General features: G+C 39.1%; 3 protein-coding genes, 1 non-coding gene and 1 pseudogene across 8 annotated transcripts; 2 read left to right on the top strand and 3 right to left on the bottom strand.

The window, feature by feature from the left end:
* Window positions 1-65,597: 65,597 nt before the first annotated feature.
* On the bottom strand, window positions 65,598-167,627 carry NHLRC3 (NHL repeat containing 3). 5 transcript variants are annotated; one of them, XM_041765834.1, is made up of 8 exons: window positions 167,347-167,627; window positions 166,766-166,918; window positions 166,310-166,457; window positions 163,911-164,111; window positions 161,497-161,588; window positions 158,475-158,587; window positions 157,288-157,485; window positions 145,652-146,187 (listed from the first exon to the last, which is right to left on the bottom strand). In XM_041765834.1, the coding sequence occupies exons 1-8, from the start codon at window positions 167,428-167,430 to the stop codon at window positions 146,022-146,024; spliced, it is 1,155 nt and encodes a 384-aa protein (XP_041621768.1). In that variant the 5' UTR covers window positions 167,431-167,627; the 3' UTR covers window positions 145,652-146,021. The 5 variants fall into 5 exon arrangements, with proteins under 5 accessions (XP_041621772.1, XP_041621771.1, XP_041621770.1 ...); XM_041765838.1 differs by lacking the exons at window positions 145,652-146,187; window positions 157,288-157,485 and adding an exon at window positions 65,598-65,679; XM_041765837.1 differs by lacking the exons at window positions 145,652-146,187; window positions 157,288-157,485 and adding an exon at window positions 138,765-139,185.
* Window positions 72,015-73,019, bottom strand: LOC121496930 (annotated as a pseudogene).
* On the bottom strand, window positions 142,035-143,943 carry LOC121496931 (chromobox protein homolog 3-like). Its single transcript, XM_041765840.1, has one exon. It carries the CDS (start codon window positions 143,741-143,743, stop codon window positions 143,192-143,194), a length of 552 nt encoding a protein of 183 aa, XP_041621774.1. The 5' UTR covers window positions 143,744-143,943; the 3' UTR covers window positions 142,035-143,191.
* A 929-nt stretch (window positions 167,628-168,556) lies between the features above and the next one.
* On the top strand, window positions 168,557-195,164 carry PROSER1 (proline and serine rich 1). Its single transcript, XM_041767671.1, has 13 exons — window positions 168,557-168,817; window positions 171,626-171,691; window positions 173,857-173,925; window positions 175,976-176,070; window positions 177,507-177,600; window positions 179,357-179,467; window positions 180,943-181,026; window positions 182,385-182,463; window positions 183,125-183,220; window positions 187,800-187,844; window positions 190,620-192,417; window positions 192,836-192,986; window positions 193,778-195,164. Exons 1-13 carry the CDS (start codon window positions 168,773-168,775, stop codon window positions 193,898-193,900), a joined length of 2,856 nt encoding a protein of 951 aa, XP_041623605.1. The 5' UTR covers window positions 168,557-168,772; the 3' UTR covers window positions 193,901-195,164.
* A 1,458-nt stretch (window positions 195,165-196,622) lies between these two features.
* On the top strand, window positions 196,623-196,746 carry LOC121498371. The gene has a single exon (XR_005989750.1). It is a non-coding gene; the product is annotated as a small nucleolar RNA SNORA1 (small nucleolar RNA).
* Window positions 196,747-207,692: the final 10,946 nt, after the last annotated feature.

The following is a 207,692-nucleotide window of genomic DNA, read 5'->3' as shown; positions in this document are numbered from 1 at the left end:
AAGCTGACCCTGGATTAGTAAAAAATCCAGGCTCTTAGGCTAGGTTCAAACAAGAACTTTCTGATAGCAATGTGTTATAATAGCCTATTTATGTGACTGTCACCTTCACTAGAAAATAAATTCCTTGAAGGACAAGGATTGCCTTATTAGCTATTATAGCATAAGCATTGGGCTAATATCTGGCAAAAAAGAGACAACAGTAATATTGTTGAATAAACAAATGACTATATGAAGCCTCTTGGGAGACCAGTATCCTTATTTATATAATAAAGATGTGTAATTTGATGGTCAATAAGCTGTCTTTGAGCTGTATAAATCTTCTACAAAATAATTCTACACTTAAAAAAAATTAATGAGGGATGTTTGGGTGGCCAATTGGTTGAGCATCATCTGCCTTTGGCTCAAGCTGTGATCCCGGGGTCTGGGATAGTGTCTCGTATCAGGTTCCCCACAGGGAGCCTGCTTCTCCCTCTGCCTGTGTCTCTGCCTCTCTGTGTGTGTGTGTGTGTGTCTCTCATGAATAAATAAATAAAATCTTTTAAAACAAATTAATAAATACAAATAGTTAATGAATTTCTCTGACAATTTATGATAATTTAGTTGGATTATTCTCTACAGTAGTTTTAGCTTACTTGGAAGTCTCGATCTATATATGCTCAGAAAGAAGACCATAGAAGAAGAATGCTGTATGTGGCCAGATGCACCTGCAGGCTCTCAGCCCCTCACCACCAGACTTTGTTGGCAGCTGTCCCCACTATAGTGTAGAAAAAGATGTTACTGGGGACTCTGCCTACTTCAGGGGACACTGAGGCATTGTAGGGTAGATAATCAGATTACCAAAGTCAACCTAAACTGGATCTCTCCTAAATTTAGATACACAGAGGAAATTGTTTCAAGAACCCTTCCCACAGTTCTTAACTCTTAGCCAGACCAGAGATGTCACAAGGGTCTGTGAGAGGATCTTGTGAGGAGACTGGTAAGACAATTCTTTGAAGGAAACTGAGGCCTTGTCATGCTGGCCACCAGGCATTGTAGCCAGCCAGCCCCAAGCCTAGTAAAGAAAGGGTTAGAAAACCCCACGGTGAGCTTTGAAATGTATTGTTCTTGGTAATGACCTCAAAGGTTCAGAAGCCCACTATAGACCAAGCCTTAGTCTCTGTCACCTGGGCCCCTAAAGAATGAGAGAGTACTTGCTGCTTAGGTGGTAGACTTGGATGGGGGCCATGGCTCCTTTGGGACCAGGCTGCCATCCCGGTTTGTGAGCCATACAGGGAAGAGACCACTCGGACTGCATTTACACCTTGTTCCTGGAGCTCTGAGGAGAACTTGACAAAACAAAACCAGCCAGAAACTGACGGATCAAGGAAACTTCAAATGAAAGGAGCCTGCCAGGGAGTATTAGAAGCCTTTGAAAGATCCTCACAAGATGAGAGATGATCTTTAATCATGTAGCATGACCAGGAAGCACAGAGCCAGCATATGACTCTGCCCACCAGTCAGGCTTCTAGAATGAAGAAGCAGGGAGAAGACATCAAGCTACGGCATTCTTGAGCTGGATGTTTCAATTACTATTGTGAAGTGATGCTTGCAACAGCAAATGACTGTTTTACTTGAGACCGAGGAAAAGTGATAAGCCTGCCAAAGTTTTCAGGTTGGAGCACAGGAAGATTATTTAGTACCATTTAAAGAGTTGGGGGAGACAAAAATAAATTTGTTTTGATTTCAACGTGTGAGTCATTGCTTGTACAACATAGTGGTTACACCATATTTGCCTCAGATTTGCTAATTACATGGCACTCCACTGAATTTTGTTTGTTGCACATATTTGGAGTCTCATCAAGTTGCATTTTGTTCCTCAAGAGGAGAAAAGGCCTTGAACGTGATGTGACACCCTGTTTCTGGAGTTTGCATTACCTGCTGGAAGTACAGCAATCCAGCCTGCTGACTTTGGGAGTCGGTCCTGATGGGATTATGTGCTCTGACGGGTATTGGTCTTGGGTCACTGGTGGATAGATGCCATGGTCAGGAAGGACCTGGCCAAAAGAGGGCCTGTTCTTTCACCTGTTGGCTGCGTTGCCTGCCAACAGTCTTGTCCTGTGGGCTCTTCAGGGATTCTCTTGGCCGGCTACAGATAGATCCCTCACAGGGGTGTCACCAGCTTGACTCCCTGAACTCAGAAAATTTCTAGCAGAAGCTTCTGTTTAACCATAAGTCTAACTCTGAGAAGCAAACTAATGAACTGCTGGAACAGAAAAAGAAACATTGAAGGAAGAAGCCTGCACAGATGGATCAGAAAGTGCCAGAAGTGACCCGCGGTGACCTAGGCCTCATTATAATGTTAAAATTCCGTTCTGAATATTCATCCCAAGCACTAATAAAAGGAGCATGCTTTCTCGAATTCAGAGAGATATAGCTCTGGAAATTATTCCCACTGATCTCCTTGTTACTTAAAATATAGATGACCTTGTGAAGCAAGCTCACCTGGTGTACTCTCTATCTATAACTCACCGAGGAGTGGGCCCACTTTGGTTCAGTAAGGTCAAACACACAGTAAACCTTCTTTTCAGGTGGCCCATACTCAATGACTAATCACGATTGTGTGTAAAGTCTTGGTCATTTCAGCCTAACTCAAAATAACTCTGATGAATGGTTTTATGGCAGGGTTCCCTGTGGGGTTGTCTGAGGCCCATTAGGACTGTACTCCAGTTTGCCGTCTCCCCCTGCTCACCCTGTTCCCTTCCTCTACTTCTGTGGGTGAGGATACCAAGGGTACTCCTTTTTTTTTTTTTTTTTTTAGATTTTATTTATTTATTTGAGAAAGAGAGAATGAGCTCAAGTGGTAGGGAGGGGCAGAGGGAGAGGAAGAAGCAGACTCCCCACTGAGCAGGGAGCTCAACCCAGGGCTTCATCTCACTATTGACCAAGAGGTCATGACCTGAGCCCAAGGCTGATTGAGTCACCCAAGTGCCCCAAGGGAACTTCCTAATAAACAGTTCTGCTCCCTTAACTCTCTACTTCCCAGAGAGCCCACCTTGCCAGAGCAGCCCTCTGCATTAGCCTATATCCCTGCAATCCTCACTTGTTTCAAATTTGCAGAGATACACATGCACAGTTCTATCCCTATATAGGTGTGGTGTTGGAACAACTAAACCTGTATGTATGTGTTTGGGTAAAAATGTGCACAATTTAATTTGCTAATTAAAATTTGTAAAATATGTACTTAGTAAAATTTAAATCATAAATTGCAATTCTTTGAGGATCCTATATCCTGAGCATAGAGACCATGGTGACAACCCCAGTTGGTCTGCTCCAGAGATAGCCATAGAGGCCCACACATAAACTAGTCCCCAGAGCATTGCTAGGTATCACTGTATCCTAAATCCAAGTTCCTGTTGAATTAAAAATATATTAAACATTAATAATTTCATCACCCTCCAAAGAGTAAAGCAATAAAGTGACACAAGCATTACAACTCTATGTGCTGTTCCCAAGAAGAGTAGATCAAACAATGAAATCATACACTTTCATCTCCATTTCATTCAAAAAGATTGTATGCACCCTCTGAATTCAAAGGCACAGTCAAATCCTCCATTCAACGAGTCTTAAAAATTAACTGGGCTTTGCTTAGCTGGTACACATGTATTATTAACTCATTATGAAATTGTACCTTCCATTATGTAAAAAGGTTACCTGAGGCAATCCCTTTCTATCTGAGTCCATTAAAAACTTGATAAATACATTTATTAAGACAAACTGGCAGGGGTGAATTGTTCTTTACAGTAATTTGCTCTGATGCCATTCTGTTTCAAATCATTGCTCCTTTAGGAAAGGAAGTATAATATAAAACTCTGCATTTACTCATGGTGTTTAGAACCGTGTCTTGCATGAAGAGCAGGACTCAATACAACTTATTAAATTCAACAAAACTGGGTCAGTGGCACAACTTTTGGCAAATGTACGTTTTTATTTGCTTTGTCTTTTTTCAAATTAAGGTATAACTGACGTAAGATTATATTAGTTACACACACACACACACACACACACACACACACACACTGAAATGATCCCCACAATTTCTAGTTAGCATCTGTCACTATATATAGTTACAAAGAAATGTTTTTTTCTCGTGATGAGAACTCTTAAGATCCACTCTCAGCAACTTTCAAATATGCAATGTAGGGGCACTTAACTCAGTGAGTTAAGCATCTGCCTTCAGCTCAGATCATGATCCTGAGATTAAGCCCCATGTTGGTCTCCCTGCTCCGTAGAGAGCCTGCTTCTCCTTCTCCCTCTGCTACTTCCCCTGTTTGTGTTCTCTCTCTCTCTCTCTCTGTCAAATAAATGAATAAAATATTGGGAAAAAAACCCAAATATGCAATGTAGTATTATTATCTATAGACACCATGCTATACATAGCATTTCCATGATTTATAAATGTACCTGTTTTGAGAAGTAATTTTATTATGAACTTCCTTCATAATGACTTTATGATTGCCTACATACTGGAAAGTCTATGTTAATGGAGTATAAAATATTTCTACGTCTTCTTGTTTTTAAAATATTTTATTTATTTATTCATGAGAGTCACAGACAGAGAGGCAGAGACATAGACAGAGGGAGAAACAGGCTCCCTCCAGAGGGAGCCCGGTGAGGGACTCAGTCCCAGGACCCCCGGATCATGACCTGAGCTGAAAGCAGACACTCAACCAGGTGCCCTATTTCTATGTCCTCCAGTCCTAAATTCACTATCATGCCAAGTTTGTGCCAGGCCCATCAAAAAAAAAATCTGATTTAGCTTCTGGTTCCAACATTTCTATTCACACAGCTAAGAAGCAACTAAAGAAGTAACAGAAAGACAAACCAGACTTCAGACCCATTAGTGAATCCACGGGTTACATATGTCTCTCTTGGCCCCAATGCTACTTTAAATGGGCATGCATGCTCACATATGCCTATGTGTACATACATCATTTCTATGTGTTTTGAGAGACTGTAGTAACATTCAGAGTTTTGCATTCCAATGAGAACACTTTGTCTGTGTACCATTTATAATTATTTGACCTTCCATGTCTACATGTAGGATTTTTTCATTAATGGCTACCTTCCCCTGCTAGGCTTTACTTTCCTTGAGGGAAGACATCTGTCTGTTTTACACACTATTTTTCCCCACACATCTAGCACAATGCTCAATGCATGGTAGGCATTTAGTAAATATTGGGATCCAGCCCTGGACTTTAGAGTACTCTATATGGGTAGAGTGCCGCTAAGCTTTTTAAAATTTTTTTTTCCTTTTGAAAAATGCTTGGATTCCTTACAGCCTTTGCAAATGTTCACCATTGAAGAATGGAACCGCCAGAGCTGTGATTCAGTGATAGGAGATGAAAGCTGTTGATGGCTATGCCTTAGTGCTTAAAATATTAAGAGTGACTCACAAGAAATACTGAACACATGAACTATGCACATGATATCTATGAAAAGCAGAGGTCACCTTATAGTCATGCTTTCATAATCGTGCCAACACATACCAACACACACACACACACACACACACACTCTCTCTCTCTCTCTCTCTGTCTCTCTCTCTCTCTCTATGCATATACTGTGGAAGCCTTTGTGATTATGTAATCTCCTTCTGTTGAATGTGAGCAGGACTTAGTCACATGCTTCTAAAAAATAGAATAAAGCAGAAGTGATGAAATATCACTCTGAAACTAAATCATAAAAGGCAGTATAGCCTCTCTCTCTCTCTCTCTCTCTTTCTCTCTCTGCCTCTTTCTCTTTCTCATTACTTTTTCTTGGAAAATCCAGCTGCCATGTCATGAATAACCCTATGGAGAGGCCAACATGGCAAGGAACTGAAGCATCTGTTCAATGGCCATGCAAGTGAATTTGGAAACAGATCCTCCAGGCCAGTCAGCTCTCAAAGTACAGCCTGAGAGACGTTTTCTCTTCATGAGTGAATCTGAGCCTGAACCATCCAGCTAAGCTGCTCCTGGATGCCTGACCACAGAAACTATGAGATAATAAGTGTTTGTGGTTTTAATATCCTGAATTTGGAGGCACTTTGCTCAGCAGTAGATAAGTAATACATCATATAACCAATATATATCATGCTAAGGACAGTGCTAGGTGCCAAGGAATACACCGTGGCAATCAAAACCAGACATTTTGTTCTCATGGGAAAAGAAACTTTTATTAACTTTTTAATATTCATATGTATAAATATCATTCTGAATGCACAAATAAGTTTTGAGAGAAGGGCAGATTATTATTTACCCTCAGCAAATAACAACAGAATTCACCTGCACCTCCAGTCTTAACCTCTGGAATGGTGGGATGAGAACCAGATGCAACCTGTACATGGGAAGGTTGTAGGGGAAGAACTCTGAGCAAAATAGTCTGGCTCTTGGTTAGGAGGGATGGCTGTTTCTCCTTCCTGTTGGAGAAAATCTTCTTTAACACAAAATGGGAAGGATTCTGGGTTCTTATTCTGCTTTTGTGGAGCGAAAATAAATTTCTCCAGGAGAAGATAAGCCAGTATCCAGGGGTGTTTCCACTGCCCCAGGTCTCAGCCTCCCTTGAAATGCATAGACATTCCTCAGAAAGGAAAATATCTCTGGAATTCTCCCAGTATTCAGACATTCATAATTCTTCCAAGGCTTGCTTTTAGCTGAAATCCCATTTTATTACTATTTGTATAGAATATTCCAACTATGCATAAACATAAAAATGTCTTCTCTCCAACCCCACAGTTATAAAATACTCATCACTGCATTAACCACAAAATGAAAATTTTGGAACAGGTTGAATGCTTTAAAATAATGAGGAAGATAAAATAAATTATGGAAGAGAAACTAAAAATCTATGTACCCAGGGTCAAAAACTATCAGATGCCTAGAATAAATCTAACTAAAGATGTACAAGACCTCTGTGTGGGAAACTATAAAACATTACTGAGAGAAATATAAGAAAATATAAATAAATGTAGAGAATACACCACGATCAAATGGCTGAAAGTCAGAATACTGCTAAGGTATAAGTTCTTCCCAAATTGATCCATAGGTTTAATGCAATCTTGGTAACAAACCCAGTAGGCTCTTTTATAGAACTGACAAGCTGATTATCAAGTGTTTTTAGAAAAACAAGGGACCTAGAATCAGAAACATAATATTGAAGAAAGGAAAAGAAAACTTCAGATATGAAGAATCACTATAAATCTATGTACTACAAATTATATATGATATTATCTATTATAAGACTTGTGGTATTGGCATAAGGATAGAAAAATAGCAGAACAGAAGGAGGAGTCCAAACACATATACACACATATACAGTCACCTGGTTTATTACTAAAGTTTCATTGAAATTTAGCGGAGAAAAAGATAACATCTTTAGTAAAGGGTCTGGATCAATTGGATATCCATATGGAAAGAAATGAACATTGACAGCATCTCACAACATTCACAAAAGTTCAGCATGGGCAGAGACGTAAATGTAAAAGTTAAGAGTCAAGCTCTTGGAAGATGAACTTAGAAATACAACAGATTTATGAATTTGGGTTACACACAGATTTCTTTAAAAGAGCAGAAAAAGGCAATAATCCTAAAAGAAAGAAAAGGCCAATTAGACTACATTAACATTAAGATCTTTGTTTATCAAAAGAGCATTAAGAGAATGAATCATTAAGACAGTGGATAGTGGATAGGTAAGCTAATAACCAAGTTATATTGGAACATTATATCCCTCAAAGGACTCTTATCCTAAATATATAAAGACCTCCTACAAATCAATAAGAAAGACAACCCAGCCAATGTTATGACTGTTGGCTGCTGTGAGGTTTACAGGAGACGAAACTGCTAAACAAATTACAGTTTTTACAAATAGCTATTATTATTGTTTTATCATTACTACCTCTCAAAGGACCAAGGGATGTCAGCACAATAGTCTAGTCTCTGTGTGGGAAGCACCCACACAACTTCTGAACACTTATTTATTGACATCCTTTTTCTATTGTTTAAATTGGAAAAATAAATCCTGCAATTTTAGTGTTGTGTCTAAATAAGATTGTATGAGATATATTGACCAAATAAATCTCTACCTTTCCAACCCTTCAATAACCATTAAATATTCAAACTTGTACCTGATTCAAACAAATTAGTCAACTCCATTTAAACCATCAAACTGGTAATGCTTTTGGCCACAGGGCTGGTTAAAAGTTCCATTGGTTTGCATTCAAAGGGGGGGGGGGGGAGAGCCTTCGAGGCTGATGAGACTCAGACCAAACACTTCCTCTGATAGTGAAGTATGAGACATCTTCCTCCGTCTTTTGGTTCAGCGTCATTTGCAAGTCTGAATACACTATGGTTTCAGAATGTAATAAAGCATCCAAACTTTTAGAGGCCGGAAATTTGGAAGTACAGGAGACCTTGGTCCTGCTGATTCATAAATTGGTAGGAATACCATGAGAGTCTGAGGAGCCACAGCATAAATGTAGCATGGATCTTGCATGAGCAGGAATTTTATCCTGTTCAGTAGAAGGAAAACAGCAAATAACAATGACAGTAATTAAAAGCATTCTTTTACTAAAACTATGAATACACATACTTTGAAGAGTATATATGGCACATGAACTTTTCACATAAAACCCAAGAATTCAAAGGCTTTATCCACTTTCTGAGGGGTCTCTGGAAGTTCTAGAATCCTGGGGATTAATGTTCAGGTTCCTTTTAGGTAGCGAAGTTGGTAAAGTGCCCCTCTAGACCAATCCCCTTATTTCACGTTTGAAGATTCGGAAATCCAAATAGGATAAGTTAGTGGCAGAACCAGGGCCAGACCCCAGGATTTCTGCTACCCCATCTCCAGAATTGTTACTGCCTTTCCAGCTTCTGACAGATGAGGTTGGCATGAAACATTGCCAGTGCAGGTTGGGTTGAAGTAGTATTCAGTGGCTTACCAAAGCATCTCAAGAAATACCTTGAAGGTTTCTGTTGGCTGACCTGAATTGAACTCCGGGATGGATTAGTCTTCATTATTGCATATTCATTAGTGAGCTTGTGAGGTTAAGTAGCATTCTTTCAAACCACTTAAATGTAGCAGGAATGCTCTGATTGGGATTCCAATTTTGAGAAGCAGTGTGCCTGAGGGTGCGCCTCAGGGGAGCCGGACAAGATGATGATGTGATTTGTGACCTGGATTAGGCACTGAAAAGAGGTGGGCATTAATAATAAAACACATTCACATGGTAACACACTATTCTGCTCTAAGTAGGGTTGTAGTTTTTACAGCAATCTGTGGCATTGTTGTTGGTTTGGGTTTTTTTCTCTTAAAATTACAGATAGCAGGGAGAGAGATTTATCAAGTCTCTGCTAATCAAAATCAGATATTCTAATTTTTTATGAGTGCATTAATGTCATCCAAGTTTTTCTCTGAGATTAATGACAAGAATTTGAGTGGATAAACTTAACTTTTAAAAAAATAGTGGTAATTTGTTGGGCCCTTTGGGTTGTTTTTTTTTTTTTTTTTTTAGATTTTATTTATTTATTCATGAAAGACACAGAGAGAGAGGCAGAGACACAAGGCAGAGGGAGAAGCAGGCTCAGTGCAGGGAGCCCGACGTGGGACTCGATCCCACGTCTCCAGGATCACGCCCTGGGCTAAAGGCGGCGCTAAACCGCTGAGTCACCCGGGCTGCCCGGCCCTTTGGGTATTGCCCAAGTGTTCCTGGGTCTTTGAGATGGTTTGTCAGCTCTGGCATACCTGGCAATGGGGCAACTGTAGACATGGGGCTTTGGGGTCATGCAGTGGACTGCTTCACTTCCCTCTGCTGTGTTGCTTCATTTCATACAATGTTTGAATTTGGTTTCCAAGTCTGCACGTGTGCGTTTCACTCAATATGTATCATTCCTCTGGCCATGCGAACATTTCCATAATTTCTATTCATGTTTTTTGAAAGAAACACCACCCACTTCAAATTTTTACTTAAGGAAAATCCGAAGACCTGGTGATTTTTTTTCTGATGCAGCATATAACACCAGAACATATCCATATGTATTTTAAATACAAGCTTTTTATTTTATAACAGTTTTAGATTTACAGAAAAAAATTAAGATAATACAAAGTTCCCATATACCCCACATCTAGGTTCCCTATTAGTATCTTACCTTAATATGGTATATTTGCCCATTGAGCCTGTGTTGACATATTAGTAACTAAAGTCCATACTTTACTCAAATGTCTTTAGTTTTTATACCATTTCCTTTTTCCTCTCTAGGATCCCATCTAGGATGCCGCGATACATTAGTTGCCATATTTCCTTAGGCTCCTCTTGGCCATGATGGTTTATCACGCTCTCCTTGTTTTTGACGATCTTGACAGGTTGCAGGAGTACTGGTAAGGTATATTGTAGAATGTCTCTGGACTGGGATTTTTTTGGATGCTTTCCTCATGGTTAGTCTGGGGCTATGGGTTTTGGAGAGGAAGGCCACAGAAGTAAAGTGCCGTTCATACCACATCATATCAAGGGTACCACTACCAACATGACTTACCGCTGTCAATGTGAACCTTAATTCCCAGACTGAGGTAGTGTTTCTCAGGTTACTGAAATGTAAAGGTGATTTTTTATTCTCCTTTCCATACTGTACTCTTTGGAAGAAAACCACTTACTTCAGCAGTGGGGAATTGTGCTCCACCTCCTTGAGGGCAGAATATCTACATAAATTATATGAAATTATTCTCCCCGGGAGATTTAGCTCTTCTTTTATTATTAATTATTCTTTTGGGTCATTTATTCATTCAATCATTTATTTATATCAATGTGGACTCATAGATACTTATTCTCATCCAATGCTATTTTATTTATTTTGTTACTTAAATTATTCCATCTTTGGTCTTTGGTATCTTTTTCAGTTGGCTATGCCCCTTTGACATATTCCCATTGTTTTTGTTGTTGTTATTATTTTAATCTGTTCCACCATTATAAGATATTCCAGGCTCATCTTATATATTCCCTGCCAAATCCTAGAATCATTCTTCCAAAGAACCCTGCTTCCTTTTATAGGAGAATGGCATTAGACACCAAGCTCTGTGTGGTTGGTGTTCATTTCTGCTGGAATGTCACTGCTTCTAGGCCCCATGGATACTAATGTGTGTGTGTGTGTGTGTGTGTGCTCATATCCATGAGCATTTCTTAAATTTTTTTTTTAATTTATTTATGATAGTCACAGAGAGAGAGAGAGAGAGAGGCAGAGACACAGGCGGAGGGAGAAGCAGGCTCCATGCACTGGGAGCCCGACGTGGGACTCGATCCCGGGTCTCCAGGATCACGCCCTGGGCCAAAGGCAGGCGCCAAACCGCTGCGCCACCCAGGGATCCCGAGCATTTCTATACATAGCAATCTATCTACATTAAGCTAACTGTGAATTCATGTTAATGTCTTCCCTCTAATCCATTAATACACAGATCATTCTAGGCATTTCCCCTGGCCTTTCTCTGACCCCCTACTTCAGCAGGTAGAAAACTGATTCCCACAGTCTGCCACCCATTTACTTATTTCAAATGCACATGCATCATGTATCATGATTGTTAAACCATAACCCTGGGAAACAACCTTATCAACTGGAGTCTAGTACTTATGTATAGTTCTTTTACCTTTGTTCTTACAAACTTACTCTTTTTCAAAATTACCTGGGTCAGAGCCTTTTACCCCACCTCCTTAAGTGAGGTTGTTTCAAACTTTTGAAATGCATTTAGATAATTTTGGCACTTTCTGTATTTCATCCTGGGATCTCTGCTCTCCGAAATGATTTTTAAAAATTTTATGCATTAATTCATTTGTTCTTTTGCTGTGAAGTTCTGTAGGCTTTGACAAATGCGTAATGCCATGTATCCATCACTACAGTATCATACAGTATCATTCTGCCACCCTAAAAATCTTCTTTACATCACCCATTCAATCCCTTTTCCCTCCTGCACATCCCTGACAATTTTTATACTATCTCTAATTTTGCCTTTTCCAGAATTCACATGTTTGGAATCACATAGTCTACGGTCTTTTTGTATGAGCTTCTTGCATTTGGCAATATTCATTTAAGATTCATCCATGTGTTTTTTGGCTTAATAGCTTATACTTTTATCACTGAATAATATCAACTGTGTAAATACACCACAATTTATCCATTTACCTATTTAAGGATATTCTTGGTACTTTCAGGTTTTGGCAATTATAAATGCGGCTGCTATAAACACTCGCATGCACATTTTTGTGTGGACATAAATTTTCAAATCAGTTGAATGAAAACCAGGAACATGATCACTGGATTATATGGTAAGACTGTGTTTAGCTTTATCATAGACTGCCAAATAGTCTTCCAAAGTGGCTATACTGCCACATTCTACCAACAGTAAATGCAAGTTCCTACTGCTCCATGACCTTGCTAGCAATTGGTGTTGTGAAACTACCTATGAGATTTCCCATCAAATTACTGTTTTATTCGTCACCTACTATCTCTGGGTCTAATTGACTCATCTATCAAATTAGTTGCAATATCCTATCCTCACACCTTTGCAAAACAAAGAGTAAAGGTGTGCAAAGTGTATAGAATGCAACAGAAAAAAGTTTTTACTTCGAATACAAAAAGTCAACAACAACCCTGCTCCCCCAAAAAAAGAATGACAGAAATGCACGTTTCCACTTTATAAAATGCCTCTGTTGCAATTACAGTAACTGGATACTTTGAGAACAGCATTCTTAATACTGAGAAGTGGCTGAAAGAATCCTAAAGTCTTTCCAACCAACCAACCAATGCACTTTATTAAAAAAACTACATAGGTAGGATCTGTGTTTTCTTTTTTTGGGTATGCTTAACCCCCTCCATTAGGGAAGAGGTACTCAGTAATTTTGACTAACTGGAAATGTAAAAACACTTGATTTCCCTATTTCCTGACTAGTGTCCTAGGCATTATATCTGGCTGCCGATTCTGATTACCTTTCTTTTTTTTTTATTACATTTTTTAGTTTAAATTCAATTTGCCAACATATAGTATAATACCCAATGCTCGTCCCATCAAGTGCTCCCCTCTGCAAAGTCTGATTACCTTTCCAAATTATACCTGAACTATTAGCAAATTTACAGAGTAAATAACACTTTGATCATTGACCTCAAGTGGCTGATCAGCCCTAGTGGCACAGGTAATAGTGCTTGCTCAGGGCAAAGGGGATATTCAAGATCTGCTCCATTTCAAAATGCAAACGGGAAGCAGAGAGGCTGGCTTGGTATAGGGCTGACCTGGAGGCTCATTTTAGCACTCTGCTGTCCTGTTCTTTGCTGCTTTAAACAAAGACATCTGCATGGGGATGCCTAATATGTTTTCTGGAAAGATAAGAATAGCAATATTCAGCTTTCACACATAGATCCACATGTGTGAGCTCCAAATTTACACTAAAGGACTTGCCCCTTTACCTTCATGTGTTGTATTTGCGTGCTTTTGGTAATGTCTGGCATTAAGAAATATACTAACAGTTGCTTTTTTACCATCACATTAGTAACACAGTTATGTTAGGAACTTCTTTGGAACCACATAATTTCATATGCAAAATGTATGGAGTGGAAGGAAGAGATAAGAATAGATGAAAAAACTCAGAAGATGAAAGCCATTAGCAAAGACAGGTATAAGTGGCTCACTTCATCTTTATCCTGCAGCACACTACATGAACACAAAACTTACTTTCAAAGCTATGTAACACATGTTATTATGCATGTATATAGAAAATTGACCATCCCCCATTTGAATATCTGTACAATTAACTGCTCCTGGGGGAAGAAACAGTATATGATAGCTATTGCCCTGGAACTTCCAAGTGCTTTTCCAAATGTTATCAGTGCCATAACTGATGGTCATTACCAGCTGAGTATTCATGGATATAAATCTCTGTAATATTTTATGCGGTGTCCATGTGCAAGAACTTAAACTGCCTATATGTTGCGAAATCAGACATGTATAGGTGGGTCTGTGTCAGCCAGCCAGACTGTTGAGAGGGGCTCCATTTACATGAGGATGGATGAGTCTCATGGGAGAGGCAGTGATTGGATTCATTGATGGACTGCCCACATGGCTAAGATTCCCAAATAAGGATGGCACAGGGGCTACCACAGGACCTCTCAGGCATCAAACTTTTATGGAAAAGAAATTCACTCTCAGGGGAAAGCCAGAGGCAGCTGTCCTCACTGAGGTCCAGGGAGTCAGAATGTGAGTGGGCACAGGGATTTTAATGGAGTAATGCCTACAGGCCTGCACCCGATTATGAATAAATAAGTTTATATTCAGATTTATGACTCTAGGAGTTCTGTATTTGGATCAGTCCCCCAGAATTGAATCACACCTAGGGAAATTCATGAAGTTAAGTTTCTGAATAGGCAAAGATGAGAATTTTTTTTTTTTCGGTTTACGTTTGTTTATTGTTATAACATCTTGTTTTGAACATCAAACACCGCACCAAAATATGAGCCATTTATCTCAGGCTAACGGTCTTTGCCATGACCAAGATGTTGTTCACAATTCCTGACAACTTAAAACTTATTAGTGGCATTGCTAAGAATCGAATACTTCATCATAGACTAATTGTAGTTATTAAATTAAAACAACAAAGTTTCCCCCCCTCCCTTTCTTACCGTCAAAACAAACGGCTGCCTTAACCCCACTTACTTGGCTAGCCCAAGCCCCTCAGAGTTTTAGTCTCTTAAATCAGAATTCAGTGTAGTGGATTTATTATTTTTAGCCCTAGATTTATTCCATGCTTATCAGTTGCATATAAATGATGGAATAATAGATGAGTTGTGTTATCCATCCTATTTTCATATTTTATTAAAGTACTTAATTGGGCACCTGCAGCTTGATTTCCTTTCCAAAGATCTAATACTGCACAGACTCTGGGATGATTTACATGTGCTACAGATTTATCATGTAATCATGTAAACCACTTATAAGCTGAATTTACTGATTATATATGCTTTCCAAGAGCACTAAAACAGATCACCTCTGTATGGTGTCTGCAAAAGCAGATGTTTTTATTTATTTTATTTTATTTATTTATTTTATTTTATTTTATTTTATTTATTTATTCATGAGAGACACAGAGAGAGAGAGAGAGAGGCAGAGACACAGGCAGAGGGAGAAGCTGGCTCCATGCAGAGGCCTGACGTGGGACTTGATCCTAGGTCTCCAGGATCATGCCCTGGGCTGCAGGCAGCGCTAAACCACTGCGCCACCAGGGCTGCCCAAAAGCAGATGTTTTTTAAAGGAACAACTGAGATAACTAGGAAAAGAATGGTATCTTATGGAGCAGCATTATCTGTGGAAGTCCCTTACTAGTGCCATGATTATTAATAGTTGTTAATGACCAAAGGGAGCCATGGTCAAATAAATTTGTGTTATGCTGAGTCAAAGTTGACCCAATGTCTTTACTGAAGGACATACCCGTCTTTAATATGCTAATGAGTTATGAATCTCTAAGAGGAAGCCATGGTGCACAGCATTTCCCAGCCCCATCTGACCTTGAAAGTGGGTTTGGTGTGCAAGTGCTCTCTTAAATACATTTGGAATATTGCTATCCAGAGAGAGCAACAAAAATATGGCTAAAATCCTGGTAGGCATCTGGGGATGGGGTAGCACCTTGACACTGACTAGATAACTACACAGAGGTGTTGATGAAATTTAGCCCTAAAGACAAAAGCAGGAAATAATTAAGCAACACTATCCCTGAACTGTTTTCACTAGAGCATATTAGGAAGTGTTGAGAAGCTGTGCAAGAGACCCACTCTCAGCTGTTGCTTTAAGCTTAAAATCTCTTACTTCTAAAAAACGTTTGAAAATTTTACACTTCCACCTTGTGTCCAATTCTGATCTCAGCAGAGAGCAGCTGTGTCCATCCACAGGTGGCATGGAGGGCTGGCATGCCATAGAGAGTGCAGGAGGGAAAAAAGATCTCGAGATGGTGGTTCATGAGGATTCAGTCAACAGTGTCTGCTTGTAGCATCTGCAATACAAAAACCAGGCACTTTCTGAAATTAATAATAAGGCCTTTGGAGAAAGCAGCAGGTGTCCTAAAACAGCTCAGGGGACAAGGAAATTGGGGTACACAGGGGGCTCTACTGGAAATTGTCTCTTGGTCACCTTACTTAAAGGTTATCACCAATGAGGAACTGGACATTGGTCCCATAATCCACTATGTAATCTTTTTAGTTTACTACATATAGTAACCTCTGTTAAATGTTTACTATATGTTACGTATTATCTCATCAGATTCTCACAAGTCTTTGCATTGCTGAAGAGGAAACCGAGGCATGGGATGGTAACACAATGTGTCCCCAATGCACTGTGAGTGGCAAACACAGGTCTATCAGACACTAGAGCCTGTACCCTTCACTGCACACACAGTTCTCCACAGAAGACATGCTTTATCCTTCCAGTCATTTGCAACCAATCTTTTGTCAGCTTTTGTAATTCCCAAGTTAAGTCACACCTCCAGTATCATGCACAAGATCCTGTACTGGTAATCATCTTCCTAGCCGTACAGGGGAGAAGAACCACATTTTGTCTTAAGGAGCTTAATTCTACCTGGATATATTTAGAATGAGCAGATATCCAGTTTGCCCAGGATAGTCTTGGTCTATATGTTATTCATAATGGGTCTTGATTTTACTCTCAGAATTATCCTGGACTGGATCAAAAATGTATTTTCATCCTAGATATATTTCACATTATTAAAATACTTTTTGCCAAGAAATTTTAAAAATGTATCTTTGAGTGGAAATTAGAATATTCTGTAAGGAGGAAATGAGGCAAGAGAAGGCTTACACTAGGCCTCTGACTTGAGTCCACTTACCAAATATGCATAGTTGAAATATGGATAAGCAAAAGAAAAGTATCTAGATTTACTCAGTGTGCTATTTTTATTACTTTTTGAGCAAAATGCACAAATATTCCACATTAATATAAGATGCAATGCAATTTCAGATGCTATTGCCAGAATATTTTATTTATTTAGTCAGACCATCTTAAAAAGATCACTTTGTAGCATCAATTTTCTGCTTAAATTTAACCATGGTATTATCTTAAGTTTATGAAGAAGCATAAAGTAGAACAAACCACTCAAAATGGAAAAAAATAAAAAACTAAAGAAATTCCTGGCTTGCTGTTACTTTTTAAAAGTATATATTGAAAACTATATCCGTATTATTTAGTTTTATACTTTTGTATAATAATTATATGGTTTCATTTTTGTCCCAAATTTACAAAGAAGAAAAGGAAGGAGGGAAAGAGAATAAATAGCATGATGTATAAATACCTTTCCAAGACTGAATATTGAATCTTTGAAATAAAAATTCAACATCTTTAACATAGCCTACCAATCACTCTGTGCTCTGGCCCTTCTTTATCCCTCTAGATTTAGTTTACTTCATGTTGCTGCTCATCCTCTGATCCCCAACCTCATTGACCTTCTTTCAATAACTCAAACCCACCATGTCCCTTCTCACCATATAGCTTACAGTCAAATTGTTCATCTTCTGCCTCACTTAGTTCACTCCTACTTAAATCATCCACAAAGTACTCTCGAAGAGCCAGTGCCATAAGTTGGATTATTATTATTCTCCCCATTTCCAAGAGAAGAATATTTTTCCCCATCCATTGATGTTGGGCTTGGTATTGGTTTCCACTGGCTAATGACATGAAAGTGGATAACAGGGAAGAATTTTGAAAAGGTCATGCATAATTCATTTTGTCTTCTCATGTCTCTGCCCTTGCCATGAGAAGAACCCTCCTGGGCTGCCTGCTGGGTCCGAGAGGAGCATGAAAGGTAAGTCAGCAGAGCCACCCCAGTGAAGCCCATCTTAGATCACTGATCCTCACTGAACTACAAGACTAAAGAAGTTGTGATTTTTCATTGGTGCTGAGGTACCTTTTGGTTCTTGCTATCAGAAATAACTAACTGATAGAGCTGTGTATTTCTCTTCTGCCATCTTTACAATTATAATTTTACATTTATTAGGGTTATGACATGATTAATGTATCTTTCCAGCACTAAGCATACACACAGTAACAAAGCTGGTGCCTCACTAGCACTCAGCAGAGTCTGACATATAGCAGGCACTCAATATATACTTTTTAAAAATACATAAAGGAACTAAAGTCCCCTCCATGAGCAGATATTATGAATAATGAAGAAATAAAACAGGAGGATTAAATTTCCTAACTTAAAGTGGTCAAATGGTTAACAACTAGATGTTTGTAATCTTTAAGAAGCCAATTCCCTTGCTGGGATTGTTATTTGGACTCTCCTGTCACCTGCATGCTAAAATCAAGAACAAAAGCTGTAAACTATTGCATGTATTTACAACAGGAATCAGTCCTGATGGAAAAGTCAGCTGTCAAATTAGGCCAGGGCGAGATTGATTTTTTTCTCTCACATTAATCACTAAACAAATCTATTTTCTTTTCCTCCATTTCCCTCTCTTCTACACCACAAGGGGAGAATGAAAAGAAAGGGAAGGAAGAATGTCTTTCCCATGAGTCTCACTAGACACACCAGCAGGCAGGCTGAGCATGATTGATGGGGAAACTGCCAAGGACCAGCAGTGTTTCAAAAGAGAATAGAAAGACTACTTTCAGGGCAATGCTACTCAGAGCTGCAATTCTCTGTCAAATAATGTCAATTCTTGCCAGAAATTCACTTAAAAGAAGATATTTCAAAGATCCTATTGAATGTTTCTACAAATAAAGATCCAAATTCTGATTTTGTCCTCTCCCAATATAAGCTTATTAAAAGCATTATGTGAATCAATTTCTCACAGGACTTAGATGGTGACAGTCACAGCTCATGCCTTACCAGCTGCCCAGACTTCGATCAGGCTTCTCACGTGTCATGGAGCTAATTCAGCATGTCATGTGCTCAGCATCTCTTATGAGTCACAGTTAACATCAAAAGTTCTAAGGCAAGGTCACCCGCAAAGAGCAGGTACATGAAATCATCCACAGGCCTCTGGAAGCACTGTTCTTGGACACTAAGCATCTGCAGTGACCACAGGATACCCATGCATTCCTCAGAGGGAGAAGAGAAGTGGATGGAGGCATGACAATTTAGTGGACACTGTGCCCAGGCCTGGGGGAATGAGAGGCCACATGGTTCCTTCTTTCAGTTCCTCATTCACTCATTTATTCCACAATATGTACTCAGAGCCTTGACTGTGCTGGGCATTGAGGATAGAAAGATGGACAGTCCTTCAGGAGAAGACAGAGAACTAAACAAGAAAGATCCATACACTGTGCTAAAGGTAGGATAAGGGGTGAGCACAGGGCAGAGGATCACATTGGAGAAGAAGCTGACCAAGTTTGCGAGTGGTCAGGGAAGCTTTCCTGAATGAGGAGACATGTAAGCTGACATTTGAAAGGCAAGTGGCAACTATCCAAGGTGATCAGCAGTAGAGAAGGTACTATAGGCATTGAAATCTGTTGTGCAAAGGCCCAGAAACAGGACAGAGATGGTTGGTGGTGGGACTCTGGGACTGTAGCACAAGGTATGGTTGAGGTGAAGGTTGCAGTAACAAACACAAAAGGAGACAATGGATGAGGCACCTGGGTGGCTCAGTTGGTTAAATGTCTGACTGGTGATTTCAGCCCAGGTCATGATGGGTCGTGAGATTGAACCCTGTGTTGGACTCTACCCTCAGCTGAAACTGCTTGAGATTCTCTCTCCCTCTCTCTCTACCCCTTCTGCTCATGTTCACTCATGCTCTCTCTCTAAAATAAATAAATAAATGTTAAAAAAAAAAAAAGCCACATTAATGCCCCAACTCTATCCTTAACCAAAAGATAACATTTGTAGGAACATTAGAGGACACGAATGCTAAAAATATGTGCAATGCTTACTTTGTGTTACTAACTCTTTGGAAACTGAAAGTCATTCTCATGAGTTTAGAAATGTAAAGATGAATTATATATAAGTTGTTCTGCCCTGAAAATGAGGTTAGTAACTTGAGATATGAAACACGAGAGGAAGTCCAAGCCTCTGGAGAAAACTTTCTGCTGAACTTTCAGAAAAGGCATCAAAGAAAGTATTGAAGAGAAAAAAACAAGTGCATCGTATCTTTGATGAAATTAGATGATTTCTGGTCATTTTAGGCTCTAGAATTTGACTCTTAATGGTGTAGTGATAGTGCTTTCACCTTTTAAAAGTGTTTTTATGCATGTGATATAATTTAATCTTCAATCATTATCTTTGTCAAATTATTATTTTAAGACTTGAGTGGAAAAATACAACCCATACTGTCCAAATAAATGAATGTCACCGACATCATCCTACCCCAATAGATTTCTCTGGCCTGTAGCAACATCTAATTCATTTTCCTTAAATCTTACCTTCTTTCAAAATCGAGTGACAATTTAAAATACTTTCTTGGGGGTTTGGAAGCAATCACTTGTACACAATAAGTATTGGTGGAGAAAATTCTCACAAATTCCTTCATATCCAAGTGCCATCAGCCAAGGAAAATTAGTTCTCTGTGACACCCACAGTAGGGACGTTAAAAAGAAAACCAGTTCAGATACCTTTTAGGGGATGATTTGAGAAACGGTGCTAGGGCAGAAGGTAGTATTTCTTGACCTGTGTGAGGAGATTTTCTCTCTTCCTCAACAACAACAACAACAACAAAAATGTTGCTAGAGAGATGTATAGGCAGAAAAATAGCCCCCAAAGATGTCCACCATCTGTCAATACATTATTTTATATGGCAAGGGAGAATTAAAGTTGCAGATGGAATTAAGGTTGCTTATCAGGTGAGCTTAAAATAAGGAGGTTATTCTAGATAATCTGGGTGGGCCTGGTTCAATCAGTTGAACGGATTTAGGAGCAGAGTGGAAGCTGCCCTAAAGAAGAAATTCTGCTAACAGATTTAATCGTGTCTGTGTGGATGAGATTTCCAGCCCCGCCTGGCCTATAGCCTCCCCAGATTGCAGACTTGCCTCCTCCTACCCCCTGACAACTGCAGGAGTCAATTCTTGCAATGAATTGTTTAATATATATCACCTAATGGCACTGCTTCTTTAGTTGAACCCTGGCTGGTACCAGAGGTTACGTGGTTATTTGGTGACAGCCCATTAACTATTTTTCAGTAAGAGTAACCCTGCTTTATGAACCAGAATAATAAAACTCAATCTTCAACTCTGTGTAACAAATGACCCTAACATTGTTTGAGTGTCTATAAGCACATAATCTGTCTGGCTTCTCTGCAGCATAACCACTGAGATCCGCAGTCCATTATATTTCTCTTGCTGAGCAGCATGCATGGTATACCTAACAAATAATTATAATTACTGTCTTGTTTCAGAATAAAGTCCAGGCAGATTTTTTTTAAACAAATTTCAAGAGAAGCAAAGTGATCTCGAGGTAAAGTCATCTGCCATCAGTGTTAGAAGTTGGCACTTCCACATGTGTAAAAATGTATGTGCCTAACCTTGCAGCTCAGTGCATGCTCTGAGTGAATGCAGGCTGAGTGAGCAGAGGACAAACAGACCCGGAGTTGCAGGCCAGCAGGAAATGGTGAGTTCTTGGTACCTTCTCATCCTCCCTCCAGACAGGAGCACAGCCTTTTTCTCCCCTTCTGGTGAATTTCTGTGACCTCTCCCACCTCGGATCTTTGTGAGTTGTGCCACGTCGGTAGATCATAGCAGAAGTTTGATCAAGGGAAAAGATTGCTCCCTGGGAGGAAACCCTCTAATCCAAGCTGCTGGCTGCTTCTAGATTTGACATAAATTAACTTGCTGATTAGGATTTAGCAGCTATCAATCACTCTGGCATCCTCAGAGTCATGAGGAGAGGAAGCTGTCTCTCTCCGGGAAATGATTTTTCTACTGTTTTCCTCCTGCAGCCCTAGGCCAAGCTTGCCAGGCTAGGGAGGACACTTTCATAGGTGGGCTCCTGAGATGGGGATGCTGGTGGAAGTTCATGGCATGGAGAATACAATGGATTTCCTTCAAGAATTTATAATAGATAAGTCTTTGAGATGAGTAACAGTCTGTAAGTCTGAGGCTTGGGAAAGTTTTGCGAGGGGGTTGACAGAACTCACAGAGTTCTAACCCAACAACTAATTGAATAGGGGTAATCTTAGTTTATGACAATGGGTAGGTTTCTCAAGGAGAAAGTTGAGATGAGTTGAGATGTCGCTATAATAATAATGAGGAATTAGAAGGACCCCTCACTCTTCAGAGGCCCCTCTTTTACAGTGCTTGCATTACATAGTAATTTTACCCCTACATTAGAGTGCTGTGAAAACTTATATATAGTGCTGTATATATAGATTCTTGCTCATGAAAATCATTAATAGGAATTTATTTGTATTAATCAAAGTGGATAAATATAGCTTGAGTTTTTCCTGCATAGATTGCCTAATATGATGATAGAGAAAGATTTCAGTGGAAATGTTTAAGTATAATTTCGAGCTGAGATGTTTCCTAGAGAAAAGTATAGAAAGTTTTCTATCAAGAAAGGAGCCCAATCTCAAGAAGATGGCTGAAGAAAGTCCATTGAAAGATGAGGATTATAGGACCCCCAGCAAGAACAGGTCTGAGAGCTGGACCCCCAACAAGAACCAGGCAACTGGATGGATTATCTCATTCTTCAGGACCATGCCTAATTGAGCGTATACAATTTCATAGCAATCTACCCCAGGATGAGGCAACTTCATGGTCCCTTTTCCACCCAGAATGCTTTAAGATGATCCCTAAAGTCCTCTTATTGCTCAGAGCCCAGAATATTACTTGACCTATCAAACAACACACATTTTAAAAAATTCTGTTCATCTGTAAATTTTATTGGAGACTATATTAGAAATCTCCAGAGAAACAGAGCCGATAGATAGATAGGTAGATAGATAGATAGATAGATAGATAGATAGATAGATAGATAGAAATAGGCTTGTATTTTAAGGAATCGGCTCATTTGTTTTAAGGAATTGGTTCATGTACTTGTGGGGGCTGGCAAATTTCAAATTTGCAGGGCAGACTGCAGGCTGGTAATGTGGAGGCTGAGAAAAATTAAGGCCATCCCACCTCAAGTTTAACATTAGCACAAGTACAGCCATCTTAGGCCCCTGGGAATAAGAGTTGAACTTTTCAGGAAAAACTTCAGAATGTCCTCGGCAGGGAATCCCATATCAGAAAGACAGCAGAGCGCACGCCCATGGTAGAAAGTCCCATATTAGAATTAGAACAGAGCTCAATGCCCTTGAAAGCCCCATATCAGAATGTACACAAAACTTGAGAAATTCCTCCACCCCTTCTGAAAATCCCCTAGACCAGCCTATAAAAAACCCAGCTGTAACCCACTTCGGGGTCCAAGTCCCTGCTCCGCGGTGTCGGGCACACTTGGACCCAAGCTTGAGCTTGTAAATAAACCCTCGTGTACTTGCATCGGTGTCGGCTCCTTGGTGGTTTCTCGGATTCGCAATCTTGGGCACAACAGTAATTTACCCCCAGCTTTATAAGTTGGTTTTATAAGATATAAGTGATACATTATATTGGGTAAGTTTAAAGTGTACAGTGTGTTGATACATGCATATATTGCAAAATAGTTATGGCCACCATTAGCTAACATGTCTGTCTATCACATCACATGGTTACCATTTCTTTTTTGTGATGAGAACATTTAAGATCTCTTCTTAAGGGCGCCTGGGTGGTTCAGTGGTTGAGCATCTGCCTTTGGCTTGGGTCGTGATACTGGGGTCTTGGGATCGAGTCCTGCATCAGATTCCCTGCAGGGAGCCTGCTTCTCCCTCTGCCTGTGTCTCTGCCTTTCTCTGTGTATCTCTCAGGAATAAATAAAGCTTTTTTTTTTTTTAAAGATCTCTTCTTAACATTATTCAAGTAAATGAAGCAGAATTATTAGCTATAATCACCATGATGTAAATTAAATCCCCAAACTCGTTAATCATATAACTGGAAGTTGTACCCTTTGACCAATATCTCCTCATTTCTCCCACACCAATTCCTGGTAACCACCACTCTATTCTCTGTTTTTCCAAGTTTGGCTCTTTTAGGCTCCACATATAAGTGATATCAGATAGCATTTGTCTTTCTTTTTCTGACTTACTTCGCTTTTGATACTGTACTCCTGAATCCGCAGGCAGTCTGGAGAGAGAATTTCTTCCTTCTACATAAGTCTCTTCTCTTAAAACTTTCAACTGATAGGATGAGCCCCATTCACATTATGGAGAGATATCTTCTTTATTGAAAATCTGATTTAAATTTTAATCACATCTAAAAAATACCTTCACAGCAACATCTAGACTGCTGTTTGACCAAACAACCAGGTACCCTAGTCTAGCCAATTTGACACATAAAATTCACCGTAACTGGGGAAAATGTCTTTAGGAAAAAAAATTAGTTTTAAGTCCAAGGTGTTTGTAGAGTAGAGGAAATAATTTTGGTTTGATAACCAAATAACACACAGTCTAGTACCATTTTAGTGACTCTGGCTATGTGACTTTGGCTAGGCACTTGACATCTCTGAACCTTGTCTCTGTGATCTATAAAATCTGTAGCCTGGACTATATGCTTTAGTTAATTATTTTTCTTTTTTTACATTGATTCAATACAAAATTAATGAGTTTCTAAAATGGGCCCCCTTGGGTCTATGCTAGATATTAAAAGTTTTCTATAGATCAATGTTGTGCCCAAGATTGTGAATCCGAGAAACCACCGAGGAGCCGACACCGATGCAAACACACGAGGGTTTATTTGCAAGCTCAAGCTTGGGTCCAAGTGTGCCTGACACCGCGGAGCAGGGACTTGGACCCCGAGGTGGGTTCCAGCTGGGTTTTTTATGGGCTGGTCTAGGGGATTTTCAGAAGGGGTGGAGGAATTTTTTCCATTCCGATATGGAGGAAAGGGTGGGGGAGTTTCTTAAGAACTGATACGGGATTCTCTGCCGAGGTCATTCTGAGCTTTACTGTCTTTCCGATATGGGATTCCCTGCCGAGGCCATTCTGCAGTTTTTCCTGTAAAGTTCAGCTCTTATTCCCAGGGGCCTACGATGGCTGTACTTGTGCTAATGCTAAACTTGAGGTGGAGTGGCCTTGATTTTTCTTGGCCTCCACAATCAACAGTATAGACACAGCTTAGAGAATTATTTTCAAGTTAGATTTTGACAAGTAAAACAAAAGTTTTATAGCTGGTCTGTTTTGCCTTTTTCTTTTTTAAAAATTTTCCTTCCAGTGTGGCAAGCTTCTATTCTAAGACCTATCTTCATGAAGAGCTGGAGGCTAGGATTTAAAAATATTGATTTTTGCTGAGTATAGCTCTTGCTTGAATGTGATGGGTTCTTTGGTTAATGTCTAATTAATGACAAGGCAGAGCCATATGGTTTAACAAAAAATATCATTAAAATAATAAAAATGTAAGTGACTTCCTGGCCTTTAAACATCACTTGCAGAAAAGAAACATATTTTATAGCAATTTAAAACCACAAGAAGACTAACTAGACATTTTAAAATATACTCCATTCAACAATGTACTATATTTTATTTAAATATATTGAATAAAATAATGGGCTAAGCAATAAAATTGAGCTTGGTTGACATGAGTCCAGCTCTCCCCTCCATCCAGCTCTCCTGTGAGAAGACCAGAGAGGGCTCAAGGGGGGAGGACAGTGGAAGATGGGAAGGAGAAAGAGCAGCCACCTCATCTTAAAAAGTAGGGGGAAAGGGCAGGTCCCTGCATTCCCAGCACTCTCCATGTCCAGTATCCTCAGACAGGGCTTATGAAATGAATGCCAGCTAAAAGACGTTTCTGGAATCATGGCTGGTGTTCTGGAATTCCTAGACATTTCAGAACGTAGAAAATTCTCATCTGTATTGAAAACCACCACCTAAAGCACAAAGCTTTAGCCAGTGTATTTCAAACCTGCATGTGGGCCCCTGGGGCATGGGGGTATCGTTTTCCTAACCCCTTAATGATGCATCTGTGTGTTTTTGGTGACTGAACTTCCAGACTCCATGTATGGCGTTATGGTGGAGGAGTTACTATGGCACGCAGCAAGAACTCATTAAATAGTATATTCTGTTTAAAGTTTGAACTGATTTCAGAAGTCACATGGCTTCTCCCATGTAAACCCCTAACTTTGTCTTAACACTCTTTTACATCCAGGGCAAGATCTCATTTGACATAATCTCTTCGATTTGGAAGTAGAGGTAAGGGAGGAGTGTTTTTAAATTCCTTAAGAGTCAAGCTTTATTGTGCATAAGTAAAATCAAGATTTGAATTCCTATTTTTCAGACATTTTGTGACTTAACTATATACAATATGCAGGCTTTCAGATACGCACCCCATAAATATTCTGGGCCTCAGTACCATGTAAGGACATTACAAGGTCACAGTTCTTTTCAACACCCAGGTTATCATAGCCAGAAATTATTTTCCTTCAAAATGTCCCCTCAGCATTTTTTTCTTTTTTTAAATTTTTTTTTTAATTTTCCACACCCTTTTTAAATTTTTTTTTAAATTTTTTTATTTTCCCTTTATCCAAAAGAAGATTACTGGATATAATAAAATTATTTCCTAATATAAAGGTTACACATGATCCATAGATAATCTTGATTTATTAAATGTAAGTTAATAGATGACTATTTATTAGAGCATCTAAATATTAAAGACCTTCACTAGGCCAATCTCAGGAGAAAATGCTGTTTTGCATTGTGTCATTTTTTTAAATTATTTTTTTTATTGGAGTTCAATTTGCCAGCATATAGCATAACACCCAGTGGTCATCCCATCAAGTGCCCCCTCAGTGCCCGTCACCAAGTCACCCCATCCCCCCGCCCACCTCCCCTTCCACTAGCCCTTGTGTGTTTCCCAGAGTTAGGAGTCTCTCATGTTCTGTCACCCTCACTGATATTTTCACTTATTTTCTCTCCTTTCCCCTTTATTCCCTTTCACTACTTTTTATATTCCCCAAATGAATGAGACCATATAATGTTTGTCCTTCTCCGATTGACTCATTTCACTCAGCATAATACCCTCCAGTTCCATCCACGTTGAAGCAAATGGTGGGTATTTGTCGTTTCCAATGGCTGAGGAATATTCCATTGTATACATAGACCACAGCTTCTTTATCCATTCATCTTTCGATGGACACCGAGGCTCCTTCCACAGTTTGGCTATTGTGGACATTGCTGATAGAAACATCGGGGTGCAGGTGTCCCGGCGTTTCACTGCATCTGAATCTTTGGGGTAAATCCCCAACAGTGCAATTGCTGGGTCGTAGGGCAGGTCTATTTTTGACTCTTTGAGGAACCTCCACACAGTTTTCCAGAGTGGCTGCACCAGTTCACATTCCCACCAACAGTGTAAGAGGGTTCCCCTTTCTCCACATCCTCTCCAACATTTGTGGTTTCCTGCCTTGTTAATTTTCACCATTTTCACTGGTGTGAGGTGGTATCTCATTGTGGTTTTGATTTGTATTTCCCTGATGGCAAGTGATGCGGAGCATTTTCTCATGTGCTTGTTGGCCATGTCCATGTCTTCCTCTGTGAGATTTTTGTTCATGTCTTTTGCCCATTTCATGGATTGTTTGTTTCTTTGCTGTTGAGTTTAACAAGTTCTTTATAGATCTTGGATACTAGCCCTTTATCTGATACGTCATTTGCAAATATCTTCTTCCATTCTGTAGGTTGTCTTTTAGTTTTGTTGACTGCTTCTTTTGCTGTGCAGAAGCCTTTTTATCTTAAGTCCTGATAGTTCATTTTTGCTTTTGTTTCTCTTGCCTTCATAGATGTATCTTGCAAGAAGTTGCTGTGGCCAAGTTCAAAAAGGGTGTTGCCCGTGTTCTCTAGCATTTTGATGGAATCATGTCTCACATTTAGATCTTTCATCCATTTTGAGTTTATCTTTGTGTCTGGTGCAAGAGAGTGGTCTAGGTTCATTCTTCTGCATGTGGCTGTCCAATTTTCCCAGCACCATTTGTTGAAGATACTGTCTTTTTTCCAGTGGATAGTCTTTCCTCCTTTATCGAATATTAGTTGACCATAAAGCTGAGGGTCCACTTCTGGATTCTCTATTCTGTTCCATTGATCTATGTGTCTGTTTTTGTGCCAGTACCACACTGTCTTGATGACCACAGCTTGTAGTACAACCTGAAATCTGGCACTGTGATACCCCCAGATATGGTTTTCTTTTTTAATATTCCCCTGGCTATTTGGAGTCTTTTCTGATTCCACACAAATCTTAAGATGATTTGTTCCAACTCTCTGAAGAAAGTCCATGGTATTTTGATAGGGTTTGCGTTAAATGTGTAAATTGCCCTGGGTAACATTGACATTTTCACAATATTAATTCTTCCAATCCATGAGCATGGAATAGTTTTCCATCTCCTTGTGTCTTCCTCAATTTCTTTCAGAAGTGTTCTGTAGTTTTTAGGATATAGATCCTTGACCTCTTTGGTTAGGTTTATTCCTAAGTATCTTTTTTTTGTTGTTTTTTTTTTTTTAATTTTTTTTTTTATTTATGATAGTCACAGAGAGAGAGAGGCAGAGACACAGGCAGAGGGAGAAGCAGGCTCCATGCACCGGGAGCCCGACGTGGGATTCGATCCCGGGTCTCCAGGATCGCGCCCTGGGCCAAGGGCAGGCGCCAAACCGCTGCGCCACCCAGGGATCCCTATTCCTAAGTATCTTATGCTTTTGGGTGCAATTGTAAATGGGATTGACTCCTTAATTTCTCTTTCTTCAGTCTCATTGTTAGTGTATAGAAATGCCACTGACTTCTGGGCATTGATTTTGTATCCTGCCACACTGCCGAATTGCTGTATGAGTTCTAGCAATCTTGGGGGGGGGGGGCGGGAGTCTTTTGGGTTTTCTATGTACAGTATCATGTCATCTGCAAAGAGGGAGAGTTTGACTTCTTCTTTGCCAATTTGAATGCCTTTTCTGTCTTTTTGTTGTCTGATTGCTGAGGCTAAGACTTCTAGTACTATGTTGAATAGCAGTGGTGACAGTGGACATCCCTGTTGTGTTCCTGATCTTAGGGGAAAGGCTCCCAGTGTTTCCCCATTGAAAATGATATTTGCTGTGGGCTTTTCGTAGATCGCTTTTAAGGTGCTGAGGAATGTTCCCTCTATCCCTACACTCCCCCTCAGCATTTTTTTTTAAAGATTTTATTTATTTATTCATTAGAGATGCACAAAGAAAGACAGAGACACAGGCAGAGAGAAGCAGGCTCCCTGTGGGGAGCCCGATGTGGGACTTGATCCCCAGACCCCCAATCACCACCTGAGCCAAAGGGAGACTCTCAACCGCTGAGCCACCCAGGTGCCACTCCCTTCCGCATTTCTGAGCATTCCCAGGTAGCTGTTTTGGGGGTGATCAGGATCAAGTCCCTCACTCTTGCTTTGATTCCCATGACACTCAAGATGTCATATTTCTTCTGTTTTCACAGCCAGTAAGAATATTGTTAAACCTTGGCCTTGTGGAAAAGTGACCTCTCTTTTGCCTAGTGTCCAAAACATGAGGCAAACCTCTTCTTAAGTCCCATAGCACAGCTAAGGAATAGTTGTATCTTTTGGTTAGATTTTACTTAGTCAATGCTCAGATAAAGGAAGAAAAGCTATCAAAGAAAAAAGAAAAGGCAATTTTCAATTGCTACTAAAAGTGTCTTTCAGAGCCCACAGAATCTCCTGCAGCCTGGCTTCAAGGGGCAGGGCTTAATTTCCACCTGCTCCTCACTCTTAGCTCTGCCCATGTCATTAATGATTGAAGCACTATATATATATATATATTATTGGAGTTCGATTTGCCAACATATAGCATAACACCCAGTGCTCATCCCACCAAGTGCCCCCTCAGTGTCCATCACCTAGTCATCCATCCCCCTGCCCACCTCCCCTTCCCCTTGTTCGTTTCCCAGAGTTAGGAGTCTCTCATGTCTGTCACCCCCTCCAATTTTTCCTACTCATTTTCTTTCCTTTCCCCTATAATCCCTTTCACTATTTTTTATATTCCCTGTATCAGTGAAACCATATAATGTTTGTCCTTCTCCGATTAACTTACTTCACTCAGCATAATACCCTCCAGTTCCATCCACCTCGAAGCACATGGTCGGTATTTTTCCTTTCTGACGGCTGAGTAATATCTCATTGTATGTATATACATTCCTATGTCTCAGAGTCGACAGGAAATCTCCCCTTTCTGGCTCTGGATAGAAGAGGCCATGGTTTTTCCTCACACTTATGTAAAGCCTGCTTTTCATAATTAACTTTTTACAATGCAGGCAGTAGGAATATCGTTTATTTGTGTTTTAGATGTATTTATTTTCAGATATACTTTGATTTTTAAGATTATTATTTCAGAATAAACTCGACTCCAATATGTGGTTTAGTTCTTTGAATATCATAAAGTCCTACATATGTACTTTTCCAGAGCCTATATTTAAAGAAAAACAAAAACAAAAACAAAACCAGGGACACCTGGGTGGCTCAGCAGTTGAGCATCTGCCTTTGGCTCAGGGTGTGATCCCGGTTCCAGGAACAAGTCCCACATCAGGTTCCCTGCATGGAGCCTGCTTCTCCCTCTGCCTGTGTCTCTCCTCTCTCTCTGTGTCTCTCATGAATAAATAAATAAAATCTTAAAAAAAAAGAAAATCCCAAAATATCCTCTTATGATCACTTCAGTCTTTTTCTCTAGCGTGGTATTTAAGGGGAAAAAAGGTGTGCATGTCTTTATTCTCTTCCCTTTATTGTGTCTCCATACTCTTACAAACAAATGTTCACTGGAGAACACACAGAACTCTATCTAAGGAATTCTTATCCCTCACTTAAGGAAATTACTTAGTTCTGTTAAAACATCTATCTAGTTTATATCACTAAAAATAGCTCCTAATTCTCAGCCTGGAGAGTCACCATTGTTCACCTTCTTGCATTTAGATGTTTCTCTAGATTGATAAGTAGGTGCTTAATTTTCCTTTTTTTGTCCCTCGGAAAAAATGGAGAGTTTTTCTTAAAGGCAAATTCACCACTTAAGAAATAAGACAAGCAGCTCAGGGAAGCCTGGGTGACTCGGTGAGTTAAGCATCTGCCTTTGGCTCATGTCATGACGTTGGGATCCTGGGATGGAGCCTCAAGTCGGCAGGCTCCTTGCTCAGTGGGTAGCCTGCTGCTCCCTCTCCCTCTGCCCCTCCACCCCTCGTGTGTGCTCTCTCTCTCTCAAATACATAGTCTTTTTTAAAAAAAGAAAAAGAAATTCAAGCAGCTCAAAACTTTCAAAATAAAACTTTTTCAGATTAAAAAAAGTATATCCTAAAAAATAAAAATAAAAAAAGTGTATCCTAACATTCTCCTTCCTAGGCATTTACCCAGAGAAATGAAAACAAATGTCCACACAAAGACTTACACAAGCAGGTTCACACAGAAGCTTTATTTGTAATAATTCAAACCCAGAAACAACCAATCAGATAGTTGATAGATAAACAAATTACAATTAATAAATATAATGGAACACTTCTCAGCAATGAAAAAGAACAAACTACTGTTTTTACCCAACAACGTGTATGCATCTTAAAAGCACCACGTTTAGGGAAAGAGGCCAGACTCTTTCAAAAGACTACATACTGGGATCTCTGGGTGGCACAGCGGTTTGGTGCCTGCCTTTGGCCCAGGGCGCGATCCTGGAGACCCGGGATCGAATCCCACGTCGGGCTCCCGGTGCATGGAGCCTGCTTCTCCCTCTGCCCATGTCTCTGCCTCTCTCTCTCTGTGACTATCATAAATAAATAAAAAATTAAAAAGAAAAAAGACTACATACTAAATTTACATGGCATTTTGAAAATTAGGGACATAATCCTAAATCAGTGGTTGCCAGGGCTGGATATTGAGAGACATGATTAGTTGATAAGGGGCATAAAGGAACTTTTAGGAGTGATAAAAATATTCTATATCTTGATCGTGGTGAAGGCTAAACTCATTGACTTTAAAAAGGGTGAATTTTACTGAAGGTGAATATCTCACTAAACCTGATGTTTACTAAACTACTTAGTGCATATACAATGGTAGAGTACCCCTTTGCATGTGCTATATCTTGGACTAGCTCCATTGAATTAGTGTTATCATATCCACTTAAAAATGAAGAAACAGCTTGAAGTAAGTGGCCAGTTGGGAAGTGAAGCTACATCTGCTGATTTTCTGCCCAGTGCTAATATCATTCTCCCACATTACACATATCAGTAGAGATGATTTTTTTTAATTAGTGATTTTTTTGCATGTGAAAATAATCATCTTTTGCAAGGATTTAAACAAAGACATATAAAAAGAAATAAAAAGAAGAAAAAGAATGAAAGAAATAAGAAGAAAGAAAGAAGAAAGAAAGAAAGAAAGAAAGAAAGAAAGAAAGAAGAAAGAAGAAAGAAAGTTTAAATGCTCTGTGGAAGCTTTTTCTTTTGAGCAGAAGCATGAGTGATGCAATGAAGGGACCCATGAGAACACCTAGGGGAAGAACCTTCCAGGTGAAGGGAAAGTAAGTGCAAAGGATCTGAGGTAGAAATAGATTTGGAAGGTCCGAGGTGCTGCAAACTGTCCCCTCTTCTTAGAAGGCGCTTCCTTCACCCAGCCTTGGAAGGTCCTCCTCTTTTTTTTTTTTTTAACTGTAGCATTGAATAGAGTGTCACAGTGTCACCAGCTCACTTTAAAATGCTTCAGTTTATCAGTGTGATATTACATATGTGCCAGCCAGTTTATGCTTTAACAGGGAGTGGCCCTCAGCTCTGTCTCTTGGGGAAGCTACTACAAGCCATCTGGTAATTGTATTTCCATTATAAGAAACATACCCTAGCACACTGTCAGGAAAAAGTGGTGACCTATTACCATGATGACTATTAGAACTCTTATTGATGAAATTAAGTTTTGACGGTAAGTGGATTCACTACACGAGTTTAGAGCTACTCTCTACCGTAGCCTAAAGTGCCTATAAGAACACAGCTAAGTTTCTAACCCACACTCAAGCATTGTGCCTTAGACTTACCATTTTATAGTCCCCTAATTGGCCATTGGTTTAAGATGGGTTTTGATAGCACTGTGCAGGCAAAAAGGCAGAGAATCCTGATGGTTGTCCTATCTCTCTGAATGACACTCTCAGAATTGCCCAATCTTGCAGAACATTTGTATGAATGTTGTGTGTCTGCTTTGCTAATGAGTGCTTTGTCTAATAAATGTGATTATATCCCCAGTGCAGGGCATTATAGATATTATTAAAAGTGATAATATGTATTGGCTCTATTCTATGTGCCAGGTACTTCAGTATGCTCTGAGGATAACAAAATGAAAAAACTGACATAGTTAACCATTCTCCCAGAAGCACCCCTTAGTGACAAGACCAAAATTCAAAAATGTACATGATAAATTATTTAAATTAATGAAGTGATAAGAAGCAGATAGTCAGGTGACCAAGAGAGTGTGTAATAGGAGGATAACCAAATAAAGGAATGAAAAGGAAAATTTACTCACAGAACATGATTTAAGGTACACTTATTTATTATTATGTTCAATAGCTAAGAGTCACAGTCCCTGGAAAAATAGGCCAAAGTACTAAACATCTGGTTGAAAATATGAGAGAGGGCCTTAAATATTGAGCCTTGCATTTTTAGTCTTTAATATATGTCCCTTTATAATGCTTTGACAAAAGGTTTACAAAATGACTCATGTGGGCAGTGCAGACATGAAGCCAGGGCAAATAAACATAAAATGGTTGCAGCCAGGTGTCTGGTATGATGCAGAGAGATCCCATTCATCAAATGCATGTTTAGTCTGCAGATGCCAGGGAACCAATGTGTCAGAGCATAAGACGATTTTTTTGCCACAGAGTTGTTGATGGATGAGGAGACAGAACAATAGGATATCAGAGCTGTAAGGCGTTCCAAATGTATGAATGACTTAGCCAACTGTAAACCTGTTCTTGACTGAGGTAAATTGGGCTTCCTGATCAGACCTTTCCACCCTGTGCTTACCTCTCAACAGCACAATGGAAGCCACAGCCATGAGATGGAGGAGGAGCATGATAAGCCAGAGAACACAGGAGAGCCGTACACATGGATGGATCCTAAAAACAGTCATTACCATCTTGGATAAAGGCTCACAAGACTGTATCTTCACTGATCTATGGTTGTGGGACTATATGTGAGCATTTTCTTTGTTTTCTCCATCTTCCAAGTTCTCTATAATGAGAATATCATCATAAGAATAGCTACAATGTAAAAAAAAAATAAAATAAAAAGAATAGCTATAATATATAAGATTTCAAGATTTCAAGGTGGGCTAAAATTATGCTATTCATTTAATTCTCAAAATAACCATATAAAATAAAAGGAGGGGATCCCTGGGTGGCGCAGCGGTTTGGCGCCTGCCTTTGGCCCAGGGCGCGATCCTGGAGACCCGGGATCGAATCCCACATCGGGCTCCCGGTGCATGGAGCCTGCTTCTCCCTCCGCCTGTGTCTCTGCCTCTCTCTCTCTCTGTGACTATCATAAAAAAAAAAAAAAAAAAAAAAAAAAAAAAAAAAAATTAAAAAAGAATAAAATAAAATAAAAGGATATTATTACCCTAGTTTAACACATGAATCCTGCTGAACGCTAAGGAAAACAAAAAACCTAAGCTATGAAACTCTTGAAAAATAGAACTTGGATCTGAATCTATGTCTGTATTTAAGTTTCAGCCACAACTAATGTATGTTATTCCTTTTGTAAAAATTATTTATTTTAGGGATGACTGTGTGGCCCAGTGGTTGAGCATTTGCCTTTGGCTTAGCTTGTGATCCCAGTGTCTGGGATCAAGTCCCATATCAGACTCCCAGCATGGAGCCTGCTTCTCCCTCTGCCTATGTCTCCACCTCTCTCTCTGTGTCTTTCATAAATATATAAATAAAATCGTTTAAAAAATTATTTATTTTAGAAAGAAAGAGAGACAGTGCACACAGAAGGGAGGGGCAGAGGGCGAGGGAGAGAGAGAATCTTAAGCAGGCTCCATTCTCAGCATAGAACCTGACATGGGGCTTCATCTTCAGGGTCCTGAGATCACACCATGAGCAGAAGCCAAGAGTTGAATGCTTAACCAACCGAGTCACCCAGGCATGCGACTACTGTATATTATTCTAAAAAATAAAATTGGGCAGCCCTGGTGGCTCAGCAGTTTAGCGCCACCTTCAGCCTAGGGTGTGATCCTGGAGACCCAGAATCAAGTCCCATGTCTGGCTCCCTGCGTGGAACCTGCTTTTCCCTCTGCCTGTGTCTCTGCTTTTCTCTCTGTGTGTATCTCTCATGAATAAATAAAATCTTTTAAAAAATAAAAATAAAAAATAAACTTTAATTTGACGGTATTTTGCACTACTACTTTTTTTTGGCTAATCAGACTCACTTTAAATAAAATTATTTATGGCACAGATATAGTTTCTTTCAGTAGAATGATATATGTTGTGAGCAGAGTTAGGCATAATGTTAGAGCTATCCAAATTCAGTTGTTTAATATTTTAAAGGCTGAAGAAATATATGTGTCTAAAAATTAAGGGAAAATGTAAAATTTCATCATGTTCAGAATTATCCACATACAGAGCACATATTTGCATCGTAGAATCCTATTGAATCCAAAGGGCTTTAGATTCAGACAGAAAATATCTGCATGTATCTTAGAAACAAAGAAAGGTAAAGTCAAATCAAGTAATCTATCACAATGAGAGTTAAAGACCAAGCCGGCTGAGAATAGCTGATGTGAGCAACAAGACTAATCCTCTTTCCAGGTCTGAAGCTATGATGTAAGAACAATAAAAGGGAGCTCCATGAACTTTCCCAAGTATCATTTCTTAGCTCATGAAACAATGTCAGCAACAGCAAGAAATCTCCCATGGTCCTTTCTTATCACTATGCCACTGTACCAATTTACAATCCCACCAATGGTGTATAAGGGTTCCAATTACTTCAGATACGTTTCTATCATTTTTCATCTTTTTTTTTAGTTTAATGATACTAGTGGGTATACTGTATCACTGTCCTCCTGCTGTTTTTTTTTTTTTTTTTTAATGTTTCTGGAGCTTAAGATTGTGAGCATTGTTGAATATATTTACTGATTATTCAGATATCCTTTTGTGTGGGGTGCCTTTTCCAGTCTTTTACTCGCGTGAAGATTTTGTTCTTTGACTTTTTCTTCCTGGTTTCTATAAATTTCTTTCTAGATAGAGAGATAAACAGAATTTAAGGTAAACTTCCCCGAGAATGGTTTTCTTTCTCCTGATAAACTTTCTTTGCTAGAAAGACTCCTACCTGAGAGGAAGGAAGTAAAAGAAACTGAGGAAATGAACCATGTAGAACTGGTGGACTTTGATCCCAGTGAGGAAGCATAAGAGGATGATGAACATCATCCTAGGGGTGATATTCAGTGTCAGACCTCTTAAGGGGGCCAGGGAGTAACACCACTGGCATTTTATATGCAGTAGTGAATGAGTGAAAGACTATAATAGCTCACTACTTGATATTGTTTTTGTTTTAAGATTCGACTGTAGTACTGTTTAGTTCCTTGAAGACTTTTGTAGAATGCCTTTTAGAAAAGTGATAGCAATTTGTTATCTTGTCTGTGTTATAAGAGGACCCACCTCACTATATCCTTGCCAGTATTGGTATAATAGACTTGTGACAATTTGATGCCAGAAACAATGATTTATTTTATTTTACATTTCTTCAATTTTTAAAAGGCTGGATATTTTTCAAATATTTATCAGGCATTTGTATATTCTATTTTGTGACTTATGTTTGTATGCTTCCTTCATTTACTTTTCAGGGTCATAATTTGGTTTATAGAATTCCAACTAATGTTTAACAATAATGTACATTTCTTCGCGTATAAATGATTGTATTTAGATACATGTAGTTAGATACATAAAAGATCTGGAAAATAAGCTACTGAGATTACAGGGGTGACAAAAGAGATTTCTAAACTTATGTGAAATATTTTAACTGGCTATGTATTTAAGCAATGAAAAATTGACTTTTAAAAAGAATATTGTAAAAAAAAAAAAAAAAGAATATTGTAGTTTATTGTATGACTTTTGCTGCTGGTTTTGCTTCCATGAGATGCGAGTGGCTCTTTGCTCTTTGGTGGTGATAGCTGCAAGATTCAGCAACCTTTTATCCATATGACTGAAATGCTATAGCTCAAGGAAGTCGGCTCAGTTTCACCTTGTGGGCCATCCTACAAGATTTGTAGTGTCTGCCTTTAGAGCAGAACTGACCAAGATTCTACAGCTCATTGATCACTTATGCTTGTAATGGGGTTGGGAAAGTATGAGGAACGGACGGACAGCATGAGTGCCAGCCAGCGATCATCTCTGCTCTAGATACTTAGACTTTAAAATTGTGCTATAATATTTTAAATGAGTCACGAAACAGGGATAGTAGTGTGGAATGCAACAAATAATTTAGCTCACAGAGCAAATTTTAAAATAAGAAGCCCATTTAATGTTTTCAAAAACAGAATAAGAAATCTATGCAAGTGTTCTTACTCCATCTAAATATATAGTTGCTACTCTGTCTATATCATTTTGAGATATTCTCTTTTAGTAAGTCAGTCTCTCCCTGAAACCCAAGATGTCATTATTTTGTTATATGATGACAGTTGCTAGATCATTTCTGTCAGTTAATATGCCATTAGCTGTACTACTTCACAGAGTGTTCTTTCTAAGATGAAGAGGGCGTGTTTTACATGGGGATATTCTTTTTAATCACTTCAAGGCTACCACCTCTATTCAACCATGTAGGTGACAAGGAGACAGCTGGAGACAGGTCCTAAGCCCTGATGATCTGGATGTGCTTTTGAACTTCTTTATGCATCTAGAGATGCTGCCAGAGACAGTGAACTTGAAGAGTCAGGTAAGATGGTCTTTGAAGCCCTAAGGGGCAGTAAAAGTAGAGTGTGATGCAATTTAACAGAGAGAACACTTATTTCTAGGCTTTAAATAGAGCGAATGCCCTCAGGCCAGTTTGGAATGATTATTACTAAGACCACCACAGGCTCCAGAGCTTTGCTATATTATTCCTTTGATTTCAGTCCCTGCTATTATTAGACTGTTGGCTCACTAAACTTCAAATCAGGCTCTCAGCACCATCATCATCATCACCATCTTCAGAATAATTGCTACAATTTTATTGAGCACTTAGGGAGAGTTCATAAATAGTAGGTACTATAATTGTTATTCTACTGTTTCGGGCTCTGTGCTCAGGTACTTTTGTTAAGGTGCTCTGACACTCACTTAACAGATGATGGAACTGAGATCCTGGATGGGAAGTGACCTGCTAGATGTCATGTGGCTGCAGGTGGTGAGGCTGAGATCTGAAACCAGTTCTGCAGAATGCAGAGGCCACATGCTCAGGGGAGGTGTTCCCCTCTATGCTTACCCCACTACCCATTCCTCATGACTCTGCCATCTATAGGCCCATGTTCATGCCCTGCTGTGGTACGCAGAATAATGGAGGCCCAAAGATGGACATGTCCAAGTCTCCAGAATCTGTGAATATAATATGTTATGTGGCACAAGGGGATCAAAATTGCAGACAGAAATTAAGTTGAGTTGAAGACCTTGAGTTGAAGAGACTACACTGGGTTATCAGGGTGGGTCTAATGTGATCACAAAGAAGAGAGAGGCAGAGAAGGGGTCAGAGTCAGGAAAAGGAGATGTGATGAAGAAGCACTCAGGGTGATTCAATGTGAGATAGACTCAATTGGCCTGGCCGACTTTGAATAAGGAGGGAGAATCACAAGCCAAGGAAAGCAAGCAGCCTCTAAAAACTGGAAAAAGCAGAGAAATGGATTCTCTCTGAGGTAATTAATGCTATGTAGCCATAAGGTGCCCAGGTTATATATTATCTCTGGGTGTGTCTGTGATGTGTCCAGATGAGATTAGCAACATGGCTGCTGGCCCAAGTGGAAGGATGGAGCGGTGCTCCGGCAGTGGCCTGGGCTTGGGTAAAGCTGAGGCAACAGAGGTAGGGTTGATTATGAAGAAGTCTGGTGTTGGAGGAAGTAGCACAAGAAGTGATCACATGACACACGCATATAATGTAAGACCCATGAGCTTTCTGAAAAATGAGAAGAGAAAAGGGGCCTTTTTAAACTTACAAGATTTAGGTGGGTGTATATTTTTGATGCAGCTTCAGTGTTCAATCAAATTGCTCTGGTTGCAGGAAGATTATGTCATTTATAAGGAGAGCGACCTGTTCAGATTTACGTATCAGAAGTGGCTCTCCAGAAAAGGTTGAGTAAAAGATGCTTCAGAGAGGGGAGAAATAGTACAAAGTCACTTAGAAAACTTGCGAAAGTCCATGTGAAAGATAAGAAGGGATTGTCTAGAGGCAGCAACAGCTGACAGGATAAAGGGAATGGATTTTGAGAGACTTCTGAGGTAGAATTAATAGGAGTTGGTGACAGAATGAAGAGAGAGATTGAGGAAGCCCTGCTATGACTAGAGATGCCATTATCTGTCGATGGAGAACTGGGGGCAGGGGGAGTAGCTTCCTGGTTAGACCATGTCTTCTCAGAGATGGCAAGCAGTGAGCAGGCAGGGACAGGCCAGCACCAGGCCACGTTTGAGGGGACAATGACCAGCACCACAAACTTGGGCACTGAGCCCATTCTCTTTGCCTTAATGGCTTAAGAATTCAGAGTGCCCTTAAGTATTTTGGTGCCCCTTCCCCCAGGGGACCTTGAGACACGTGTAACAAGTTTGTGCCTCTGTTTTTCCATCTTCAATACCATAATAATGTTCTTGGGTAGAGATTTATGAGCTAGTGCTTGCAAAGTCCTTTGAGAACCTCGGCTATAAGGCTCAATATAAATTACTTTATTAAGTATTGATGAATGCTTCCAGTCTACAGGCTAATCAGAAGAAGGAGAAAGAAGGGGGGGAAAGTTCTTTGAAAAGACACATTCCTCAGATGATTGTTTTAGGCTGATTGGCAAGTAAGGAGATTTCGAGAAGGGAGAAAGGACAGGGGCGGGGATGAAATTTCATAGCAATGCCAGCAGGGTGCTTTTTCCTCAGAAGTGGGCTGCAGGCAGCTAGGGATTCATGTAATGCAGAGGCATCATTCTGGCTTGTCCTAGGGAAGCAGGTTCAATTCTTCTCTATCAGAATGATTTACGGTTTCTGTAAAGCATTTGCCTGTGTACTTTACAGGGTAAAAGCAGAACCCCAGGACAGTAAGACCATCAGGCCCAGGCTTTCAGCACACCACAGGGGCCCACTCTGCTCTGCTGGGGAAGGAGGGCTGGTTGGGAATAGGAGCCCATAGTGAACTGTTTGAGGAGATAGAAATAAGCATCCTCAGGCTGCAGAAAGTGGCAGGTAGTGGGGGCTCCTTTTGCTGAACACTTTTTAAGATGGTGTTAGAAAAGTGGATCAGTGAATCATTAGAGAATGGGACGCACAGTGATGAAGCTGGGGGGAGGGGGGCGGAACAAGCCAAGGCCTGGACCATTTACACCTCAAATAGTTGGAGCCTGCGCGTGGTTGGGCTATGTTTGCTGGTCCTTAACTTTGCCAGTTCCTAGGACTAAAGAGAAGCCCCTCAGCCTGTCATTCCCTCCGATAGGCTTTTAGAAGTGCTTGTGTAGTCATCTTTAGTCCTCATCTCACATTCTGACCTCTCAGATTTTCTTCCAAAGCAGACTTCTGCCATAGGATGTTAGCATTAAAGAGCCTCCTAAGAGATACTCCTTTTCATTTTATACAGAAGGAAAGTGAAGCTCTGAGAGATTTCAGGATGCCGCGTTGCTCAGCGATGCTCAGCTAATTAGTGGCAGACGCAAACTTAGCAGCCTCTCCTCTCAAAGCAGCATCCCTATCTTGCTTCTGCACAACCCCTCCCCACCTGCTGTAGCACGAGCTGACCACCAGTGGCTTGCGTTACCTGTCCAAGTGGGTCACTGTCAGCAGTGGCCTGGCCACCACAAGCCTAAAGTAAACCTATACTGAGACATCCTGGGCACTCAAAGGAAGTGCATGGAAATATAAAGAAATGAGCAGGAAGGTCAGAAGGAGCCAGGGAGCCATGAGTCCTCGTTGGCATGTTGGGCAAGCCCGTGGGAAGGAGTCACATCGGCTCCACCCCGTTCATCCCGGGAGGACGTCAGGGAGCAGCAAGGGTGCCCAGCCAGGTAGGCGAACCCCTGTTGCCTTCTTAGGAGGCTTCATGCTTCACCTGGTTCTGTTTATGCACCCCTTTCATTTGTGGGTGTTTTTCGGGGGGCTATGTCTATTTCTTGTTCAAAGTAGTGTGCAAATAGGTGGATGCATTTACAATAATAAAGTCACAGAGACTGTGACACCAAATACCTAATTCCCCCATGCTTCTGTAACTCTCCTTGTTGCCTTGTGACACTGCATTTGAACAATTTTTTTCTTTCAGTTACAAAAATGTTGTTTGTAAAACTTTCTTTCTTTCTTTCTTTCTTTCTTTTCTTTTTGTTTATTTCTGTTGCTTGTCAGGATTGCAGAAACTGGTTGGCCTTTTTTATTATTTTAATTAATTTATTTACTGATTATTTATTTATTTATTGCTACTACCTATCCAGAGTACAGCCATCTGACAATAACATACAATCCATAAATTTAATCCTGACTTCAGCCTCTGGATTGCTATTTGAGCAGTGAAAATTTGGGGAGTGGAATACTCTGCAAGGTTGACAATACCTTTAGAGGAAAAGTGAGCACCTGAGCCATCATGCTTTTTGGTCCTACACCTGCACTAATTAACCTCCAAAAGTTTGGGAGTGGGCCACTCAGGAGGGTAAGAGATGAGCTCCTAAAATGTTCTTATCAGGTTAAATTGGTGTCCCTGAACATTCCCAGAGTTTGATGGTGTGATAGAATAAAACCTCAGCACTTGCCAGTTTCTTCCTGTTATGACAGCTAGCTAGGGGACTGGTGTCCCAGTGCCGTGTACATCCAACCAGGTTTCTGGATCCCTGTGGTGATACCAACCTTCTCCTGATTTTTTTTTTTCTCCTGATATTTTTGATGGCCGGTGGCCCTGATGCTCACAATGAAGATGGATCATTGCTGTGACTGCCAGTGGACACCAATACTGATGCCTGTCAGATGTGCCCTTTTCTAGGAGCTTCTGTACATTCTAACAATTTTAAAAGTAATAGCTAAGATGAAAAGTACCGCCTCTGGCTGAAGTCATTCAATTTCCTAGAAAAACTGTAGTGGGCAGTAGAGCTTTTATTTCGTTACTCTTAATCATTTTCCCTCTCATTTGATCACTTGCCCTGATGATAAGGCTGTTGCTCTATCCAAATGCAGTCTTCAGGTGATGCTGCTAGCAGCTTCTCTCCTGGAACCACACATTTTTGCCTTGATCAATCCCACACACCCTGAGTCTCTGTCCTGCTTCTCTCTCATCTTGGTAAGCTCTTTCCCCCTCTGATAGACCCAGAACAGGGGAAAGGGGGCATAGAAAAATGGCTAAGGGGATGGTTCTTGGTTTTTTTTAACCACTGTGGTCTCTTACTCTGGAGCTGGCAATCAACCTGTTGATGTTCAGGCACACTTTTTTCCCCTCAAACTCTGTATTACTGTGGAAACATACCTTGCAAGGCAATACTCACTGCCAAACTGGGAGGCTTGAAGCCCTGCCATCCTGCTGCCCGGCCTCTGCTGGGATCACGCACTGAACCGAAGGCAGACGCTCAACCCCATAAGCCAGGCGCCCCAGCCTTTTCCTTATCAAGTGATAGCTCCTTGTGTTTTACAAATAGGAACATCTCCCCTCCCCACCACAACCAAGTGTTTTGAAGGATGTGAAATAGTTCCTCCACTTACAAACTTGGAAATATATAAATCAAACGTAAACTGACCTGGATTTAACATCTTTGTCAGAAATTTCATTCTCTGACATCATGCCAGGCTCCAGTGAGTCCCCACAGAAACCAGTTCAAACACCCTGTTTATTCTGCTATGCTGGTAGCAGGTCCATCCCTCAGGGCTACGGTCAAGTGGACAGAAAGCAAAGGACACGGCAGGCTGTCAGGATTGTCCCAAACACAGGTCCATTCATATGAGGCACCAAGAGAGAGTTTTTTATTTCCCAGCATATACTTCTTTCCAAACAGCAGTGCTAAAGTGTAAAACAGACAAGACAATGTGGATATGTGACTCCGTGATTTATGGAGCTGTACTAACGACCAGGGTCAGTAGAAAATGTAATAAGTCAGCAGTACCCAGAAACTCTCCACAAGGTCTAACTGAACTGCACAGTTTCTCCCAGAATATAGTAATTTCATTCCTCTTATTTCTTTAGGCAACACTTAATATCTCTCTTTCTATCCAATGATCTAAAATGGAGCTACCAGATTTTAGGAGTCTTGGAAGAAATGTTAACATTTATATTTATTTTTAATTGTTCTGAATTTTCTTTCATAAACTTTTATACAGTACAAGAATATATTAGCATAGCACTATCTATACATTGGTTATAATTAAATCTGCATTGATTAGGATGTGAGCTTAATTTTATAAACCGATGTGTGATTAAAAACTGAAAAACCGGGGATCCCTGGGTGGTGCAGCAGTTTGGCTCCTGCCTTTGGCCCAGGGCGCGATCCTGGAGACCTGGGATCGAATCCCATGTCGGGCTCCCGGTGCATGGAGCCTGCTTCTCCCTCTGCCTATGTCTCTGCCTCTCTCTCTCTCTCTCTCTCTCTCTGTGTGTGTGACTATCATAAATAAATAAAATTAAAAAAAAAAAAAACTGAAAAACCACTGCTTTAATCAATCAGTGCAACAGGTAATCGTAGTTTCTAAATTTTTTATCATAATTTAATTTTAAAAAATGGTATTCTGGTGATTTTTCATCTACCCATTGATTGAAAAAAATATAATGAACAATAAAAAGTTACTAAGAATTCAGTAGTGCCTTAAAATTGCAATGTAGGGCAGCCCTGGTGGCGCAGCGGTTTGGCGCCGCCTGCAGCCCAGGGTGTGATCCTGCAGACTAAGGATCGAGTCCCACATCGGGCTCCCGGCACGGAGCCTGCTTCTCCCTCTGCCTGTTTCTCTGCCTGCCTTTCTCTGAATGAATAAATAAATAAATCTTAAAAAAAATAAAATAAAATTGCAATGTATTTTATCACAGCGGCCTATACATATTTGAAAAATAAGAGCACATAACTGTATGTGAAATATATACTTTGTACATATTATATTTGTAGATCCTTTGCAATTACCTTATGAACTCCCAAAGGTTGTATAGCAATGGTTATGAAGAACTAACCCAATGGGTTTTTGTGTGCCTCATTAAGTCTCAGGTTTCCAGCCTTAAATATGTCTGGCAACTTACTTGTCTAAAAAGAGGGGGAGTCACGGTCTAAAATGAAGGGGTGAGAACTGGCTAAGTCTGAATCCCATTAGAGAACAATTATACCTTTTAGAAAGTTCTCTTTAGCAAACCATTCATTAACTAGGGGATATCTCTGTGGCTTATAACAATTACTCCTCCTTTAGAAAGTGAACAGTGCACTGTGACTGGCTCAAATATAGGGCAATAAGGATTTCAAATACCATACGCTGAAAATATTACATGTGTTAAATTTGCACTGCTTTTCTTTCACAAATAATAGCATTGATCTTTATAAGTTAACCTTTAAGTTGAAGACAGGCAACATTTATAATTAGGACCATGTCCTTCCTCTGTATTAAATGATGCTAGGGAAACTATGTGAGGTTGACAACCAAAAGCTGTCATTTCATTTCCTTATTCAAGGTGAGGAATGGAAATGAAGACACAAATGAATCATTAGTACTTTCTGATTGTGAGGACTTGAAAGTGATCACCTGCCTGAATTACCAGTAATATATAAGGAGTGCAAACATTTATATTTTAATTTTCTTATCAATTCCACTTTTCCTGAAGCTAACGGATTACATTATTGTACCATGGTATACACTAAAGATCAGAAGCATTCTTTGTGACTGAGGCAAATCACTTAGATTTCTTTGTCACTTTCTTCTTCAGAATTTAAGATACTGTCAAAAGGAAAATGTTTACTGTAAATGAGTCACCCTTTGCTGAAATCATTTTGGCAAAAGTACTCACAGTCCAGAAATACAACCCCAACAGAAATATACTCACTGGAATTGTTTCATATCCCTTGGGCCCCCATAAGTGCCCATCTGGCTCTCGTGTCCTGAGTGAGGGCACTAAGGGATACATAGCTCATTTCCATCACACAGTGTTCAAGGGTTCTATTTCTTTTGTCTGGAAATCCCTCCCACCTCTGTCTTTCTCCAACTAAAACCTACTCACACCAAAATTTCTGCTTAAATGGTACTTCCCTGGAGAAGCTTTCCAATCTCTCGTTTAAATTAGGCTCTCTTGACCACCTCACACTGGTTAGAATGGCTAAAATTAACAAGTCAGGAAACAACAGATCTTGGCGATAATGTGGAGAAACAGGAACCCTCTTCCCCCTGTGGTGGGAATACAGACTGGTGCAGCCATTCTGGGAAACAATATGGAGGTTCCTCAAAAAGTTAAAAGTAGAGCTACCCTACAACCCAGCAATTGCACTAACAGTATTTATCCAAAGGATACAAGCATAGTGATTCAAGGGGCACCTGCAACCCAATGTTTATAGCAGCAATGTCCACAATAGCAAAAATATGGAAAGAGCCCAGATATCTATTGACAGATAAGTGGATAAAGAGGATGTGAACATCTTATATAAATAATATATATATCAAAAAGAATGAAACCTTACCATTTGCCATGATATGGATGGAAACTAGAGGGTATTATGCTAAGTGAAATAAGTCAGTCAGAAAAAGGGAAATCCCATTCACTTATATGTGGAATTTAAGAAACAAAATAGATGAACATAGGGGAAGGGAAGGAAAAATAAAATAGGATGAAAACAGAGAGGGAGACAAACCATAAGGGACCCTTAACTCTAGGAAACAAACAGGGTTGCTGGAGGGGAGGTGGGTTGGGGAAGCGGTAACTGGGTGATGGGCATTGAGCGGGGGCACTTGACGGAATGAGCCCTGGGTGTTACATGCAACTGATGAATCACTACATTCTAGTCCTGAAACCAGTAATATAGTATATGTTAACTAAATTGAATTTAAATTTAAAAAATCAAAAGCAAATAAATTAGGCTCTCTTGTTATAATCCCTCATTGCACATTATCTTTTCCCTTAGTGTTTCAATCTGTTACAATTTCTTATATCCTATAGCAATTTATAATACTGCAGTTATTTGCATTATTATTTGCTTCATTTAAGATACACAAAGTCAGGGCTTGTGTCTATTTTAATATCCATATCTGTATCTCAGCGTATTATGTGGCTCATGAGAAGGAGCTCAAGATATATTCATTGAATGAATAGATTTTTTTCTGCATAATCCTAATAATGTACATCAGACTTGAAATAGAATCATCCTTTGGAGCTTTATTATAAAGTTACCATTCACTGTTATTCTCAAAGAGAAAATAAAAACTCAATTACTTTAAGGTATTGGGGTTGTTGAAACATTTCTTTCAGGAGCAAAGTAATTTAGTAAATGATGGTCAGTTTGCTAAAGAGGCCAAAACAGCCAGTTACTTTCAGCATTGCTGCTTCTTAAAATTCTCACTACAAAGTGATATACATGAAGGGTGACTGGACTACACATCCTCGGTTTGGGAAAGAAAACATTGTAATATTGGACACCTTTAAGATTCAAAGTTAAACCACAATGAAAATCAAGGTTCAGGTGTTTACAGTATGCCAGGTGTCTTTCCTCCATGATTCTATTCTAGGGGGTCCAAAAGTTGTTCTCTATATTTTAAAAAACCCAAGAGGCATCATACATTTATATTTAGTAAGATTGCTGGATATCTTAAATGTCCTGGATTTAAGGATAACTGGATAACTCAAATGTCCTATTTGAGTTAGGACAAAACTAACTGGATGGATAACTCAAATGTCCTATTCCTTTGATTTTGATTTGAATTAGATTAATCAAACATGATTACTCATGCTGATCAGTTACTTTTTTTGGTTATGAGCAAATGTTATATCAAATTAATCAAAAATAGAAATCTACTTATTACTTTATCAATCTAGTTTGATGGCTAGGCAGTCTCTTTCAAATATATAAGGGCTAGTGGAAAAATATTATAAAAGGATTCCCTGATGGTAAAGAATTTAGGAACCTTATAATCAATGTCACAAGGAGAGGGACAGCTGTCTAGCTTTGCCAAATAACATGACAATTTTTTTTACTGGAGAGCAGCATAAATTAGGAAATAAATTATGAAAATCAGCACTTGGAGTTGGCCTATTAAAAAGCCTTAATTACTAACAGTTCCTGGGGAGGTCCTGAGGGTATGACATATGTTCCGTAGAAATATAAATTAAGAACTTCCAGGCAGCCTAGGAAATTAATTATTTTCCCTAATTCCCAGCAAATGTTTCTGCTCTCTACTTTACAGAAAAATTAAGAATCATCAGACAAGAACTTCCTTAGCTTCCCTATACGGTATGTGCAAAGTGGCTTGCTTCTACCTGGAGGGGATGAGGCGTGCCTCCATTGTCTAAGACTGTCCTGTCTGTGCCCCGGACCCATTCCCCAACCATCTTAGGACCACTCTATTGCAGGATCATTCAGTCCATCCTCCAGCTTTCTGGCATTCTGGCTTTCTTCCATCAGCACCTAAACATAGGCAAGGGGTTCAGCTCTTCAAAAATAAACAGAAAAGTCTATGACCAAGTCTATGATCACACACTATCTTCCAGGTACTGCTCTTTCTTTCCTTTCTCCTACTGAAAGAGTGCTCTATACTCCTCATCTTTACTACTGTGCTATTCACCTCACCTGCAGGGTGAGGTCAACACCCATTCTCCCCCAGGAACAATTCGTGCCAAAGTCAACAGCCATGTTCTTGTTAGAGAATTCTCTGTCCTTATCTTACTTAAACTCGAGGAAGCCTCTGATAATATTAATGAGTCCTTTCTTCATTCAATCATTCAACAGTTATTGATCACCTATTAAATGACAAGCATGGTTTTATGTGCTGGGTTACAGTGTTGGAGAAAACAAAGTCTTTTCCCGCCAGTTTTATTGGGATGCAACTCACATAGAACACTGTGTCAAGTTTAAGGTGTATAAATGTGATGATTTTATATACACATGTATTGCTAAGTGATTACCAGAATGAGATTAGTTAACATCTCCATCACCTCATGTGACACATGGGGTAACACAGGGGAAGACACTGGGGCCCCATCCCAGCCCTGGCCAGGCTTTAGCTGAGAGGGACAGAAGATGCCAGAGGGAGAGAAGGAGGCATGACGTGTGCTTCTCAGGGGGGACACTGGCTTGCCAGCCTGCACGCTGGCATGGACTAGAACTTGCAAGTCGTGGGAACGGATGTCCCAGTGTTTTTGTTATTTAGGCTGCAATTTGTCCCTTCTCCAGTCCTGATTACTGTGCCCAGTAGGTTGAGGTGGCATGGACATGAATAAATGCAACTTCATGTTTAAAAAACAAAAAACAAAAAAACCCCACCTTTTGTGTGTTTGTGTGGTGAGCACACTTCAGATTTATGCTTTTAGCAACTTTCCAGTATATACTACAGTATTCTTAACTATAATCACCAAGCTGAATCTTAGATCCCCAGAACTTGTAACGGGAAGCCTGTACCCTTTGACCAACATCTCCCTATTTCTCCCATCCCTCCACAGCCCCTAGCAACCACCATTCTACTGTCTGTTTCTAGGAGTTTGGCTTTTTTGAATATAAGGAATATTTTTTCCCCTTCTCCTGCTTTTAAAATTCTTTGTTTTTAGTTTTTTAAATTATAAAGTGTCTTGGAGAATATCCTTTTTAGTTGAAAATTTCAAAGAGCTTTGAGCTTCATGAACTTGAGTGCCCCAATCTCTCCCCAAATTTGTAAAGTGTTCAGGCATTATTTCTTTTTTTTTTTTTTAAGATTTTATTTATTCATTCATGAGAGAGAGAGAGAGAGAGAGGCAGAGACACAGGAAGAGGGAGAAGCAGGCTCCATGCCTGGAGACTCCATCCTGGGACTCCAGGATCATGCCCTGGGCCAAAGGCAAGCACTGAACCGCTAAGCCACCCAGGGATCCCAATTATTATTTCTTTAAATAAGATTTTTGCCCCTTTCTCCCTGTCTTCTCCCTCGGGGACTGCGATACTGCAGAGGTTGTTTCTCTAATCCTATAGGTTCACCTAGGCTGTCTTCACTCTTCCTTTTTCTCTTTGTTCTCCTCTGATCAAATAATTGTAAGTGATCCTTCTTCCATTTTAAAATCTTTCTTCTGCTTGATCAAGTCCGCTGTTGATACTTTCTACTGCATTATTCATCTCCTGCATTGTATTCTTCAGCCCCAGAATTCCTCTATGGTTCCTCTTTATGATTTCTTTTCATTAAACTTCTCATTTTTCTCATTTGGTTCATTTTTTCCCTGATTTTGTTCAATTGCCTCTCTGTGTTCTTATAGCTCATAGAACTCCCTTAAAACAACTGTTTTGGATTCTTTATTGGCAAACTGCAGGTCTCCACTTCTTTGGGATCAGTTATCAGAGAGTTACTCTATTCCTTGGATGGTGTCATGTTATCTTGGTTTTCCATGCTCCCTGAAGCTTTACAGTGTTATCTTTGCATTTGTAGCTCAATCACCTCCTTCAGTCTTTACTGGCTGACTTCAGGAAGGAAGTACCTCTGTCAGCTCTGTTAGGAATTCTGAGGCTTTCTCAGATCTCTCCTATGGATACTCCTGCCCTATACTTCTTATTCCTTCTTGAGGAAGAATTCTTAAGATTTTATGCCTTCCCTCCATCCTGCAAAGCCTTCCCATTTGTTTGCTTTCCTTAGTGCAATACTGACTCCTCAGATGTGTGTGCTTTCTCCCCATCCTGGAGCATACGGCTGGCTTTCCATACATGCCCCCTAGTCATCTGCAAAGGCTTGCTTTTACTGCCCTTGGGAGTCCACACCAGGAGCCGGCCACAGGTCGGTAGGGTGTGTGAGTAAGGCACAGAGTTCTGGGGGGGTTCCATGGACCAGTGGGACAGATCCACAGATGAGGCATCACCAGGAAGGGCGGCAGGCTTCCTGATGGAGTCTGCAAAGCAGTTAGTAGGAACTATAACACTTTGATACCCTCCAGCAGCCCTAGAATGCTGCTCCTCCAGTCACTGCCCACCCCTCAATTATGTGGCACATCTTGTTAATCTGGATGGGGTAGGAAAGAAGTGGGTTTCTTTGGCAGCATCCCACAGAGTTGGGAGAAGCTGAGGGTTGACTCACACCCTCTCACTTTCCCCCATGGAAGAAGTCATGGGCAGAAAAGTTTTCTCTTGGCACTGAGCTGCTGCCAAAGTTTCAAGTGAAACTCTTCCCCTTTTCCTCTTATATGCATCCAATCTTGGATTTCTTTCTTTCCTTTTTTTTTTTTTCTTTTTCTTGTTTTGGTTCTAACAATGTGCTGGAACTTCACTGGATTCCCCAACTTCCACAAACAAGCTCTTGTTCATGGATTATTGTTGAAATTGGTGTTCTTTGGTGGGAGGGTGGGGACAGTAGAAACTTTTTTTTTTTTTTTTTGCCTTTTTCATGTCATCACCTATATTGAAAACAGAGTCTTGAAGCATTTGATTCTGTTGGCTTTAACTACATGAACTTTCTTGATTTGCTCCTATCCTTCTGACTTCACATTTACATATATACATTGTTTACTATAACTCTTTCAAGGCCCATCTTACAAATGTCCATTTCTTAAAACCATTTCTTGGTTGATCCTAGGTCCCTTTTCTAGCCACTGTGATCTCATTCATTTCAATGACATCAATTACCATCTGCATATAATTATTCTCTCAGCACCACCTTCTCCATTCCTGGTGTCAAAACTGGATCATTGCTGTGATTCTTCGCTTATTTCACTCTGTTTCCAATCAGTTCTTCCTCCTACACAACTTACCCATGTGCCCCCTCCTCATTGCCTCACTCCCACAATCCATCATTTCTCACCTGCCTTCTTGTAACCCTCTATATCTTTAATTTTACGCCCTCTAGACTCATAGCCCAGTGGATTTTCCCAAAATGATAAATATTATTATCTGCTTCCTCCTTCATACCCTTCAATGGATTTGGTTGTTTTCAGTACTAAACTTGCACTCCTTGATATGGCTTAGGTGCTCTATAATCCGGCACCTTTCTTTCCCTCCAACTCAATCAACTACCCCTTTTCATCCAATTCTGCATTCCAGCCATGATGAATTTCATTTTCTCTTGGTTTTGTTCCTTCATACCTACTGCTTGCTATTTATATAAATACTATTGATTTTCATAAAGTAACCTGTTATTAACTTTAATGAACATTCCTAAATATTAGTTCAAATAATTATCTATTGCTTTTATGCTGGGTAATTATATCATTCTTAAGTTTTCTTATCTCCTAATCCTTCTACCTTTTTATTTCCTAAAGATGGTTACCCATAAAGAATGACAATTCAGCCTACAGAAATCTTATCAGTAATAATAGATACTCAAAAGATGAGGTAATACTTAATTTCACTGAAGGAAAATAATTGTCAATCTAGATTTAGATAACCAATATTAATATCATTTAAGAATGAGAGTAAACAAAGATATATGTACACAAACCTACACCCAGGAAAATTAGTATTCACAGACTTTCATCAGCATGTCTACTAAAGCACACGTTTCAAGAAGGCAATTCAATCTAGAAAGAATTGGAATGCAGTAAAGAATAGCAAGCTAAGAACATTTAAAATGCATTGGCAAAGATAAAGTATTGGCTATAAACTTATGACAGTAAAAATGAGAATATTTGATGGATTTTTAAAAAGTAAAATTAAAACAATAAACAAAAATATCATGGAAGACAGAAACCAAAGATCACAGTTAAAACGTTTCAAGATCCTTATATTCCTTGCAAGAATAATGTACATAATTAGAAGCTTTATACTTTACCAAATTGTATATTTGTGTTAAAGTATTAAAGCTAAGCATAAATCAGTAGAGAAAAAAAAGAATAATCAATGAATCTAAAAAATAAGAGGAAGAATGAGGCCGAGCAAAAACAACATGATAAATTTAAAAAATGACAGATGTGGCAGAAATATGTCAGAAACATAAGAAAACCATAGCATTTTAAATAAAAGCCATTTAGTTTCTAAGAGATTGTCATATCAAATATATAATATTCATGAGAGCATAATGATACTAAAAAAAAAAGAAACCTCACTTACCTCCACTTGAGGGTTCTAGGAAACAAAATCATTATTCTGAAAACTGATAAATGAAAGATTAGAGCTTTTATCCTGTCTTTCTAGAACAAACTGAATTTCTGGGTAACTAAATAGTTAATATGAAAGTTGTTCATTGTGAAATTTCAGCTAGTAAATGAAGGACAAATTATAGAATTAGAAAAGCATCCATTCAGGGCTCATATTAAAATAACAGATCTAGGACAAAATCATCAAAAGATGCTTAAATCACTGGATGAAACATTAATGGAGAACTTTATACTGGAGGAAACAAGTTGGACATTATTACAAGTGGAAACATAGACACTCTGTGCCAAATAATATGGCACAATAGGAGATACAGCACCACCTGTGAATGATTCTTGCCAAAAAATCGCACCTGAATCTAACCAAATCTCTAAATCTAATGATGATAGTAACTACAGAGATTAGAAAAACAAGTTAAAAGCCACCTTGAAGAAGCAAACTACCAGATCCAGAAGGTGGGATATTCTACAGGAAAAATAATTTGTTTTTTCCAACAAACCATGACATAACATGAAAAAAGAACAAGGGAAACAGCCATTTGATAAAAGAGACCTAAAAGGCAACAACAAAGTACAACAAATGAACCTTCTTTGCATTTTGATTTGAATAAGCTAATGGTAAAGGGCTTTCATGACAATTGTGGAAATTTTAATATAGATTGGTTATTAAATATTGTTAGGAAATTACTGGTGTTTTTTTTTCAGATTTTATGATGGTTATATTGGAAGAGGAATAGTCTTCATTAGGGGATCCCTGGGTGGCTCAGCGGTTTAGCACTGCCTTCAGCCCTGGCGTGATTCTGGAGACCCAGAATGGAGTCCTGCATCGGGCACCTTGCATGGAGCCTGCTTCTCTCTATTTCTCTCTCTCTCTCTGTGTGTCTCTCATGAATAAATAAATAAAATCTTAAAAAAGAAGAAAAATCTTCATTAGTTAGTTGTGGGATTTACTTTAAAATACTTATAAAGGGCAGCCCTGGTGGCTCAGTGGTTTGGCGCCACCTTCAGCCGAGGGCCTGGTCCTGGAGACCTGGGATCGAGTCCCAGGTCGGGCTCCCTGCATGGAGCCTGCTTCTCCCTCTGCCTGTGTCTCTGCCTCTCTCTCTCTCTCTCTCTCTCTGTGTCTCTCATGAATAAATAAAATAATAAAAAAAAGAAAGTAAAAAAAAATAAAAAAAAATACTTATAAAAAAGGAGGAGGAGGAAGAGGAAAAAAGCCAGGAAAGACACAGCATGTGGAATGGGCAGATAAAACGACATGGAAAGAATAACTATACTTGTTGAGTCTAAGTGATGAGTTTATGGGATTTATTATAAACTGGGCTCCTTTATTCCTGGTTTGGCTTTACTTTCTGTCATTTCAGTTATTCACAGTCAACCTTGGTCCAGAAGCAGAAGATGTTCCTGCAGACGTATCCTCAGAAGGTGCCTAACACTGTGTCATGATGCATACATCATTCACCATGTCATCCCATCACATGGGAGTTTGATTCTCTCACATCATCACAAGAAGGGTGAGTGCAGTACAATACTGTATATTGAGAGAGACAGAGAGACCACACTCACATCACTTTTATTACACTATGTTATTATTATTGTATTTTATTATTGGTTACTGTATTTATTCTCTTGGTGTGCCTAATTTATAAATGAAACTATGATAGCTATGTATGTATAGGGGAAAACACAGCACATATAGGGTTTGGTAGTATCCGTAGTTTCAAGCATTCACTGGGGCAGACTGATATGCTTACTTTTGTTTGAAAAATTTCATCTTAGCGATCATATAGGAAAGGGAGTGTTCTTATCAGACAATATTTTTAATATCCAGCTCTGTGCTTCATTGTAAGAGTCAAACTTAAAGAAAAACAAGAGATAAGAGAACATAATAAAGCTATGTGAAAAGATAAGGAAAATACCCAAAAGGAGCTATGAATACTACTATCAGAAAAAGATACATTAAAGGCAAAATTATTTCTAGAGTTAAAGACATTACCAATAATAAAAGCAACAATCCCACAAAATATATGGTTATCATGAACATAGATACATAAAGCAAAGTCAGACAGATGGAATATTGAAAATCTATAGTCATATGTGGAGATTTAAACACATATCTCTTAGGGCACCATGGTGGCTCAGCAGTTGAGCGTCTGCCTTTAGCTCAGGACATGATCCCAGGGTCCTGGGATCGAGTCCCATACCAGGCTCCCTGCATGGAGCCTGCTTCTCCCTCTGCCTATGTCTCTGCCTCTCTTTCTGTGTCTCTCATGAATAAATAAATAAAATCTTAAAAAAAAAACAAACACATATCGCTTAGAAATTGAGACAAAAAAAGAAATTTCCTAAAGACATGGGAAATATGAACAATATGAGTCCCAAACATGATCTAATAGCTGCCTTTAAGATCCTGAACATGGAGAATGAATATCTTTCTCAACGACCCATGGAACAGTTAGGAAAACTGTCCACTTTTTAGGCTACAAAGGTCCAAAGAGGTGATAACCTATAAGCCGTGTTGTTGACCACAATGCAAATAGATCAATATCAGAAATAAAAGATGAGAAAGTGTCAATCACATTGGAAATTATGGACTTCTCAAAAATAATTTCTAAACAAAAGTTTTAAAAACTGGTAGGATATAGTTTAAACAGTGCTTAGAGAAAATTCATAACTTTAAAGACATATTTAGAAAGACAAGGAAGATAAAATGTAAATAAGCTAAATATTCAACTCTAGAAACTAGAGCAGACAACAGAGTAAATACAAAGGAGAAGAAAGGAAATAATAGAGATTGGGCTAGAAAATAATGAAAAAAGAAATTTAGACATAGCTAACAATGTAAAAGTTGATTCTTTGAAAAGACTAATTAAAAAGTTAGTAAATCTGTAAAAATGTATCAAAAAAGAGGAAGAAACACTATTAGAAACATAAATAAATTCAATATAAAAATATGCAATATTTTATTATTAGGCCAGACTAGTTTGTGTTACAGTAAAAACAAGACAAAGATTTCAGTGGCTTAACAAAATAAAAGCCAATTTATGCTCATAAAACGTCCTTAGTATATCCAGGGGTGACTCTCCAAGGTTCTTCAGGAGGTGGCTCAGCATCTAGGGTGCTTTGATCTTCTGATATTTACTTTCATGATCACCCCACACTGGCTAGTAACTACACCCTGGTACTTGGAGGTGACACCCATCACTTCCTGTGACATTGCACTGGACAAACCCAGTCAAAATGAAGTGAGATGGCTGGGCCTGACATCAGGGAGTGGGAAAATGTAATCCCTGAGTGTTTCCTTAGAAGAAGAATACAAGAAACGCAGCCCAGAATTATATATAATTATATATATATATATCTTACATATATCCATATTATGAATAACATTGTGGCAATACCTTTAAACATTAATATAAAATTGAAAATTTTTGAGAAATACATAGATTACCAAAACTGACTCAGGAAGAAATAAAAGACCCAAATAAAACCAAAAACACTGAATTCAGAAACACTGAATCAGTCATCAAGAATCTCCTCTGCACAAAGATCATGCCCAAAGGTTATACTGACAAATGTTAATAAATCAAGAACCACATGATGCTTCACTTTTATAATTAAGAATCTTTCTTAAGAGATGCCTGGGTGGCTCAGCGGTTTGGCACCTGCCTTTGGTCTGGGGCATGATCCTGGAGTCCGGGATCAAGTCCTACATCAGGCTCCCTGCATGGAGCCTGCTTCTCCCTCTGCCTGTGTCTCTGCCTCTCTCTCTATGTGTCTTTCATGAATAAATAAACAAATAATCTTTTAAAAAAGAATATTTTTAAAAAGATTAAAAGCTACCCAACTCCTCTTATGATGTTATTATAATTTTGGTAAGAAACTGGATAAAGGTAGTATCAGAAAGAAAAACTGAAGATCATTATCATCAACAAACAGAAATCTAGCAGTCCTAAATACAGTACTTGCATAGTTAGTACAGAGAACAAACAAGAATCATAGGATGCACTCATAAAACATCTTCATTTTGCTTCCCACTGTGCCTTTAAACTATGTGTGAAGAGGTGGAATTCTTTCCCCTCTCCTGCATGAAAGGGATACGCAGGCACACTCGGGAGTTTTCTGATGATTCCTAGGCAATTAGAAATCCCAAGTCAAAGACAATCGCAATTCAGAAATTCAAATGTTACATCTTATATCAAAACTTTAAAATTTGGGATCCCTGGGTGGTGCAGTGGTTTAGCGCCTGCCTTTGGCCCAGGGCAATCCCGGAGACCTGGGATCGAATCCCACGTCGGGCTCCCTGCATGGAGCCTGCTTCTCCCTCTGCCTATGTCTCTGCCTCTCTCTCTCTCTCTCTCTCTCTCTCTCTGTGTGACTATCATAAATAAATAAAAATTTAAAAAAAAACTTGAAAATTTGAAAGATAGATCTCTCCTCCCCAGCTCTGGCTGGATTTGGGAAAACCCAGTGGTTGTAGAAGGAGAGAGGAACTGGCAGCCTTTTTCAAGCTAACTGCCATCCATACTGAAATGCTGCCAACAGCCCCTGTAGAGCTGGGAGAGGTAAGGAGAGCTCAAAAATTCTCGCCGAGTGTCTCACCAAAACCCATCCTGTGCCCTCTGGGCCTAACGCATGTTTAAGGCCAGTTTAACACACGTTTATTTTTTTTTTTTTCTGTTTTAAAAAAAATTTTTTTTTATTGGAGTTCAATTTGCCAACATATAGCATAATACCCAGTACTCATCCCATCAAGTGCCCCCCTTAGTGCCCGTCACCCAGTCATCCCCACCCCCCTCCCACCTCCCTTTCCACTACCCCTTAACAAACGTTTATTTATTTTTATTTATTTATTTATTTTTAACAAACGTTTAAACTCACATGTTTTGTGATTTTTCTCATGTTGTCCCCCCCCCCGCCCCAACACTCCCTCTAGTCATTGCTAGAGACCTCTTGTCTGCAAGTCTCATGCAAAGGGACAGACACATCTCCACTCCTGCTTCTCACTTTCTCTTTAATAGCCCTTAGGAATCTTGCGATACCCAGCTTTTATTCTGCTGATATCCATGTGTCCCTCCTGGTGGTCCTCTTGTGCAGGACCAATCAACTCTCTCCTGCATTTAACATACCTTGCCCTGACAAACACAGGGAGGGGGCTGTACCCAAAACGCTCAGCTGCCTGCAGCAATCCAGTCCATCTTCAGCCCCTTAGAATTTTACTTGAGACTCTGACATTGTTCTACCCCAGCCTGACTCAAAGAAAGCTCACAGAGAATCCTGTTGAATCCCATTCCACTAGATTTAAGGAGGGGAGCCAACTTGCCCCCGAACAGTTCCTTGGTTTGAATTAGAAGAAGGTGATCCTTTCTCCCACTAACATGGTGAATAGTACACAGGGGATTTGGGGCCCCATTTGTTCCCCCTCCCTTGTGTCATTATGCACTGAACAGCATGCACCAATTTATGCAGAGATCCTGTCCCAGCACCACCCATTGGGGTTATGGTGGTGGGGAGCAGGGATGGATGCCTCATACCATAATTGTCAACCAAAAACGAAGAAGAAGAAGAAGAAAGAAGAAGAAGAAGAAGAAGAAGAAGAAGAAGAAGAAGAAGAAGAAGAAGAAGAAATATATATATATATATATATATATATATATATATATATACACTCTTCTAAATCCCCTTTTGAAACTCTGGCTCCAGAACTTCTTATACTTTTGATGTAGGTAAAGGCTTAATAAGGGAAAACGAGTGAGGAAAAATTAGAGAAGGAGACAAACCATGAGAGACTCCTAACTCTGGGAAACAAAGGATTGCGGAAGGGGAGGTGAGTGGGGGATGGGTAACTGGGTGAAGGGCACTGAGGAGGGCACTTGATGGGACGAGCACTGGGTGTTATACTATATGTTGGCAAATCAAACTTCAATAACAAATAAAAAATAAAAAAAAGAAGAACCTTTGGTCACCTCTTATCCAAATTCTATTTCGAGTTCACTATTGTGTCTGAGGGCTGCGGTTTTAGAGTCTCAGCCAGTACTTCCAGATTAATAACCTGTTCAGCCAGCAAAGCAATTCCTGTTGTCTACTAATCCAACCAACCAAACGACAAACAGGACCACTTATGGCTTATCCCAGGATACAAACATTGTTAAATCAGAAAACTTACTTCAACTCACTATAATAACAAATTAACAGGGGAAAATGTGGTCATCTTATTAGATGCAAAAAAATCCGTTTGAAGATATTCAAAATAATTTTATGATTAAAAATTTCCAGCAACCTGGAATTGTAGGAAATTTCATTTGCTTGATATGTGTATTTCCCAAAGCATACAGTAAACAGTATTCTTTGTGATGAAACAATAGGAGGATTCCAACTAACATATGGACTAGAGGAGGATGTCCACTGTCATCCTTGCCACTCAGCATTATGTGGGAGGGTGTCAGCTATACTTCAATCAACCAATAAATCAATATTTTACATATATATATAAATTAAAAATGAAAAAACATCACGATATAGGACAGTCTATGTAGTGTGTTAATGCCAGGAAAAACAGAAACTGTAATGTTTGCAAGGAGAAGACAAAACTGATGTTTTTTTCTGACAATATGCTCACATGGAAAACTTGAGGGAATTTACAACCTATTAAAACTAATGAAATATTTCATTAAAGTCAGTTGATAGATGAACAACATAAAATTTAACAGCCCTATATGCTAACAATAAACAATAAGAAAATGTAATAAGAGATAGTTACAAAAATATATCTAAAAATAAATCTAACAGTCGATGTACAAGCTGTCTATGGACCAAATTAAAGGATATTATTGAAAGACATAAAAGGAAGCCTAAAGAGGGGCACCTGGCTGGCTCAGTAGGTAGAGTATGTGACTCTTGATCTCAGGGTTGTGAGTTCAAGCCCCATGTTGAGTGCAGAGATTACTTAAAAATAAAATCTTTAAACAAAAGAAAAAAGAAGGTCTAAGGAAGTAGAAAAATTCAGAGTTCATGAAAAAGATTAAATATTATGCAGATAATTCAATTTATCCAACAAAATAAATGTCATTCTAATAAAAGCTCCAAATAGCTTTTCCATGGACTTGAACAAATATTCTTGGAGTTATACAGAAAAAAAGTCCAGTGATAGCCAAGACAGCTCTTTAAAAAAAAAAAAAAAAAAGAGACTCCTCTTACCAGCAATTACCAGCTCTCAAAGATTTATTAACATATATATAAACATATATTCTATGTTATATATTATAAACATACGTGTGTCTAGTCATTAAGACAATGTATCATTATGTAGCACTAGACAAACAACAGAACAGAATGGTGAGCCCAGATATAGACCCAAGCATATATAGGTCGTTGGTATCTAAGAGAGGGGGTAAAGCAAATAAAAAAGGAAATAGTGACCTGTTCAAGAAATGGTGCTGGTATGATTCTAGTTCTATGTGGGGAAATAAAATACAATTAAGACCTACCTCATATTATACAGGAAAAGTAAACTCCAGATGTACTGAAGATTAAAATCTCACAAAAAGAAAATTAAAACTTATCCTTGAAGAGTAAGTTTAAGATCCTTGAGTAGTGAAGGATTTCTTAAACAAGTCGGACTGCAAAAGAAAACAAAATAATAAAAAAGGAAAAAAATAACAAAAAAATTAATCAAAGAAATAACTGAAATATTTGTCTGAGCCAAAATTTTTAAAACTACTAAATGACAAGATAAACGATGAGCAAAATTAAAAGAGAACCAGCACACCAAAAAGAACACATTTGTCAGTTATATAAGAATTAATATGAAGGGTGTATAAAAATGCCCACAGTTCCATAAGAAAAATGGACAGTTTCAGAATAGGAAAGCTTACAACCACTGAAGAGATGAAAAATACTCACTTTTATTATGCAAGATAAAAGTGCAAAATAAAGTGACAATGACAACTTTTAAATTCTAATTATTCCAAGTGTTGATGAGAATATGGAAAAAGAGTTGTTAAAACTGCTTTGGAAATTAATTTGGCATTACCTGGAAAATTTGTCTCAGGGAGACAGACAAGGATATTTGCCATGAAATCACTTGCAATAACAAGGAACGGAATTCAACCAGATATTCATCAATATGGAAATGAATAATAAATTATGATACATGTATATGAATACATATAATTTTTGATTTAGACATAATATGAATATGTTTATGTTGATTTAGGATCTATCTGTACAGCACATAAATCATTTTATTTGTCTCAAAGCAACAAGATCTTGAAATGAGAGGAATAAAACAAGTTTTAGAATAATGAACTCTATTTTTTACCAGATATCAAATTAAAAGCAAGAAATGATACTATAGTTCTTTGGATATATAAATGTGCTTTACAGATTTAAATGCATAGACAGGGAAAATATGTACCAAACTTGTGATCTGGCTGCTTCCGGAGGGGCAGAGCTGGGTAAGAGAATAAACTTTAACCCTATAGTAATGTTTTAATTCTTTTCACTTAAAACTTGGATTGAAACAATGAAAACTGGGGTGCCTGGGTGGCTCAGTGGTTGAGCGTCTGCCTTTGGCTCAGGATGTGGTCCCAGGGTCCTGGGATCCAGTCCCACATCGGGCTCCCGGCAGGGAGCCTGCTTCTCCCTCTGCATGTGTCTCTTTCGGTGTCTCTCATGAATAAATAAATAAAAATCTTTTTTAAAAAACGAAAAGTTGGTTAATTCTCAGCAGTGGGTACTTGGAATTGTTCTCCTTAACTGAGTATTTTCCTGTATTTTTTAGGACTCCTCCAAAAAAAATTACATTAAAGTGGCATTCCAATGAGATCATAGAAGGCTTAATGATTGGTGGGTGTGGCCCTTCTCCACAGAACCATCAGCTGGAATGCTTAAGAGATGCTAAGGTAGGAAGACTTTGGAAGTGTTCAAGAGACAATAGTGGAAGGACCAAATGGTTTAGAATATAAAGTGCATGTAGAATTGGAGAAAGCCTTTTGCTATTAAGTGGAAGCCCTTAAGTACTAAGCATCTGGGGTTAAGCTAAATTCAGTAGTTAATAGGGACGCATTCAAAATGTTTAGTTTCAAATAGATATTAGAAAGATGTCTTTAGTTGGCAGAATTTTTTTAAAAAGTATATATATGTATGCGGAGGGGAAAAACACTGGAATTTTAAGTTGGTAAATTACATGTGGTCTTTAAGAGGGTAGTTTCATCAGAATAGGAAGAAGAAGATGATAAATTGCAAGGAATGAGTGGATAATAAGGAAGTGGAGGGAGTTAGGAAGGATTACTTGGTTTAAAATAGAAACTTGGTAGTAAAAGGAAGGCAAGAAAGTGTGGTGGCTTGACGCAGCATTTAGACTGGAAGAGTTATTATTTTTAATAATGTGATACAGATGAGTATACTTAAGGCTAATGAGGTGTGGTAGAAAGGAAGAAAAGGAAAATGCAATAAATCGATCACGAATAGTATAGTATCCTGAAAGGGTAGCAGTGTAGGAGATCAAGAAGCAGCTAAGACTGTAGATATATAAAGGGGAAAATATCTGTTTTCCTTAGAAGGAAGAACAAAGCAAGAAAAGACAAGTGAAGATGCCAAAACATTTTGAGATGTGGAAATGTTCAGGGGATCATATTTGTTCTCAATTCTTCCAAATGAGGGGAGGTCATCTACTGAGCATGAGGATTGGGAGCTGAGGCTGAATATTCAAAAGATGGAAGCAATGTGACATATTTGTTGGAGCATATCCTATGCAGACCCAGGCTTCTGCAGGCTATTGTCATGTCTACCAGAGTTGAGACCCAAATATGGAAAAAGAGTGGATGCAAAACTATCTCAAGTGAAATCTCCCTCAGTTTAAATACTGAGGGATAAAACGCATATGTTGCCTTTTGAAGTTTATCTCCCCCAGAAAAGTTTGGATCCCCAAAAGGCATTTTTCAAAGGAAATATTTGCTCATATTAAAAATATTATGTTAAGAGAATTCTAATAATTTGGGCCAACACCCACCAGTAGTGATGACAAACAAGCGATACTGATTTCTGACTGCTTGCAAAGTAATTAACTAGCCCAACAGAGTTCTTTTTAAGATCCAAAGGATGCCAGTATGGAAAAGACGAAAGACACTGATGAAAATGTGTTTTTTGTTAAATAGGTTATGGAAGAAGCCCAAAAATATTGAAGTAGTAAACATTTCAAAGAGAAACAGTGGATGGAGTCCAAATTCCCGGTAATTTCATTGGAATAAGTTCAGTAAGATCTGGGTGAGGTTTAACCCTTTTGTGTCCTAAAATAATTCACCAGGGTATAACCAAAGGTCATCACGTTCTAATTAATTTGGAAAAAGAACTCTAAAACTAGATTCCATGAGTGTTAAATTACTGAAGCTAAAACACAAATTGGCCAACTCTTGCCCCTGGGCCAATTTCAGTGCGCTGCCAATCCTGTTTTCTTTTCTTGTTTTCTTTTGAACTTTCTTGTTTTCTTGTTTTCTTTCCTTCTCTCTTTCTGGCCTACAGTCTCAGAATGGCTTTTACATTTTTAAATGCTTTCATTTAAAGTGGTTACCCAAGTACCTTCATAATGTCTTTGATTTTGTCTTTTGGCTGGCAAAGTCTAAAAATTCACTACTTGGCTCTTTGCCAAGAAAAGCTTGCCAACCCCTGTATTCAATGATCCTAAGACTGGGAAGATAAGAAAAGGAGACAAACCTCAAGAGGGGACTATATATTCCTGGATATAAGTGACATATGATTATGATTTTGTTTATCCACTAGTCCATTTACACTAGTTCTCCTACAGTAGTGAGGAATTTGCCTTGCATCTTATCATTTACAGACTAAACAAATTTGGGCATTTAAAAAATCCTTATTGACTCCAAATTTTGGACGGCAGCATTTTTTGTTAGTTTGCTCTGTCATTTTTAAAATTTATTTTTATTTTTAAATAGCTTTATGGAGGTACAATTGATATAAAATAAACTGAATATTTTTGAAGTATAAAATTTGATGAGTTTTGACAGATGTATACACCTGTAAGACCACACCCCAAAGTAATGAACATACCCATCGACCCCTAACCTTTCCTCATGCCTCTCGTGATCGTTTCCTCCTGCCCCTCTTCCCACTCTCCCAGCTCTTACCATACTTTCAAATCTTTGTTCTGTTGCATTACATGAATTTTAGTTTGCATTTACTAGAATTTTAAATAAGTAGGACCATACTCTATGTGTTCTTCTTTGTCTGGCTTCTTACACTAGGCATGATTATTTTGAAGGTAGTGGTGTCTGATTGTGGCTTTGATTTGCATTCCCCTAATGACTAACCACAGTGAGGTTTCCTTCGTGTGCCTATTTGCCATCAATATACCTTCTTGATGAAGTATTTGTTCAAATATTTTGTCCATTTTTATTGGGTTGTTTTCTCATTACTGAGTTTTGAGGTTTCTTTTTTTTTTTTATTTATGATAGTCACAGAGAGAGAGAGAGAGGCAGAGACACAGGTGGAGGAAGAAGCAGGCTCCATGCACCGGGAGCCCGATGTGGGATTCGATCCCGGGTCTCCAGGATCGTGCCCTGGGCCAAAGGCAGGCAACTAAACCACTGCGCCACCCAGGGATCCCAGTTTTGAGGTTTCTTAACCTCTCGTGGAGTAACTCCTGTATCAGATGCATGATTTGCAGAGTTTCTCCCAGCCTGTGGCTTGTCTTTTCATTCTCTTAATAGAGCCTTAGAAGAGCAGCTTCTAATTTTGATGAAACCCACTTTATTATTTGTTCTTAATGGATTATATGTTTGTGTTTAGACCAATTATTAAACTTATGGAGAGCACCATACAGACTATTTACAGTTCTCGTAGAGAATTTTTCTGCTTTGCTTATTTACTTTATCCGAAGAAGTCACTTTTATTGCCTTAGAGATCACAAGAAATTCTCTGAAAGTTCTTTCAATTGTGTGTTCCATTCCCAGAGTGTTCCTTATATTTGAAGATGAACAAGTTTCCAGGGTTTTGTTCATTTTAGAGAGAAGATGAGGCCCAAGCTATGATCACAATTGAAAGTTTGCACATTCTATTGAATGTTAGTATCACTGAGAGTAAATCATATTGTCATGTTTTTATAAGGCTCTGTATCTTAAAGGGTTCATAATTCATCTTTGAAAGGGAATTCAGTAATCACTTTGTCCCCGAGCCTATGTAGCATAGACTTCCTTCCCATGGTGTCTTCCCTCTCTTATTCAGATTTTTGCTTCAAAGTCACCTCTTCAGAGAGTCCTTCATCCTACCTAAAATAGCAATCCTCTCCCAGCCCTGTCAGCATTGGTTCCCTTTCTGAGCTTTGCTTTCCACCAAAACACTTACCATTACCCAAAATTTTATCGTGTACTTAGATTATTACACTTAAGTCTTTATTTATTCTCTGTCCCTTCTATAGGGTAGACTTCTCTGTTCATTATAGTGGTTACCCACTGTGTAACTATTCAAAAAATATTTATCAAGTGAATGAATTTCATCTCAGCCTGAGTGACTGCTATGACAAATAACACATTATACTCAAAAGAGGGCCACATGTCCTGTACTCTCTGCCACCAGCTATAGAATCTTGTTAAATAAGCAGGTTGACTTTGTGCTGTCTAAAGACTGTTCCAGCTCCGCCACACCATGATCATAGGAAATTCATACCATAAAGCAGCTCCTGCCATGTGGGCCTCTGAAAATACTAGATTTTTTTCTTTTAGGTGAACAAATTTAGTTTTTCTTAAAAATGAAAAATGTAAACCAAATGGAGACAATTTCTATTTTTTATACTGGTTTGAGGGTCTGCTTCCTTTGGGAAACTTACATGATGGATGTGAGGCATGATCTGAGAACTTTGATGCTCCAGGAGGCAGGTATCATTATTGTCTTCACTCTACAGGTAAGAAAACAGGCATTGGGAGTTCTGAAATCCACCTAAAGTAATAGTAAGCAAGTAAGTAATAGATGGAGCTCAAGAAGGGATTCTTCTTGGGATTGAGCCCAAGAAATCAGACTCAGGAGTCCATGCTATTTCTTCTCTTTTGTTACATTTTATTTGATGTTATGCTTTTTAAATAGATACTACATTTTCGTGAAGAAGTAAAACAATATAAAAAGTTTATATACTGAGAAGCTTGTTTCCAGTATCTTCTCTCCTTCCTACTGAAAACACTTTATTAGATTTTAAAATTTACCTTTTTAAGGTTTCTTTATACAAATGAGTGTTTTCGTTTCTCTTCATATTTGCCATGAAGGTAACATCCCAGATCCAATGTTCTATGGGGAAAAGAAGTCATGATTTTAAATATACATTGTTTAGCCATTATTTTGAAGAATTTCAAACCAATGGAAAAAATCAAAAGGAATATCACAGTGAACACTAATATATGCTTCACCTAGATTTTCCCATTTTAACATTTTTCTACTTTACTTTTTCTTCTCTATTGACGTGTTTGTTGTTGTTTTGCTGAACTATTTAAATGTAAGTTGATATATCATGACACATCACCTCTATATTCTTCAGTGTGTAACTTCCAACTAACCAAAAAACCATCTTTACACCTTGCCAAAGTAATATTGACTCAATAACATCTAATATGCAATCCATGTTCAGGTTTCTGTACTTGTGCCAATAACGTCCTCTATAACTGTTGACTTTTTTTCTGACTTAAGAAATTACAAATTGCATTTAATTTTCATCGTTCATTGATGTCTTTTTATTTAGAAAAGTTTTCCACAACTTTTTTTGAATCTTTCATGATATTAACATTTTTTAAGTCATACAGTTGTTTTATAGACTATCTCCCATTCTGGATTTGTCTGCACGTGTTTCTGTGTATTTAGGACAAACTCTTCTGGTAAGACTACTACATGGGTGATGTTATGTCCTTACCATTGCCTCACATCAGGAGGCACTAAATTTCAGCTTTTTCTTTTATTGACAATGTTACTTGGTTGAAGTTTGTTCACCAAAGCTCTCCACTATGAAAAAAACCTTTTTCTCACGGGGCTTTGTGAATATTCCATTTCCCACAACTTTTCACTCAATAATTCTTACTATCCATTGATAGTCCATGTCCAAATCAGATGTTGCATTGGGATTGCAATATGATAGTGTTCAAATTCTATCATTCTTTCCATATTTATTAACTGAAATTCTCAATAAGGGCTTCCTCTTGTGTACACACATTTTAATTTAGTATCATTCTCATCTTAATGGATTTCTTATCCTTATCATTATCGTCAATAACCTTTTTGATGCTCAAAACCTTGATGTTTTAATGTTGGCCTGATTCTGTATTCATTTCATCTATTTCCATTGGTCTTTGAGTACTGTCTTTCTTTTAGACATAGCTAAATGTACATATCTTGTACTTTGCTTAAATGCCATTCTTCTATATTTTAAAATATATCCTGGAGATTTCCCAAATCAGCGTACTGAAACTGTCTTCATTTTTTAAAAAACTGGTGCATTATCTTTTATTCTATGGATTGTTTACTAAACCAGTCCTCTTGCTGGACACACAGTTATTTTCAAACAACATTATGGTTCAAAACCTGGTACATACATCTTTTCATATCTGTGCATTTGTGGAATAAATTCCTAGAAACAGAATTGCCAGGTGAGTAAAATGCATACTTAGTTGTTGATAAATGCCAGATTCCCCGATATGGATTGTGCCATTTTGCACCTCTACTAACAGATGATCCCTGGATTGCTGCTAGCAAGGTAGATTTCTGAAGATCTAGTGGTACCTTCCAAATTTCCCATCTTCTCAACTGGGGTAGAATTTTCAGCTCCACCTGTGGACCAGTACAGTGATGATTTTCTGGGAATTGTTCCTAGATGCCCCGCCGAGAGCCTTTCTTTGCTTCCTTCTATTAATTTTGTAAGCATCCATATTCTATGTTTAGAACCCTTTTTATATAAAACATTTAGTGAGATTTCAGCTTGATTAGCATATCCCTTTTTTGGCTTCCCTTCCTTGGCTTACTTCCCACAGGATTATTCCCGCTTCCCAAATTAATGACTGTATCCCAATCTTGCATCAGGGTCAGCTTTTGGAAGTATTCAAACTGAGAAAACAATGGACATGTATTACTCTTATAATTAAGGTGGAAAGTTCTTCTAAAATCTTGTTATAAGGAGTTGTAATTTTTGAAATACCAAATATCTGCTAAAAAAGATATTGCCATTTGTTTTTTTATTTGAACTGAAGGTATAAATCTTTATCCCCTGCTACGATGGGATTGTATTTGAAGTATGAATATGGATATTGTTTCCACATCTCAGAAACCACTAAAACTTTTCCATCCTCCTCCTAATTTGTTCAAGTCAGTAGAGAATAACTAAAACATAGGGGAAAAAATAAACAACTTTCTGACCTAAACAAAAGAAATATATGGTTGTTTACTTGAATAATGATGTTTTCTCATATCAAGAAGTAAAATGACTCTCACAGGGGCTTGAAGAAAGAAGTGTAAAGGAAGGAGACACCATGTGTTCAGGAGGGCAAGCCAGGCCTGAAAGCCCCCTCACCAGCAGCATTTCAGGGCAAGTGGGGCAGTCTGGTAGCCTTATTGCCCACCTAACACTATCGAGCTCCAAAGATTAGCATATTGCCTATCCACCACCTTTTTTGGAATTACCCTTAACTAAGGTCCAAAAACTTGTCCAGTACCCTCTGTCACCCATCCCATGTGGACAATCTGTGGCAGACATTTCAAGATACTTACTAACTCCATCTTCTTAAATGAAGATAGGAGAATAAGACACCTTGTTGGATTATGTTGACAAGAAGGACAAACTTTGCCTTTGAGTGGGATGTAACCATATAAATTGTCTTGAAATTGCCTACTGAGCAGGGAAAGTGGTAAAAACATTTTCTATATCACATTGTGACTGCTATTACTAATGGTAACTGCTGATTTTTTTTGAGTGCTATGCCCCATGCCCTATATTTAATCTCAAAGTAATGCTTTGGGGTAGGTATTGTCTTTCTCTTATTTTACATATTGGGAAAGTGAGATGCAGAAAAGGTAAGGGATACAAAGCTACGAATAAGTGTAGAATTGGGCTTATGACTTAACAGCTATAGTATAATCATCATAATTCTTACTACTGTTGATCATTAAGACAAGCAATGGAAGAGGCACATTTAAAACTGAGCAAAAACAGGTTCAGTATAGTTATGTTGTAGGGTTAGGAATGATTAATCACCCCTCCCCCTAAGTTGACCACTGATGATTAACATTATTAATCATCCTGATGTTATTTTTACTCATGTTGACATATGGCTTGAGTCTTGGGTTTTAGAGCAGAAGCACCAGATTCTTATTTTAATGTTAGAACAGGAATGGGTTTTGTTTGTGTCTTTTCCTTGCTTGTGTTATCACCAGTGCTATTAGCACAGATTCATGTGATGTCATTCCCCATCCCCATTACAACCTTTATCACAATAATATGGTGCAGTATTGGAATTTTAATGGCTCATATATTCTGTGAAACATGATGGTAATAAACTGTAATGCTTTGACCTCAGCTTTTTAATATTTGATGCATTGCCCATACCTTATTACACCTAGCTCCCTCCTTTCCTCATGCTACTTGAATGAGGATGAGGTAGAATGGGCAGTCGTCACTCAAAGGAGACATTTACCAAGTGGAATACACCTGTTTATAAGCTTATTAAAAGTGTATAGATACATTCATTCTATTTTGAAAAGAACAAACCACCCTTCCTCCTCATGACAGAGAATACAAGGAGAATGCAAACTAGAAAATATGAATCAGCTCTTATGACGGGGATCACAACATGAGCAGAAAAAGATGCATTCATTGTCTCTTCTTGAGACAATGGCTAATCTCAGAACTAAAGCATCACAAAAGCAATTTCCTTCTTCCTGCAGTTGGCTACATATGTCTGTGGACAAAGAGCAAAATATTAGAAGGTGGAAGCAAAGACAAATTCAACATCAAAGAATAGCCTTGTCATTTCTTTAGAACCCATGCCATGACTCAGGTATGCTCAAGGAATGCCTTCATGGAGCTAGCCAAGAAACACCACGACTGAAAGGAGTTGTTGGCTCATCAACTTCACAGTTTAGTTTCTCTATCACTGGGCTCTTTATCACACACACACACACACACACACACACACACACACACACACACAAACTACAATTGTTCTTGTTACAAGAATTGTCCCATGAAAAATGAAGTGCTATATTCTTCTGGCACCAATTATTTGTCTGTCACTTTTCTATAAAGTGGTAATATCAAAATGAAAGAGCTTCACCCCCAGAAGTGCTGAAGTTTAAAGAAAGTCTGTGGAGAAGTAAAGGGTGCTGGCATGGGAAAGTGAACTGAATTACCTTGGGGTATTGACTGCACTTTATGGTTTGACCCTTAGTTGCATAAATCCAGAAATTCAATTTTCAATTCCCCAGAGTTCATCAGGCTCAAGTTGACTTAATCATGTAGGATACTTCATGGTGCAGTATAAGCAGAATGCTAATATATTAATTTATAAAGAGAAATACTGCTGCAGGCTGACTCCAAAAGTTTAATTAATGGGATAGCCTAATGATGCATCCCTTTCCACAGCAGGGAAATTCCTTCTAGAGATTGGATAGGGCAAGTCCATGGGAGCAAGAACTCTGTTCTTTTTTACTAATAGAATTATTAACCATTCTTCTTTTATTCAAGTTTGTATACTTAATTGCTGATCACTTTGCTTCTGTTGTTATAAACTGTCTTTACATTTGTTACTGCCACTTACGCAGGGTAGATGTTCCTTGAGTCTTTTTCTTTCCATATTTTTTCTTTACTTTTTAGTCCCAATGGACATTTCATATTTAAAATACTTTTGCAAATGTTTAATCTGTGGCTTCCAGTTAGTATGACAGATCATTCATCCCAGAGATGCTCTAAAAAAGTGGTCCCACTGTCTAAGGGTTTGGGAAATCCTGTGCTAGGATTAGTAATCATAGTGATCATTAGTAACATAGTGAAGGCTCTGACAAACTCTATGCCAGAAGTACATCTATATGAGTTTGTTAACCTAGTGTTACCCAAACTTCCTGCCCAGGGAAATCTTTTGTCTTATAGTATCAATGAATATCTCACAGGAAACACTAATCATACCTGTTGTGAGTTTCCCTAATCAATTAACTCTCAATCAGAGTTCTAGAAATGATATTCTGAAATTTCAATGTGTCTGCTATATAGATAGATCAGTATAAATTAGTTTAGGAAACAACAGTCCTGATAAATCCCTAACTTTTCTTTCAAACTCCAAATCCATATCCCCAATTTCAAAATATTATCTATCACCATGTGCTATTTGTTTCCTTCCTAAATATTTCTTGAGTTTGGTCCTCCTTTACCCTACAGCCACCGTCTTGTTTTAGACTCTCATTACTTCACAATTTGACCTATTCTGTGCTGTGAACTGAAGGCTTATGTCCCCCAGAATTCAGGAATTAAAGCCTTAATCCCCATCGCTATTAGAAAATTCTAGATGAATTAGAAATTCATCGCTATTAGAAATTCCCGTTTTCTAATGGCTTTGGGAGGCCATTAGGTCCTGAGAATGGAGACCTCTTTGTGAATGGGGTTAGCGCCCTTAGAAGAGAAGACACTACAGAGATAATCTCTCTTTCCACCAAATGAGGATGCAGCAAGAAGGTGGCCATCTGCAAACTGGGAAGGATGCCTTGACCTAGAACTCAACCATGCTGGCATTCTCACCTCAGACTTCCAGGCACCAGAGCTGTGAGAAACAAATTTCTGTTGGTTAAACCACCCAGTCTCTGTTACAGCAGCCTGAATTGTCAGGCATTCCTTCATCTGACTCTTCCCAAATTTATCCACATTTTTTTTTAAAGATTTTATTTATTCATGAGAGAGAGAGGCAGAGACACAGGCAGAGGGAGAAGCAGGCTCCCTGCAGGGAGCCCAATGTGGGACTTGATCCTGGGTCTCCAGGATCATGCCCTGGGCTGAAGGCGGTGCTAAACCACTGAGCCACCCGGGTTGCCCTACCACTGTGTTCCTAGGAAACACCCAATTGGATTCAAGGGGAAAAGCTATCTTGGTAAGCTTTGGTCTTTCACAGGCCATGAGACCAAAGACTAACAATGTCAGGGCCCAGGTGACCAATACAGGTATTGCAGGACTTCCTTACATAGGTGCATGGATCCCTAAGAAGAGTCTATGAACATACAAAACTTCCAAGCAAAAATCTGAGTGTATAGGTTTTCTGGGAAAAGTGCTATTCCCTTCTCATAGACCTAAGAACAGGTTAAGATCCTGAGCTAAAGCAATGGACCAAGCCAATGGCAGGCTAGGTGAAGGATGCCACCAAATACACTTCAGGGGCCAGCCAAGTGTGAGAACTCGCAAAGCTGTCACCAAAAATTTAGAACACGGACTCACAGCAGAGACAGCTGAGCACTGTTTTTGTGCTCTTCTTTGTAACTATTTCAAGGTCTGTCCAAAACAAGGCCCCAGAACCCCCAGGTTCAAGTATGTCCCTGAGCTTGGTCCACTGCCGTCTTCCATTAACGTTTGGGTATTCGTTCACCATTAAACCTCAGAACAGAAGATGTGACGCAGCAGGACTCCTTCTATGGCATGAGTCCTCTGCTGATTTGAGAGGTGGCAGTGGCAGGCAATGTGGAAAATACACTGGAATTTTTCCTTGAAACTGCTGTGGTCAGAAGTGCCTGCCAGGAGCATCATCATCTTTTCCTTGACCCTCCCTCTAGTTTCTGAAGATATAGCAGAAAATAATCTTCTTTGAAGATACTGGTAACAATTCCAGAAGACAAAACACATGCCACCAATGCACTGTGCTTCCAGATATTCTGGGTTTAATTCAGCTGCCGAATGAGCTGATTGATGCTTTCACCTCGATAGCCAGGTAAGCCCACCTCCTTGAGGAAGCCCACTCTGTTCTTGGTAGCATGTCGGGCCATTGAGAGGTGGAAAGGACGTAAGAACGCAGAGATGGCCTGGAAATTCTTCCCCGGAAAGGCAATTTCATGAATGAGGTCTTCCAAGCAAATAACACCATACTTCCCCAGATGCTCCTCAATCACTGTGTTGTCCGTCAAAGGGATGGTTTTATTCTTGACCTTGGCTTGTCCACGTTTCAAGATGAGTTCCCGGACAGACTTCAGATTTGGAAATCCCCAGGTCACATAAGGTCCCACTATCCGCAGTGTCTTCATGGTCTGGGGGGTTACTCTGAAAAAGACACCACTGAAGATCTTCTTCAGGCGCAGCCTTGCAATGGTCCTCTGCACCAGTGAACTCACCCCATTAATCCTTTGGATGCTACAATGAAGGCCAAGGAATGTTTATCTGGCACTTCTAAGCCATGAGGTCTCACTGCCAGGCGTCTGAGGCGCACCCTGTCACGCTGCTGCCGCCAGGAATCATGTAGGAACCACTCCAGTCGCTTAAACTTGAGCTTTTTTCCTTTATTCTCCTTCTTGTTCAAAAGCGCCTGCTTTGCTTGAGTGGCTTTAAGGGCCTGATAAGCCTTCCTTTTTTTCAGGAGATTTTCTGGAACCAAAGGGATCTTTTTTCTTTGCTCTTGCTCCGCCATGCTTCCCGAGCAGCGGCTACTGCTCCACATTTTTTTTTTGACCAAATGATCTCTTAAATTTTCTTTACCATTAAAATATTTTAAATCATTTTAGTTAATTCAGTCAGAACTGATATAGATACAAAGAAATTAAAAATAAACCATTAATTACACCATATAGAGAAAACATGGTTAAGGTTTTCTTTTGTGAATTGTTAATTTGTGTCCTCTGTCCGCTATTGGAATGCTAGTGCTTTTCTTAACTGGTTGAAGGCATTACTTTACATATTAATAATATTAACCCATGTATTTTATTTGTTGCAAATACTAGTCTTAGCTTTTATTTGCTTATCCAATATTTTTATTTTTTCCATTAGGTACTTTGTTATTAATTTTATAATTAATTCTTTCATAGGGAAATAATATACAAAAGTGATCATGTCTTTCCCTCAGGAATAAACCTTCAGTAGCTTCCCAAGTGACTCATATGATGGTATCTTCCTTTGCAGTCCTCTCCATAGCCCTGCCCTCTCTATGTGTGGGGATTTGGCCTCTCCTAACTATGTATAATTTTCTTAAAGTGATCTGCTTCCATTCAGACTGAGTCCTCTCTGCCAAAAAAAATGTTCACCCAATTCCCAAACTGGGAAACCATCATTTGTCCTTTAAGACTTGGTTCAAATTGAATGCCCCACTCTCTTTCCATAGCACTCTGCTTCTTTTGTAGTATAGAAGTTAAGGCACTGTATAATAATCACTGCTTATTTCTTTCTCTTTTCTGCTGTTCTAAGAAAGCAGGACATGTTCTTATATCTACAGTACCTGACATATAGTAGACTTCAAGAAGCAACTGCAGAATGAACGGATGAGCTAGTGTAGGTATCCAGAAGAAAGTGTGACTAACTCTGCCTGGAGAAATAAAGAGAGGTTTTACAAGAGAAGGTGATATTTGCAGAAGCTTAGTGAAGCAGGAGTGCGAATTTGATAAAAAATTTTAAAAGATGAAGAAAAGACACTTCAAACATAGCCAAAAGTCAGAACCTACCACTTGCTTTTTCACTGAATTAGAAGCAATGCAGAAAAAGATTCTCTTGGATAAATATTTTTAATGCAGATATTTGAGGCCATGGTGCCATTCTACAATGAGAACAATTTTTTTAAAGAGGCAGAAAAACTGAAAACTACCAACCCCCCAAACGGAAAATATATCTGGATGGGTTAGAGGATCTGAAAGAATTCACTGGAGGTAAATTTAAAAGAATGAAAGACGACAGCCTGGCTGAGTGATCCCACCAAGTTTCTTTCTTAGCCTCTTAAGTAACCACATGTAGCCTTTCCAGAAAGCAGTTTAACATCAAAGGAAAGTTCTCCTTGAAGCAAGATGAGATGAGTCAAGCAAGATTGGAAACAGGTCCAAGAAAAATATTTTAAGGCAATATGGAAATATTTGGGACATTTGTGATAGGATAAAAAGGAATTAATGAACTGTTGATGAACTAAGGGAAAGTCAGTAAAGATATTAAAGGAAATATCCTCGTGAAGTTAATTCTAAAAGTGATGTGATAAGCTATTGAGCATGCTCAGAGAGCAACTCTGTGCTACCGGGGCATGCGACTGAATAATTTAAAGCAATGACTGCATATACATGTGTGTGAGCATTCGCTGGCTGGCAGAAAATAAAGCACATTTGCCTGAACTCTGTTTGATTTACTCCATGAGTTTCCATGATCTGTGATGACCTGATCATGTAAAGAATGCATGACCTCACTGGCCAGAGCTATCCAGACTTTGTGGTGCACCACCCAGATGCTCCCTATCTCTATAGGAATATAATCATTCTGGATTCATTACCCCAGCTTCCAAGAGTGTTGGCTTCTGCATGCCTCTGATACTTCAGTCAAAGTTGCACCCTCTGCCTGTGTTGATGCAGAACTCAAAGGCCTAGTTCCCAATTCTGAATTTGGACAGTTAAGCATGGCCATCTCAGCTCAGAGCACCCATGTTCTTTGCCTGGATTTAATTTGAATGTGTGTTATAGTTCAGCTTCCCCCTCCACCCAGTTTTTGATTCCATCATTTTTATATGTGTTATTTCTGAGTGCAATCTCCAGCAAACTTCCTATACACAAATTTTCTTCTCAGATAGAATCCATTTCCAGGAACTTATAACACAAAGTGGTGAAGTGGTCCTAGAAAGCAGAATTTAAAGTGAGGTTTTGGAGCTGCTTCACCCCTTGGCCAGATGACAACAAGGACCCTTTTGTGGATAAAGGAGTCCTCTCAGCCCTTGACTTGCTACATGTTATAGCTGTGTAGTTTGTTAAGGCTTTCACTGATGGAGAAGTGAAAAGAAATACCAGTAGAAGTAAAGATGCTAGCTGGCATAATATCTCAAGCATTTGAAAGGTATAAGGGAAGAAGTAATTATAAAGGCTATGAAACTGGATCTAGCTACTAAGTGCTACTGTGTACTGCATAAAGATAATGGAAGGTTGAAAGTGATTGTCCTTGTATCTACTGCTCTATAACAAGCCAATCTAAAACTTGGTGGCAACAATGAAAACATTTATCTCATTCATAAATCTGTAATTGGGTAGGGTCCAGGGAAGACATCTCATCTTATCTCCCCTTAGCATCAGATGGAGTGGTTAAAACACTAGAGGTTGGAGTCACCCAGGGGTTTATTCAATCATATGTCTTGTGGTTGATACTACCTACCACACTTACATGTGACCCTTCCAGGCAGTTGCTTGTCTTTTTCATAGCATGGTAGCTGGTTCTCAGGGCAAAAGTGCCAAGAGGGGATAGAGAGGCAGGTGGAAGCCATATTGCTTTTTTTTTCTTTTTAAGATTTATTTATTTATTTGAGAGAGAGAGACAGAGACAGAGACAAAGAGAAAGACTCTGAGCTGAGCACAGAGCTGACATGGGGCTCTATCCTACAACCCTGAGATCACAACCTGATCCAAAACCAAGAGTCTGACACTTAACTGACTGAGCCACCCAGTTACCCTGAAGCCATATCGCTTTTCATGGCTTGGCCTCAGAGGTCATGCAGTGTCATTTCAACTACATTCTATTTGTTAGATATGAGTTACATAGACTGTCTAGTAGGCTGTCAAAATTTGCTGATATGTTTAAAACCACCAGAGTGATTAGTCAGTAATATAAGTAATATAAGGCCATCATAATTGGCCTTATATTATAAACATCATAATATTGTAGGCCAATATTTTGGCCTACATAAAGGCCAAAATATTATAAGTAATATAAGGTGAATTATAAAAGACTGAAGCCTCATTTATTGTATATAAAAGATACTCATCTCCTCTACCAATAAAGTACAGAAAAAACTGAGGATTAGTTTCAGGACTCCAGAGATTATTAAATCCTCAACTTCAGCAAGCCTGACATGCCATGGTCAGGCAGGGCCTTGATTAGGAAAGATGAAGAAGCTGAAATTTGGAACGGGGATATCTGGGTCAATGTATTCAAGAAGCTTGAAACCTCAGGTTATCCTGAACTCTCTGGGTCTGCAAAAATGGCCCACTCTCTTCTTTTAAAGGATAGCACTCCTTCCCATCCTTTGAGGACAATGCAGAGTCATCTGTTTACAGCACTGACTCAGCTAGATAAGTAATGACTCTATCAAGGGAGGAAACAGACTATGCCCTGAAGAAGCTGTAAGACCAAGTAAATACAGACCACAGGAGCTAAAAGAGTATTGTGGGATCGAATCCAGACTGTGATGAATCAAGGAAGGCTGAATAATGAAATCATACAAAAAAGAGCTTATCAGGGATCCCTGGGTGGCGCAGGGGTTTGGCGCCTGCCTTTCGCCCAGGGCACGACCCTGGAGACCCGGGATTGAATCCCATATTGGGCTCCCGGTGCATGGAGCCTGCTTCTCCCTCTGCCTGTGTCTCTGCCTCTCTCTCTCTCTCTGTGACTATCATCAATAAAAATTTTTAAAAAATGTCTTTTAAAAACAAAGAGCTTATCAATGTACAAGTACTCTACTGAGACACAGAATATAAGACCCTGGCAATGTGTGTGAATATGCAAGTAGTATGGCTCTTAAAAGCCAAGAAAACATGATGGCCTACACTAAAGGATGTAGGATGCCAGAATGGTTTTGGCAAATGGTGGTAAGCTCAAAAGGCTCAGAGAAGCAGGCATGTTAGAGAGAACACACAATATAAAAAGCAAACCCCACAAACTCTGTACAGTGGGAGGGCCTGGAGGCAACTGGCCTCACTGAGAAGCTCCGTGGTGTCTGTCTTTCAAAGGCCGAGCTAATGATAGGAGATGCTGTTAAAGAACTGTGTTTCTGACAGCAATGAAGGTGATAAGATATTGAAATAATGGAGGCCAGTTGATAGTGCTTAACAACCAAAGTCAGTGCATAGAATTGTCATAATAAGTGCCAAGGTCAAGTGGTAACTAGGTGGGGATTGACTCGTGGAGAGCTATGGGGATGGTTAATAGAATTACGGGATCCCTAAGGACAAGATAGATGGACAGCCAACAGCTGTACCGCCCAAGCTATAAAACCAAAAGAAACCAAGGAAAAATATTAGGAGGCAGAAGCAGCTGTCTCCATAAAACATTATGATCCCTTGCCCAGGTTCTGGACCTGAGCCATAGCCAGAAGAAGAAGTAAGGAGGCCCCAACCCCTGTGGCACTGGCTACTATTATGTCACTGCTTCTCTTTCAACTCACATCTGTTGCGGCATATGTGGGTCCCCAGCTGACAGAGAAGGAAAAGGCCAAGCTTGGTTTAAGAATGAGTTGTCTTGGTATGTAAGTACAGGCCAAAAATAGACTTTTGTTCTCATATAACTCCATGCCTGGGTGGTGTTGAAAGACACAGGTGAAGGAAAATCTTTCCAATTACCAAGGAAGTATCCCTGAGCACACTTTATGGAGAAAGAGAAGTAGTCTGCCATAAATATAAACAGAAAAATATATATGATAGTGAACGGTTTGGATTTTGGTCAGGAGTCTGGAAGGAGACAGCCAGATAGAAAGAAGTCTGGGAAGAAGCATTTGGATGTACCTATGGAAGCAGGCACAAGGTGTGAAGACCAGTGTGTTGGGGAAGGTCATCCAAAAGACATGACTGCCAGTTGACTCATAAGCTAGACCCCAGGCACTCAGAGGCTCCTCATCCCCTCTCCCACTGTTGGAATGCAGGTTCCACTTACCTTTCCCACTCTCAGAGGCTGCTCCAAAGATATAGCCTTCAGATGATGATATGGTGTTGAGAACACCTATGTGGGATATGTGGCTGAGTCCAGTTAGGGCTTCTTTTTAAACTTTTAAAAGTTGGAGGGTGGGTGTGGGGTTTCATTTGTCTTGTTGCCCAAGACAGTCTCCTATGTAGGTTCCCTTTGCTTATTAAACCTGCCACCTACCAATCAGGAGGGCCTCCTCTTTCTTCTGTCTCTCCCTACCTTCCACATATGGGGGGTGAAGGGGTGAACTTCATATTACACCCAGGGAGCTCCCAAGAGGGTTGTGAACCAACACTGTGCCTGGCAAATTAACACCCAGATGAGAGGATCTACCATAGAAGAGGAACCAGACAACCAAGTAGACGGAATGCCTCAATTGGTTGATGTCAACCAGTGCCTGTCATCAGCAATCCCAGTTTCGGCCCAAGTCAGCCATGACATCAGAGAAGAAGGCCGTATATGGTTCCAATGGTATGAGCTCTCACATAAGGTTGATTCGTTTCTGCCTTTCCGAATGACCAAACTGCCAGTGACTTGGATCAACACTGAGTGCCTGATATCTTATTCCTAGAAGGAACTATCCTTAGAAGGAACAGATCAGCCATTTGGCAAATTGACGACATGGGCCTCTTCCATCCAGGAGGGACAATGGTTTTGACTGTTAATTTTGACTGGAAAATTAACACACTTGAGACATGAGTTTGCCTTTCCTGGTCCCAGGATCCCAGTCACAATGATGAACTGAAAACTTACAGAATGTTTGATCTGCTGACATGGGTTAACGCACAGCAGCACTTCCTACCAAGACACCTAACTTCTACCAAAAGAGGTACAGCTGCAGGCAATTGGGATCCGCTGATCCTATTATATACCACACCATCCAGAATCTACCAAGTGCATAAGAATGATGGAATGCCCTTTTATAGATAAAGTCAAAGCACCAATTTGAAGCCAAAACCTTGCAAGAATAGGGTGTTGGCTCTCAGGAAGATGACTATACACAAAGTTAAAAGACCATTACATGGTGCTGTGACTTTAATAGGTATACTATATGGGTCCAAGATCCAAGGGTATTGAAGTAGTAGTGGCCTTGCTCACCAACCTGCCTACTTTGGGACTGGGTACTTCGAGTGAGCCAGACAGTCAGGGAAGGATAGCTTTGTTCTCAGGGGCATGTCTTGAAACGTTCCTTCAATTTTAACAGTAAATGGGACAGATTCAGCAGTCACAGTGTGAGAAAGGCACAATGAATAGGAGTCCAAAGTCCTCAGGGATGAAGGTAAATATCACACCATACAGAAAGCCACTGAGACCAACAGAGCTGTTAGCCAAGGGTGAAAAGAATATAGAATGGGTAGTAGAAGAAGAGATGATGAGAATCAGTTGTGACCTCAAAGCCAGTTAGAATGATGGTCTGTAGCTCATCCCACTACCCTTCCTCTTGTGGCTCTACCTAGGAAATGAGACTATTCGGAATCCTAGGGAAGCTGGTTCCAAGTGGGGCAAACTTACTATAAGTGGCCAATGGCGTAAAGAGGGGATACAGTGGCATTTGGTCCAGGTTGCACCCTTCAGACCAACACGATCATTCTTCCAGGTGCCAGGAGTGTTAACTGCTAATGATTCATAGTTGGATACCCCTCTGAGGGTTCTTATCCACCAAAGGGAGTTCCTTACCCGAGTTCACACCCCTCCCCAGAGCAGCCACACGAATGAATGATTGCTGAAGGCTGCAAAACCTTGGCTTCTTTGTCATAATTTGTAACAATTTGGAAGGACCCTCGGGAAGTGCAATAGCTTCCTGTGGAACGGGCTCAGTCTGGTAAAATAGCATCGCCTTGAACTTCTCGGTTTGCCCAGTCCCGCCTCCCTCACTTTCTTACTGGTGACGTTTCTGTGAGCACACTCCCTAATAAAACACCTGCACACAAATCTCTACCTCAGAACCTGTTTCCCAGGGAACTTGCCTTACTACAACTCTAAACTTCATCCCTCACTCCGAATGAAATGCTGGAGAGAAATAAATGAGCTTGCTGTGTTGCTTGCAGATTCTACGGTGGCTCTGTTTAGCTCAATATTTCCAGGAAGTTATCTTCATTTCCATACCCAACCTGCTCTTCCCATTTCCTATCTCTTTGGTTTGTTTTATTCACATTTATTTATTTTTTACTTAGGGATAAACATAGTGAACTAATAACAAGTATGCAATTTGATGATTTTTTATGCATGCGTATATTCCTGTAATCACTAGGCAGGTCAAGATACAGATCATTTCTGGCACCCATAAGTGTCCCTCGAGTCCCTCCCCACTCTGCAACCATCTTCCACGTCACAGAGAACTGCTCTTCTGAATTTTACTATCATTGGTATCAAATAGGATTTTTTTTGTATGTGTCTAGTTGTTTGAGGTCACTATGTATAAACTGCTCTGAATATTGTCATGCATGAATTTTTGTGGACAAATGTGTTCCATTCGCTTGGTGTGAATTGCTGGATCATGAGATAGGCCTTGTCGGTTTTAGCAGAAATTGTCAGTTTTCCACAGTGCTCGTGCTTTTGACATTCTAGCTGGCAAATTCCCGTTGCTTCACATCCCTGTGCACACTTGGAATTGTCAGACTTTTAAATTGCTGCCCTTCCGACACTTGTGCAGACATCCTTGATTCTGGTTTTAGTTGGCATTCCCCTGCCAACTCAAGAAGGTGCGCATCGTTTCCTATGCTTGATGGCATTTGATGTTCTCTTTTGGGCGCTGTGTCTGCCCATGTGTGCCCTGCACTATTGTTACCTGCTTATTCCCCCTTACTAACATAGGCTTAAAATCACCCTACAATTCTCAAACCACTATCCATAGGTAAAATCACTGCAGAGATGTAAAATACAAACACTGGCTTGACAATTATTTTCCAAACAACATAATAAAATATCCTTTTAAGATTTGAAGTTCTGGAAGAAGCTGGGAGGTCTAGCCTGCTAATTCTAGGATAGAGCATTATATCCCACCGCTCCCCCATTAGACATGAAGGTTTGGCCTTCCTCTAGCTTCCTGTCAGCTTCTAGAGTTTATTTCTGCTTCAAAGAGCAGCCAGCTCCTTTTCTCCAAATGTTGTCAGGGCAGAGGAAAATCAAATCCACAGCCTTGGTCGGCCTGGCCAGCACTGCGTGCCCCTTAACCTACCTCACGTTGGCCTCCCAGTGTTCTCTGAAACTTGAAAGCTGACAGAATCCGAGGTACATTTTTTTCAAAGTCTGCGTTCCAAATCCAACTGGAAATTTAACAAATGTCAGCCTTGTCATCTGCCGGGGAGGCGGGGATAAGAAACCCTTAACTATTTATATTCATTTGCCATGTTTCTCCTCCTCAGAGGAAAATTTAGAATGAAGACAGATTTATATGCCTGTTCCTAAAAGCAGACATGTTCAGATGGCTTTTCTGGCATAAATTTTTAGAAAAAAATTTTAGTAAGTAATTTTAGTAATCTAAAAAGACTTTTAGAAAAATCTTTAGTAAAAGATTTGATTGTTTGTTAAAAGTGTTCTGTTTAGGAGGGCACCTGGGGAGCTCAGCTGGGCATCCGACTTGATTTTGGTCCAGGCCGTGATCTCAGGGTCATGAGATAGAGCCCTGCCTTGGACTCCACGCTGGGTGTGGAGCTGTGTAAGATTCTCTCTCTCCCGCCCCACACCACCCCCCTCTGCTCTCTCTCTCTCTCTCTCTCTCTCTCTCTCTATATATATATATATATATATATATATATATCTCCCTCTATCATCTCTAAAAAAAAAGATTTGTGTTTAAATCCAAGAAATAGTCTTACTTTTTTACTGGTCATCATCCTGTGCTGTTTTTATACCTGCCAACCTGTCCCACTAGAGAAATGAGTGCTGTTTCTAAAGTACATAGTACTCTTGGGATAAAAATACTCAATGTTAATGGAAGGACTTTTCTCTCCCTGGGCTTGCTGTGCCCTACGCTCAACCACCCACCTAATCATTCAAGAGGGAAAACCCTATAATTAGACAGATGTGGTTTGTGCATGACATAATAATAACTAATACTGAATCTTGGCTGCATGCCACATACTTTACATAAGACTATTTTATTTAACTGATAGGGGTAGAACTGTTGCTCTTTCCATATGATTGAGAAAGTTGATCCAGGGTGGTTAGGTCACTTGCCCAAGTTTTGCCAGCTGGGAAAGGGTGAAGCTCACCTTCCAACACAGACAACCTAATTCTGAAAGGACAATAGCCTGTTAGATATCCTGCTTCTTACCCTCCAGTGTCAGTTAATGAAGAGAGTTTTGTAATGTGACTCATTGCAAAAGCAGGGCAAACATCTCTTAGTGTATAGAGTCCTGAGTATGCAGTACAGGCTAGAAAAGAAAGAAAGAAAGAAAGAAAGAAAGAAAGAAAGAAAGAAAGAAAGAAAGAAAGAAAGAAAGAAAGAGAAAGAAAGGAGAAAAGAAAAAAAGAAAAGAAAAGAAAAGAAAAGTAAAGAAAAGAAAAGAGAAAAGAAAGGGGGAAAAAAGGAGGAGGGTCCAAAGTCATGTTACAGGCAGACTATGCATTTCTCTGTACACTAGATGACGTTTTTAGAAGGAAATCGATCTGCACTGTGGTGAGATGCATCTGACTTGGATACTGTGAGAAAGGAGAAGCTGCCACCAGAAGCTGCTTCTTCTTGCAGCCCATCGGCCCCCTACCCGCCCAGAAAACTAAGTCATTTTCTGATTTTTCCCAGGGGCAAGAAGGCACATCTAGCCAGCAACTACCCACATCTCTTTCTGGAGAAGCAGTCATGAGATGGAGGAGAAGCGTAATTACAATCCAACACCACAGGTGGCAAACTGTGTTAAATACAGGGGAGTTGAGTCAGAGAGACCCTGACCCTAGAGGATGGGGATCCAGAGATGATCAGAGATGGGGACCAGGAGAGAAACAACGTTTAAAGGGAGAGTGCTTTACAAGATGGAAAAGAAAGCTACGAGAGGGTAAGGAGTCAGAAAGTAAGGAACAAGAGAGTAAGGGACCAGGGAGTAGGAAATGAGAGACGTCCACGGCAGAAGAGCGGGCAGGAGACCTGGGAGCATTTGCATGGGACTCTTGGCAAAAAGCCTAGACAGTAAACCTGTAGCTGTGCCACAAGATAACCGGTAACCAGACCAGGGGCACAAAACCCATATTCTCTCTCCGTAGACCTACCACTCATTTACCCCTCCCGTAAGCCTTTCTTTTTTTTTTTTTTAATTTTTTTAATTTATTTATATTTATGATAGTCACAGACAGAGAGAGAGAGGCAGAGACACAGGCAGAGGGAGAAGCAGGCTCCATGCACCAGGAGCCCGATGCGGGATTCGATCCCAGGTCTCCAGGATCGCGCCCTGGGCCAAAGGCAGGCGCCAAACCGTTGCGCCACCCAGGGATCCCCCGTAAGCCTTTCAATAAAGAGCTGCTGCACCTTCATGAAGGTCATAGGTATTCTCCTAGGGAAAGGCATGTGGGAAGGTAAGCTGGTCCCAACACTACAGCTCCACAAGGGCATCCACAGATACTCCCTGCGGGGCTCAGAAAAGGAGGGGTTACCATAAGGCTCAAAACTGCAGCCCTGGGGCTCCTGGGTGGCTCAGTGGTTGAGCCTCTGCCTTTGGTTCAGGGCGTGATCCCGGAGTCCTGGGATCAAGTCCCACATCCGGCTCCTCTTGAGAGCCTGCTTCTCCCTCGGCCTGTGTCTCTGCCTCTCTCTGTGTCTCTCATGAATAAATAAATAAAAATCTTTAAAAAAAGGAAATCCGAAACTACAGACCTCCTTTTCAGTACCACCACCCCACTCCCATTGTCTAAGTAAAACTTAATTTTTTTTAATTGTGAAATTTAGGATAACATTTCAAAGAGTGAACAAACATCTCCATATATGTTAAAGAGTAACAGTAATATGAATATCCATGTAATAATCTCTAGCCAACTTAAAAAAACCAAAAGATAACCGGTACTTTGGATGCTATTGTTATGGCTCTTATGAGTTCCTTCCCTCACCACCCCCATTCAATCACTGTTCTGATGTTTAATTAATCATTGTGCTCTTGTTCTTTGTAGTTTAATCACTCTAATTATCCTTTAACAATATATTGCTGAATGAAACCCCGGGACACCTGCACCCCGATGTTTCTAGCAGCAATGTCCACAATAGCCGAACTGTGGAAGGAGCCTCGGTGTCCATCGAAAGATGAATGGATAAAGAAGATGTGGTCTATGTATACAATGGAATATTCCTCAGCCATTAGAAACGACAAATACCCACCATTTGCTTCAACGTGCATGGAACTGGAGGGTATTATGCTGAGTGAAGTAAGTCAATCGGAGAAGGACAAACAGTGTATGTTCTCATTCATTTGGGGAATATAAATAATAGTGAAAGGGAATATAAAGGAAGGGAGAAGAAATGTTGGGAAATATCAGGAAGGGAGACAGAACATAAAGACTCCTAACTCTGGGAAACGAACTAGGGGTGGTGGAAGGGGAGGAGGGCGGGTGTTGGAGGGGAATGGGTGACGGGCACTGAGGTGGACACTTGACGGGATGAGCACTGGGTGTTTTTCTGTATGTTGGTAAATTGAACACCAATAAAAATTAATTTTAAAAAAATAAGTTGAAAGACAAAAAAAAAACAATATATTGCTGAGTTTTTTTACTTTAAATAAATGAAGTATATTGTAGGTTTTCTTCTGAAATTACTACTTTCATCCAATGTCTTGCTTTTGAGGGTCATGAATGATGATCTGAGTAACTATAGTTCATTGATTTTTTTTCACTAATGTAGAGTATCCCAATAAATAAATACAAACAAACATATTTATCTCTCCTACTATTAAGAAACATTTAAATATTTCCAACTTATATCACAATGTCACTATGGACTTACTAGGTCTTGTCCCTATAAAGAGTTGTTTTGTGTTATAGCCCCAGGAATAAAATGTCTAGCTCAGAATACACGTATTCATTGAATTTTACTAGCCAAGGCTGAACTGTTCTCCAAAAGATTTATTTTCACTGAGACTTAACACACATGTGTGAGAAATCTTTGTTTTTACATTCTTACAGCAACTGTTCTTGTCAGACTCTAATTTTTGCTAATTTGGTGAATACCAAATTGTGTCTAATTTTTTAAGCTTCCACTTTACTGAATACATATAACATTAAAGATATTATATTTATAAGCTTTTTATGTTTCTGTGAAATTCTTGCTCATACGTTTGCTCACTTCTCTATTTTTTTCTTACTGATTCATAGGAATTCATTATATATACCAAATAATAGCCCTCTGATGAATATGCATGAAGTAAATATCTTCTTTTAGTTTATGACTTGTTTTGAAATCTCTTGATGATGTCTTCTGATGAATACTAGCCTTAATTTTAATGTCGTTGAATTTTTCCAATATAGTCCATCAACTCATGTGTTTGGTTTTGGCAGTTACTTGTCATTGTTTTTGGCTATTCAGCATCTAACGCACCTGCCCTTGACTTTTAACTTGGGAATGGGCGATTCAGAGAGGCAAAGGGTTCTGTCTCACACAGTGGTAAAATTAGTATAAATGAGGAGTGCAGGGTAGCAAGGGAGAAGTACTCATAATGGTGTCCTTTGGCCACTGTCCAAGTTTCAGGGCCACCAACATTGAATTACAAGAGGCATAAGCTAGCAACAAGCTCAGATGCATGCTTTGGAGACTGTGTGTATGTGGTATGTGGCTGAGTAACCTCCAAGCCACATTCTCTAGCCCTGTTGCTATTCTGTGAACTACTCAGTGTCTTTTTAATAAATTTCACTTATGTGTGAATCAGTCAGAATAGGTATCATTTGCTTGTAACAAAGAACTCTGGCCAACATGGTCATTAGAAGACTGTTGCATTACAAGCCATGCTTGGCTTTCCCTTGCCCTATTGCCTGGAAAAGCTCGAGTATAACAACCTCAGTGAGGGAGTAAAATAACTAGAAAAATGTCCAGTAAAAATTGCCATTCTCATTCTTTCTATCTACCCATTTTGTGCAGAACTTTTGTCTCCTTCTTTATTTCTCGATGTTTTCCCTTCCCCAGCCTCTTGTCATCTCCTTACTCCACCACATCCCTGCCTGTATTGTGGGTCCCAATTTGGAAGCCTTAATGGGACCCACTCATCTTCACATTGATGCCTTCGATTCTCCCTTCTCCCCAGTAGATGTTCAGGTTTCTGATAAGCATACTCATATGCTTATCAACATTCATTCATTCAACAAAATTGCTGTGTAAGTTCTATGGCAATAACATTGGTAAATGTGGGAACAGCTAGTGAAAATATTTTAAGGTGACAGATTGATAGCAGCTTTGCAAACAGACTCAGAAATTCTCTCAGACATATTATTCATGCACTGATATTTTTAAAGCACTTCAGTACAGCTTTATTTCAATCCAAGTCTTATAATGAACAGGCATGCAGAATATAGCATGGAAAGAAAGGATTTTTGCAGAAAGCCTTTTATGATCAATTTCATGGATACAACAAATACACTAAAAAATGAGGTGGTTTTGAGGTAAATTGAATCACTTTAGCTCATGATTTAAAGCAACTGTCAGCAATTTTTGAGTTAATCAATTTTACTATTCAGAGTGTTGCTTAATACAATCAACTATCTATTGAACAGGTGCTGAGTGGTAAGTGCTAAAAGAGGCCAGGTATGCGATACAAGGCAGCCCGTGGAAGAGCATTGCGTCTTCCCAGAAGTTGAAATAAAGACAAGGAGGAAGGTAAAAAAAGTTGGAGGTGAGGGTGGAGATCTGTCTCAACTGGAGGGAAAAGCACTAGAAGAGAGAGAGGAGATGGTGTTTGGGTGGTTCGGTGTGGCTGGAGGGAACAGTAGCTACAACAGGAAGGGCTGTGACAGATACTGGAAACATGAGGAGAGAAGGAACTTTAAGGTCATTGTGTGATTTGTGTACTGTAACTCATGGAGTGAAGGTGAGGTTAGAGTTGAAGTTAGGGGGATTCGTGGAATACTGTGGCTAGATCTGTGCTAAAAGGAAAATACCCTGGCTGCAGTGTGAACAAACCAGGGAACAGGAGTGAAGTCACCAGTGGAAGGGGGCAGTTAAGAGGGTGTTGCAGGAATCCAAGGGAGAGGTGCTGGTCGTTTGAACTAACAGAGGACCTGTGTTTAGAAATAAGGTAGCATATCTGAAAGATATCCGGTAAATAGAATAAATAAGACTGGTTGGTTGATTGGACATGGTGGTAGAGGAAGACAAAAGATGACACTAAGAAGACAAAAGATGTGTTAGCTTTCTACCATAAACCTAGTAGCTTAAAGCAACACCCAATTATTAGCCCACAGTCCTATAGGCGCAAAGGCCAGGTGGGTTCTTCAGGGTTCTCTGTGAGGGGCCTCACAATGCTGGAATTGAGGTGCTGGCCAGTCTGGGCTCTAATCTAGAAGCTCTGGGGAAGAATTTGTTTCTAAAATCATTTGGGTTGTTCGCAGAATCTAGTTCCCTGTGTCACCATCTCCTGGCTGTCTGTCAGCTTAACCAGGACTACTCTCAGCTCCTAGAAGCATTCCTTCAAACCAGCAAGGGCAGGTGAAGCATAAGGAAGGACTTCAATCCTTATGCTTTCAATCTCTCTAACTTTCTCTCTCTTCCTGGCTGAAGGAAGCCCTGGGCATTTTAAGGGTTCACTTGATTGAGTGAAGGTCACTGGATAATCACATATCTTAAGATCAACTGACCTGGCATTTTAATTACATATGCAAAATCCCTTCACAGCAGCACTCACTACCTTATTTGTTTGATTAAATAACAGACAGAGATCCTGAGGTCTGCCTTTATAATTCTGTCAACCACCAAGAAGAATCTAGGCTAGAGATAGAATTATCTGCTTATGGATATTTGGAGGTTATTTTTGCCAAGTATGTTAGAACAGATAGATCAATTGATACTTAAATTAATTTCTTAAACTGTAGATATGTTCTGGGTATTCTTACTTACTAATTGATATTTTAACAAAGAAATTGTGTATGAATTTTTGAGGTGTTTTTTTCCTATTTATGGGGGTGGATGTTATCTTGTAAAAATAAAGAGAATTTTTGGTCATATTTTTAAATATTTTTTAAAAAAATCTTTATCCTAAGGTTCTTTCTAGATTAGGAACTGTGTAAGGTTACCTGAGTCCCATCCTGTCCCTTAGTCACGAGGCAGCAAATGAGTTTGGCATAGAGGGGAGAATGTGGGTTTGGAAATGGGCAGGCCCGGGTGTTGGGGACCCCCCTACCTTTTTCCTGTGACCTCTGGAAAGGTTCTTATGCCGCCAGAATAAGGTTCTTATGCCATCTTCAGAATTTTAATGACAATACCTACATCGTTAGGCTGTTTTAAGAATTAAGCTAGTTGTAAATGAAGAGTCTGGCCTATGGCAAACATTTAACACAAATGTTCTCTAGGTTCTGTTTTGTGGCCTCTCCTGTCCTGTGATTTCTCTGTGCTGTGTCCCAGAGAAGGTACCAGCCAAGGGAAAGCCACAGGATAAATTGGGACTCGGGTTCTCCATTTTACATTCAGGATGGACACATCCTTTGACACCTTCTCCTTGAGACTGGGGCTCAGCTTGTATAACGCACTCCATCCTTCCCTGGGTCTGGCCATCAGGGCACAATCAGCTACCTGCCAGTGCATCTGAACCCCAAGGTTGGCTCTTATATTAGACACCTCTTCCTCATTGGCTGTATCCCCCTGATGCTCAACCTCCTTCTGAGAAGCAGTGGCTGTTTTTGCCTCAACTGTTCCTTGATAAACATCAAAAGGGTCTTATAAACAATATCTCTGTATGCACAAAACACTGTCCTTAATGTATTTACTCACAATAGGACATACTTGTTACGCCTTTCATATCTCCTCTTCAAAGGTGAGAGACTCAACTGTATATGTATATGTATAGTTATATCTATACCAAATCGCTCCACCAAGGGAGAAAAAAAGAGATAGTTTTAGGAATGTCTCCCACGAATGGCAAAGCCATGTGTTAGTCAGTGTTTTAGTTTGTAGGAACCAACTCAATTCAGTATAAACAGGAAGATGACATATTGAAAGAACATCAACAGCCTACAGAATTACTGGACAGTGAGGTGAGCTGGGCTGGACAGAGGCCATGCACCAGAAGTGATGCCAAGATCTCCCCCACTGTGCTAGCACAGTACTCCTGCTCCAGAAATCCACCTTCCTGTAACTCCATTGCTGCTGGAGAGAGTTTTCTACAATCCCAGCATTTTGTATCAGAAATTCCTGACTCAAGTTCCAGGATGCATCCACCCAGCACATCCTCATGCTCTCCAGACAAGGGAGACTGGAGAAGTAAGCTGCCGGCATCTGCTCTTTCCAATTACTAGTAGAAAAATCTGTATTCCTTTTCTGTGGTTGTTGTAATAACCATACACCTGGTGACGCAAAACAACAGGATTTTATTGTCTCACCGTGATGGAGGCCAAAGTCCAAAATCAAGGTGTCAGCAGGGCTCTGCTCTCTCCTTTCTTGGGGTTAGGTCCCATCTTTGCCATTCCAGCATCTCGTGGCTGCTGGCATTCTTTGCCTTGTGGCTACACAACTCGAACCTTTCTGCCTCTATCTTCCCACTGCCTTCTCTGTGGGTGTTGTCAAATCTCCCTCTACCTTCCTCCAATAACATGCAATGACAGATAAGGCCCACCCAGATGATTCAGGATAATCACCTTACCTGGAGATTCTCAATTTTGTTACTTCTGCCAAAACATGATCATATAAGGTAAAATTCACAGATTCCAGGTATTAGGGTCTGATATCTTTTAAGAGCAAGACTCAACAAATTATCCTTTATCTTATAAGGGATATCTGGGCATGCTCTAACATCCCTGGGCCCCTAGAAATTTTATTGGAGTGGCAGTCCCTGAATTCTTGTTCAGATTTATTTCCCACTCTTGGACATACAAATGTCTTATCAAAGTGTCTAGAAAAATTGCGGGCTCTTGCTTGCTTAGATCCAATCACAAAAGAGATAAGGGATTCCTAAACTATAATGAAGTTCAGATGCTGATCACCAATAAGAATGGTCAATGTCTAGTATAATTAATATACAAGATTTATAACATAAGAATCTACAGATGTTTGTTAGAAGCATGCCATAAATGCAAGGTGGTGCAGCCACTCTGGAAGACAGTGTAAAGGTTCCTCAAAGAGTTAAAAATAAAGCTACCCTACGACCCAGCAATTGCAGTACTGGGTATTTACCTCAAAGATATGGATGCAGTGAAATGCTGGGACACCTGCACCCCGATGTTTCTAGCAGTAATGTCCACAATAGCCAAACTGTGGAAGGAGCCTCGGTGTCCATCAAAAGATGAATGGATAAAGAAGATGTGGTTTATGTATACAATGGGATGTTACTCAGCCATGAGAAATGACAAATACCCACTATTTGCTTCAACGTGGATGGAACTGGAGGGTATTATGCTGAGTGAAATAAGTCAATCAGAGAAGAACAAACATTATATGGTCTCATTCATTTGGGGAATATAAAAAATAGTGAAAGGGAATAAAGGGGAAAGGAACAAAAATGAGTGGGAAATATCAGAAAGGGAGACAGAACATGAAAGACTCCTAATTCTGGGAAATGAACTAGGGGTGGTGGAAAGGGAGGTGGGCCGGGGGTGGGGGTGACTGGGTGACGGGCACTGAGGAGGGCCCTTGATGGGATGAGCACTGGGTGTTATTCTATATGTTGGCAAATTGAACACCAATAAAAAATAAATTTATAAAAAAAAGCAGGCCATAAATTCTGTTAAACTAGATTGTTTTTAGAAAACAAGATTTAACACCCAGCTTGCTTATCAATTTTGGAATTTTATTTTCCAATAAGTCACATAATGTAACAAAGAGCACATGGATTGCTGCTCAGCTAAAGCCTATAACTTGAGGGCTCCCTCACAGTGAGGTGTGCCTATGTTCTGCTCAGTGGGATGTGCCTAACGGTGATATGTGGGGTTTGTAGTTTGTGTATTAAAAGGTGCATCCTTTCACTTTCCCGTTTGTCATCTTCCACTCATTGGGTGTATTTTACTGATGGCAACAGATAAACTAGGGTTGGATACATGAGATAGCACATGTGTAATCTTCTTCACTATCCTCAAGGCCTCCCTTCTCCGGGAAGCTATACACGTTAGCACTAAACATGCACAGACTTAACCTTACATAGCCTCTCAGCCAGTTCTGACCAAGGTGGTCTGTATATCAGCAGGCACCATACCACTGAGGTGGGTATGGACTAAGCCTAATATACAAGGTCTTCTTGCTCTTTGAATCTCTAGTGCATAGCAGAGGGCCTGGAGCCCTGGTTGGTCTTTGGTTGACAGGCTATAGGTTACAACCTGTAACCTGGATGCTAGGGAAGCTAGAAAATAGAGTATCTAGCTTCTATGTGTCCTCAGAACCATAAAATTGGGTTGTTGTTGTTGTTGTTTTTAATATGGAAAGAGTGTTCAGTGGTGCTGAATGGCTGAGAAAGAACAAACAATCTGCACTACAATGATAGAATACACAAGCCACCTACTCTATCTAGTAGAGTAGGCCTAAGAGGTGATCAGTACTTAAATGAAGAAATGGATGCTTGCAATGATCAACAATGAGCATGCAGTTTGGTTCCTTGTTAGTACTAAAAATTCTTTGTGAGGCCAAGAGTCTTCTCCAAAGCCTATGTTATGTGACTAAAGCCTTGCCAACTATCCTCTACCTTGCCAGTTCCACTTTCCCAGAGCATAGACTCTTCCTTGGATAATTGTTCTGGTTAGGGACCTGTTCTAACTCAGATTCTACAGAATGGCAATGTTAGCTGCTGCCTGACTTCAAGCATCTCCACTGTCTAAAGACCTCTGGGTCAGCTAAAGATGGCCTTCTTAGTTTACCCATGCACCTGTAAACTTCTGGTCACTTTTTTCAAGGTCCAGATCTACAGCTGAGTCTACTGCTAAGTCAGAACCCATGGTCTTTAATCTTGGTCCCTACTTGCCTATTCTGCTAAAGTCCTGGTATATCTTGAAGTCCACCCCATTGGAATTCTGACAGCTATAAGGTGACTCAAGGTTTAGTTTCTAGGAGTTTAGAGTAAATAATTATACTAACATAGCATGAAGGTAGAGTGACATCAGTGTCACACATTTGCTGAGTAGATAACCTGGATTCACTAGGTCTATGGTGGTGCTGGCCAATCTGTATTTCAAAACTCCACAGGTGAGCTCTCGGATACACAGCCCAACTTAAGAGTCATTGTGTTAGAACTGTGTGAGTCCTACTGACCAACAATCACAGATGTAAAGATGATTCAGGCCAAGAAGTCAGAAGCTCAGGTTTCAGACCAGCTAACCATTTGAAGGCAGCAATGGTTTTCTAGAAAATAAAAGCAATGAGCTTGAAATCATCAAGGTCTCTTCCAACTTGGAGATGATCAGATACAAGATAGAATGCAGAGCTTTTCAGAAGTATTAGGATTCACGGTGAGGCAGGAAAAAACACAACTTTGGGGTGAAACAGACAGGAATGTGAATTCTGACCTAAGTCATCTATTAGGAGTTTGGGCAATAGGGGCAATATGGAGTCTCTCTTAAATTGGTTATAAGTTTGAAAGCAGTAACATAGGGGTAAAAGTGCTTACTTTTGGGAGTTATTGTGAGGATGAGGTGGGCAGATATGCATAGAGCAGCAGTTGGAACTCTGCTCGTGAAGCAAATGTTTGTTGCTGTTGTTACTACCCTAGAGAAACTACATGGTGACTGGCACATATCAAATGCCCAGAAATTTTGGTTCCTTTCTCTCTGCCAGTCCTCTGGATATTTAATCCACCAAAGGACTTTAAGCAGAAAGGTGCTAAATTCTATGAAGGTATGAAATTGATTTTAACTGGCTGAGTGACTTGGAGCTCTTCTTTTATCTCTTCCAGTTTATTTAAATGACTTATTTTTTCTCCGTTGCAAGTTCTCTTGACTGTGATAGGGAGCGCAATGAACCTTACGCCCCATTTTGTACAGAAAGCTCATTCACTGAGTGTCGTTCATCTGCTATCTTACAAGATAGGTGCTCTCTGCTGTTTTGTGGGTAGGGTAATCAGGTCGCCTGTGGGAAATGGCAGTCATGAAAGACCAATGAGTATAATGTATGGTCTGAACTAATATCAACCACTGCTGAATTAAGAGTGATAGCATGAAAACATTTCTCTAGGCACAAACAAAACAGGTTACAGTCTTAAAAATGGTATTGGTAATTAATCTGTGGAGAGTTACAGATGGTTAATGACCCATTGATTTGAGCAGACTCAATTACCTCTGGAATGTGCTCTGCTGGATGTTAGAGCACATGAATGAATTTTCACAATCCTTTCCTGGAAGGCTGATTACAACATGCTACTTCAGCAGAAATGGGACTGAACCTGGATGCAAGTGACAGATGTAAAAATATGAAATCTTGACCAATGGGAACTCATCTGGTCTAACACTCTCATTTTAAAGATGAGGAGACTGAGGTCCACAGAGGTTGGGTGTTTTCATGCCAATGAATTACAAGTATCCTATTTGTGTAAAGGTAGATAATCTAAACTATAGAATAGCTTTTACTGAGACTGAAATGGAAACATTTGATAATTGGAACTTCCATATTCATATACACATGTACAAACGTTTATTGTCTGTGACAGAAAATGTCTGGAGTACTGGAATTTATTTAGGTGCAATGAGCAGAATGCTTGAAAACAAGATGGCCCAGAAAATCTAGGGTATAGATGATCACCAAAGACCACACATGTCCTTCACCTACTGAGTGGTGAGGTAGCTAAGGAATTAAGCAACTGGACTCTGAATTCAGACAGCTTGAGTCTCATTACACATTCTGTTTCTTACTGGCCGTGTGTCTTGGAAGACTTTACTTTTGTTCCTGGTACCTCAGTATATCCACTTTTGTATAATAGGATAATACCAGTTGTGTCTGCCTCATACAGGTAACATTAAATGAATTAATATAAAGTATTTGTAAGGATGCCTATCCATCATATGCAGTATAAAATATTAGCACTATTCTTTATGTTTCAAACCCTCATGGTGATATTAACAGAGGAACCCCAGTTCTCAGTTTTAAAGCAGTCAACAGCTGTGTGCTGGTGAAAGAAATTTCAGGGAGTGGGGCTCCAGAAGTGGAGCCCGGTGATAAGGCTTTCCATGCATGGTCTCCGTTTGGAAATAATGGTGCTCCTCTGTTGATCTTTTACATTCATGATTCTATCTTTTTCTTTGAAAAATTAATTTTCTAATTCGATTCTACTATGATCTGTTCTTAACAGTAACCAAAATGATCATTAATGTTTTTGTTGTTTTTGCTGGAGTCATGGGGCCGTCTTCCACTGTAACACATGCTAAATAAAACCAAGCTCATCTTTTGCTCTGAAGTCTCTGTTCCAATATATTCACTGCTTTGTGTCTGTTTTTCTCTCTCACACCCAACTTTTGCCCCCAGACAGCCAGTCTGAATGTACCAATTTACTCTTCCCATATTTCCTGTGTATTTTAAGCATATTATTTTCTTCTATAAGCAAACTATTATTTTAAGCAGCTTTGGGGTTACCTATTTGATAATGACTTAAGTCATGGTCAGATTAAGACCTTTACCAAGCTCTGGTAAGATTGTGGGACACCCCCTCCCCACAACACCTTTCATTCCCCCAAAATATGTAATTCAAAATGAAAAGAGTATTACAACATAAAACTCGTATAGCAAAGTCCAACAAAATTCTATATATTTTTTTTGCCATCATGATCATTTTGATGTTATTTTGAAATATCAGGTAGCAAGTTTTTAAAGTATAAATTGTTTCATTTTTGATATACATATCTTCTGGGAAATCCTTAGCCAAATTTCCCTTTACAGACCTAAGACCCTTTAACATTTACCAGACTGGCAATATACTTTCTGTTCTTGAAGGAAATAAGAGAAGTTAGCAAATGGAGCCTGGTGCCTACTGTACTGAAATAAATCACACAATAAATTCCTACAAAAGATAAAGTTCTTATTATTGCAACAAATGGATTAGACCACGCTTGCAAAATTTCTGTGAGAAATCACTGCAAAAAATCAGACTGGCTTGCTGTTTAATAATTTTTTTTTTTAAAGTCCAGAGAGGACTCTGTGGGGCTGTTTTGGCCTTAAAGGAGATAATGAAGTGTTCGTCCGACTTCACCTGTCCAGTCATTTCTACTCCAAGAAAAGTTCTAGAATGGGTCTAAATATCTTCTCCATCCAGAAACAAATGTTTTGTCACAAGTCAGATCACTTGTATATGCAACCTAAATGTTCAGAGGTATGTTCCTTGGGCGTTTGAAACAAAAGGGGAAATCCCACCAGGTAAGGACTGAAATCAATGTGATACCATGAACTTGCTGGGCCCAAGGTCATGTAATACTGTTTGCAGTGAAAACGAAATGATGTGAACAGTAGTCCTCTGACTGGTGGCTGGTCTGTTGGTGCTCAGAATCTCCTGCTTCATTTACTTTTTTCTTTTTTCTTTTTTTTTTTTTTTTTACTTTTTTCTTTTTTATATATAGGTAAAAGTCAATTTAGGTCGTCAACAGAAGGCATGACTCTAGTTTGGGCAAGTACCTAAATGGCTCTGATTTACTAGTGCATTGGCAGGCACTTGGGTTGCTTTTTGATGGAATATTGCTTGATACAGGATAAAACAGGAGGAAGACTACCAGATCAGGCAAAGAAGGAGGAAGGGCTGTGGGGAAGGGAGAAGGAGAAAGAAGAGAAGCAAAACCATAGAGAGGGAAGAGAATGTGCTGAGTGTAATTATGTGCTAGATACTACCCAACTCTTCCTAAAGTCTTGATACAGAATGCATTTTTATCCCCAATTTTACCGGAGAGGCACCAGAAGCTGAAAGTTTAATAATTCTCACTGGGTCACACCATGTTCTTCCCAGTGATTCTCTTTTCTTTTCTATTTCAGTGAAGTATTCCCTGACTTTCTTAGGTGAATTTCTTGATCTCTCCTTTCTCTATGCCCCCGAATGCTTTGTACAGTGATCCTGCTGCTGCAAGGGGTGGGTTACATTCCTTCCCACTAAGTCTGTGAGCTCTCAGAGGGCAGGAAGAGTCTCATTCATCCTCCATGTTCAGTGCTGAGCAAAGGGTAAATAAAGGCAAATATCTAGGGCAAGAATGAAAGAACTAAGAAAAAACTACTAGAACTCTAAGGAGGACATAACCTACTCTTTATTTCAAAAGTCCTGCCTATAGTACCCCAAAGAAATAGTTTTGACCATTTAACTTTAGAAAAAAATGTTAGAAAATACTTTTTCCTAAATTCTTAAGATAGTATTTCTGTCTTTTTTAAAAGTTACTTTTACTGGGGATCCCTGGGTGGTTCAGCAGTTTGGCGCCTGCCTTTGGCCCAGGGTGTGGTCCTGGAGTCCTGGGATCGAGTCCCGGGATCAAGTCCCACATCAGGCTCCCTGCATGGAGCTTGCTTCGCCCTCTGCCTGTGTCTCTGCCTCTCTCTCTCTCTCTCTCTCTCTGTCTCAAATAAAGAAATAAAATCTTTTAAAAAAAAAAGTTACTTTTACAACTTTATGTAAACTTAAGTAAATCTACTCCTCTATTGCACTGAACTGTTACTTTCTGGGCAGCCAGTTCAATTAAAATTGCTGAACCTTATGTGTGGCCTAAAACTCTGTTCTTGTCCCTTTCAAATCCTCCAGAGAAAGATGCTGCTCATGGTTTGGTCACAATCTGTTTAAATAACATGTTTTTTTAAGAGATTTCAGAAAATGCTTGTGTTAATTTGCTGGGCTGCCATAACAAAGAACCACAGACTGGTGCCTTAAACAACAGAAACTTACTTTCTGACAGTTTTGGAGGCTGGAGTCCAAGTTCAAGGGGCTGGCAAGGTTGGTTTCTCCTGAGACCTCGCTCCTTGCCTTGTAGATGGTGGTCTTCTAGCCGTGTCTTCACGTGCTTTTCCCTCTGTATCCTAATTAGGCCTGTGTCCTGATTTCCTTTTTTTTTTTTTTCTTTTTACATTTTTTAATTTAAATTCAATTTGCCAACATATAGTATAACACTCAGTGCTCATCCCATCAAGTGCCCTCCTCAGTTCCTGTCACCCAGTCACCCTGTCCCCCACCCTCTCTCCTCCTGGAATCCTTTGTTTCCCAGAGTCAGGTCTCATGGTCTGTCTCCCTCTCTAATTTTTCCCACTCAGTTCCCCTCCTTCCCCTTTAATCTCTTTCACTATTTCTTATATTCCCTGTATGAGTGAAGCCATATAATGGTTGTCCTTCTCCAATTGACTTACTTCACTCAGCATAATACCCTCCAGTTCCATCCACATTGAAGCAAATGGTGAGTATTTGTTGTTTCTAATGGCTGAGGAATATTCCATTGTATACAGTACCACAGCTTCTTTATGCATTCATCTGTCGATGGGCACCGAGGCTCCTTCCACAGTTGGCCTATTGTGGACATTGCTGCTATAAACATTGGGGTACAGGGGTCCCGGGGTTTCACTGCATCTATATCTTTGGGATAAATACCCAGTAGTGCAAATGCTGGGTTGTAGGATAGCTCTATTATTTTTTAAAATTGATTTATTTATTTGAGAAAGAGAAAGAGCATGTGAGTGAGCAGGGAGTGTGGAGGGGGGTTGGGAGGGGCAGTGGGAGGGGCAGAGAAAGTCTCCAGCAAATTCTGCACTGAACAAGCAACCCAATTCAGGGCTCCATCTCACAACCCTGAGATCATGACCTGAGCCAAAATCAAGAGTCGGATATTTAACCTACTGAGCCACGCAGGTGCCCCCTAATTTCCTCTTCTTATAAGGATACAAATCATATTGAATTAGGATCCATCCTAATGATCTCATTTGAACGTAATCACTTCCTTAAAGACTGTCTCTAAACACGGCTATGTTCTGAGATACGAGGGTTTAAGGACTTCAACATATGAATTTTGCAAGGGACACAGTTTAGGCCATAACTGTGCTTCACATCGTGTCCCTTACTGACATTCCATCTGGAGAACCGCTCTCAAAAAGAGGAAGCTTTGAAGAGGGCTGAACGTCTCCACCCAGAAGGACAGGCCTAGGGGGCACCATGTATTGGGTGGTCAGGCTGGCCAAGGCCTGCTAAATAAGATGGAATCTAGATGAAACCTCCAAATCTAGCTCTGTACTTCTCGAAAGGAATGCAAGAATTCAGTGCAGTAAAGGATCATGTTCTTTTGTGAGTTGTTCGCCAAACTTCTCCCAGAGCCATGAGCACCAGAGGTTGTGTCTATGAATGCAACAGGCAAAACAGTGCCTAATAAGCCACTCGATCATCTCAGAGCTATGAGAAAATATAAGTTATCTGCTGAGTAATGAGCCATGTCCAGGAACTCTTGGGCAGCAGTAATTGCCATGGGGTTTGGCTTCGGTGCTGACAGATGCAGAGCCTCCCTGCACACACAGAACGACAGTTCTCTGATGACAATAGATTTATGGTGTCACCATAAATTATGGAGGGCCTTCTCTAATTAGTGATCAGAGCCAGTCTGCAGTGTTCTGCATGCCCTGGAAGAGGCCTGCTGTGTAAAACTGTCCCCTGAAATGATGGCACTGTCCTCTATTTGTGGTATCATTAACAAGTTAAAATAAAACTCTTTTGACAGGTGTTTTTGCTTCATGACTAAGAGCCAATCGCTTTGTGAATTGCAGTATGTTTTTACAAGCACACACAGCTCCCTGGAATATGTACTGGAGTGCCACTGTCTTCGATGAGGCACCAACCGAGGAGGTGAGACAGAGACTTCCTTGGATATAAACACCCTGTTTGCCTAAGACCAACATGCACTCAAAATGCTCAGAGGGAGAAGACAGACTTGCTCCTCCTGGCTGCCATCTGCCTGTCGGCAGCTGAGATGGAACATGGTAAGAGGAAGACACATTGAAAGTAACACAATCTACTGTAACCTCTTGTCCCAGCTTTTGAAAGAGAGAAACAGCTAATAAAATGATCAAAGGTGCTTTGATATATCTCATTCTGGCTTACACGGCTGACTTCTTTTATAGTTGTTTAGATGATTGGAAGCCAGATCTCTTTTACAGGGAGGTTCTCCAAAGGGAAATAGACTGAAAACTTTCTAAAATGGGGCAGCCCTGGTGGCTCAGCTGTTTAGCTCCGCCTTCAGCCCAGGGCTAAAAGGCAAGTCACAGAAACCAAAAGAGGAGAGAATTTAAAGTAAAGGCTGCAGTTAACCAATTAAGATAAAGGCTAATGGGTATCTACTAGATTACCAGGAGGTTACTGGAAAACTTGGCAAAAGGAGGTTTAACTGGAGTGATGGTGATGGAAGCCAGACTGAAATAGATTAAAGAATGACCACGAAGAAAAAAGCAGAGGCAATAAATGCAGACTGCTTTCTAGAAGCTCACTGTGAATAAGAGAAGGGCCCACCTCCCATCTGCCCCTCCTGCCTTGGCTCTGCCTTCTGGGTGGCCATTTCCTACTGCTAAAGAGTGTGGTCTTGCCGACACCCAAACTGGCACAGGCTCCTGACTCAGCATGGCAGATTGGCCTGTGTCATGTTCCCTCATCCTTCACAAGACTCCAGTTAAGGAGGGTTAAAGACAGAAATGTAAATGTAAGTGTAAATCAAAATAATCAGAGTCATCAGTCAGTGAGAAACAACACGTTTTGGGAAGAAAGAAGGCAAAGGAAGAGTGGCAGGACCTAGAGAGGAGGGCTCAAGCACCTGTAGAAGACTGGAACGGTCTGTGATCTACCCTCATGGGACCTTTGGCACCCAAGACATTCAGATGTGTGGTGAGCCAGGAGACGGAAGTGAAGCGTGTGTGCTAGGCATGGAGCCTGCTCCAGACTCTCTCTCTTGCCCTCTCCTTCTTCCCCCTCAAAAAAGAAGAGAAAAGAAATACTTTTAAATTTTCCATTGTTGTAGATAAAGTCCTCAGCCAACCTTTGTTCCTCTACTTACCCTGAAATGTTAGGCACCTTTTAAATTCTCTTCAGGTGACCTTTTCCTGATGGCAACAATTGTGGGTACAAATAATTGTGGGTACAAATGACCTCCTGGCTCTCTCAGTCCAAGTCTTATCACAATACAATTATTTCTATCCATGTTCACGATTTCTGACCAAAACGTCCTCTTTGCTAGGATAGTGTCTTTCTCAGTCTTGCATTTCTATAATCTCATGCTAAATGCTCCATAAAAGAAAGAAAGAGGGGTGAGAAGGAGTGAGGCGTGCATCTTATTACCTGACTGTAATAAGGATTACGTCTATGTTCCCAAACAAGGACCCTGCCCTTCTTGTGGTCTGTAGTGGGGGCCACAGGGCTAGACCTGTGGCTGGACTGGGCTCGTTATTGCGGAGGGCTTCAGACTTCTCTGCTGGAGAGACCTCATCCCTAGGAGACCTGCTGGTCAGGAGCACAACCCCCATCCAGGTAAAATCTGTATCCTGCTGTAGCTTTTCTTCCTTCCCCCAGGGTCTTGATCTTGAATAGTCACTGGCAAAGTCAGTGCCCTGCCTTTCCCTTGTTATCGGGGTGATGTTCCATAGGTGTAAATGAGGAAGTGAGAAAGAAGTGGTGGAAGTGACAGGGCAAGTCTTACTCCTAGTGCCCGTACTTAGATTCTTTTATCTTTCAGGTGAAGCTGTAACTCCTGTTCATCCTAGTGTTATCAGTACAGAGCTCAGCTCACAATCTAGCAATTAAAATCAGAAATGATTAGGCAGTTATGACATTATTGTACAGACAGCTCATTCTGGATCTAAGCTCAGAAAATGTCACATTGAAATGAAACTTTACTTGTACCAGTTTTAAGAGCACTTACTGAATCCCCATGATCTTGAATGCCTTAGACTCCAAGACCTATTTTAAGTATCTTCAGATTCCTGGTAACACACATTTGCATTTGCTTAGAGCTGATTTTAGCACATTCTTTATAAAAGGCTGCTAAACTTCTTTCCCAAACACACCAACCCTTTTTAGGATTTTATTTTTTCCATATGTTAAAAAAAAATCCACTCATGTCTGTTTAAAAGGTCACAAGGCGGTCTTTGAGAAAAGAGTGGGGGAAGGTCTGCTCTCAAGACCTGTTCTTGCCCGAGCTCCAGGGGAAGGCTGTGGTTCACTGCAGCCCTGTCCTCCGCAGACATGACTTACACCGCAGGATTGCTAACTCAGCAGGTGCAGGGAGACACACAGACCCAGGCAGGTGCTAATAAAAAACCTGGAGAAGAACAAAGGGAGCATTCTCTGCACTCCTCAGAAAATGCTACACATGGGAAGTAAAGCTTTGTCCGTGAGGCATGTGGGCTCATTACAGCCCACTAAGTGGATGGAACGAGATCAATGCCATTGTCTGAGATGGGCTCAATGCACACTATTGTAGCTGCTGGAATGACTTCAGTGACTTCCGACTTCAGCTGAGCAGGATAAACTCCGGCTGGCTCCTGTACCACTGAAATGACCATGGCATCCACTGGTCCACCTGCCACTTTCCCTTTCCCATGTCCAAGTCAGAGTTAACCTAAAATCCCCTTGCTTACACTGCCCCGTTTTAAGGATCACTCAGCTTCTACGATTCTGCTTCTTTTCCAGGATCCTGAGGTTATACCTGCACAGAAATGTGTGAGGAGCTGGGAGTGCAGAAAAGAACAGGTTGCCTTTCCAAAGCCTCACTGATTTAATTCAATTCTAACCTAGTCCGCACCTGCCCCTAACCTATTTGTGGTTATAAATTAATCCAGCTAGAGTTTCAGTGCTTCTCCATCCCCATGGGCACACAGATTTTGCATGGTCTGTAAGTTTCTTAGGTTAGAAATAAAGCAAATCAGATAAAGGCACACGAAGGACATAGGGATAAATCTGATTTTTTTCTTCCTATGTTTGGAGCAAAATAATTCTTCCTTATATAAGACAGTCCCTCCCTTTGCAAAATACTCAATAATGTTTTTTGCCTCATGTCTGCTATTCCTGTATCCATCCTACTGCACTGTGACAACCCCAGAGTGACCCCTACATCTCCAAACACTGTGGATTAAGATCCACCACCAGAGACGATCATGCTTCTAATAGTAAGAACAGCTGCGGTGATGCTGGGAATGCCTGTTAGATAACTCAGCCCTGCACTACTGATTTCATCCCTAATCCTCGATAAACTTATCTCTGATGGTAGAATTTCAGGCACCTGATTGGGTGACTATTTGGGAGCAAATGAGACTTCCTGGTCCTACTCCAATCACACAGGAAGAGAAGCTGTTCACGCGTTAGGCCAACCCCTGGCTGAGACCCCAGTGAGGTAGTTCCACTTTATCACTGCCAGTTTTGGGAGCAAGAAGGCTTTATCCATAGACTAGATGGTAGTTATTAGGCCCTGTCTGAGGAAATAGTTTTATGAAACAGAATATAGCTATTTTGTCTGCCATTGCCAAAATTGATAAAATGCCTATCCAGTTTACACCAAGCTTTCCAACTTGAACCGTTAATATGGTATGAATGGGTATAGTACAATTCGGGGTATCTGATGGCCTGCCATGCCTCCAGCTGGCCTGGCCCACACTGGTTCATGGACAGTGCTGCTCTGACAACATGGAGAAAAACTTAACACAAGCTCCTAGCAGCAGCAGTTTGAATTCAAAAAGCCTTGAAAATCAGTTTTAACCTGTGTCAGGAAAGGGGCTGCTGCTGTGTTCAAATGGTGGCTTCTTCTAGGAGTTTTGAGGTTCTGGAAACAATAATGAATGTTTACAATGACTGAAAAACCTGCTCATAATGTACATCCACTTTTTACATTAGAATCATTGGTCACATTTTACTTGGAAAAGAAAAAAAAAGTCTTTCCAACTGTTAGAAATATTTCCAGCCTGCTGTTTAGAATAAGAGTATTCCTTGCTCAGTTTACCAGGTTAGATCTCTGAATAGGGTCCCTGATTGGTTTGAAGGGTAATGTCTGGCTAAGGAAAAAAAAAAAAAAAGGATTCCTGTCTATGTCACAATTTTCTTGAAAATTATGGAAAAGATCTTTTCCACTTTATTTTCTAAGCATTCTTTAATGCATATATATTAAAATTGTTGGGGGTAACATTTAAAAAGCCATTTGCTTTCATAGATGCCTCTTCCACCACTTACCTTGTCTTGCAATGTGCACTATAGAAGATCAGATATTTCTAGATGATAGAATAAAGGTGGGCTGTAGGATAATGGGTATGAATGAGTTGAAGTCCCTAAACTACTCCTGTCAAGGATCTGTTTCTTGGGGTTGTGCAAGAAACATCACGAGCAGCTCCAGAGCTTCCAGTTTTCACTTCAGAGACCAATCAGAGAATAATTTTGTAGTCAAAGGAATCTCAACATGGCCCTCAGTGTACTAAGAGCGTAAGTAACCCCAAATTTCTTCAATGCAGCATGAAAGGAAGATATACACAATACTAAGTGCCTTGCAAATGACTCAAGGCTATTTAGTAGTTAACAAATTACTAGGTTCTACTTGGAGATATCAATTAGTCTTCACTAGTCAGAGGTAGGGAAGGTGAATAGATCCTCTTACCCACAGCCTTGCTAACGAGTGGTATATTATACTGAGAACGAGTCTACAACCCAGGTGGAGTCAATCCTTGGCAAGCAGGCACAAAACCAATCACAGCCTATTCTGTAAGCTCAGTGGAGTAGTAGCTCTCTATCTTTTTAGGCACTCCAATAAATACCATATTTGAAAGATTCACTCAGGGCAAAACCCCAAAAGATGAAATCCTGTCTCAGCAGCCACGCAGGAGACAGGTTAGAATCCTAAGCCAACTTGCCTTTCTGAAAGGTTTGGTCTACCAAGCTTGCTGGATTCTCATGATACCTTAAAGGACATTTATGGGCAATCCACATACCTTAGGTACCACTCATTTTGCCAATGAAAAATTATTTCTAACATGCGTTATGCTAATATTAACTACACATAAAGTCTTCATGTCCATTGAAGATAGTTGAGGTTCTTATGATGGCCTCTCTAATGTAGACCTTTGATTAAGAATCTTTCAAATGTTTATGAATCTCTCATAGGATCTACACTCTGGATTAGAGCACACCAACTGTAAAACAATTTCCCCTATGTATAGAGTATAAATCATATGCTTTAAATGAATTATTTGAGATAAATTACAGATAATACAAAAGATGGGTTAGAAAATCACAAAACCATGAAACAGGATAAAGTAGTCCCTAACTGAGGAAGTCAGAGACAGCAAGCATTTTATGGTGCATATTAAGAAAAGCTCCTAAAAAATAAACAATCCAAGAAAATGAGATAGACATACTTTTTTTATTCCTCCTTCTATGTACAGCTACAATTCCTGGGTATTATATAGAAAGCAAATATAAGCAGAATCTGAAAGGTAGAGAGAAAAGGGCAGACTGGCTGGAGACTTTCAGACCTAAGGGATGACATTGATAGTGAATTCTAGGGTTTTTATTCTGCCTCATATATATCCCAGATTGAGTGCTTAGAGAAACCAGCAACTCAAAAATGCCAGTGGGGACGCCTGGGTGCCTCAGCAGTTGAGTGTCTGCCTTCGGCTCAGGGCGTGATCTCGGGGTCCTAGGATTGAATTCTGCAGGGGGCTCCCTGCAGGGAGCCTGCTTCTCCCTCTGTGTCTCTGCCTCTCTTCTCTCTGTGTCTCTCATGAATAAATAAGTAGAATCTTTTTTAAAAATGCCAATGGGTTTAGTTAAAACAACAACAACAAAATCTTGCTGTTTAGCCAAAGAACCAGGTAAGGGGTACACTAGTAAGACAACATTTTTAGACAATAATCGATTTTACTCCAGCCAAAGAAAACAATGATCCTACCCGGACCCATGACCCATGGTGGCAAAAGCTGAATGGGAAGTCCAGAGCTTCCTCCTCTCACCAGGCTGCATTGAGGGCTCCAGCACCCATCACACAATCATCCAAATGGCATCAGAAGAAGCCAAGTAGTGGGCTAGGACAGCCGTGGGGAGATGCCCTACCCCTGTCCACTGAAGTGGTATTAGTAAACAGTCAAGACTTTTACCAATACCTAGTGGTAGTGAAGCCACCTCCCTACCCCACCCCCACATGGTGGTGTTGGTGGAGGATTAAAGAGACACTTCTACCACTTCCAGACAAGAAAGTCTCAGCAAAGTGATAGAAGATATAAGGAAGAACCAAGTGGAAATTTTAGGACTGAAAAGTAAAACAAGCAAAATTAAAAAAAAAAATGTGGATGAGTTCAACTGTTAAGGAAAGAATGGGTAAGACAGAAAAATTAAAAAAATAGAAATTACCTAACGTGAACAAAAGGGAAAATAAGATTTTAAAAGAATAAGGACAACAGATCTTCAAGGACATATGTCATCAGGCTTCCTGGAGGAGAGGAGAAAGAAGATGGGGCTGAAAAGTACTCAAAGAAATAATGGCCAGTGGCACCTGGGTGGCTTAGTCAATTAAGTGGCCAACTCTTGATTTCAGTTCAGGTCATGATCTCAGGGGATGGAGCCCCATGTTGGGCTCTACACTCACTCATCGTAGAGTCTGCTTAAGATTCTCTCTCACTCTGTCCCTCCCCCCTCCCCGCACATGCTCTCCCTCTCTCTCTTTCTCTCAAACAAATAAAACCTTTAAGAAAAAAGACAGTATGGATAATCAAAATGAAATTCTTTTTTAAAAGATTTTATTTATTTATACATGAGAGACAGAAAGAGAGGCAGAGACATAGGCAGAGGGAGAAGCAGGCTCTCTGCGGGGAGCCTGAGGTGGGACTCCACCCCAGGACTCCAGATCATGACCTGAGCCAAAGGCAGACCCTTAACTGCTGAGCCACCCAGATGCCCCTCAAAATAAAGTTCTTAAATGAAATGAAAGCCTCTTGGATATTTCATGTTATTCTGGAAAGATGAAGGGGGATGGAACTTAATCCTTAAAGGGATGGCATTTGCTTACAATTAACTAGATTAAATTTCTCTATACACAATGTGGACTTGAAATAATATTTATATATTTTTTATGAATAACTATATAATTATTTTATGAAGTTATTTAATTTTATATGTTTCCATATACAAATGATATTTTTGTGTTAGGATCCTGAGAAACTCACATGATTTGCATGTTTATTAGTAAAATAGTGGAATGATTGTTTTCTCCTGTGAATTTACAACATTCCTGTAAGTCGCCACCAAGAAGGTAGTATTTAGAACTATTTGATAGAAGCAAAAATTATGTCTCAGAGAGGTTCAATGATTTAGAAACTCATAGATCTAAGATTAAAACCCAATTAATCTTATTTCAAGTGCAGTCGTCTTCAGTAAGCGTTAGGTGCCTGAGAGAACAGGTGGTGTTCATTTCACTTCCTGCTTAAATGTCCATAGCTTTCACTTTGATTATCTTCCTGTCACTGAGAGCCACTGTAACCCAGTTGTTCCACTTTTTCTCACCACTACCAGGGACATTACTTCTTTTTCTCTTCTATTGCCCTGAGTTCCATGGCTTCATTTTTGTCTTTCATGTCCTCAACACTTGTCCTAAGATGCTTTTAGGTATTCATTCAGACAATTGAAAGAAAAACAAAATACTTTAGTACATGATGTTTTTATCTAGAGCAGAATTAATAAACAAAATAACTTATTTTTGATATGATAAAAACAATATACAAATCCTGGAATGAAGACCAGGGTGTTGTGATTCAAGAAGGTTCTCAGAACTGGGCAGACCCCCTTTCCCCGTCCCCCACCCCCGCCCCGGCCAAGGCTGTACTATAGTCCAGTCTGGGATTCGGACACAGTCGCTCTTCCTTTATGCTCCCATGGGGAGCCGTATTCTCTCTGGATCACAAGCACAGTATATAAAAAATAGCATTAGATTTGGAGTCAGAGAGCCTGAGCTTGATATAGTAGGCATCTGTCGGCTGCTCTAATATTGTGTATATGGCAATTTAAAATAGTAGAAAAACAGTGAGATGATTGGGCACAAATTTACCATAATCTACAGCATAGTTACTTAGCACTTTGAAGTTCTTCAATCAAGCAAGACTCCACGCCCCACTTTGAGAGGGGTTATTCACTTAAAAATATCCTTAGCAACACATACACTAGGGGGTCTATCCACTAGCATATAGGACATTACTGATAAGTTGTTAATGGTGAAGTTACTAATGCTCAAATTGGGTAATGTGGATTGGGGCTATTGCAGTCTCTTTCAGTAGCAAAGTATAAAAATCCAGCAGGCCCCCGGGGCATGCCACATGCTTTCTGGAAGACAGGAACAGTGGTTTTGAGATTGTGCCACATGTGCCCTTGGAGGTATAAAGAAAAATTTTGAAAACGTGTTAAGGAAATCTACCTCCAGATCCTTACATTTCTGGTGTACCTCTTTTCTAAAACTAGTTTTCTTGGGAACGTGCCTGCCGCAGGCCACCACTCCTTTCCATCACCATTCTTGCAAGGCTCTTCTATTCAAAAGAAAAGCAGGCTTCTCATCCAAAACCAGGGACATAATATGTGGGGCTCAGTGCAAATGAAAATGTGGGGCCACTTGTTACAAATTATTAAGGTTATCAAGATACTGACAGTGGAGCATTAAACCTAGCGTGGAACCCTTCTGAGCTGGGGGTCCTGTGCTAGCACCCATGATGGCTGCCTGCTCTCAGCCTTATCACACCTTATTATGGCACATTCTTTGGTGGGAGATGACAGTGTGAAGGCACTGGGCAACAGGCAGCGAAAGAATTCCACATATTGGAATTGGTATGGAACGAGTAAATGAAGAGCTTTCACAGGTCAGGTTGTTTTTCACTTATTGTTCTCAACAAAACAGAAAAGGGGATGGAATCAAGTTATCAGATGAAAGGTGATCAAAATTAATTTTGATGAGGGGATCCTGGGTGGCCCAGTTGATTAAGTATCTGCCATTGGCTCAGGTCCTGATCCCAGGGCCGTGGAAGTGATCCCTGAGGTGGGCTCCCTGTTCAGTGGAGAGCCTGCTTCTCTCTCTCCCTCTGCACCTCACCCCACTTGTGCTCTCTCTATCACAAATAAATAAAATCTTTGAAAAACTTTATTTTGATGATAGATCACTACATGACTTTTGACACATAACTGAGAAGGAGTTCAAAGAATTGAATGGCATTCCTGCAACAAACCTTTGACTCCCATCTACTCATTTATATGAATAGGTGTGTTTTAAAATTTTGTCTATAAAAATGATAATAGGAATAAAATCAGTGCTGAATCTTGTCACATTTCAGGTGATAAATATACATGAACATATGTGTATATATATAAAAATGTGTTTTAAATCTCCAACTATCTTATTAAAGGATATAATTGTAATAAAATTTTATTTTCTGTTTGATAATCTCCTGACAAAATATGTGTAATGTGTTTATGACATTTTTATTAATTTTAATGTAAGAATTACAATAACTTAGCTCACAAAAAAACTTCTTGAACTTTGAGGTCATAGAAAATTTTGTGAATTAAAATTTAATTGTATCTACCTATTTTTATCATAATACGTTGATCACTAAAACCCTTTCAAGTATAAAGTATGATAAATTAAAATTAAAGTCTCTTCCCTCTAAGGGAAGTGAAATAAAAACACAAATTCAAAGAGAAAGATGAATAATATAAAATTTAGTACTATTTATTTATTTATTTATTTATTTATTTATTTATTTATTCATGATAGTCACAGAGAGAGAGAGAGAGAGGCAGAGACACAGGCAGAGGGAGAAGCAGGCTCCGTGCACCGGGAGCCCGACGTGGGATTCGATCCCGGGTCTCCAGGATCGTGCCCTGGGCCAAAGGCAGGCGCCAAACTGCTGTGCCACACAGGGATCCCAAAATTTTGTACTATTAAAGAAGTTGTTCCTGTAATTTTTTTAATGGCTGCTGATGTTATAAATTCATGGTATTTAGATTCCATAGACTACATTTTGAAAAATAATGTAATCATTTATTTTTAAATGCCAATATTTTTAATATCCCAGAAATTAAGTCCTAGCAATGACTAAAAATTATGATGAAAAAATTGTATATATCATTTTTCAAATATGTAAGTTTAATTTTTTTAACTGATCAATTTCAGTTAAAGACTGAAGACTGCTGTTTGGGGGCTTGGGGGCACCACATCATGGAAGACCCCATGCCAGCTCTGTCAGGCCGACAAGTCCTACCTTCAGAATATTGTTGGGATTTTCATACGTGTACTGCCCAGAGCAGTAGTTTGTAACTCCTGCTAACACTGTAGAATTACCTTGTGACCTTTAAAACATACCAATGGTTGACGGAATGAGCAAATCATGGGAATAAAAGGCACAGCATAAGGAACATAGTCAATGATATTGTAATAACATTGTATGGTGACAGATGGTAGCTTCAGTTGTAGTAAGCATAGCATTATACATAAATTTGTTGAATCGCTATGTTTTTTGCCTGAAACTAATGTACATTGTGTGTAAACTACACTCAAATAACAAAATTAAAAATAAAAACACTGATGGTTGAGCCTGTCTCCAGAGATTCTGATGTAAATGGTCAGGCATTAGATGGGCAGCAAACCGTCTCTGTTTCCCAGATGATTCTAATGTGCAGCCAAGATAGAGACCATTGGCATATGACAAATATTAGGACTTCCCTGAGCTACAACCTGGCAGTGTGACAGGTTTTTGTTTTTTGTCTTTTTTTTTTTTTTTTTTTTGTGCTTGCTTGCTAACTCTATGTTGGATGAGATTTTGTTGGAGACTCACTGTCAGTGTAGCATTCTACCTGGAAGCAACATTAGAGGACTGGGTCAATACTCCCACTTTTAAACACTGGAGGTTTCCAGTATTTACCAAAGAGCACAATATTTGGCACACAAACTGATTTATGTTAAGTTCACAAAAACTGCCTTTCCTATCCTTTTTTTCCTTCCCAACAGACCTCTGAGTTATGTGGGTCCAGGACAGAAGTCCATGACCTGAGCTAAATAAAATAGCCAGAACTGGATTTTGGGATAAGGCATGTGACTTGAGGCTAGAAACAAGATAACTTCAGGAATACTGCCAGCATGTGTTCTCCCTACTGGATATAAAGATGGACATGTATAATCTGGGTTGCTGCTGGCTTGTGGGAACTCAATGGAAGCCAGTCTTAGGATGAAGCCAATACTGGGATACAGAGTGCAGAAGGCAAAGGAAATCTGGTGACAGGGCTAAACCACTGGATCAATCCCCATCAGATGTATCACTTACTTAAGCCAATAAATTTCCATTAGTCAGCCAGAGTGAGATAAAACCATGGGCTTTAGAACCAGGCTGCCTGAATCTAAAGCCCAGTTTCGAAACTCACTGTCATCTTGGCAGCTACCCACAGGTGCTGTGCCTCAGTGTCCTCATGTGTAGGATTAGGCAACTAATGCTTTCATCACAGAGTTGCCACGAACACTAAGTGAGTTAATACTGTGAAATTCCTTAGAACAAAGCAAGAACCACACTATTATTTAAAGTAATTAGCACATAAGTTGGGCTTAGTGCTACAATTGAAAACATCCTGATATATTTGAATTTTGATTCCACAGGTGGCCTCAAGCAAATCCCTTAAATCCCTGGGCCCTGGTTTCCCAATTTATAAAGTAAGAACTTTGGTCTTACTTTGGGGAACATGATCCCCAAGGTACATTCCAGCTCCACTTTAGTAAATATGATTAATACGCATTGCATTTCAAGTTGTTTTCTCTCCCAATATGCATTTAGAATAAAAATACCAGGGATCCCTGGGTGGTGCAGTGGTTTGGCGCCTGCCTTTGGCCCGGGGCGCGATCCTGGAGACCCGGGATCGGGATCGAGTCCCACGTCGGGCTCCCGGTGCATGGAGCCTGCTTCTCCCTCCGCCTGTGTCTCTGCCTCTCTCTCTCTCTCTCTATGACTATCATAAATAAAAAAAAAAAAATTTAGAATAAAAATACCAGAATGCCTCTTTCTTTTATTCATGCATTTGATAAATATTTATTAAGAACCTACCAAGTGTCCTAAGCACTAAGAATATAGTGATGTTCAAAATTAATTTTAAAAATTCCTACTTCATGGAGTTTCTGTTTTAGTGGGTAGACATAAACGAATAAGTATATAAAATATACAGTATGTGAGTCAGTGATGAGTTCCATGGACAAAAGAGAAGCAGGAAAGGAGCAGGGCAGGGCCAATTTTTAACAGGCCTGTTAAAGAAGGCCTTCCTAAGAAAGTAACATTCATATCATCAGATGGGAGTATAGATATTGTGCGATTATGAAGAAACTCTCAGCTTCTTGAGGACTGACTGACATAAATCAGCAAATATAAAAATGAGATTAAAGCTAGTGGTCTCAAGAAAGATAATGGTGGTGAGCCTGTGAGCAGAGGCTGATTTAATGTGGAATAAGGGGACACCTGGGTGGCTCAGTGGGCTAACCATCTGACTCCTGATTTTGTCTCAGGTCATGCTCAGGGTGGTGAGATCAAGCCCCAAATTATGCTCCAGACTCAGCACAGAGTCTGCTTGTGCCTCTCCCTTCCCTTCTGTTCCTCTCCTCTGCCCCCTCCAAAAAAAAAAAAAAAAAAAAAAAATTCAAGGTAAGGGAGCCTAAGTTTCAAAGGTTCTTATGTGCACATGCTCTTTTGAGGACCCCATGAAGAGCTCCCAATGAGTTCTCAAGGTACTTGGTGTTTTTTTTTTACTTGAAAAAGGACACTTCATAAGGTATAAATTTCAGGTCCCACAAAATTTGGATCTTCCTCTTTGTACACATTAAGTGGTGAGGGAGGTGGTGGTGTGTATTGTGCTAGGAGCGTATAGAGCTCCTGTGATGCCCACTCAGACTTGCTGCTGGATAATTATCTGCCATCTCAAAGCCAGTGGTGGACTGCATTATTTATTATTCTCCACTCTTCACCCCTGCCTTTCTTCACCACCTTAGTCATGGGATTTTACAGTTCATCCCACAAGAGACAGAATTTATTTTCTTGCCTCACTGATATTAGATTCAACTAACATTCCACTGGCCGATGGAATGTTCTGGATGTGATGAGAATACTTTAAAATATGCCTATGGGCTGGTGCTTTGCCTTTTGTGCTCTTTCCTTTTGTCATGAAAACAATATGTCCAGCCTAGCCTATTGGCCCTTGAAAAATGACTAACACACGGAGCAGATCTGACCTCAAGCTAAGCCTGAAGCCAAGCCCAGCTAAGCCCAGCCTAGATCAGTTGCACCCCAGCCAACCCACAGACAAGAGTGAGAAATAAATGCTTGTTTTGTACCAAATGAGATTTTGTGGTTTTTAACTATTTGCATAATTCTGGAAATGCAATATTTTAAGCTTAGACTAAATTATGTTGTAGTAATAAAAGACCTCTACATTTCTTGCTTACATTAGATACCGTCATTGGTATCTGAGGCTCTGTTCCTATTTTCCCTCGGGGACTCTGACAGAAGAGCCTCTGTCTGGACCTACCAGTCTCCTAGTGGAAGATAAAGAGATGGGGACTGTATGTACCAGCTCTTGAAATCTCTGCTCAGAAAGAACACACATGATTTAACTCATATTTACTGGCCAAAATAAATTGCACAGCTGTAACTGAGTAGGGCAAGAATACACAACTCATTTGCATGGAGCAATGTAAAAGGGAGGGGCCCTATAAGAAGGCCTCTACCCCAGACAGAATCAGCAAATTCTTTGAAAAATGATAAAAATCTACCACCACAGTGGTAGAGTACACATGAATACATTTGAGTACTTGAACATTTTGAGTACACATGATGAGGGAATGGGTTGACTCCAACCTGTGCCACATCTTTTTCTGATTGACTGGAGTACACTGTATCTTGAATCTTTGAAGCATAGGGTGTGTTTGTGTGTTCATGTGGATCTACAGGTAATCATACGTCTCCTCTAGTAGGATGTGCCCATCAGTCTTCTAGGACAGACAAACAATGATATAAAGCTTGTAATTTTCTCCCCAATACTATCAACATTGCTCTGCTTTCCAAACATCAGTGTTTTCCATGGAAAATAAATTCAATATATTACTAAATTTCCAAATAAAGCACAATGGTTGTGTAGCAGAGCCATGACGTTTAGGGGGGACCTTATTTTCCTTTGTTGTTCTAGAACAGTGAGTTCCCAAATACCTGGACATCAAAAATGACACTGCTGAACTCAGAATTTATCCAATCCCCATTGCCCCCTTTGTCACAAAAGCCAAGTTTTATATTTCACCTAGCATGGAAGGAAAATTCTGAACTTTCTTTTACCTGTGAATTACCTTCTAAAGAACCAGTTAATCAAAGTGTGCATCATTTCCCCCCTCCCTTTGAAAAGTCATCTTTATTGTTGCATCATCCTTTCTGGCATTAGTATTTTGTACATAAATCAAGATGGTCACCCTCTGTAAAGGTGTATACAAAGGATGATTTAACCATCCACCTAGCCTTTTGGGCTAGACAGCTACCCATCTCCAAAATCTATCCCACTTTCTCACTTTTTCTCTGCTGCTGTGGTCTTAGTTCAAGCTTTTAGAAACCTTTACTATATTTTTGCCTTGGGTTTCTAATGGCCTCCTGATCTTGAATCTCTTCCCTTTCTATACCCCTAAAAATGCCAGTGAGACTAGAGCTTCTTCTGTGTTTTCTTTTGGTAACTGACATATGGAAGTTTTAGCTGGCTTGTAATCAATCAGAGGTAAGAGACTGATGCCCTCAGATAAATCAGACACCAAATAATGAAACTGTAGCTAATAATTTTGCATTTTCCTTTGATGTCCAATGTCCATTTGGAACCAAAGGAAAAAAAAGCCAAAAGGTAAATAGAATCTATTTTGAAGTCTTCTTTATCAGCAGAGTTTAGGAATACAAAAGGTCATCCACATTTTGGATGAGGGTAAAACGACAAGGCATATCAAGGGATTTGAGATCTTGATTAAGCATTTGTGAAAAGTGATAGAGTTTTATGAGTCCCTGGCACATGGAAGTCCCTAAATACTTTTGATTTTCCTAAGGAAAAGTAAACAAGTACTTGTATTGAAATTTTAGGGGTTTCCAGAGTATGCATAGATCCACGACTGTAAAGTAGTTGGCCCTGGATAGGATCAAGGAAAAGAACAGTATTTGGATTTGGATCCCAGAAAGGTTTTTAACCCACCCTATACAGCTCATCATTTTGTGTTTCTGGTTTATCCTCCCCAGGTTTTGTTTTGTTTTGTTTGTTTGTTTTCAGAGAAAGAGAGAAAGTGCAAGCAGGGAGGTGGGAGGAGAGTGAGAGAATCATAAGCAGGTTCCACACCCAGCCTGTAGCCTGACTCAGGGTTTGAGCTCATGACTCTGAGATGATGACCTGAGTCAAAATCAAGAGCCCAATGATTACCTGACTGAGCCACCCAGACGTTCCTCCCAAGTTTCTTTTTGAAAAACTAAGCACGTGTATGTGTGTGTTTATGCAAAAACATATGTGTGTATATACTTACATTTATATACATGTTACATATATATAATTTACCCTTATTTCTTATACAATATAGCACACTATATGTTCACTTGCATTCTGCTTTTTTTTTTTTTCCACTTGTGAGTATATTATGGAAATAATGCTATACCAGTCCATAGACATCTGCCTTAGTATTTGTCACTACTAACTAATAATCTATTCCATGGCTATCTTATTACTATAGTTTATTTAGCCAGTTTTCAAATGAGCCCTAGTCTTTCTCCGGTATTTTATTTTAAACAATGCTGTAATTAGTAATCTTGTGCGAATGTCATTTCATGTTGATTCATCTTGTGGATGTGTACCTTCACAATACATTCCCAGAAGGGGGATTGTTGGATCATAAGGTAAATGCATATGTAGTATTACTAGATACTGCTAAATTCTCTTATATCACAGCTGTGATAGTTAGTTTTATGTCCCAACTTCATTGGTGCCCAGATATATGGTCAAACATTGTTTTGGGTGCTTCTGTAAGGGTGTTCCTGGATGAGATTAACATTTAAATTGGTGGGCTTTGGGGATCCCTGGGTGGCTCAGCGGTTTAGCACCTGCCTTCGGGGCAGGATGTGATCCTGGAGTCCCAGGATCGAGTCCCACATCGGGCTCCCGGCATGGAGCCTGCTTCTCCCTCTGCCTGTGTCTCTGCCTCTCTCTCTCTCTCATGAATAAATAAATAAAATCTTTAAAAAAATAATAAAGCTTTAAAAAAATAAATAAATAAATTGGTGGGCTTTGAGTAGAGCAGATCATCTTCCAGAATGTGGGTAGGCCATATCCAATAAGTTGAAGACCTATATAGAGCAAAAGACTGATTTTCCCTGAGCAAGAAGGCAGTCTTGCCTACCAGCAAAGAGGCTTTGGACTTGAACTGAAGCGTCAGCTTTTCCAGGGTCTCCAGCCCGATGGCCCACCCTGCAGATTTTGGACATGCCAGACTCCATAATTCTGTGAGCCAATCCATCAAAATAGCTACATACACATCTACAAACATACACAAACACATACATACATCCTATTGGTTCTCTATCTCCGGGAAACCCAGGCTAATATAATGGTTATACCATTTTGCATTGCTGTCAGTAACATAGGATGGGTGCTTGTTTTCCCACAGCCCCATGATCAGGGTATTGACAAACATTTGAATGTTTCCCAAACTGATAGGTAAGAAATGGTATCTTCGTTTAGTTTTAATTTGTGTTTCTCCTATTAGGAGGAAAATAGAGTATCTTCTTACATGAAAAAAACCATTTGTATATTTTCTCTGGTGAAATACCCTGAGAAGATTTTTAAGACGTGAACATCTCTTGCTATGGATTAAGCTAAACTGCTATTAGAAAGAGACTAGGTCTCCAAGATGAATGTAATCATTTTTTAAATAAGAATATCCATTCCTGGGGGTACCTGGGTGGTTCAGTTGGCTGAAGGGTCTGCCTTCAGCTCAGGTCATGATCTCAGGGTCCTGGGATTGAGCCCCACTTCAGGCTCCCTGCTCAGCAGGGAGTCTGCTTGAGATTCTCTCTCTCTCTCTCTCTCTCTGTCCCTCCCCCCTACTCTTTCTCTTTCTCTCTCTCTCTCTCTTTTTAAGATTTTATTTATTCATGAGAGACACACACACACAAAGAAGCAGAGACATAGGTGGAGGGAGAAACAGGCTCCATGTAGGGAGCCCGATGTGGGACTTGATCCTGGGACTCCAGGATCATACCCTGAGCCAAAGGCAGACATTTAACCGCTGAGCCACCCAGGCGTCCCTCTCTCTCTCTCTCTCAAATAAATAAAATCTTAAGAAAATACTCATTCCTTTGTGGAATTCAGAGTACATATATCCTTTATTTCATTATACTTATATTTCATTTTTACTAATCTACATTTGATTAGCAAGATGATATATACAGAGAAATTCTTTTTGATTGATAAAATGTGTCCTGATGAGATTCTAGATTTTACAACAGACTTCAGAAAACTCTCCGGTAGAAGAGATACTTTGTCGGGCACCTGGATTCCTGATCTGGCATCCCTCTATTAAGCTACAGTAGGGTTCTCTTCCTTCTCTCCCCTCTTTTTACTTACTCCCTATCCTCCAAGTTTTCTGAGGTTTTCTTTGTGCTGATTGAATAAATACAAGACCGTGCCTTGTCCCTTCTAGAACCAAATGCCTTCTTTTAACACTAGCAAGTATAAATAGCTGCTTAAAGGTGCCAAGTGAATGCATTTCAGGTTAAATCTGCTTCCAAGGTGCTAACTCCAAAGAAAACTAAACTTTCACATCAGTGGATTGCTTATCCATTAATGATAATCCATTGTCCCCAAACTGCCAGCAGGAAATGAGTTTGATAAGAATGGAAATAGAAGGGAACAGAAAGTAGAAAGCTAGCAGTTTTCCAAGAACCGATGGTTGCAAGCTGGCAACTTATGAGATGAATATGCCTTGCAGATGTTCTATTTCCTTTAAGTTTGAATCGGTTCCATTTATTTAGAAGCTCAGAACATTTAATGAACAATTTCTCTTTGAATAGGTCCGCATTTGTCTCCAATATTTCTTTTCAACCGTGTTGTGATAAATGCATGTATTAAAGGCAAATGGTGCCTTCACACGGCGGAGGTGTAGTTCCATGTTAAGTTCCTAGAAAGGAACTTCAAGATTTTTTTTACAAACTCTGAATGTCTGACTCTTTTAAAAAGAGAGAGAGATAGATCTGGCAATGCTGAACCAATATTCCTCACTAGTTATAATTCATATGGAAGCTGATCCTGAATAGATAGCCAAAGCAATCTTGAGCAAGAAGAAGCTAGAGACATCACAGTGCCTGATTTCAAACTATATTATGAAGTTATAGTAATTGAAACAGTATGGTCTGGCATTAAAATATATAGAGAGACCAATGGAAAAGAATAGAGCTCACAAGTACATTCAATGCATTTACATTCAACTCATCTACGGTGAGGGTGCTGAGAATATGTAATGGGGAAAGTATAGTCTCTCCAATAAATGGTGGGAAAACTGGATATCCAACATGAAGAAAAATGAAGTTGGATCCTTGGATCCTTCTCTCTCACCACATATAAAAAAAACAACTCAAAATAGATTACAGATCTAAACACATGTCTTGAAACTATAAAACTACTAGAAGAAAACATTAGGGAAAAGCTTCCTAACATTTGTCTTGGTAATGATTTTTTTGGATACGATCTCCAAAAAACAGGCAAGGAAAGCAAAAATAGACACGGAGGACTGTATAAAACCAAACTTCTGTGCAGCAAAGGAAACAATCAACCTAGTGAATAGACAACCTATGGAATGGGAGAAAATATTTGAAAATCACACATCTGGTAAGAAGCTAATGTCCAAAAAAAACATAAGGAACTCAAATAATTCAGTGACAAAAAACAATCTGATTTGAAAATGAGCAAAGCATATAGACAAAGTCTCAAAAGAAAATATATAGATGGCTTACAGGTAATTAAATGGTATTTAACATCACTACACATCAGGGGAATGCACAGTGATATATCACTTCATGCTTGTTGAAATGACTATCATCAAAAAGATAAAAGATAACAAGCCTTGGTAAGAATGTAGAGAAAAGGGAAACTTTGAACACTGTTGGTGGAAATGTAAATTAGTACAGACATCATGGAAAGCAGTATGGAGGTTCCTCAAAAAATTAAAAAATAAAACTACAGTATGATCTAGCCATCTTACTTCTTGGTGTATATTCAAAGGGAATAAAACAAGTATCTCAAAGAGATATCTGCACTCCTATGTTCATTTTAGCATTATTCACAATAGCCAAGATACAGAAACAACCTAAGTGTCTGTTGATGGATGAATGGATAAAGAAAATGTGGTATAAATATATACAATAGAATATTATTCAGCTTTAAAAAAGAAGGAAATCCTACCATTTGTGATGACATGGATGAACATGGGGGACATTATGTTAAGTGCGATAAGCCAGACACAGACGACACTATGTGATATCACTTATATGTGGAATCCAAAAAAATTCAAATCCACAAAAGCAGAGTAGAATAGTGGTTGCCAGGGACTGGGGATGAGGAAAATGGGGAGAAATGGGGAAATATTGGTCAAAGGGTACAAAGTTTTAGTTATGCAGGACAAGTTCTGTAGATCTTATACAGCATGGTAACTGGAGTAAATAATAATGTATGTACTCTTGTAATTTGCTAAGAGACTAGATCTTAAGTGTTCTCACCATACATACCCACACAAATGGTAACTACGCAAGATGATGGCAGTGTTAATGGCTTGATTATGGTAGTCATTTCACAATGTATATGTACATCAAAACATCACATTGTACGCCACGAATGCCACTACAATTTGTCAATTATACCTCAGTAAAGCTGGGGCTGGGGGTGGGCAGAAGAGAAACCAAATTCAATGTCAATTTATGCCTGATACCTAGAAAAATTTTCTGTTCCTGCCTCTGGGTTACAAAGCAGTTGCCTGTTTCTTTACTGTAATTCTCATCACATTTATTGTGCTTATGATTACACATCTCTGTACCCCTAGAGACTGAGATTTCCTCAAGGTCAAGGATCTATGTATCTTTGGATCCTCAGCACTTGTCTGGCACATGGTTAGATATGATACATGTTTTTTCCTGTGAATAAGTAATCAAATGTCTCCGGGTCTAAAAACAATGTCACACCATGAAGACAGAACAATACTGCTCTCTGACAGACCAACACCCAAAACTGGCCCAGGTAACTTGTCTCAGGTAACTTCTTGAGGTCATCTCTTCATTTATCAAAAGCATTACAGGCTTATGGGCTTATTGTGAAAAATAAGATAATTTAAATAAAGTGCCCAATATTGCAACTGGCAGCATGAACACATGCACACTGTACATGATTGATTTGGACTAGTTTCTTCACAATCATATTTGAAAACCTGAAAATAAATGGAGAAATAATACTCTTGATCGAAAGAGATAAATTTTCCATTTTTGATTCAGTCAATCGTACTTATGTAAAGTGAACTAAAGGCATTATTTAAAATTTTTCAGGTGCATGGCACCTGGGTAGCTCAGTCAGTTAAGCTTCTGCTTTTGGCTCAGGTCATGATCTCAGGGTCCTGAGATCAAGCCTCACTTAGGGCTCCTTGCTCAGCGAGGTGTCTGCTTCTCCCCCTCCCTCTACCCCTCCACTTGTGTTTTCTCCCTCTCAAACAAATAAATAAAACCTTATAAAAAGATGAAAATAAAATTTCCCAGGTGCAACATGGCCATCCCAGGGAAGCTGGCATAGTGACCAGTGGCCCACAGGAAGATCATTTACACATGAAAAAAAGTTCTCAAAACAGGCCCATAAGAACCAAAGTACACCATCACTTTTGAACACTCCTATTTTTCTTCTTTAGGATTTTCTTAACTTTTTCTTTTGTTTCAAAGATCTTTTCCTCTTTTCTTCTTTCAAGCCAGTCGCCAGCTAAGAGGGAGCAGGGGTTCATGTTTCCTAAATTTTAAAAGTCTGATGTAGATTGTCATTTGAGATTATATCACATCTGACAGACACAGTTTTATCTGCCTCAGAGAAACTATACAAATGTTTATAAAACCTTGCTTTTAATAGCTGAAAGGCTAATTTCACCATGGAATATGAGAGGTGAACGTGAAGAGACGTAGGACAACCATCTCTGGAAGCTTGTGAGTCAGACGTTTCTAATTGAACAAGATTCAGAATTGGTTGCTTTCAGAAGATATTAAACCCGACCCTCTGATCGGACCAGGCCTGTGCTCCTAAGGGATCCAGACTAGAAAGCTACAGACGAAGTAAACATGACAGAAATTGTCATTCCCCTCGTCACTCAGAAGAGCCATCTGCTCCTGAGTTAAAGCCATTTTCTATTAAATTCACCAGCATGCTAATTAAAGAACGACTGGAGGATGGTGAAGCTGCCAGATGCTATGAAGATATATCACTGTCTTTTTATATGGTTAGGCAAACGTTTAATTAAAACTGCAGCTGCTGTGTCTGCTCTGCTCACCAACACAGCCAAATTTCATTTACCTGAGAAAATCATTTCATATTAGTGTCTTTCAAGAGGTAAAACAACTTAAAACAGACTTTACTGAAATATTTAATGCCTTTGTACATGATTTAATTAAATGCATCAGTAATTACATCAGGATAACTTGAAACTGACTTTCCTTGGGGTTCTCGGTGTGTCTCCTGATAACTGATGAACTGTCTCCTCAATGGCATCCTTACTTGGAGAAGATGACCCAGAGCACAAGTAGAGGTATGAGTGCTCAGCCTCTATTACATTTTACTTGGGTCTATGAGTTTTAATCCACTTAAAACTCTTTTTTTTTTTTTTTTGGTATTTATTAAAAAAAAAAAAAAAGATGGAGAAATTCTGAGAGGAGATGGAAATGAAAGGGGTGCCAGGATTTGCTTGTTATGGAACTCTTGCTGATGACTAACATAATCATCAGCCAATGCCCAGAAATATATTGACTACTGACCACCCCTTTTTTAAAAAAAATTACAGCCATTTTCTCATTTTCAGAGTTTTGTTAAATTTTGAACTTATGCACATTCCTCTTTTTTTAATTGAGCAAAATATTTTGATCATCAGTAGATTTTAGCTAGAAAACACACTTCATATTACAAAGTCCAAAAACAAATCCTAACTATGGACAGATGCTAACTTCAGGTCAAAGGAGAGACAGTTGTCTTAAATGAGGATGTTGATGACTGGGTATAGTCTCCTCCACTCATGAGGTTTTAAGTTAATGTTTTAAGGATCAAGGACTGGGCAGCCCTGGCGGCCCAGCACTTTAGCTCCGCCTTCGGCCCAGGGTGTGATCCTGGAGACCAGGGATGGAGCCCTGCAACGGGCTCCCTGCGTGGAGCCTGCTTCTCCTTCTGCCTGTGTCTCTACCTCTTTCTCTCCGTGTCTCTCATGAATAAATAGATAAAAATCTTTTTAAAAAATTAAGGATCAAGGACAATGGAAAGGGGAAAAAATAAGGTTCAAAAGCCCTAAGTATGCTAAGATTTGAGTCAGAGTTGCAGGTTCCCCAGCTGATCTGCAGGGCACAAAAGCCTCCCTGCAGGCAGCCTGCTTGGTCTCCCTGCTTGGCTGTTCCCTCAATGGTGAAATGCCTTGCCTGAAAGAAGCAGCAGCGGTGGGATGTGGCAGAAAGTGTAAGTGAACCATCATCCGCCTGGACTGAGCTGCAAATTTAACCCAAAGAAATTTGGATTCTATTGGCTCTCCCTTGCCAGTATGCTGGACATCCTAGCAAGCAGTTGCCAAGCATAGTCAGACCATACATTTCCTTCAGATTTTCCAAAACCAAGGCAGTTTCCCTTCCAGAAGAGCTGGGAGAAATGCCCCAGTTACCATTTTGAAGGGTCGGATTCATGATGTGCTGCCACTAGGACAGCACATTGGACTTCATAGTTTTCTTTCTTGCTGAGGACCCTGAAGGGACTCTGCTTAGAGAAAATCTGTGCTATTGTCAGTTCAATGAAGTAAATATTTTATCACTCTGGCAATGCAACAGCTTGGTACCCAACCAACTATCCATGGAAAAATGGCTTCCTATTTCAAATCACAGTTTCCAAAAGCAAGAGCGGAGAATCCCAGGAAAGCAGTAAAAGAGGCATACAGAGGAGGAATGAAACAGTGAGAGCTTGAGGGTAGAGCACTGTCTTGTGAGCCTGTACCCTGGTGTGAAAAATTCATGACCAAGCTGAGGACAGATGCTCAACCAACTCAGCTACCCAGATGCCCCTGAGTATATTTTCTAATGAGGCTCCACACACAGCATGGAGCCTAACCCAGGGCTTGAACTCAGAACCCTGAGATCTAGACCTGAACTGAGATCAAGAGTCAGACACCTTGACCGTGGTGTGAATTTTGATCCATTTCATTATAATAGTGTTGGAGTATATGACTCTGAAATCAGTGGAATCAGCCTTTTCCTTCTTGGGCTTTGTTATTATTGTTGTTTGCTTTTCTTTTTCTTTTTAAGAAGAATATTCACCATTCTATAATCACACCATAACTATGTTTTGATAGCATGAGACACCATCACTAACATGTCAGTCTCTTTCTTAGTTTTCATTTGGGAATATGCCAGTGCAGAAACTGAGAAGATAAGACACGTGGAATCAGAGTGGGATTCCTTATAAGCAATATGATGGGGAGTGTTAGACAATTACTTCCACCTGGTCCGTTTTAGATCGGTCCTTGGAGCATCTTCTCCTCCTTTTTGAATATTAAATTGACTCTCCAAATTTAAAAAAATCAGACAATCAGGAAGTTACAATATGACTTGGGCCTATCTGGTTTCAAACTTAAATCCTACTGCAGCTGCCCAGTGCATTCTGACACAGATAGAGGCTGGACTTGAAGATCTTAAACCAAAAGCTCTGATTACAAATATGTATGTCACCTGCTGCTCCATCATCAGAATCAACTGACCTAGGTTAATTCTCTTTGGAGAGAAATTTAAAAGTGGAGGAAGTAAATATTCTTATAAGAATCCCCCATTCGGGCAGCCCTGATGGCTCAGCAGTTTGGCGCCGCCTTCAGCCCGGGGTGTGATCCTGGAGACCCGGGATAGAGTCCCGCGTCAGGCTCCCTGCATGGAGCTGCTTTTCCCTCTGCCTGTGTCTCTGCCTCTGTATGGATAAATGGATAAATAAATAAAATCTTAAAAAAAAAAAGAATCCCCGATTCTTCTTAAAACACACAAAGTAAACAGGCTTGGAGTGTTAAAAACCTAATTCATAAAAATTAAATATCCATGAGGACATAATTGGAGAGGAATTCATTTTCCTGTGAATCAAATAAAGAGGGAAAAAATTAGTTACCAAGAGTCAATTACAGGAAAGTAATGGAAAGTATATCATAACAATATTTTGCTCTTAATTTATAAGCATGGCACTTACAGGCCACTGCTTAGGAGGAAATGGACTTTGGATTGATTTCCCAGCAATGGGGTTATTCAGTTTCACCTTCCTGAGATGACTGGTTGTGGCTAAGGATGTAATTTGTGACTTTGTATTACAACAAGCTTATTGATCTTGGCCTTATTGGCGCCATCTGGAACCAGTTTATTTTTTTTATTTTTTTATTTTTTTTTTTGGAACCAGTTTAAATGCACAGCCAAGATGAAGCAATAACTTGTAGAAAAAGTGTAATGTGTATTTTCAGGAAGGTTCCCAATCATGGCTCTTGACAATAGCCACAAGTAGCTAATTCAGATGGGACAGTATATTAATCTGCTAAGGCTGCCATAACAGAATACCACAGACTGGATGGCTTAAACAACAGAAATTTATTTTCTCATAGTTCAGAAGGCTGGAAGTCTGAGTTCAGGGTGCTAGGATGGCTAGATTTTGGTGAGAGCTCTCTTCTTGGTATGCAGACAGTTGCATTCTAGCTGTGTCCTCACATAGAAGGGAATGGGACACATGGAGAAGGAGATATTAAAGGGCTCACTTTCATGTCTTTTTTTTTTTCTGATGTCTCTTCTCATAAGGGCACTAATCCTATGATAAGAGACCCACCCTCATCTAAACCAAATTAATTCCTAACAGCCTTATCTCTAAATACCATCACAATGAATGTTAGGGCTTCGCCATATGAATTTTTGGGGAATATAATTTAATACATAGCAGTTAGCAAGAGACACAGACTTATAAATGCCCTCCAAACACATTTGTGCTCTTGTTCATTTAGCAATTATACTTGCACACTACTGTGGGCATATAAAGGATACAAATATGATTAAGACACACATTTCCTGACCTTGGGTAGCTTTTAATCTGGTAAGGAATCTCAAATGGAAATCAGAAATTACAATGGGATGTGGTAATTGTAATAAATGTTTGCAAAAGGCATTACGGCAGGGTTTTATTACAGTGCAATAGGTTAGTTCATCATCAGTGCCTCTGAATTTATTGAGAACCAACTACAACATGCCAGATAATGTGCTTGGCACTCAGAATATAAAGATACATAAAAACATAGAGTACTGGCTCAGCCTGAAAAATATCCTAGAGAAAATGATGGTATATGCTCAACTTAGATGAGAAAGAATTATCCAGGTTGGCAACAGGGGAGTGAGTACCCCTGGCAGTGAGAAGAGTGTGTGCACACACAATGGCATGATGCGCTGGGGCAGTAAACACAACAGTGTGGGTGGAGCACAGGTGTGAAATACAGGTGTGAGAATGGCTTATGCTAGTTGGAGAATGGCTTGTGTTGAATCCACGTGGTAAGGGTGGGAAAGAGGTGGTAAAAAAATAGCCTGGATTTTATTCTGAATACATGCTGAAGATAGAACTATCCAACTGGATATGTGAGAGAAGAGTCAAAGATGACTCAAAGATTTTTGTGCTGAGAACTGGTAAAATAGACTTATTATTTATATAAATAAAGACGGAACATATGGGTGAGAAGTGGCTTGCTGAGAAATAGGAGTATGGTGACGATGTAGATTCATTTATTTCACACGTTTTTGGGGGGTAGGCTTGGAACTGAAAAAAGATGAAGGTTTAAGAGCTCTTAAGTAGGTGGAAATGACAGAACCTGTGGACCAAGTGAAGAAGAAGGAAAGTCTCATATGACCAACTGGCAAATGGGATCGGGAAGTGGACAGGGGGGCCTTTCACCATTATGCGGAGAACAGGTGGGAAAGGAATTTTTTGGTGGGGAGGTATCAAGCTCTATTTATCACATGTTCCATTTAAAGGGCCTGTGATACATCCAAATGGAGACAGCATTAGAGTCTCTGGAGCTAAAGAAAGGAAAGTGCTAGAAATTTGGGTATCACTCTTTAGTGGTGGAAACTAAAGCTTTGCAATGAACAGAAGAGCATGTAAAGATGGGACAGAATGCAAAGAGCAGTGAAAGGACACAACTTTACATGAGCAGTATTTAAGAAGATGACAAACCCAAAGAAGATCAATCTGGACCTAACTTTCCTGTTGGAGAAAGATACATATTATCTGTACTGAAGAGTCATGAAAGCCTTAGAGATCAAGTCATATTTTTATAATAATAATAACATAAAGAACTCAGTTTCAAAGATCAAAATGTAAGTTCAATTAAATTAATTCTTCTATGTTTTGTTTTTGAAAAATCTAGACTATCTTATTGTGAAAAAGTATTTAAAAACTTTTAATCAAAATGTTTTCAGAAAAGTACACGTCATAAAAGTAAAATTCAATCACTTTTCATAAAATGAACACATTCTTTTAAGCAGAAAATAAACAGTATATTAACGGCACCTTAAAAGCCCCTCTTTTTGTATTTATCAAGTCATTACCTGCTGTGGTGACAATTGTCTCATCTTGTAACGACACAGAGTACTTTAACCAGTTTATATACTTTATATAAATAAAATCATCCAGTACCTACTCTTTAATTCTGACTTTTTACTCAACTCCATGTCTGAGAGATTCATTCACGTATGTGTAGATATACATCATGCATGTATCGCCGTATAGCATTCCACGGAGTGAATATTCCATCATATAATTATCAATATTAAGGTCAATGAGCATTTGGTTAGCTTCCCAGTTTGGGATGTAATAGTGGTGCTATAAATATTCTAAAAAGTGCTTTTTGGTGATATGAGACTGCATTATTGAATTATAAGATATGCCTACATTTGGCTTTACTTTTCCAAAGGGGTAGTACCACTTTACATCATGAAGAGGTGTGCGAGTTCCAGTTGGGGTAAAATTTTTCAAGAGGAAAAATCGTTGCAAAGGGAATTCTTCAACAAGAAGAAAATGGCCAAATCTCAAGATGAAATATTTTTTTCTCATCTCAAGTTTTAATGGGCTAAAAGATTAGCGATGGAAATAGGAATTGCTGGAGTACTATATATATATATATATATATATATATATATATATATAATTTTCATTGTATCACTAGTGAATTACAACCCAATCCTATCTTCCAACTTAAAACTCACCTTCTCCAAGTCCAACTCAAAAGCTACTACTAACTCCATCAAGTCTATCCTCTCAATTAGCAGTGACATCATTCATTTAAACTCTTTCACTTTATGTTAAGTTTCAACTTGTATTTCAGATACATTGTATATCTTATCTCCTCTGATTTATTACCAGCTTGAGCTGGTTTGAGGGCAGAGATTGTACCTTTTTTCTTTTCTTCTTTTTTTTTAGTATCATTATCTATTCCACATAGGCTTTTGCCCATGAAGGGAGGAGATTTTCATATGCTCATTCAGTGAATACATAATTTTCACATTTATTGGGCTGAGTCTCACTCCTTTATTTCCGGCACCACCATGTGTCACTATCTCCTTGCCCTACAGAACAAAGGACTAAAGGTTTCATTTCATAAACCTTAAGTTTGAAGCTCATCTCCAACTTGCCCCAGGGAGCAGCGAGTGAGAAGGAGTGTGGAGGGAAGGCAGAAAGCTAAGCAATTTTTATTGTTCAAAGGAATGCGGTGCAATATGCTCTCTTGGAGCTCTGGGGATTTAAATATCAGAGGGATTGCTGGCAGCTTGGGTTTGCATATGCAGCACAGTTTGGGAATGCTCATATGGTGTGTGATTGTGCTGTGCCTAGAACTGACAGTGCCATCTGTTCCTTGCTTTATTGAACAATGGGACTTAGCCTGTCCTCTCCAAATGAGCACACATGCATGTACACACACACACACACACACACACACACACACACACATGCACGCATTAGCTCCAGCTTCTACCCCAGCCTCAACAGAAAACACTTAATTGACTTCCCATGTCAGGTTTTAATCTCAGTAGGAAATTTAGATGAGTCAGGTATCTAAGTCATGAGATCCTCCTCTTTCAGGGAGAACTGAGAAGTCCAAGTGACTAGGAAACCGGTAATCATCACATGCAAAACCACTCAGTGTAGAAGATGAATTATAATGACAGATGGTAGCAGTTGGAAAAAAAAGGAAAAAACTATAGAAAGGAGCATGCTGGTGAAAATGTATCAGCATAGAAGTCAGATGTGGGCAATGTAATAAAATAGCAATACGAGATGATAGAACTTAGTTTTCAAAAAAAGGCTAAGAAGAACTATTTTGTTATGTATACCTGTATACCTGTCCATAGTTTAGAAATAGTTATTTCCTTATAGCATCATTATTATCATTATCAAATACAGAAAAACGGAGCTCAGTGTTATCCAGATGCAACAGTGTTGTGAGAGATCATGTGACCTGAACAGAAAGGGAGAAGTTGAGCAATATGATTGAGTCATAGGTGCAGAAAACATATGTCTGGTATTTTTCTGTGCTTGTCTCAATTTTACATAGTTATATTTTTTCCAAAAATATATGATTGAAAGTTTGACTAAACAAAACATAATTTGATTTTTCCACAATTGTAGATCTTTTCACACACACACAAAAATCACAAATCAAGAAAAGTCTTTTTTATTTCTTCAGAATAGGAGTCTACTTTGGACTCAGAAAACATAGGCATCATAATGATGGCCTTCAGAATAGAGAGGTATGCGGATGTCACGGTATGCAGGCAGGTGGAAGCAACAATCATTTTCAGCAACATGTTACCATAGTTAAGCAGCAAAAAGTCTTTCATTACAAAGCACAATGAAATGCCTGGTAAAATGTAACAAGCATTCTTTTAAGTGTATTAACTGAGCCTGTAAGACAGTAAGAACAATTCTGATTTAAAAAAAAAAAAAAGAACAATTCTGTGGGGCCAAAGTGAAAAGGAAATTAAAAATCTATAAACAGACTCTGGATGACCTCTGTTCTGAGGAAGGTGGAAGTTTCAGTGACCTAAGGGCTAGAGCTCCACACCGACTGAAGACTAGGTAGGTCTTAGGTAGTCTGATGCAAAAGTTCAAGTCCAAATAGGATATTTGCATGGTTTTAGAATGTCTATCCCCAAATATGTAATAATTAAAAAGGGAAAATAGTAAATTTACAGTGGAGCTTCTTGGCAGTCATCATCTTAGCCAAGTGATCATGGTTACCATCGTAAGTAATAGCTCTATATTGACATTGTGTGCTGCATTTGGAAAGCCATACTTCTGTGGTATCCTTCCCACTGATGCATGATTTCAGAATAAGCATGAGAAAACATCAAACAAACCCAAAGTGAGGGACATCCTACAAAATAACTGAGCACTACTTTTGCAAAGTATCAAGGTCATGGTATGGGGTACTGTCACAGATCGAGGAGACTAGGGAGTCAGATAAACGTAAGACAAGGACATGTAATGTGAGATCCTGCATTAGGTCCTAGAACAGATGAAAGACACTAATTGGAAACCTGGTAAAAGGTGAGAAATTTTCTACTTTATTTTACTAACTTTAGTAAATAGTGTTTTAACAAGGTTAATGTCTTTGTTTTGATCAATATCCTGTGGTTATGGAAGATGTTAATATAAGGGTGACAGGTGTATGGGAATGCTATACTGCTTTTGCAATTCTTTAAAGCTAAAATTATTTCCAAAAAATTAAGTGCTAAAACAGGTACCAGTGACCCAGTGACCTCTTTGGGGTTATAAAGGGGATCAAGAAAAAAGGTGAAACAGGAAAAACAAAAGGATCATTACATCATGACTAGAAGAATTTATTAAATTCAACTCATCATAGGCTGGTGGACTCTTTCTCTTCTTTTTGACTATTATAGACTGTGTGAGGTGTGTGGACAGAAGTCACAGGTTAAGTGACAAGTCACTTCTAATGGAAATGTAAACCTCGAAAGGAAGCCGTCAGACAAGCAGGCACCATCAACATTCCAAGTGGCTTGAAATTTCCTGGAAGCAGCTCCTTCCTCTTTTAATAAAACTTTGCCCTGGGCACTGTAACTTTAATGGAACCATAAAAGTAACAAGGCATTAAACAAATCTCAGACTTAAGAGGCTGGAAAAGTGAGAGGGTGAAGATACTCAAGTTAATCAAATCCACTTAATGATAGCTCCAATGAATGTAAATCAATTACTCCCAGGTTTTACGTTCTTCAGTGCTCCTGAGATTTTGTTGTGGTATTCTAAACAGAATATAAGAAAATATCAAGCAAAAACTGATGAAACTTCTGGGAAAATTAACAAATTCATTTTTCTCAATTAAGAGCTCAAGGAGATCAAAAAATATTTACTACAGATAATACAAATAGCAAACTTTATCTAACTGCAGTAGAGAATACTCATTCTTTTCAAGAATAAATGGAGCTTTTACAAGATCGACTGTATACTTAGCTACAATTCAAGTCTCAATATTCCAGATTATCTGTATCACAATACTGCTTTCTCTGTCAGTTATGCAGTTAAGTTCAAAATCAGTAACACAATGATGAATAAAATTCCTCATAACTGTAAACTTAAAAACAGACTTCAAAGAAGAATCATTTATGGAATTAAGAAAGTACTTGGAGTGGAATTATATTTTATTTAAATTCAATTAATTAACATACAATGTATTATTGGTTTCAGAGGTAGAAGTCAGTGATTCATCAGTCTTATACCCGGTGCTCATTATATCACGTGTCCATCACCCACTTACCCCCACACCAACCACTGCCTCCCTGCCATCCCCTCCAGAAACTGTTTTCTATGTCTCTAATGGTTTGTCTCGCTCTCTGATTTCCTCTTGTTTTATTTTTTTCCTCCCTTCCCTTTATGGTCCTCTGTTTTGTTTTTTAAATTCCACATTAGTGTGAGTGTCTTTCTCTAATTGACTTATTTCACTTAGCATAATACCCTCTAGTGGAATGGAGTTATAATGAAGATCCTATATATGAGAACTTAAACAGCCCAACAAAAGTGGCACTTAGAGGGAAAACCATAGCATTACACAATAGAAGAAGGATTTAAAATGATGAGCCAACCATACACTTAAGAAGTTAGAAAAAGAACAGAATAAACCCAAAAAAGAATAAAAAGAAAGGATAAGGAGCAAAAGACAAAATCACAGTATTAGAAAAAAACAACAGAGGCAAACCCTGGTTCTTTGAAAAGAAAAATAGGTAAGTCCAGCAATATGAATTTTTTTTAAAGAAGGAAATTGCAGATAAGCAAGATTAGGAATGAATAAAATGAGTGGAGTATAGCAGATATTAAAGAAAAAAAATGCATGGCATTAGGAAGCTCCTACTCTGGTCCCTCCGGGTTTCAGCTTTTCCTCACTGGCCACTTCTTTTTTGGTTTACTTGATGCAATATGTTGGTCTTCAAAGTTGAATATTCCATTTCTCAGGTATAAGCTCATCTTCTGGTCTATACAGGCTTGTGTCTGTGGAATCTGTACACCTCTTCAGTCAGTAGGGTTGTAGAAAAAGACAGCTGCTGGAAGGCGAGAAAACTCTCACCCAACATGGTGCTCCTTGTGCAGTCAGACTGTTTCCCCACTCACGCTCAGTCCTCGGTGCCCCACTGGATCATACTCTCATAGCCGGTAAGAAGTTACTTTTTTGTTGTTGTTGTTGAAGTCTGTACTAATCTCTAGGGTATAAGGTGACAGACAACTTAATTCTAGCAGTTTTGGAGCTCTGAGAAAAATAGATTTTTCTTTCACTCTGTGTTTCTGATGAGAGCCCAGGAGCTGGCCATAAAACCAACATAATATAGTTTCTGTTGAAATTCCTGTCCAACTGAAGGGGTTCTCATCATTTAATAGGGAAGGTTTACAGAGCTAAGAGACTCAGCCGATATCACAGTTATAAACTCAATCTAGGTCTGTTGGGTCCAAATACTGCCTCTTTTCCTGTAACTACCTTTGAGGTTACATTTTGACTTCCTGTGATGCACTGTTTCTATTTTTATGCACTATTTATGTTTTTTGTGCTTTGTGTGACTGTCCTTACAACCTCCAAAGTGATACCAATGGAGGTGTTTCTGAATAATTTTACACTAAGGAAGGGTGTTATTTCATTATTTATAAAACCCTAAATGCATGGTGCCCTCATCAGGCTCTGCAGGCACATAAAATAAAACTTCCATGCAGAGAGAGCACATTTTTTTCCATAGTAACCTGTTTCTTACTTGAAAAATGAAAGATGAAGAAGTGAACCAAATATTAATCCTTCCAGCCCTACTTGACTAATAAACTGACAGTATGAGGATAGACTCTGCCCCCCTTCTGAAGTACCTGATTTAATACTCACAAGGATCACAATAAGAGCTACAGTGTCTTGGGAACTGAGAATCACCAATTCTGTAATACCACAGAAATACCACAGGGTTAGCAACAGCTTCAATTCTACCCTATGTTCAAGATCGAGTCCATGCATCTCTGTGTGGTTTGAATGAGAGATTTATACTAATCACCCCTATACTTTTTTAAAGATTATTTGTTTATTTATTTGAGAGAGAGAGAGAATGAGTAGTGGGAAGAGCAGAGGGAGAGGGAGAAGCAGACTCCTCAACGAGTAGGGAGCCTGAGCCAGGGCTCAATCCCAGGACCCTGAGATCATGACCTGAGCCCAAAGCAGAAGCTTAACCGACTGAGCCACCCAGACACCCCTGTACTTTTCATTTATAACATTGTCCTGCCACAAAAATCTCTGTGCCTATAAATGTACATATCTTCAAAATGTTGCAAGGAGGATGGGCTCATTGTAGAGAATAAGGTGGGAATTATGGGTAGGGTGGCAGGGGAGAAATCAATGTTTCCCCTTTCCTTTCCTTTATGGTATGCTCTCTCTTACTTTCCCAACTTGGTGGAAGGAGCTCAAAGCATAAGAAAAACTAGAGCAAACCCCACTGCCCATTCTGTGGCCTTCCAACCCTGTGTCAACTATCCTTTCCAATTTTTTAAATTCTAGTCTCTTCTCAGCAAGTATGTACAATTCTCTCCAATCTTAAAACCAGACACATAAATGTATTAAACCGTGGATTCCTCCTAGTTAGCTACCACTCTATCCTTCCCCTTTTCTTCTCAGGCAAGCTTCTTGAAAAATTAACACTCTTCATCTGTTGTTCCTCACCTCCAGTTGATTTCTCAACCCACAGCAAACTGGTTCCAATTTTTCCTATTTGCTTAACTGAAATTGCTGTTACCAAAGTTACTGAGAACTTCCTCTTGGCTCAACTCAGTGGTCATGTCATTGACTTGTCTCTAACATGTTTAAGTGCTGACCACACCCTCTTCTTAAAATTATTTTTTCTGTGGCTATAACTTCTGTCATGTTATTCTCCTCTGGATTTCCTCCCATTTTTCTGGTTGCTCTGTGTCCTTCGCTAACTCTTTTCCTTAACTCGCCTCTTAAAACTTGTTGGCTTAAGGCTTAATTCTCAGTCTTCAGTTACACTTTCTATTCTGAGTGATCTCACCTATTGGCTTAGTTTCCACTTCTGCCTAAACAAAGATGTCTCCCAAATACCCATCTCAGGCCAGATCTTTCTTCAGAGTTCTACCCTGGGGTATCCAACTGCCTGTAAGAAATCTAATGTTAAATATACCACAAGCATCTCAACTTTAAACCATGCCCCAAATTATTTTTGCTTTTTCCTCAGAATCTGTTGAGATTCTTTAGTTTCCTTTTCCAAAAACCCCAAGCCAGAAATCTGGAGTCATTCTTAACTCCTTAGTGTCCCTCACTCTCCTCATCCAGTTCCAGGGAGTCCCAGTGCCGTAGATTCTAAGGTCCTCAGATGACTCATTTCTATATCCTCCTTTATACCAGACTGCTGGAGGAAATCTTGAGAGGATGTGCCCACCTGCTGGACCCTTAAGGTGAAACTAGGCAACTGGAAGATGCTCACTTCCACTCCCATCCTTGGAATGTACATTCTGCCCACCATTCTCATATAGGGAGCTGTCACAGGGATCCAGCTTTGAGAGAGTAATGTGTTATTGAGACCACCTGGGCTGTATACAGGACTGAACCCCTTGAAGACCTCTATATAAATTTTTTAAGATTCTGAAGAGCAGTTATGGAGATCTACTCATTCCGTGGCCATCCAAGACAAGCTTCATATATAAGTTCCCTTGCTTATTAAAATAGCTACGGACCAATCTGGATGGTTCTTTGGTCTTTCCCTGCCCTCCATGTACAGGGACCAGCTTCAGATTATACCTGGGACTGTCAAGGTTGTGAACCAACACCAATTGCCTTAGATCCTCTTCATATCTGACCTCTATTACTTCAATGACTTGGAGAATCCCTGTCATTGGTCACCTGTGCCTTTTACCTTTCTTCCCAAATATCCTCCCTAAGGTAACCCCTGTGACTTTCCCAAAACAGTAAATTTTACCTTGATGTTATACTTCTGTTGCATACCTGTCAATGTCTTCCTACTTCAACAGTCCCTAAACATGGGTTCAGGAATCACTGTTGGGCTTTACTCATTATATTAATTTGAGGAATAGCATGGAGGAGAAGGAGAAATATGCTTTTTTAAAAAAAGATTTTGTTTCTTGGAGAGAGACAGAGAGACAGAGAGAGACAGAGAGAATATGAGCAGGAGGAGGGTCAGAGGGAGAGAGAGAATCTAAAGCAGACTCCATGCTGAGCAAGGAGCCCAATGCAGGGCTGGACCTCAGGACCCTAAGATCATGAGCTGAACTGACTGAGCCACCCAGTCAGGCATCCCAAGAAATTGGGTTGTTGTTGTTGTTTTTTAATAAGCTACCACCAGAGTACTGTAATTCACAGCCAAGTTTGAAATTCTCAGAGGCAGAAGCCAACCCAAAATCACATAAGAAAAAGGTGATTAATCATTCTGGATGAGCCACTCATTTTACCTCATGCTAATGAGAAAACATGAGCCAAGTAGTACCCTGTATCTCAGGACTGTTGAGATAAAATCAAGTCAAAACTCAGCAGGTACAAAGTGTTCCCTATAACCTGGTCCCTGACTTAATTCTCTGTGCAATCATCCACCCTTTCCAAGAATCCTTTGTTCCAACACCACCAAGCTATTTATAACTTCCGGAGGTTTTCATGCTATTTTAGACCTCTATATATCTGCAGATGCTTTTCTCTGGTTCTGGAATGTCTTTCTCCTCCTCTTCCACCAGGAGAACTCCTACTTCCCCTTAGACAGTTTTCAAGTTTTACTGTTAATTGTTCCTAGACTCAAAATCAGAGCAAATCACTATGCCTATATTCTTCCTTGGACATGTTTCTATTATTGTATTTACACTGCATTTAACTATCTGCTTACATGCCTGTGCTATCCATTGGTCTGTGATATCCTTAAAGACAGAGACAGTATCTTAGACATCTTTGAGTCATCGGCACCCAAAACAATACCTAAATATATTTGTTGAGTAAATGAATTCCTTCAAAGAAGGTGTTTCTAAAGTATCATGCCTAAATATTAGAAAATGAAGCTAAATGGCAGGAATTAGCCTTTAATCTAAATAAATTTCAGTAAGTGAAAAGCCTGACCATATCAATCATTAGGGTCTTCTTAGTCTCTAATCTTTACTTTTTGATCTGATGCTATGATTCCTGGGTCATTTGCTAAGGGGTAGAGCAGGGTCTGGAGAGCCTAGTGTTGAAAGTATTTATTTATACAAGGATGAAACAAACAAAATTTGTTTATGATTTCCACCAAGGATCAACCATCGTCTCCTGAGGAACCTATTACAATCCAGGCATTGCACCTGCCATTGAATATACAAAGATTAAATATGGTGGAGTTACGCCCAAAATCTAATGGGACACAAAACACACTTGATTAACTTCTGCCTGAAAGACTATGCTTATTCAATGAATTAATAGAATGGCCATTTATGGAAGCCAAAAGGTGATTTTTTAGATAACAAATGGTTGTTGTTCACAACAGAACTTGTACAAACAAGATGACACTAATGCATTTGTAATAGCTATTTATGGACTGGAGCCCAAGCTAGATGCCAAAAGTGGCTACAGCAGACACTAATGAAGTAACCAGTGGAGCCAGATCTATGTGTAGTTGTTTACTAATAGGTTTAATTATTATTATTATTTTTTTAGATCAGGGAGCCCTATGCCTTAATTACATTTGGCAATGGTTAAAAGTATTGACTGAGCCTGGATTCCTGATGTGCAGGTAGAAATCACAATGTCAGTTCTTCATCATTGGGTCATGTCGACTTTAAGGAAGGCAGGATGTCATATAACCTTATTTTCGTGGTGGGGAAAAACCCTATTACTTTATACAAAAGGAAACTGAAATCCCAGAGAGATTTCAATAAATGATTCAAAGTAACATATCAGCAGTCTATTTCATTTCAGACTCCAAGCCCACTCTCTTTCTGCTGCACCCCAAATTGGATTACCATAAATAATGGACTAGATTTATAACACAAGTCTAAGTTGTCACTGAATTCACTTAACTGATCCTTTCTGTTCCAAATATGCTGTGGCCCAGAAAATGGTGCACCAATATGAAACGGGTGCATTCCATCAACACTCTAGTGTCTGAAGCTTCTTACTAGATATAATATATGAGTAACTCAGGAGGAACTATAATTTTTTTCAATAGTACCAGGAGAGGAGTTATGATTTAAAACTTCCGGCAGCTACAAGAGGAGTCAAGTCAGTGAAATTTCTCATTATGATTTCTGTCTTCATGTGATAGAGCTTATGACCCAAAAGATGAAAAAAAAAATATCAAGAATTTTGTTATGAGGCACACACTGGCCAGTAGTGGGAATAGCCAGGCTCTAGAGGCAGGTAGATCTTGAAAAGGCTGGGTCACTTTCTATTCTTCACATTCAGCTTGATTATATAAATGATAATGCTAACAGCTGCCAGGAGGGTAGCTCTCAGGAGTAAATAACATGTGAAAAGGAACCTGGTATGGGATGTTCTTAGGCTTCCTGACCTCTTTTTGTGTGTGTGAGGCCCCTGGATCATTCCTTAGGCTCCAACTGGCTTCTCAGCCCCTCTTTTTCCCCAAATCAGAATTAGGAGGAGGTGGGTGAGGTACTCAGCTCAGGCATAAAATTTCAGGGGTTCCCCAAAGCACAGTAATCAAGGTAAAGAATATTTAATGTGTATTTCTAATTAATATCCTGTAAGACTTGGCCTCAATTGCTTCACCTAATATCGGCTTTGTTGGATTCCATCTTTATTTAAAAGTTTGGTATTTTCTTCCTCATGGGCTTTTTTTTTGCCTTTTTTAATTTTCAAAAATATTTTATTAAAATATGATTCGCTCTTGATTATTATTTTGGTGAACTTTAAATTTTATATCCAAGCCAAGTGGCTCACTCACATTCTGCTAATTCTACACCCAGTTCTTCCCTCTCTTCAGCCTCAGGTCTTAGGAGCCTTTCCACTTCTCTTAGAAGCCAACATTCTAGCCTCAGGGCTCCTTAATTCTAGACTGGTGGTGCAGTGGAGGCAGGTTTTTCGATGCTCCTTTCCTTGCCTCTCAAATGCAAGAAGAAGAAAAAAAAAAGACTGTTTTAGGTCCCACTTTGAAGAAATGCGGGAGAAAACAAATGTAAAGTGAAGAAGGCTATTTTATCTGTCAGGAGTCACTGCATAGACCCTAGAACCAATTGAGCCTGGCAAGTGCTACAGCAGAAACGGTGAAAGCATGGTGCTAGATCACCGGCATTCTCCAACCCTCAGAGGCTATGTGACCTGGGGAAGGTACTTAATCACTGGCCCTTACTAGCTATGCCAATTAGGGCAACTTATTTGAGTCCTACCACTTACTAGCTATGCCATCTTGGGAAGTTACCTGAGGTCTGCTAGTTATTAGTTGTGCCATATTGGACAAATTCCTTTAGCTCTACCCCTTCCTAAATTTGACATCTTTGTCAAGGAACTTTAGTTCTGTCCTTACTAGTTGTGCCATCTTGGGTAATTACTCAAGCTCTACTCATTTTAAGTCATGTCATGTTGGGATGTTACATGAGCCCTGTTCCTTACTAGCTATGCCATCTTGGGAAGTTGCTTAGGCTCTCTCTATGCCTTGGTTTTTCTCACCTGTACAATGGGGCAATGAAGGTAGCTACCTTGTGGTTATCATGAAGATTAAATAAGTTAAGGCATGTAATACTCTTAGGATAATATCTGCTGGGCATTAAGAACTCAATCCATAGGGACGTCTGGGTGGCACAGCCGTTGGGCATCTGCCTTCAGCTCAGGTTGTGATCCCGGGGTCCTGGGATCGAGTCCCACATTGGGCTCCCTGCATGGAGCTTACTTCTCTCTCTGACTGTGTCTCTCATGAATAAATAATCTTAAAAAAAAAACAAACCATACAGGCAATTATTTGAAAAATGTTTCAGACCTAAACAAAGTGTTCAAAATGATAAAAGATGTATCAGTAAAATTATACATATTTTCAAAAATGTTATAACAATTCCATTTACTTGAGAATATGGCTATAATTTATTTTGTTCAAGGTGATGTGTGTTGCGTTCTTCCAAATAAGAGGCCTGTGGTTCTTTCAAGGTCCTACAACTGACTTGAATATGAGAAAGTTACGAAGTTTGTGAAACCTACAAAGTTCCTACTATCCCGATAGCTGTGTCTGTTGAATTTTTTTCACTAACAATAATAATAGCTAGTACTTAGTGGACTGTCTCTATATGCTCTTCAAGTGCAATATTTCAATGAATCCTCATGACAGTCTAATGAGGCAGGCACCATTGTCATGATCACATTTTAGAGATGGGTGTAGAGAACTTGAATAATTTGCCTGAGATCACAATGCAAGTAGAGGTGGAAAGAGGGTCACCATTCACTGCTTTTCCAAATTATTTTCTTTTAAGGTGTAGGACCCTCTGAGACTATGTTGCTGTTTTCTACACAGAGGTAATCTATTCTGTGGGTGTACATAGTTAAAATGAAAATATACCCCAAATATGGAGGTGCCCATTAGCAAAGGATTTTTCTTATTTAGAAGTGCCTTTGAGGCACTTCTTTTTTTTCTTTTTTAAGATTTATTTATTTGAGAAAGAGTATGCTCGAGTGCGGGGGAGGGACAGAGGGAGAAGAAGGAGAGAATCTTCAGCAGACTTCCTGCTGAGAGTGGAGCCCAACTCAGGGTTTGATCCTACAACACTGAGATCATGACCTGAGCTGCAACCAAGAGTCGAACGCTTAACCAACTGAGCTGCTCAGGCTCCCCCTTTGGGGCATTTCCTGCTCATATATACCTGTGTGTAGACTGGAAATTTATTTAACATGCATTGAAATTATGAGATCCAAATGTATAGAGGAGTAACTCAGAGGGAGGCAGATGACACATCCAGTAGGACACCACATCTGGGAAGAATTTCCATTTCCTCACTTCACCACTGCATCCCAGGAGTAGTCATTGTACTAGATGGCGGTGTCCCAGGTTCTGGAGATCCACAGATGAAGGACAGAATACATCTGAGCAGCTTGTGCTACTGTCAAACCTTGTCAATTCTCTCCTGATGAGAAAGGTTAAAGTTTTTTAACCTTGTATATTCACATAAGGGAAAAAATATTAACCTGTTTAAGGCTTTGTTTGTTTTTGGTTTTGTTTTGGCAACAGAGGGCTCCTCTGGGCCTAACAAGTGGTTACTTAGGTTTGGAAGAAGAGAAAGAGCCCTTCCTTCTTCCTGTGCTTGCATCAGCCACTGTGAAAGACTCCCCCTTGATATGCCATTGCTGTTCTTAACTCAGCTCTGATACTGGAAATTCTGCCCTACAGCTCTCGTCCTCTCCACCATTGAAGGATCTTGGAATCCAGGTGTGATTGTATTAATTGAGCATATATCATGTGCATAGCATGGAGCGAGGCATTATGAAAGACATAAAAATTCCATTCTCTATTATTTTGCAAGCTTGATGGAGGTCAAGACATATAGAAGCAACTCAGAAACTGATAAACATTAGTATTTTAAGAATTGAAAAGGAAGAGGTCAGGGTAAGAGAGAAGTCTTCAAAACCAATTTCAAAAGCTATTAAAAAATTATAGTCACGATTTTGACAGCTGATGTCCTGTCAAATGTCCCAACAAGACTTTTGTTTCAAACTTGCCTTTCCTATGCTCCTAACCAGGAAAAGTAGTGGTTTTTTTTCCCCCTATTAATTATAAGCTGTTGTTTCTACATAGGTACTTACAGGTCTGACAGAACTAATTGGTGCAGGTAATAATCTTTGCGTGCATTTTTCAAATTAATTTAAGATTCACTTTAATCTCCAGTCATTTCTTGAGGAGTCAGATACTTTATTGATGAGTCGAAATCTCTGTCCTCTTTTTCTTCAGTAGAAATCATCCATCATGTCAGCCCTATCAAGATCCTAGGAGGCTAAAGAAATTTTAGTCCATTTTTGTCTATAGTGAACCTGTCTTCTGTCTTTAGGAGTTATAATGTAGAACATGCCCTGCATGCCCACGACACACTGAGGCTCGGGGCATCAAGTAACTCTTGAAAAAAATATGTCATTGAGAGCCATACATTAATTAATTAGGATGTGAAATAGTTTACTGTCAAAGCTACAAGTTGGTAAATTTGATACCCACTGAGATTATTCCTTACAGAAAGGAGAGGGGCTTTTTCTGAGTCTGTGCCTGGTAGAAGTGTTTTATATTTTCAGCCTTAGCTGCCTGCCATTCAACACTACTTTGGAATGCTCATGTTGCATAATGTATGAACTAATCATAGAAAGTAACTTTTCTTAGTCCAAATCATTCTCACCTTTCACCTTTCCTATCTTTCATACATGTTCAACCTCTTCTTTACTAACCAAGGTTTACCACTCCTACCTCTTCAACTACATAGCCCTACCTACATTGCTTTTCCTAACACTTAACTGTGTTAAGTGTTATTTAACAAGTACAGTGTGTATTTAACTAGCCATATGTGCTCTGCCATCCCTAAGCCTTAGTAATGACTACTTGCTGCTTGCTTTCTCTAGGCTTCAAATCATGCCTAAAGAAACTAAAGGAAATGGGAATACCTGACATTCAATATTCTTGCTCTCTGGTTTCAGTTTGCAATGAATTCCCTCATTTTGTGTTTCCTGGCATCTGCTATACTATACAACAGCTGTTCACATTCTTTTCAACTTCCTCTTACACCTAATCACTTTCTCTCACTCATCAAATGTACTGGGGGTGGGGGGGTCAAGGTTATCGAACAGGTATTCTCTCACTTACCATTCCTCCACTTAAAAGTCTCTTTTTTGTTGTTTTCATTCTCCACCTTCCCATTTTCTGTTTTGTTTCTGTTTGGATTCTCCAATCTTCTGTTTTGTTTTTTAATCAAGTCTATTGAGGCTTACTTTATATTCAATACAACACACTCATTTTAAGTGTACAGTTTGAGGAACTTTGACAGATACATAATGCCCATGAAACTACCACCAAAATGCAAATATAGTTTTTCTATTATATGAAAAAAGTTGCCTCACACCATTCATAATTCATCACCAACACCCATCATGGCTTCAAACACTGATCTGTTTTATCACTACAGAATTCTTTTGCCTTTTCTAGTATTTCAGATAAATGAAACCAACCGTATATATTTTTTTATTTCTTGCTTTTTGTGTTCAGCATCTTTTTCACATTTATCCACGTCCATGGTTGCATAATTTTTATAAAGTTTTGTTTAAACTCAGTCATTTACACATACATGTCCATGGCTATTTTCATGCTATAGTGTCAGAGTTTATTATTTTTTTTGTCTTTTTTTTTTTTTTTGTCAGAGTTTATTATTTGAAAAGACCGCATAGCCAATAATGCTTAAAATATTTATTGTCTGGCTCTTCACAGGAAAACTCTGCCAACTCCTGATCCAAGTGGCCAAACATTATGGTATAAAATCTTTTGTATTTCTTTACTATTCTCTTAATGTCTATAGGATCTGTATTAATAAAACTACTTCCATTCCTGATATTGGTAATTTGGGTTTTTTTTTCTTGATCAGTATAGCTAGAGATTTGTAAATTTCATTGATCATTTCTAATATCTGACTTTTTATTTCATTAATGTCTGTTGTCTACTTGATTTCAATTTATTTATTTTCTTCACTAATCTTTGCCTTAATCTGCTATTTCTTTTTAAGGTGAAAACAGAATACTAATTTTAGATTTTCTTCTTTCCACACACAAAGACTTAAACTTATATTTCTAAGCACCGCTTTAATATATTTTACATATTTTGACCTGCATTTTTACTTAGTATTTTCTTGCTCCTTCTGTGATTTTTTCTGTGACATAAGTTATTTACAAGTGTAATATTCAATTTTCAAATATTTGATGATTTTTCAGATATATTATTTTTTTAAAGGAATATAAAACTATTTATTGACCACTGTTTACCAGTATTTACAATAAAGTAAACAATATACAGTTGGATAACATTCTGACTACAAAGTTATCGTTTTTCCTGGTTTCTGCTGAACCAGTAGTTCAAATACTGAGAAGATTGAGCCTACATGTTAGGAATGAGTTGGGGTGAAGAAAAAACATGCAGGTCAAAAATTTGGATTATAGAAGTCTGTCCACCCATTTATTCCAGCAGGTGCTAAATTGCAAAACATTTCTAACCACCTGGTTATGATCAGGTTCCCATGAACGAAGTCTTAGACGCTCCATGAATCATGACCTTTTAGTCAATACAGCACAAGGGTTTTCAACTTCTTGAAAAGGAATGGTTCACTAGAAGGAACCTTTAAATATCATTTAACTAAGTTTTGCTTACCTAAAGTACACCAAAACTTGTCTAGTTTTGCCCTCTGGGTGGGGAGGTTGTTGGTGGTGATTAAAATTTTCCTTTCAAGGATCTTGCAAATAAACTTGCATTTATGTGACTGTAACTAGGGATATGGATTCTGATATGGCTGCTTTTAAATTGTACAATTAATTACAAAATTTGAAAGGTTAAGGCTTCAGGAAAAATTTCAATGTAACTTTAAGTGATTTATTTCTTAAGCTGCTGAAAATGATAGCATCCCAGAAACATGGCCTTATCCATGGTTATAAAATGCTGTTTTTGTTTTGGTGAATGTTTCAAAATTAACAAAAAGAAAAGAAAACCACTTATGTATGTACTTTTAAGTATACACACAAAAAGCCCTAAATAAACAAAAAACCCAGAATGGTCCTTAGGCATATAGGAGTTAAACACAAATTCTGACTGAGTAACAACTATGAAGATTTCCCCCAACATTTAGAAAAGGTGTTCTCTGATGCAGGGGGATAATATGCCATGGTCTCAAATATTCTTTTCTGATAAAGGAAACAACTACAGAAAGCCTTTATTTGTTCAAAGTAACCAGTGCTATAGATGCAAAAAACCCCAACAACTCCCCCAATACTACTTCAAAACAAACATATCAAACTTGATTTTCATTAGAATGTTATTTCTTCACACTAATAAACCAAAAAACAAAGACCCAGATTTTATATATATATATAAATATACATAAAAAGCAACGCAAACAATTACTGAGCTTCATCTTCTGGACAAGAATGCCAAGTTAGTCTCTCTTCATAAAATGCAATTACGATCTGAGGACACTTCATATTTGCCTCTTTTGCCAGCACCAAGTCTGCCTCATCTGAATCTTTCCATTTCATGAGAAACATTAATTCTCCACTGCTGTCTGTGGCACCAATTATTCGTTCAGGATCAAGACCTCTGGCAAAGCCTCTTGGTTTATCAGCAGCATCTCTTTTCTTCTTTGATTTGCTATCATCAGATTCGCTGTTAGATAAAGATTTTCTTTTTGTACCATCTTTTTCTTTACCAGCTTTTTGAGAATTAAGAAATGCTTCAATTAACTCTGGACAATCTAAATTTTCTTCAGGTTCCCAAGTATTGTCAGCATCTGTAAATCCCTTCCACTTCAGGAAATACTCCACCTTCCCATTCACTACACGGCGGTCCAGTACTTTTTCCACCACAAATTCTTCAGGCTCCGCCTCTTCTACTTTTTTACTCTTTCCATTCTGTTTCTTTCCCATTTTTTGCAATGTAGTTTTATTGGAGGCCATTTTTTATTGCAGACTTGAAGAGCTATTATTCACCGCCTCCGAGCTGCTCCGGGTCCCGGGTCTGCGGCGTCTCTGGCCCTGCGCGCCTCAAGCTCCCAGATATATTATTTTTTATTTCTATTTTAATTCTAGCATGGTCAGAAAATATGTTGTCGTGACTCCAAACTAATTAAATTTATTAAGAGTTGTTTTGTGACCTAGCATGTGGTCTTAATGTCTGTTTCCTGTGCACTTAAAAGGAATGTGTATCCTTGCAATTGTTGTACATAGTGTTCTACAAATTTGGTCAAACTTGATAGTGTTATTCAGGTCATCTCTATTCTTGTGTGTGTCTAGTTGTTTTATCAGTTGCTGAGAGATGGATTTTAAAAGTTTCAACCTTGATGGCAGATTAATCTATATTTCTGTTTTATTGTCAATTTTCCCTTTAATCTACTTCCAAACTATTGCTATTAATCATATATACATTTTAACTTTTGGCTCATCCTGGACATAAAAATATGTTTTTATCCTTATAAGCTTTCTCTATCTCTGGTCATATTTATTCTGATGACTACTTGGACAGTAATATAGCAACTTCAGCTTTCTTAAAATTACTGTTTATAATGGAATATTTTTTTCATCCTTTCACTTTTAATTATCCTATATTTATATATAAAGCTTATCACTCGTGCATTTTTTATTCAGTTGACAATTGCTGAATATTAACTTGAGTATTTAAGCCATTTACACTTAATTTAGTACTTAATATGACAGGGTTTAAATCTACCATCATGCTGCTTTCTATTAGTCCCATTTCCCTCTTTTTCAGGGTTCTTTTGGAATTGGCTATTTGTATAGCATTTTACCTTTTTCTTTTGGCTATTATATATACATTTGTTTCATTTTTGGTTACACTAGAATTTACAATACTTCTCTTTACATTGTCAGAATCTACTTTCAAATGATATTGTACCACTTCTCATATTCTTATAATAGTATATTTTCATTTCGTCGTCTCATCCTTTATATCATCTATGTACTTCTATAAATTATATAAATTCATCAATGCATTGTTATTAGTTTTGCCTTAAGCAGTCATCTTCAAAAAATTTTTTTCTAAAAGAAAAACAATGACCTTTATATTTAGCCACAAATTTTCCAATTCAGGCCCTTTTTATTCCTTTGTGTAGATCTAAGTTTTCAAATGGTATCATTTTCTTTCAGACTAAAAATCATCATTTAATATTTCTTGCAGTATAGATTTGATGACAATGAATATTCCAGCTTTTGTTTGCTTGAAATATTTCTTCAATTTTCACAGAAACATTTATTGGATCCAGAATTCTAGAATGACCTTATTTTTTTCCAGCAATGTAAAGATATTCCATTGTTTTATGATTTATAACCATTCTTATGTCTTTTCCCACTATATAATAAATACCCTCTTTCCTCCAGTTTCTAAAAACATGTGCCTCATTTCCTTCTGAACCTTTACCAACAATACCTTTAAAATCCGAATTTTTAACTAACAATCTGTTTACAATATATGCATTCCCTAAGATGATATAGGCTTTCAGCATTGTGCTTAGTTCCTTTTGAGCCCTAACCAGTTGACTTTATTTATTTATATTTTTAAAATATTTTATTTATTTATTCATAGGAGACACACAGAGAGAAAGAGAGAGAGGCAGAGGGAGAAGCAGGCTCCATGCAGGGAGCCCGATGTGGGACTTGATCCCGGGTCTCCAGGATCACATACTGAGCCGAAGGCGGCACTAAACCGCTGAGCCACCGAGGCTGCCCCCCAGTTGACTTTAATGTCATACTTCTACCAAGTCTAAAACAATTTAAGCTTTTTATTTATTTTTATTTTTATTTTTTTTTAATTTTTATCTATGATAGTCACAGAGAGAGAGAGAGGCAGAGACACAGGCAGAGGGAGAAGCAGGCTCCATGCACCGGGAGCCCGACGCGGGACTCAATCCCAGGTCCCCAGGATCGCGCCCTGGGCCAAAGGCAGGCGCCAAACCGCTGCGCCACCCAGGGATCCCAATTTAAGCTTTTTATTATCTTACTCTTCAAAATTTTTCCAGCCTCTACCTATTATAGTTTTATATTTTTAAGTATGCTTCTCAGCAGGACTCCTTTTCTAGGTATCAAATCTGTATTAGTTTACTGCAGCTGCCGTAGCAAATTATCAGCAACTTAGCGGCTGAAAACAACAGAAATTCACATTCTTTCATAATACTGAAGGCCAAAATCAGTATCACTAGGCTAAAATCAAGACCCAGGCAGGCTATGTCCCCTCTGGAAGTGCTAGAGAGGAATCCACTTCTTGCCTCATCCAGCTTCTGGTGGCTGTTGGCATTCCTTGGCTCGTGGCTGTATCACTTATCACTCCAAGCTCTGTCTTCACGGTCACACTGACTTCTCTTCTATATATCAAATCTCCCTCTACCTCCCTATTAAAATGAAACATATGATTACATTAGGGCCCACTGAGATAATCTAGGATAACCACATCTTAAATTCCTAAGTGTAGTCACATCTCCAAAGTCTTTGTTTTCTGTGGTAATACTCACAAGTTCTAGAGATAAGAACCTGGAGATATTGGGGATGTTGATGGGGGGGTGGGGAGGCATTATTAAAACTATCTACTTATTTTTTCATGTGAAATGTCATCCCAGTGTCACTGAACGTCAGCTGGACATACAAAATTCATCAGTTGTGAAAAGCTTTCAAAAGTAGATTTATGGGAGAAACAAGAGGGGAGCAGGTTGGAGAGATCTGTATAAACTGTAGTACAGAATACAGAATATCTTTGAAGTTTCTTTGAAAATTCAAACAGTATTTAAATACAGTATTTCAACACCTATGAAAGACAAAAGATTTTTGTATATAATTGGATGAGGGGAGTGCCTGGGTGGCTCAGTGGTTGAGTGTCTGCCTTTGGCTAGGGTCGTGATCCCTGTGTCCTGGGATCGAGTCTCGCATCGGGCTCCCTGCAGGCAGCCTGCTTCTCCCTCTGCCTGTGTCTCTGCCTCTGTCTCTCGTGACTAAATAAATAAAATCTTTTTTTAAAAAATAATTGGATGAGGAAGAAGTGAGGGACAGCATAAGAGTCATATCTTTACAGAGAAAAATAAGCAATAAAGACAGTAATGCTTAAAGTCACCATATGAGGCTGGATATTCCAACGAGGCTCTGAATTCTGAAAAAAGAAACGGATCCAGAATTGGCAGAGGGGTGGGGGTGGAGAATGGTAAAACAGTTGACAAATGAATAAAACCAAGCAAAAAGGAGAGGAAATACGTCTTAAGAAATAGATGAGGGCAAGTGCAGGCTGATAGAAGAATCCTACACACAGGCCTGATATGACATCCACGTAGATAAACTATAAGATCATTTGATCTGAGAAGCTTAAGCTAGTTAATGATATACTAAACCATTAATACAAGGTAATGAGAGTCATTCATTTAATCAACACTTGACAAGTATTTGACCACCTACTATGTTCCAGGCACTTAGGCAATGAACAAAAGCAAAGTCATCCCAGCCTTGCATAAAAGCTTATATTCCACAGAGGGAAACAAGTGATATGCAAGTAAAGAATCAAATGAGCAGTATCAGAGAATTACAAAAGCTATAAAGAAAATAAACAAGGTGAGAGAATAGAAAATGACAGAAGTAGATGCTTATTTAGAACAACATTCAGGACGCACCTCTTTAAAGAGGTTGTGTTTGAGCAGAACCTGAAAGAGTATACAAACTGAGCCAAATAAAGATCTGGGGTAAGTGTATTCCTGGTAGATGGGAGAGTTGCTCAATAAATAAAGGGTGGTACTATCCCATCAGAGAGTGGGAGAAAGGGAATGAGTACGTATCTTAAATCTGTTAAGTCTGAAATAACTGTTACATGTCCAAGTAGAAATGTCAAGGAAGCAATTGGCTATGCAAGTCCATAGCAAAGAAAAGTAGTTTGAACCAGAGGTTCAAAGTTACATGACGAAGTTACACACCAGCACCTAGAGAAGTCTTGCCACAAAAATAATCAAATCTTAATCTGTCACAGTCTCTCACACTGACCACCAATTTACAGGGACTAGAGAAGACAAAGTAACATGTTAAACGAATCCAGAAGGTTGAAATCAACAAAGTCCAGATTCATGGGAAACTAGAACAGATAACTGCTTTCTTCAACAAATATATTACAAGAGAAGAGAAAGCAAGACACAAGGCTGGAGCCACAGAGAGCACGAAAAGAAAGAGGAAGACGAAGAAACTACAGATTAAATATAAGAAACAAATTTAAAAATGGAATTTATTTCAACCCCGGCAAAAAATACATGAGATACTGAGGTAAAATCAGAACAAGGACAATATTTAACAGTATTAAGGGACTACTAATTTTAAGATTTTATTTATTTATTTATGAGACAGTGAGGGAGCAAGAGAGAGAACATGAGCAGGTGTAGGATTGGGGGAGAGGCAGAGGGAGAAGCAGACTCCCAACTGAGCAGGGAGCCTGCCATGAGGCTTGATCCTGGGACTCTAGGATACTGACCTGTACCGAAGGCAAATGCTTAACCAATTGAGCCACTTAGGTGCCCCAAGGGACTACTAATTTTAAAGGTGGTAACATCATGTTCAAAAAAATTGTTATTACGTTATAGAAAACATGCTAAGTTAGTTAAAGATGAAATAATATGATGTTGGAGACAATACAAAATAATCAAACAGCATAGGCACACGGTAAGTATGCAAAGATATCAATAAGATGACATGTCTACAAGTTGACAATTGATGAAATATTTCATGATATAAAGTTCAAAAAATGGAAGTAGGATTATTTAGGATTTTATTATCTAAGCTTTAAAATCCAAATAAAGAAGGAAACTAATGCAATCATTACTAAAGATGTAATAATTTGACATCACCAGTAATGAGCCTGTGATTGCATTTTATTGCCTTCCAACCTGATTTTTAGGATGTCTGAAACAACTACTGCGAATAAATCTGTGGGATGCATAAAAAAATCTACAAGAGACAAATGTGCATTTTAACCTGAGCTGTTGTCTGTAAAATGGTTTCTTTTTAGGGAAAAAAAAAAAAAAATAGAAAAACAGAGCTCTTTTTCTAAACTGTTCCCAGAGGTGAACTGATAAATAAGTATACACATAAACACTTAAAAGCTTTTTAGAACCATTTTCCTGCATTTTTCACAGACTGACTTCGTTTTCATTTGGAAAATATTTTTAAAAGATTCAACAATTTATTTATTTTTTTTTAATTTTTTTTATTTATTTATGATAGTCACAGAGAGAGAGAGAGGCAGAGACACAGGCGGAGGGAGAAGCAGGCTCCATGCACCGGGAGCCTGATGTGGGATTCGATCCCGGGTCTCCAGGATCACGCCCTGGGCCAAAGGCAGGCGCCAAACCGCTGCGCCACCCAGGGATCCCAAGATTCAACAATTTAATGTGTGCATAACTTTTAATCTTTGAGGTGGAATTATTAGAAACACTGCCAAAAGGCCATACTATAGAGAAAGCAAATTATACAAATGAGTAAGAAAATTGAGTAAAAACAAATTATTGGTCACTATCATGAAAACCTAGTCACCTGCCAGGCTGTCCAATACAGTAGCCAATAGTCACATGTAGTAACTTAAACTTAATTAAAAATAAAGCTGAAAAAAATTCAGTTCCTTACACACACAAACAGCATTTCAAGTGCTCAATAGTCCATGAGCTAGGGGCTACCATGTTGAACAGCAGAAATTCAGAACACTACCACCATTATTTCAGTCGAACCCTGACAAAGACTGTCCATCCACTCAGTGATGTGTACACCAAAAAGAATAATATTTATGGAGCTACTGGCTCAAAGACCCTATCCCTTCTTCACATCTTCTTTGATTACATTAAAAAAGGTTTCTTTATGTTGTAATAAGTTTTTGTTGAAGGCATGTTGTTTTATTTCACCTATAAATAACCATACAAATGACATATGGGGAAAAAAGTTGTTTCCTGAAGAATGGATCTATTTCATTTCAGCAGATGAAAATGGAATATGCACATTTCCTTCTTTGCTAAGGCTACAATAAAACTCAGAATTAACTTAATGCTTAATTGCCATAACTATTATCCAGGGTTTTTTTTTAAGATTTTATTTATATATTTATTCATGAGAGACACAGAGAGAGAAAGAGAGAGAGAGAGAGAGAGAGAGAGGCAGGCAGAGACACAGGCAGAGGGAGAAACAGGCTCCATACAGGGAGCCTGATGCGGGACTCAATCCCAGGACTCCAGGATCATGCCCCGAGCCAATGGCAGGTGCTAAACTGCTGAGCCACCCAGGGATCCCCCTATTCAGGTTTTGAATAAATGTATTTTCCTCCCCTCTATGCAATTCTTGACATTAGTCTCTTTTAATGTATTTAAAAATTTTTATTGTAAAGAGGCTCAAATTCCTTTTGGAGATGGGTGGAACACAATTGATAAATTCTACACAATGGCACTCTACTGCCCTCTTTCTTTCAAGAATAAAAATTCTAAGCAAGAAATTACCAAGTAAAGTTTTTCCAACAATACCCTGTACCTTTCATTAATCAACAATATTGTACACATCAATGCCAAAAGTCATTACAAAACTAAGTAGTAATTCGTAATAAAATCCCGAGATTTAAAAAAAACCCTGGCTAAATATAAAAATTACCAAAACTCAATAGCAAACATATTTATTGGGAAAGTACCAATATTTCCATTAAAATCAGAAAAAATCATTACTATCATTTAACATGTCTTGAACAAGGTAGCTAATGCAATAAATTTCTAAAATCAAACAAGCAATAAATAATTGAAAGACATATAGTTACCTTTATTTTCAGAGTGGCATACCTAGAAAATCTGAGTATCTATAATAGCTAATTAAAATTAGTAAGAGCTTATTAAGGTGAATAGAAATGACATACATAAAAGAATTGATACCTTTTCTCTATGCCACCAAAAACTAATTTGAAATGTGGAAAAAGGAGCTCCTGGGTGGATCAGTTGGTTAAGCACAGACTCTTAATTTTGGCTCAGGCCATGATCTTAGAGACATGAGGCTGAGCCCCAGATTGGGTTCTGCACCTGTGTGTGGAGCCTGCTCAAGATTCTCTCTCTCTCTCTCCCTCTGTTCCACACCCCCCACTCTGTGCTCTCTCTCAAAAAAGGGGGGAGGGGAATCCTACTCTAACAGCTACAACTAATAAATGCATAGAATAAATTTGATTACCTGTATCAAATATGTCTCAAAAGAAATGCATAGAATCTAAATTGAAAAAAAAGTAAAATCTTATTATAGGACATAAAATAAGACATAAAAGCAAAGTAACTTATTTTCCTGGATGCAGAATCTGAAAACCATAAAAAATATCCTTTCCAAACTAATGCAGTTTAATTTAATACTGAATTTCTTAGGAATGCTTTTTATCTGTAAAAAGATACCCAACTACTACAGCGGCTTAAGTAACTAAAATGTTTAACTATCTCTCAAAAAAATCTGGAGAAAGGAATTACCAGGCCAGGAAGTGGTTCCCCAATCGTAAAAACCCAGCCTCGTTCTTTCTGCCTTCCTTAAGAATGTTGGTTTTTCACTTTATAGTCCCAGGTGGCTGCTGCAATTCCAGGCAACACTTGAGTGTTTACTCAAGTTCAGGTTGGGGAAGAAGGGATAAGGCGGTGGTGCTAAGTAAACCTTTTTTTTTTTTTTTTTTTTAATCAGAAAAGCAAATGATTCTTCAGAAATCTCCCAGGAGATTTCCATTTCTGTTGTACTGGCCAGAACCATATCATGTCATTATGCTTAGATGCTAATTAAGCTGAGAAAGCAAGCACCTACCTCTTCCAGTCTTCAAGGTTGTGTAAGGTAAGGAAGAAGGTTGAGGATGGGTACTTAGCCAACCAAGTGTTAATATTTCACAAATTCTAGTCAGAAGCTCACTTTTTCATTCAAACAGTTCTGTTTTCCAAAGTAGAATGTATACTCCAGAAAAGGAGTCTTTACCTTGCTCACCACCATATTCCTGGTACCTAACATGCAGGCGTCTGTTGGATGACTAAATAGCCTTAGTGCCAAATGAAAACATGTTTTTTTTTAAAGTGGCCATTCTAAATGATAGATGACTTAGTGTATCACAACTATTATCTTTAGTTTTCAACAATGGGACTAAACACAGAATCATACAATAGGGAAAGTCATCTAGTCTCACCATCTTCCCAGTGTAAGAATTTCTGCCCAAAGGTGGCATGGTTTCCCATCTTTGGCTTACATACTACAAAAAAAGGTGTGATGAGTGCTTACGGTGTGTCAGGGACCGGGTGTAATGTTCTATATGCACGATCTCATTTCTATTCACAACGGTCCCATGAGGAAAATACTATCATTTTCATTTCACAAAAGAAAAATGATGCAGTCTCAAAACAACACAGCAAGTAAGTGGCAGGGCCTAGATTAGAACCCCGGTTAACCTACCTCCAGATTTCAAGTTTTGAATCACTGAACTTTACCACTTCCAATATGAACACAGTCTGTTCCACTGCTAAACAGCTTTTTTGGTAGAATATTCTTATACAAAGCTGGACCATCTGGCCACACTATTATTTCTACTCATTATCTTCATTCTGGAGGAAAGCTCAATAAGTCTCTTCATAATCCTATATGATCACTCTTTGAAGGTCTCAGAATTATTTCCAAACACCATGTTATTTTGGTCAACTGCTTTTGGATTAAAGTCTATCTGTAGGATTCTCTTTTAAATGTAGCATCCAAAAGGAAACTCAACACCACAAATCTGTTTACCAGGGTCAGAGGCTCTGTTACAGGAGCTAAAAACAGGTTGCCCCAAGATGAGCCACTTTACCATATATTACATGCAAGCAGAATTAAATCATATCAATATAATTTCACTGTTTACAATGGAAGAAACAAAAGTTTCAAAAAGTGCTATTTTTCATTGCTCAAATTCTCAGCTCTTATATACAAAAGGAATATCTACAGGTCATCAAATGTCTAAGGATTAATTTATAAACTCATGAATTCTATGCCTAAGTGTCTGGGGGAGAAATTATTTAGCCTCTCTAAATTTTTCTTATTTATAAAAGAGTCAGCAACCACAAGACAAAATTGTTTAAAAGAAACAAGAAGGGCGCAGCCCAGGTGGCTCAGCGGTTTAGCCCCGCTTCAGCCCAGGGTGTGATCTTGGAGACCTGGGATCAAGTCCCACATCGGGTTCCCTGCATGGACCCTGCTTCTCTCTCTCTCACTGGTCTCTCATGAATAAATGAATAAAATATTAAAAAAAAAATCTAGTAAGGAAAAAAGGAATAATTCTCTGTTAATATGAATGCATTTTCTATTGTACTATATTCATATTCAGGTTGTAGTTTAAAATGTATTATTCACTTCTGGCTATTAGACTGGCTTTTATTGGGACGCCTGGGTGGTTCAGTGGTCTTTGGCTCAGGGCGCGATCCTGGAGTCCCGGGATCGAGTCCCACATTGGGCTCTCTGCATGGAGCCTGCTTCTCTCTCTGCCCATGTCTCTGCCTCACTCTGTCTGTCTCTCATGAATAAATAAACAAAATCTTTAAAAAAAAAAAAAAAAAAAGACTGGCTTTTATTGAAAGGCTCTTTTTGGTTTTGTTCTTTTAAACATGAAAATGGCCAATTAAACAGTAAAAATTCCCAGTAACCCTTAGAAAATATGTTACCTATAAGCTAATTTCCGCAAGACATACAAGCTAAAGAAAAAGAAGAAAACTTAAAAGTATGGTTAACCTCAATTTTTAAAAAATTCAAAGTATAAAGAAGGCGCACAGATGGTTTCAAGAAATGCTTATAAGCAGGACTCTACTGCCCTCTTTTGTAGTAAGAATGAAACACAATGCAAGTGCCAAATAGGGCACTTTCTAGGATGAACTGAAAGGAAATACACTTTGGGGCTTGTTTTCCCAGATAGATGGTCAACTACTAGGCAGGGAATACCTGCCTAAATCCCTTCACGAATTTGTTTTGTAGGTCTTTGTTGAATAAATCAATCTGACTTATTCTGATTTTTCTAAACGTTTTTTTGATTATTGCTGAAACTTTAGAGTCAAGAATAAAATGAAGTCATACATTCAGGATACTTTTTTTTTTCAATGATTCTAATGGATTTGGTGAGCCAAAAGAGCAAAAACCTAGACAGTTTCCAGTTGTTGTGTAGGCTATCCAAAATATGCTGCTTTCAAATCCAGTGTTTAAAATAAACAAGGGCTCCGGAAGATGCAGCACTGCTCAAGGCAGGGCAAGATGGACTGGGAGAACACTATGGGCAGCGACAATACGACACCGAGGCTCCTAGTCAGCCCCACGCCGGCAGGACCTGCATTGTGTGAGCGGTGCGGTCACGTGCCTCAGTGTCAGAAATGCATAATGAACAACTGCGATCCTGCTAGCTAAATAAATAAATAAATAAATAAATAAATAAATAAATAAATAAAATGAACAAGGGTGGGGCAGCTCAGTGGCTCAGGTCATGATCCCAGGGTTCTGGGATGGAGCCCCATACATCTTGCTCCTGCTCAGTGGGGAGTCTGCTTCTCCCTCTGCCCCACCCTCTCCCCCTGCTTGTGCTCTCTTCTCTTTCTCGCAAATAAATAAATAAAATCTTTTAAAAATAATTAAAAATACAACCAACAAAGGCAAAACAAAAATTGGGACTTGAGTGCCTTTATTTAGTGTGACAGTCACATTGCTTGAAGCAGTCTTTTAAGTGACCTAAGCACAAATTATATAGGTCTTCTTAGTTTACCTTCAGATTGCACACAGGTTTTCTCTGAGGACAAACATTCCATTGTAGAAACCCCATGTCACACTGGAAGTCAGGAAGATACCTCCAGGCTTCAGTCTTCTAATTTAGAAGCCATTCCCTCCCCAACACCCACCTCCACCACCACACACAAACACCCCAATAGATCTAGAAAGCAGACACATAAAGAGGTTCTATTTCCAATGCAAAAACATATGGAGTTAGTTAGTATCACTAGCATTTATACCTACCCCCCATCTCAACACCCAGGCTGTTTTTGGTCTTCTAAGAAACCTCTAACAAAATGTGCTTCAGCCTACACTTTATGTGCCAACGAAGGAGGATATTCTCTCAGCGCCAACCTGTGATTTCAGGATTGCTGAAATTATTCAGTGGAGTAAGAAGTTAAAAGCTGCTTTTATGGGCAGCCTGGGTAGCTCAGCGGTTTAGCACTGCCTTCAGCCCGGGGCGTGATCCTGGAGTCCTGGGATCGGGTCCCACGTCAGGCTCCCTGCATGGAGCCTGCTTTTCCCTCTCCCTGTGTCTCTGCCTCTCTCTCTGTGTGTGTGTCTCTCATGAATAAACAAAACCTTAAAAAAAAAACCCTGCTTTTATAAACAATAAAATCAAAATTAAACAGAAAGCCAGATAATACTGCCTTTTCTTTCCAAAAATTTAATTTGTATCTTCAAAATGAAAATACATTTTCTCATTTAACCAATTAATCCAAAGGGGGAAAAATGAAATATTATGAACACAGGAATACTAATAAACACTTCAAGCAAAGTATATAGTCACAAAATTTTCAGCAAATTTTATAAGAATCTGTATAAAACGAAGTTAAATATAACACTTTTGAAACAATGAGATCAGTTTACTAACCTGCATTCTTGAGACATTTGTACTTCCTGTCCTGGCTTAAAAACAAAACAAAAACCCTCAAATCACTTTCCTTTATCCAAATAAATTTACTATGTTGGCTAAGCTGCATAAAGTTATGAGGATAAGTTTTGAAAAAAGCAATAAGGGCAAAATTAAGGCAAACTTGATAGTTGTTATCAGGTAAATCGCACATTTAGAAGGATCTTTGTTAAGAATTTCTGCCTTTAAAATACTCGAAACTATTATTTCAAACAGCACATTGGTATCTGTCATACATCTGATCATAACAGCATTCCTGGAGGAGGAAAGACAATGATGTTCTCATTTCACTAAAAAGAAAAACTAAGATGACTCACTTAGGATCAGACAGCTTGACCAGCGGCATAAACACACTTATCAAAGGCCTTGGAACAGGGTAAAGTTTCCTGCTGGTTGATTTACCTTCCAAACTGCATCAAGATACGATACAAGGATCAAAACAGTTTGAATTCCCTGAGGTATCTGCAAAACAGACTGCAGCCATAATGGGTGTTGAGGAAAGTCAGCTCAAGACTTCTCACATGCTACATGATTTGCAGTACAAGACTAGGATAGGGAGGGAGATGGATATAAGAAAAGGGAGGAATGATCATCCTACAGTCAGGTTCAACTAAAACCCCAAAACAAACTGGAAAGATGGTCTTTTCTGGGAAGCAAATATTAAAACCAAAGGGGCAGAGAGACCTAGAATGTTAAGAAATTATTCATCTTAATAGTGCAAAGTATTCAGTACACATCCCCATATAAATAATTCTAAAGCTCCTTTGAGGTAGAAAGATGTTAGGAATGAACTGAGTTCATGTTTAACAAAAAGAAAAAAAGAAAAAGAAAGGAAAGAGGCACTGAAGAGAGGCCCTATTTTTAATAAAAACTATTGCAGTCTACACTTATAAAGATCCTTTTCAGTAAACTACTTGAATGCCTATTGTTTTATCTCTACATTTAGAGGTTGAGATTAAGGATCTTACAGCTAAAGGACTCAAGCCAAGCTGGGCTCTTAAAAGAAAGCCTACCAAAGTTCCTAGCAAGCTTATAACTTTTTACAACTTGTCCACTTGGACCCCCTTGTTTTTCCCTCTTCTGTTTCTCAAGCTGGGGCTCAAATTAACTTTACTGGCAAAATCTCCAGGATCCTCTCCATCAGAAGTAATGTTGCTACTTCCAAAAGTCCTGCTACACATAAGCCTTGCTGTTAATGTGTTCCATCAGTGTGCACACTTATCTCCCCACTAGACTAGAAGCTACTGAAAAGGCACACAAAGATAAATCCTGCTTCTTCATCTTTGAATCTTTAGGAGCTAGCATCCTGTGGTACACTTTCATCAAGAGTCCATCTGACTTGATCCCTCAAAATGTACATTTTATAGAAGGTGAACAAACTGGAAGTTTGTAGCTCTTCACGTGGAATTCAATACATCCTGCACAACCAGGTTTTATCCCTTTCCCTCTTCCTCCCAGAGAGAATGAGTTCTACCAGAGGCAAATTACCCAGGTTACAACCTTAGGCCCTTTTTCTGACCCCATTATTTTAGAATTGTATTTCCTTCATTAAAATATCCTTATGTACTTACAAGTAAAACTAAGCCACAAGAATAGCAACAAAACATATAGCTTTTCATGATATACAAATTTCTTCATCACCAAGTCACAGAAAAATAAACATGTTCTTATGCTTGGACATTATTTGTCAGGACTTAACAATGATTTTGAAAATCTGAACTTCCACTTAAAAGATCTCCATGGAAAGAAACATTATGAACCGAATGAAAGAAAATAGCTATTCATAGGGACATATTTTTGTACTTGCTTTGCTCCAATTTCTGCTACATAGATTGCTCCAGTCTTCCCACTGACATCCAAGAGATGAGGTAATACTTGATCTGCTAGTTGGATTGTGCTTATCACAGAACAGTTGCCAATGCTTCCCACTGGGGGTGCTGCCACCAGTAAGAGCCTGCTAAGGTTCAGCTGGCCTATAATCACATACTTTCCATCAGGAGTAAATCTAAAGAGGAAAACGTTTTACAGAATAAATGTATGCAAAACCAATAAAAACGTTGACTTTCTCAACATTTATGTCCTTTATGGCGCTAAACAATAGGCACCTCTACTTGCTGAAGGTTGCTTTCAAGGAGAATTTAAAATCTGTCTAAATCTGATGAGGGAATAGATTTGTGAGGATAGATGTAGCCAAATACCATCTTAAACAAAAATAACAGTATGCGAGTACCACACAAAATGAAACTAACGGAGAGTCAGTGCTAGGCTGACACTGTAGACTCAAGATTTCTATTTTCATTCCGTGTTTAAAAATTCATCACATGTATCTCAAGGGTAAACGCTGTAGGAGGTGCAGCATATGTTATCTCTGTGACCTGGTCCCACAGCGCGCTGGGAGTTTCATTGCTTTTGCTCTGCTTGGGATTTAAAATACTATTATGAGTTCTCTGCATACTTGGTTCTGCCCCCTTTTCACTTGCTGAAAATTAGTAATATTTTAAACTTTCAGCTAGCTCTTCAGAGAAACTAGCATAAACCAAATAAAACAAGCATTTTTTTTTTCTTTCAAGATTTTATTTAGGGGTACCTGGGTGACTCGGTTGAGCGTCTGCCTTCAACTCAAGTCATGATCCCAGGGTCCTGGAATTGAGCCCCACATCAGGCTCACTACTCAGCGGAAAACCTGCCTTTCCCTCTCCCTCTGCCTGCTGCTCCCCTTGCTTATGTCCTTTCTCTCTCTGTGACAAATAAGTAAATTTTTTTAAGATTTTATTGAAATTACAGTTAGTTAACATGTAGTGTAGTATTAGTTTCTGGGGAGAATTTAGTGATCTATCACTGGCATATAACACCCAGTGCTCATTACAACAAGTGCTTTCCTTAATGACCATTACAAACTAGCCCAGCGCGCCCCCGCCCCCGCCCCCCCCGCCCCCCACCCCCCCGCCGCCACCTAATAAAACAATCATTTTAAAAGAAGAAGAAAAAAATTACCTGACTGAAGAAGGTCCCTCTTCTGTGAAACAATTATCCCATGCTCCTAACCACTCCCCGGTGTCTTTATCAAATACTTGAATTCTTTTATTTCCTCGGTCAGCAACCCACACCTGAGAAACCATAAAAATTTTTCTTGGAAAAGATCCACATCATAATAAGAAAGAAAACAGAAGGGGGAGAGAGGAGGGATGAATGTTTATTTTCATTAGTTTCAGACACATCATCTCACTCAGTACTTAGAGGACCCCAAAGAAGAAGGTATTAAAAGCCCTATCTTCAGACAGGAAATTAAAGTTTGAAGCAAGCTTACAATATGTAGGACAGCCACTTATGGCCACTTGTCTTAACTCAAAGCCCATACACTTGGTCTACTCTAATAAACATCTGAATAACTAAAAAATGAGAGTCTTCCGTTATGATTCAGAAGACTAGCACAGCACTGAGAAGCAACAGAATCCATTCATTCCTCCAGCAAGCATTCTCTGTCCCACTGAGTACTGCCAACCTGTCAGTTCTTGGGTTACGTTAGAAGACAAAAACAAAGAAATGCAACCTTGCTCCTTAGGAGCTCAGGCTAGGTGGAAGCCAGGTGTTCATTCCTATTGCAGGTATCACTAAACATCTCCCTGCTATTTACCAGGTGCCAAGTTACTGAAAGAGGATGCTTAGAAGATTTTAGTAGCATCTAAAGAATATAGGCTAACAACAGGTTTAATTTAGTTTTGCTATAGGCTGAAATGAGTTATTAAGGAAAGCAGACTCACTCTAAGTGACATTCCATGTACCACATTTGATGAATGCAACCTATGGCATATATACAGTGAAAGGAGTTTAGGATGTGAGGCTAGAATTGTAGAGGGGTATGTACAAATGGACTGGACATGTGGGCCAGCCCTGCAGACCTTTACCTCCTCCTTTCAGGATCTTTAGACTTCTTGGGTTTGTGGATTCAGGGACTATTTTTTCAAAGCGATCCTGACTATGTATTTGTCAATGCCTGTGAGTTTAAGTAGCCACTAAATTCATCTATAATAAGAAACAAATAAAGACTCACTGTATCACTTCAGAAAAGTTGTTCCCTAAGTAAGGTAATTACTCAAGACCTTCCTCTGGCATGATTCTTTAGTAAGGATGGATTTCCTCAAAGATTTTGGGATTACTGTCTTAGATGAGTGATCAAGGAAGAAATACTGTTTAGATACTACGATTGAATAATATTTTAGACTTAGTATTATCTTTTCTACTGAACATATCTTGATTATGAGAAATCTTGTTTAAGAAACAATAGCAGGGGTGCCTGAGTGGCCCATCAGGTTAACCAACTTGAGACTTTGGCTCAGGTCATGATTTCAGGGTTGTGAATTGAAAACCCCGGGTCGGGCACCACACTCAGCAAAAAGTCTGCTGGAGTCTCTTTCTCCCTCTCCCTCTATCCCTTTCCCAACTTGCACATGCTTATGCGCTCTCAAATAAATAAGTAAATCTTTAAAAAAAATAACAAGTTCAACTCTGAAACTAATTAACTTTTCATATAGGGCTGGGGTGATGACTAAATGAGTTAATTAGGTAAAATACGCTGAATGCCATTGACTGTCGTTAAAACACCCGAGTGTGGAAATGAACACCCTCCTTTTTCAACATTCAGTAATGCCAGAGTATCCCCATCAAATGTTCTCCAAGGCTTCTCAAAAGGGCACTTATCACCATGGAGAATTTACCTGGATCCAGGTCTTGCCTGCTCAGAAACTTGATCTTACTCTTATTCCACTAAGGAAATAGTTAACCAGGCTCAGGAGGGTCCTGTGTTCAAAATCAGAATTCGAACCTTCTAGCTCCCCATTTCTAGACAAAATTCCCATGTTATCTTCCTATCTACATGGGAAATACTTGAAGATTTTATGATCGAAACATTCTCATTTTGTCTACATAGGAAGACAAATGACAATCGAAAGGTTGCTTGCTGAACACAGAATCAGAAGTAGAAATGGATTAAACTTCTAACAATGTGAAGCCAAGACAGTCTGATGTATTATGCAACAAGACATTTAGGCACTTAACGGTTACATATAAGGTAACTATGTACCAGACACCAAGATATAAAGCAAAAGAAATTCAGTACATGCCCTCATATAGCCTATGCTCTGCTAAGGGAGACAATTAATTGATTGTATTCTAGTGTGATAGTTACTATAACAGGGAAATACAGGCTACTCTAGGAAAACAGAAGGAGAAACGAATATAAAACATTTTGGGTGGGGATCATAGGAAAGTAACCCCAAAGAAGTGATATGTATGCTTAAAGGCATATAAAAGCAAGGAAGTAGTAGTCGGTAGGGTGGAAAAAAAGAATGGGTTGAAATGGTCAGTTAAAGTTTTCTGTTCACCAGAGTGGAGCTAGTGAGAACAAAGTTGCCTGGCTGGCTCCGGTTTTCAAGCTTCCAAGATTAATCTCTCCCATTTCTCTTTTGATCAACATATTCCAGACTTAATTTAATTCTAAAATTAAAAATAGGATGCCTGGGTGGCTCAAGTGGTTGAGCATCTGCCTTTGGCTCAGGTTCTGATTCCGGGGTCCTGGGATTGAGTCCCACATCAGGCTCCGTGCAGGGAGCCTGCTTCCCCCTCTGCCTATGTCTCTGCTTCTCTCTCATGAATAAATAAATAAATAAAATCTTTTTTAAAAAATTAAATTAAATTAAAAATATATTCAAACACTCCTAGTAGTTTTCTTAACAGGAAAACAACTCTTTTCTTTTACAGGTAACTTATATTCTATCCCATTATTTGTTCCTTCTACCTTAAAGTGACACAGGAAATCTATTTTGTTCACTTGTAAATATTCGGGAAACTCTCATCATTATAGGACCTAAACATTTACGAGTATGTGGGATACCCAGCCCCAGAGGAATTGCCCAGACACACCCAGACAGATGTCCAGACACACATGTGCACCACGATCCATATATATATCCATACATTCAGACATACAGTCCCAGATACCATGACAGTGTATTTTTACCCGGTCAGTTGAATCAACTGTAACACTGTGAGGTATGTTGAACTTAGCAGGTCCCGTCCCACGTTCTCCATGTAGCCAAAGCACCATGAAGTCTGACAATGGCAAAAATAGTTGGTCAGAGCAACATATAGAACACCTTACATATTTGCATGTTTTTTGTCTTAAGTTGCAAACAAACTATTCAATTATACTCTCAATTGATTATGCTTTCCTGGCTTTCTGTTTATATACCAGTTTGCCTAATTCTTATGCTTTACCAAAAAAAAAAAAAAAAAAATAAACCCTCTGTTTCAAGCAATTAATTGACTTCTTCACTATCTCCACTTGGATTTCTCATCACTCAAAACTCTTTGTGGTTCATATCAGTGTCTCCCTTCCCACCTATTGTGTTATTTGGTATTACAATTCCTGTGAGCTTAAAAATTCACAACATTTTTATAGTCTGTCTCCCTTCTTACTCCTATTGTAGGCCGAATTGTATCTCTACCCCAAAAGGTATATCCAAGTACAGGTACAGGAGTACTCCTGTACGTGTGACTGTGACTTTATTGGTCATAGACTTTTGCAGACATATGAAGTTAGGGATCTTGTGATGAGATGATCCTGGATTCAGGGTGGACCCTAAATCCAATGACTAGTGTTCTCATAAGAGAAAGGAGAATGAAATCTGAGGCACAGAGACACAGAAAAAAAGGCCATCTGGAGACAGAGGCAGAGACTGGAGGTATGTTGCCACAAGCCAAGGAAAGTGCGGAACCATGGGAAGCTGGAAGAGGCAAAGAGGGAATGTCCTCTAGTGCCATTAGAAGGAGGAGGGAGGGGGATCCCTGGGTGGCACAGCGGTTTGGCGCCTGCCTTTGGCCCGGGGCGCGATCCTAGAGACCCGGGATCCAGTCCCAAGTCGGGCTCCCGGTGCATGGAGCCTGCTTCTCCCTCTGCCTGTGTCTCTGCCTCTCTCTCTCTCTCTCTCTCTCTGTGACTACCATAAAAAAAAAAAAAAGGAGCAGGGAGGGCCTGCCCTATAGATTTCAGACTTCTGGATTTCAAAACTAGGAGAGGATAAAATTTCTCTTTACACTATTAAGCTTCTTAAAGCAGCCACAAGAAACCAACATACCTATCTATATCCAATCTGTCTCCTGAGTTTGGTTGTTTCCTTCATAGAATTTTTTTGATTCTTGCTTTATCTGCACTTTACTTACCTCCCTTTACCTATCACCAACCAAACTCAGTTACTGAGTAATAAGCTGACTACATATCCTCCATGTATGAGTTTATGCTTTATCCAAATGACAGAGTTTACTGCAAATACATCCCAATACAGTACTATGTCTTATAAAAACTCTGTAACACCACTTTCCTGCTACAAACCCTCAGACATTTTAAAGGCAAAATTATGGCAATGTGGTTCATGCCAGTGAATTCTTAGATAATCCTTTAAGAACATACCAGATCTTTTTTTTACTATTCCAAAATTACATCCTAATCTCTTCCTACAAGATTTACTAATTACCTGTAGACCTTGAGTGATAGAGCCTTGTAAATGTTCCTCCCATTCCTCTTCTCCCACCAAAACCCATTTAGTTCAAGATCTACTTCCTTTATGGACGCTTGCCCTATTTCTCCAGTCAACAGTAATTTCTCCTTCTCCTAATTTTACTATAACAGTCAATACCACAGAGTAGCATTTAACTGCTTCATCTGAAATAGACCTGCACCTAGAATACTACTGAGAACACAGAGTACTAAATACAATGAAACTTTAGCTAATCAAACTGAAGGATATCTCAGCTCTGGGATGTCGAGTTCAGAAACTTCTCTTTCTTAACTGGATAGGATAACCACTTATTTCTTGAGCCCACTATAAATTCCCAAACTGCCTCCAGTTTAATTCAAAGGAAACATCTAAGTTTTGAAGAATAAGCAAGCATATTATCAGAATCATTTATTATTGGTCATCCAAAACATCCCACTTGAGCCTTTTAAACACAGCTTCATATATAATACAATATACAATAGTTATAGAGGGCCTGTGTAGCTCAGTCAGTTAAGTGTCCAACTCTAGATTGTGGCTTAGATCATTGATCTCAAAGGTCATGATATTGAGCCCTGTGTCAGGCTCCCTGGTGGGTGTGGAGCCTGCTGAAGATTCTCTCTCTCCCTCTCCCTCTTCCTTCTCTCTGGATCTCTCCCTTTCTCTCAATAAAATTAAAAATTATAAATAAATAATAATAAATAATTATTAATAAATAAAATTAAATATTTAATTAAAATAAATAATTTTAATTCAATAAATAAAATTAAAAATATATATACACACAGTCTATAGTTATAATATCATACCAAGTATCAAATAAATTTAATACATCCAACTTATTAAATAGCATTTTTAGGATACCATGCAAGCCATGTACCTTGCGACAATTTGATCAATCTGTTATTCAATCCTCCATCTCCATCCACAATGTAAATATCTCCTGTGTCCTCTACATATAATTCTGCAGGATTATCAAATTGCAGGGGATTCAAACCAGTGCCTTTTTTGCCTGGGGTACCCAAGACTTGAACAAGATCACCAAAGGAATTGTATTTTTTAATAGTATGACCGTAGGATCCTATAAAGATAAATATGCACACTTCACAAATATAACCCCTGTTTAAACATTCATGTTTTTCAAGTAAGCAGAGAGTAAGAATTTAATAGAATTGAAGAGTAATAAAAAGTTAATAGGCTCAGATAATTAAATGCTGTATTTCACAAGCAATAGAGCTTCTTCATTAGTGACAACCAAATATCATGAATTAAAATTCAGGTACCTCAAAATAAGTAGATTCTAAATTCAAATAAATAAAACCGAAACAACTGGCTCATCATGTTGAATTATAGATACATCATTTTCTTTTGTAATTTTAAGTAAAACCTTGAATAAACATTCCTTGTAAAAAGAAATCAAGGAGGAACTGGAAAAGGAACTTACGTTTGAAAATCATTATTTCAGCTAATCATGTGCAGATCTCAAATTTTAGTAGATCAACAAAAAAGTTCATTATAATAAAGATTTTTTTAAAAACTACACTTTCTCCTTACAGAAACAAGTTCAACATTCAACCCATTAGCTTTTTTTCCTAAGAATAAATCTTTCCAAATCATTAGTATCTTCTCATTTATATCAAGACTTGAGTTAAAATTATCTTACAAACAAAAATATAAAGTACGGTACTAATAATTAGGAAAAAACATAATACAGTTAACAGAAACCAGCATGAAGGCATACCAAGGCCAAACTAACTGGTAGCCATGCAAAAGATAAACTGGATACAATGAACTCACTGGAAATAAAATGACGCAATTTGCATTACAATTCTGGGAGCTTTCTACTATCACTTTATATTACTTAATAAACCTTGCTTTGCTGTCCAGCAAAAAAAAAAAGTATTTATTGTTATACCTGATTTGAATGCTTGAGAGAATTTGTAGCAACAATAAGAGAACGAAATATTATTAAAGGAAGCAACCTTTGAAGTTTCTAAAGAGTTGGCAAAAGACATAAAACACCAGTATATAACACTTGTTTTGTTTTGTTTTGCTAAGGCTCATTTATAGCTACATTTGTATTTACAGGGGTATTGTTTCTTCAAAAAAAGGGGAAGGAATATAAAAAATGCCTTCAGATCTGTGCATTAAAAAAGCCCATTAGTGGAAAGAATGAAGAGATCATGTCTTTTTATTTCTGGGAACCAATGAAGTATTTTATAAAAAAAGATCACATGAATGGAATAAATTAAAAAGTAAAGGCCCTTAACAGTGAATACTGGGGAAAAAAAGAAGTGAAAATAGTCACATTTCATTACAATTATTACACGGAACTCAAAGGTAATCAAGATTTTTTGTTTAACAGGAATCATATCACCCAAAATATATCTTGAAATAAATGGATCATTGGCTGAGGCTTAGAAATCTTTTGGGTTCTGAGAACAGATGGTAATGGCACCTCTAACAAAAACTGAGAGTTCATTAATTCCAAAATGGTATCTGAAATAGCCATAAATGAAGAAACAGGATGCCCTTTGAGCCATATATGTAACTGAGCTAAAGAATACTGGAAATACTGCCTTCAAGATCCCATTCATTCCTGAGTTCCTGAGATCATAATGCCAGGTTATCTCTGGTATTGTCTTATCTTGAGCCACAAGAACATGCAAACAGCTATCTCTGAAAACATCCAGAGCTATAAATCCAACTATGCTTACTTTGATTTGCAACACATTCTACTAGAAGTATTTGATGAAAAGATTTCAGACATGGTGCAGTAGGTAGGATTTCAGAAACAGTAACACCAGCAGTTTCTGCAAATCCTACATTTTGGGCAGCAAAGCAGTCCTAGTTTTCTAGCACAATTTCTTTTGAAAGAGAACTGGTAAAGGAAAACAAGACAAAGACTCCATTCATTAACTTTTAGAGATTGCTATTTTCGGGGCTTTACTGAAGATGTTTAGAAGTTTAACCCGGGAAGAGCAACTGAGGCTTTAACAACTATAGTAATGATCCCTGCAAGGATGGTCTTGCAACTGATGTTTTAAAGAGGAAAAGTTCCTTGACAAGTTAAAGGAAAAATCATAATAATTACAGCCTCCTTCTCAAATGTTTTGACTCTACAGAAGTACAATATAGAGGTTTTCAGAAACGATCTCATAAATCATTAAAGAAGTCAAAATTAGATTTAGCAACTCTTGATTTTAAAGCGTACAAGCAAAAACATGGGCAAAGATATGATTTCTAACAAGATAATTTAATAGATAGTACTACACATACCACTTCCTACATCCGTGATCCAGACAGACTGTTCATGTAGTGTACTGGCTGCAAATATACCATGAGGTGTGTCAACTGTATAATTCCAGGATCGTAGGAAATATCCATCCTCTGTGAACACTAATACCTTTGGGATGTTATCCCCTCTCTGAAGGTATATAAAAATAACTGCTTAGATAGATAGGATCAGTTCTTAGAAAGTAGTCTTTATTTTGGTAGAGAGAAACAAAAATCAAAGGTTAATTGCAAAATTTAATGTTTAAAAAACGAGTTTCAAAACCTAACAATATTAGTATCCACCACATTCAAAACCAAAGCATTTACTTACAATCAATTCCAAAGGAGAAACTTCACAATTAGCGTAACATAAACATATTCGGTAACTTGGTACAGCAAAACAAGAAGAGATCGTTTCCTTGGTGTTTTTTTGTTTTTGTAAATCCCAATCTTACTAACCTGGGCTACGTAAACCAGTCCGCTGAGGGAGTCAATTGCAACACAAAATGTTGTTCCAGTAAAGTATTCTGAACGCTTAGGCCAACCCACATCCAGCCGGTAAAGAATTTCCTTGGTTCTCCAGGAAATTTGAAAAGAAAATTTCCTTAAAACCTTCAAAAAAAAGAAAAAAAAAACCAGAAGGTGAAGATTCAGTTTACTCTGTAGGTTAAGGAAAGAGAAAAACAACAAGTTGATTGTTAAGCATGCCTTGACGACGGACACAGCTGCTGAGACTGCCGGGCGGAAAGGATTCGGAAGAAATGGACTCAGACGTCCCAGGACCAAAGCGATCACAATACAAATCTGCAAATTTAAAGGTACGCTGGGAGCTGCGGGAAAGAAAGCAAACAGGAAGACGCCGACGTACTCCAGGCAAACTTTTTGACACTAAGAGACAAAGCAAGGCGCGGGCCGCTCCGCTCCTCTGCAGGTTACGCAGACAGGCCGGGGCGGCGGCCGGGCGCGCCACCTCCACCCCGGCAGCCTCTCCGCGGTGCCGTCCGCGTACCTGACGGGCACTTCCTCGCCGCTCAACTCACCGGGGCGCCCCCAAAACGCGAGTGCAAAACCAGCGATGCAAGAAAGAAGCCAGCGCCGGCCGCGCAGACCCAGAATCTCGCCATGAGGACCCCGTCCGGTCCGCCGGCGACTGGGGCCACCGGACAGCCTTGGGTTCACGCCTTCTTCGCGTACAGGGCGTCGGCCCCACCTCGGAGCCGAAGCTCCTGCCTCCAGTTCCCGCTCCCGGACGCGCGGGGCCCAGGACGAAACCCCGGCGAGAGAAAACCGGAACTCGGGCGGCGGCGGCGGCGGCGGGCGCGCCCCGGGCCCACGCCCCCGGGTCACGTGGCTCGGGCTGACCCACCGGCCGCCCCGCCCCTTTCCTTCCCTAGGGGCGCTCCACGCGGCGGACTTCGCCGGTCCGCCAAAGATGCGGGCGTCCGTAGATATGCCTGAACCACTCGAGGTCCATTTTTTTAAAACTTCAGATTGGAAAATCAAAATAGAGAACACTCACACCAAGACCTGGAGATATTGTCCTTGCAGAGCGCCCTGCAAGCTCCGAGGAAGATCCAGCGGCATCCGTTTCCCAGGCGCCCAGGCATTCGCTGTGAACATCTACGTTCCCACAGCAGGACCCATCCGTGGGCTGTCGGGAAAGAGAGGCCCACGGGGTCGGCGCCGCGTTGAGTTTACTGGGCCGCGACAGGTTTCGTTAAAGGCCCCCGGAGCCGGTGGGAGCTGCAGGGGTGACCGGGAAGGGCTCTCGGCGCCGCGGCCGCCGCGGCGTTCGGGAATCCCCCTACCGGGGAGCGTGCCCCCCGCCGGGCTCCTGTGCCCACCGGCCGCCGGCCCGCTCCCGGAAGCCGCGGCAGCTGGTAACAAAGAGCCTGCCAGGCCGCCGCCGCCCGGGCTGCGGGACCCAGGAGCCGGCGCAGCTGCCCGGGTGAGCGCGAGGCGGGCCATGAGTCCAGGCTCGCGGCGGTGAGGGGCGGCGGCCGGCGGGCGGCGGCCAGAGCGCTGCTGCGGGCGGGAGGCCGGTGCCCCCTCCTCGCCGCCCGCGGCGCTCGGGGCCCCGCCGGTTCCCCCACGCGGGGAGCGACTTCGCGACCTGTTCCCGGCGGCGCCTGGTCTGCAGCTGCAGGAGACCGGAGCTCGGCCCCGGCTGCCAGACCCTGGATCTCTCTGCAGGACTCGGAGAGCGGCGGGCTCCCCCCGAAGCTTTGTGTGAAGAAGCTGCGGAAGCCTGACGGTTTTTGCTTTTAATTAAAAAGTTTTCATAAGTGTGGGTTTTTAGAAATTTTTGCAGACTTTGAAGCACCCTCTACCTCTTCGCATCCTTTTTCTTGCTCCCGGGATCTTCCCTTCTCAGCCGTGAACATTTTTACTACTGGAGCAGACCAGGGATGATCGTTTTGTAATTGAAAGTGTAATTGTTCAGGCCACGTCGAGACAGTAGTCAAGATGGACAAAAAGTCTTTTGAAACGGTTTTGGATGAAATTAGAAAGGTAATTTCACTTAATTCCTTAAACCAGGCTATGAGCTTGGAATTCTCCTAGTTAATTCGCGTTGAGGCACTGCGTGTAGATTGTGCAAAATACGGGTTCTGGTATTGCCAAATTGATTGGAATTAACCTGCAGTGTGAGAGTCTGTGTCTTGATACTTTTCATTACGCAAATGGAAATTAAGTTGTATTAATGTTAAACTTGAATGTGCAGTATTGTGGAAGTTATACTCAAAGAGCTCTCGTTCCCAAGCTGGCTCCACAGACCTTAAAAGCTCTCTACTTGTGGAAAAGTGGTTTGATATTTCTGAACTGATCACCTCATCTTTCAGTAACCAGAGACCGAACACTGAAGCTAATTCGTATGAAATGTCTTTTAAACAGTGGTAGTTATTATAAGCAGGTTTTTCAAACCTAAGGATAGGCAGGGTATGTATTACTTGGACAGACAAAATTAATGGTCAAATGGCATTAGGTTTAAAGTCTTATTTTTAGAAGTGGGGGCTTCCATAACTCGAATTTCAAAAGTTTTTGCTTCGTATTGAGGCCATCGTGTGTAACCCACCTTCCAGAATGAACCAGACAGCAAAAAAGTTTGGAATGTAGCCTTGAGCCCGACAAATACCTACACTACCTAAACTCTAGTTCACCTCCTTAGAACCGGAAGGACTTTCTGTGCCATTCTCATGCAAATACGGGCGCTTTGCCTAGAACGTCTGGGTGATTATCTTCCTTTTCCAAACCCTTAAGACCCTTGGCTGACTGGGAAGGATCTGTTATTTTATGCTCTGGTGATTTATTTATTTCAGCTTATGAAATTGTTAATAAAATTGCCTGGACATGCCGTTTTTCTACATTCTCTATAAAGCAAAGTGTTGTTTTTCTTCATCCTTCATAAAACTTTTTTTCAGAATCGTATGCTAGGTAAAGTTTACATATTAGATGATAATCGAATGCTCTTTTTGAATAAAATTTCTGCTTTTGCAAATCCAGCTTGTGCAATTAAGATTTGCAATAAAATGTCAGCTTGCCAAGTATATGTTTAAAATTTGTAACAATTTGTTCATGAGCTGATACCTAACTACTGTCTGAGAAAATAATTTGTGTTCAAATAAACCAGTAGATTTCTGCCTTTGGAAATTAGAAGATGCATTTTGTATATATTCTCTCTTCTATGTTGTGAAAAGATCATATAGTGATACTAGTGAGGGAAGTAGGATATTTTCCAGAGTTGAAAATCATACATGAGATAGCAACTTACGTTCTTATTTAAGTCCTTATTTCTGGCCTGCAGTCAAAATGTGTCTTTTGCTGTCTATGCCAAATAATTAGGTACATCAACATTGTCTTAGTCTGTTAAGATTGGATAAAAATGTAGGCATATTTAAATGAGAATTTTCTTTTTATTGCTCTCAGACTTTGTAAATGTAGGTTGGTTTAAAGCAGGTTATCAAAAAAGTAAATAAATAAATAATTGATTAATTGAAAATAAATAAAATAAAAAATAAACCAGGTTATCACTTCCTGAGATTACATCTCAACAGTTGTTTCTAGAGTACATAATCCAGAATGCCATTCTCTCCCCTTCACCTCCCTTTTCAGTGAAAATTAAACTACTGGGCAACCGAGATGTTTCAGTTAACTGGTCGTGGTATTTTCTCCCAGCAAATTAATATACATGCCAAGTACAAATACTGTTGTGTAGTAAAAGCAGAGAGATTAGTAGATTTTTAATGATTAGTAGTTACCAAATAATGATTGTTTCCACCTCTAAGCTCACCAAGCAGTTTGCAAGGAGAGCATACATGATTTTAGCTGGCTCTAGATAGTGCTGGGTCAAGGCCACCATACTTCTCTCTGAATTTCCCATTGATGGGAGGCATGTGAGGAAAGGAACCATAATTTACTTAATACTGCTATGTGTTAGATCTTCTATTGACAATTTTAATCTCCACAGTAACTCCAAGGAGGGTAGTGAATGGTGTTCCCCCTTTATGGGGAAAGAGGTGCCTTTCAGAGGTCATTCTACCAGTTAGTAGCAGGCACACAGGTTGAATTGAGGTCCCTCTTTGACTCCTTGGGCTCTTACATTCCAGTGGAAATACTGAGAACCTGGACCAGACCTCAGACCCATCTTTCATGTTTTTCTATTACTTAGGACGTAATAGCTGCCCAGTAATTGATGGATGAGTAATGCCTTACGTAATTAGCCTTAAAAATAACAACTCTAGGGATCCCTGGGTGGCGCAGCAGTTTGGCGCCTGCCTTTGGCCCAGGGCGCGATCTTGGAGACCCGGGATCGAATCCCACGTCAGGCTCCCGGTGCATGGAGCCTGCTTCTCCCTCTGCCTGTATCTCTGCCTCTCTCTCTCTCTCTGTGTGACTATCATAAATAAATAAAAAAAATTAAAAAAAAATTAAAAAAAAAAAACAACTCTAACTTCATGTGTGTGATTAAATTTTTTAGAAAATGACAGTTTGGTTGAATTTGGGATATTCCGAAACTCTAGTTACATTTACAGGAATTCTATTTGTGATTTCTCTTGACATCAGATCTTGTCTATTACAGTTCTGTACCTTTTCCTTGTCAGAGAGAGTAGGGAGGCCCAGGTGGTTTTCCTGCTGTCTCAGTGTATCCCTTGCAGCATGGAACCTGTAAAGGTAGAATGACATGTCACCATAGTGACCTTAGCTGCCTCTGTGTTCTGGGCCTGAAGGTCTGCCATGTTTGAGATGCTTAGGTAGTTTTGATAATATGTATATAACTGTTTTGCTTATATATATTAATGCTGTTTTTCTGTGTTTTTTTAGGCTGTTCTAACAGAGTACAAATTAAAAGCAATTGAATATGTGCATGGATATTTCTCTAGTGAACAGGTATTTCTATTTGTTTAAGCAAAAAAAAAAAATTTTTTTTTGAACTCTGATATTCTGGTTGATGTCTATTTACCTACCGGTCAAGTTCAGAATTGCTTTTACTTATTAGTTCCTGTATTTATTCAGGGATGTTAGAAACTTTCAATATTGATAGAAAACTTTACAAAATTTATAGTTTGAGTATTTTATAAACGTAGCTACTTTCACTGCAATATCATATGTGAACATGATTTCAGAAATGCAGTGTCCAAGAAAAGCATTTCAAAGTATTTATCTTTCTGGCACAATATCATAAATTTATAGATTTTTAATGGTAAACATACCTAAATTTGAATAGAATTTATAAGTCAGTAATTACAAAATTCACTACGCATTTAAAAGAAAGCTCAAACAAATGGTGAATTATGGTTCTTATATGAAGCCATTAAGTAAAGATTTTAGGAATAAGAAGAAATACAGTGTTTAATAAGTAGTTTCTGTCACTGCCAGAAGAGTAATGTTTTAAGCATGGTAGTTTAGTGAAAACTCACCCAGCTTCAGGGGGAGTTTGCTAATTAAAAAAAATATGTATGCATACACAGAATGCATACATTTCTGAAGAGTCCTTAGAAAATACTTGAGAAATAGGGCAGAGAGAGAAATGTGCATCTGTAGATGTAGTTCTGCCAAAGGGTGAGAATTTGGAGAGGGTAGACAGTGGATGAATCTATACAGTGGAGTTAGTAAATGCTCCAACCTTTCATCTTTTTTTTCAAGAATTTTAAAACTTGAACTTTGAATAACCTTAAATCTATAGGAGTTCTGACTGCTAAATACTTAAAAGCTACTTTACGATTTGCATGTCTTGCTACCTATTTAATGAGTGTCTTTGAGCTGCCCCATTATTTTTCAAACTCACCTTAGGCTTAATTTAAATGTTTTGAAAAGATCTACAATTTTTTATAGATAATAACTTTCCTTCCCCTCTTTTGAGTGTGTGTGTGTGTGTGTGTGTGTGTGTGTGTGTGTATGTGTGACATTTTGTAGAAAACTTCCCTCGGTGGTTATTCTACTTTGCTAAAGTCATTGAAAACTTTAAAAAACTAAAAGCTACTTTCTAAGTATGACCTGCTAAGCCTACTTATTATATGGAAGGTTTTTTTTTCGTATATCAGACATATGATAGTTGTTAACTTTTTTTGGTTGGTAAAGTGGCAGGTAGCATTTATTATAAGTAAAACCATTATTCACATGAAAGTGAGAAAAGTACACATAATACCCATTGGTAACTTATGCATCACTTTACAAGGAGTAAAAAAGTATTTTTGCTTCATGTACCACTCCAGTCTCTAGCATTAATTTTGCTTTGTAGAATAATTTAAACCTTAACACATTTTCAGGTAGTTACAGTAAAATAATTCATTAACCCAGATTTTATTATCCTCTCTTCTGAGTCTTTTTTTTTTTTTTTTTTTTTTTTTTGCTTTTGGAGTTCCCTTGGAGGCAGTGAACAGGGTGGTGGTGACTAGGCGGGGACTTCACTGCTGTGACCTTGATGCCCTCCTCACCTCCTACTAGTGATCTTACAGTATCACCCTCATTCATTTGAAGTTTGCTGGTAGTGGTGGGAGAGCCTTGCTAACTGTGCTCTCAAAATGACCTACTGTTTAGAAGCTCCCGGAGTAATTCATGGTGATTTCATTTTTAGGGAGGAGATACGTGGTATAAATACGAGTACTGTGCCCTTCAGATTCGAGGAGAAAAGCAGGAGATAGTGGATCTACACTAAACCACACCACTGAACACCCTTTTTTGATGGATTAAAAGTGTCACTCTGCTAAATTTTTAGTTTCCTTTTGTAATAAAGCTATATATTTCTAAAATGACATTTCATCTCCATCTAATGCTTTTTCAGTCTTCCTTTTCTTTAGGTACTTTGTTTTTCCTGTACTTTATACTTTCGATTTATTTCTATAGCAGTGCTGCCCCAGAGACTCTGTGATGATGGAATTGTTCTGTTTCTGCACTATCCATTGTGGTGGCTACCTACTTCATAAAGCTATTGAGCATTTAAACTGTGGTTGTGCCAGTAAAGAACTGAATAGTATTTTAAAGTTCTGAAACAAATCTTGTAGAAATGTTTGCAAACCCATTTCATTAGACCTAAAGTAATTCTTTGTTTTCAGGTGGTTGATTTACTGAGATACTTCTCCTGGGCTGAGCCTCAGTTAAAGGCAATGAAAGCATTACAGCATGTAAGTAACTTATTTTTTCTTCAGAATGTAGAATTTAAGTATTTTGAATTCTCCCCTAGTTTTCTGTAATTGATCTCAAGTTGTAATTTGTTTGCATTAGAAAAACTGATCCTAAATTTTATTATAGTTTGATTAATCAATAATTAAAAAATTAAAAGTTAAGATTAAAAGTAAAACTAAAAAATTAAAAGTTCCCAAACTGAATTTAAATTTTATGTACTATACTATTAAATTGTGCACCATAGGGTCCAAAATGGGCAAATTGGAAAAGAAAATATTTATAGGTAAGCAAAGGATAGAATTTGAATTCTTAAGTGTTTTTATATACTTCCTTCTATTTTTTTTTTTATATACCTTTATCCTCTTGTATTTAGTTTTAGAACAATAGCCAGGTGACTTTATATTTACATTCTTTAGATGAACACCATCCAAATGAGCTTTTAGTGATGATGGAAATGTTTTATATCTCTGCTATCCAGTAAGGTAACCACTAGCTACACGTAGCTTTTGAGCACTTAAAAGTGTCTAGTCTGCCTGTGGAACTGTATTTTTAATTTTATTTAATTTTAATTTAAACAAGCACATGTGCTTAGTGGCTACTACATATAGACAGCACAGCTCCAGAGCCTAAATTAATAGAAGCATTTAAGTCAAACAGTATATGGCTATATAGGAAGATTTTCCTTGGGTTATCAGGCATGGATAGTTTTAAGAGAATCTGAAGATCCTTAGCCCCCTAAACTAATTTGCTGAAGAAAGTGTCTGGATTTTAGTGCTTCTCCTGTTTAGCAGTTAACTTTTTTTCAACTTTACAAAAGAAAGGTTATCATAACCATCCACTCATCATCTGAGGGTGAAAATCTTTTCCCAGAGACCAAAAAGAGACCATGTAATCTGAGCAGAAGAGCAAAGAAAAAGGCTTCTGTAAGAAATACTGATGGGGACTGCTCCTTATTTTGTCAAGACAATAAACTCATGACAAAGCTCTGAGGCCTGCTTGTTTGTCCACCTACTTTAGAATTAAAATTCAGAGGTGAGAAGGCTAGCACGGACACAACTTACAAGTCAGCTTTTGCTGACAAACTAAGCCTGATTTGGTTGTTTTCACATTGAAGACTAACGTCAATAAGGTTATACTGTTGACGTTTTCGTTGATGAGATGAGTAATTCCAGAGTTTTTACAAATCTATATTAAACTGAATATAAATCAAGTTTTTGTAAATGTTTAAACTTGTGGTATAGTTTTTAGGTGTCAATTTAAAAACTTGTAAAGGGGTATATAGTTTTACCATTTCTTTTGGTGCTATCTGAATATATTGAGAATTGCTCTATATTTTAAGAATCTAAAAAAAAAGCGAAAAAAAATCTATTGGGTATTGCTCTATATTTTAAGAATCTATTGAGCATTAATTAATTCTAAATGATCTTGCACTGACTTCACTTTTGAATTTCCTCCCCTGTTAACATGAGTGTAAATTGACAGAATCTTAAGCAACAGAAATATCTTAGTCAAATTTTGTAACATTGTACATAATCTAGGAGTATCACAGTGCATGTTAATATATGACTCTTAAGCAAGTTCTGCAGTAAAAAATCCTGTTGAACTCATCTTTTCCCTACCTGAGGTGACTGTAGTACCCTTTTTAAGTAGCACTCTTCAGCACTATGGACCTCACTTTAGGAAACCCTGGCTCTCTGAGGAATGTAATTTTTTTCTAACTTCTCAAGCAGTATATCTTCCATATTTATAAATTCCACCCTTTTTATAACATTTCTGAGGAAAGTAGTACATGTAAATATTTTCTTCTATAAATACACTCAGAGATGTGGATAAAAAAAAAACATAGGGAAACTTAGATCTTCAACTGAAATAGTTATATTGAAAAAGTTTGTTTCATTCACGTGGTTATCAGGGCTTATGTTCGAATAAGGAGTTTCACTTCAACTATTTCGATATTAAGAACATTTAACTGTGCTTTCCCCCAAAAAAGGCAATCTCTGGCATGAAAATTTCTCATGTTGAAAATAAAATTATTTTTTATATTAATAGAAAATGGTGGCCGTTCACCCAGCAGAAGTGGTCAATATACTCAATTGTTTCACCTTCAGTAAAGATAAGCTAGTTGCTCTTGAACTGTTAGCTTCGTAAGTATTTCTTTCTTTCTTTCTTTTTTTTTTTTTACTTTATTGGAGAAAATTTGGAAGACTTTTTAAATCTCTTAAATCATTAGTGTGAATGTCTCAGAATTATATTAGTAAATGGAACTCTAGTAAAATCTATGAAAGCATAAACTAAATTTTTATATCTAAATACCTTGGGACGCCTGGGTGGCTCAGTCGGTTGGGCATCCAGCTCTTGCATTTCGGCTCAGGTCATGATCTCCGAGTCATAAGATCAAGCCCCACCAGGGGCTCCACTGTGGTTTTAGAGCCCGCTTAAAGATTTTCTCTCTCCATCCTCCCTCTGCCCATGGGTGAACTGCCTCCTCAATTCACCTGTGCTCTTTCTAAGGGAATAATAAATAAATAAGTAAATATCAAGGGTACTTATTGCACATGGTTATAACTTACAAATAATGGGTCATACTGATATTAATTACTTATTTGGTTTGTCTGCATTTCAGTGGCTTCCAGCCTTCCTAGTCTGAATAGTTTTTTTTTTTTTTAAGATTTTATTTATTTATTCATGAGAGACTTAAGAGAGAGAGGAGCAGAGATTCAGGCAGAGGGAGAAGCAGGCTCCATGCAGGAAGCCTGATGTGGGACTCAATTCCAGGACCCCAGGATCATGCCCTGAGCCAACAGCAGACACTCAACACTGAGCCAGCCAGGTGCCTGCCTACTCTGAATAGTTTGAAAGTCTCATCGAAAAAGCCATAGGTTTTACAGTTAGTTTCTGCCACAGTTTGATTAACATTTTTGGAGGGCTTAATATGTACTTACTCTTTCTGTACCTTATTTTCCTCCATCGTAAAGATAAGGATATCACCTATTTATTAGCATATGTGAGCTTTAAATACTAGAAGATCTGTGAAAGCACTCCCCACAGCATTTAATAAATTATCATAATCTCAGCTCAAAAAAGTAAAAGAGCCTGCTCTTCCTAATGATGGAAGAGTCTGTAGATTGCTGTTTATTTAGAGTTACATGTATTTTTAAGTCCCTTGTATGTTTATAGATGTCCACAAAAATACAAAATGAAAGCATAAGGTAGAATTTCATTTTTAGATCAATCGTTATTTTTATGCATTTGGCACATGGGTGTTTTTTTTTTTTCTATTGCCATAGATCTCTTACCACTCCTTGAGAGGGTGTATTTTCAAGAATCTCAAAATAGTGATTTTTATTTATAGAATTATTTTGTTAGTTGTAGGTAACCAGATGAATCTTAGTTCAGTTACATTGATCTTTTTAATATAAATATGATTTATATTCACCAACTAAAGCTAATTCACTTTTCTCCCTTTGTCATTGGGGAAAGACTTACTCAGGTATAGGTATGGTTGCTTGGTAAACGTTGTTGGCCTTTGTATGTATGTCCAGGTTCTTAAATGAAAAGCTAAATTACATTTCCTTGGTAGAAACATTGTTGATGCACAGAATTCTCGTCCCATTGAAGATTTATTCAGAATAAATATGTCTGAGAAGAAACGGTGCAAGAGAGTACTTGAACAGGTAATTTTCTCAGGATTTCTGAATGTTGAAGAAAAAAAGTGCCAGCCTTGATTCCTGTGTTAACTGATGAATAACCTAATGGCTCATGTGCATCCCATGAAGATGGGATCCCTGCGGTCCATGAAAGATGGGAGCTGGGCAAAGGGGGTTCTGGGGAATAAGGAAGTGGCTTGAGAGTGAGAAAGTATGATGCCAGTTGGCTCCTCAGCTTCAACCTCAGCAGGTATTTATTCTTGGTCCCTTGGTCCCTGTGTATTTAGGAACATAATGTTTTAAATTCATTTTGTCATCAGTCTTGCATTAATCAGATTTATAAGAGATGGATAATAAAGCAAAATTCCAGTTTATTAATTTAAAATCTCTAAGAATGGGAGGAGTACTTACCTAAACCTACTTGAATTGTCATTTTAAGTTAGTTATTTCTTAGTATTATGATAGCTGAAATTGGAATTAATGATTAGAAACCTGCTTGAGGAAGATGTGTACTGCTCTCCTAGGGTCTTGTAGCCCAAGCGCATTTAATCCTTGCACCCTCTGCTAAGCTCAGGGGCAGCAGAGAACTTGTCCTTCCTCATAAATTATTGTAGGAGAAGCAAAATCTGAGCCCACATTTCTTTACTTTAAAAAATTCTCCTTTGGTTTTCTTGACTAAATTCTTTAAGGCACCATGCTGTTGTTTTCTTTTTTATAAAACATTATGATCATGTCACTTGTCCTTCTCAGGAATAATGTGGGCCTGAGTATTCTGTGGAACAGGCTCTGTGGTCAATGTAACTTGGAACAACTTTTTTGGATGATAGACTTAAAGAGCCTTAAAATGTTCATAAATAAATAGAAATATGCTAATTTGTATGTAAGGGTATTTACTCTGGTACTATTTATAATAACCCAAAATTGAGATAATTTTTAGGGTTGGGTGTTTAGTACAGAGGCTGGGTTATATAGCTGATTTATGTGTTGTGAATGAATATATAAAACCAGTATATCTCTACCACAAAATACGTGACATCATATGTACTTGTAAAATAAAGCTATATATAGCTTCATATTCTTATAGCATAATATAGGTCTGTTGAAATGTATGTTACCTAGTGGAGTCTTTTTTATTCATTTAATATTTATTGAGTATGAACTCAGCATTTGTTAGTATACCATTATGGGAGCTCAGGATGTAATAATAAATAAGCTAGAACATCCCTCAAGGTGTCTCATAATTATTAACACTATGTTGAATACAATATACCTAATTACTCTTGCTTTTTCAACAGTACAGCTCTTTGGATACCCTGTGTCTCATGTTATCCAGGTTTTCCCCATTAAGTTATAAACTTCTTCAGACCAGAGTCCATGTCTCTCACCTGTTGCTTTCCTGGCCTTGCCTATAACAGAGGCTTGGTGTTTTTACAGTTGGACCCTATTATTTCTTGGTCAATGGAGAAATGTGACATGCTAAATACCAAATTAACTTGTTTGCACACAATTTGCAAAATCTGTAGAGATTTCTTTGTATAAGATTCTAGTAGTTGTGGCTAATAGAAAATTTATTAAAATGTTATCACTTTAATAATTCCATTTAAATAAAGAGGTTTTACTTAACAAATTTTGGGCACGTTCTCTACTGTAAGTGCTGATGAATGTATGAACAGATTAATGTGATGCTATTCTTAATTCATATTTTTTAACAGAGCTTCATAATATCTGGAATATGAGTTTATTTGATTGATTTTTTGCCACCCTCTTCTTTTTTATGTTACAGGCTTTCAAGGGGGGCTGCAAGGCTCCTCATGCTATGATATCTTCTTGTGGAACAATCCCAGGAAATCCATATCCCAAAGGAAAACCTAGTCGCATAAATGGAATTTTCCCAGTAAGCATATGTTTGTGGCTAACTATGAAATTTAGCATAGTTATGATATTTAAAGAAAATGCCCGTTGATGATGCTTCTACCAAGGAAAGGAATTCTGTTATGTCAGCAGCTTAATTCATGGATTCATCATTGATCAAAAAAGTTCATGTATAAACTACATTAAAGTATTTGTGTAAAACGTACAGAAGAACAAGACAAACAGAAAAGAGGATGATTTTGTTTTGTTTTTCAAATATCTTAGAAGCACTGCTTTCTACTTAGTTAAGGAGCATTTCTCAAATTCTCAGTGTTTCTCAGTTTCACAGATGAGTATGCTTGAGAAATTGTGTGCAGTGTTTCCTTCTTGGACATCATATTGCATGATAAAGGCTCTGAGAAGTCCTGTAGGAAAGAAACTTACCTGTTTATATATACTCCAGTGTTCCCCAAGCGTCTTTGTAAAATAGTCTTTTCTAAGAGTAGAATATTTTTATTGCAGTTTAACAAATAACCCTAAAGCTGAGTGGATTAAAACAATAAACATTATCTTATATGGTTTTTATGAATCCAAAATCTGGGAGTGGCATAGGTTGGTTTTGGTTCATGGTTTCTCATGAGACTACAGTCATTTGAGGGCTTGAGTAGAGCTTGAGACTATGTTCCCAGGGGTACTCAGGCACATGCCAGGCAAGTTAGTGTTGGTAGTTGGCGGTGGTCTCTGTTCCTCACCATGAGGAATAAGGACCTGCCTATAGTGCTGCTTGAATACCACATGACATGGCAGCTGACTTCTACCAGAGCAAATTATCCAGGAGAAGGCATGTGGAGCTGAGTGGTATCTTGTGACTTAGTCTTAGAAGTCAAATGCCATCATCTCTGGAATACCCTATTTATTATGCAGGTCAGCCCTGTTCATTCTGGAAGGGGACTTCACAAGGGAATGTAAGAGGTGAGGATGTCTGGGGGCCATCTTGAAAGTTGTACCAGTGTGTACTATTGAGGCACACACTCTTAGGGGGACACATTGTAATAGTCTGTCAGCCTATTATGATCTGTGAAAAATGGTGCTCTTGAATGAGGTCTCATTTATTCTTATATAAACTCTACACTTAATGCTTATGAGAATAATTTTTGTCATCTATTTTTGACTGTAATACAGGTCCTCTTTTTGACTCTTTGACCATTATACATACCGGAACATTGGAAGTCTGTTCCTGGTAGCTCCTGTTGAGCAGGGGGAAAAATTGAAACATCCGTTATCCTGCTCTTCTGTCATCCCAATGTGTGTTGTGTACTTGTTTCTGAGTGCCTCTCATCTTGGGAGGGTTCTCTGGCTGAGGAAGGTTGAGGACCTGAGCAGGGGCTTACAGCCAAGACAGGACTGGGTCTGGAATCCAAGTGCTTAACTCCTACCAAGCCAAGCCCTTTTCTTCAGTGTAATACAGTGAGGGTTTTGTTTAAGTCTTGATTATCTTTCTTTTATTTATTTAAATAGGGAACCCCCTTGAAAAAAGATGGTGAAGAATGTACTAATGAAGGCAAAGGAATCGCTGCACGGATTCTTGGACCATCCAAGCCGGTATGTTTAGAGAATAAATGATGAAACAGGTCTTAACTCTTACATGTAGTTTTCTGTCTGTTCACAGCACATAGCGTAAGTTCTGTTTTTGTGTTGTGAAATTCAGAGTATACTAGAAATTAGGAAAATGAGTAGTCTAGGGAACTATAGCATAATTAGTTAACAATATTAAAGGCCCTCTTGAAGGTTTGTGTTTTGTTTTAGAGAGACCAAATTGTCTTGTTTTGTTTTTCCCTATCCCTATTCAGCTGTTCCCTTGGAGGGTATGGAGCATGGAGAGTTCACTTTAAGGTTGTGGTTTAGCCAAGTTAGTATTAATACTAGTTAATCAAGAGTGGAGCCAGGAAGTAAGGGGTGATTATAATGATTGATTAGGATATAAACCAAACCCAAAGACAGCCCTGTAGGTTGAAAGATTATTCAAATTGAAACAGTAGAGGCCTTTACACAGCCATCCTGCAGTCCCTGCTTCTTTACCGGGCAGAATTACAGTGACAGTTGTTCATAGCAGAACAGTCACAGATCATAGTCCTTGCACAAGACTAGTGCATCTTACAAGGCTGCCGTCTATGAGAGCTAGAAAGAATCTAGGTCCTTCACTGCCAGTGGATCCCCTCTGCCTCAGGGTAGGAGTGCAGGCTCCCTGGAGAGGGATCTCTCTCTCACAGTCACTCACTGTAGTTAGAAGTACAGCATTTGGCTTGGCTTTAGATACCTCTAATTCTCTACAGACTGATTCTTGGGATGCTTTTGTTACTTACATAGTTCTATCAAGTACAAAATAAAAGATTGGTGGATTTCAAAGGCAAAAAGACTTAAAATACTGAATTCGTAATCCCAATCTACATTCCATTCAAGTTGTCAGAGTATCGAATGGTAAAAAATATAGGACTTTGTTCTTCCAAGGAGAAAAGAGGGTAAGAATGGTAGGATGAATCTTTGATGAGTTTTGGAGGATGTTGGCAAGTTCTTGAGTAGCCAAGGTTCCAAAACCTAGCGGATTTCTTGTGTTACAGAGGAGAAGATAAAAATTTTTAGATAAAACTTCAGCTGAGTCAGAGAGGAGTTTGCTGTTTAGGATAAGGTCTGACCCTTCAATGGAGATGATTTAATACTGAAATAAAAAATACCTCTGCTGCAGTCTTTTGCGGAATCACCTTTGGAATTTATAGGAACCACATTTTTTAAAGCAAAGAAATTTCCCTTGTTAGTGCTGTATGTCCAGTAGCACTTGATACACTGGATCATTTTTAGCCTCTTAGGACTAAATATTTCAAAAGATAAGTTGTATTTTGTTTTTTTGCAAGGAAAGTGCTGACTTAGTTTTCTTCTAACTACTCTACTTCCCCCTCATCTAGCCTCCTTCAACGTACAATCCCCATAAGCCTGTTCCTTATCCAATACCTCCGTGCCGGCCACACGCAACTATTGCACCAAGTAAGCAGTTCATTCATTTTTAAATTTTTTTTTCTTGCTCTTTATTTACTAAGTTGAAAGGATATGTTCGTGTGTGTGTGTGTGTGTGTGTGTGTATGTGTATATATACACATTGGGAAAATCAGAGCACTTACGAAATATGCTCTGCTGAGTTTAATTCTGCCCACAGTACACTGCCCACAGTACACTGCCCACAGTACACAGTGTCTTGGTCTATAGCAGTGCAGCACAGAGTTTAGTTTAGGGTATTAGCCTTTTAATAAATTCATATAGATTCTTTTTCATCGTTATTATGGGTTTTCACTTTGGTAAATCATCATGAATCCCTTTTCAGTAGTTGGTGTTCGAAGGTATCCTCAAGACGTCTTAACTTAAAAAGGTCACCTGTATGTGCTTGACAGAAAAGGCAGATCATTTAAGTATGGCAGGATCTCCCTGCCATGCCAGTCACTGAGCTTATGTTTGGAATGAGCATGCAGTGGGAAATCAATCTGCAGCTGTCTCATTTGATCTTGACTTTGTCCTTACACTAGACCTAAAACTCCATGTAAAATGCAATGTTATATTAGCAGTTTTAAAAATCAGATAGCTGTGTTAACGTGGTTTGAACTCTTGGCCACAGAATGATACTAAATTCTTTTTTCCTATAATTGTATTTTAGGTGCTTATAACAATGCAGGTCTGGTACCATTAGCCAACGTCATAGCTCCAGGTGTACCCCCTCCACCTCCATATACTCCTAATCCAGTAGGAACAGGTAAAATCATATTATTATAGGATGCTAAAAGTAATAACTAATTCACACACAAATGTATACTTGGAGGGGGCAGTTGTTGGATGTGGTGTGTCCTAACAGAAGAATGAGCTCACAAGCCTGATGGTGGATCTGAGTATGATATATAGGTTCTACTAGACCGACCTTGGCCTACCTCTATGAACATGAGCAGGTTGTAGACAGAGGAACCATTTCTCACAAGCAAGAAACTTTGACAGGCTATGGAAAATTACAGTTGACTTGATGAATTAATTGCCATTAGGGCATGTTACTCCTCCTGTGGGGTGGAAAGGCTTATAAGAAGGTGCTCAGAGGGGCCCAAGTTTTCCCCCTGCACTTTTCAGTTCAGCATTTTCCTTTGGGTCTATCGGAAACATAGGATTTAGCTTACATTTCTTTTGTGAGTCTTTTATAAAAACTTAATTTTTATTTCAGTTAAGTACCATTTGACTCTTCTGAGCTTTATACCTTGCTTAGGAAACTCTTCCCCATCCCAGCAGTATGAAAATGTCATCTCTATCCTATAGTTACTTGTATAGGGATTCTTTCTTAATATGTAGCTTTTAATCCACTCACCATTTATTTCTAGATATATATAGAGTGGGGAAAGAACTTAATTTTTTTCTGTCCTTCCCAGAGGCTCAGAGTCACATGATAGCATTTATTAACAAATCCTTTTTTACTAGCCAGAATGGTTATGTTGTTTGCAGCTGGGTACTCTGATGAGAGTTGTTACTTTACCCCCAAATTATCGTTTTATTTCTTAACCCGTGTTTATGATATTGTTAGCCCTTGGAGTTTTACATTTTTGCATAGACAAAGAGAAGCTATGAAAGAAAAGCTGGAACTGTTCTATCTTGTCTCAGTTCTTAACCTTTTACCCTAGGGAGTCCAGGTGACCCAGGTTTTATAAGACCCTTACTGCATCTGGAATTTATTTTCATATAGAGGTGAAATAGAGATTCATCTGAATTTTTTTCCAAATGGTAGCCTGTCTTGCCAGGACCATTTATTAACTAATCTGTTTTCCCCAGTGATTTGAAAAGCCACATTTGTCTTATGTTTTCATATACACACATGGGTTCTTTATTCTGTTCCTTTCTGGTTATTTTATGTTATGATGATACATTGATTTGATTAGCAGATTTTTTTTAAAAAAGATTTTATTTATTTATTCATGAGAGACACCGAGAGAGAGAGGCAGAGACATAGGCAGGGAGAAGCAGGTTCCCTGCGTGGAACCTGATGTGGGACTCAGTCCCGGAACTCTGGGATCACGCCCTGAGCCAAAGGCAGACGCTCAACCACTGAGCTACCCAGGTGTCCCCCGATTAGCAGATTTATAGTGTGTTTTGATATCTGGTAGAGCTTTCTCTTACTATAATTTTTTTTTCTTGCTATCTTTGGAAATTTTCTTTCTCCATCTGAACTGTAAGATTGTTCTGTGTAATCAAAAACAATTGAATTGGGACCCCTGGGTGGCTCAGTGGTTGAGCCTTTGCCTCAGGGTGTGATCCCGGAGTCCCGGGATTGAGTCCCACTCCCACAGCGGGCTCCCTGGAGGGAGCCTGCTTCTCCTTCTGCATGTGTCTCTACCTCTCTCTCTGTGTCTTTCAGGAATAAATAAACAAAATCCTTAAAAAAAAAAAAATTGAGTTTATATGTACAGGTGTGTATATATGTGTAATTATATATTTTATAATCACATATTAATTATGTTATATAATTATAATGATTATATTATATGTAGTTATAGATACTAATTTGGGGAGATGTGACATTTTTATGATATTAAGTCTTACTATTCATTCGTCTGTCTTTATATGATGTCAGGTGGTAGTGTTTTTCCAGGGTTTATTTTATGTCTTTCAAGAATATTTTATGGTTTTCTTTATGTAGGCTCTTTGCCTTAGGTTTGTCTCTAGGGATTTTAGAAGTATTTTCCGTCAAAATTATACATGGAATATTTCATTTCTAGGTGCTTATTACTAGTTATTTATTCTACTTTTTTTCCTTGAAAGTCTCTTGAGTTTTCTAGATACAAAAAAAAGTCAGCTGAGTTACACTTTAAGATATTTCTTTTTTGCCTGGCTTTATTGGATATTAATATAACCTTTTTGTTTTCATTTTATGTGAGTATTTTGCTCTTATCTTTACTTTCAATTTTTATTTTAGGATTTATTTGGTAGGTTAGTTGGTTTATAAATTAGATATAGCTGGATTCTGAGTTTAAAACCAGGGAGAGAGAGACTTAATAGGAATTTTTAGTCATCATAAAAATTGCATATTTGTTCTTAGTCCTTCCATTTTATTTTTGTACTCATTATTATTCTCTTATCCCAATTTTTCATTTTCCTTACCTTTGTTTACTTGTATTAGTCAAATTGCTGTTTTATTTTTTTTTTAAGATTTTATTTATTTATTCATGAGAGACATAGGCAGAGGGAGAAGCAGGCTCTGCACAGGGAGCCCATTGTGGGACTTGATCCCAGGACCCTGGGGTCACACCCTGAGCTAAAGGCAGATGTTCAACCACTAAGCCACCCAGGAGCCCCAAATTGCTGTTTTATTTTTAACAACTCTTCTCTCCTTGTCCCACCCCAATTTAGAAGCATTGTCTTTACTATTGCTAAGGGTTGCCTTCATATTCTTTTTTCTAAATGGTTGTTGATAGACAAAAACTAAAAAAAAGCTGCTCCATACTCCACTGACATCCATTCTCACTCTTCTTTTTCTTCAATTTGTGTGTTTTGTTGGAATAGTATACATAATTCTTCTGTGCCTCTGAACTTGTGGCTTCTTACTGTTTCCTCTGTTTTTTGATATCCTGTCCTAAGATGCTCATTCTGCCTTTCTTTTACTAGAAAATTTCTCTAAGTAGTTTTTTTTTTTTTAAAGGGCACATATACAGAATTATAAATGAGAAACCCAATTCCAGTTAATTATCTTTTCTTTATTAGAACCTTGGTCTCTTTCTATAAGCTTACTAAGAAAATATTCCTTCCTTATCTTTGGAGTTCAGAAATCTCTTTAATCCTAGAGTTCGGCTATTTCACCAGGATGTCAGGTGTGGATGTTAGCATCAGTCTTTCACAGAATTCTATAAGCCCTTTGGATATGAAAATTTAAGCCTTTAAAACTTAGGAAAAAATTTTTTTTATTATTACTGTGTTAGTTATTGCTTTTTATCTGGTCTTTTTTCCTACTTCTGGTACTTCATTTTGTATTGTTTGCCTTCTGAATCTCTTATCTATTCATTTATTATTTGTACTTTTGCCATTTTAAATGTGATTTTGTTGTTCTTGTTTTTTATTTCCAGCTAAGTAATTTAGCTCTCATAGTGTTCTCTCTAATCTTCACCATTCTTTGCATTTTAATTTGGAGTCAGGTTTTTCTATCTAAGTCTTCATCTTCTCTGTTTTATTTTTTTGCATATTATGTGTTTATTTGCTTTTACTTTGCTTTACAGGTTTTTAAACTTCTTTTGCTTTCATTGAATCGTTGATAGACATCATATGTTCTGGTTATTTATTTGCACCAAGTTCCTTAGATAGGCTATGATCTTTTTTTTGCTCACCATGTCAGGGCTTGTAGGTTCTTCACCTTAGACCTGTCCCATTGTTGGTTTCTTGGGCAGTCATTGTCAAACCATTAGAGATAATGTTTTCCTATTGTATCTTTGACTAATGGTCTAGTTAGAGAGGTCCCTTCCATGGAGGGTACGGAGGTATGTGCTTTTGCTGTCAGTGTCACAGGCTTTAAGTCAGCCTCCACTGGGTTGATTTTCAGCAGCTCCGAGTGTAGGGCTTTTTCCAGAAAAGAGTGCAACAGGAAGGCAGGGCCCCTTTCTTTCTGTTTGCTTGGGTCATCACATGGCCTCTGAGATTGGGCCCTCAGGTGGTGGTGGATTCTGTGCTTAACGCCTGCCTCCCATCTTCAAGTCTCCCCGCTATTGAACTCCGTGAACTGACTGTCAGTTTAGTCAGTAACAGTGCTCCTTCTTTACGTTCCACCTGTAGGCTACGCTTTGTCCTAGGCAGCACACTCAGGCCATCCTTTCCAGAAAGTGTTCCTAAATATATCTGTAAAATAACAATGCTTATTTAAAACCTGATAAGTTGGGGTGCCTGGGTGGCTTAGTTGGTTGAGCATCTGACTCTTGGTTTGGGCTCAGGTCATTATCTATTGGCTCGTGGGATCAAGGCCCACATTGGGCTAGCATCTGCTTCCTCCTTCTCCTTCTATCTCTCTGCCTCCTCCCTCACATGCTCTTTCTCTAAAATAAATAAATTTAAAATCTTAAAAAAAATAAAGCCCAGTAAGTTAAGGAGAGGAGGGAGAGTGGGGGGATCAGTTACTCATAATGCTGTCAGTCTTCATATAGTTCCTTCTATTATGTTTATTTCCTTTCTCTTTTCTTAAGCATATATTGTTTTTTCTACTTTAGCATGCATGCATACCCTAAGGTTTTCTTTTCTTGATGCCAATCTCTGATTATTATGTTGGTGATTAATTTAAATAAAACTTGAAATCAAACTTCTATTTATTTATTTTCATACAGAAAATGAAGACCTTTCCAATCAGTCAAAACCTATGCAGAATCAAAGTGAGTATCAAATTTGCTCCAGATATAGTTGAAGTCTGTCCTGGTTGTCTGCTCTGTTATTCACTGAGAACAATTTGAATTGAACATATTTAGAATCTAGGCTTTGAGGAAAGTTCCTATTTAAGGAATTTAATCAGTACTTACTAAAAGGGCTGGATAGTGGTACATTATATACACACAACATGAAATGCTCAGAACTGGATTTAAAATTAACAATATGCCTTTGTGTCTTATGTGAAAAACTTGCAATATAAAAACTTCCAATATTTGAGTGCTATATGGCATTATATCCATGTTGACTTTAGATTTATATTAGAAGCCTCATTTTTGTTTTGATATAAACAAACAAGATGATACAATCCTTTATCCTAAATGCTATTTCAAATACTAGTTTTAGATTTAATTATTTTCACAAGTATTGGGGGGTAGCATAGCTTAATATAAAAAAAAAAAAACAAAGGGTGCCAAAGCAGAAAGTGGAATTGAAAAAGAAGGATGATGTGTGCCTGGGTCAGTTTGTTAAATGTCCAACTTGTGATTTCTGCCCAGGACTTGATCTCAGGGTCATGAGTTCAAGCCCTGCATTGGGCTCCATGCTGGACACTTAAAAAGAACTTAAAAAGAAAAAAAAAGGAAAAGGAAGATGAAAGGTTGCATACAAAATGCCTGCAGATGGCAGCAGTACTGCAACATTTTATTTTTCTTCTAGTTGAGGATCTTTTTGGTCTGGAAGGAGATGCATGCTTTCTGATAGGAAATAAAACCTGAGCTCAGTTCTTGTATAGCAAAGTAGCACATGAATCTAATCATTATAGTGCATAGTTAGGAGTCTCAGTAGGAATTCTGTTCCCTGAGCAGGGTGCCTTAACAGGACTTTTCTGCTGGTGGTTCCTAAAGGAGGTAGTATAATGGGATGGAAAAAAACACTGAGACGTTAGGACATCATTTTCTTACCCTGGTTCTGGCACTGCCTAGCTTTGTGACCATATCATTTAACTTCTATGAAAAAGAGGTTGAGGGCAGCCCGGGTGGCTCAGTGGTTTAGCGCCGCCTTCAGCCCAGGGTGTGATCCTGGAGACCCGGGATCACAGGCTCCCTGCATGGAGCCTACTTCTCCCTCTGCCTCTCCCTCTTGTCTCTGCCTCTGTGTGTGTGTGTGTGTGTGTGTGTGTGTGTGTGTGTGTGTGTGTCTGTCTGTCTCATGAATAAATAAATAAAATATTTAAAAAAAGAAAAGAAAAGGGTTGAGGAAGCTTGACCCTTTATGCTCAGCTTCATTAATTTGGTTTTGAAGGGAGCACTGCAAAAGGAATAGTCTCAAAAAAAAAAAACCACCATTAGGCATAGCTAGCATACTTTGTGTTCCTATGCTGTGTTATTTATGTTAGCATGATTAAGATTTTATTTTCCTTTTGAACCATATCAAGAAATAAAAAGATAAACTAGTATAGTGGTTAAGGATATGAGTCCATCAGACCAGGGTTCAAATTTTGGTCCTACTGCTTAATAACTGCATGACCTTTTTAAAAATTATTATTGTGATAAGATCTCAATGAGATCTAATCTCTTAAATTTTTAAGTATACAATAAAGAATTGTTAACTATAGGCACAATGTCATACAGCAGATCTTTGGAACTTATTTACCTTGCATAACTAAAACGTTATTCCCCTTCACCACCACTGAAGAGCTGCATGATCTTCTAACAAGTTGCTTTAACTACACCCAGCCACCCATTGCCAGTCGGGAATGGCAACTAAAACAGGATTAGTATCCTATCTATCTCAGAGGATTACGTGGGAACAAATGAAATGATAGGCATAAAGTACTTAGCACAGCATCTGACAGATAATGTTTTATGGTTCACAACCAAATTGCATGACAAGAAAGTAGTATTTATCATGGGATGTTTTGGGGTTTTTTTTTTTTTTTCCAATTTATTGTTTTGTTGCATTTTAACTACAGGTACTATGTATGGTTAACAATGCATGACTTTTGCTTTATTATATAGAAAGATCTCCAGAGGAGGCTGCTATAAAGAAAGCTGTGGGACAGTTTGGTCTTGTGATCTGTCATTCACTACATGGTCCTTAGCATATAGTTACATAGGATAGTGAATTCTCAAATATTTCCCAAACAATACTGACCTAAATAAATTTTTAATACATTATTTACAAACACAAGACTAGGTTTATGGTCCTTGTACTTCTAGTTCTTATAAAACAAAGATACAAATCCATTTTGATATATTTTCTAAATTTAAAATATCTCATTATTTTCTTGAAACTAAATTACTGCTAAAGACATGAAATAGGTATGAATCCTGGGAGGCCTGCAGTGACCTAAAAGGAGAATGATACCCTGAAAGCTCTTAAGAGGGGGAAACAACTTGTTTTATTACTATAGAGAAGTGGTTTGAAAGAATGAAAGCTGAAGTCAGTACACCAACACTAATCACAATTAAAATTTTTAATTTTTAAAAATTGGGAAAATATGAAAGGAAAGTTAACTTGCTAACTTCCCAAGGCTTCCTCAGTGTGTATTGGAGGGCTCTTTTGAGCAGAGTCTAGAAGACAGCTGGCTCTACCTGAGACTCTGTAGTGAAAATCAGGGTCATGGAACCTACCAGTGTACAATGCAGTAGCCTATTACACCTGTCCCTGATTTTATTCATGTTTGTTAAATGTTACAAAAATGTTTACTCATTTCTTTTGAGTTAAAATTTGACATTTCAGCATGGTGATAATCTTGCCTCTTTTTCCCCTCCCCTCCATAGCATTTTCTACCCCATCAAGTCAACTCTTTTCTCCTCATGGTTCCAATCCTTCAACACCTGCTGCGACTCCTGTCCCTACTGCATCTCCAGTCAAGGCAGGAAACCATCCATCAGCATCAGTAACTGCTACTGCTTCCGGCCTGAACATGGCGAATACTGTCCTTCCGGTGTTCCCAGGGCAGGTCTCCTCGGCCATTCATACACCTCAGCCATCTACGCCAAATCCAACGGTTATCAGAACCCCTTCCTTGCCGGCAGCACCTGTCACTTCTGCCCACAGTACAACGTCAGCACCAGTCCCGTCGGTTTTTTCTGGCCTGGTTCCGCTGCCAGGTCCTTCCGCTCCTGTGCCAGCCCCTCAGGCTGCATCCACACCTCGGATGCAGGCTGCATCCACTCCTGCTTCCAGTGAAACATTTGCTTCCACTTCTGCCCCTTTCATTGGCCTCCCCTTTCCTGCCACTTCAACTGCTGCTTCTGCCAACAGTGCAAATTCTGCATCGCTGTCGTCAGTGTTTGCAGGTCTGCCCTTACCCTTAACACCGACATCCCAAGGTGTGTCCAACCCGGCTCCCCCTGTAATTGCCAGTGGCTCTGCGCCCAGTGTGGCTTGTCCCCTTGGTGTAAATAACCCGCTTCTATCTGCTTTAAAAGGCTTTCTGACATCAAATGATACTAACTTAATCAACTCATCCGCTCTGTCCTCTACTGTTACAGGCGGGCTGGCTTCACTGTCTTCTCTTACTAATCAGAATTCTGACTCGCCTGCTTCAGGCCCTAGCAAATGCTATGCCCCTTCGGCCACTCCCGCCCCACAGAGATCTTCCACCCCCGGACTGGCCATGTTCCCCAGCCTGCCATCTACTGTGGCTAACTCAGCTTCCACTCCATCTACTTTGCCCGCACCTTCTCCCCTGGTGACTCCTTCGTCAGCTTCCACTTCGGTGCCAGTCACCTGTGGCTCCTCAGCTCCCCTCTTGCAGGGCTCTCACCCAAGTAACTCAGAGCTGCTTAGTGCGCCTACCCCTACTGTCACAACCATCCCTGTCATGATCAAGACCGAGCCCACGAGCCCCACCCCCTCAGCCTTCAAAGGCCCATCTCATCCCGTCAATCCCTCTCATGGCACTTTAGGGCTGCCAGGGACGTTGGGCCGTGCCTACACGTCCACATCAGTGCCCATCAGTTTATCTACTTGCCTTAATCCTGCATTATCAGGTCTCTCCAATTTGACTCCTCCCCTGAATGTGTCCAACCCCCTCTCCTCCATCTCCCTGCCACCGCATGCTTCCTCAGCTCCCATCACTCCGGTGTTCACTGCGCTTCCTCCTTTTACTTCTTTGACCAGTAATTTCCCTCTAACTGGTAACCCACCTCTTAACCCATCAGTGTCTCTTCCAGGGTCATTAATAGCCACCTCGTCTGCAGCTGTCACGTCAGCACCTGTCCCTCCTCCAAGTTCCACCGCGGCTGTTCTCTCAGGGCTCTCTGCCTCCGCCCCAGTGTCGGCAGCGGCACCTTTCCCCCTCAATCTGTCCACCGCTGTCCCCTCCCTCTTCTCCGTCACGCAGGGACCTCTGCCATCTTCAAACCCCTCCTACCCTGGCTTTTCTGTTGCTAACACCCCCAGTGTTGCCCCCGCCCTGCCCTCGTTCCCCGGCCTGCAGGCACCGTCCACGGTGGCGGCGGTCACCCCACTGCCTGTCGCAGCTACGACCCCATCACCGGCTCCTGTCCTCCCAGGATTTGCTTCAGCGTTTAGCTCCAATTTCAACTCTGCTCTCGTTGCACAAGCCGGGTATGTGGATAGTTTGGAGATAGGATATGATCGTTCTTGACCCACCTTGTAGGTAGTTTATAGTCTTACTTTTAAGTTATTCACATGAGTCTAATCTGATTGTTGGGTGACACTAAATTATTTTTTTCTGGGCTGAAACTTCAGTACTCAAAAAACACAGAGCTCTTCAGCCATGTTAAGATTGTTTTAGTATTTGGTAATTTATCTTTGTTATAAAACAAAGTATTCTGTGTAAAACATAGACTTATTAAATTCAGAGTATCATACTTTATAATAGAAAGCAAATTTTATGTTAGTAAAGTGGCTGACTTTTATGTCCTTCCAGCAGAGAAGTTTAAAGTTTGTCAGAGTAGTTTTTGACAAATATAGAAGCAATAAGTTTTGTCTTATCTGCGTTTTGACCTGTTCTGTGTTTTAGCTTATCATCTGGCCTTCAAGCTGCAGGCAGTTCTGTTTTTCCAGGCCTTCTGTCCCTCCCAGGTATTCCAGGGTTCTCCCAGAACCCTTCACAGTCCTCCTTACAAGAATTACAGCATAATGCAGCTGCACAGTCGGCATTGTTACAGCAGGTAAGCAGGCAAGTGGGGCAGAAATTAAATGGTAACATATGTGCATAGCTTCTGTTGTGATAACCTTGGAGTACCAATAATGATATCCCAACAGAGGCAAAGGTGGCTCTTAGCAGAATGTCTGGGAATTCTGACTAATCTCCCCAAATCTGCAAATTATTGTGTTCTTTCAGAAGGATAACAAGGGTGGTGGAATATATTTGTCTATATAAATGTTTTTTTTCTGCTTATAGAACTTTCAAATCTTAGTTTGGAGATTTTACAAATGGAATCTTTATACATGACAGTTATACTTGAGCTTTATTTTTTTACAATTTAAGCTAAAGTAACAGACCACTAACTCATGTTTTCTCTAGAAAACCTATTGACCTTTTTGAAATAATATTAACTTGTTTTTTTTTAAGATTTTATTTATTCATGAGAGACACAGAGAGAGAGAGAGGCAGAGACACAGGCAGAGGGAGAAGCAGGCTCCCTGCAAGGAGCCTGATGCGGGACTTGATCCTGGGACCCCTTGATCACTGAGTTGAAGGCAGACGCTCAACCACTGAGCCACCCAGGTGCCCCAAGAATATTAACTATTTTAATCACATTTTTCTTGAGCTCTACCATCTGAAGAATTTCAAGTGTTTCTTGAAAATTTCAGGAGACTGAGCAGGCTTATCTTGCCCCAACATTTTCCTTTCTTTCCTTTCCTATTCAAAATATCTATAATGTGGCATAGGCAGAACGAAGTACCAACTTGATTGGATTTGGCACTCTGCTAACCTGCACGTTCTTCTTTCTACCAGGTCCACTCAGCTTCAGCTCTGGAAGGCTATTCAGCTCAGCCAGATGGGTTTCCTAGTTACCCTTCCACACCAGGAACACCGTTTTCTTTGCAACCAGGCTTGTCCCAAAGTGGGTGGCAGTAAATAGATTTTAATTTGTATTCTCCTTTGGAGCGACATCAGAGATGCCTAAGGACTGCAGTGAACAATCTTGACTAATATGAAGTTGGCTAAAAGTCAGAATATGAGAATGAGAATAATCCTGGGGGAATTGGGATAAGAGTTTAAAACACATGGCGATTGCATTTTTTTAATGGTTTTAAGTATGAACAGTCCCCTCTGTAAATATGCTGACAATGAATTGTACAGAGAATAGTATTAAAAAGGTGTTTGGGGACTTTTCACCTCCCACCTATGAAATTTTGAGTCGTATATGTGATCTGTGGAGGAAGAATACTAAAGACGAGATTGAACTCTTTATAGCCGAATACAGCCTTAAATCTGCTTGCATAGCATCCACTGACAGAAGTAATAGTTGTGCCTCAGGCTTCCGGGTTGCATTTGGCCCTGGGGGCATGACTGCCCATGGAATGCACAAGTGTTTCTTGTTAGCATCCTTGGAACTCAGTGCTCTGTATGTATCCACAGAAGGGAATTTGAGATCTACAGTTGTTTCTAATTTCTGACATTTATGCTCATACAAATACTGCTGAATTTAACTTAATATATTTCAGGTAAGTGAAAATGGTGCTTAATATAGTCTTTAGAATGACTTTCAGGTGTTTTCGACTAAAAATATATTCAGAACTACTTTCTTATGGAAATGCAAATAAGGCTTGTGGTAATTTGCCTTCAAAACTTATTTATTAATCTTCAGCAGTATCCAAATGAGTGAGAAACATTTGACTGACCCTTGGGCCACCTCTATTACTTACTTGTACTCTGGAAGCTCTTGGTGAATGTTTACAATCATGGGATGTAGTATTCCTATTTGTACTTAAAGTTCAATGCTTACCTGAAAGGATGATGTGACAACAAATAGAGAAGACTGGCTACGTTAGTAAACATGCAGTGTGTACTCTATTTAAAGATCTGTGGTAGTATATAACATGATTGAATGTCATTAATTAAGTATAAGAACTGCCACATTCGGGGGGATGGGGAGTAGGGAGAATGATTTTCAATCCTGTGATTAAAAGTGTAAACTATAGAATCTACTGTAGTACATTTCAGCATCTAGAAGTTTTACTTTTATAAAGATGGTGTCTGGAAGATGTTGCTAATGTATTTTCCTTCAACACGGGGAACAAACTTTTTAAGTATATTAATAAATATTCCTGTATGGTTAGTTTTTAACAATTTTTTAAAATAAACTTTATGACAAATGTTTTGTGTTTGATTCAGTGCTTCGACAGGCTTTTTAATTTTTCATATATGCTAATACATAGAACATTTTTGTCCAAGTTCAGTTAAAACTCAGTATATACTACTGATTGCTCATTCTTTTATATAGTATCTTATGTGAAAGTTACAACCAACAGTTGAAACAGACTATGCCTTTCGTTATCTACAAACACAGAATGTAACCGCATAGTTAATCCAGTGCCAGTTGCTGGAAGTTGTCATTTGTTCTTATTAAGTCTACACTTATAAAACTTTTTAAAGATTATATTATATATATGTGTGTATTGACAATTCACTCAAGTAAATTTACTCACTGAGTAATCTTTCTATAGTGGTACTACTACACTGTTTAGTTTTATTGTCCTATGACTCCCTGTCGTCATAGCAAAGGAACTGTGTCCTGTTCATCTTTTAGATATATTCCTGGCATCTTGTGCACATCAGACACTTAAAGGTTTATATAAAAATGAAAACATTTTTGGAACACTCGCAATAATTACTGGGGCCTGGTTTTATGTATCTCATAATCCTATAAGATAGGTACTAGCAACTTAATTAACCAGATAAATAAATCAAGGTGTAAGTCCCACAATGAGTAAGTGGTAAATTTGAACCAAGCATTTGGTACCAACACCAGACTACTTGTACTACCAAGTGCTTTGAAAATAAGGAAGGGTGAACATGAGTACCTTTCTGCTTGAGGGAGTCCAGAAAGCCTTCGCGGTGACAGTAAAGTCTTAGGATGAGTAAGAAATAACATCCTTTATAGAGGTACAAAGTGTGGCAGACTAGCACAGCAATATAATGTCATAACTGGGTAGTTTGGATAAAGTCTGTAGTTTGGAGGACTCAAAAGCAAGGGACCTGATTGCAAAAGACCTTTGTGGGGTTTTTTGTTTTTTTTTTGTTTCTAAATATTTTATTTTTTATTTATTCATGATAGTCACAGAGAGAGAGAGAGGCAGAGAAACAGGCAGAGGGAGAAGCAGGCTCCATGCAGGGAGCCCGACGTGGGATTTGATCCCGGGTCTCCAGGATCGTGCCCTGGGCCAAAGACAGGTGCCAAACCGCCGCGCCACCCAGGGATCCCTGCAAAAGACCTTTGTAAGCCATACTGAGGACTTGGGCATCTGTTTCAGGTCAACAGTTTAAAATAGAAATTACTTTGCAAAAATCACTTAGGCTACAACTGGAGGTTGGATTAGAGGTAGTACGCTGGATCGTTTTTGCAGAAATGCAAAAATGAAGATGATGAGAATCTGCATTATGGAAAAAGATTAGAAATATACCTCTCCATTCTCTTTCCATAAAACTATCGTCATAAGGATTTGCAAACACTTAATTCATCTAATTGATTACCTTAATTTTAAGTCTTACCACTTGATTTGCCAGGTGAATTTAGTTTGTGCATTTATAAAATATAGTTCATGTCACAGAATTTTAGAAAAGACTATTTACGCCAAGCCTCATTCTCGATGAAAGTGGGCACGATTGTTTGTGGTGTCTACAAATGGTGAATGTGGCTACATTGAGACACAGATTATGCTTCCATTATTGCAAGGGCAAGAATGAGACCTGTAACATTTCTTGTAGGCTCATCAGTTAAACGTGGATGGAACAAAACTTTTCAGTATTAGAAACAAGGAATAATATATTTTTAAATCACTTGACCAAATAACAATGAACTTTCTACAATTTAACTTCTAAGGCCCTAAAATCAATTGCTTAAAGAAATTAGATTCCAAAGATTACAGGCAGGGACTTTTTGAAGTCTACTGTACTCTTACTCATATGGCAAGGCACCAAAAAGTAAAAGGTACAATTGAAAAGGAAGATATAAAACCATGAGATTCACAAATATGTTATATTCAAAAGCCAGTTGCATTTTCAAATGGGAGCAACAGCAGCAAAAAACCATTCAACAACAGGCAACACCAGGCAGTGGAACACTGGCACTAAAAGAGCTACCAAGTACTGAAAAGATGTGGTGGTACCCCAAGTGCATATTACTAAGTGAAAAGCATCCACATGATTACAACTCAATGACATTCTGGGAAAGGTAAAACCAATGGACACAGGGCGATCAGTGGTTGCCTGGGGCTGCGGGGTGGGGCAAGGATGAGCAGGCAGGCACAAGAGGATTTGCAGAGCAGGGAAACTAGGATGCTAGTGATGGACGACCTCATCATGGCATTATACACTGGTACAAACCCATAGAATGTGTGACACTAAGAGTGAATCTAATGCAAGCTATGGACCCTGGGTGATAATGACGTGTCCTTGTAGAGTCATCAGTTGCAACAAATGTAAGACTCTGGTGGAGGATTTTGATAATGGGGGAGCCTATGTATGTGTGGGGCAAGATGTCTATGGGAAGTCTGTACCTTCCTCTCAGTTTTGCTGTGAACATACCACTGCTATAAAAAATCAAGTCTTTAAAAAGACAAGAGTGACCTATGACCTAGGAATAAACCATCAAAAGATGAGTAACGACATTATGAAGAATTATCAACTTTATGACAATCATTAAAGAAACCCTATTTAAGTGGAGAATACACAGCTATCATGGTTACAAAAAATAGATATTCTTCTAAAAACAATGAAGAACCTGCTCTACCAATTACCAAGACTAATAAAGCCGTAGAAACTAAGGCAATGATGTATTAATTGGAGATAACCAAATCAGTAGTGGAGTATAATAAGGAAACCATGAATGCTCACTCTTTCTGGACCAATTTATAAGAGAGCTGGCATGGCAGATCAGTTAAGATATTGGACGATTTGTTTATAAGGTGCTGTGAGAATTGGTTATTTATATAAAAAAATTAAAATGGATCCCTACATTACTGCATGCACCAAAATCAACTCTAGGTAAAGACATGGAGTCAAAAGAGCAAATAACTAAAAGCTTTCAAAGAAAACAGGAGAAATCCTGTCTTAAGGATATCCTGTGTTTCATAGAAAAGGAAGGATTTTAAGTCACACCAGACACTAAGTATATTGAAGCTTCCTATATTTGACATAAAAGGTATCATTAAAAAGGTGAAAAGATAAGCCACAATGGGGAGAATTATATCTGCCCCTCAAGTAAGTGTCAAGCATCAAAATATAAAAGTATATAGAAAATACATATGCATATTAAAAATATATGCAAGTACATATAAAGATTACATATAAATCAGTAAGAAAATGGAAAAAAAATAAAAGAGCAAAAGACGTAAGTGCAATACAGGGAGAAGAAAACATGAATTGTAAATAGCCCAGTGAAAATAGTTCAGCTTTATTAAAATTCAGGAAAATCTAAATTCAGATTATAATGAAATATTATTTTACACCCACTAAATTGTCAAATATTAAAAGCTCCAACAATATCCAGTGTCCTCGATGATGTGGAACAAAGGTAATACTTAATGGCAGTACACCGCTAGTAGATGATTCAGCTGATAACAGACCACTTGAAAACAATCAAAATCTTGTTTACAACAATCTTATAAAGTTGAGCATAAATTCTAGCAATTCCATTTCTGGAATTGCACACTTCGATTTTAGGTACTGGAAGAACTCATATATGCACCAGGAGACATGTACAAAAATATTCATGGTAGTGTTATTGGTAATAACAAAAACTTTAAAATATTCTGAGTGAACGAGGGCTTGTTTGTCATGTGTTAGGAACACCGAAAATGAGCAAATAGCATTAAGCAACAATGCAGATAAACCTTTAAAACATTGTAGAATCATACAAGCAATCGTAGGAGGCTACATGTGTATTTTTACATAGGTCAAAAGCAAATAAAGCTAAGTAATACATTGTTTCAAGACATATGCATACACGATAGGGGTGCCTGGGTGGCTCCTCCAGTTGAGAACTGGCTCTTGATTTTAGCTCAGGTCATGGGTCCTCAGGTCCTCAGGTCTCAGGGTCCTGGGATCCAGCCCCAAATCAGGCTCTGTGCTCAGTGAGGAGTCCGCTTGAGGACTCTCTCACTCTGTCCTTCCCCACCCCCCTAGTGCGGTCCCTCTCATTCTTTCTCTGTCTCTCTCTCTCTCAAATACATCTTAAAAAAAGAAAAAAGATATAGGGTCACCTGGGTGGTTCAGTCGGTTAAGTGCCTGCCTTCAGCTCAGGTCATGATCCCAGGGTCCTGGGATCGAGTCCCACATGGGGCTCCCTGCTCAGCATGGAGTCTGCTTCTCCATCTCCCTCTGCCTCCTCCCACCACCACCCCCTTCATGCAATGTCTCTGTATCTCTCTTCTCAAATAAATAGATAAAATCTTTAAAAACAAAATAATTTTTAAAAGATATATACATACCTGATAAAAAAAAAAAAACATGTTTTAAATGCAAGAGAACAATCAGCATAATTATGGATTGGTAATGGGGAGGTGAGTATAATGCTTATGAAGACTACCCAAATAGCTTTAATGGTGTTGGTTATATTCTAGTTCTCAGGTTGGGTAGTATATTCATTGTTCATTTTATTCAATAAACACACAACATTATATACATATATATGCATTGTATGTATTATTTCACATGCATCATCAAAATTTCTGTAATAAAAATGTCTATTTAATAGAATGTTTTTAATCTATAGATTATTTCATTGGTGGAGGGTACATTTAGGTAGAGATATTTTATCAGCTGAAAATTGAAAATACTTATTATTTGGGAGAGAAAGAAGGCTGGGCCAGATTGACAGTTTGGGGAGTTATCACCATAAATATCCATGCAGACCTATGGACTTAATTTGTTATTTAAGGATGTGGAAATTCAAAAATTGGATAAATGAGAATGAATAAAATAGAATGGATGATATATCTTGGTGAAAACTAATGAAATCAGAGAACTTCACCAGAAAAGGAAACATTTTCCTTAAGGGAGTAGCAAATGTCCTGGAACATATGAGTGCATCTTAGCAAGAAATGATGGTGGATGACAGGTGATGGGAGAGTGTTCCTGAAACCAGAAGCTTAGGGAAGGAGAAAAGTCTGAAGCTAGAATGAACTGTTTCAAGATGGCATTTGCGCTCTAAGATGAACATTCAGGGAAAGTCAAATATGCATATTTAGCGACATCTTGTATGTTAAGGGTGGAAAAGGAATTAGGGCTTCTAAAAACGTAGCTATCCTAAAACAAACAAAAACAAAACAGCTGTCTTCATTTCAGAACTTTGCCGAAGTCCAGTAATTGATATAATGACAGAAAGTAGAAAGACAGAAAAATATTCATTGGGAGCACATTCCAGCAATGGGTGATCTGCTTTATTTCCCCATCCTCACTTCCCTGTGATGGAGGTGAGAAAATTCATTAATGTGGCCCAAGACCTACACTTAGACAAAGGAGGAGGAAACGTTGAGAATCATCTCGTGTTTCTTTCATCTTCTGAAGCCCCCAGCTGTCCCAGGTGTCCCTTGTTGAAATCATTCTTGCTTTCTAGGCTGAGATACTTGAGAGGTTTTGCAGGAAGAAGAAAAACAGTTGCTTAGTCATCTTCCACAGGGATGTATTTGCTGCAAGTGCCCTAGAGGCTCTTGCCAGCCACCACCGGGGAATAATTACTGTTCCTGTTGTTTTGAACCTTGCACCTCCATGACTGGCAGTGCTAGCCTAAGTGATATTTGGCTAATGTTAAGGGGGATTGTATTTAGAAACTAGCTAAACCAGTACTTCCAAAATATTTTGCTACATAACTGTGGAGGGTCGTTGGATTCGGCAGGAAAGCTTCCTGCTCCAGGCAAGGATTGTCTACGACCTAGACACAAGAAATGATGGAAATAGGAGGTTTTCCTGTTGCTCTTTTCCATGTGAGGCTAATCCCAAAATTGTGATGACACGGTGATGAAGTAGAGGCCAGGAGGAAACAATGGAATCTATGGACTAAGTGCAGTAGAACCAGGAACGGATCTCAAGTTTTCAAATTTGCAGCAAACTGGAGAAGTGTTACGGGAGGTGACGAATGTTTCGACTTACCTAACCAATCACGAATCCATCTCACATTTGCTTGAAACAGGGATGAAAAGAGAAATACTGTGAAAATTAACCCAACATTCTCATTTTTGAAAGAAGATCGCTGAGCCCTGAGAAACACAGCTCTCATTCACAGTAATAATAACCATTTATTAATGCTAGTCATGACCCTGAGTATTTTACATATACTATTTCATATACTTCTCACACAGACAACTGTGGTAGAGACCATTAGTGTTCCCATTGTACAGATGGAAAAAACAGAACATGAAGAGGGGTTAAACAAGTTACACCATGTCACACAGTCCGTTGGCAGTAGAACCAGGACTTCTTAACACCCAGGGACCTGCTTTCTTACCCGCTCTGCCTCTGGCATCGTTTCTACAAGCCATAACCTAGAATGGATGAGGACAATGCCGAGGAATGTATTTGGAGGCAGACAGTCTCTGACTCTGCATGCACATGCATCTGTTTTAATCTGTTTCTGGTCCCCAGTCTCCTTTCCCAAAGTTCTAATATTCCATATTAATTCTTATCATTACAAACTGTGGATGACAGCCTTGGTTATTACTGTAATTTGAGTTTGGAGAGAAAGCAATTAAGAGTATCAGGTAGTTGGCAAGAGTAACGCACAATCTGGGAGTTTTTTTCGAGATGATGTTGCTGAGAAGAAAGTAACCAGATGGTTGGGGGAAGAAAGACCGGGAAAGACAGGACGATCTGGGAAAAATCCCGAGTTTACTTTGTATTGCCTTGCTTTCACACAGAGGAAAACAAAATATGATTTGGAATAGTGATAGGAGAATGATGAGCATCATTCAAGGAGAATATTGGTTCTTTCCGTAGTGGAGTAAGAGCTAAATTATCCTTGACTCTAAGTGGTATGATGAATGAAGGACTCCTGGGACAGGAGCCTGGGGATCTGGATTCGAGAGAGTTTTGCCATTTATGAGCTGTTATCTTTGACAAGTTACTTATTCACTCATTCAACAAGTATCTGTGGGGCATCAGCTATGTGCCAGCGTCATTCTAATGCTGTAGGTGCCGTGGCAAAAAAAATAACAGAATGGTCACATCCCTTATGGAAGTTGTCATGTAGGTCAGGGGTCAGCAGATGTTTTCTGTAAGGGGATAGACAGAAAATATTTTAGGCTTGACAGGCTGGATGGTCTCTATAGCAAATGTTCAACTCTGCAAATGTGGTACAAAAGGGTCCACAGAGAACACAGAAATAAATGGATGTGGCTGTGTTCCAGTGACACTTTATTTACAAAGATAGGTGACAGACCAAATTTGGCTAGCAGGCTGTAGTTAGCCAAGCCCTGATCTTGAGGAAGAAACAAACATTAACCAAACAATTAAGCATATGGTAACATGTGCAAAGGCCTTGCGACACAGAGGACTTAGCATATTTATACTCATAGAAACCAATAGCCCTATTGTTACGTGAGTGAAGGGATTACCATGTGAGTGAGACTGGAAAGGGAGAGAGGGACAGACTAGCAGGGTCTTATGGGACACTTAGGATTTTAGTCTTTGCCGTACTAATGAATGGCAGCCGTTGGATTATTTTAAGCTGGATGGCGATGTGATCAGATTCGAGTTCGAGTTTTAGAAGATCACGCACCTCAGTGTGAAGATTGAATTGAACAAAATCTTGTCATCTGAAAAGTAAGGATAGATATACTTGCCCTGTACATCAAGAGTTCATTGTGGTGAACAAATCACACCAGATGCATAAAAGTGTGTTATAAAATATAAATGATGTAGATAGAGAGTTACCTAGAGATATTTTATAGGAAGCAATGTCAGCAGAAGGTCATGTTCTTTTGAATTTACTCTGGGAACAAGGCAGTCTGAACTCATGAAAGAAATCGTTTTGTTTATGTTAACAGGCTTCCTTCACCAGGGCAACTGCTCCTTAGGGTGCTCACGAAAGGTGAGGGACTTCCCTCACTTGCTCATTCCAGCTCTCTCCTCTACCCCTCTTCTAAGCACCTGGAGCCCAGGCCTGGCTCCAAACCCACGAACATTGGCCAAGTGTAAAAGGTTCTCAAGAATGAGATGGATCCTGGGGCATCTTCCCCTGAGAAGCAGGATAAAGAGAATTTAGTGGGTAAGTTCCTCATTTCTGCCCTAAGTTTGTTTTATGTACATGAAGGGAAGTGAGCATTGTGGCATTTGTGAGAGTTACAAAGTAGCCACAGGGCGGTGGGGACCTAATACATACTGGGATTGGCTTCAATTCACTTAGAGCCCAGGATTTAGATTCATTGCTTTTTGTGGCTTTATTTCTTCTTGAACAGCAGTCTATAGCTTGCTCTTTTCTTCAGTGTTAGATAGAATTTGTATTTATTTTTACATTCCTTTTTTTTTTTTTGCATTACATAGCAAATACATGTGGAATAGGCTGAAATGTACCCATTTTCAAATATCATCTGATGATGCTATGATTAAAAAGGAAAATTGATTTGAGCTGCATCATGTTTGATTCATGGAGAAAAGTTGAGGAAAATAAGTACTAACTTCTACCTTTAATGTCATGTCTGTATTATTGAAGCATTTTTGCTTGTATTGTATTTTTAAATCCTATAATAATTTTGAGGTCAATTCTCATACAAACTCATATTATGAAGGAGAAAACTGACTCTTCGAGAGTTTAAAAACTTGCTGAAGTTCCAGAAAGTGATAATGATGATGATTTATGATGATGACGATGATGATGATGAAAGATATATGTATATGTGTATGGGTGGGGAAGGATGTTTTAACCCATACTCTCTATACTTTATAGACATAGGTGGGTGGTTCAGCAGTTGAGTGTCTGTCTTTGCCTCAGGGTGTGATCCCAGGGTCCTGAGACTGAGTCCTACGTTAGCCTTCCTGCGGGGATCCTGCTTCTCCCTCTTCCTATGTCTCTGCCTCTGTCTCTCTATCTCATGAATAAACAACAACAACAAAAAAAACCTTAAAAAAAAGTCATAGACATAGAGAACACACTTGGCTATCAGTATGTAAAAGAAAAAGTACACATTTATAGATATTTACCTACATTGATATGTGGGAAGCAGAAATTATCCCTTAGAAGTCTAAGTGTGAGTTCTCTCAAAGTATCTCCCATTATCTTTTTAAACAAGAAGTTTCATGAGACATTTTAGCTTCCATTTAACAAGTGAAGATATCAGCTGGGTAAATGGCCTGACTGGAGTTTTATCAGTGAGATAACCATCCATGGGGTTATTTGGTTTTGAGTTTTTAATATAATGAAAAAACCTGCACTACCACAGTACAATCAGAAATGGAACTTATATGTTACAACTTCTGATTTCATATGGTTTTGGCAATTTATGAGAGATAAGGATCAGTCATCCTCTACAGATCTGTGGGATGAGTTTGCCCTTGCCCTCCTCCATCTTGGATACATTAACAGGACAACATTATTTAGTGCTTCAAGCTGTGCAGAAATTTCCATTTACAAATGCTGAGAGAATTAGATGAATACCTGAGTCTCTGGGCACCTAGGTGGCTCCGTGAGTTAAGCATCTGCCTTCAGTTTGGGTCATGATCCTGGGGATCTGTGAGCAAGTCCCACATCTCATCTCAGGTTCCTGGCTCAGTACAGAGCCTGCTTCTCCCTCTCTCTTTGCCCCTCCCCTGGCTTGTGCTCTGCTCTCTCTCTCTCACTCATTCTCTCTCCAACTAAATAAATAAAATCTTTGAATAACTGAGTCCTTGTTATCAACTCCAGCAGGAGCCTTCTACTATACTGTGCCACTATCCTTTTGTATAAGCTTTCAGAAACCACTAGTGTGCCTCTCTTCTCAACCCCAAATTCAGCGACATCACAAGGTCAGATCTATAGAGTGCTATAAATTAGGGCTACCCCCCTCCCCACCCCACAGTTGTTAAACACATGAATTATTTACTCATGTAAGTGAGTAGGACACCACTACTCATTAGCCTTTGACTTCTCTTGCACTCCTTTTTTTCTCTCTTTTTTCTTTAAGAGTTAAAGTGAAGTTAATTGGAATCTTAATCATCCAAATCTAAGGATTTCCTCTCAATGTTAATATGCAAAAAAAAAAAAAAAAATCTTCCCAGGGAGTTTTTAAAACACAGATTTTTGTTCTCATCCCTGGGAGGCCTGGTACTCTAGTTCTGGGATGAACTCAAGATTTTGCATCCAAGTAAGTTGCAAGCTGATGTCATGGCCAGGCTGAGAAGACACTTTAGGCAGCACAATGGTTTTTTTTTTTTTTTGGTGATCCTGTGTTTTCCTTGAAAAATGTCCCTTGATGCAAGCTGTGTGCACATTTCAGAGAAACAGGCAGGAGGGAAGATGAATTTCAAGTGAGGAAAAGACAGTATTTGCCAAGAGGGTTTCACTTAGATTTTATGTTTGACACTAAAATCCTTGATCCTGTGGAGAAAGAACCAGGAAGCTGCTGAGACTATACTTTACTGACTGTACCCCCACAGGATTGGAAGTCAATAGAAAGAGGAAAGAACTTTTAACACTACATCCCCAGGCCCAGGGAAGCTGATTGTTCTCATTCCACACACTTTTTATTTTTCCCCTGGGAAGTCTGCAGTCTTCCCTGCTCTGGAAACACAAAGGACTTTTTTCTTTTTTTACTAGGCGTGATTAATTTTTTCTGTTAAAATTCCTGTTTAATATTATAAAGGTACCAAAATTAAGAAAACCTAGAACAGAATTGTTAGGGAGGAAAAATTTCCTGTTACCCTTCAAAGATTCTTCTGGCTGGCCTCAGAATAAATTGACATGAAATTGATCAACAGGCGATAAATTTATTTTTGCTCAAAGGGGAACTCCACATACATAAGAGACTCAAAGACAGAAAGGTAAAATGAGGTATATATGCCATCCTGAGCTGAAGAATGAGCTAGGGGCCTAAGGTTCAAAGGGCAAAAGGGCAATTCACAGATCAATAAGATCAGGTGTTTGGTACTTAGAAGTTTGCTCTGCCATACAGATGGGTCACTTAGATAAAATTCATCTTGGTAAGAACTCTTATTCTGAGAACAACCTCCGATTTAAGTTCTTCTAAGTAGATAAGGGAGGAGCAAAAATTTCACTTGAGCTTACTGGTTCTTGATCTCAGCTGCAGAGTCACTTGCCAATGTGACTACACTTTGAGGACACTTGTTCTGACCCTTTCAGGATAAATCAATCATACTTCTACCACTCAGAATTAACCATTGTTAATATTTTGGTCAATTTCTTCCAGTATTTTTTTTCTATGCATGTCTTTTGTGCTAATTGGGACTGTATTGTCCATAGAATTTTTCATCCTCCTGTTTTTTTCTTTTAATATCATACCATGGTAATTTCTGGGTTTTCATATAGTAAAATATGTATTTGTGATGTGATATTGTGTAGATATGTCATGATTTGCTTAATTATCTCTCTATTGTACTTTCAGAGTGTTTTTTATTTACCACTGTCACAAGTAACACTATCATGAGACTGGACGTAAATCTTAATTAAGGACAAGTATTTGTTGTTGCCATTGGTAATGCTGCTATTTCATACAGAAAAGGGAGTTGAAGAAGGACAAGAATGATTCAGGCATAGGGGAAGAAAAATCTTTACCCTTTTAGATTCTTTGGCTGGTCTGTTAAATGGCCATGAGGAAAATTAACATGAGAAAAATAAATTTAATTTTGTATGTACGTGAACCTCGACAGACATGAGAGGCTCTAAGACAGTCAAGCAATTGAGGATCATGTGCTATCCTGAGCTAAGAAGAAGGGGATAGTGGTCTGGGACTTCAAGAGGGAGGAAGATGAAAAGAGCAAATGTTTGGTAAACAAATGTTTGTCATACCAGGCAGAAACAGTGGGACGCACAGAAATTTAAACAAACAGTTCCTGCCAGTCTTCCTCTAGCTTGCCATACTCTTTGTGGTTATCTCTGGTGATAGCTCTCTTCCTCGACCAGGCCCTGTATCTAAATTCTTAGAGGCAGTTAAGAGGGAAGTAAAAAGCCCTTCTCAAGTCTTTTGGGCCTTGTATATCTTCAGTTCAGAATAATTCTCATGCCAGAGTGGGACATTTTGGGGAGGCTGGTTCTGGACTCCTTCACAAGGAAAACATTCTCTCTTATTTTCTTCTCCTAATGGTACAGGGGTACAGCAAAGCAGTAGCATGAAGGAGAAAATGTGAGGACATATGGTTCTCAGTTTAATTGACTCTCTTGAGAGCAAACAGAATCTCTCCTGCTAGATCATTATTTCCAGACAAGAAACTTCCAACAGATAAATAACTGTGTGACATTGCTGAGGATCATTCTTGACAGTTCAGTGCATTTTATGTGCCATTCATGTCATTAATTCAATGAATGAGTTTAGAATCTACTGTGTAACAGGAGATGGAGACAAAAAAATAAAATGCTTGCTCTCCAAGCACTACAGACGTACAGGGAAGACATTTAAGTTAGCTGAAACTTCCAGCGTACTACGGAAAACCATGATAGAGAGTGTATAAGAAACTCAGAAGAGGAGTACCCAAAGGTAGGGATGAGAGAGAAGAATCTCCC

This window comes from Vulpes lagopus, chromosome 8, assembly GCF_018345385.1.
Source record: "Vulpes lagopus strain Blue_001 chromosome 8, ASM1834538v1, whole genome shotgun sequence".
NCBI classification, from domain to species: Eukaryota; Metazoa; Chordata; class Mammalia; order Carnivora; family Canidae; genus Vulpes; species Vulpes lagopus.
Note: the sequence above shows the minus strand (reverse complement) of the source record. Positions and strands in the feature narration are given on the sequence as shown.

Coding starts and splice junctions, on each gene's coding strand:
- LOC121496931 (XM_041765840.1), bottom strand. CDS start 143,743: ATGGCCTCCAATAAAACTACATTGCAAAAAATGGGAAAGAAACAGAAT.
- NHLRC3 (XM_041765834.1), bottom strand. CDS start 167,430: ATGGCGAGATTCTGGGTCTGCGCGGCCGGCGCTGGCTTCTTTCTTGCA. Junction 166,919..167,346: donor CGCGTTTTGGGGGCGCCCCG/GTGAGTTGAGCG, acceptor TTTTTTTTGAAG/GTTTTAAGGAAATTTTCTTT. Junction 157,486..158,474: donor GAGGGACCTTCTTCAGTCAG/GTAATTTTTTTC, acceptor TTTCCTCTTTAG/ATTTACTCCTGATGGAAAGT.
- PROSER1 (XM_041767671.1), top strand. CDS start 168,773: ATGGACAAAAAGTCTTTTGAAACGGTTTTGGATGAAATTAGAAAG. Junction 173,926..175,975: donor CAATGAAAGCATTACAGCAT/GTAAGTAACTTA, acceptor TTATATTAATAG/AAAATGGTGGCCGTTCACCC. Junction 187,845..190,619: donor AAAACCTATGCAGAATCAAA/GTGAGTATCAAA, acceptor TCCCCTCCATAG/CATTTTCTACCCCATCAAGT.